This window comes from Pseudopipra pipra, chromosome 6 (genome assembly GCF_036250125.1).
Source record: "Pseudopipra pipra isolate bDixPip1 chromosome 6, bDixPip1.hap1, whole genome shotgun sequence".
NCBI classification, from domain to species: Eukaryota; Metazoa; Chordata; class Aves; order Passeriformes; family Pipridae; genus Pseudopipra; species Pseudopipra pipra.
In genome coordinates this window covers 58,294,243-58,570,048 of record NC_087554.1, presented here as the reverse complement: position 1 = coordinate 58,570,048, position 275,806 = coordinate 58,294,243, and the positions used below count along the sequence as shown (strand labels likewise).

The 275,806-nt window shown below is 42.0% G+C and overlaps 3 protein-coding genes and 2 long non-coding RNA genes across 18 annotated transcripts; 2 read left to right on the top strand and 3 right to left on the bottom strand.

Annotated features, from left to right (window-relative positions):
- Nucleotides 1-9,120: 9,120 nt before the first annotated feature.
- WDR89 (WD repeat domain 89) lies at nt 9,121-28,653 on the bottom strand. 9 transcript variants are annotated; one of them, XM_064659405.1, is made up of 4 exons: nt 28,186-28,535; nt 28,008-28,090; nt 25,500-26,910; nt 9,121-13,219 (listed from the first exon to the last, which is right to left on the bottom strand). In XM_064659405.1, exon 4 carries the CDS (start codon nt 13,186-13,188, stop codon nt 12,019-12,021), a length of 1,170 nt encoding a protein of 389 aa, XP_064515475.1. In that variant the 5' UTR covers nt 13,189-13,219; nt 25,500-26,910; nt 28,008-28,090; nt 28,186-28,535; the 3' UTR covers nt 9,121-12,018. The 9 variants fall into 9 exon arrangements, with proteins under 9 accessions (XP_064515475.1, XP_064515477.1, XP_064515473.1 ...); XM_064659407.1 differs by lacking the exons at nt 25,500-26,910; nt 28,186-28,535 and adding an exon at nt 28,553-28,653; XM_064659403.1 differs by lacking the exon at nt 25,500-26,910.
- A 7,924-nt stretch (nt 28,654-36,577) lies between these two features.
- Nucleotides 36,578-56,618, bottom strand: SGPP1 (sphingosine-1-phosphate phosphatase 1). The gene is made up of 3 exons (XM_064659400.1): nt 55,828-56,618; nt 45,174-45,263; nt 36,578-42,949 (listed from the first exon to the last, which is right to left on the bottom strand). The coding sequence occupies exons 1-3, from the start codon at nt 56,431-56,433 to the stop codon at nt 42,398-42,400; spliced, it is 1,248 nt and encodes a 415-aa protein (XP_064515470.1). The 5' UTR covers nt 56,434-56,618; the 3' UTR covers nt 36,578-42,397.
- A 22,340-nt stretch (nt 56,619-78,958) lies between these two features.
- LOC135416340 (uncharacterized) lies at nt 78,959-83,437 on the bottom strand. Its single transcript, XR_010431550.1, has 2 exons — nt 83,312-83,437; nt 78,959-79,083 (listed from the first exon to the last, which is right to left on the bottom strand). It is a non-coding gene; the product is annotated as an uncharacterized LOC135416340 (long non-coding RNA).
- Nucleotides 83,420-88,336, top strand: LOC135416338 (uncharacterized). The gene is made up of 3 exons (XR_010431549.1): nt 83,420-83,641; nt 85,302-87,185; nt 87,323-88,336. It is a non-coding gene; the product is annotated as an uncharacterized LOC135416338 (long non-coding RNA).
- A 3,287-nt stretch (nt 88,337-91,623) lies between these two features.
- Nucleotides 91,624-273,010, top strand: SYNE2 (spectrin repeat containing nuclear envelope protein 2). 6 transcript variants are annotated; one of them, XM_064659377.1, is made up of 118 exons: nt 91,628-91,760; nt 109,930-110,045; nt 120,409-120,470; nt 121,426-121,521; nt 121,782-121,859; nt 121,952-122,044; nt 123,030-123,211; nt 124,858-125,054; nt 125,526-125,626; nt 126,381-126,482; nt 127,218-127,355; nt 128,223-128,387; nt 130,241-130,353; nt 131,025-131,181; nt 132,879-132,975; nt 133,135-133,322; nt 133,492-133,656; nt 134,889-135,059; nt 136,803-136,961; nt 137,233-137,406; nt 138,353-138,478; nt 138,635-138,790; nt 139,470-139,681; nt 139,946-140,021; nt 140,628-140,746; nt 141,341-141,464; nt 142,323-142,480; nt 142,938-143,085; nt 144,237-144,835; nt 145,475-145,654; nt 146,631-146,781; nt 148,546-148,704; nt 149,401-149,562; nt 151,934-152,035; nt 153,250-153,450; nt 154,380-154,545; nt 155,281-155,393; nt 156,141-156,343; nt 156,711-156,830; nt 156,933-157,221; nt 157,983-158,152; nt 159,510-159,822; nt 160,556-160,720; nt 161,587-161,943; nt 162,396-162,530; nt 163,499-163,657; nt 164,733-164,879; nt 168,090-168,245; nt 168,629-168,894; nt 170,010-172,116; nt 173,595-173,917; nt 174,805-174,949; nt 175,660-175,875; nt 176,259-176,524; nt 177,322-177,478; nt 179,998-180,153; nt 182,930-183,070; nt 183,407-183,589; nt 184,142-184,279; nt 184,522-184,707; nt 185,674-185,796; nt 187,871-188,053; nt 191,725-191,850; nt 194,208-194,402; nt 194,951-195,025; nt 196,063-196,182; nt 196,944-197,051; nt 199,863-200,078; nt 201,893-202,060; nt 203,084-203,209; nt 204,083-204,195; nt 204,835-204,973; nt 205,929-206,060; nt 206,624-206,776; nt 207,023-207,232; nt 208,345-208,446; nt 209,461-209,580; nt 209,752-209,952; nt 211,370-211,543; nt 212,117-212,248; nt 213,951-214,147; nt 214,347-214,479; nt 215,318-215,500; nt 215,935-216,081; nt 217,653-217,829; nt 219,326-219,481; nt 220,369-220,518; nt 222,827-223,003; nt 223,928-224,061; nt 224,531-224,735; nt 226,654-226,833; nt 228,276-228,404; nt 228,942-229,096; nt 229,439-229,586; nt 230,734-230,828; nt 232,100-232,334; nt 233,774-233,968; nt 234,735-234,860; nt 236,797-236,952; nt 240,541-240,699; nt 241,676-241,842; nt 253,625-253,787; nt 257,218-257,405; nt 257,563-257,713; nt 258,202-258,384; nt 259,704-259,841; nt 260,742-260,936; nt 261,762-262,044; nt 262,401-262,469; nt 263,254-263,390; nt 264,287-264,437; nt 266,006-266,217; nt 268,695-268,895; nt 269,256-269,384; nt 269,876-270,064; nt 270,751-270,840; nt 271,059-271,105; nt 271,912-273,010. In XM_064659377.1, exons 2-118 carry the CDS (start codon nt 109,967-109,969, stop codon nt 272,135-272,137), a joined length of 21,039 nt encoding a protein of 7,012 aa, XP_064515447.1. In that variant the 5' UTR covers nt 91,628-91,760; nt 109,930-109,966; the 3' UTR covers nt 272,138-273,010. The 6 variants fall into 6 exon arrangements, with proteins under 6 accessions (XP_064515451.1, XP_064515447.1, XP_064515450.1 ...); XM_064659378.1 differs by having other exon boundaries at nt 91,629-91,760; nt 204,832-204,973; nt 264,314-264,437; XM_064659376.1 differs by having other exon boundaries at nt 91,629-91,760; nt 204,832-204,973.
- Nucleotides 273,011-275,806: the final 2,796 nt, after the last annotated feature.

Genomic DNA, 275,806 nt, shown 5'->3' with positions numbered 1-275,806 from the left:
CTGTGCAACACTGGCACTGATGCAGGTGACTGAAAGCCTTGGAATTGGGCTGGTACACCCCAAACACCCTGGAGGATAATTTTATTAAAAAACATTATAATATACAAATACAATATAAATACTACAAAGCGTTCAGAGACAGTGTTACACCAGGGGATTTGTACAATTTTCTGAAAGGGCAACAGCTGCCCTTTCTCACCTGGGAGCAGCCCAAGAGGGGAGGTCTGCTGTTGTGGGAGGAGGTTTTCTCCCATTTTATTGAGTAAACAAGGGTGACAGAGGCAATATATGAATTTGCTTCCCAATGAAGATTTTTAAGGAAGTTTTAGGGTTTGTCTTACATGTTTTCCAAGTGTTTTCCATGGCTGGGGGAAAACCTAAGTTTGTGTTTGTGGTGGGTTGATCCCTGGCTGGAAGCCAGGTGCCTACCAAGCCATGCTGTGACTCCTCTGCCCAGCAGGACAAAGGCAGGGGGAGAAAATAAGATGGAAAATCCTCATGGGTCAAGATAAAGGTAGTTAAACAAAGCAAAAGCAAAGGAAAACAGAGTATTTATTCTCTACTTCCCATCAGCAGGGAAAGTCCAGCCACTTCCTGGGAAGTTGTTCTTCAGTATGTAGTGGTTGGTCTGGAAGAGAAACGTTGTAAGGAAGGAATGCTCTCCCTCCTTCTCCTTTCCCTCAGCTTTTATTGCTGAGCGGGTGTCATATGGTTTGAAACTTCCCTTTGGTCAGTTGGGGTCAGCTGTCCTGGCTGTGTCCCCTCCCAAATTCTTGCCCACCCCCCCAGCCTCCTGGTGAGGAGAGGCAGCTCCATGCTGTGGAGCACTGCACAGCAGCAGCCAAAACACTGGTGTGTTATCAACACCTTTCCAGCTACCAACACGCAGCACAGCTCTGGGAGGGCTGCTGTGGGGATAATTAACTCCATCCCAGCCACACCCAACTCAGTGCAAAAAACATCTTCAGCCTTCCCAGGATGGAGGCTGTGAATGCTCACAGCCATTTAAGACCTGTCCTGCCTTCCAAGAATGATGATTTTGAAGAGATTGTCAGTGCCCTTAGGGCATTAAACACAACACTGCTAAACTGTTGGTAACCAAACAGACCCGCAGGAGAGATCCATGGGTTTGTCAAAGTAAAGTGAAATGAAACAGACTTGGTTTATTATTTCTTCTTACGTAATGTACAATGGCAACCAAGCACAGGTGGGCTGTATGCTGCATCCCAGGTGTGTGTGGTATTAAGAGCTCCTGCAATTTATAAAACCCACACCAGAACACAGTCACTACAACAGAGGACAGAAGGCAACAGCCTCTGTGTGGCCCCTGGTCTCTCACCTCACACCATCTCTTCCACATCCACAGCTCAGCCTTTCTGTTAATTCTCTCCCCTCTGGTTCTTTGAGGAACAGAACAAATGAAAACACAAGATTGCTTTAGCATCACCCATGGTAAAAAGCCTCCATTCAGGTTTATCTTGGGGCTACACAGGATCACAGCCCGGACTTTCCTCTCTCCAATCCCACTGAATTGGGCTCAACCTGGCCCCCCTGCTGTTGAGCCACGCTCTGTGATCAGGCATTTTTTTGTCACCTTCTGCAGCTGAGTAGCAGTCACATAGGCATTGCTGTGTCCACCAAGCTGCCCCGAGTTTCAGTCAAGCAAGTCCCACTCTGGGGTTCCCCAAATGAGTCTCTAAATGGTGCAAAACGTGCTCCTCGTGACATTTGTGCCGAGGGCTCAGAGGTGAGCACCGGGCAGTGGGAGGGAAGGCAGGGCCAAGCTCCTGGGACAGTTTGTGCTCGAGTAACACGACACGCACTTACAGGTGCAAAGCATAAAGGGGTGTGAGGGCAGAGCTGGGTAAAACTCCTTGCTAGGAGGAGAGACATCGAGCTAAAGCACCAACTTGAGCCTCCCTCCCCCCATCCCCAGGCCCAGCTCCTGCCGGACTGGCACAAGCAGCTCCTTGCCTGTGCCTGCCTTCCCCTCCTGCTCATTAGCAAGGAAAATGACGTCAGGCGAACGGAGCTGGCAGGAATCCCACCACTGCGTTTGCTAAATGGATCTATTAAAATGTAAACAGAGATCACATTGCAGGGCATCATCATAAAACACGGCGGGCGACACCTCGGCCGGTTCCCGAACAGCCTTCGACACTGGTGGTGCTGTGCTGCTGCCCCTCTGCCTCGCCCTGCTCACAGTTACCTGGACTTTTCCTTCTCCCTCCAAGCGTTTGTCCTTTGAAGGCTCATAATTATCTGTCACCCCACAGAGGCATCGCTGCACCTTCAGCACATTTTGGAGCCATGCAAGCTCTCTGAGGCTTCCTAAACCAGTAGGAAAACAGGACTCTGGGGCCTTAGTGTCCCCTTGCCATCCCTACAGAGGCCCTTGAGTTTGCAATTTAGCAGTGATGGAGCACAGGACAGGCCACACAGGTTACACCTGTCTCACTCCTGCCTGATACACATCTAGGAGGAGTTTCTATCACCTCTTTGTCTGACTTCCAAATGAACATTTTCCTGCTCTCTCCCCTGCTGCCCCCCCTCGCTCTCCCCAGAGGATCTTAGGAAGCCACCAAACCATGACTTTATTCTCTTTCAAGGACTCTTTAAAGCCAGGTGCACATTCCCCTGCCTGCCACCTGGTCCACAAAAGCTTGACAAAAATTGGGAGGGGGCTGGGGAAAGGTGAGGGGTTGATGACCGTGACTTGCCTTGCTGGCGCTCTCCTCTCTTTCCTCTTCCTTGTGTGGTTTATTTCTATTCTGTTCCTATTCTCTCTGTCCTCTGGGGTTCTAGACCTCGACAGAGGCTTCAAAGCTTTAAATTAACAGAATAAATGACTTCTGCTGGTAACATCATGAACTTTATAAACATTATAAAGCAGCAGCAGCCTCGATGAGCAGAGGAACTGGAAGGGAAGCAGGAGTTCCTGACTGATCAGTTCTGGCATAGATTTCTTATGTGCAGCTGGGGAGCTTTTTGCCTCACTTTCTCTCTTTGTAAAATGAAAAATACAACACTCACTCCCTGTTTGACACACTTAAAAGACAAGCTCTCTGGCAGGACAATCCACTGTTTATCCACAGAACACCACGTACAGCATGTACAGAGCTCTCTATCCATGCAGGAAAACCTTGGACTCTCCTGGTCCCTCCAGCCTCAACAAACACCATGAGCAGGTGGGAACACCTCAGAGGTAAGTTAGTGGCGCTCAGAGAGGAGCTTTTCAGGGAAGATAAAGGGAGATGCTGTTTTGTACCATTCTCTAAAAGCTGATATAATATATATTAATGGGCTTCAAGCCCATTCTTCTCATTAAATGTGTAATAATGGAATCCTCCTGATGGAACAAAATGCATATTATTTATATTTAAAAAGTTGTGCATTTAGAAACCTAGATTCCATTTGGGTTCTAAAGTTTAGAGGTTTTCATTTCACTCCTTTAGAATAACTATGTAACATACCTTTAAAAATGAGCTGGTTTATTTTAGTTATACTGGAGATAATGGGGGGGGGAGAGAAGCAGATTAAATCCTCTCTGAAATCTGGGAAAAATAATCTTTGAGTGACAGAGCACCATTTTCTTCCAGAAGATTAGCAATAGTTTATTATTCCAAGTATATATTTAGACTATTCCACTTACATAGTTGCTTTAATATCAACCATATTAAAGCCTTTTTGATAGCTGACTGCATTTGTCAGTGATTCCGAGCTCCTCCATGTGTTCTGCTACACCAAGTGCCTCTCAGGCCACCATTTCAGCAGGGGTTCACACACACCTGACCCCTCTGCACGTTCCGACAGGTAACAGAGCAGGTGGGCACAATGCTCTGGTCTTCCCACTCTTCTTTTAATATGCTGCATGAAGCCCCAAAATATCAGCAAGCAAGACAGCGCTTTTAGAGCACTTAGTAACATTCTTTCCGTTCGGGGATTAAAAATATTTTAAAACAGTATGTTTCCTGTTCCTTTGGTGATGTCCCACTGCTTGTGTGGTGAGCCAGAGAGCTGGAAGTTATCCTGGTAACTGTCAAGTTCACTGCTGCCTAAAGAACACAAGTTGTCTGAGATCAAGAAGAGGCAAGACAGGGAACACATACAGGAGATTCTTAGTGATACTGGAGAACCGTGGAATCCTAGAATTATTAAGGTTGGAAGAGACCTCTAAGTTCACTGAGTTCAACCATTAACCCAGCACTGCCAAGCCACAGCTACACATCTTTTAAATCCCTCCTGTTTCAATGCCTGACAACACTTTCCATGAAAAAATTCCCTAATATTCGATCTAAACCTCCACTGGCGCAACTTGAGGCCATTTCTTCTCACCCTGTCACTTGTTTCCTGGGAGAAGAGACCAACCCCCCCTGGCTACAACCTTCCAGGGAGTTGTAGAGAGCGATGAGGCCTCCTTTTCTCCAGCCTAACCAGTCCCAGCTCCCTCAGCTGCTCCTCATCAGACTTGTGCTCCAGACCCTTCCACAGCTCCGTTGCCCTTCTCTGGACTCGTTCCAGCCCCTCAACGTCTTTCTTGTCGTGAGGGGCCCAAAACTGAACCAGGATTTGAGGTGTGGCCTCACCAGTGCCCAGCACAGGGGGACAGTCACTGCCCTGGCCCTGCTGGCCACACTATTGCTGACACAGGCCAGGATGCCACTGGCCTTCTTGGCCACCTGGGCACACACTGCTGGCTCAAGTGGGACTTGAGTAACACTCTCTTTTTGTACTGAGATGACACCAGATTACACAGGAAGATAAAACATCTTTAAAAAAATATAGAAAAGGGAATGGAAAGACAACACAAACACAGCAGCAGCTGCTCTCTGCACTGTCTGCTCCAGGCCAGCCACACATTGCTTTATTCTCCTATACCTTGGCTTCTGACCCCACCAGAATGCTCTGGTTTGCATCCACACGAGCCGTGTAGGGATCACTGTGGCCTTTCCTCTCCGAGGTTCCTGACTGTGGTACATATGGAAACCCGGGATTGACAAGGGAAAGCTGCGCAGGAGCTTCACTCGCCCGGCGTGTGGAAAAAACGTTAAGAACTTGAGGGGGTTTATATTTTGCAAACAAAAGGAAGTTCATTTCCTCTGTTAGCTCACCATAACATTATGTGCAAAAACACGCCTGGAGCTCTTGCAATACCTTTACTTATTCCTGCATCTACCAAATTTATTTATAGAGCCATCTGGAAAACGCTGGCTCTTCCTTTACAAGATACTATGGAGCTTTTTGGAATTGTTTCATCAACAAAACTCTAAAAACACCCACACCTACAGAAATTGTCAACAATAATCAAGTCTCAGGCCTTGTTTTTGTTGTATTTAAAGACTATTGACAGGACAGTTAAGACTGTCATATTAATGCATAAATAGATAGCTCTCCATTTGCTAACTTTGACATGTTAATAAATCTAGCAAATGTGTCTAATAATAAATCAGCAAATGGGTCTAATACACATCCCTGTAAGAAACCACAAATACTTCAGCTATGTCTCATTTAAATGCAATCCTGGGGCATTCTAAGTTTAAAAATTAAATGGGAGCAAATTCTTCTATGAAATACAATAAACCTGCAGACTGAGAACATCTGGAGGAAAAGTAAGGTGAAAACTGGGAAACAGGAGTGTCCTGGATGGCAGGTGGGCACATAAAGGGAAGAGCAGCTCTCATCCCCTGCACATGACACTGAGTTAGCTCGAAACAACCAAGTTACAGCTCCCTCACTGTCTAGGCATCCTGGCAGTAAACCACAACAGAAATGTTAAAATAATAACACTATTAAAAATAAATAAGGATTTGGGCCTATTTTAGCCAAGATGTTTTAACAAAATGCCACTATTCATTCCTTGGCATGTGGTGGGATGCCTGTGTGCTCCTGTTCTCACATTCCTGAATTGCCTTCATGCTTTCTCCTATTTGCAGCAGTTAGGACTCAATAAATTCAACCCAACTATAAGAATTAATTCCAACAATCATTTGATCTACTTGTGGCTCCAATACCATACACATCTAGAAGGCTACACAAGCTCTTTATTCCTGCCATGTTACCAGTCTGCTGTCTGGAGGAATCCCTTCTGACCCACATAGCACTGTGTCTTCATTTAGCAAAACAAGATTGTTTTATAAATGCTGATTTTTTTTTTTATTAGGCTGTCCAGTATTGGCTTCAGCTAGACTTTGATTTTTGGGGTGTGAAGCTCAAACACCATCCTACTTGATCCAAGGAACATCCATCCCCCTATTTCTCCTGATCCCTCATGCATCAGTCCTAAATTGAGACAGGTCACCAAGATCATTGTTACAGAGAAGCCCTGAGCCTTTCTTCTTCAAATTATCCCCAAATTACTGTTAGAAAACACTGCACTCTGCATTCTCTAGATGGCTGAGTAAAAAATCTGTTAAAGCAATGTTTGAGATCTCCATCAGTTTGAGGGTTCCCATCAGCAAAGTGTATCAGCCTCTATTTTTCCAAGACATAGTGATCAGCTCACGTACCAACTATTACCCTCCACAGTGCTCTGGTGAGTATTGAAGCTTTGCAGCACTGGGAGATACCCAAAAACATCTTAAATTGTTTAAACACAAACACAGAAACATCTTTCAGAGGCAGGAGCAGCTGGGCAGTAGCTGTCAGAGCACCAGCAGACCCAGAACATCCAGACCAGGGGCTGCACTCCTTCCTCCCTCGTGTGTGATGTGATAAGCAGAAACAAAAGCACATAAAGAAATTAATTTTTCTTTCTAAGACAAGAAACATGAAACTCTGAATGCAAACTTTACATCCAGCAGCAGGGAACAGTTTTTGGCAGCAATAATTACAGTTCAAGGCGGTGTTACAAACACTTTTATCAGTTCTGTTTACCTTTTTGTCTTCATTCTTCATATATCTGCAGTGCTGAAATCAAAGACATAAATCAGAACCACTGGGCTGGGTTTATGGACATTCAGCTCCAGAAGTCCCAGTAAAAGTTAAGGGAGTCACTTCCAGCTATTTGACCTGCTGTGTGTGTATTCAGTATTTTTTTATCTGGACCTGAAGTAGTGAGAATTGGCATACGTTGTACTCACAGGTACTCAACTCCCTTAGTAATCACAAATTCCTGTATTAAAAACATCCAGAAAAGTGGACTCTGGGTCTGAGTTTGTGCTTCAGCTTTAATCCAATATACTCACCAAATCAGTAATATCAAATATATTACCTGGGATGCAACAGTCCTTCGGTGATCTACTGTGTATTCTGAGTTCCCTGGACCTTCTTTCTTCATCACTTTTAGCAGATTTCTCAAAATGATCATTTTAAATTAGCACTGAGAACTCTCCTGAGCTCCTCCCAGCATTTCTCACTGCCAGTTCTGAGTTCCTGTGGCAACAGACTGCTCAAGTACCACCTTTATGGGATTGGAGCACTATCAAATCTTTAGTCAGAGCACGAGAGAATAAGACTGAAATTGATATCAAAAATGTAATCTATTCCCATAAAGATACTGGTGCCAAGATTGCAGGAGGAGTATATAGAATAGTATTTTCTGACATTCTATTTCCAGAAAAGTAGAAAACTTTCAAAATACAGATTTCAAAGTATCCAAAGGCATGAGGAGGAAGACTGGAAGAAACACACATGTTGAAATCCCAGCCGGACAGAACAGCCTGACAGCAAGCTGAAGGCAACCCCACTCCCATTAGCCAACATGCCTGTGCCAGGTCACAAAATGGCATAGAAAAAGGAAACAGAAACCAAGAAGTTATCAAAGATCCTCAGAATTGGTTGATAAGTTATCTGCAAATAACTCTGATAAGGAACCAAGGAAGAGAGTGGTGTATGAACACGTAACAGCGGCAATTCACAGGCTGAATTGCTACCTTTAGCTGTCATCTCCACACTCACTCCTGCCTTCCTTTTTTTCATGGCACTTGGAATCCCCAAATCCATCAGTTCCTGCAGGGCAGAGGGAGCAGCACTGGCTCAACCAGTGACTCTCCTCACTGCTCACAGAAGTTAAGAACAGCCGGCCTCTGCAAGCGAACACCTTCTGCCTCTTACACGCTTCACTGCCAAATTGTTCATCTCACAGACAAACAGGAACTGGCTTTTATGCTTGAAGGGTGTTTATGTCTTGCATAATTTATTTGAGGTCCTGTCCTGCTTACAACAAGCTCAAGAATAAGCCCTTACATATATTTCAAAAGGTAGAGGGTCCAGCTCCTCGTTGAGGAGCTTCCCTGGACAGATGCCCTGTCAGAGGGTCAGCAGGAGCCAACCTCCCTTTTTTCTTCTCTCTCTCTGGTTTTCACCCTCCATTCAGTGTGATAAGAACTGCAGAGTCCAGCAGCCCATGGACAGGACCAGAGAGCTCCCAGACAAAAGGGAAAGGACTCATCCCCCTTGATGAGTCCTTGCCAGGACAAGAGGCAACAGGCAGAAACTAATGCACAGGAAGTTCCATCTGAACACGAGGAAAAACTTCTTTACTTTGAGAGTGGCAAAGCACTGGAACACACTGCCCAGAGAGGCTGTGGAATCTCCTTCCCTGGAGATATTCAAACCCTGCTCGAGCAGGGGGTTGGCCCAGATGATCTCTAGAGGTCCCTTCCAACCCCAACCAGTCTGTTAAGTCTGTAAAACACAAGATGCAGCTACAGGAGTGTGCAGGTGCTGAGTCAGCACTTCCCATGACAAAACTCATTGCTTCAAACAACACCCTGACCTACAGATCCACATCAGGTCACTAGCCAAGACAAAGCTGTCATTCCAAACAGAGCATAAAGCTTGTACTTCATGCCTTTAAAATGTTTTACTGTATCAGCATCTTTGCTAAGGGATATTTTAATGTAGATACACAGTTTGAGTACATAGGGCACGTGCCACACACAATCTGTCCACAAAATAGCTTTTAACTGGCTAAACAAATTTCACCTAGAAATGAATTCACACCTTTAGATTTGTCAAATAATTTCCACTGCAACCCCAAGGTGTGGGTAAAATCATCCACTCAAATTAATTCCTAAACTGTGGAATGTTATCCTGATACATCATTTACTTGAACAGCAGCAACTGTGAGTGTGCAAGTACTGGATTTTAATTATAAAGAAAAGAAACAGAAATAAAGAGTAATTTTAATAATGTGCCAAATGCAAGTAAGTTTATTTTCATGTGTTCACAGCAGGATAATCTCCTGCTACTCAAGTATATTGTACAACGGGTTTACTATCAACTCGGAATAAAGATGGACACTGTTTTCTGCATTTAAGTAGTCTGTCTGGATTTTTGCTTCTCATTTACTGGAAAAGAAATCTGATCCTGCTTCCGGAATTAAAGCTTCCCCTGGGGTTAAACAATTCACACAGTGATGATTTCCGAATGCTACTTGCACATAGTTTCAATTACGTAAGTTTTATTAAAGGTCAGGTCTGGAGTCCTGCAAGGCCTTTGACACAGTCCCCCACATCAACTTTCTCTGAATTGGAGAGATATGGATTTGATGGATGGACTGTTCAACAGGTCAGGAATTGGCTGGATTGTCACATCCAGGGGGTAGTGGTCAGCAGCTCCATGTCCAGAGGTCAGCGGGGTCCCTCAGGAGCCTGTAATGGGACCAGTAATGGTTAATAACTTCAGTAATGATATCAAGTGCACCCTCAGCGAGTTTGCAGGTGACACCAAGCTGAGTGATGCAGTTGACACTCCTGGAGCACGGGATGCCACTCAGAGAGACCTGAGCAAGCTCCAGAAGTGGGACCACGGGAATCTTGTGGCATTCAACAAGGCCAAGTGCAAGGTGCTGCACCATTCTCTGATTCCATGATTTTAAGTTTCTTAAAAATGCTGAAGCCAACTTACAGACATCAAAATAATAAGAGATTAAATACAGACAAGTTAACCTGCCTAACTTCAAGCCTATTATTATTATTTATGTGATCACATATGGATTCTACCAGTGCTCTGTGGTTTATGAAACAGAACCAAGCAATGCTGATCACTTGTTCACATGTGGTTTCCATCTATGTTTATTTTACGGGTATTAACCTGAAATTGAGTCAACACAGAAGAAAAACAACAAAATCAAGTATTTTCAGAGGCAACACAAGCCTGAGTCTCGTGAGAGCTGCTGTGCTCTTGCAGAATTTTAAGATACATGCACACGTTTTACCCCTTCTGTTGCTATTTCCGTTGTGCACGCAAAAGGGAGAAATCAGCTTCACAGGGAAAATCACGACTTTAACTGTCACTGATACAGAACAAATCGATACCCACCTAATTCAGAAACAAGGTAACAGATAGGGTCGCACACTGCAAACTTCGGTACCACAACTCCCATCTCTGCTGCTTTAGCTCAGAGACAGCTGGCAGAGCACAACAGAATTTCACTCAACAGACACTTGAAAGCAAGTGGAGACCACCACAAGCTCCCTCTCTGTGCATTTCTCTATGGGAACACAAAACTGCCTTCAAGAAATCAAGCATCAAACAGATCCAATGACTCGACTCCACTGTGTCAAGATAGCAGGGAAAGAGTGGATAAACATCTAAGAAGCAATTTGTATATTGTACCTGCAATGAAACAGGTCTCAGAATCATCCTTTAGTTCCCCACCCCCAACTTGGTACCGAACCAATTCAGGCCCGTGAGGGCATTAGAGTGAAGCAGAGGGGTCTGAAGCTTCTGGTCCACTCAGTTACAGAACTTTGTGTTCCACAGAAACAGCCAGTGACCTGTCAAGAGTAAATCTGGAGAGGGCACATGATCCAAGTGCATTGTAGTCCTGAGACTTGCTGCCCACCTTGTCTCAAAATAGCACAAACTAATCTGAAAGGCATTTGAAAATATGTGGATGTTGGGGGTAACTTGAATTTACAAAAGTAATAGGAAAAAAAAAGGTTTAGAGAAATGTGATTTTTGAATTGAAGCTGCACTTTTAAATAACCAGCAGTAACAAAAACAAGTGACTCATCTTAATTATCACCAACAGGCAAAGCCAAAACAACAATGGATTCACAGTTGTGGCTAAAGGACATTAACAGTTTGTGAAACACTGTGTGGAAACCCAATACTTGTGGTTGAAAAGGCTTCACTTCCACAGATGATTAAGGCACCTTCAGCACAGCTGTAACCATACACCAGAGGTATCTTCTGTACTTCAGAAACCATTTCTGAACTCCAGGACAACATTCCCACTTACCATGTGATACCAGCTTATTTCAAAAGTCAGGATTTGGGATTTAAGCACCACTGGTATAATTACACCTGTCAGTGTCTTTAACCCACCAAAGATCTCCCCAGTCTTCCAGGTGCACTTACCATGACAGAATGAAGCTGCTTACAAGATTCTTGGGTATTTTCATGCAGGAAATATGCCCTAAATAATGCCAGTTTAACAGTTCTCATACACATACAAATTAGCTGTTTGGAATCATGTGCTCCTCTTTGGTTGAATACATTCATATCTGCTACGAAAAATATGGCTCTATCAACTCCTTCTTTATGAGCTCATTCTAAACCAGTGATGTGACAGTGCAAAACTACTTATTTTCTGTTTCATCAATAAGTAATTCCCTCAAGCATTAAGATGTGACATAAAATCTTTTACTAAATTGAGCAATTTCATTAAGTTTTCTATAAAGAAAGCAATATACAGCATGAAATACAAAAGCTTTTCAAGTGTGCCAGGGAATTTCACTGAGAAGGTAACAAACTTTGCAAGCCACAGGCCTATATTACACATTTAAAACATTGCCTGAGATGTTAAATAACCAGAGAAACAGTTTTACATAATATGATTTAACATCTGTTGTTCGAGAACTCAAGAGCAGACGTTTACTCTTTTCTGATTAACGTTAGCAACTTAAAAAAAATAAGAGACATTCTTCTGATGACTGAAATACATTCCCAGGGGGAATTCAAGCACCATAGTTCTTTCCACAGAATACCTCCAAATAAAGCACAGCCAAGCATTGCCTGAGAGATGAAACACCAGAACTCAACAGAGCAGAGATTCCCACTTCCAGCATTTTACTTTTTCCTGCTTTTGAGGGAGCTGTTGCGAACTCTCACTCTCTTCTGCACGGAAGAAGCAATCTTCAGAGATGCCTTCTTTGTGAGGGACCTTTCCACAACTCTGGGTTTCCATAGCAACAGCTGAGCATCCTCTCCACCCGTCAGCAGAGACTCATCCGCCAGGTTCCAGCAGAAGGAGCGAACGGTGGCGGAGTGGCCCCCGCCGAGGGTCCCCACCAGGCTCAGCCCGTCGGTGCCACAGCTGATCAGATGGATGTTTCCTGTGGAGGTTCCCCCAATAAGGAAGAGTTTCTCTGCCTTTTCGTGGTACAAGCCCCCCACCATGTAATGCAGGCTCTGGTTTTCAGCGCAGACCGAGTCTCTGACATCCAGGACACGCAACAGTGTTATTGGTTCCTCGGTGTCCAGCTGAGCCGTGTCCCACCAGCAGAATCCCTCATCGTGTGTCAGGCAGTAGACCTGTTTATAATCTCTCCCAGACCAGCCAATAAAACTCACTGATGAATCTGAATTGCAAGTTGATATCAAAGCATCATCTTCGTTATCCTTGTTGATGTCAAACACATTGACCAACCCATCAGTTGACCCAGAAACTACCAGATTGGGTTCAACAGGATGAAAACAGATTTTAGTGATGTCATCATTGTGACTTTCAGAATAGACTCCCAAGGGCTCCTTAGCTGAGCTGGCACAGTCTGTAATGCCTCTTGCATCCCAAAACACCAGAAATGTGTCCTGTTCAACTTTTTCTGTCCCAGCACAAATGATGAGATCACTGCAATTGATATCAAAACTGATGAAAACGTTGGAAGGGTATCCACTGAATACCTGCACAGGTTTCTGAGTGGCTGAACGAACATCCCAGCACTTCACTGTACCGTCACTGCAGGCTGAGAACACCGCGTTGTCACACGCGCGTGCAAATCTGACCCCACTGAGTATCCCGGGATGGCTGCTGTACTCCCTCAGGAAGTGTAATGTTTCCCTGTTGTAGACCCTAATGGACTTATTGGAACAGGAAACTGCCACAAATCGACTGTTTTCAGACTGAGCAGGTCTGGAAAGGTCGATGTCCAGCAGGTAAGCAGGTTCCTCGCTCGGCGCAGAGCGCTTGGCTATGCGCAGGCTCGCGAGCTGCTCCTCGACCTTCTCCACTGCAGCCATCTCAAAGGCTGTTCCCAAACTTGCCAGAAACCTGGAATAAATAAAATCCAAGGAGAGTTTTAATTATAACGTTCTGAATTAGTATTAGCTTTAAAAGTAGGTATGAAAAAGGGTCTCGCGCAGAAGTGATGGGTGAAGCCAAAATTCAATTGCCCTCATGTCCTTCCCCACCACAACTTCATTCACAGACCAGAGAACAGGAAAGGGCTCCCCGAGTTAAGGAGTTCAGTCTCTCATGTCTGTAAGCACTACACCAGATAATCCCCTTAACAGATTAAACAGCCTACCTGTGAATCCTAGGAGAGTCACTTAGCTAAATTTGCCTTATTATTTTTATAAAGTAACGTGATGTTCTCCACAACTGGGAACAAAATGAAGTCATCACCACTACCTGAAGAGGAATAAGTTTTGTTCTAGGAAGCAGAGCCCACAAATAGCTGCATCAGTACAGCTGCAGGAGAGTTCTTAAGTGAACTTCTGTGCTGAGGGACGTGCACAGGGGAGGCAGAGAACAAGACCAAAATTACACAGAACTACAGCCTGAAACGGTCTGATGAGATAATTTTGCAAGCATTTAGGTGCCCAATGACGCACAGAAACACCTGTCAGCATATCAGGGACCACCTAAACAGGCTACGTGACATCAGTGGAATTCACTGCAATTATCTTTGCCTCTTTCATCAATTCTCCCAAGAACCTCAATGTTTTCTGAGCCTCCTATAAAACCACATAACACTGGCTTTTAGTGCAGCTGATAAAAATCTTCTCTTCAGAGGCAATTCTTCTCTAGCACTACTGAACCCTCCTAGAAACCCAAACTATTTCAGCCATGCACATAAGTGCAAACTTTACCAAGCAAAGCCAACATTAAACAATATGCTCTTGATCCTCTCACACATTGATTCACTTCTAAAATATGCCCTTAAAAAGAAAAAAAAAAAGTGCTCCTTTCTGTAACACAAAGGAAAATTCAATTCTGTAATTTCAGTAAAGGTTTCCATCAAGTCAGAGTCAGAAAAAGCACTGAAGCATTTAAATTTTAAAGAGATATTTGCTACCACGAACAATACGTGGTTTTAGTGACTTCACAAGCTACAACCATTTTTTAAAGGAAGACGTAGGTGGGGTATGTTAAGCACAGCCATCCAAGAGTGACTTCTGTTAAAATCACAGGTTCAATTAGACCACTCTTCTGTGTTTAAAAAAAGATCAAAACTCAAATATTGAGGGAATCACAGCAGGTTCTCAGGGGTCAACACTCCAGTTACTACAGGCACGAAATGACCCTTCTGAAAAAAAATCCAAACAGAAATGGTGTAAAAATCAGGAAGACCCAGAACGCAAGAAAATATTCTCATGCCTTCCCAGCTGCCCTATCATCAATTTTTCTGCAAATTCTTCAGGCTGGAGTTTTAGGGGTGGAATGTGCAAGTTTCCATGCATTACTTGTTTTAGTAGTAATTATTTTAATTGTCCATGAGAGACTAAAAACAAAGGAAAAGTTGCTATGACAAAACTGCATTCTGGTGTTGTTTTTTTTTTTCTCCTTGGTGTTGTTTGTAGTCTCAGGCTTTGCTTTCCCTCCTCCAGTTTGGTACTCACAAATATTCATGACACCATGTGACAGAGGAGCAAATTCTTAAGAAACAGCTTAAGTAGGCACACATAAAAACTTAATTCCCAAGTCACAAATAATCTCACTAAGCGATTTGCCTCGGTAATATCCTGACAATGAGGTCCCCAGGTTAATCTTCTACATCAAAGCAACCTTTCAGAGCACATCTACAAGTCATTTTTGCCACAAAAAGCAGACATCCTGTGGAAACTCCTTTCCCCTCTGAAGACAAGAAGTTCAACATGTTTTCTGGCATTACCCTGTGTACAGCCTGCCCACAGAGCTTGCTCCTTCCTTACTTTCCTGGGTATGTCCTCAAATGAAACAAGATTTTACTAGAACTATTACACAAAGCCAACTGTTCTCAAACGCCGTTTGCTACACTGCTTAAACACAAAACTGTTAAACTCCCATGCAAATGAATAATATAAATTTTAGAAATAAAACATTTTATTGTCATTAAGAAGGAAAACTTCTACTTAATCCAATTTACTGAAGAATTACAATGGAAGCTTCAATTTAAATACAGTTTCAAACACACATGCTTGAGGGTAGAGAAAGGAGTTTTTGTAAAACAGCTTTCCTGTAGAGCTGTGGTGACTAAGAAAATCAGGTTCTCTCTGTAAACTTTTTGTAAGAAAAATGTAGTTTTCCAAGCTGACCTGAATTTTAAGCTCTAAATATTCAGGCTTTTTCTACTCAAAAGGCCAAGTAAACTCAAACAGACATGTTCCTGACAAATGTCATCCATTTGGAAAGCGAGCTGCAGTTGTTTAAATATTACTGACTTTGATAGAGAATATCATTCAATGAGCAGTTTCTGCAACACTCATGTCAGAGCTTTTACTGCTGGGGAGGGTGAGGGAACTCTACAAGTACCCAGAAGTTCATTCAGATTTAATAACATTTTTTGAGATACAAAATTAGCCCAAGACAGCTCTTAAGCTTTTACCCCAATTGACATAAGCACAGCTATTCTGAAATTCCAGAAAAAGCTGTTCATGTTTTCAGACAGAAGTGCAATTTCTATCATCAGGAAGCTGGAGGGTTCAGTTTTCAATTGTATTTCCACTGCAACAACTAAGAAGCCTTAAAATTGCATTTGATGACAGCCAGGTTTTTGCTAAAAACTCGGTAAAATGTCTGCCCTAGTAAGAAAGTCTTCAGACTATTATGAAATTGTGATTGAAGGTTATATAAACAATTCATGCTCAAACTTCAGGGTGTAGCTGCCAGCCCTTCCTTTTCAGAAGGGGAAGTCACTGTTGTATTTTGATGGGAATGTTTAAATGGCAGGAATAGGATCTGTGTTAAATTTATGAGACAAATAGGAAACAATGGTCTTCCAAACACAATAGAAGATAACTAAGCATTGGACTGCAGCCACCTACAAAGCACATGGTCCTCTGCACTGAAGCACTTTTAGTTTAGCACTCCTTAAGTTCAACAACAGAGTTATCTGTTTTGTTCCTGCCACAAAGAATCCTTTGGCAAAGTCAGTGTCTTTGAAACCTGACATACTGTGGATATAGCACAACAGCCAGTTGTGATGATCTGTGAGGAAAACTGCTCTTGCTAACGTGACAAACTCCGACACAAAGACTCTGTAGGGCACACAAGTCTGTGGCTGAAGGTGTCTGGCTATGGCCAGTCACTTGTGTTTGGAAGAGAGGTCATCACCCATCCTTGGTCATCACCATTCCTCATATGGAACAGCTGCACCTTTCAGCTGCATCCACACCTGCACCCCCTGAGCAAGACAAAGCCACATCTTACAAATTAACCCTGAAACTTCTGTGTCACTGTATCTAGTCCTCTGGTACTACCCTCATGTGATCTGCTCTATGAATTAATTTCACAGTTACTTGCAACCCCTGCACATTCTCCTGGATATCACAACTCCCAGAAAAGCTTCTTGAAGGACACTCAAAACTCATTACATCTTGGGAACTCAGAATAAACATAGTTGTCTGAAATAACCTAAAATATTTTGACCTCCAGGGCATCCTACAAGGCTCCTCTAAAACAGAAATAAGCTCAATGTTTAGAACAGCAGGCACAAAGTGGAAGTGATGCCAAAGAGGCAGGACAGGATTTTCAGATGCCTTTGTTATGTGTTTCTCACTGGTGGAGTGTGGAAACAAGCACACAGCCAAACTAGAAGCAAACCATTTTGCTGAAAGCAGCCCTTTCCAATGATGGAGGAATGAAAAGCAAGCACCTATCTGCACAAACTAAACATTTAACATTGTCCCAGCACATACTGCTGTGCTGTTTGTGCAGCCTCAGTTCAAGCCAACAAGCTTGAGTCTTCTTCTAATCCAGAAAGTTTTTTCAAAAGATAAACCAGGAACTCAGAAGTTATTTTCCTTCTCCTTTTAGTGGTGTACAGAAGATGCTGCCAAATTGCACAGTTCTCCTCTCCAAAAGGGAATGTTAGCTCAAAAACATACAGAAATATAAATTTACCTTTGAAAAATACAGTGGAAAATGTGGAGAAATGGCAGTTTCTCAAAGATTAAATCAGCAACGTAAGAGTAACTTACGAGTAGGAGGGCAGAAACACGTAATAAAAATGAAAACAACCTGTAGTTTTGGCAATCCTCTCCGAAGAGGTCAAATACCAAAAATAGCAAAGGATCCAAACAGCAGCAGATGAAATCTTGCACTGTTCTTTCCTACTACAAACGATACAAACAGACCCTCCCTTTATTTTCACAACTATTACATGTTCGAGAACAGAGACTAAGAACTGAGACCCGGAGCTCTGGGCAGTGGGAAGCAGCTCGTGCACGCAAACCTGACATGTGGTCTGCATTTCAGAGCAGAGCTGCCAAGGCGGGGTTGGCCGAGGAGAACACATTAGTGCTCCACTCTCCACTAATGCAGGAGCCTGCGGAGACCTCTCCTCACTGGCACCACTTCCCAGCACAAGACGGATCAGCAAACGACCTGAGCACTGAGGGGAGACACAGAGCACCCCTCGGGAATGCTTAATTTCTCCAGGATACACACTCCCAGAGCTGGCTGTGTTGTTTTACCAAAGCAGAGAGATAAGGTGTTTTTCCAGCATTCCCACAAAGCCGTTTTTAAGGCGGAGAGAAGAGCATTTAGTCATCAGGCAGGAAGGGAATAAGATGCACGAGAGGCTACGCTAAAGTGCAGAGACAAGATGTAACTGCCAAGAGAATTATTTCATCCTCTCAAATCAGCTACATCTCGTTTCCAAATGTAAAGCACAGCAAGAAAGAAACTCCATGTAATCCTTCATTTGCAGCACAGAGAAAATTATATCAGGAGAGCAGAAAGGAGGAAAGAGATAAAACACTGCAGCAACAAAGTCTATGGGAAGATCAAAAAAATTAGGTCTGCCAAGCTACTTGCCTTCCATGAAATCAATTCCTACCCTCCCACCAGTACTGACCTCAGGGGTACAATCCTGTTCAGCAACAGGAGAGAGGAGCTGTAGGTGGGAGACAGAACCAAGGAAATGGCCTAAAACAACAGTATTGGTTGGACAGAAAAAATAAGAGTCAGAGGTAGGAGAGAACAAAGGGAAAAAGGCCCAGGTGCCCAGTGCTTTGGGGTTCAATAATCTAAAAAAAAAAAAAATTAAAAAAGGAAACTACAACTTTTGTGAACTCATCTTTTGGGGGCATAAACAGGCATTCACATCAATACAGAAACAAAACCTCTTTTTGAATATTATACTGGACATCCATAGAGAGATCTCAAAAACAACTTTTGAGTTTGACCAAGCACGGTTTTAAATGCATAAATCATAAAAAACACACATTCAATATGTTTTTGTGTGTAAGATTCTCTATTTCGACTGGAAAGATCTATCCTGATTCTGCATCCAACCATGGAAAATATGGTGAAAAGAGGAGAGATTTAGAAAATTTAGGCATGCCTTCAGAGCCAAATTGCAATGAATTAACAATCAAACTTGAGTTACTGAGAGCTTATCAATATAAATTCTTAACCAAAAAGATGGCAAAAATCTGCAAAGGACCCAGAAGACAAATCATCAGAAGAAAAATCTAAGTGTGGAACAACCCAATGTACAAACAAAAAATTCAAATAAGCTTGAAAGCACTACACAAAACTATAAAAATGGTCAAATTACTAATTTTGGCTTCAAAATTGAGGCAAAATTACTAAAATCTTATGCTCAGATAACTAAACTACCTTCTCTAGAACAATTTAGGAGACCCTGACATAGAGCATGGGAAACATAATTTCTATTTACTCCAAGGAGCTGTGTCAAACAATATTTCAAACATATTGAGAATCTTCCTTTTTCAGTCTTCTCTTTTCATCCAGTTCCTTGCTGGTGACACAGACCCACTAACAGAGGAGTCACAAAGGAAGCTCTGCCACTGAAATCCCACCCTGCCACGAGCAGCTGGACCCAAGTGAGAACTTCCTTGGAGGGGGGAGGTTTCCTCATAGTGACCTCACCAGGCAGAGGATGCGTCCAGGTGTGGATAAGGTGGTCATCCAATAAAGGAGTAATAAGAGGATAAGAGATGCTCTATTTTACTCTCATGGCTATTCTCAGATCAAGCTGACAGAAGCTGCAGCAGAAGCAATCCTATTTTATACAGGCAGATCCGAAAGAGTCCCAGGCAAAGGGTAAATTACAGAAAGAGATACTGGGATATTTATATTCTCAATTATATATATTATCTTTTTTTTTTTTTGGGTAAAGCATACTGTATTTATAAATGGTCTGTGAAAGCTGATCTGTGCCTAAATTGCACACTCACAGCCTCTGAACAGGTAAACAACAACTGCTGCATCCTTGGATGGATTCTACAGGACAGGAAAACTATCCTAGTGCTGGGCCCTGGCTTTTGCACTGAGCAGGCTCTGAGATGGGGGTCAAATATGAGGTTTGTGCCCCTTTCTCCTCCTTCTCCCCTGTCCTCCCAGGCACAAACAGTGCTCAGCTGACCTGTACTCCAGCACACTAATAACGTGTGGGGTGAGGCGTCCAGATCACCCTCTAAAAGAACAGTACACATCTACCAGGGCAACCACGACCAGCTGTGACACTCTCCTTGTCTCCAACAACCACCTCCTCCCACGAGGGGATCCAGGATATCTGTCAGCACCTCCACCACAAGGAACAGAAGGTTGATGGTGTGTGCCCCCAACTGCTCCAGAAGATTTCACTGTCCCAGTTCTACACAAACACCCAGCGCTCCCGACTCCAGAAGATGCCAGACCACTCACAGCCTCAGGACACAGCACCTCTGTGTGCTGGTGTCTGCCTGCAGTGGAACCACAGCCTTCCAGCCAACCCACTGCAAAACTTGAAGAGAATCCAAGTCTCAGCCTTCTGCACTTGTGCTTATCTCATCAGACCACAGAGATCACAGAAAAGTCAGTCATTTCCTTTCTCCCGTGAGCACCTCCCACCGTACGCATCATACTGACACGACTTTTTGTAACCACAAACTTGGGAAAGAAGATACAGAACTAATCAGCCTCTCAAATAACACACAGACAACAACTGCTGGAAATCAGACACGTAGGGCACAATGTTCTCCTGTGTGTAGTATTAAGTTTTTCTCCATTCACACTTCCACAAGACAGCCATGAGCAGCTCAGAGAAGGTTCATGCCTTTCTCTGAACTATTCCTCACACACCTCCTCGTGTTACAACAGCACTTTCTTTTGTTAAAAGGTCCAACAGCTCACTCTCTGACTTGGCACTAGAGCTGAGCACCAAGATGGTCATCTCACAGATAAACAGCTTTATTTCTGTCTTCCTTATCTGAGTGCATTTGAACAAGAGCCTGGCCGACAAGCAATTCCTGGTCCTGACCGTGGCAGAACAGCTCACTGAGCATATTCCCACAGCAAGGTGCAACATTCACTCTTTACTTTCTCAATCAGGGAAACAAGGACAGTATTTGCCCAACCCAAACAAACATTAGTGTACACTAACACTAGTAAGTACAGTCAGCAGCAGACTTTCAAAAGGAAAAGCCTTGTTCTGAACATCTACACTGCAAGATAAAATGCAAAAGTCATAGCAGGAGCAATGCACCTGCAAATTCCACAGTTAAAAAGTGCTCCGATGCCCTTTCAAATTTGGGATTACAGGAAAGGACTCCAAGAGCAATGATTTTCAGGGCCATTTTAAGCAGAACAAAACCATCACGTGAACGGGCAATCCCAACAATCCACCCTACAGAGAAAGGTGAAAGGAAAGAATTACTTATGCAGCTGCATGAATAATTTAGTGACTCTGAAACAACACCATTTATTTCCTTCATTTAGACATTGCCACTTGCTACCAACATCCTCATATAAAAGAAACCTGGAAATGAGTAAGAAGATTCTTCCCAAATATTAATAAATTTTGCTGAAAATCTTCCAAATAATTTGTTTCTACACCACAGGAAGCCTGGGAAATTTCAGCCTAAATTTAGCAGCAACCATAATAAAAGGATATAAAGTAACTTTACTACAGTTGGAAAAATAGCTCCTACTCCCACACACTGGTGCCAAAATACCTACAATGGCATAAAATGTTGTATTTACCAGAATATTTTAGAAATTCTTTCACAACAGTAATTTAGCTTAGGTACACTTCATTACCAGAGCTCATTCTTCAAATCACAAGACTATTATGTTTTCAAGACTCTTTTCTTAAAAACCCTACCCTAAACCTGTTGCTGGGGAACAGGTAAGAAGATATTCCCCTACATGTGCAGTTATATATACAACACACACAGCATTTGTGTGCTTGGCAATTTTGAACACTACTCTAATATCACTGCCCAAGCAACTGTCTGAAGTTCCAGATGTACTGCACAGGCACAAACATCTGTCAAGCCTAAGCAGGGGAAACAACTTCTCCTCATTTCCCTCATTTGCTCCCCCAGAACATGCAGATGACTAAGGTGTCTTTGCCAGTGATATCCCTACAATATCCATTTTTTATATTTATCTAATCCAGAACATCCCCATATCAAGGTAATTTGTCAGACCCTCTCCAGTTTCAAAGCAACAACAGAAACTGGAGATCTCTGTGTGCCCATGACAGTTCAGAGACTATCAGTTTCCAAAACATGCTCTTTGTGCACAGTCTGACAGCTGGAGGCTCTGATGAATCTTATCATGCCCTAAGCTCAATTTTCAATGCTTTGTAGCAGACAGAAGGAATATATGTCATTTAAGTGACAACAGAAGGATGGAAGAGGCTGAAATAAAGGGTTGCAGAGCTATGTTGACTCCATCCTGTTCAAGAGAATTTACTTTTGAGTATCCATAAAAGATGCTAAGGAATCAGGAATGTGCACATTGAACCCATGCACGACATTCTCTTCAGCTCTTTGCTTTCAAGAGCCTTTAGACAGTGCTTACACTTGAACCATACATGGCACTCCAGCAGCAGCCTCACTAATGCCATAACAGACAAAAAAAAAAATCAGCTTTCCCTTTTTGTAACACCCAAGTGCACAGTGGTTTTCCACACTGCACTGAAATTCAACTGCTTTTTCACTCTTAAAGTGCTTTAGGACTCAGTCCTAAGAAATAGAATCGTGAAAAGGAAGGAAAGAAGGAGAAAGTGTGCAGGTATTGATACTCCAGACCTTCTGATCCAGAGATCTTCTGCATGCAGCAACACAATCCCTGCTGACAAATCATCAAATCATAACAAAAACTGTATGTTTTTGTTAGCACCCATGAACCCCTAAGACCTGTGTGGGGAATTTATTTTTCTGAGATCCACAAACACCTTTCCAACATCTTCAGCAGCTTGTTGCCCCAAAATAAGACATGGCTAAAAAGCAAAGTTGAGAGCTTTATACATTTTAATAGCCCTGCTCTCAATCCATGTTTGTTTTCAATGCTTCAGTAAACCCATATTTCACAGGGTCATAGCAGGCTCCCAGCAGTGCTCTTTGCTGAGGTCAATCTCTTGATATCTAAGCCATAATCAAGGGCAGAGAAGGAAGGGTTAGATGATCCAGGTAATGGACTGTTTATTTTACAAGAAGTAGCTGGATGCTTTGCCTTGTGTAGCTTGGCAGAGACAGAGACCGAGAGGGGATACGATTACTATCTACAAATACATCAAAGGAATAAAGGCTGAGGAGGGAGGGGAGCTGCTCAAGAACAATACTGGCATGAGAGTTTAAGAGTATAAACTGGCCATAAATAAAATATGGAGCAGAAATTATACAGTTTATCTTACGAAATACTTTCCAATTAGAACAGTGGGGGCAAAACCTTTAAACTGCCTTCATCTGCTTTTATAACCCCGTCAGCCTGGCACCCACCACTGTCCTTGCACAGCAAGGAACACAAAAATAGGAAGGCAGACTGAGAAACAAGCAACTCCGAGATAAGCTGGCTCATTATTTCTTCATGGAAGATACCAAGTTGCCGGGCAGACAATAGCAAGACAACATTTGCTTATCCACAGCAAAAGCAGAATTAAGACCACAGTAAGAGGGCATCTACCTGCTCAGAGAGAAGGCAACTTCCAGCTTAAGGCAGCCTCCTCTCTCCATCACCCCGGAGTTGTCGGGATAACAGCCTAAGGGCTTGTGCCCTTCCACACGGCCACACCTACTTGCTGAGGCGGAAAATCCCGAGAAGTTTGGGACACGGGAGTCGGGGGGGGACAGAGGAGGTTATTCCGCGGGTGTTATTCCGCACTTGGCTCCATCTGTAACGCTGCTGATGCCTTTGAGAACGCACGCAGGATCACTCTTGAGGAGAAAAGACAACGCAGAAAGAGTCGTGCCTTGCAGAATATACCATCTAAGGAGTCTTTCTGCCGTGCCTTTTGCAACCGGACATGCCTGTCTCATATTGGCCTTTTTAGCCACCAACGCGCTTGCAACAAACGTGGGTAGAGCCCTTCCCAAATCTTCGTTGGCGAAGCCCAGCCATGAATTCCGCCCTTGGCCACTGGATGCCGCCAGTGACCGTCACCCGGAGCGGCTCAGCCGCGATTCACATCACAGCCCTTTCCTCATTACATCTTTATATTGCTCCACTACGATTACTCGGTTACGATCAGCTAATTGTCTCCTTAACAGAGCGGCATCCAAGGAAACAAAAAAAAAAAAAAAAAAAAATCAATCTGGAGTGCGAGGCAGAGGATAAACACACAGCCTGGAGCACTGCAAAGCATGTTATTAAGGTACTGATATTTTTCTCATCGTTTTAAGAGCCTCAGTTCCTCGAATCAGACCATTAATCAAAAAAATCACAGCCTTCGCTTAGAACTGTCTAGCACCAAAAAATTAAGAAGGAAAAAACACAGCCAAATTCAACTACACCACAACTTCTCTTTCCGATCCGTCAGAGGTTAAAAATATACACACGTTCTCTTTGGAAGTCTCACTTTGTGACTTCAAGTCAGAGCTTTTTATCTTTCAGACTTCACGATAATGCAAGATGAGACTCATATTTCCATGCATTGCACCTACTGGGAAGAAATGACTTGTGTTTGTATTTGCTCTTTTAGCATCCAGCAAGTCCAAAAGAAAGAGTCCAAAAAACTCAACACTAAATTTTCCCAAGGAGGAGGGGTGAACAAACCAAACCCAACAACTAAAAACCCCTTCCCCTTCTCAATCTCATATCTGGCTGCTATAAACATTCCTGAAGCAGGAACATTCAATACATATACATGGTGATCATTACCAAAGACAAGAAACCACTAGAACTAAATTTTTCCTTAAATCTGTTTTTTCTCCCTTTCAAAACTGAGTCATGTACTTCCTTAGATATTCTGACAGACACAAAAATCTCCTTCATAAACCATATAAAATCTTGAGTAAGTCAGGATTGCTAACAAAAGACCTGTTTCTAAACAAGAATTTTTGCTTTCACAACTATCTCCTCGTCCCTTCTGATTGCACAAAGAAGTAATGACACTTAATTCCAGCTTTCTCAGTCATTCCCATGACAACAAAGATACACAAATTATTATTATGAAAAGATATATGAAGCTTCCTATTCCAGGTACTGCCAGCATATAACTTCTTCTAACAAGCAGTTTGCCAATTTTAGTTACATGCTTGGTTGTCTTTTCACCAATTTCACTGCTCAGCAGTTGTACAGCACTTTGGCATCTTATTTTTAACAAGACTTGAAATAATAGGTGGGGGAGGAAAAAGAAATACTTCCGTAGTTATGGCTGGATGCAGAGAGAGGTGCAAGTCAGAAGTTGCTTATCAACTAAAAATACAAAAAAAAAAAAGAGTAAAATTCCACTGAAGAAAAAAGAAAGAAATAGCAAGAAAGATTATTAACAAGACAGAAAAACAATCATTGTACTTTAAAGCTAATTTTGGTTTTCAATAAGTTAGTTTAATAACTAAGCATAAGAACTATGAGTATCTTAATGCACTTGTTTTTTCACAGATAAAATTCAGTTGCTTTATTAAACAAAATAGTTTTAGTTCATTCATTAAGCTTTCATTTAGCTGGAAAACTAGAGAATTAAAAAAAAAATAGCAAGTGCCCTTATAAGGCCACAGTGCAGTCATCTAAAACAAGTCCCAAGGAGCAAAACAATAGGGTTTAATAGGGTTTAGATTTTAAAACACTTTCATTCCTCTATCTGCTGCAAATTTAGTCTGAAACTAAACATTAAGGTTACCTCAAAACATTTCTCAATAATACAAAAAGTGTGATAAAAACTAGTTATGAAAACCTGATAATACTGACGATTTGCAAGAAGTGCCTTCAGATAAAGGTGAAAAAGGGAGATAAATTTATGTCTGTAAAGGGTATAAACAGCAATACAGATGGTTTATGTTGCAAAGGAGATCTGCCTTTATGATGTAATAGTCCATTAGGACTTTAACACCTGACATAAGAAACAGAATAAAAACACAGGAGATGGAAAAGAGTTCATAGGAAAATATGAACTTGTTAAAATGAACAGCTGCACAATATTTGCTTCCTGACACTACTTGCAAAATATTTTGATTTTTGAAAAGACTAGAATACCCTGTAAGACAAAGAAACAGGACAGAAAACACATTCTATGCTGGGACCTTCGCAGCAGCCTAATGGAATTACTCAGTATTTGTCCTGCAACTTCAGCCTGATTTTCTCAGAGCTATAGATTGGCTTAATTTCTTCTTCCATTTCTTCTTCTTCTTCTCCATCTCCTGCTTTGTTCCCACTGAAGTATTTTGTTAAAACTTGCATCAAAATATCAGCTAACGCAAAAATATATCATAGAACCAATTAATCCTAACTACTTCAATTTAATTTGAGGGCAATGTTTTGGCATCAAACAACCTTTTCTCACAGTCTAAAGCTTTATCTCCCAAAGAAACCATCTTCTCTACACTATTTCCCAGTCCCTCTGCCTCCCATTTACTTTGGAAGCCAATAAATACTCCCTAGTCAGTCATGTCCACAAGTTACCTCCACATATATTTAACTAACCAGCCCTAAATTAAATGCAGGAGGAAATAAGAGAAGAAAATGCACCAATAACAATTCATGTAACTCTTGGATTAAAGGAAAAGAGACAGTACAGGAACATAAGAAGGGGAAGAGCTGAGGGAGAAGTGAGTAGTGGGTCAGGCTGAAGGAGGTCAAAGGTATGTTTGAACCTGAACTTCCTAACCCCACATGGCTACAGGCAACACACTCTTTTCCTGCCTTTCTTATGTCCTCCACTGTCCATCCTGCACCTAAACTGTTTTCAAGTCCCAAAGCACAGTCATTTCCAAAACCTGGCCTTGCCAAGTTTCCAATTCACAAGTCTCAGCTTGTGATGTCTGGTGAGAAGCTGAGCCACACAGAAAATGTCTTTCACTCACCCAATAAAACCAAGTCTTAGATGTCTGCACAGGCAACTTGATATCAACACAGCTGGTCAGCATGGTAGAGCTGATCTCCCTCTGCTTTGCTTTCCCCCAATCCCCCATAAAAGGTCAGAATCCCATTATTTGTATGGTTCCAGTAAAAGCACAGCAAAGCTGCAGAACCCAGCCAGGAAGTGCTGCCAGCACGTAACAACCATCTGGTTTTACACGAGGCCCCCCACACAGTCAGGTACAGAACAGATCCTTGGGCTGCTCAGCAAAGGGTTCTTATCCTCAGGCCTGATGCAGTGAAAGAAAAACCATTTTAAGGAAAACAAACAAAAAAAAAAAAAAGGCTGGGAAAATTGGGATTGTTCAGCCTGGAGAAGGCTTTAGAGTGGCCTAATTGAGGCCTTCCAGTGCCTGAGGAGGCCTTCAAAAAACATGGAGAGGAACTGGAGTGACAGCACAAGGGGAAATGGCTTCAAACTGGCAGAGGGCAGTAGTTTCTCTAACTACTTTTTAAATCAAAAGTTTCTTTTCGCTGTTTTCCAAAGGGAATAAAACAACCAAACAAAAATCCCAACCAAACAAAAAATCCAAACCAAAACTTTAATTTCTTCTTCTAAGCGTTTCCAGATCTGTTAGTTTTTTTGTTTTAGGCTGTTACTCTTATTAATAAAGATCCCCACCTTCACCAAACCCAGGTGAGGTCAGCTGGTACTTACCTGCATAACTTCCTCATACATGTATTTTATTGAATCACAGAATCATTAAGGTTGGAAAAGACCTTTATGGTCATCGAGTCCAACTATTAACCCAGCACTGCCAAGCCCACCACATCTACTTGGTTTTTGAACACATCCAGGGATGGTGACTCCACCACCTCTCTGGGCAGCCTGTTCCAATGCCCGAGCACCCTCTTAGTGAACAAATTTTCCCTGATATCTGATCTAAAACTCCCCTCGTGCAACTTGAGGCCATTTCCTCTCATCCTGTCACTTGTTACCCGGGAGAAGAGCCCGACCCCCACCTGGCTCCCCCCTCCTGTCAGGGAGTTGTAGAGATCGATAAGGTTCCCCCTGAGGCTCCTCTTCTCCAGGCTAAACTTCCTCAGCTGCTCCTCATCAGACTCATTAGCCAATATAGCCCTAATTTTAACCCTGACAGCCGCTAATTGCCCTGTCGCTCTCATCTGCTGTGCCCGTGAATTTAGCAATACGCTGACCCAGTTCTCACGCCAGAAATCAATCCCAGCCCACTCCGTCCCAGACACAGCATCAAAGCTGCGGAAGAAAGGGTGACCAAGCCAGTGCCCACCCTCCATCCCCTGCCCGGAGTGCCCCTGTTTTGGGAGCAAAGCTCCCAGGCTTCGCTGAGTAACGGGATAAACTCACGGAGCAAGTCGAGTGTTCCGATTCACATCTCACCAGCGACACGGCACCGCCTGTCAGCAAAGCCAGAGACGCTCCAGCTCAGCCTGATGGGGAAGGAAAAGGCAGCGCTGAGGGCTGGCAACTCACCCATCATGCCCAAACATGATGTCCTTATCCCTGTGTCCCCAGTGCTCCTTACCCAGGGTCCTTGTCACAGCAACCCATCAGGGGATCCTTGTCCCGGGATCCTCGTCCAGCCCCCTCAATGATCCTTACGCGGGGTCCCTGTCCCGGTGTCCCCAGTGTTCCTTACCTGGGGGATCCCTATCCCGGTCTCTCCAGGGGGTCCCTGTCCCGGTGTCCCCAGTGTTCCTTACCTGGGGGATCCCTATCCCGATCTCTCCAGGGGGTCCCTGTCCCGGTGTCCCCAGTGTTCCTTACCTGGGGGATCCCTATCCCGGTCTCTCCAGGGGGTCCCTGTCCCGGTGTCCCCAGTGTTCCTTACCGGGATCCCTATCCCGGTCTCTCCAGGGGGTCCCTGTCCCGGTGTCCCCAGTGTTCCTTACCTGGGGGATCCCTATCCCGGTCTCTCCAGGGGGTCCCTGTCCCTCTTCCCCCAGAGCCGCTCCAGCCGCCGCTGCGTGCGCGCCCTGCAAGCCCCGCCCCCCGGGCCCTCCCCGCCGCCCTATTGGCTGCCCCGGCCGCCATCTTCCCTCCCTAGTGACGCACAGAGAGAGGATTGGTGCAGGCGGAAGAGGGGCGTGTCTGAACGTCATTCGCCGCGTGCTGATTGGATCTCTTGGGGAAGCCCCGCCCCGTGGCCGCCGTGCCTCACGGCGGGGTGAAGGAGCCGCCGCCATTTGCGGCGCCCGGCGGTGACGGCGCTGGGCGTCATAGCTGGGGGTGTCATCGCCCGAGGGTGTCATCGCCCGAGGGTGTCACCGCCCGGGGTGACAAGGCAGGGAGGGACCTTCATGGCCTCATGGCCGGAGTCCTGCCTGCGCTCGGACCTGCCCCTGGTTCGATGGCACCGAGCGAGCCTCGCAAAGAGAACGATGTCACATTGGGCGGAGCGGGGTTAAGTCACTCAAAGGCCAGCGAGGAAACGGGGAGTTTGCTCCAGAGCACATGGGATCGGATGTGGTCAGCAGGATTAGGGGCTGAATTTCCCTTTACAATTTACTAGCAGAAGCTGACGCTGTCGGTGGTACCTGTGGAGAGGCAGGTCCAAGGGCTGTGCAGGGGTGTCACATGGAGCTGCATCCTCCAGGAAAGCAGGAACACAGAGGGATTATTTCCTTTGAGGGGTCCAGACAAGGGAAGGTTAATTAGGGTTCCTTTTTTTTCAGCTTGCTGTTACATTTTCCCCAGACCCTTATTTTTCCAGTTAAAGTTCCAAACAGTATTTTTCTCCCCCCCTTTTTTTTTTTACTTACCATTTAATAGGCTGACACATCCAGGCTATTAGAAGAACAGCATAATTAACGTTTGCTTCTTATAACGTTTTACTTAATACTGCCCCAAGTTTTATAATTCAGAATTCTTTGTTCTGCTCTGAATTTACTGTTCAGCACTGACAAATACTGCATCAGCCCATAATCTCGGATGTTATTTAGTGATAAAAATAATTTGTATCTTTATTTTTGGACTGGTTAAAATCGCATTTGTGGTCTTTTCTGATAAATGCTGTAAGTTGTGAAAAATAATACTATCGATATCGATTAAAATATTTCTTGAAATTATTTAACATTTCCACTGGCTTTTTTTAAAATTAAAATCTAAACATTTGAAGTGAGTATAAGTTTTTCTAGCAGGATAAAAAAGAGCTTTATCTAAACCCAGGGATGTGGTCAAGTCACATGGACAACAACCACAGAGCAGTGTAAAAACCACAACTTGTGCCTCAGTTTAATGGCCACCCTAAAGCAGAAAATCAAAAGATACTTCAAAGTACTGACAATCTCAGTTGCCTGCCAATAGTATTGTGCAAAATTTTAATTAATTCTACATGCTCCAGTATATCTACTGTTATTTTTATTACTTCAATTTATGTAGGTACATAAATAATGCATGTGTTTATGTTCCTGCTGGCACAATCATCTTTCTGCACGTAAAGATTACCCTTCCCTGTGATCACTCTGCAATATTGTGAGAGGGACTACTTGTATCTCACAGTTGCATTGATAATTTATCTTGTTGCAGCTTAAAGTCTCCCCTCTAAATAGTTTATTAGAACCAGATATTTGTATTTGTGCGGAGTCACAGGTGCACAGGTCACTGAACCCTTTAGCCAAGCAGGTATCACCCAGGACAGACCAATTCACCAACTGCCATCAAAAAGTGCCTTTTTTTTTTTGTTTATTTTGGCTTCTTAACAATTATTGAGGGGCCATTTTTTTCCTGCATGGTGCACCGAACATAGAAAAATATCTGAGCACGTAACATCAAAGCACAAATCCCCAAATCACACCCTTGGTGTTTTCACAGTAAATACCTTCCCTCGCTGTGAAGTCTGATCCCACTGGAGCTGTCTCCCAGCACTAATCTCTGCTCACACCGATGACAGTCCTTATGAAGATTTCCAAACAGGAGGCCTGTGATTTCACTGCAGACACAATATGCACTATAACACTGTACTGCAAATGCCAATAGTACAATAATAACTTTAGTTATTAGTTTTTCATCTGAGTTCCCCAGGGCTGTTCGTGTTGCCACAAATTCATCAAATACCTTCTGTTCATTGTTCACGTGGTAAAAACAGCTGCAAGATCCGCTGGAATGACACAGTTGTACAGCCACGGATTTGGTGTCCAGCACTCCCAGACGAACCCAGCTGTATTAACAGGAAGTACCATTTTTATTTTTTTTTTTTGGTAGCACATCCAACACTGCTGAGTCACAGCGTATTGCTGTGACGTTCACCACAGTACGTGCACAGCAGATGCTCCGGAGATCACGACAGTTACTTCACAGACATAAAAAGGCATTTTGACAAAGGAATCTTTAAGAGCCTCACCTTGAAAGAAAGAGAAGTAGCCTAAACAAATCCGAGTGTCAGTGTCACGTACTCTAGGACCGAGGTCAAAAAACAGCAAGTTGCCTGGAATGAGAATTTTTTGCTGCGTGTTTGCATAAGAATACAACATAATTTGTGACACAACCGTCCCCAGCAACTTCTGCATGCTGCCATGATGCACCACAAATATTTTCTGCATCTTATTTTCCTTCAATGTTTTTTTTTTGCTTGGGTTGCACTGTGTGAGGTACAGGTCAGCCAGAAGTGTTTCTTCTCCCCCCTGCACTCACAGCAAAGTTAAAAAAGAGAGGGAGGATGGAAGAGCCATTATTTTAGAGTCATGTACTACACATAGCAAAGAAATAAATTAAGGTACCTAGATGTAGTTGAAATTACTTTTTGTAAGATGCCCCTTCATAAATAATGTTCGTAGGGCTTGATAATTCTCAGTGATGCTCGTTACACTTTTAACTGGAACTGTTCAGTTAAAGGCAATCAAATCAAGCAGTTGTACCCTAATTACTTGGCTACCCTGTCTTGTGTGTCAAGGCTAGTTTTGTGGCAGTATATTTTGGCCACCTATACCAACTTTTACAGTGTAACAATATGTAATTAGCTCGTATATGCATGTAGACAAAGTGTTACAAACCAGGGATCAATAAACATAATTCCATCAGCAGATTCCTGCTGCTGAAGCAGTAGAAGGTAATGTGCTTTGCTGGAGAAAGGGGTTTATTTTTAATATCTTTATAAGGTATATAGGTTTCATTTTCAATTCTCATCTCTTTGTTGGAGATTAGGGGGACAGAGAGTTGGAAAACCTCTATCAATCATTTTTTTGCATTTCTATCTGCAGACCTTGAAACAAAATGTAGAAATGAGGCAAATTTATTATGACTGATGATTATCAAGTTTCTGGATTTATAGAAGGTACTTTAATGCTTAATTGCCTCTTAGTGCTGAATAAGCATTTAATAAACCAAAATCAAAGGCTCATTTAAATTATATACTCTAATTACATAGTACAGTAAAAAGAAGTTTTGATTGCAAAGTCAAGCTGTTGGGTAAGGGCACCATTTTTTAGAGGTCAGCTCAGAGTTAACAGTACCTAAGTTCACAAAACCTAAGCTACCTTCCCACATCCTGCAGTAGGAAGAGCTGTGTCCATCAGCTCTTTGCTGCAGCAGTTCCCAATTTTAACAATGCTGCTGTTGGTAGCAGTGCTCACAGTTTCTCATGACCTGCACGGGGTGCCAGGTTAAGATTTTATGTTTGATCCTGTCGAAAGCAGAAAACTGGGCCAGGTGCTGTGAGCTCTTCCTCAGCCTCCCCAGCTGTTTCCTTTAGCTATTCCTAAAAGGCTGAATGGATGTTCCAGGCATGGTTCAGGTGGGAAAACAGACTGAACACAAGTATTGTTTTCCTGGTTGTCCTGGTGTTCATATAATGAATGAACACCCCTGCTAGGGCTGTACATGTTGAGATTTGGGGTTTAATTGGCAATTTTGTTAGTGGCAAGAATTCCCGATTCCTCCCTGAAGCAGAAAGACCAAACTGGGCACTAAAGCAGGAGACCCTCCCTTCCACCTCAGGGGTAGCAGAGGGCACCCAAAGAGCACAGTTCACTTAACCATTGCCAGTTGGTTTTGTATTTGTACAGAGGTGAAACAGGAGAGCCGAGCCTGAGCCATTCCCCTTCTTCCTGGCTTTTCCCAAGAACTCAGCCAACCACCACACGTGAGATTCACGAACAACAGGCCTGTTACAAAGCAGCTCAGATCTGCTACTTGCTGACTTTTGGGGGGCGAGTTCCTAAGAGAGTGGGTCTGTCAGTCTCCACACGCCGTGCACTTTTTTGTTGGGAAGGTGCCATCTTTAATTTTGCTTCGAGTTCTGTTCTTCTAACCCCAACTGAAACTGGCTGACACCGAGATCAGTTACAGAAAACTGTGCCCCCAGAAGTCCGAGCTCATGGGAGAGAGAGGTACTGGGCCAACAGACCAGATGCATATTTCAGAACTGCTGTTCATACGGTGTTTACATAACTACTGAAGAGGCTTATAAATAGTATATAAACTCTGAAATAGATGTTTATTTGCATTGACAAGAATGAAAACGCAGCAACCAGATGTTTAAAAAAGGTTCCAAGACAGGCCTGTTAAGTGAAAAGAGTCAAACCTGACCAAAAGCATTTTTAATTTTAATTTCAACTACACATTAGTGAGGTTAGTCAGCCTGACTAGTTAGTCCAGACACAACACCAATACTGACACACAGCCAATGCATCAGGAAAGAACTGAACTGCTGCTGCAAGGCAAGCACAGTGCAGTGCTAATTACCATCGGTATGAAATCAGTCTGAATGCCAGACCTGTTGACTCTGTGCTTTCATCACTGTCTTAAAGATATTGGCAACTTTTACGCCTTCAAATCTTATTAAAAATTATCAGAGAAAGCATTATGTCCCATAGACATCAGCTCAGAGGAAAATATTCCAGCTCTTAAAGCAGAAAGTGCCGATTTGAGTGAAAGCCTTATTTAATTTATAGTTCCAGCATCTGCAGCCAATCCAGTGGAGTCCACAGCAATGCCCACTGAGCAATCAGGAGCCATCACAGCATGAATAATGCTGTAAACAGTAAATCCCCAAAACCAAATGATTAAAGTACCTGCTGCACACAGTGGAGCATAGCTGACAGCCTCTCTGAATTTTCAGTTTAAAAAAAATCTTTGCAAGTTAGCAGAAATCTGGGTCATCATGTTCTGGAATGTAATCATTCTGTACGAGGCAAATATGATTACATCCCTTTGCCTAACAGCATGAGGTAAGCTATTGCAAAGGAACTCTTCATTACAGGCATTATTTTGGTAATCTTCCCAAGGCAGTTGTGGATTTGATTAGCCACCAGGACTGAACTCTCTACAGCAGGAATTACCACCCACATATGGATACCAGCATACCAGGAGAGATGATCAAACACACGATGGGTTAAATAATTCAGGGGAATTTTTTTATCTCTAACTGATATGGAAGCAGAATGTGCTTTCTGCTTATGCTTGCTAAACTACCACGTCAAATCAGCCTTACACACGTAAGGGGAAAAGAACTTTCAGGAAACAAACTTGGGGGTTGGTTTTGGGTTTTGAATCCCCCCACGAACTCAAATCTGAGACCACCTGCAATCAAACTTAATTAGAATTAGTACAGGTGATAGACTGTTCTCCAGCTCCCATAACAGATAACCACGAGAAAGTGTTAGTCCCAGAAGGGGAAGGCAGGGTCACAACATCAGAGGCACATCAAAGCAAGCCTACCAGCCATACATCCAAACCACATCATCTGTAAACCAAGTATTTGCCACATCATCCAGAAAAGTTATTGCATGAGGTCAGAATATGCCACTTGTATGGAGCCTGAGCATTCAGTTAAGTCAATAATAAAAGGTGTAATAAATATCTGACAATTAAAGGATAAGAAAATCCTTCAGAAAAGAAAAACAAGTTTCTCCACATCCATCTGTTCTTCACAGACTAAAGCTCTATTAAAAAATATAAAAAGGAGGAAGGGACAATTCCCAGTGCACTGCAGGTTTAAGCTTTTGGGCAGGAACTCGCTTTTACTTTCTGCAAAGTAATTAGCAAGCAAAAAGTCAAATCAAATTAGACAATCTATATGCAAATCAGAGCTAAACTCATTACAGATTATTTTTACCTGTAAGGGTTTATGCAGTTCTCCTCTATCCATTTCTCTCTTGTGATCTAGAAGTCTCATGGAAAGAGCAACAAACAATACACAGCTGAGGAAGATCCAAATCTCCAGTCTATGGAGATTGTTATCCGTAATACTTGGCCAGGAAGGATTGATCGAAAGTGTTTCAATCACACCTTTCTGGTTTCAGTTCAAGGCACAAACTAGAACTGCCATGAGTCTATCAATTAAGCTCCATCAGCTGTTTAAGCAGAGGAGGAATGCTTACCCCAAATCCCTTCAAAATCATTTTATTCAGAATGAAGAATTAGAAAGACCAAGCACATATGAGTCATTTTATGAAGAAAGGGACCAGAGATTTGTTTTAGAAATAAGGATTTAATTATAAAGACTTAGAAAAGACCTCAGCAAAGACCATAAACAATTACAAATATCAGTGGAATGAAAAACAGAATCTCACCAAAGAGGTGTTATTTAATTACACTTGGTGAGGTTTCCATCATGTACTTTTTTTTGAGGTTATCCTTTCTGGGGCTCCTTGAGTGATTTTGGTTGGGTTTTGTCTCAGCATCTGCAAAATTATCTCAAAACTTAGAACTAATAACCAACAGCTTGTTTATTTCTGCGGTCCTTGGAATTAGCATCCTGGTTATCTACATTTCTGACAGCTCTACAAAACGATAAAAAGGCCTTGCCAGGCCAAAAAACAACAACAAAAAAGAATCTCTGCAAGTTCCAGATTTTCTGAGCATGAAGGATGAGTTCTTACCTTATGTAAAAAGTACAATTTTGTGCACTAGTGCCACGTAAATCTTTCCATTTAGCAAAACAAGGAGGAACACTGTGCAGTGCCCAACAAATGGATCTGCAATGGCCTCACAGCTTCCTTTCAAGGGGCAGTTCCCACTTCCTCTTCTATGTTCTGCAACACCTTTCACATACATCACTCAACTGCTCAGACTTCTTCCTCACTGGGTGCTGTACAACTGCAGGAAGAGAGGAAGCAAGAGTTGTGCTCACTAATCTCTTTTGCTACACTTCTCCAAGTAACTTAAGACTACTTAAAGTTAATACAAATATACAACTGAACTAACACGTTCTCATGCTTGCATATCACACAGCAGTTAAAGCATCTTGGAACCAGGTAAAACAAAATCCATAAAGTTTGGAATTAATGTTATTCTTCAGCTGGCCTGGTTTCCTAAGAAACAAACCTCAGGCAAATACGCTGTCTGCATACATTCCATGAAAATGAGTCTGGAAAGAAAAAAAAAAGATACAGCTGGCTGATTTTCAGAGCAGATTTGGGAGGTGAGCAGAAGTTACTGGAACGTGACCCCTCAGGATACAAACTGCATGGCTGTTTTCTGAGAGGAAATAAGAACTGGGCTATCTCATTACACTGACCCCGCAGTGCAAGCCAAGGCAGCCATCAGGTATTTGCTGGACACCCAAAGTTCAGGAGTGTCACAACTTGTGAAACTACTTCTTCTCCACAACAGGCTCTTTCCTAGAGAGCAAGTCTCCTGTCAGGGTAAGAGATGCTTCCACACTCATTTATCAGCACACAACAAGTGATAAAACTTCAATCTTTGTATACAGTTTGATCAATAGCTTGAGTTGGCTTTTAAAATATCAAATTAAACAGTCCAGTGGAAAAAACCTTCTCATTTCAGTATTTCCTTATTATTTTTTCCTTAAACTTTTGCCTCTAGAGCCCACACCTTAAAAGACAATATTGTTGTAACAATTATTGCTATATGCTAATATGAATGTCAGGTTTCTTGTGATCAGTGTTTTACACTTGTGGTATGTGTCCAACCACGTCCCTGAGCACTGGAAGGAATGAAGACAGCAGAACACAACGGAATCCAACAGTACTTTATTACCCACTCATTGCAGATGAAGTTAAACACTTCAGTTACCAGTCAATACGAGTTTAAATATTAGTTGACAACTGCAGAAAGTGTACAACGAGTACAAAATCATTAACCACAGTGTAACAAAAAGTTCCAATGTACTGATGTTTAAAACATCAGTTGTACACTTATTATACAGCAACCATTATATGATCCTCAGCTAACTCGGGGATTGCATCTGAAAGCTGGTGGTGTGTTTTTTTTAAATGAAGTTCTCCAAGAGGTTGAGAGATTGGGTTACAACTGCATTATTTCCCAAAATACTACTTACATACAGCCTTACCTTTTACAGACAAAGCTGGTTTGCATTTTATCAACACTTCCTTTTATCAGGGAATGCAGTAACAAGAAAAAAAAATCTATACATAAAAAAATTAAACTCCAATACACAATATATTATATATATGTATATCTATATTGTACTACAGATTTCATATAAATCAAGTATAGGCCAAATTTTGGCATCAGTTTTAAGTGCATTAAGTTTAATACAAAATCCCCCTCAGACTCTGCTCTTACTGTTCACTTTACTTGCTCCTGAACTGATCTTTATCAGCTTTGATACTTTAGACATCTAGAGTTTTCTTAAGATCTAATTTCCATCTCAGCAATATCACCCTTGTCTTTCATTACACTTTCTAACAAAAATAAACTTGTAAGAAAACTTAGTGACTAATTTAGTCAAAGTTTAGTGACTAATAAAATTCTCCAACTTGATGGGAATTCTTATTTACATTTACTGGTCAATAACTTCAAGGTAGTATTATCCCATGTACCCTCTATTCTCCTTTTATCCTACAGGAACAGTTACTGATAGTACACATCCTGCTTTGCTTTCTTAAGTGGGCTCTTACCAACATGAAAATTATTTCTAGTGCAGAATGGAGTGCAAAGAAATTTTTCTAATGCATGGTTAAATGTGCTTCAAATCTAGCATCACTTTTTAGAGAACACCTAAAGAGCTCTATCTTCTCTGCCACACAATGTCATATCTTGTTTCCAAATTCAGCTTTGTTTGCCTTTGTTTAAGGAAGTATTGTAAGAAGAAAAACAGCATTAGTGACTCAATTCATCGATCATTTTGACAAAGATGGTACTTACAATAAATTTTAAAATGAGCTTTTTTTTTTTTTTTTTCTGAAACAAAAAGGCCACTTGAGCTTTCCACTGGAATAAAGTTCTGGCATGAAGCCATTCAATGAGACTTCCTCCTGCAAAAAGTTTCAGTTTCCTCAAACTTGTTTGTAAAATACAGAAATAAATTGTATAACCTACAAACATTCTACATTAGACCAAAAAACCACCCAAGAATCAATTGCAGTAAGTTGAGTCACAATACCCCAATAAATCAATTGTTCTGTCATCACTTTATCTACTGACATTGTTCTGGGGTCTCCTCATTCACACAGTTCTGGTACAGAGGGGGAAGCGTCAATGAAGTCTTACAAATGTGCAACCACTTCCAGCTACTGAGAAACAGCTTCCAAGTTAAGCCCTTTAAAAGTCTTGTAAAAATGGGGCTAAGTGTGATTCTAGCAAGAACAATCTCTCAGACCTCAAAAGCAAGGCTGTCACACCTCAGAAGAGAAGTCACTTCACACACTGATGTCTGCAGGCAGGTCAGAGCATGGACTTGTCCTTCAGGGTTCACTCTCAGTGTAATGTGGAAGGAACCAGGTGCAAAACTTTACTCAAAGTTAACAGGAGTTTGACAGCAATGCCCCTTCATACCACTCAATTACTTAATATCATCTGTATTCTATGTCAAAAATCTCAATTTTGTATTGAGAAAGCAAATACTGAAACAGAAACAACTTTTAGCACAACAGATGTATTTACTTACAGCATGCAAGGTTTGTTTTGATGCATTTTTGCAGCTAACAGCCACTCACAGCCCTTAAGTATTTACAAGTTCAAAATTACAATCTTCACATAAGTAGCAATTGCTTACAAAAGTTCTGGTCAGCCCCTTGGAAATAAGCAAGAAATGGAGTAAAAAAATACTGAGAGCAGTAATTAAAAAGAGAAAAGCAAAGGAAAACATAATTGCTTCTAATATCCAGACAATGTAACACTGTTCTGGTAAGAAAAAAAATAAACAACACAAAAGCCACGTATCACATTTAGAGATGCCATTTTATAAGAAATGCATCTTTATGGTGGTTGTTTTTTTTTTTTTTTTGGAGAAAAGCTGTACATAACCTTTCAAAAATTCCAAGCAAATAAACAATACACAACTCCCTTTGGTTTGCCAATTTACCTTTAAGTAGCCTTTCCACCTGCCACCTTCCCCCACAGTTTCAAGGTGAGTGGTAAGGCAAACATGAGCAGAGACTGAACAGCTTCACAGGTGATCACACAGGAGAAGGATGCTTCAATCAACCCCAGCTCGTGGTATGGGATGCAAAAGTAATCACTTTTTCATAAACATGAAGCTTTTTTCAAAATAAGAGATTCTAAAACTCACCCAGGATGCAATGCTCAGTGCTGACTGAGGGCCAGGTCAGGAAAAAAATCCTGCTCCTTTATTTATGGCAATCTAAGACTAATTTGAGTCCCTTCAGCCTCTTGGAAAACAGACTGTTGTGCCAAATCACTCTCTACCTGCCTGTTGGTATTAAGTTTTATTTCATACAGTAATTAAATAAGATGAATTTAACTTGCAGCTTTTTGTAATAAATGTGTGTTTTTATCTGCTTCTATAAAGTAGAATTTCTCTCCTTAAGACTATACAGCCTGGAACAGAGGGAATTCCCTAGCAGGGACATGGAATATGTTTTTGCACTGTTTCATGAAGGATTTCAAGCATATTGTCCTTCTGTAAAGACATCTAACTACCCTTTAAAGCTATGTTACATTTATTTATAAACCATTTGGTACCAGCTGATGCTCATACTAGAAACATTTTTCGTGTTCAACTCTAGGAATAGGTTAGGGCAAAAAGTGCTGCTTTGTTTTACCTGCTGCTTTGTTTCCAAAGAATCTCAGCTTATTAGTAAACAAAATTATGCTACAATACAAACATTTACGTTGGATTTTTAAGTGTTTGCATTTCTGTGATTCTTTATTCTCTAACAGTATTTGTATTGCATGACATTTGTGCTAAACTGCCCTCTTGAGCCTAACCCCTTATAAAACATGAAAATAGAACAGTAAAACTTTTTCTCATGTAAACTTCAGTAAAGTAGTTGCAGTCTGAAGAGACAGAGTTGTGAAGGTGCTGCATAAACACTCTGATGTACATTTCCTGGGGACTAGACTGTGGTACACGGAACATGACATTTTGAAGTCACTCAGTGTAATGTATAAAAATATAAAATATATATTCATGAGTAACAGTAGAATAAGCTACAGTGCAATTTTCCTTAGCCTGTTGAAAGCTCTACCTGTGTGTGATCTTTTCCACCCCTTCTACATCCTCCACAGTACACTTCATGTTCCATTAATACTACAAGAGAGCAAGAACAGCTAGAAAAGACAGCTTGAGCTACACTCTATCTGCTGTAAACTTGAAGCATCTAGAAGTCCAATATGTACCTTAAAAATTCGTTTTGCTCACTTTTCTGTGCTAGAATTTAAACATTTTTTGCTATAAACTGTAAAGCTAGGATATTTAAGGAGAATATGCCCTAAACTTCAGAGAAAGCTATCCTATTATTTTCACCAGTCCTCAGACTAATTTAATATAATTGAAACTACAGCACTTTCTCAGGGCTTTAAGCATAAGGCATTTTGTGTACATTCCCCCAGCTATTTATTTAATGGCTATCTTGGTGTGCAAAGCCAAACCAGTGGAAATCCCACCCTCAAAACCTCAGAAACCAATTTACCCTTTACTGCACATTCAGCATTGAACTGTAAAAGGGAAACAGAGAGAAAAAAAAAAATCAAATGCAGAAATATGCACAGAAACAAGGGAACCATTTTCTACTGGGTAAGGGCTTTTCAGCGACACAAGTTGTTCAACACCCCCTCAGCTGTGAATTCCTCCGTTTGAATACATTCATAGCGGTGCATTCGGGATGCACTGGAGAAATGCATCAGAAAAGTTATTTTTCACATCATCTGGTGCCAGTGTACCGTAACCTCCTCTGCTTCAAAGGAAGTGAAGTTAATTTCGTAAATCTACACAGTAACAGTTTGGAGATATGACCTCCAATACAAAAAAAAAGAAAAAAACCAACAACAAAACAAACCCCTTCCAATTGCAAATAATGTTTACCAAAAATGTAAGCTTTGCGTTCTATCTAATCACTGTATTTCCCAACCAAATGATGCTTTTCCTGAAAAAAGAAAGGTACAATACAAAACTAAGTCATTTGTGTCTGTCACTAAGACAGAGCTTCCTGTCATAACAGTTCCTGACGTGGAAAGAACAGATCGGGCAACACATGAACAAGACAAAATGAAACAGAAATAGGCACATGAAATTACAGTTGAAGGGTCATATCCTACTCACCACTGGAAAAAGGACCATGAAAAGCTGTAAAATTTAGATATGCACAAACAGTTCATGCATTGACCATACTGTCTTGACTGCTCACAATCTGTCAATCAGAATGATTAAAAATTTAATTTGATCTTTACATTGTCTTATAGCTATCTAAACTGGGTAAAAGTGACTATCACCTTTAAATATAGTATGTTAATGCATAAAAATACATATATTTTCTAGAATAAGGATTATATTTTCTAACCAAATACCTAAAAGCAGTGGTCCTTCTAGATTAGTTTGGAATAATAAGTGAAGCCCATTTCTTTGCAGAATGGGGTGTTTTTATTGTTTATACGTTTAAATAATTAATTTTGAATATCTGTCCACTGTATAAACAATCTCCAGAAAAATATATCCTCTTCCAGTAACTTACAATACACATTAAAAATACTTACAAAAGGGATTATTGTTCATTTACAACATCTTGAGCTCACAGACACAATTTTTGGGCTATTTCATTACTCAATTTTGATCAGGCAAAACTGAATATTCCGGTTAACTTGAACCATGTCAGCAACATGGACAATCTAACATTTCAAAATATCTGCCTAATTATGTAAGATTTTAAATAAAAATTAGGCATTTTTACATCACAGTATATATGGCATTTCTTAATTTAGCAACAGAAAGGCACAGTTATTAAACCATAAAATACAGTACCTGAATTATGTATACTCTAGTGATGTCTACCAATGCTAATAGAGACATTTTACTCTGTAGAGGGGGCTAAAGAAAAAGGCTTCTGCTTGTTTATTTAGAAAAATTCAACCTCATTACAAGTTTGGTCCATTAGAAATACCTATTAGCTGAAACATCTTGAAGCAGGACTTCAGGAAAGAATAGAAGAAAGCAAATTTAGCAGTCTATGGTCCAACAACTTGAGTAAATTACCGTGAAATGGCAAACAGATGATGAATGGAGCCTTCTGATTAGTTGTCAGACATACCTGTTAAAGTGTCAGTGTACACAGGTACAGACTGACAGACATCCCAGATACATTCACTGCATCACACACACACACAGACTTTGTTACAGCAATAAGTCTAGACACAGCATTTACAGAGTTCAGCACCTCTCCTGGACTGATACTTGACTGCTGGCCCTACAGCATCCCCAGAGATGTGCAAAGCCCTCTAAATGCTTTGCCTGCTTTCTATTGCTGTTAATGTGAAGACCCTGCTAAAGCCAAGCTCGCCGGCCTTCCCGTAGCAAACTAGTGCACCTCCAAAAAGCAACTAGCTCTGTTCTCCCTATTTAACGTGCTCCAACTGCATCAGGAAAGCCCAATGAAATGGAAGAGGCAAGGAACAATAAACATGAGGGAGAACCCAACCATTCCATACGTGATGTAGCGATAGGGAAGCTCGACCTCCATGCGCTGCCGTGCTTTCCGTACGTCGTCGTGCGGGATGCGGAATATTTTACAGGCCAGCGGAATCGTGGCTTTTTTCATCGCGACTTTTGTTACCAGCAGAACTATCACCCCGATCAACAGCCGCAGTATGGCTTTTCCAAACACAGTCACGGTGAGAGAGGACAGGGATAACGGTAAGGTGTGGGGAGGGGGATCCAGCTGCAGGCCCGTTATGTAGTTGACGTGAGAGCCGCAGGCCACGCCGGCCCCACAGCCCAGGATCTGAGCCGTGTCTCCTCGCGACGTGCTCCAGGTGTCCAGGGTAAAGGAGAAGATGCCCAGGGCCAAATGGAGACTGATGATAATTAAGGGTGCATATTTGTAAGTCAAGTTGAAGTTATCAATCAGGTCCACAACTGGATGGAAGACAACCAAGATAAGAATAGCATACAGAAACCCAGCAATAACATCCTGTTGAAGAGAAAGACAGGGTTTCAGTGTAATAACAATTAAAAAAAATAATTTCAATTACATTAACAAGAACACAAGCCTAGACTGCTGTAATGCTAAAAGTGACTTGTGGATTCCCTTTTTTTCTTTTTAAAGATAAGGTAAAGAATTGCATTTGACCACCTATTAACAAGTCACCTGCATCCTGACCAGATCATGAACGAAGTTATAATCAAATGATCCATGGTCAAAGTTGCAGATCTAGACTTTTTAGTAAGGCCTGTTGTGACAGGACAAGGGGTGACAGTTTTAAACTAAAAGAGGATAGACTGAGACTAGATATAAGGGAGGCATTTTTTCAATGTGGGTGATGAGGCACTGGTGCAAGTTGCCCAGAGAGGTGGTGGATGCCCCATCCCTGGAAACATTCAAGGTCAGGTTGGACAAGGCTCTAAGCAACCTGGGCTAGTTAAAGATGGCCTTGTTCACTGCAGGAAGGGTTGGACTAGATGGCCTTGAAAGGCCCCTTCCAACCCAAACCATCCAGTTATTCTTATAGGATTCTGTCTGCTGGCAACAATAGCCCTTGTCCAGGGTCAGGGCATTCCAACCTACAGCCAGCACAAATCCAGCCCAGCTAAATACGTTCTGCCAACTTAAGTTTGCTGAAACAGCTCAACAGTGGATCTCAGTGCTTGGGTGCCAACACACAGGCACGCTGGCAGTTGAGGACCACTGCAGCCAGGCACTGCAGCTTCAACTTTCCACTCCAGCTTCAAAATTAACAGTGGGGCAAGAATAGAGAACTGATTCCAGCTATTAAAAGAGAGGAAGAGGTAACTTCCATGGCTTCATACTTGATTTTCAGTTTTATTACTGATTTTAAAAAGTCTTTTCTTAGTTAAAAGACTACTCTGTTTTTTAATTTAGTGTTAAAATTCAGTTACTGTTGATTAATCACTCAGTTGCGTGGAATTATCTGCAACTTTTGTCACCTTAGTTGTTAATGAAGAACAAGCACTACACTAAGCCAAAAACTAAAAAGTGGATCCCCTTCATTCTCATGCTTATCAACTCTTCCATATGAGCCAGGAGGTGGGACTTGGATCAGCAGGGTTTGTAGTGCTCCCTCTTCAATGGATCATTTTTTTTCACTTCCACTAACTGAATGCTTGCTAAAAGCTCTAATACAATTGACTGATATGAACATCAGACTTGCTCAGCTCTGAAGCAACCACAACTGCCTGCTCTATTTGCCATCCTATTCCCCCCAAACTCAGGCACCATGGTTGATGTTTCTTGCAGGCAACACGTGGTGAACTGTATTCCCTCAAACACTGCAGAGGATTCAGGTGTGAAACTGCCAAATACCCAGTCTGGTCACTATTTGTTGCACTACTTTGTTCTAAGACATTATGTGCCAGTTGAACTATCAGTCTATCACATCATCCTCCACACAAGTGGTTCTAATTTGGGAAGCCTCCTAATTAGTGATGCAAAAATGCCATTCAGTTTTTCTGAGCTGCCTCATTTTCACATGCTCCCTTTACAATGTGTTCATCTAGCAGCTTTTCTACTCCCTACCAGGCTTACTCTTTTCTGTCTGTTAGCTTTTCTCCTTCTAGCACATGATCCTTAAAAACCATCCTCATTAGCAGTCTTGCATTCCAGTTACCCCTTTGTAGTGTTCTTGTTTTCCCATTTTAACATTGCATACATTTGTGTTTCAGTTTGGGGGGGGGTTTAACCCTGTTTAAAAAATGAGTTTGTTTTTCAAAGATGACAACTTTGTTATTTGGTTCTAGAAACTCTGGCAAGTGAAACCCCAGCAGGTAGTGTGGTGCTCTGAAATGAATGTGCTTTGAGAGGCTGAGATGGAACCCAAGTGAACATTAAGAGCCACTTTCTCATTCTGCAAAATTATTTCTACTCTGTAGAGGAAAATTTAGTCTACACTTCAGAGTAGTCATCAATTTCTGCACTAAACCCTGATATTAAATAGCTGTTAAGTTTCAACTGCAGACTGAGTTAGTAAAAGACAAGTATAAATTAACCATGATATTCACTTTTAGCTATTGTATCAATTTCTGTGCTGAAGAAATGTAAGTATTCTGTTCCTGTATGGTAGGACATTCAAAAAAATACGTCTATATACAATTATTGCACTGTAAAACCTTCAATGTGATGGCAGTTTATGAAATCAGAACAGCATTAAAACAGAAGCTTAGTAGGATTATTTTCTTACCAAAATTGAATGCATTCCCATATAAATTCGACTACAGCAAACCAAGGAACACCAGCAAAGTGCAAGGATCAGTCCAAACATAAAAGGATACTGGTAGGGAATAAAAATGGAGAAACTGTATTAGAATTTGGAAAAAAAATAAATTAAAAAAAAAAATCACTCTATGAGAATTCTATAATTAATTCCAATTAATGCCACTTATGCTTACCCTTTTCCTTGTCCTTTCCTTTCCCTCAAGCCTATTAGAGCAGCTTTTCATAAACTCAAAATGTTAAGTCAAGCTTTCAAATTCTCCCTTGTCTTCCTTTGCATTCAGAATACATGAATTTCAGTGCTGGGGTCATACCTTTTCAAAGCACTAAGAAATGTCTCCATCTCTGTAGCAGTTTTCTTGCCATGCTGAGATACCCTAAATTGGCCACATGGGCAGAGACAAGTGTGTGCTATAAACTGTGTAACAGTTTTACACTGAGTGAAGCAGCTCCATCACATACCAGTATTCTTAGCAATTATCCAGACAGAACCTAGTGGCTTCACCTTTTCTTCCTGAAAAGGAGGAACTCATCATAAAATTACAAATAAATTCAATCCTTCCTCAGTCCTTTATTTCAGAGCTTCTGCAATCCCTGACTTCACCTCTGGACATCAGTATGAAACTCCTAAAACAGAAATCTCTTTTGTTCTCTCCAAAATCATAAAAATTTCCTCTCACAGTCCACATTTGTTAAACAAAAAACATCAAATAAGTATTTGCAATTATTTCCATCTTCTCATAGATTTTTTTTATTTTTATTAATAAGGACTGTTTACCAGGAAGAAATGAAACACTTTGCTTTAATAAGCACATGCCAACACAAGTAGAAACTTAGTTCCTTAACTTTCTTAGGTTTTGGATAAAACTATGCTATATTAACATATTACATCTTCTCCACTAACATATTGCAAAATGTTGTACAAGACAGGATACAGCTTCCTTTTTTTCTGTATTAAAAATAATTATTAGTTCTTTAAAAGAAGCAGTCACGAGACAAAATGGCATGTTTCCAAAATTGCTTCACTTCCTATGATAAATCATTTTCAATACAAACAGGCAGCCTAGATGTACTCAAACTTAGGGATAAAATCTAAGAATTACAGGTAGTTTTCTTGCCCTTTCCCTTGTCCCTTTTATGGGTAACCTGAAGGGTAGAATATCCAACAAATTAGAGAAAGTATCTTTAACATTACTGGAGAAAGTCCTGTGCCCTCTGTGAAGGCCACTGAACTGACTGACAAGTTCCTAAATCAGTCTTTCAGTGAAAGGTTTGAGAGAAGATTATCAGTGTTCTGCATTATTCCAGTGTTGTTTGAATTCTCAGCTCCAGAACCAAGTTAGCATGACAAACCTAAAATAATTTTCTCAAACTGAGAGCATATCACTAAGCTTAGATTTCACATAAAGATTTCACATTAAAACAAATTCTAAATGCCCAGGTCACAGTTGTGTTACATCCAGGCTAAACTAATTCCTGTATCAATATTTGCCTTTGTTTCTACTACATTCATCTACAAATTGGACCTAAACAAGATTACAAACTTGTGACTCATTTCTAGCTGAAATGATGAAGGAACAAATCCAGTTTCCTGCCTTTCAGAAGTGTGCTAATAACGGGCAAACCAGCAGGACCTCGGTCACACTCAGACAGGATTGCAGGGTTATCAGGTGCCGACGTTGTTACGGCGCCCACAGAAACCAACCTTGTACCAACAAGTGCAGCCCCATCACTCTTCCTCATGATGCTTCTCCCTTCCTTGCCACTGACCTCAGGAAAGAAGGAATGCTGCCTGCCAGGAGGACAGTCAAGCCACACAACCTCCCACATGGGGCTGCTCCCCACTCCCTGCCAGAGGGCTCCCAAAGCAGGAATGCTGTATATGCAGGGATAGCTATACCCTATGTCCCATGAAGAGGAGCTCTGAGTTGCCCATCCCTTGATACCACGTGGCCATCCTTGTTTCCTGGCACACATCTTTGGTGCTTTCAGGGTCCAATGAGGGGTAAGGATTTTCTTTAATAAATAAAGACTTGTCCTGTTTCTGAAATGCCTGACAGAAACAGAAGCTGGAGCTTTAGCAGGAAGACCAATGCAGTGCCAGGCTCAGCAGGGCTACAGCAGTTAATGATCCTGTGGGTAAGAAGGTGGGATTGTGGGAGGGAAGAGGTCAGAGTAGCTTTAACAGCAAGATCCCGAGAACAAGGAGTATGAAGGAAAAAGTTAGGTGAGGAGTCTTGTTTTAAGAGTCCTGAGCAGGTCATTGTAAACAGCAGGGAAAGGATTCTGAAAATGAAAAAATAAATGCTTGCTCTCAGTTAAGAAATCTCAAGGGAGATTTGGGAAGAAGGAAACTGTCAGAAACTCCAACTTTGAAGAATATTTTGGAAAGAGTATTTGTCTCTGTCATATCTCACTCTAATTCTGAATAAATACCCTTTAAACCATCTGAAAATATAGGCCAGCTTAGTTCCTCTGTAGCAAAACATAGCAGAATAGTTTGGGTTGGAAGGGACCTTTAAAGACCATCTAGTCCAACCCCCCTGCCATGGGCAGGGACATCCTCAACTAGATCAGGTTGCTCAGAGCCCCATCCAACCTGGCCTTGAGTGTTTCCAGGGATGGGGCAGCCACCACCTCTCTGGGCAACCTGTGCCAGCATTTCACCACGCTCTAAAAAAGTTTTTTTATCTAATCTAAACTGACCCTCCTTTAGTTTAAAAACATCACCCCTTCTCCTATCACAACAGACCCTAAAAAGTTGGCTCCCAAATTTCTTACAGGCGCCCTTTAAGTACTGATCACAAATAAAGCACAACACTCTGCCTCCTCCTTGGCCTGTTTTCACTATACCTCGTAAAGGCAGCCACTGGGTTCAAGAATTCCCAGGACACCAGACTCGTAGCACCTGCTTAAACTCTGCCTTGGGGTGGTAAAATAAACAGGTATTTTCTCCTCACATGTAGGGCTAAGTGCACAAGGTGACTAGAGGAGAATATTAACACTCCCACACAGCAGAGTGCTCAGCAGCAATGCCAAGTCATACCACCAACAGAGGACATCACCTTGATCCTTACAAAAAAGCTGATGCCATAAATGGACTTCTAAATTGCTGTCTGAAAATAATTCAATATTGAGGTACCAGCAAGCATTTCCCAAATGTTGTTTCATCTAGAAAATGACAGCCTGTATTTTGCACATATAGTGGTATATACCATGGCTGTGTATCTGTAACCTCCCACTGTCTAGGCCTGCAAAATACCCCCAAATAACAAATATTTGCTGTTAATATAATCCCTTAAGAGTATTAATATTTGGTTTTCTTTATAATACTGTATTTCACAAAACTTATCTCCTAATCACAACTGAATCTTCAAAGAAAAAAAAATGAAACAAGCAGCTTTTACTATGTTTTTTACTTAAAATAGGCACATTTTATGAAAGACCACGGCGACAATTTTAGTATAAGTTTATCTCAAGTGTTCATGGAAGAAAGCCATAAGCACTTTTTTATTTTGCTATCTTGACTTGGGTCTCTTATTTTGGAAAATACTGCATTCATGAATTCAAAAATTAACAGCTATCAATTACCTCTGACCTATAAACATTTAGATCTTCTCTGTATAGTTGTATGTAGACACACTGACAGGCTCTGGACAAATGAGAGATATTAAAGCATGAATTGCTGAATTCCAGCAGTTTTATTCCCATGGGTCCTGGCACGTCAAATCAGACCTACAGAGGGACAAAGGACAGCTGCACTTCTGCCCTCTTCCCCAGTTCACTGCTGGTTTTACTGATTTAGGCATCAGAAGGCAGACTGGCACCAAATGTCAGAGATCACAGCTGGGAGAGGTAAACATAAAAACCAGGTTTCATTCTCTCAGCTTGTTCTTTTTGATAAAAAAATTGTCATATCATCGTTCTTGACCACACTTAGTGTCGCTGTCAGTCAGACATTCAGGACACAGTTTGGACACAAACACCTCAAACCCTGTCTCCTTGTCCTCAACTAAGACCATCTTAAGTATACCCTCAAAAACCCATTATGCCTCCATAGCCATCGTGCCACCTCAACAATTCTGAGTATGAGGGATATTTTTTGAACTGCACACTGCTTTCTTTTGTCTAAATAAAAAAAACTCCAAAAAACAAGCATGTTATTTAAAATTAAAAATAACACGTTGATTTCTTCACTTCACACATTCAGATAAAGCTAGGAATAAAACTGACTGAATAAACTACTCATCATTTCTCAGACTCATATCCAGAATCTTGTTTCAAAGAAACTGAATTAAATTCATCGGATTTAGAAAACAGCAGTAAAACTGTTCCCAGGAAGTCTTTGAGAATTTTATGCCCTATGTTTAAACAAAAAATTCCCATCCAATAGAAAATTCCATTACATCCTCCAAAACGGGCTTGCAAGCCTCTGACTGGATTCCTCACAAAACCTTTCCCCATCCTCCTCCCTCCCCTTAATCTGACTTTTTGCCAAGAGTCTTAATAACATAACTATTGTTTAAAAATGCTCGTAAGGAAACAATCTGTCCCAAAAGCTTTGACCTAGGTCAGAAAATTTCTTCTTTCATAATGAAACATTACTAAAAGACACTCTAGATGCTCATTTCTTTACTTTTTTAAAGCACACTCTACACTGGAGAAGTTTCCAGCACCTACAAAGGATTCCAAAATAATTTTCTAATATTTTCAGGGTCCTACATTATTACTCAATGATCTTTTTTAATTGTATCATAACTCAGAAGTTCAACTTGAGTTTGAGACAATTATTTTGGGCCAGAGTCCATGGAAAGAATCCAAGCAGCACTTGCAGCACCAGGCTTTCAATAAGGTATTTGGGCCATGTACTGGCAACAATCATATGAAAAGCCATGATCAGTGTTTATGGGAATGACTCCGAGACCCTGCTTGGAGAGATGAGTACAAAAAGCACAGCATAAAAATGGTTTTGTGCAAGGAGCAGAAGAAAAGGGAGAAGAGGATTGTTCGAAAGATCACTTATCAGTAATTTTAAGAAAAATAAACAAAGACTTTTTTTCAAAATTGGCCAAGTGGTAAACACTACTGGTTAAGCTGCATTTATCAACAATTTCCTTCTTTCTTCCACTGACCAACCTTAATACCAAAAGGCATGAAGACCTCAGTGTTATATGTCACTACAAGAACTTCTTTAAATCCCAAGGTAAGGTTTTCAATGCCAGTCCTGCAGGGAGTTAAAATATTTAATTTTCTGCCACACATAATCTGAAAAGAAATTAAGGAGTAGCAATAGGAATTAGCGTGTTACTTCTTTTCCTTGCAGTCATTAAAAAATAACCCCTCTCTGAACACAACCAGCAAGAATCTTATGGCTTGCTCTGTTTATGCCCCTACACCTAAAACTATAGTTTTTCTGCAAAGTGTTTTCTCAGGCTTAAACAACACACCCCATTTGAAAGAACAAGTAGTGCTTTACATGTGTACAATCCACCAAGAAAAAAGAAACCGCTTGAGAACTATTTCCTTTGAATCCTTTTTCATCAAAAACTCTGTATCCAACCTTGCAACATTTGTTTTTACATATTTCCCCTTTACAGTAATTAAAGATTTGCTTAGGCAAAGCTGAAAAATATATTTAATGCCAATCGACAGGGTTTAATAGGACAGGCTGCTGTATTCCTCTGGCACAGATTCCCCAGTGAGATTTCTAAGAACTGGCTGTGCTCTTTTCAAACTTTTAAGAATACCTAAAATCAAACAGGCCACACAACTTTTTTCAGCTTCCTTTACCAACTTCAGGCATTAATATGGCCCATAAAAGAAGACCTCACAATTCAAATCCAAGAGACAAGGCCAGTGTTGAGACCCTCCAAGTTCCAATCTCTCTTTCTCAAGTGTTCTCGATTGTGGGGGTAATTCTGTGTTTTCAGATCATCCCTTCAGTTGTGCTTCTCATGTCAGAAGTACTGACTGTTTAAGAAACGTGTAGAGAAAAACAATTAAACAAGCACACATCTTTTTGCCAAAGTTTCTTCCAAACATTTTAGTGTTTCAGCCAAAAATCCATTTGGGTTCGTCCCAGAGGTGAGGTGTCTCCTTCTGCGAGCAGTCTATACTTGCTCTCACACACAGATTTTGTACATAAGAGATGGCTTCCTGTGTGTAGCTTGCAGTTTATGACTACATTAATCTTACTAATAATGAAAGCCTTTCAACAAGGACAGACACTTAAAACTAGGATTTGCCCCTTTCTGTAAAATTCTCACTGTAGCAATGCTGTGATTAGACTATTCATTCACCCCCAATAATCAATTATTCCCTATTCCTGTGGGAATTTAGCCTTTTGAAATGAAAGAGCAGGCAGACAATTCTAGAGGTAACATTCAGTAGTGGTCAATCAGAATCAGAGAGTGATCAGAAATCCCAGAAATCCCAATACAGATCCTGTCAAACCCATCTCATTTGATTAGATTCATCAGCCTTGATAAAAGTCTTGGCGCAGACAAAAGATTTCTGGAAGGGAGTTTGCTGTGGTACCACGTGACAGTTTTACACAATCGGTACCACAGAGTCAACAGAGCACTAATGAACTGAAAACTGAAAAATACATCAGAGAAACCATTGCAGAATAAATGCATCTGCTGTGGGTTTAGCAGTGGTGTTTATCCAGGTCACCATTAGCACCAGCAGGGTGGAAAGACAGTCACTGATGAGAGGCTTTGCACATCAAACACTGGCAGACACGTACACAGGGAGGGCAGTGTTGTCATATTCAGCACCATCAGCTGCTTCAGAGGGGAAGCCATTCTAAGAACGTTGCTTCATTTAGTTACAGAGGAACTGCTACTTATCAGCCCAGGCTCTGGGCTCCTGCTGAACATCGACTGAGCGAAGTTTGCTCAGAGGCCTGCAGTGAGAGTCAGCAGTTCCTGACTCAGCTCATTAATGCAGAGCTCAGGAAGGAGTGCAAACCCATCACTTCCTAATGCAGACAGCTACTGCCAGAGCCAGGCTGCATCCTGGAGGAACAATGGCAGAAAACTGTGTTTTCTGTCTCTCTGGATGCTATTTTTTTTGTCCTCCTCAAAATAAGCCAGCAGGGTTATGGCACATTCAGGTGCCATCCCAACTCAAGCACCATTTCTAATAAAATATGTTTTTATATCTATTAGAAATTAGTGGTTCAATGTAATCTAACAAAATATAAAAAATACTTTTTCCAGTAGTCTCAGCCTGAGTCTTTGGAGATTTTGTAGATAATTAGCAGTTCACACTCTTTCTTCCTCCCCATTCAGGACATGATAAGCCAGCCTGGCTCAAACTGTCAATATTTCAAAGAAAGCAGGTTTTCCTCAAAGTGATAAAGGTTACTTTTTCCTACATCATATTAAGAATTACAATCCCACTGCCTTTTAAGTGTTTGTCCTCCTCTTTCAGGGCATCAGAACATCAAAGACAGGAAAAAAAAGAATCAGCATCTGTAACATTCCTAAACTCTTGTGAGTCTTTGGCATGAGCTTTATATTTCAAGGGTACTGAAATATCTTTGAAACAAGTGGGTTTTCACTGCTGAAATGCAGCATATTAAATAAACAAATAGGGATTATGTAAGTAGAATCAAAAGCTTCAGGTAAGCTCTCATAATAGAAGGGGAAACTGAAAAATTCTATTCCACAATGGACAGAACAGTCAGACATTATGAAAGTTATGTCAATATATAACTTGTTTCTCTCTGAAAGTTTCATTGAATATTCCCGATGCCCCAACCATCTTTAAAATACATCATCTCTGAAAATATTTTACTTGAGCAATTGCATTTATAGCAACTCTTTCACTCTTACTGTATATAGTCAAAAGTACTTTTGAACACCATGTGAAAGGAAAATAATTGTAACAGCATTACTTATAGTCATTGAAAACATGGAAAGCACAAATTCAACAGGTTAAAAAAACCCTACTGCAATCAAAACATGATTTTAAATGGACAATCTGGGCCATATGTAGAAAAATAACAGCAGATTTGCTCTGTTCTCTGTTATTCAAGGAAAAGACTCAAATAGATTGTCTTTGATAGAAAAGAACTATCACACAATAGTAGGAAGTCATAGCTCACTGAAAGCAAACTCCAAATAAGCTATACAGGAAAGAGATTCCCTTCTCACTGGAATAACATCTTTTAGAGCACGAGCAGCTTTCTTTGGTTGAGTATAAACTTCAAAGTGACAAACTCGAAGTCACTTGTATTGCAGAATAAAGTCCCTGCAGAAAGTCACACTTGTATCTGCTTCAATTCACACTCAGCCTCACTCCACTGCGATTTTCTCAACCAGCAGTCCCAAGATGTGGACTGGTCACCATCAGGGTATGTGTAATGCTTCTTCACACTGAATATATACAAAAAGACTGTACCCCAACATTTGCCAAAAAGTTTAAATCTAACCATCTGTATCTACTGCTAAATTTTTATAATTAAATAAAAATCATTTATTATTAATAGCTTTCCAAGAAGTTCTAAGGTCAGTCTTTTTTGACACCATCTATTTCCAGAAAAGCATGACAAAAAGATGTCACATACATTCTACTCCCTTTCAACACCAGTAAAATATGAAGAACAGAAGAAGCATTAGATGAAAGCTTAACTCCAGAGGTGAATCAAGAGGTTCTTGACATGCCATAGGTTAACTTCTGATTAATATTTGGAGATAATTTAAAAATCAGAAGAGATTTTTTTTACATGAATATTTTGAAATGGTAGAAGCTTCAAGGTCTGTTATTCATACCCATTTCACAGAAAAAAGGAATTAAAATTAAGACTCAAACACTTTGTTTCCTCATTTCCTAAGCACAGTTCTGGACAAGTAACAAGGCTGAATGTTTATGATTTCTTAATATGCATTCATTATATATATGTTCAGTCAATTAGCACAGTGTTTCACAGACTGCAGTCACAGGGCTGGCAAACCAAAGATCGAACTTGGTTCACTGGCAAAAACACATTTCACACACTGTCACTGTGCTGGTTCTGTAAAAGCAATCGGGACGGGCTCCCCTCTGCACACATGACATCAGTCTCTGCAAAGCTGATCGACTGCTGCTGCTAAATGAGGTTTCCCACATGCAAAGAAAGAGAAATCCAGTTCGCTCTTCCGACTGACATCAGCCCTACACACCCAACAAGTAATAATCAAATATTCAAATGATCGAGCATTGATCATGACAAAACATGATCAAAACAACTTTGAGATTAACAATCTCAGTGAAAATCATTTATTTCAACACCCGTAAAACATGACTATTATTTATATATCATATATATATATTATATATTACTATCCCTGCACAACTCTAGCAGAGTGATACTTCACATTTTCCTAGCAAAGAATATGAATCCCTAACAGTTTTCTTTTGGGTACATTTTATCACGTTGCAGAAAATAGATACAAAAGCTTTGGTTAAAGAGAGGCCAAATACAATCTCTAACCTTTAACTATCTCTTTCCTTTCAGCCACCCATTCTAGACACTGAGATAAAGCCACAGAGTGTCAGCCTGTGACAGCCGACAACTGGTGATTGTTATCAGTGACTGGGAAGACAAGAGTTCAGCCCCTGCCTAAAGCTTAGCACGAGACGTTAGTTCTCTCTGCCGAGATTACATCCCACTTAAACCAGGCAGGTATTATAATAAGGATTTGTAAACATTAACAACTTCAGAGTCGAATTATTGCATAACTTCTTCAACATTACACACACAGTCCTCAAAACTCTACACTGGACATTTGCTGCCTGGGAAAGCCTTATCCCTCAGTTACTGCTGACACTGGTGCAGTGATTTAAAGCTGGATACGTGATGTGCTTCCCTTGGAGTCGCTGCTGTTGCCGTACTTCTAACAGCAAGTGCCGAAGCACATGCCACTGCTTGCGTAAACCAGATGATCAGCAGTGTTATTTTAACTTCATCTACTGACCCAAAGTGCCACAGGCAGATCTTAGAGATTCTGCTGAATGAAGGTGCTGAAAAGATCAGAGATTATCAATTCCCGCTAATTAAGAGCACACCGATAGGTTGTAAGATCGCCTGAAAGCACAAAACCCAGAAATAATCATTTACAGTTTGTCGTTAATGAAACTAAAATCGTTAAAGGAAAGCTAAAGCTACAGACTGACTGAAGCTACAAAGTGACTCGTGGTAAAGAACGATCAGCAAAAAGTGCTTTACTCGCTGGCTCTCCACCAAATTGTCACTCTGTAAAACCAAATGCCTGTAAAAACATCAGATGCCTATCCAAACTTCGCGCGAAGAAGGGACAAGTTGGAAAAAACCCTCACAAGAACAAAATGCAGATTGTCACCGCAGATTTTTCGTGCCTGCTGAGCTAATCCACAAAGCCAGCAGGACTTCCATTCAACAGGACAGAATTACTAAAACAGTTCTTGTTACCTGAGCGCTCGCTTAAATCGCAGAAAAAAATATAAATAAAGGGGCGAGGGGGAAAGGCACAAATTTCACATTTTTCCCGAACAAACTCAGCCACCTCCCCTCCCAAAATAAATCAGGACTGTCGCATCCTCACACCCCGGGGCCGGGGAGCGCACGGCTGAGGACGCGGAGGTGCGAGCTTTACCTGCCAGCGGCCGTAGCTGAGCAGCAGCAGCGCCAGGGGGATGGCGGTGCCCGACATGGCGTGGGTGGAGGGCATGCTGTACTCCGAGTTGTAGAACACCTCCAGCTTCACCACGGGCGGCGAGGCGGGACGCGGCCAGCGGATCACATCCTTGGTGCACTGCCCCAGGTACATCACCCACACCCAGATGATGATGAGCCTCCGGCCCAGCCAGGCGTCCAGGTTCCAGATGCAGAAGGGGAAGAAGAGGATGTAGAAGAGCTCGTTGCCCAGCTCCGTGCCCAGGCTGAAAAGATAGTAGAGGAAGCGGCTGCGGGTGGCGAACTCCTGGCTGCCGTCCTCCTCCTCCGTCAGCGAGTTGCGGCGCGGCCTCCTACTCCAGGGCCGCGGGGGTCCCGCCGCGCCGGGCACGGCGCCGTTCCCGGCGGTGTTCCCGGCGGGATGCGCCTGCCCGCCCGCGGGGCCGCCGTTCGCCACCGGCCCCCGCTGCCCCGCGCCGGCCCAGCCCGAGGGCCCCTCCACGCCGCAGAGCCGCTGGAACGCGGCCACTTTGCGCGGGTCCTGCAGGTGGGCGGCCAGGCGGGCCAGGCGCCGGCCCACGGACATAGCGAGCGGTGGGACCGGCGGCGCGCTTAGGGCGGCGGGGGGGACTTCTCCTGATGGACGGCGGGAGGGGACGGGGGCTCCGCGGGGGAGGAGAGCCGTTCCCTGACGAGAAACGCGCTGGAGGGCGGGGAGCGACGGACGCGGCGGGGCTGCCCCTCGCCTCAGCGCGGCTCCTCCGCCGCTCCGGCCCCGCTCTCGCTCCCTCCCTCACGCCCGCGCCGGCCCCGCCCCACCGCGCCTGCGCGCAGCTCCCCCCCTCAGCGCGGCCGGGACCCCCCTCCCGGGACGTCCCCACCGCGCGCGGATTGGCCGCGGCCCCCTCGAGGTCCCGCCCTCACGGACGGCGCAGCCAATCGCGACTCGGCGCTACGCGAGGCGGCGGGCGGCGCGAGGCGGCCTCGAGCGTGAGGGGCAGGAGTCGGGGAGGTGGCGGGTCTGTGTGGGTGCACCTCGGAGCCTTCTCCTTCTTCTTTTCTTCCTCCTCCTCCTCCTCGTTACAGAATCAGTTGGGTTGGGAAAGACCTCTTGAGATCATCGAGTCCAACCTGTGACCCAACACTACCGTGTCAACCAGACCATGGCACCAAGTGCCACATCCAGTCTTTCCTTAAACACCTCCAGGGACGGTGACTCCGCCGCCTCCCTGGGCAGCCCAATGTCTTAGTCACCCATTCTGTGAAGAAATTCCTCCTAATGTCCAACTTGAACCTCCCCTGGAGCAGCTTAAGACTTGCTGGAGCATCAGACTTACAGAGCAGTTGGCCCCCAGTAAATTAGTTGCCTTTCCTTCTGTAGACCTACAGGCAGGAGGAACTTGAAATTCAAACACCCTTTTGTTTTGAAATGTGTATGACAAGAGGCTGCCAGCTGTGTCAGGGGAGGTTTAGGCTGGATATTTGGAAAAGGTTCTTCACTCAGAGGGTGGTTGGGCACTGGAACAGCCTTCCCGAGGAAGTGGGCACGGCCCCAACCCTGAAGAGAGCTTAAGGAGCATTTGGACAACGCTCTCAGGCACGTGGTGTGATTCTTGGGGAGGTCCTGTGCAGGGCCAGGAGCTGGACTCGATGTTCCCTGTGGGTCCCTTCCAATTGAGGATATTCTATGACTATGATTCTAACACGGCTGCTGCTGCCCTCAACCACAGCCACCATGTCTGGCTTCAGCACCCCCAAATTCCGTGCCTGCTGCCCCTGCCCTCTGCCTCCTCTTTGCCCCCAGAAGCCTAAATCTGGTGGTGTAAACATGAGGTGGAAAGCTGAGGCTGCGAGTGGTCGTAGCCCCGGCAGTCAGGCCGGTTTAGGCAGTGAGTGACCCGCAGGGCTGTGGAGCTGCTTGGAAGGTTCCTGCCATGCCTGAGGCAGAGTCGTGCCTGACCCATCTCCATAGTTTCCACATCTCCTTCTGAGTGCATGCAAGGCTGGAAGTTCAGCAGGACTGGAATGTTTGTAAACAGGTACGTTGAAAGTCCACAGTTGCTGGGGTTTCCATGCTGGAAGTGCTGTGGGAAACGCAAGCTCTGGTCACTTCTGCTCTCTGATGCTTCTGCCTGTCCAACGGGTGCTGATCTGTGGTTTGCAATGCTCCAGATCTGGCCTTAAAATTAGGAGGTTAAACAAGTGATAAAATGTTACTTTGTGCCATTTTTGAAAAGGGTAAGTAATATGACCCCTGTGACTGGTTAACTTCATAGTTATCCTAATCAAAATGAAAAATCTTTTGTGAAATTCAGGTAATAAAAAGTTGAAATGAAGGAAAATGATGCAAATCTACACAGTGTTTTGGTAAAAATAGATATCAATACTGTTTTGAGGAGGTGCTTGACTCAAGGCTCAGTGCTGCATGATATTCTCATTAACATTAGGTGCCTGCTGTGCCAATAAACCCATGCAAATGGGATTTGCTGCCAGGTGTCAAGAAGAAGAAAGCTATACAAACACTTAGTTGAAAGAGATGGTGTCTAAAAAAGTTCCAGTAGCAGGTCCTGTGTCCTGCTATAGTTTTCGCTGCTGCTGCTGCAAAAATTTGGCTCCAGGATTAATGGAATCGTAAATAATGATGAGCACGGGACACTGATGAGAACAGTTGGTAGAAGCAGCTTGTTCAAACGTAGTGAATTTTAATTCATCAAAATATATAGTTGTCTATCTTAGGAACCAAGTGTGGAGGCCATAATGGAGAATAGAAGACTATAGCCTGGGAAGGTAGTGACTTTGAGGAGGATTTAAGGGTCAGATAAGAAAGCAATCAGATAAGGGCTCTCCTGTATGTTGCCACGGCAGAAAAGGATTAATCAATGTATAAACAAAGGAATTAAAAAATGTTTATTTTACCTCTCATGTTTGGCCTCAGCAATGTTGTCACAGGGTAGTGCACACAGCGCTGGTTTTCAGATTTTAAGGAGCATGTTGGAATAGAAGAGAGAGCAAAAGAATGAGGCAAAGTGTTCTGGTGGTTGGAGAAAATGCATTACACTGGAATGTTTTAAGAGCTCATGCTGTTAAAAGTTATCTGAAAGAGAACTGGGAGGTGACTTGATTGTGGTGTATAGGAACATTCCTGGAGGGAAATACAGGATATTAAAGGGCTCTTTTATCTATTGAAGAAAGGCATAATGGGAAGTAATGGCCAGAGGCAAAAGCCAGACAAATTCAAATAGGAAATAAGACATACCTTTTTCCATGGTTAACCACCAGAATACATTCCCAAGAGAAGCTGAGGATATGCCATCGTTTCATGTCTTCTGCTGAAGATTAGATGTATTTCTGAAAATTATTTTTTAGCTGAGCAGACGTTATGCTTTATGTTATTGGATGAATACAGGTTAAAATCTGATGGTCTGTGAGCATAGCACTGGGGTGATCTAGTGGGACCATCGTGTTTTAAATTCTAAGTGCCAGAAGCAGACATTTCATTAATAACCATGAGCGTTAGAATCAATTTTTTTTGCCTCAGAATACTTATGCACCATAAAAAAGCTGATCTGAATTAAGCTTTTGGCTCCAAAACTTACTTACTAAGACAATATCTAAGGGGTTTGGCCTTTTCCTTCCTAAATTTACTCTCTTGTGATTACTTGGAAAAATTTCTCTGCATTTTCATTTAAATTTCTGAAGGAGAAGATCTTTACAAGAAAATTCACTTGGTGCATTCTGATTCTCTTGGCCTTGAGGCAGTTTTACGTATTTGATATTCACATTGTGAAATATTTCATAGAGGATTATTATCCAGAGTGCTCAGGTAACTGCACCAAATGAATCCTGATAGATTTCCTATATTGTACATTATGTATATTTGTATGTGGCATATGTTTTCATCCTTGAGTCTTAACCTCACTTGAGGCATTATAATATGAACAATTATATTACCAACAGAGGAGCTGCTGTTACTGAAAGAGATATGAATGAAATATAAATAAGATTTCAGATCAGCAGCTTGGCAGGGAAACGTGAAAAAAATCCACCCTTGAAATGGTACATGATCAATTTTTCTATCTTGAGATTGGAAGGTGTGCTGTCATTTCTCTGCCTTCTGAGAAATGCTAATCCTGCAAGATACATGTGCTTCCTAATTTACATGCTTCCCTGGCTCTTGGGCAGAAAATGCAAAGACAGGAGCTGAAAAACAAGCTGCTGCCTCTTTTGTGCATTTTCCCAGAGTCAAGCCACAAACAATCTCCCCTTAAACACAGAACAAACTGAAATCTGTTAATTAACTTGATGATGAATTCTGGAATGAGATCTGAATAACTGTACAGTGAAAAAAAAATCACAGTGATTACAAAGGATAAAGCAAGACTTGTCTTTATGGTATGTGCTTGGTAACTTAAAAAAGCAGAAAGTGTTTGTGTGTGTGGTTGAAACTTGTTTACTTTGACTTTGAACTGTTAGTGTGAAAATTACATGACATTAATACTGAAGTAGCTTTTAAATTACCTTTGTGCATTTTAAGGTGAATGAGGATTGCAGTGGGCACTCCAAGAGGAGTGTGGAGCGCACCCTAAAACTGAACTTCGGCAGAGAACATGTTTCTTTGTACCACCTGCAGAAGATGGCCCCAGAGCTGTGCTGGATCCGTGTCAGCTCAGCACACAAGGGCTGACTGAGCGTGACACCCGTAACACAGGCAATTCCAAGGATGCCTGGCAAACCGGCCGTGTTCTCCAGGCCGTGAGTATTTGACAAGACAGCTGTGGGAATCGATGGCAAAGGAGGTGCAGAACACATCACACTCACAGCTGCTGCTGTCACTGCCCTGCCTGTGTGACAGCAGCAGCACCAGGAGTCCCTTTCTGAAGCAGAACACCCTGCTTGGTGTCCATTTGGATGGCCACTGGCTACTGAGTGTATTTAACATCGTGGTTCTGCCTTGTAAAGCTTTTAACAACTTAGTTTATCCAAGCCAGCAGCAGCCAGTTGTTTTTCTGTCCTAGTAAAACTAAAGTAGGTGGCAGGATGTTCTCCAGGACTTCTGTCATCATCAGAAATAGCTTGAATCTGGTCATCTTTTTGTGCAAAAGATATGTTTGATAGCATTTTGTGAAGAGAATTAAGGTTGTTTCCCAGCATGATGAAGGATGGAAAGGAGCATTCATAGAGGTCTGAAGAGCTGCTTTCCCATTGAAATAATTATTCAAAGGCTGCTAGTGTTTTGTATTATTATTAGTGATGTTAAAGTGCCTACAGTCAGAGGAAAGCTTCATTTTAGGTGATTTTGAATGTAAATGAATAAAATGTACTAGCCATAAAGTGTTTATTATTAATTTTAAAAGAAGTTGGTGACTTGAGTGCCCAGATTTGAGAAGGCAAGAATTTATTTATTATAAGGTTTATTCTAAGTCTTGAAAAATACATGGGAGAATAAGGAAAAATGGATTTTATTTCCAATTAATACTTATTGCTGTAAGGAAAAAGAAAACCAAGAGTGTTTTGATTTGTTCTTGAGCATGAGCTATTGCAATAGCTGGAGCTGGACAAGTTCTGTTACAGGAGTGGGAGAAAGAACATGCTGAAGGGTTTTCAGCTCATTTATGCTGCACCCAGTCATTCCTGAGTTCTGCACAGTACTTTCTTAGTAAGCAATTTCAGGTATTAAAATGTTGCTTATCTCTGTAAAAGTTGCTGCTCATGAATCCCAGTGAAAGCTTTTTCAATGGAACTTAAAAGAATTTAGCTGTCTTTAGTAAAAATGTATTTAATGAACCAATTATTTTAGATAAGGTCTAACAACTATGTTATTCTGCATGGGTAAAAAGAGATTCAGTATTTTGGAAAGAATAAGGCTTGGTTCTTGTATCTTTTTTTGTTGGTATTCTGATTTCTATGCTAAAAACTTTACAGCTGGAATAAAAAATTAGTTCAATGACTTGCTGCAATCCCCTGATTTCATTTTAGCCTGGCTATGCATTTATTTCTGCAGGATAATGCTCAAAGTTCTGTATGTAAGAGAGCCTTTTGTTGTTGTTGTTGGTTTTGTAACACTTTGCCTGTATTATTTACTTTGTAAATCTGTTAAATTGTGCACACACAATGCTGTGGCATTTGGGTATGATAGGGAAAGGTCACTAGTTACCTCAGAAATCTGATCCCTTGGCAGCCTGGATAAATTGAAAGGCTAAGGCCCAAATAACATTAACTTAGCAATAGCATCATGAGCAACAAAAGCAGAAAACACAGGCTTTGTTTAAATGGTGGGTGTTTTGCTTCAGAGTTACAAGCTTGGATTTTCCAGGGAATGGAATCAGGTGGCTTTGGTGTGTTGCTATTTTAGCCCGGGGTGGCGCAGCAGCGTTATGTTCTCATGTCACAAGACGTATTTCTTATTATACTGCTGCCTCATTTAGATGAGAGCCAAGTGTGCCCATTATTCCAGAGTCTGCCCAGCCTGCCTGGCTTGGTTTTTGTATTTTCTTCACATGTCTGTATTGCACATAATCTGGGACAGGCACAGAATTTTAGTGACAAGGCATTATATGCAGATGCAAGGTGTGCAATGTCGAGATTTGTTACAGCAAACAAGAGTAAGAAGTTGAAAATACAAGAGACTGCAGTGGTGGGGTCTCCTCTGTAAAGTTGTTTTAGGAATGCAGTTGTTATAGTCCTTTCATTCTTCTCTGAACCTACATCCATGTGTTAACCATTCTAAACATAATTCAGATAAGACGACATTGTTTAAGGTGAGTTTCTATTGTGTTAGAAATGAGATAATTCCATTTTAAACATTATTTTAAGGTATTTTATATCCTCAATTATAGCATGAGAGTGTCTTGCAGTCATTAATTGGCAGCTTGTCAGAACAATTCTGTGAGGGAGTGGAACATGTGATTACCACCCCCTTAATTTTACTACTGGGAAAGAGATACAGATTGGGTAACAGTTTCATTATAATTCCATTTCTTCCATTTTCCCAGGTTCCTGTAATTTTAATTTTTTAATTTAGTAATCTGATGTTTGCGTAGTGAGAAAATGGAGATTGGGGTTTTTCCCCCTATGGTTTTCAAAGAGACTAACAAATCCTAAAGCAACAAAAAAACCTTGGTCTTTTTGCCTCTTCGTCCCAGGATTTGGAATTGAAAACAAATGAATTTGGGAAACTGGGTGAGAGGCTGGTTGCTTTGTGGGTGGATAGGGGTTTGTTTGCTCTTTTTCAGAAACAAGTAATCAAAAAAAGAGGAGGTTTAGATTCCTGCTGTTTCAAAAGTTTGGGTTTTGAACTACCTAGTTGTGGGCATGAAGCTCTCATTTCTGGAAGTTGTTTCTTCACTCTGGCTACCAGGAATTAAATTATAGAATTGCTTGTTTTGGAATAATGTGCCTTCATTCCCATGCTTTCCTTTATTATCCACACTGTTTGTCTGTGACAAGTTCCTAACCTGTGCCTGCATGTGTTTGGGTGCCATCACTGCCTTATTTTATAGCTGTATTTTATTACTAGCAAGACGGCAGAGGAGGGGTAGAATTAAACAAAAAAACAACCAAAACTTGTACACAGCCTTTCATCAACCTGGAGCCCAGAAGTAGAGGGTTCCTTCTTCCACACATTGTCTGGACTTTGGTGGTCATGCCCAACTTGCAGCCTTTTTATCACTGTGATTTGTGCAGATCTCTTAAACATATTTTTCATTTAAAAAAGGAATGAGCTCTTTCATGCTGGCCTGAGTCAGCTGCAATTATTGCACATTGGATCAAATTTTATGTGCAGGAGTGGGAGCTACATCCGTGTCTGAAAGCCAGCGGTGCTCCAGGGGCAAACAGCTGCTGAGAACTCCTGGGAGCAGGAGGCTTCTTGTTGGAGCATGCTGAGAGTAACAGGGATCCCAGCTCCTGGTTCCCCAGCAGCAGAACCCTGTTCAAAGGGCATACCCCCAGTCCAAGGGTGAAAACAAGCCTCTCCATAGGGCATCATAGAGTTGCAAGGGTGCCTAGGACTCCCATCAGAGTGATCACATCCTAGGAGTTACAACTCCATGGAACAAAAGGAAAAAAAGCACCTTTTCAAGAAGCCAGACCCGTTCTGATTCCTGAGAGTCATCAAAGGGATGCGCCCCACACCACAGGAATGGGAAGGAATGCATGGGAATCAACCTGAATAGCAGGAGCAGAGAGTTTACCTTGTGGCATCCTGACATGAAAGGGAGGAGCATGTTCAAATCTTACCATCAGGCTGAAAAGTTCATGTGTAGGTAACTAAGCAAGGCATGTACATGCCAAATAAATCCCTAGGGTAGACAGACTGGTATGATGAGAGAATCAGGATGCAAAATATAAGATACACAGCTGATGGGAATTTGCCTTAGAATGCACAGATCGTGTTTTAATCAGTTCTGGACTTTTTTCCTTGGAAAATCCCGAATTGCCAAGATTATGAAATGGAGCAGATTCATGTTCAAGGGTGTGTCAAGTTACTCACCACTAGAGTAGGAGGAGTGAAAGCTTCCCTAGGGTTATTTCTGACAACATTTGCTCATTTTCAATTCAGAGATGGAAGAGAAGCCACAATTTAGGGAATGTGTTCGTAATTCATAGGATCATTCAACGGAAAAGGCAGATACCTTGACAGACAGAAGAGATCTACAGAGGATGAGAGAGCTGTGTGGAGTTGGCTGATAACAAACCAAATGGGAGGATGGCTCTGAAGCTCCATCCCACACCTCAGGCAGGGCTAAAAGTGAGATACCTTGAATTCAGTGCAATACAGGATCTACTGATGGTAGTCAGTTACGACTGCTTTTATAAATAATGGGGTAGACCTCACTTTTTAACAATATAGGATGCCCATTTTTGATGTAAATGTCTAGTGGTCTTGCCTGGGAAGGACCTTTCTAAGACCTTTTAACAATGTGATAGCCAATACTAATTCACTGCTCCTGTTTGTTGCAGGTGAGTTGAGAACATCCACGACATCACCAATTTTCCAATCTGATGAAAATGCCAGTGATGCACCTCCCTCAGTGTTCCATCTTCGGGGTGTTACATACTCCCAGTCCTGGGAAGGTTCTCAGGAAAAGAGCAGGTGTGCTCAACACACATGATAACACTCAGAACAACTTGCTTGCCTTACTGCTGCGCCCTTTTCCAGGTAATACAACCTGTGCATCCCAGGGCGATTCAGAACCTGTATGACAAGTATTTTGGATGTAGCTGGTGGTTCTGCCGCCTCTCGCTCCCAGGGTAGAGCGAGCACTGCTGCTCTTCTTGATGACACAGAAAGTGCTCAGAATTATGTGGGTGTCTGTGACATTTCACAGAATCACAGAATATCCTGAGTTGGAAGAAACCCATCAGGATCATCAAGGTCCAACTCTTGGCCCTGCACAGGACACCCCAAGAATCCCACCATGTGCCTGAGGATGTTGTCCAAACACTTGAACTCTGTCAGGCTTGGTGCTGTGACCCCTTCCCAGGGAAGCCTGAGCCATTTCCTCAAATGTAAATTAACCCTTAAAATATCATCATGAGGGAAGTAATTAACATTTTTGTGGTGCTGAGTTAAAATACACAGGGTTATGTGACTTGCCCTCAAACATTCAAGGCCTTAAATAAGTGCATTGTCGTGATGGGTAAATTCTACAATATTTACTTTGGGCTCTGGAAATGGGACTCAGGTGGATTCCTCTGGCCAAGTTCAAGAAAGCTACCTATAAATCTTCTGCTGTGGCAGCTGTCTGATCCTAGAAGTAGGTAAAATTCCTACCACCTACTTGTTTGTTCTGAAAGTTCCACAGGTCACTAAACTGGAGCGCCCATGACTGCGCTGGTGTCAGTGACTGGTATGGCCGGGCTCCCACTGAATCCTGCCATGGTTCGGGAACACAGCAAAGACAGGTCTATATTCCACCTGAATACCTGGAGAAACCTACGCTACTGTGCACACTTGGAGCCTCATAAGGCTGAGGCCAGTGTTGTTCACAGAGAAACCAGAGGCTTCTGTGAAAAAGATGAGGGAAGAGAAGTACCAGAGCTTCCTTCCCATAATATCTTAATATGTGTAGTCAACTGGAGAGTGGAAATCTCAATTCAGTTTCACCTTGTCCTGCTGGGATGCAACCCACTCATGACTAAGAAGGCTGCTGTAGCCACTAGATTATGGCATAATCTGGGGAATTGCATCTTCCATCCCTCCTCCTGAGTTTAGTCCTCCTGTCTGTAAAACACAGAGGAATAGAAAGAGATCCAGCAGGACATGTAGTTTGGTGATTGGGTTGTAGGAAGTCCACATCAGATGGAGCTTAACTGCTTTGGCTGAAAAGGGAGCAGAGGCACTGGATCAGGTAACCTGACTCCACAGGTATTGGGAGTTGCAACACTTGTATTGCAGGCCCCCAGTCTTGCCCCTGGAGTTCAGTGAGATTAGTCATGCAACTAAGTCATGCAGCTGTAGATTTGGAGTCAGGATATGTAAATGGTAGAAACTGGCCAAGAACACAAGATTGCTGATTCACAGAGCTGTGGAGCAACCGTGCTTGAAGCATAACTTCAGGATGCAGGAGCTCTGTGTTAGTTTGCCGGTACATCTTCTGATACCACCCTTGTGATCTGCTGTGGCTGCTGAAAGGCAAACAATAAAAGATTATTTATAGTAAGACACGCATTTTTTAAAGAAGTTATTAATTTTGGAGGCAGTAGGGGACTGCATAACCTTTTGATCACTGTATTTTAGGAAAAAAGATGTTTATAACAAGACTGGAGGAACTTGCAATGTAGGTTCATCAGTGAAGAACCCGAGTGTTCTAAGGATTGTGTAGTTTTGCACCTTCATTGTGCTGGAAGCTACATACAGCTGATGAAGGGGCTTTTCAAACCAGCTTAGCCAGACAACAAAGGAACACAGGATACTATTCATGAGGGGGCTGGAGTTGTCACACTCACTTTGTCTTAAATTTTGCAGGTTTTCTGGCTAATCAGATGGTTTTCTCCTTATTTCTTGTAGGCTAGAGATGCTCACATTCTGGAATGTGATTTTGCCTTATGACTGTCCTACTGTCCCCCTCTGTATGATGCATATGTATGCACATACCCCTTTTTTAATATGCCTTGTACTCATTAGCTCTGTCTGTTTTCTTATCTCCATTTGTTTGGTTGACACTTAACCCATGAGTGCAGTCAGGAGAAATCTGAAAAGTCCCTTTGGGTTTGTGTGCATAGTGTGCCTGGCACAGCTTCTGCAGCCACAAACTGTGCAACCACTTCTGTCCCACTCTTTAATCCTACCAACACCAATGGAGTGCTCACACTTCTGGTCATATGGTGGTACCAGGGTCATGTAACTATATTTCACCATATTTTTCTCACCCTTTAAGTGCCAGCTGAAGAAAAGCACTGGCTGAGTCCTCTTGACAATGCCAGTAACAAGGACAAAATTGGGTTTGTTCTGGAAAAAATAAAACCCAGAGAGAATCACTCCTTTAGTACAGTCATTATGTTGTGGGATATGGCTTGTAAGTCCTACCTAGTACAGGACTCTTCCTCATTTTTCCTAGTGAACATGGATTTCATTACGAAACTGGAGACACAGAGTGACACAGGTGCTTGAGGATGTGTATATCATATGTCCTTGGATGAAAATGACAATTATTAATTATCCAATATTTTTCATAAAACCAAATCATAAACAAAGCCCAAGTAAAATTTTAAATCTTCACAGATAGAATCACAGGTTTCTGAGTATTATCCAGTGTGTGAATAGAACTTCCCGTCCTGTCCTAGAGAAATTTCCACCCACTGAGTCCGCAGGATTTGGCTTTCATGCTAGTAGTGGTGTGACAAAAGAATAATGGAGAGAACAAGACAAACATGGTGTACCTATGACTAACAGATGTATTTCAGGTGCATATGTAACAAGAACACCTTCTCAGTCCAAAATCACCACCCTCCTACAAAGCCCTCACTAAAATGGGACCAGAACTTGTGTATCTAGACAGAAATGGCATCTAAACTCTGCAAGAGATTGTTAATCATCATCATGCTGCTACTGCATGCCATGTTAATGACATCCTGGCAAATAGGACTTCACCCAAATGGCAGACCCTATTGTTTAAAAGACAGCTGCCTGCAAGACTTGTAATGAAGATGTGGTAGTTTTTTTGTTTTAATTTAAGACTGTAGTTTGGTTTTTGAACCAGGTGCTTGGAAAAGCCACGTGTCAGGCTCACTTCAAAAGAGCTCAGTGTCTGTCGAGGCACAGTCTTGGAGTACAGAGGGCAGTGTTCAAGCCAGAAAGGCAAGTCAAAGAGGCCAGGGCAGGATCTGGCACAAGGCCAGACACAGCCCAGCCTGGAGGAGACTTCTCACAGCTCTTTTCCCTGCAGTCTTGCCCCAAGTTACAGAGCTGGCCCTGAATATGGGCAACAAACCCCTCAGAGCAGTGCCAAAGAGTGTGTTGGTGCTCAAAGGACCCTGACGGTGTGAAAAACAAAACACAGTTGTATTTGCTAGGGCATGCAAAATACTTGAAAGAAAGCCTGCATATAATCACAAATCTGAAATCCAAGTCAGATTCTGTGTAAGCCTGGCTAAATTTTATGATCTGAAAAGTTTTATGACCTGAGCCATGTATTCAACAAATCTGGCTTGATTTATAATATTTTGGCTTAAATGGTTTAAAACCTGAAGTTTAAAAAGTTTGTATAGTCATTTATAGCCTGGTTTCAGAAGCTTTTTTGGTCACATACAGTTACTAATACAACTGCTCTTTTCACACAGAGGTGTAGGAGGCCTGTATGCATGAACCTGGGTGGCATTTAAAAAAAGACCTTGGAGAAGTCCACCTTTTACTTTCAGGGTTATTTCTTACAAGGCAGTCTATGTAGGTTTTAAGCATCCAGTGATCTCCAAATTAAAGCAGTCACACAAATTAAAGCAGCTCCCAAATGTGTAATTACAAAAAAATACCTCTTTGTAATACCTCACCATGAAATGTTTAATTTCCAGTGAAAATACTGACCAATGCTGTGATTCTGCAAGGGATTATCTCTATGTGTCGTGCTCACACATCCCTTTGGAGTCACAGGAACGGCACTCAGGGCTGAAAGCTGAGCATGTCTGAGCCTTGACAAGGTTATAAAATGTTTGAAATGAATTTTGAGAAGCCTGTAGGACTAGGGCAAATACAATTAGGATCCAGCTTCCTTTCTTAGTATTGAAATATTCTCTGTAAAGACAATAAATAGATTGAAATGTAAAGAAATTATTTAGGTCAACAATGACAGTTGTTTAATGGGCCTCCAGGGCTCTCAACTCCAAATAAAACCAAGAGGAGCCAGAAGTCTTTAACACCTCTTCAAGCCATCATGTTGTTAGGAGGGATACATTGCATCAAGTTCTTTTTCCTCTCTGTACTTCTGTACCGATAACAGGGAAATAAGGGCACTGATTTCCTTTGTAAATCAACTGATGAAAAGTGCCAGAAAAGCTGTTACCAGTGAATACCTGCTTTTGTGAATAATTTCCATGTAGCATTTCAGACACAGGAACCTTGGCACTCATGTAGAAAAATATTATTACATTGAATCCACCAATGTTTCCTTACCGTGAAGAATTAAAATATGAGGTATAAACTGCCAGCACAGTCCTTGATAAAACAAAATTGATACTTTGCAGAAGCTGTTTTCACACTATTCCTTCTGTGGTTCTTCACCACACTCAAAACAATTGAGAATACTGGATTATAACAACATTTGTTTGTTGTGCTGGAAAATGGATGTCAAAGTCCTATGCATGTCTAAGTATAGCAAAACAGTAAAAGCAGCACAGCACAGCATCCAAGTGTCCCATGATTGGCACAGAGCTATTTCACAAAGGCATAAAAACAAAGAAGATGATCCCAAAGATAACAAGAGAAAAGCTTTCCAGAGGAATACCTAACAGAAATACCAACCCTATGGAAAGCATATCACATCTTCCCATGACCAAGGGTTTTTGCTGTGGGAATCTCCAAGGGCTGGGAGAAGGGCAGGGCCCTTGTGGGCAGGAGGTGGCCCTGGCCCTGGGGGCCAGGCAAGGCTGGGAGAGGTGTCCATCTGCCTCCCACAGCAGCCCCAGGCTGTCACTTTGATCACCATCTGGGTGATTCCTCATCTGCCAGGGCTTGTTTTCACTGAGAACCATCCTACCAAAATCCCTTTGAGCATCCAGACCTGTGGCAGGCCAGGAAACAGCCCTGGCACAGAGACTTCACCTCTGCCCTTGTGCCCCAGCTGTCTGCTTCAGCTTGTGGGCACAGTGAGATAGGAAGAGATGATAGAAATTCGTGGAGGGGAGTGCTTAAAAACCATGCAAGGCTGGGATCAGAGCTTGCTTCCACAAGGACTTTTCAGGCACATGAATAATCTCCATGAGGTGAAGAGGGAGAAAGAGAGCATTTCACCTGAAAGAAGTTCTGCATAAAGAGAAAAACTGACAGAGGAGTACAAAGTTTGATAAAAAAAATATAAAATCACAGGAAAAAATTTACAGACTGTTGGCATGAGGGACGGGGAGGCTGCAAAATGCTTAGCTGAAAGAAGCCGGGGAAAAGACATGGAACTGTTTTTTAACTACTCTGTCTGCAAGAAGATTATATAGATATTAAGGGAAGTGCATGTTTGCAGTGATAATACAGCTTGAGGGACAGCCAAGAGACCAGAGGTTGTTCTGAGCGTTACCAGCCCTCCAGTGCCTTTCAGTTGATGGAGCCACATAAGCAGAACTCACTGAGAGGGAAAAACTGCTGGCACTGCCTGGCAGAGCTTACCCTCATGGTGTCCTGGTGATTTAAACTGTGCCAGGCCAAAGCAGATGGACTTGAGCATGAAAAATGAAAACTTGGTTTTGGTTAGGATTGTTGTAATTTAAAGATCAGCCTAGACATGCACCTACATATTGTACTGCAGGTAGGTCTAGGATATCACTGAGGTACCACAGGCCTGTGCTCTATCCCATCAAAACCCGCGTGCCTGCATCTGTGTACTGCCAAGCACCAGCAGAAAAGCCTCCTAGGAGCAGAGTATATTGACTTTGAATCAGCACCAGGTTAATGTGATAACACAGCTTTTAGTTGGATTATACCATGGACTCTTACGCTACATAAAGGCAGCTTGAAAGGCACTTGTATAATAAAAAAACCCCATCATGTATTCCTAATTGCCTTATTTATTCAGCTGTATCACTACAGAATCACAGAATGATTGAGGTTGTAAAAGACCTTCAAGATCATCGAGTCCAACCTATGGCCAAACATCACCTCGTTAACTGGACCATGGCACCGAGTGCCACATCCAGTCTTTCCTTAAACAGCTCCAGGGATGGCGACTCCACCACCTCCCTGGGCAGCCCATTCCAATGCTTAACAACCCTTTCCATGAACAAATTCTTCCTGATGTCCAACTTGAACCTCCCCTGCTGCAGCTTTTACTGAGTGCCAGTTTGCTCCAATAGATTTAACTGTGATCCTCCTCTTCCCTCTAGAATCTTCTGTTGATCCAGGGCCTCTGGAAAAGCCGTGTATTGAAAACCAGTTGGGTGTAAAAAGCTGCTGCAGTCAGGGCAGAGATTCGGATCGAAGTGGTGCCACCTGGGACATGGCAACCAAGAGCAAGTACTGCTGCATCAACACAGAGCAGCTCCAAGTGTGTTTTTCACAGACTCTTACCAGCCTGTGTCCGTCTTTGCTGAATATTTGGAGACAGAAAGCAGCTTTACACAGGTAATGCAGTCCAAACTCATCTCTCTGATGTTTTCTAAAGCAGGAGCCTTCTCCATCAGCTGTCTTTCCTCATTGAAATCTTACCTGATGTGTGCAAAATTAGTTTCAGCATTAACCCCCCTAAATTTGCCTGTGAATCCTGTGTGTGTGACTGTGCTCTACCTGAAAGAGCTGTTGATGCAACTTTTCAGGCCACTGAAGGGCACTTGTCAGGACACAGCTCCATGTGTTTCTCTCCAGTGAATATATGACCACTTCTGTAGTAGAAAACAAGAGTTAAATATTAAAGAAAAGGGGAAAAAAATCTGAAATGAGTGAAAAATGCAAATCTTGAGTTCATCTGCCAAACTTTTAATATGTCTTAGGTCTGTCTCTGCCCAATTCAGCTGTGTTGTGCTTCCAATAATATACTTGCTACTCAACATGGTGAAACTTATTGAAAAACTAGGAGGGGGTGGTATTTATTTTTTTTAACACAACAGGATTTGTGACCCTTATCTTTCCCCTCACGCTGGTCTGTACTCCAGTCAATGACCCTCTTGGGGGTTTTCTGTTTGGAGGGAGTTTGAGACACTGAGTGCTACTTGAAAAAGATACTATAGTCAGATATTTGCAGTGTTTAGGTGTGGGTAAAGATCTGTAGATAAAAAGTTAAATTAAAAAAAAGAGTAAAATATCTGAGAAGGCAAACGTGGATTTATTCTTCCTGAGAACATGGTGAGACAATGCATTACATTAACTAGTACACATCCTGTTTCTGTGTTATGCTAATGAATTACAAAAATGTCTGTTATAAAATTGGACATACACACTATTTTGCAAAGTTCCATAGCTGTACAGGAATATATCTGAGCAGACACCTTATGCTGTTCAAAATCCAGAAGTTAGCCAGCCAGCCAGCTGTAACTAACTCGAAACAAAGCATTAGAAGGACAGACAAGGGATTGGTAAAGATTTCAGTGTAAATGTATGGGAATTTAAGAATTCATCTGCTGAAGGATGTCTTAGCTTTATTCTCTACTTTCCACTGTTTTGATGGTTGCACTTAGGACCAGATTCATTGTACTTGTAGTATAAGTATTTGTGCTTGTAGTGACTTTGAAGAAAGAGATACAAACTACTGGGTGGAAAAGCCACCTAGTGGTACAGGGAAATGGTGCCAGGCAGGAGCGGTACCTCTAATTCCAAGGAAAGATTTGTTCTCATGCTGGGCCATTGTGCAGTGGCATGCTTTAAAGGCTATTTGTTATTACTCATGGGACTTTGGAATGTGTATTGTAGGTGCATGAAACCCACAAACAAATTAAATAAATTTTCCAAAAGACAGCACCACAAAACTTTGTTGGATCATTGCCTGTTTAATATATGCTGTGTAGATGATAAAATCTCATTTAGAGCTATTTCAGAGAACCAAAAGAATATGATTCAGTTTGCCCCATTTTTCTTTCCACCTGTCCAAATAAATGTAGGAATTGCTCCAAGTCCAGCTGTCCAGAGCCCAGAAAGAGAAGAAAGCCCATAAAGAAAACGCCCATCTGTACTATTTATTTTAATCTTCATTGTGTTATGGCTTTAAGGCATGAGAAGTCAGTGCCTTTGCAGAGCTAAGGAGGAGCACTGGTAAGCCTTATCTCTGTTCTGGATCCCATTGGTTACTTTTTTGAGGATAATTTCTATGTCTGTTGAGAAGAATCGGGAAAGCCATCCAATTTGGGAAAACAAAAATTCGCTCTCCAGCAAAAAGCTGCTGGGTGAGGCTGCCCAGGGCAGTGCATGAGCGACACAGGAAATTCTGCCCCTTCAGAAAGGCTGAGAGGAGCTGGCAAATGGTCACAACAGCTCTATTCCTTCAGGACTCTTCCCCTCAGCACAAGCAGCACAGAGTTATTGCAAGAATAAAGGCGTATCTCCCTTCAGCACATCAATGATTAAACCTGAGCCTGTTTAAAGAGTAGTAGAATAGGCAGCATGTTCTTATCTAAATAGTCAAAATGCAAAGCTACAACCCACAGGCTGAAGGTTTGGTTTTTATAATGTCAAGGTCTTTGCAGCTTTGTGCTCAAAACAGAGTGTTCTCTCATTTGCAAATTCATCTGCGAACACAGGGATGAGGGAGCTCTGCAGACACGGAGGGATTAGCTCAGCATTGCACAGCCAGACCTCACAGGATTCTTCAGCCTGTGCTGGTTGTTGAATGGGGATGTAGAGAGGGAGAAGGGAATCCCATGCCAAGCCACATCTGGGTTAGATGTCTGCTGGAAATCATGGGGCTGTGCAAGCAAACACACCTGAGCATACCTGACTGCAGACCACCTGTAACATGTGCATCCAGCTCTGAGGATCCAGCAGCCCCTGTCACTGCCTACATCTAATGTAAGGAGTCACAGTGTGGGAAAGGGCATATGGCAAAGCCCTCAGCTGTGTAAGAGACAGTATGAATGAAGGGGAAAGGGGATAATGCAAAGCCCTCATCTGTGTAAGGGGCAGATATGAATGAAAGGGACTATGAAGATGAAGCCTCTTTAGGTAAATGAATTTCATCCTCAGAATGGGAGGCTTAGCAAGTCAAGCTAGGCAATTAGAGTAATTACCCCTAAATGTTTAATTACATAAATGCATCTGCAAATACACACCAGGCCTGAGGTTTACTACATGTAATAAATGCACAAATGTGCCAATCTGTGCATCAAATAAATCGCAGCATTTATGAATGTGAGCTGACAGAACTGCATCCGCTGAGCTAAAGGAGGAGCAAAGACATGTAAGAAAATATCTGCCAGTACCGGCATTCCCCAGTGGACATGGTGTTTGGTAGCCAGGGAGGTCAGAATGCTGGAGTGGGGAGCAAGGACAAGTAATCCAACAATTGCCTTGTGAGACCTGCTCCATGGGGTATTGCTCTGAAGACACTAATTTCTTTCTTCTTTTTGCAGCACTTGGCCATCATAAGCCTTTCAGGCATCCTTGAGGCAGGTGGGGTGTAGGCAAAAAGGAACCTAAACCAGGGGGATACAGATCTGTGGCAAAAAGTAAAAGGGACCTGGGAAAGGAATTTCTGAAATGTTCCCCATTTGTAGGGTTGTGAGGAGCAGCATTCCCAGCTTGTGTGCACAAACATTACACACAGCTCAGAGTAAATTAGTCAGCTTTCCAGATGAAGGTGAAGAGAAACCTGTGGGAGTGTGAGGAGGCACATGGAAGCCTCCCAGGACACTCACATTTGGCTCTCCATGCTCATTAAAGCTAACTAGGAGGCTAATTTGGGTGATTGGGTGTGGTGGTTGTGCCAGAGTGCCTGAAAACACTGGCATTTATGGGTGGACTCAAGGCTCCCACATATCCACTGCTTTATTCAGGTTAAGTGCTTTCTGTTTGCTAAAGATTTCCGGATGTTCGCAACCAAAATCTCGGTGGACTGTCTCCATGAGCACTTCCCATGGGTTGAGACATCCTACATGACTGTAGAACCTGCAAGCTGTCCTGTCACACATGTGCTGAGGGTCCTCTGCTCTCCAGAAAGCCTCAGCCACTGGGGGCACGTTCAGTGCAACTGCTTGATGTTCTTCCCAAAACTGTGGGATTTGTAAGCAAGTCTCACCCACAGTCATGCAGGAAGTCTCACACGATGCTGGTACCCTTAAGAAAGACTGTTTACAGGCAGAACAGCCTCACCTGTCCTGCATTTCCAAGGTTTAATAAAGACTGGAATGACTTTGTGAAGTCCCTCTGCTTTGGACTTCATTCACTTTGGTGATGGTAAAGAGAAACACAGAAATCTCAGGAGCAAATGGTCTCTGATAAAATTTCTGTAGTATCTTTTCCCGGTATGCCCAAATTCCCAAATCTCCCCCGGTGTAGATTGCTCCTTTAAATGCATTTCCTGCATCTATCACCAAAAAATGTAATCAGTAGAAATCTAGCAGCCTCCTATGTACTTCAAGGCAACCTGTGTATTTCAACCCAAAACCTCTTACATCAAGCTATTACAACCTCACTGTCTGGGTTTTCGGGGAAGTTTCTTTGCTGCCCTTCCACAATTCAAGTTCTCTGACCATTGTTTAATGAATCAGTTAGTTTTAATTTTTTTAAAAGTTTAAGTTCTGTGTGTCAGCAAATTTCACCTGGTACTTCTGCATCACATCCTTCATATTTGTGGGGAGTTTTAAAAGGTCACAAATGAGCCTGTTCAAATCAATTAAATCACAAGTGGTGGAGCCACCATCCCTGGAAGTGTTCAAAAAACATGTGGATATGGCACTTGAGGATGTGGTGGTGGTGCTGGGTTGACAGCTGAACTCACTGATCTTACAGGTCTTTTCCAACCTTGACCATTCTATGATTCTAATCTTGTAGTAAAGTGCTGCTTGACCAGGATAACAAGAAAACAGGCATAACCTGTATTTCCCTGCTTGAGCAGAGAGACTGGACCTAGTGACCCACTGTAGTCCCTTCCAACCTCACCCATTCTGTGATTCTGTGAACCTGTAAGTTACTGATCTGTAAAAAACTACTGCAAACCTTGAGCAAGGGTAGATTAAAGGGGGCCTTGTATTTTGGGAGCTGAATGTCAGCCCTTCTCTGTACAGCCCTGAACACACATCTGGGAAATGAACTCTTCTGCTTCCATTGCCTTATGCTTCTTGAGCACTGACTTTTGCTTTATGGGCACACGGTGGGGATGAAAATAAGTCACTGTTAGTAAATAAGTAAAAAAGGAGCACTGCTGCTTAGTCACCTTGAGTGGAGATCAGAGATTTCCTGAGTCTTGGCAGTGAGTTCAGATGTCTGTGTGGGTGGTAACGCTAATGGAAAAGAGTTAATGGGACTGGGAGATGTTTGATCAGTAACATTCAAGGTTACCTTCCAGCTAGAGGGAGCTGTGACATGAGCTGGCACACGTAAAGTGACAGCAGCTTTACCACCTCCTTATTCATGTTAGGCAGAGAGCACAGTGTTGTTGTCCATAAGTCCTAAGGTGGGTGCTGGTGTGCCTTGTCTGGGTGTCTGAAAAGAGAAAATAAATGTGTAAGCGTGTACGGCGAGTCTGTAATACTGATACTGTTCTGGCCAAAGAGGCAATGCTGAGAATCGGTTTTCAGCCTCTAGATCTGGCGCTGGGGACTGGAAGGGAACACTACCAGGCAGCCAAATGCAGATGTGATTGCCTGTTCAATGCACATGGCTGTTTCCACATAGTCCACTTAACTGAGCAAACACAGCTCGGTGCTGGCAGGGATGGCTGTTTGTCCTCTTCCAGCAGCTGCAGCTTTGCTTTGTCTGTGAGTAGCTGTGCCAAGTTTCAATTTAGGGTCCCAATAAAGCTTTAACAAAGCTCCAAACTGCAAAGGCAAACAAAAGAGAGAAAAGAAAAGATAATGAAATGTAATGAGGAAAATACTGTTGCATGACTGCAATAACTTGGGATACTGGGAACTGCTCGTGAAGACAGTTTGCTTTAACAGAAGCTACCACAGTGGAAACCACAGTGGAAATCACTTCAGAAAAGCAGTCCTGCTTTCCATGGTTTCCATGGGCATCTACAGTGTGTTCATGAGAGGATTCAGCATCCCTCTTGCCATTCTTGCCAAGTCAGGCAGGTAGCCTTGCAGGGTCTGCAAGCTTTCTGCAGCAGCTGAAAGGGATACTGTGAGACACAAGACCTTTTATTTGGGGAGAAGCTTTGTTGTCTATTTAATACACTCCCAGAGCAGAAAACATGAGTCAAGTATTTACCTTGAGGTTTAGGCTGAGCACTGCAGCAATCCTGAACAATAGAGAGTTCTCTGTTGGAGCTAGGTTTTAATGAACAAGCCTAAACTGAGGAATGCTTTAGCTCTCTCTGTAACCAAACTCATTGTTTAAGGTCTTGATTAAATTTTTTCTTTGTCAAAAGACAGGGTGTGTTTTGTAAATTTTGTTTGCAGCCATAGAAATCCCTTCATTTTAAGTGAAAGTCAGTGAAAAGTAAGCATTCTTTTCTACATATTCCCTGAGAATATGCCTTGTTTTATTACATGTTTTATAATTCAAGCCTGGAAAAGCAGATTTTTTATGTGTTTCTCATCCATGCTCAAAACTAGTTTGTGGGCCCAGGCAGGCCTGCCTTTACTGCCTTGCTGTCCTTCTCCTGGGGAAGCCCCTGCCTCCATGGTTCCTGTAGGAAAGTTAGCTCTTGAAGGAATTTAACATTTACAGTCTAAAGGCTTTGTCCTGACATGCAATAGCATTTTCCAAACAGGATGCTTATGGGTAGACCTCATCCAGTTTGAGTTGAGAAAGCAAAATAAACCTTAAATGCACAGCTCTCTCCTGGTTTTCAGCCTCTCCTTGCTGGCTCTGGTGGTAGCAGGTTTTCCTGGTGGGCTCTCTCACCTTGGTCTCACAGTCATTTCTAAGCCATGGGAGGCTTATCATTCCCTTCCATATCTTTCTTCTTATCAATCAGAACTATAAAACTGGCTATTGCCTTTTCAGGTTTCTAGGGAAACACCTCCTCCTTTAACTTCTCTTCTAATCCAACTTCTTGGCAAATTGTCCTTTAAAAGCACAGAGAGGCATGGGCTACAGGCATAAAAATTCTGATTTCTCAGGCTTTCACAGCTGTTGTCAGACATGCTTGCAGGGGAGCAATATCCAGCATGTGCCTCTGTTCAGTGTTTATGTAAGCATTGAACATTAATCTCTGTAGTACAAAATGGGTAAAACATACAGTTAAGCTCAACAGTGAGATAGATCCCTTCCTTCTGCTGTTTTAACCCTTTGGTTTTAAGGCTGGAATGGGAAGATTTGATTCCGTGATGCTTAAAACAGAGTGAAAAACAGCAGTGAAAAACCCTCAGTGGCGGGTAGCAGCTCTCCCCCAGAAACTCGGGATCACACAAGTCACCGATACAGACTTTCAAAATGTTCATTATTGATGCCTTTCCAACCGTTACCAACAGCGGTGGTAATTCCTCCTTGGAAAAATCCCTCGCTCGTTGCCTGCTGCCCGAGTAACGCGCTTCCCCACTAGATGTCAGCGTTGCTTCTGCGAATCACCGGGCGTTGATGAAAAGCCTTTAATGAAGGTCCCTCATTTTTCCAGGCCTTTATCAGGCTGGTGGGAGACACCCCCACCCCCACCCCCACCTCCCCCCGCCAGCCGGCACTGGACCAAACGCTTTTTGGAGGAGATTTGCACCAAAATTTGCTTTTGGCTTCATTAGGAGGATCTGTCCTGCCAATGGGAACCCACCTTCTAACCCAGCGCCGGGTGCTGCCCTCCAAACACCCAGACGTTTGGAGATGTTTAATTGCGTTTACTCCGTTGGAAATAAGGCTATTTATAATGAAACATGACCCACAGCAGTTTAACGTGGTTTAACGTGGCTGTGAATTCACTGGAGGTTGTGGTCCAATCTCCCCACACGGTGCTCTGTTGGGTCGGAGGGTCCAGCAGCCAGAACTGGCACGAGGCTTCAACAAGAGCATGATCTGCAGGGGCAGAAAGGGTATGTCTTATTTCCAGTTTATTCAGCTACCTGGCTAAGGACAGCTCAAGAAATTAATTGACAACAGAAAAAGCAGGAAAACTTGTTTTCTTCCTTTTACCTAAGAAAGGGAGACAGCTGAGGATGAGAGCTAGCACTTCTGACATCTTGAAATTCAGAAAAAATCCTTCTAATCCAATTACAGAAAATACTTGTTTATTTAATGAATCAGTTAACTCTAATTTTTTTTTTAAAGAAACCTCCATCCAGTTTGACCTAAGTGAAAAATAATAAATTTAAAAAAGCATAATTCACCATTTCTAATAGTTTTATTAAGATACAATTAGGAATCTGAATAAATGCATATAAGATACAGACTCACCTGAATAAGTGAAAGCCACAGGTGCCCTCCTGGTTAGTCACATCTAATTAATTCCAACAGTCACTAAACTTAATCTTTCTTTAAAAATTGAAATAACTGTGGAGAACCATAGTAAAATGGCATTTAAAATACCAGGTGGGGTTTTTTAAATTAAGACTTCCTGATTGTTGAACTTTGTCATTGTTAAAATTTATCATTTCAATCCGTCCCTGGAATGTACAGTGAATCACCTCTTCTAAATACAAAGCACAGGAGGCGATTACCCTTCTGCAGCTGCATCTCTGGATTCAGCTTTTTCATTACATTATAATTAAAATGGATCTTTAAAGTTGTCACGAAAATAAAGGATTAGTGGCACTGAAAATGAAAGTGTAACAGAAGGAACTAAACATAAGCTATGAGCAACTTCAGCTCTGGCCTCTTACCCGATTCCCATTTCATTTTTGGACTTGTCTGAAGGGAATGAAGAGCACGGAGCCAAATTACACAGTGAACTTTGTTATTAAAACAGCATGGAGTAATACTTTGAACTTCAGAGAGATTTACATTTTGTTTTGGTCCATGGTGGCAGTGGAATAACAGCATCTCTGTGTCATGCAGGGCCTTCTTGGGGGCCTATCTGGCACTTGGAGATGAGCCATTTCATTGCTGCAGCAAGCACGTGCTCTCCCACACCCAGCTTACCTTTCCTTGCACTAGCAAGAGTTGAGTTTTGTCCTAAAAGTTGTGTTCTTTTATAGAAATACAGTCTGCTCATGCACATCTGCCAGCAGTTTGTTTTGCATTGCCAGAGTGACCTTGGCCTGGCTCTTTGTTGCAGGTTAGTGAAACATCTGGAGCCCTGTGCTGCATCTTGCTGCAGAAAGGTGTGCTGGGACAGCTCACTGAACATCTGCCTGGGAGCAGCCGTTTCTGCCTTCTGCTGGCACTGCAGCTCTTGCTGTGCTCTGACTCTGTGCAAGGTCACACTGGGGGGGTGGCTCTGGGGTACAGCTCTGCGCATCAAACCGACAGCACATCCACCTCCTCTGATCCCTGGCTTCAGTGCTACCTCACACAGCGTGCCAGGGTGCTCAACCAGCCCAGCCTGAAGCTATTTTTATTCCTTGCAATGAGCTGTTGGTTGCTTCAGGTCCCTGAGGGGTGAGGTGGCTGCGTGGTCAGTGAGTACCAGTGCCAGTGCCGCAGTGCTGCCCAGCCACAAGTGCCGTGGGGAGGGCACAGGGACAGACCATGCCCCTCAGGGTCTGGGGGCAGGTGCACAGGCTCAGCCAATTCACGAAACCACACATTTAAGACTACTCCCCTTGCATTGCATCTAGTGGTGACATGTCTGTGGGACAAATTTGTTCAGTACCCTGACCTGATTGACCAGAAGCATCCCAGAAAGCACCTCTATAAGGGAGTAGAATAGAACAGAATCTTTCAGTTGGAAGGGACCCACAACAAACATCTCATCCAACTGCCTGACCACTTCAGGGCTGACCAAAAGTTACAGCATATTATTAAAGACATTGTCCAAATGCCTCTTAAACACTGACAGGCTTGGGGCATCAACCACCCCTCTAGGAAGTCTATTCCAGTGTTTGACCACACTTGCTGTTAAAGGCTTCCTAGTTTTCTGTTGTATCTGATAGTTGAGCTGACTCATTCTAGTAACCTTTCATCACTAAACCTGGTGCAGGACAGAAGGAGAGGGCACAGCTGGGGCATCTCAGGATGGGATCACCCTACTGTGACTGCTCCACTTAGATCAGCTCAGACAAAATGCTGGTTCATGCTCACCCACATGGGCAGAGCTGCCAGAAGCTGCAGGCTGTGCCCTTCCTGCTCTCCTTTTCTCTGATCCATCAACTATGGCTCCCTGCACTGGCTTCAGCCAGACAACTGAAAACCAACTGCATGCCTTTTTCCAGACCGTTCTGCAGCTGCACCAGCTCATTTAAGCTGGGATTTATGGCTCCCACAAGTGCCAGTCCAATAGGAAGGAGATGTGAAGGCCACCTGGCTAGAGGTGGCAGGGAAGGACAAAAATGCCTTCTGGAGCAGCAGCGAGGTCTTGGGTCATTCTCCACCTAAGCCAGGACTTTGTCGCTCTTCACACCTATGTTTTCCCCCTTTTTGGCCTTGTCCTCTGCTGCATGAATGTCTGCTCTGCTGGGGACTCTTGCTCCAGTCTTCCTCCAGATGCTCACTGAGACAATTTTTCTCTCTGCCTGAAAAAAACTGAGGAGGCTCAAGCACCACTTTGGGCAACTTAGGCTTGAAGAGGCCCAATCTCCACCTGCCTTCATCAGGAACAAGTTCTGCCCAGGTACCCATAATGACTCCATTACCTCTGACACCTCCAGGGCTCTGCACAGGCTCTCCTTATCCTTTTTTCTGCTGGTGGCAGTGATATGTCCCTTTGCCACAGGAGAGTCCTGGATTTTATGCACTGCAAACCTTAATAATAACAACTACTGGAAGAACTGCAACCACCACAAAATTCCTGCTGTGTCTGCAAGGTGTACTCATTTGACCTTGCCTTTTTCAAGACAAGCAGTGTATGATACATGATAATGTATTGCACTAGCCTATGTATCAGTGGATATTCTCCAGAAATTAAAATTTAGGAAAAGCTTTTAGTTTATTTCTGCAGAACAAGGGCCAGGGACTCACTGTAGGGCAACCGGGAGATGTCCAGCAGCTTCCTGTGGTGCTCAAAGCTGGAGGGAACAGCTCAACTCCTCATTGCACCCAAAAACCCTTGTCTATGTGAGTAAGTGGTCTGGGACTTGCACAGGACAGGCCCGTGTCAGGAGCCATTTATAAGTGATAATGAGAGGAGTAGCCCTGATCAGCAGAGGGGACAAGGGGTTATCGTTGCCCTCCAAGGCTGAGGAAGCTCAAATCCAGCTTAGGAGCTGTGACTGGCTGCCTCTGAGCCAGGCTTGTCTCCAGGGCTGGGGTGGTGGGTGAACTCACCCTGATGGGTTGGCCGTGGGGTGTGACATTCCCAGGGTGGGGATGGAAGGTTGCAAAGGTGTGGAGAAATGTGGGGAGACTGGGGGTCTTGGGGTCCCACCTGTGGGGCCCTGCAGGGGCTGGAGGGAGGTGACAGCAGCACTGCCTTGGTCCTCATGATTTAAGCCCATCTTTGTGCTGGTACAGGCTCTTTCTGTTGTCATTTTCCTTCCCTTTCTTTGGACGTGAGGGTGACTGCTGATGTTTGGGCTAAACACAAAATAGCATGTTTGGTTTTCCCACTGCAAATTGCAAACAAGGTATTGCTCTGTGGTCAGCCCCAGGCAGCAGATGAGCCAGCAAACCTGTGACTGGCACTAATGCTTGGCTGGTGGCTCCCTGCACGGAATGGGATTGTTGGTCCACGTGCTCCTGCAGAGAAGGTCCCCCAGCGCCTGACACCAGGGCCTCGACAGCCAAAAATAGCTGGGCCTGTCACAGGAAGGATGATACCTCTGGAAGGCTGAGGCCACACTTCAAGGGACAGTCTGTCACACGGTCAGAAACACAGCAGTGTCTCATTTCGCATGCATTTCCCTTGGTTTCAGGAACACTGTTTACAAATAAATATCAAATTGTTTGCTCAGGAGAAGAGGACTTGGCTAAAAACCTGCACAACCATTTGGGAGCTAAAGATCCTCACGGTGGGTTTAAAGGAGAGGATGTGTCCACTAACACTGCTTTTAAAATAGACCAGTGTGTAAATGACAGAGCAATTCAGGGACTCTGGGCAATGCAGGACAGCAAACGTCTCTCAAAATATGGGAGCTGTCCCCACACAAATTATAACAGATGACAGTTTACTAAATATATCCCCAATGCCAAACCAAACAGCACTACATACCAAAACAAGAGGTCACTGCAGTTTGCCTTCATGCCCCCCTTTTCTTTCTGACCTGCAAGAGACTCTCACCAGGAGGACTGAGAGCTGAAGCAGAGGCTGAGCGTGTGAATGTGAGTGTCTGCCAGGGAGGTGGATTCCCATTTTGGCAAACGCTATCAATTGTGCCTTCAAGGGTCAGTGTAGTATCTCATTACAGTTCTTACCTATCCCCTGTGACCAAAAAAGTCTCAGTCACTCAGAAAATCTTACACTGAAGGCAACAGCAACTTTACATGGCTAAGGACTGAGTGAATGAGACTTTCAAGCTGGAGACTGGGATAAGTAATAAAGGTAATGAAAAATTAATTGTATCTCCTGCCCTGAAGTACATTTTAAATATCATCTGCTTTTCAGGCTTGTGCATAAATATGCATAATTCTGCATCTTTAATTGAAATATGTATTCAGCTTGGCTGTTTTTCTGCTGACAGCTCAATGGAGTTACACTGTTAATAATCATTACAATTATTTAGTGGTATTCAGATCCTGCTAAGAGGTCTGAACCATGCTATAAGATTATAGAAACCTGGAACGAAAATATATTCCCAGCCCAAGAGCTGAAATCCAATAATAAATTTTATAGTAAAAAATCCCTTTCTAAAAAAACCCCTTTTGTATGGAATATCAACCTAAGGGGGTCAGGAATCCACACCAAACTGAAATTTTTAGAAACCATAAATATAATTTCCTCAGTCCTCCTTGAAAATCTCAGCCAACTGAGTCATCAGTGAAGGAATAATCATTTTAGTGGGATTCCTACATAACCCCCTGCTTAGGTCTCACCCCAAGTGAGAGCTCTACATGGAGCTCGGCAGTATCCAGGCAGGCTCATGTTTGCCTCAGCTTTAATCCCCTTGCAGGCAAAATCCTGAACTTGAATGCATGGAAAATTGCTGTTGATAATCTTATTTTGAGGGAAAAAATTATGTACCCCGACCAGCATCTGGCAAGGTAAAGGCTTTTAGCTTCTGCCTTGGAAGAAACCTCGTACACATATGTGCTTCTCTGGCTGGTAAAGTTTCTGGAATTATGGTTTTTTTCCTTTAAAATTCTGAAGACACAATAGCAGCCTGAATTCTCCTTTTCTGTGTTATGTATCACTGCACAGTGGCAGCAGGGCAGGAGACATTTCATAGGCCATAAAACCAGAATGGGCTTAATCCTCTTCTCACAGTAGATTTACATTTGTGTGACTGTTAGTAAAGTTGGCAGTAAAGATGTTGACAGAGCTGAGGGCTGGCTGGGGCCCAAGGGCACTGATTTTTAAAGGTGGCAATCGGGATTACTAAATCCTGCTTCCAAAGAAGCCTTAGCCCCACTTCCTACCCTCGAGAGCTTTTTTGTTCTCCACTGAATCATGGTTGAAAATGGGCTGTAGCCACCCAAGACATGTCAGGATTGCAGGGAAAGCAGAGGCAAAGCAAAGTGCTGCTGCCTGAGAGCTGCTCAAGGGAGCCCTACCCTGACAAAGGAGGGGTGAGAAGAGTGCCTGGTACGTGCTGACATGATTCCTGCTGTCCTCAGCCCAGGTGTGTCCTAGAGCCATCAATATCTACAACACAGAGGTTGCTGGTTTTTCTCTTGGTTTCCTTTTCATTGTTGGAGATGGCAAGGAAGGGAAATGCTATCAAGAGATTAAAACAGTCACTGCTCAAAGTGAAACTGCTGCAGGTCTCATCTGAGGCTCAGTGAAAGGGCTTCAGGGGTGAGAGGAGGCCAGCAAAAGAAAAATGCATAAGCCCTTGGGTACCTTCTGCTGCCCAGTTTTGCTTTACAAGCACCTGGGCTTACAGGTGGCCTGTTGGAGCTATTTTACAAAGAAGCTGCTTCCCCAGCTGCTGCTATTCCCTTGTAAATCCTGCAGGTTCCTGAATCCAGACCCAGCATTTGACCTCTACGCTGTGTTTCTCCAGCTTCTGCTATGGCCAGCTGAATACAGTGTTTCTTGGCAGGTTCCTCTCACACAACTTCTGAGAAATAGAGCCAAAACTGAGATGCCAAACTGCTGGTGTGATACAGTGTGCTTGGGAGGCACCAGCCAGCCTTGGAGCATGAGGGTCAAGCTGACAGGACCAGTGGGGTCTTGATTGCAGGCTCGTGACCATGCCCTTACAGCACAAGAGCTGCAGCAGTGACAGTCCAAGGATAAAAGAGGTAATATTTTTTATTAGACTGACTAATACAATTGAAAAAAGTGGATAAACATTTGGGTTTAAGATAAGGGGATTCTGAGCCCAAAACCTTGCCTGAGTTTACTGGTAAGATCAGGTCAAGGTCTTACGGGCCCCCAAAGATCTGTAAGATCTTGACCAGATCTTATCAGGAGCCTAACAGACTCCTAAAACACAGTCTGCTAAGCCCAGTAAGCCCATCAGTAATGCAAGGTTTCAAGTGGGATCCAAAAAGGCACTTTAGTACCTGAAGCAGGACTTGGACAGGTCAGAGGTACCTCAGTAAAAACCTGTGATCCAAGAGACCCCACTCAGCTGGTATTGAGGGCTGGGGGTGATCACCTTTGAATTTTAATTTTCACTGAGGAACTTGAAGTTATGTTTCCTTGTGTAGCAAACCTTCTGACCCTGTAACAGAGAAGCTGGTGCACTTTGGGAGGTGGGAAGATGTAGAGTGGAAACCTTTAGAGCCTGCATTATAAATGGAGCAAAATGAACCCTGCTTGGTTCAGATGGCAGGTGCCTCTCCTCAGGACACTAACCTGGGATGTGCCTCTGCTCTGAAAAAATTGGGAGTTTGCACCAACCTGTGTGTTCAGCATTGGTTACCATGAGACAGCCACCTCCTTGAAACAATGCAATGGTGTACAGGAAGATATAAGTGTATGGTGCCAGCTCCTGGATGCTGCTATAAGGTTCAGGTGCTACTTTCTAAGTGTGGAAGTCTTCAGTTTGTCCTGTTTTTAGCCAGGAACCACAATCCACAGGCAAAATCAGGGAGAAAAGAGAACTGAAAAAAAAGCTGAGTGTATCCTCTTTCAGAAGCATTTTACTAATTATGGACCTATTCCAGGAGATTTCCTACAGATTTGCTGCGACTTCAGTGTTATTAACCTATTTTTCTCCTCTGGAGCTGTGCTCCTCCATCCTTAAATTAGCTTGTGACCTAACAAAGCGTTTAAGCATGTGCAACTTTATCCATGGAAAGGTTTCCACTGACTTCAGCAGAACCACTCGGGTGTTGGAGGCAGCGTTGGTGCCTCAGTGATCTGCTGGAGCCGCCTTACACACCAGGGACAGTGTCATACATAATACTTAGATTGAATGGGAGGGGAAGAGGGAGCATTTCTAACATGATTACAGTCAGATTTCCTTTTATGTTCTGCAGAGGAAAATAGTATGCAAATACTCCACGTGCCTACACGGATTCAAAATTCCTTTCCTCTTTTTTTTTGATCTCCCTAATTCTGACAAACAAGTTGCCCACGGTTTCTGAAGAGAAACTCTCCCTGAGGCACTGGGCCACAGGCATTTTTTGAGGGGCACAGTGGATCTAGGCAGACCCCTGTTTGCCTGCTTCTGGCTACACTTTCCCACTCCAGCACTCTTCCTCCAGTTGCACCTCAGTGGTGATGAGGTGAATTGTGTCTGGGAACTAAGCCAGGATAAAAATAACTAAGGTGGGGAGGGTGCTATTTTTTTAAGCAGTTTCCCGGTCTGTTTGTCAACACAACGGCACAAAGAGCTGCACCAGCACAGCAGAGGAAGAATAACCTCACTGGTCCATCAAAGTGCTGCCACCAAAAAGGGTGTCTGCAAAATGCAGCCGTATCTCCTTGGCATTGCTGCACCAGCAGGGTGGAAAGTCCTTTGGGAAGTCCATGGGTGAGTTTCTACTCTCATTCCTTCCTCCCCTTTCCCAATTCTTGTCTCTCCTGCAAGGGATGGGGTGAGCAGAGAGCAGCTGGGCACAGAGACTGGTGTTTCTGGCACAGTGCTGATTCTTTGTTTTCTTGCTGTAGTGTCCTGTTCCCAGCTCCAGCTTGTGCTGTGCGTTCCTGTCTCTGTGCTGGATCCTGCTGCCCCCTCTGCCATGCTGACATACCTCTTTGTGTGCCCACATCTCAATCAAAGCCTGGGAGCAATCCAGATGGAGCCAAAGTATTCTTCTTCTGGGCTAACTTTCATCTGGTTCTCAGCTCCAGCTCCAGCAAACACACCGTGCCAGCCTGGCACAGGGGATTGCACACAAAGGAAAGAGGAGGGTCACCAGGCCAAACTTGTTTGATCAGATTACAGAGCAGACATAACTTGGAATATCCAAACAAAATTAGTTTATACAGCCCTCACTACCCATCAGAGTTAACACTTTTTCCAGCTTGGGTGTTACCAAACAAGTTATGTTTCTTTAAAAAGGAGCCTGTGCAGCAGTGGGGTAAAATGTTAGGACTTAATCCACAAGAGAGGAGATTTAATCCATGAAATAGATAGCAGCTAACAAGCAAGCTCTAAGCTTTCTAACACATGTCCATGTGTTAGAAGAAAACAAATTAAAGTTTAGGGCTCTCAGACTTGGGGGAGGAAGTATGGCTTGGGATGTACCATCGATAATGAACACAAAAGAATGCAGAATTTATGGCCAACTAGGACATTTGGCAGGACTCCCAAGACAAGGAAGAAACTAATAAAACTAATTCAGTAATTGTGCTGAAATCAGCTCCAAGTGGGTAATGGTAATTTTGGTAGGGGGATCCATGACCACTGACTCAAGAAACCCCCCTGACCCAAAAGAAGAGAGAAACTGAGCATGTGGACTAATTAGCATGTGGGCTAATTAGCACGAGAAGTAAGAGAATCATTAACCAATAGAAGACTAATTAATAAGAGAGCTATGTAACTTGTAACCAATGAACACTAATTACTTTGTTTACCAAAATGTTTTAATAGTCAAAAGTTTTGATAACTGATGTACATATTTTGTGGACTGATTCTCCTGTACCTCAGTGTTGAATAAAGTAATGCCAACTTTCTAATCTAACAAACTGGTTAGAGAGTTTATTTCCTGCTTTTTGCTGACAGGAGGGTAAGACTTGGGACATTTGATCTCCTTCCAATGCTGGAATCTAGACATGCAAACTCTGAATTATAGAAGGGATGACCTACCATGAAGCTCATGCTGTTCATACATGTGGGACCTATGAGTGCCAGATCACAGAATCATAGAATCACTAAGGTTGGAAAAGAAGACCTCTGCGACCATGGAGTCCAACTGTTCAACCAGCATCACCACATTCACCACTAAACCATGTCCCCAAGTGCCACATCCACATGCCTTTTGATCACTTCCAGAGATGGTGATTCCACCACATCCCTAGGCAGTCTGTTCCAATGCCTGACAACCCTTTCAGTGAAGAAATTTTCCCCAATGTCCAATATAAATCTCCCCTGGTACAACTAAAGGCCATTTCCTCTTGTCCTGTCGCTGGTTGCCTGGGAGTAGAGACCGACCTACCCTGGGCTACAACCTCCTTTCAGGGAGTTGTAGAGAGCAAGAAGGTTCCTCCAAGCCTTCTCTTCCCCAGGCTAAACACCCCCAGCTCCCTCAGCTGCTCCTCATCAGACTTGTATTCCAGCCATTTCCCCAGCTCCATTGCCCTTCTCTGGACACGCTCCAGCATCTCAACGTCTTTCTTGTATTGAGGGGTCAAAACTGAACAGAGCATTCAAAGTGTGGCCTCACCAGTGCTCAGTACAGGGGGATGGTCACTGCTCTGGTCCTGCTGGCCACACTATTCCTGATACAAGCCAGGATGCCATCGACCTCCTTGGTAACCTGGGCACACTGGCTCATGTACAGCAGCTGTCAACCAGCACCCCCAGGTCCTTTTCTGCCGGGCAGCTTCCCAGCCACTCTTCCCCAAGCCAGCATTGCATGAGATACCTGGATGCCTTGTACAAAAGACATCCAGCTCTCTGAGGGCTTCTCGTCCCCACTGCAGTTACCTGCACCACTGCCAGCTGTAGCCTGCAGTGCTGCCCTGCAGGTCTTTTCCCCAGTGCCCCATGGATCCCTCCATCATTTTGGACACCCAAAGGCAGCAGGAGAGAGCTGTGCTCACATAGCTTCCATCTCTTCACCTTCCACAAAGGCTGATCCATGGCAGCCACTTGCCCACCTCGCTGGCAGCACCCTTATACCTGTCAAAGCAGGTACAGTCTGAGCACAGGGCATTAGCAGTTCCTGGCTGGAAGGCTGTGTGGAAAAAGAGATGAAAGCTTACTTTCAGAGTATCAGTCTGTACTAAGTGATCAACAGCCTGAAGACTTGTATACAAAGGAGGCATGTATGAGTTCATTCTACCTTTGTGTCTTGGATTTTTTACGGTATTACTACTTAATTACTTGCAGTAAGCCTGTCCAGCAATACCATTTAGTGTTAGTAACAGTGTCATGTCTTCAAAGTGCTTTACAAGCTAATTATGAAATGTGTAATTTAAGTGAAAAGAAGCACCTTGGGCTGGGACCTGTGCTGTGTTTGACACTGCAGGTGCCTGCAGTGCTGTGCACACTGGGATGAGGAGCCATGTGATTCATGGCAGGGTAAAATCAGTGAGAAGAACATGGAGAGAATAATGTGGGATGGTGTTCTCTGAGGTACGAAAGATCAAGGCTTGATGACTTCTGCTGAATTTGCTGGGATGTGGAAAAGCCTCAAGTGATCAAGAGGGAGTTGAAATAATTCTTCAAGTAGCAGAGTGTGGTTTTGATATTGCATCTTCTTATCTCCTTGCTTTAACACAAGACTGAAAACTGACAGTCAAAAATCATAATTCGGTCAGAAATGCTTGTTCCGTTTTGAGGATATGCATTACAGTAGCCATAACACAGGAATTAGGAAACTACAGCACAGCCCCAAGGCAGCCCTTTGCCTTCAGCTGTGTCCATGGAGTACCAAACAACTGTGTGACTATACAAACACTAATTAATCCTCAATAAAACAAGTAAAAAAAGTACACAAAGAGCATTCACAGGTTGATTTGTTGCCAGGATGGCATGAATTGGAGCAGGTGTTTGCCAAGGCAGGGCAGTCAAGTTGCAACCAGCTTTGACTGATGCTTCTGCAAGTCTCAGGCTGTGTTCTCAGGCTCCAGCTGAAATGACACTCTAAAAGAGGTAGGGTTCACTTTTGCCTGGAAAAGAAAAAATTTCCTTACAGACAATCAGGGCTCCAAATCTGCAGGGTTTCTTGACACACCTGTTGGTATAAAGAAAAGCTTGAGTAAGTAGGTACATTTAGATTTTTTAGCCTTCAAATATAGGACTTCACTTCCTTCCCTGTTTTAAGTTGGTTGATGTTTTATCAGCACAGACTGAAGAGAAACTCAATGTATCAGCACTGGCAGGAAGTGGCTTTTGGAAAGTTACATTTCTCTTTGGATAGCTGACTGACCTCTGGCTGTGTAAAGCAAAGCTCAGTCTCAATATTTGTATCTTCTCACTTTGTGAACTCTACAGCCAAAAGCTATCCAGTATCCAATGGGAAAAATCTAGGGAATTCCTTCCTCTCTCCCCTTCCAAAAACCCTATTCTGAACTTTTAAGAGCCCCCCAACTTGCCCCATGTTCACAAAACTGACCCCCATCTGCGCTTCCAGAGTTCTGGCTGAGCAAGGACAGGTGATGCTGATTCTAAAGCTGAGGACGGTCTGCGTCCGGAAGAGAGGGGGAAGATGGTTCAAACCTGAGATCTGTGCCTGAGGTGAGGGGAGCTTAGCTGGAGGAGGGCTATGGAGGCTGTGCAGAAACTGGAGAGGTCTCCGATGATCTTCTAAATTTGATTTGGGGGTGGTGCAGATCTGCGACAACACTGAAGTATTTTATTTTTTTGTATCACATGTGGCCCCAAATCCTCCCAGACCAGAAGACGCTTCTTACAACACACAGATTCTCTTACTTCCAGCACAATTCCTTACTCAAAGCACATGGACACACAGCGCCTGGTGGCCCTGCCTGGCTGTCCGCGAGGGGCGGGACGAACAGCGCCGTCCCGGTAAGCGCTGGGAGGGAAAACACCGGGAAATCCCACGCGCGGCTGGTGAGGACGGGCGCGCGCGGGGAGCCGGGGACCGTCCCCTTCCTCTCTCCGGGGCATCCCACCAAGAGCGGCTGTGCCGAGGGTGTCCCGGCGGGGCGGGAGCGGCACTGAAGACAGAGAAGGCAGCGAGCAGCTGCCGGCGCGGGGGGCGGAGGCTGCCCCGGGAGCGCTCCCGGCGCGGCGGGGGAGGCGGGGCCGGGCCGGGCCGGGCTGCGGGGGCCGCACCGCCCTCCGGCCCCGGGCGGGGAGCGCGCTCGCTCGCTGGCAGCGGCCGGGGCGGGGAGCACCCGGTCCCTCCTCCTCCTCCTCCTCCCGCCCTCGCCATCGCCACCCGCGCCCGCCGCCGATGCCGGGACTGCGCCCGCGGTGAGTCTGCCCCGCCGGGACCCGCCCGCGGGAAGTTGCGGCGCGGCCCGGCTGCGCCTTTGTGCGGGGAGCGGCGGCGCTGCCGCCCCGGCCCGGCCCCATCCCATCCCCATCCCCATCCCCGGCCCCTGCCCCGGCCCGCCGGTGCCGCCGCCCCGCCCGGCCCCGCTCCGGTACCTGCCGCTCTTTGTTCCCCGCCGCCGCCGCCTTTGTTCCCTCGGTGCCGGCGGCACCTTCAGCACCGCCCGCGCCCCCCGCGGGATGCCGGGGAGTGCGGGTGGGGACACCCCGCTCCCGGAGCGGGTCCTTCCTCTCCCAGCCCGGCACAAGCCGGGAAAGGGGGGAAAACACCGCGGCGGGAGTTCGCCGGGCTGCGCGGGGGGGAACGTGGCGGGCTCGGCCGGCGGCGGGAGCGGGTTTGGAGCTCGCTTGGAGCTTTCTTGGAGCTCGCTCCCGCCCCCGCGGTCCTGCCCTGCCCTCCCGAGGGGCCGCGCTGCCGGCGGAGCTCCGGCCGGGGCCGGCTCGTCCCGGGTCGGGGGAGCGCGCAGGGGGCGCGGGCAGGTGACCGACGCTTCCCGCGGGAGCCGTGGGTACCACTTGGAACGGCGCTATCGCTCTGGTTGTGTGTTTGGGAACTGATGGTGGATACTTAGGCAAAGTTCCCGGGTAAAGGAGCAACTACTTTTCTGGGAGGGACGCGGGAGGCACCGGCATGCTCCCGCCGCTGTGTTTTATTGCCCGGACGCTGCTGCTGCCCTGGATGAAGCGCTGCCCGCTGAGGGCTCCCGCTCTCTGTGCTTCCCGCTGCACATGGGTTGCTTTCTCTTCCCCGCCTTACTACCAGCCTCCCTCCTGCCTTCCCTCCCTCCCTCCCATCTTTCCAGGGCTCCTGGCAGCCGCCTGTTTCCTCTCGGAGCAGTTGTTACGGATTTGTGTTACTGGGGCCCAAGGGATGCCGCACGTGGAGCTCCCGGTCTGTAACTTGACTTTGTGTCAGGTGCTGCGTGTGCGTGGATTTAAGGGAAGGCTCCTTGTCCTCCTTTCTCCTCCACAACTAAAGCTGGGCTCAGTTTTGTCCCTGTCCCCCCAAAACAGAATAGTGCTTATTCTCTGTTTTTCCTCAGATTTGCTGGAGGCATCGGGAAGTAGAGCAGGTGCACCCTTCTCAAGTTACTCGGAATCTACAGAAAGAAAACTATGAGCGAGTTTTTTTGAGTTTCTCACAGCCTTTGTCAGGTCTGTGACTGTGTGTGCCTCATGCCTCTGCTTCCCCCTTTCAGGATGCCTCGTGTCCTGCCTGTCCTCTCCCCCTCTTTGCATCATTCCCGCGTTTTCCTCCCTCTCAGCTTGCAGGGCGATCCTCTGTTTCGGGACAGACAGACAAAGACGTAAGTGCCACGTGCAGGGTCTTGGCTCATTGCTGTCACTGTTGGCCAAGTGAACGCAGCCGTAGCTTGGCGGGCACGTCTGTTTATGTCTCTCTGTGAAATGCAATAGCTGCAGGAGGGACACACACGGCTGCTGGTGCCTGCTGAGCTGTGTCATGGGCTTCGGCCACTTCTGGGGTGGCTTTACAGCTCCGAGAAGGAGCACAGTGGTGGCTGTTGGCGCTGCCCACAATAACAGCATCCGCACACGCGCTGCCACCTCTCGCTGAAATCAGGGCAGCCTAAATAATTGATTTCCAAGGCAGAAGGCAGCGTGTCATAGCCAGAGAAGATGGGGTGGTGCGCAGTGAGCAGGAGGTGGCAGGGGAGAGGAAGCCCTGGCATCTGCAAGCAGTGGCAGTGGGGACGAGTTGAGACAGAGAGGGATGGGTAGGGACAATGGAGTTTGGAGGGGTGGTGAAAAACTAGCAGTGACCACAATAATGTATTGCCCTGTTCTGATGTGTACAGTGGCAATGTTTGGGCCCCCCTTGTGTGAGATGCTGTACAAACACATATTCAGACGTGTATAAGTTATGTTTGTTCTTTCCTTCTTCATAATGAATGGTAATGAATGATAATTGCTCTTTTACCCTAGTTATCTATAGAAACATATATTAAAGTTCCTTTATTTAAAAAATTCTTTACAAATAACCTCAGGAAACTATTTGGAAGTGCTGCTGCTATCATACAGTATTAAGACTTAAGCATGGTGGTTTAAAGAGGGGCAAAGGAGCTGGACCTTTGATGATGCTTGTGGGTTCCTTCCAACTCAGGATGTTCTATTATTCAGGATAGTCTAAGAAAAGAACTGATTTTTCTTCTATTAAATATGACTAAAAGTTCTTTAAAGTAACTGAGAACTTTGTTGGTGTCAGTAGCACTCAGCCAGTCCTGTAGTGTGACAGTTATTTTTTATTTATTTGTCAGGCAAAAATTTTAAGCGTCGACACAATGAAGTAATTCAAGGAGCGGCATGCACTGCTGGCTAATGATCTAATAGCTTGAAAATGCCTTATCTCCCTAGCTGTTAATTTTAAGTTTTATGGTATAAGGGGAAGTAACAAAAGTAAAAAAATGTTACTGTTTGTTCCTTTGAAGGTTTTCTTCGTGGGTCTTATTTCTTCTGATATGATTTTGGGAACAGTTGTTTCATGTTTCAGGAAAAAATTGCTTTGTTTCAGGGGAAAAATGGGCCACAGTTTAGCCCCTTTACTGGGTTCATTATACACACTGTAAAACCCCTTTACTGGTAATTATTCCATAAACAGTGAGCTCAGCTCCACTTGATTTCCTCGACATCTGAATATAGAAAGGAAGTAAAGAAAAAGTCCCAAAGAGGGTATGAAGCAGCCCAGCTTGGGAGATCAGGTATAAAGAGCCTCATTCATTTTGGTTTATCTGTAGTACAGGGATATGCCCTTACTCCATGAATCATCTCCTGACATCTGTTTGCAGCGCTGTTTTCTTAGCAACTGCAGCTCTGTTTTAGATCTGGACTCTCAATGGTCGGGTTTGTGCCGAAAGATGCAAAGAGACAATCCTAACTCTTCCTAGCAAAGCTGTGCCTTTCAGCCCATTTACCCAATTTATTTTCTTCCCTGAGGCACAATAAATACAGGTTTTAAAAGTCTACCAGCTGAGATGCTTTTTCTGTGTGTGTATGCAGAGATGCTTATCTGTTGCTTACCACAACTGAAGTGTTTCCCCAGCACGATCTGGCAGTGTGGGAGAGGATGGCAATGGGCTGTGTCCTTGCTCCTGTTGAAGGGATGAGCTGTGTGTACACTATGTTTTGCTCTGCCTTTCCCGCAGTTTATTTTGGAGTATCGTGGCACTTCTAGATGTGGGAGAGGACGTGGTCTTGGAGGAACGCTGAAAATGTAGCCGGTGATGGCAAGGACCCACTCCTAGCAACGTGCCTGTTTGAACAAGTAGTTGGATTAGACAGTGGGATTATACATGTGGAGCGTGGAGCACTGTATGAGTAACACTTCAGGACCGGATCCATAAGCTGTGATTAAAGGGAAGGTGACATTTCATACACCTCTCACCTAATCTTTCCTTGCCGGAACTTTGTCCCTGGCCAGTGTGGTGGGGGACTCCTGTTGCTGAGACAGAGGTGGCCATGTAGCCACTGGGAGATCAGGTTGATCTGATTTTTGCCATCTGTGCTCCCTGAACTTGGGTCAGGGGAAGGTTTTTACTTCAGCTGATATGGATGAATTGGTTGGGAGTGTAAATATATGTCAGGGAGTGCAAGTGGTATGTCCATACTAAGGGACAGGTGATGTTCACCCCACTCCCTCCTATGCTGACATGCAGTTTCTGCAGAAGGAGCAGGAGATTATACCTGCAGTAGAACCTACAACTACTGGACTATGAATCAAAGAATATAGTGTATGTTAGCCCACAGGACATGGATCTGACTGCTTTACCCTCCCTGGGCTGACTTGCATTCTGTGGAGCATGAAGGGTGGCAGTAACAAATAGTCAATTGTGAAGAATGACTGTTTTTTGGCTTGGGATAATGCTGAGAGGGGAGAGACCCCTGGTGTTTGGAGCGTTTTGATTGCAAAAAGATTAGAGAGTGGAGATGGGAAGAATAAATAGTGTTGCTGAATACCGGCCAGCTTCCTGTGACCTTCATGGATTGCACAAGTCCTGGTGTTAGTGAGGGTACAAAGAGACAACCTCTGTAGATCACTTAAATCACAGTGTTCGCAGCAGGAGGTGAAACAAGCTGCTTCTGTGGAGATGGGTAGGGGCTGTGACAGGGACAGAAGAAGAAGTGGGGGATAACACTTTTGTTTAGCCCAGCTACGTGCACAGGAAGGGCTCAGAAAGCTGTGTGGGGGAAAGTACTGGAGCTGAACAGGCTGTTATCTCCCCACAGGAGGGGAAATGGGGCAGAGCTTTGACTCTGGGCACAACTTTGGTCTCTCATAGGGAGGCATGTTTGCTTTCTAACCTTCCTGCAGCCTGCTGATAACTCCCTACACAATGCAGCTGCACAGATTGGCTCGAGAGGTTTTTAAGGAATTGCTGACCCTGATACAAGCAGTAACATTTGTGTCCAGGGATGAGGAAGAAGAGAAAAGAATAGTGCTTAGTTATCTGAGCTTTAAGACTCAGGCTGCAAGTTCTATCAAAGGAAATGGCAATTAAGATGCAAAACAAAACACATGTAATTACTTTCATGGAAGTGTAGGGAGGAGACAGAAATGTTGGGGTTTGCAGGAAAAAGTTTTGCTTTCTGGATTTTTTGGCCTGTTGGTTGCCAGGAGAAAGACCAGAATTTGGTGAATGGTGGAGTGAAAGGGTGAGGCAGAGAGGATATTGAATACGTTGGATGTGCCTTGATCTGTGGGATATAGACTGTGTGTACAACTGGCCATGAAGTGGTTGCAAAGGCACTTCAGAAATGAGTTCAGTTCAGTCTGCATTAGAGACACCTCTTTTTTATGTTGGGTTGGTTTGTGCTGTTAATAACCACCTAAATGATGCAGGGAGAGAAATGAAAGCTGCCCCTAAAGCAACATGCCCAGCTTTTTGGAGGCTCTTCTATCGTGAGCAATGTGCAGCTTTGCTTGCAGGGAGTATTTGGTGAAATATTCAAGTTCAATGACTGAATGAAACTCTTCTAGTGAAGCCAAGCCCAAGAGTGAAGGTGGTTGTGTATCACCTGGTTGAAAGGTGTTTCTGGGGGATGGAAGCACAGAGCCCTTGCACAGTGTGTCTCTGCTGGAGACGCTCTTTCTCACTTCAGTGTAACCCGAGGGGATGCTGCTTTGTTTACTTCCTTTCCCCCATCTTAAAAGCACGAGATTCATCTTGCCAGACCATCTAACATAAATATCTGCATGAGAGACAGTTCTCCAGACTCCTTTCATAGTCACTAGAGAGGAGCACACACTTCTGAGCCATGATTCATCCACACTGAGCTGGACGTCTAAAAATACATCGGACAAACTGCCCTAAAAGTGCCTGTTTCTCTCCATTGTTTCTGCAGAGTTCAAACAATGAGCACACATGGAGGCATCGCTCCTGTAGCTGCTTAGTGTCAGGAGAGCTGAATCTTGGCCAAAGCGCCTCGTATCCCGGCAGAGCACCTAGGAGGACTCCCAGTGTCCTCATTTCCACCAGACTCAGTGTGGGTTGAGCAGTGTAAGGCGTTGTGGCTGTACCTGAGACTGGGAGGCAGAGAGCAATGTCCAGTTTAAATCCATCTTCCTCCCCTGGTCGGTCACTGGACTCAGACAAGCCTCAGGCTGGACCCACAGCCCCAGACAATCTGCTGTAAATAAGAGGCCGAAGGGGATTTGCAGAGTGGCTTTTTCAAGGTCGCACATCAGGTCAGTGGCAGAGGTGGAAGCAATGAGGGCACTGCGGGCTCCCAGGGGTGTGCTCCTTCCCCTGCCCAAGCTCCTTGCAGCTGCCTTGCAATCTGCTGCACTCCTGGGGGTGAGACTGGCTGCCTGGCTCTTGATGGCGGACAGCACCCGGTAGGTACTCACTTCCTTTGGGTGAAAACCTTCTGCAAAATTATGTAGGCTCATCCTCTTTTCCCTGTCCTCTCTCTTGCAAAAATCCATACAGCTGAATTATTGTGCATCCACGAGGCTGGCATGGGTGACTGTGTGTGTGCTCCCAGTCACATGCAGCTAAACTTTGGAGTGAATGGGTGACAGTTCAGGCTTGTGGTGACCCAGAACAGCACATGTGGTTATTCCATGGTGGTCAAGTGGTGTGTGGAAACTCTTTAAACAGACATGTCCAAACCATGCCATGCCATGCTATCTATCTATCTATCATTCTATCAATCTATCACTAAATGCAAAGCTTAGGGAGTTAGAGTCACATAGGAAACTGTGCCCAGGTCTCCTCTGAAGTGTGGCTGCCACTGCTGTGTTATTTAGCAGCCTGGAAAAGAAATTATCAGTTCTTCTGGAAAAAGCCTAACTTTTATCTGTACATGTAACCCAGGAGGCTAAGGATAAAATTCCTCCTCCTCTGCAGAGAACTAGTTTACAGCAGAAAGACTTCCTTTGCTAAATGTGCTGAGTGTCTAGGGAGAGACTTTGCTGAAGGAATTTGCTTGTGTAGCAGAGATATGAAGCACAGGCAGGTACCAAGTGTTAAATGGATCCTGTGCAAGTCTGATTTCAGACAAATACCAGAACGTTCTCCTATCTTTCTTGATACATGAGGAAGAATATGATAGCCATGAAATAGAAAGAACGTGTTGTCTGAGCCAGGATATGATTCCTAAAGTACTTCTTAGGGGGTCTGTGGGTGAACTCCAGGAGGTGAAACAGATTGCAATTTGATCCCAGAGAGAGCAACTGGGGAGAGGAGGGAAAGAGCTAACTGTTAAACAAGAGCTGGGAGAAAAGCCAGTCTCCAAAAATAAACGTTAAAGATCAATTCCAGGTATTTCCTGGCATTGTCATTCTGCTTCATCCACCACTTGGACTGTAACAAACAGTTTCACAGTTAGCAGGCTGACAGGTTTAGAGTTGTTTGGTGGGTTTTTTAAAAGGAAAAAAGTGTCTGATAGACTGTTTGCAGCATTGTTTCTTACGCAGAACTGGGTGGGAAGTTGGTGATGAAATACTCCTGGGATGGAGAAAGCAGAGCTTGTTATTGTAAAAGGCAATCAAGAGCAGAGCTGGCTTCATTTTGGAAAAGTGAAAAATCTGGATTTTCTTCCCAGTTACATGGCCAGGCACCTCGGGAGTTCCTAAGTGGGAGGAAGTGGTTATCTGTGCAACGTAGCGTGAGCAAACACAGTTCCTGCAGAGTAGTTGTGCCTTAATAGTGCTGTAGGTAGCCTTGGAATGACTTTACAGATAACGTTGGTGAGTGAAGGCATCACCTTTGCAAAGCTTAGAAGTGACTCTGAACATGTTTCTTCTTGCAAAAATTCTGCAAAAAGCCAGTCCAGGAGTTTACTGTAACGGGGTTGTGAGGAAGTTGAAGCATATCCTGTTCCAAGGGCTTGTGCTGGTGATCACACACCATCTCCCTGCTGGGGTTTTGTTCGGGACAGTGGCTCCAGGAGGTGCGTCCCTGCAAACTGTACAGGAACACCCCTCAGTGGGCTGGAGTTGGCTTGGGCAGGAGCTGTGGCTCGTGTCTTACCTCGCCTGCTCGGCCCTGGCCCGGGAGAGGGTGGTAGGGCAGCTCTGCTTACGCAACTTGTGCTCAGTTGCTTGACTGAACTTGCCTATAAGTAGCTTTTGTGTTAGTAATGCTGGTGCCTTTCAGCGAGGGAGATGCACGGGGCTCACAGGCATTCGTCCTGGTTTGTCTCCGTTGTAAGAAATCCCGATTCTCAAAGAAAGCAGCCCGGACACTCCATGATTCAGACTCGGATGAGGAGACTCTATAATCCTGCCTGTGCAGAAGGGGAATGAATGCGTGATACGAGTAAGGCATCCTTTAGTTTGGGCTCTTTCTGATTTGGAGTACTTGGCTTTGCAATTGCAACAGATTTTACTTTTTTAGATTTTGTATAGCAAGAACAGTTTATTGTAGCAGGTTACTGTGTAGCACCAAGTTCTTTCTCTTGGGCTATGTGTTGTTTGGCTCTTTGGTCCTTTCTGGCATCAGCATTGGTAAGAATAACAGTTTGGCCTGGTTTTCACCACACACAAAAAGTTACTCTACAGGCTTGAAACTATGCTATAAATCAGAGATTTAGGTTTGTGGCTTGTTGTTTTTTTTTTTTTCTTTCCCCTAAAGCAACTAATTCTTTAAAAGCAAAGAGAAAGACATTTTATTTGTCTGAAGCAGTAAAGAAAGTGTTTTCCTTAGTGGAGAGGGTCCTGCTCTGTCAGCGTGGGAGATGCCACTATTGAGGGGCCCCTTTTATGTGTGCGAAACCAGCACAGGCACACGAATGTGCAGGCTGTGCTTGTAGAAAGGCTGCTCTGCCCACAGACCTTGAACTAAGTGGGACAGAAGGCGTAAAACAAACAAACAAGACCCTGACTAGAACTTTGAGGGGAATTTTCAGCTGGAAGAATTATGGGGACTCACTCTTGGGAGAGGCGGCCCCTTCAAGTCAGAGCAGAGGTGTGCTGGGGGAAGAGCAGTAGTTTGCATTGCTCTAGCCTCGATTGGACATGCTTGAGAGAGAAGCTGATGAATTCACAGCTGCCAGGATAGGACCTATCATTTAAATTTTAATTTGCCCTTCAAATTTGGCAAGCTTCATTTGCCGTTTGCTTGACAAATCTCTCTTTTGTGTTCTCCTCTGCCTGTGCGGAACAGCGAGCGCTGCCGGAGAGAGCTACTTGCAGTGGATTCCTTTTCTCTGCTATATTTAGTGATCAAAACATGTTCGTGATCTTTGCAGGAATACTACCAAAGCAGATAGGTTTAGCATGAGACATGCCCTTTCTCTTTTGGCTCCCAGATCCACATTGCATTTCACTTTCCTCCCCTTTCCCGACACCGTCAATGGCTCTGTCTGCTGGTCTGTTGTGCAAACATTGCGCTGCTGCTTCCAGGGATTTTGCTCAATTAGAACAAGTCCCTGCTTTAGTGAAAACTCCCGTGTTGAGATTGCCACTATCCCTAGCTTTTCCTTTTCTAAATTTCCTGAAAGAGCAGATTATTGCTCTTCAGGAAGATCTTTCTGAGCAGCCTTATAATTTAATTGAGAAACTCCAGGCTTTTTATTACTTAGGCGAGCTTCACTCAACAGGATAATGTTTGTTAACCACCTGACTATTTCATTTATTTGGGGAAAAAGGGAAATGGGAAGGCAGTGGAAAGGAAACATTTGTATCCCTTCAAAGGTATAATATTACTAGGAACCTGATTCTTACTAATATAATATCATTAATGCAAAGCAGGTGTAATTATTATATATTGCTGTTTTAAATACCTTTTAAATACCTTTACCATGTAAAGTGACTCAGTGTTAATGGGAATCCGGCTGTGAGTCTCTTTTAAAACACTAACCAAAGAATTTCAGTTGCAATCCAGGAGAAGGAAAGAAACACTTGCAAATAAAAAGCATTTCTTGCATTGCCTTTTGCTTGGTTAAAGCAGGCAGTGTTGTGCAGTTCATTCTGATCAGGCAGGAGAGCTAAACTTGCTCTGATTGCAGGCATTTCCCACCCCCTTCCCTTCCCTTCCCAACTGTAAAATCTGACTCAGGGCCAAGAAGGCTGAGGAAGGGCCGTGACGAGCTGTGTGTGGCTTTTGCAATGGGAACTGCCCGGCTGAAGGTCAGAGGTCTGTCTGCGGCGCCGGCACTGCCATGGCCACGCTGCTCCCTTTCCCCCTGCTGAAAGGAGACCAGGCAGAGCGTGGCTACTCAGAGCTGTGTGTGGCTACAGGCCTTGCCCTGAGCCCAGTAGCCAGGGCAGGGGGTCAGGTAGGGGCATCTGTCATGTGAACATGGAGAAAGGCTTCTAGGAGTGAAATGGCAGCAATGACCATATTGTTGCCTGCGCTCCTCATTAACTGAGTGTGTAGGAAGAGGTCATGTTTATGCACTGGATGTGCTTCCCAGGTAGGGCATGGTTCTGGAGCCAGGCTGTGTTTCTCATGTTGTTTTTACAATAACCCTTCCCCACAGCCCTGTTATCTGTGGGAAGCGGCCTTGGGGCTGCGGCGGCCGGCGCGGGGCGGCAGGGAAGTGTGGGACCGACCCCTGCTCTGGAAAAGCTTTTCCATTCTGGCCTCACGGCAACACATGTGGCTTTTTGCACATAATTGGAGGCTTCTGGGCATTGCACAGGTGGATTTGGGCTGGGATGTGCTCATGGGCTTTGTGTTTTGGAGGTTGAATCGCTGCCCAAACCCTCGGTTTTGATGGAGTCATGAAGTCACCGTGGTATTTTATCCTGCACACAGTGGACCCAGGGGTGATAGAGGGGCATGGCATCGGTTTCCCAAGCTCCAGGCATTCATCACTCACCCCTTTTACATTAACTGTGATTTTGAGTCCTGAGCAGTTCTTGTTTTTACTAACAGTGTGGAAAGTCTTGGAAGCCAGTTGAAAACTGAATGTTTTCTGCAACTTTAGTAAGTATGCTTTGGCACTGCCTTTCCACTTGGGAGCAGATAAATGTGAGATAGGCTCTTATTCTGAGGGCAAATAATTGCATCGTGCACCTCCACGGGCCAACCTTTGTGGCTGTGTGAGCAAGGCTTAGCTCTGTTAATAAAAGCATTTCTCTGTGTGTGTGTTAACAGCAGCATGGAGTTAGTGCAGTTTTCAAACTGTGTAATTGTACTAGGATGACTGATATATTATCACCCCCCCCAAAAAAAAAAAAAAGAAAATGTCAAGAAAGACACTTTCCTAACTGTGTTTTTAAATTGATTAATGCAATGAGAAGATCCATTGTGCTTCTGTAACAGGAAGCATTACTGATGTGTAAATCAAAGACAAACCAGAAAGTTCTGCTGGCCTTAAAAAGTGGCGTGGCTTTTGTATACTCATATGCTTGTCCTGGCAAGTTTTCAAAAACTATAAATAGATCACTGGGAAGTCCCTGCATAACAAAAATGTACTGCTTCTGATTGTAATAAATAAACTAATAAGAGATGTCTTGGTCTTGCAGCTCTTATTCTTTGGAGGAGTCCTTACTTGTGCATATGGTTCAGGAGCATCAGTTCCCATGAGACAAGACTATTTCTGTGGCAGTGGGATGCAGCTTTGTGTCCAGCCCTGAATCTCCTGAAGATCTCATGCTCTCTGGGCTTGGTTTCTTGCAGGTCTGTCTGATGCTCTCTTGGCTTGGTTCTATCTCAGCAGAGTTGGTTCAGTCTTTTCCAAGCTTTTCTGTTTTCGATTCCTTCATCTCTACTTCATCAGCTACTGAGAGCATAGGAATACCCAAGGCCAGACCTGTTTCAGCATCATCCCAGGCAGCGCAGAGTCTCTCTGATGCCACGTGCACTAATATGACTTACTAGAAGACTGGCTGATATCCATCTGACTGCTGTGGGGTATTATGTAGGATCAGAAGGCTATAGCCTCTTTTCTGTATCACCTTCAAAGGGATGAAAACCTAATGGAAGCACTTTTCTTCCTTCAGGGAAGCAAAGAGAGTATGTCATTATTGCTTACTGGATGATGGCAAATAATTTTTTTTTTCTGCCAGGCAGAGAGAAGTTGTCAGTTCCTCCAGTGGGGAAGTCAAGGTGGATCTGTCAGTGGTGCTGTCCTGATTTTTGCTTCCTGAGAATCTGGCTCTGAAGGGAAGGGGGTCAGTGTGTTTGCTGTGTGATCCTGTTCCAGCTGTGGACATGATACAGTCTGAGTTGGCCCATAAGAACAGTGTTGGCAAGCATTTTAAATGTGGAAGGGATGAGCTTCAGTCTGGAGTAGGGCCTTAAGAAAAAAGAGTATTTAAATGCAAAGATCTTGGAAAATGTGTACTTTAAGCAGACCTTTCTCCCCACCCCTGACACTGGGTGAAAAAATGGTGAAACCCTTGTAAATTAAGTGTTGAGGAGAAAGCAGGACCATCAAACTGAAGTGCTTTGTGAACTTGTCAGGCTTAACAGAGGTGTGAGTACATGGGAAGTGAGGGGAAAAGAAAATGTTATAAAAAACCGAAACCCAAGCCAACTTGATGTAAGGGGTTTTCTGTGATATTTTTTTAGGTCATACTGTCATGATTTGGATGCCAGCAATTTGCCTTTAGGGAGGCTGTGACAGACTTACAGAAAGATAGTTTACCAAAAGAAGGTGGCTCAGCAGCACTTTGCAAGGCTCAAGACTTGCACTTCTGAATGTTACTGCTTCCTTCTGAATGTAAAATAAATGGAGATCTTTGTTAATAGCCAAAAAGGAAAGGGTCTTCAGTCCATCAGCATTGTGGAGCTCCACTTCCTTTGGACTGGTTCACCAGAGATAAAAATCTGCCGTTTCTGTTCATGACGTTGGCTTGGCTGAGCACATGAGTAATAATAATCTGTTGCTAGGAACAGACTTCAGTTTACATGGAGAGGCCTCTCTGGAGGGAAAGTCTTTGAGTCCCCTAGTGGGTCATAAATAATCAGTGGCACTTCAAAGGAGGAAAAGTAAAAACAAGCGGTTGGAGATGCCATGCAAAGATGTCTGCAATCCCTATTGCAACACCAGTGGAAAGCATGTAGCCAACATAATTGGGAAAATATGGGGCATGTGTCTGCAAAGACAAAACCAATGAAGCCAGAATTTACTAACAGTGAGTTATAATATTCACCTACCTCTAGCTGGGCTTGTTTGCAAGGTATCTGCTGCTTTCAACTTTAAGGAGTGCATAACTGAGCTAATTTCAGGATTATGATTTTTCAGGATTGGCTCATGGGGAGGGCCATGAGGGTACATCTGTGCAGGGACATGCAAGAGTTACCTGTAAACTATAGGGCTGAAAATGCTCTTACAGTGTGGGACAGTATGGAAATCACATCAGCTAGTTTACCTTGCTTCCTAAATACTGTGCACACCTGTTTTGTACAAGTAACTTTAAATAATTAATAAAATATATTTTTTCTATTTTAACTGTAGTTACGTACATTTTAACTGTAGTTACATTGTTTTGGAAGTGGCAGTGGTCTCACTGTAAGGAGTGTACTGTGTAACTGCTGGTTTTTTCATAGTGAAATCTTACCATCTGCGGTACTTGGAACAGCTGAAAGCCAAGGCTTGCAAACCACCCTGATCTGAACTAATGTTAAGGCTATGAAATCCTTTCTAATGAATCCTCTAAATCCATCTGAAACTTTTTGCCCCCTTTCTTCTGAGACAAGAATATCCGTATAGAGACCATGCTTAAGAAGAGCATCTCTTAGGTCTCATTAGGGCTTAAGCCTCACTGGAGACAAGGTATTTAAATCAGTGTTGTTTCTTCTTATGATAATGGAATGTAAAATCTGGTTATGATTATTCTCAGGTTAGTTCCTTGAGATTTCCAGTCCACTACCTGCTCTTATGTTTCTCTCTTATCAATGTACCTGTTTGTATGTTAATACTTGGGATTTTTGGCACTCTGCCGGCTAATTTCAGCTAAATTTGGGAAAAGAAGATAAATTCCACTTCAACTGATGTGATGCAACTGTGCTGATATAATTTCCACCGATGGTTTTAGGTGCTCATTGTGGAAATAGCTGGGGAGGTAAGGGAAGAAGGGGTTGAGTCTTATGAGTGCCCATGTCATAGGGAAAAGCTTTTGTTGATGGTTGAACCATTGGAGCTGTAGGTCAAGCCCAGGCGGTCGAGAATTTGCTCCTTTGAATAACACAATGGAAAGCTTTCCTCTTGAGGAGGACATTACTAATGCACCTTTCTTGTGTGATTTCTCCTGTGTTGAGGAAAAGATGAGCTTGAACAAGAGCTCTGGTGCAATTCATATAAGTTAATCCACAGGAAACGAATCCATTGGAAATAAGGTCCCAGTATTCCTGCAACTGTCTTTGACCCTGTGATACTTCACAGGTTATCCCAAGGTGTAAGTAGTTAATGCTTTCCTGTGTTAATGCTAGACTCTCCAGAGAGAGAAAGACAAGGTCATTCTCTTCACCTTCCCTTTTATCCCCACTGAAAAGATGTCATTTGAAAGCCCTTGGTTTATTTTCAACACCATGTGTATATGTTTCCTCGTTGTCCAGTATTTCATGGAAGTGAAGGATTTGGTTTAGCTCTGCAGTCCATCGAGTTGTTATGAAACAAAGCAATTGACTTAAATATGAAGTAAAGAAGATGATCATTCCTACTGCCTGTGAAAAGCATTGCTGAGCTGTCTTACCCACAGCTTGATGCTTTTAGACTCTTCAGAGGCTGCAGAGATATAGTTATACTTCATATGCTTTATTTGAATGAAATTTGGGGCAGGGAGGAGGACAAAGTGACTACCATATTGTCCCTGTATAATCCCTTCTCAGACAATCTGTACTTTTAAAGACGACTAATCCTTGCAGGTGTGTCCTCCAAGAGTGTGTGTGTGTCTCCCTTTCAAAGCAGCTGTGGAGTCTTCTGTGTATGTGCTGTGTTGGATGGTGAATTGAGGGTTTCAGGGACGTGAAAGCTTTAGCATAAAATTTACCTGGTATTTACCTGTGTGTTTTCATAACCTGCACTGTGGATTTGTTGAGGGGATGTCTGTGTTTAAAGAAAAAAGTTTTAAAATTCCCATCCTTTTGGGAAGGAGGCCATGAATTGACTTTAAAAGAAAATGGGAGCGTATGCATTTCTTCATTTATATGTGTTCCATGATCGTGTGCTGTAATTTAAGTTAATTAATTAATAAATTAAGCAACTTAATTAAAGTTAATTCATGCTTTAGAGCTCAACATACTTTCTGCTTTGAAACGCTGGAAGTTTTATTAGTTTCATCTACTTTAATGCTTAAAGATCTGAACTGAGATTGGGGTCCCATCACATGAAGTGCAGTACAAGCACATAAAAGGACACACTGTGCTCTGTGGTTGCTGTAGCTGGCACGGGATGGAGACAAAGGAGGAACAGTCGCAGAAAGGTTAAAAATACATTTTGTGTTGTTCATGAAACATCCATCAATGTTGTTCATGGCTCTTGCATATTTTTTGAAAGTGGAATTTTGATGCCAAATCCTGCTCCTTTTCTCTGATCTGTGGTCCCAGTGACTTTAGCATCATGCGAGTTAGGTGAACGTGACTTGGCTCTGCCTGTGCCATCATCCCAAATTTGGATGCTTTGAAGTTGAACAGATATGTATGTTTCTACTGTTTGGGAGTTCTGTGCTGCATTTGTGCCTTCAAAAGAAAATCCTTAAATAGTGCTTAGTTTAAAATAAAATGAAAAAAATTAGAATAAACACATTAAAGAGGAAAAGAGCAAGCATTGCCACTGGTATTGAGTGTATACACATGTACATAGTTTTGGAGATGTCTTGCTTGTGGATTTTGCCAGTGTGGCAACGGTGGGTGCTTCTAGTCCTGTCAGTCTTCCTTTACATGGATACCCAATTTGAGTTATAACCTTAGGTCCAAATTCAGGCAGGCCCATTTATTTCACCAGCAGATTCACTGTTGCCCAGGATTTACTATTTCTTCATTATCTCTGAGGGTCTACAGTTGACCACTGGAAAATTCAAGGTGGAGGGAATGCAGCTACTATCCCTGTGGCCTGGGAGAAAAAAGCAACAGACCTAATGAGGTGGTTTGGAATTTGCTTACATACTTCCCATTTGGGTTATTTGTCATTGCCTTCAAGGTGGTGATCAAAAAATAAAATTCAAGACTTAGTGGTACTCGAAAGATATTAAAGCCACCTGACATGTATTTTCAGACTTTGGGTTTGTATTGCTTTATCTTGAGAGAAAAAAAAAAAAAGGAGTTTCCCAGGAAAGATTGCATCACCTTGGGCATAGGCAGCACTGCTGGGTTCTTGCTCAGCCCTTGCCCTTGCTCAATTCCTGTAAGAGCCCAGTGTTTATCATAGGATCACAGAAGGCCAGGTTGGAAGGGACCTCAAGGATCATCTGGTCCAATGTTTTGTGATAAAAGCACGGTCCAGACAAGATGGCACAGCACCTTGTCCACCCAAATCGTAACGGTGCCAATGTTGGGGAACCCACCACTTCACTGGGGAGATTAATCCAGTGGCTGATTGTTCTCACTGTGGAAAATTTTCCTCTTGTGTCTAATCAAAATCTCTGCAACAATAACTTGTACCCATTACCCCTCATCTTTTCATTGTGACTCCTTCTAAAAAAGGAATCTCCATCCTCTGTGGGCACCCTTTAAGTACTGGAACATGGTAATAAGGTCTCCTCTCAGCTTTCTTTCCTCAAGGCTGAACAAACCCAGTTTTCTCAGCCTTTTGTTACACGAGGCCTCCCTGTCCTGGTCATCCTTGTGACTCTTCTCTCTCCAGCCTGTCCACATAATTTTTTGTACATTGGGGTCCCAAACTGAACCCAGTCTTCCAGGTGTGGTTTGACAAGTGCTGAACAGAGAGAGATAAGGACTTCTTTCTCTCTGCTGGTGATGCCCTTGTTGATGCTGCCCAGCATCTTGTTGGCTTTCTTGGCTTTTTAGAAATCTTACTATTTCCATCCTAACCTCAGGGCTTGGCTTGTTTCTCCATCATGTTCTCGTGCCTGCCAAAGATCAAATTAGTCCTTTTCCTCTATTTTTGCTAGGCTAAGCAAGGCAAACGCTCATAAAATATGTTTTTCTTTTTCTCTGATCATCTAGACAGGTCTCACCTTTACCTGTCTCAGCTAGAACTCTCTCGAATCTGGTGCCTTGAGCTGTAGTTGGAAGTTGGTGGTGACTTACAGAAGCACTGCATACCCCAGCAGTTGGAATCAGTGCTTCAGTCATGTGAGCTAATATGTATTTCTCTGGAAAACCAGGAACTTTTCCCCCCCCCTTTATTCTCTCTGTGCCTTTGCTTGAGATCAGTAAAGTGATGCCCCATGGTGGAGGGTTGGACTAGGTGGGGCCTTCCATCCCAAACTGCTCTGTGATTCTAAATGTAGGCAATAACCCCTGGTCTCATGTAGGTGCTGCAAATGTGAATTGATTGATGTTTGTGAAGTGTTCAGATGCCAGGGTGGTGAGCACCATAGAAAAATCTTGTGAGGAACTCGTTAATCCTGTCATCACAGCAGCTCTTGGATAAAGCACAGGGACACACATTGTTCAGGGTGAGGAAAACAAAATATTATATTACTCCTCAAGAAATGCATATTGTCCTTTCTGTGCAGTGAAGGAGACAGGGAGTGAGGAAAAATAGTATAGAGTGGAGTAAACAAAGGCTGCCTCGTGATTCATGTGCACAAGGGAATGAATGTAAGACTTTCTCTGGCATTCTTTAATGTTGTATTTCCTGACTCATCTATTCACACCCTTTATTTTGACATATACTTGGTGGATGAGTTATTAATATATGGTGTGGAAATCCCTGTACTTCTGGTGAAAAGGTTACAGTTGTTTAGGTAACAAAGCTTGTTTAAGGGTGAGCCCTTATTTAATTTTCAGCTTAATTTCTTTTCGAATTTGTTTGACTTTTAGATTCTTGATAAAATTGAGTCTGTATCTTAAACATCCAGTTTTTCCTACAGTGGCAAATTGAACAGTATAGCTACTACACTGCCAGGAACACTGTTAGGTTTTTAAGAAAGGTAAAGCATGTAATTGTCTAAAGTTGCATTAGTGATTGGGGAAGTATCCATGGAGGGGAAGATGGAGGAGTTGGGAAAAGAAATTCCTTCATGGGTGTTGAGAAGTAGCAAAGGCATCAGACAGAGACAGCAGTTGTGTTCATTCTCATATAACTGCTGCATTTTCATTTCACCTCAGTCTTTCCGGATTCTGCCTAAATTGTCTCCACTCTGCAACAATTATGCAGGCAGGAAGGGAGATCTGAGAAGTTCAGAGATTAAAAAGATGAGATTTGGCAGTTAAAAATCTGCAGAAGGTACCGTGAGCCTTTGTCACCTTGGCTTTCTGAAAGAAAGCAACTGTGTTTGAATTTTCCTAATCCTAGTGCTTTTGTTTTCGTGGCAAGACCCACTGGGATCCATGGTTTGTATTGGCCGCTATTAAAAAAGAGTCAAAGGAGCAATAGGAACTTTTCCTGCAGTAGGAAAAGTTGCTTTTCTGTATAAACTGAGGAGACAGCTGACCAAGGGAAGAAAACCCAAAACAAAACATGTATTTTGGTGCCACGTCATCATTGAGCATCATCAATTTTTACGTAACACTGTACTGATTTTTGGGTTTTTTTAATATCATTTCAGTTTAGGAATCGATTAAAGAATCTGCATAGAATTCAATATGGCATCAACACAGTCATCTGCCTCAACAGAGGAGCCGGCTTCCTCTGAAATAGATGATCTCCATCTATCCCTGCAGGGTAAGTGACCGTAGCTTTCTGTGCCTTTTTAATTTAGATTTTTGGCAGAAATCTGTGTACAAGTTGAAGGAAATTCTGAGAAACCCGTATAAACTGGTGTTATGATGGGTATAGTTAGTTCGTGTTGGCGCTTCTTTGCAGATGTTTCTGTGTTTCATGAGAGATGCTTCAGCAGTGAAATGAAAGATAACAGCTCTCACAGTATTCCTCGTGATATTTTTAGATCTGTTGCCTTTTTTTGATACAGATGTGCTCACTGGTTCTTATGTTTTGTTACTTGGAATACACGTTGCTGTAAACTTTTTTTCAAAGGAACCACCAGCATGGAAACAGTTAAGCCATTTCATTAGTTTCCTTGTTTTCAATTTGCTGACAATTGGCTGGTTGCATTAAGCTGTTTTAGTGAAGCCATTAACTACAGTACTATTTTATTTGTTTTTCTGTTTTTACTGCTATATCCCCTGCAAGTGAAGATAATTTTTGTGGCTTCTAAACAAATTTCTTATGGGTCAGAGTCTTTCATCCTTGTCTTGCCATGAGTTATAAATCATTAAGGAAGTTCTCACTGGCTGATTTTCAGTTGTTCCAGTTTAATGGCTTCTACCTGGACAGTTAAGTGATGATGAGTGTATCCAAGCTGGCCTCTCAGATAGGCTTTTTGGGTTTTCCTTAATCACATGTTGAATTTCCTTCTATAAGAGTTTTCTGGGAAGGTTGACTTTTCATCTGAACATATTTATGGAGACTGTCAAGAAGGCTAGTCCAAGCAGCAGAGGACTATCCCTGCCGGAAAGGAGGTTTTTAATGTGCTTAGAGCCTGCTTATTCTACAGTGGATGGGCCAACTCATGTTTCCACAAGAGATATTTCCTCTTAACTCCCTTGCAGTGAAATTTCTATGGTGCTTAGTTGAGAGAAAATATGTTTAAAACAGATGGTGCAAAACAATATTCTGCCAAGTCACTTCTATGATCTGTATTTGCACTGATGTTGTCATTGGAGCCATGTGTTGTGACGAGTGGGTGTTAATAGTGGTCTAAAGCCAAAGCGTCTTTAATGGTGAATTTTCTTCCGTTTTGCTTCAGTGTTACATTGTCAGGAGAACGAGCAAAAACTTGTAGCAGACAGGAGCCAGTCTGACTGTTGCACCAAGCACATCTTGTCAGACACACATTTGTTGTGCCAGTCAAACTCAGCCTTTGGTAGGAAGACTGAGGCGGCTGTTGTCGGGAAACAGATTTGAAAAACACTCCATAGCTCTAAGGCAGAATTAAAGTTACCTGCAATTTTAGGATAGGGTTTTACTTTGAAATTCATGTGTTTTTCTGAAAAGTCAAATTGGTGTTTGTGTTGAATAACAGTTGATTTTTTTTTTTTTTTTTGGTCAATATCTCATTGAAGGAGCCCTGCTTAGTAAAACTGACATGACTGTATTTCTTTGCTGTGATAATTTGAGCTCCTAGATTACGCTGAGATGAACACACTGCAAATCTGGGGCCAAGATGTCTGTGCCTGGCTGTTGTAAAACATCCGGAGACATCCCTTAGAAGTGACATAAGCAGTTTTTGTGATGATTAAAGATACAACAAATGGTACCAACACGTTTTGTCGGTGGAGCTGTGGCTCTGCAGCATCTGCTCAGGGTCAAACAAGCAAATGGCAATACAGCCGTGAGGAAGCACCAAAGACACGCTCCCTGACATGACATGTAGGAACCATTAGTAGCTCTACTCGCAGCTCTATGGTGGCAAAGGTCAACTAAGAATAATAGGGTCACTGAAGGAAACAGGTTTTTCCATTAAAAGCAATCTTGGGATGAGATTTGCAAAGCAGCCAGAGACTTTGGTTGATTTAAATCTTCAGGTTCACCTGGAGAAGTTGTAGAAATATCTCAGATTCAAGGAACACCTGCTTATAATTGTCAGAAAAGCAGCTTATATTTTGTGTGACTGAAAATGGATGTAAAACTTATGCTTTCCACATTGCTAGGATATAGCTTCAAAGAATATGTCCAGCCTTGTATAGTAGTGTAATGGGAGACATACATAAATAGGGAAAAGCAGGAGTGAGATCTAGTCTGGATGTAGTCTAGATCTTGCTCATATTTTGATCTGCTTTTTAATTCTTTGTGATCCAATCTTCCATTATTCCTGAAAGGCATCCAGTGGGGATAGAGCACTTGTCTAGTCTGGTTAATTAGGACAAGATCAACTTAATGTGTCAATTTGTTTGGTTATATAACTCTGTGAAGTTTATGCCTAAAAAATGTAATAAAATGCTTAGCTTTCTTTTGTTTTTCTTCTCAACCATGTGTAGGTCTGTTATTTTAAGTATGTTTGACTTTAATTTTAGTTACAGTCTTCTGTGAGGAGGACAGCACTTTTGGGAAGAAAAAGAAGGAAGGGGAAAACAACCTCCTTTACGTAATTAGTGAAGAGGTTACTACTTAGTAGCTCTAATTATTATAGAATTCCTATTAAATTATTGGTAGTGGCTTAATAGTATTAAAACTTCATTTAGTGGAATTTATGTTAGTGTATTTTTAGGTAGAAGAGTGTTCTAGGGTGAACATTCATTTTCCTTAGTAGTGTTTGTCCTAGAAGATGCCATGAAGAAATTCACTAGAAAATAGATAAAAATATAACTTTGTTCTCAGTGCATCTTTTTTGTCAGCTAATTATTTTAAGGAGATTTAATGAAGCTTGAAAAACATGAAGAAAATCGGTAAAATTGGTAAAGAAATGAAAGCAGTGGGTTTTCTAATGCTCCCATCACCAGACATTTTCTAACAATGAAGCTAGTCACAAAATCATGAGGCTGAAGTAGAAAGCTGCAAGAATATAAACCCCTATATATGTATCTTTTCAGATTTTTGTATTGCTCTTTAACCTTTACCAGTTTTCGAGCTGATCTTCAGATCAAAGAGTAATAGTTACCCCCTTCCTCCCTGCCAAGAAAATGGAAATCGCTATGAAAATGCGTGACGTCAGGACTTGAGAGGCTTCTTTTATTTTCTTTTTTTTGTTTCCTCTGTCCTAGATGTTATAATAAAATTAAATCAGATTAAGATCAGCATTATCTCTGCCCTTTCCTTCAGCACCTCTCCGCTTTCTCCCATTTTTCTGACGCAGCACAACTTAAGAGCGGCCGCAAAGCTGCTTGTGTCCTTGCACAGCCATGTAAAAGTGCAGGTGAAAAGCCTGGAGCTGGACTGGTTACAGATATATCCAATGAGGGAATACTAAAGAGAAGGGTTTCTCTTGCCAGACAGGCTGCAAACATTTTGGTGAAGAGAGGATGCTTGCCAGGGAGATGTTCCATTGTGCCACAGACCATCTCTGAAACCTAAAGTCACTTCTGCTGCTTGAAGGGGCAGGCAGGAGCTCAGGGCTTGGCTGGCATTGAGCATGGGAGGAATAAAGCAGGATCCCTGTCCTATGTCTCCTCCTCCCGTATTTCCCTCCCAGCACTGCATTATAGGCTGGCCCCAGAGAGGGATCCAGCCTGGTGCTCAGTCTTCTGAAAATTGAAGAGGCACAGTCAACATCCAAAATTGGTTTTGGCTACTTGAGATTGAGGAGGCAGATCATCTCCTTGGTAAGAGAAGGGCTTCATGGCAGTGCTTTAAGAGCTGTTGGAGATAGAAATACTCTTTGCTGATGAGCAGGAGAGGGGAATGCGCAGCTGCTCGTGGATGGATGGCTACAGCAGGAACTGAACAGGGTTTGTGGCACTGTGGAGCAGGATCATTTTTTCCTACAGAATGTAAATCTCTTTACCTGTGGGATGATCCAACCTTTATTTTCCCTTCTGTGCGCAATTCTTTCCTCTGTCTTCCCTAGAACAGCAAACAGACCCTACGTGTGGCGTTTCCCACCAAGCCTGTGCAGAACTTTGTTTTCACTTTTCTTTTCATGCTTTCTGAGCTAATTCAAACAAAAGAGAGTGTGTTTTAGCTCTTGGAGTTTGGGGCATGTACGTACTCTTTCACTGTTTAATTAACTACAGGGGTCCTAATTTTTGGCTCCACTTATTAATCCGTGTTTGTGTTACTGTTTATTATTTTAACCCAAAGGATGATCCTATAGGAATGTGGCTGCTAAAACGGAAGAGAGTTTTTGAAGAAAACTGTTTTTGAAGAGAGTTTAATGATATAAATGAGTGATGCTATTTTCATGCAGATATGTCTAATCCTTTATGAATGATTTCTCCTCAAGTGAAATTGAAAATATGGAGATATGTATGAATAGGTTTAGTTGTGCAGCTTGTAGTAGATTGTACTCATCTCTGAGCAGAGGGAGATTTATTTTTGAGACCCTCTTAATTCATTTGGAGATCAGGTAGACTACTAATTCTTACCCAGCTTTTTTTTTTGTTCTAACTGTGCATCTCGTCTGTTGGGGCCACTCGATTATTACAACTACGCTTTTTTTTTCCTTTAACCAGAATGATCAAAAAAAGTCCGTTAAATGTTTATGATGACTTTTCAAGGGTAACTTTTACAAATTGAAAAGCTCCCACAGCAGCTGCACAGAAATCTGTGCCTGGTTTATGCTGCCCGGGAGAGAGGCTGGTCTGCAGTTCCTGTAACTGCTCGGCTTCATGGCATGTGATGGGGCTGATGGCACTGGGGAGGCAACAGACACGTGCCACTGCCTTAAAAAAAAAAAATCAGTCATTGTTATTTTTGTCTGTTTCACATGCCAAATGTAAAAAATAGATCGTAGAGTTGCATAAATGTGTTCCCTGCTAGATAACTTTCAATTTGTTAAAGGCATAATCGGGTGCATAACTGGCTAAAAACTGGCATTAAAATGCCTAAGGAGTGGACAGCTTCTGAGGCACCTGTAAAGGGCACTGGAGGACCCTACATTCAGATCTCTGATCACTGTGGATTTTATTTAAAATGTTACAAAAGCCACTTAAGCCCTTATCTTTAAAAGTATGTTGATATATAAGTGATGTGACTTAGTACCTTTAAGAATCTGACCTGCAATCTCTGTCTATGCCCCCAGTATTGCAGTGCTTCACTTCATGGGCTGCTGTGGAGTCAAGACAGAGGTGATTCACAGAGCAGAGCTTTTCCAGCATCCTGGCAATAAGAAAAGCAAAAGGGTTTAAGAAAAGCCAGGGGGGTGAAACTTGGTGTGAATATGCAGGGCTTTTGGTAAATTGGACAATTTGCTTTCAAAAGGAAAAGGAGGTTGAAAGGAATAGTGCAGAAAGGGAAGTTCCCATTTGCTGCACAGATGTGGTAATAGTGATTTAGTTAATATTTATACAATATTTGGATTTGAAAAGACCTATTCCTGTAGAAATATTTTCATCACCTTCATTGAGCTTTGGATAAACTTCTCAATCTCTACAAAAAATACTTGGTTTTTTAATTGCTTAACACGATGTTGCTGAACATAAATGCTGGAAATAACTCTTTTCCCTGCTTTCCTGTCTGCAGAAAATGAAACTCAGTGGCTGAGTGGAAAGGAAGGGACTACACAAAGGGCTCGGGGGTGAATTGCTCACTCTTTCCCTGGGTTGGCAAGTAGTTAAGGTTTCTTCTGATAGTTCTGATCATTTAGATAATGTACCTGCTTGGTGTGTTAGCTCATATCAGCAGTTCTGTCTTGAAGGAGCTCTCAGTTATCTCTGCTGACCATGATTCAGTTCATTTTTCTGAGCTGTCAAGGAGTGTAGAAAAGGTTATTTTGGATGAAACTTAAATAAATGCCCCAAGAAGGTGCTGCAGCTGTCTGTGGGCATTGAAGCTAGAGTTAGTCCGACACAGCCTTTCTTCCCTGCACACATGGTGGATATGCTGTGTGGTGAGCACCAGCTCTTTTGATCTGTTGATCTGTTCCTGATGAGCTCCCCTGCTTGCTACTGAAGACATAGCCTCAGCTGACCCCAGTGGTGAAAGGAAGATATAAAAATATCGTACACAAGAGGTAATTCCTTCTGGTGAAACAAAGATGGGAAGATGACAGAAAGGCTTGTGCTCATAATTTCAAATAATTGGTTAAATTTTTTTTCTTTTTTTAAGGAAAAAAGCCATACAGTTGTAAATTGTTCACTGGCAATGATGCACCAGTCCTTGTGATAGAAGAAAACCTCTTTGGTGACAATGTTTGATGAGCATGGACAGACGGCTACATCTGTTCTGTCATGATTTGCTTGCCTCAGCTTATTGCCAAGGGAGGAGGCGGTGCTTTCCTTGGAGCTGCCATTCTCCTACCTCAGGAAGGGAGACACAAAATGCAACAGAGGAGAGGAGACTAATTTTAAGTCTGTTTTTTCTGTATCACCGCTGAAGGAAGGCTGAGAGTAAAACAGTGGCTGGCAGTGCTTCTGCTCTCCTCTTCCTTCTGGGAGAGTTCAGCACTGGTGTGGTCCCTGCCATTCCCTGTGCTCTTAATGATCAGTCTGGTTTGTAGCACTTGTTGATAGCTCATTACTGAATAAAACAGTCATTGTCCAGCAGTGTGTATTGATTTTTGAATAGCCTACGTGACACATTTCTTGTATGTGTTATTCCTCCCTAAAGAGTTGTTAACACACAGTGAAATATGATAGATTTTGGTTGCTTTCAGATTAGCAGGTTCTTATTTTGTTCTTTCAGATCCACTTTTTTGAGTTGGCGAGTTTTGACCTGAAGTGAAGGAATGATCAGGGGTTTTTTTGATAGCTTTCCTATTCTGGATCAGTGATGTTTTGAAAACTAGGGCAAGAGAAAAACCAAGGTCACTTAGAGTCCTACGAAAAGGCCTAACAAAGAATCCATTCACCCTCATAAAAATAAAAATCCGTATTAATTAACCACGTGGTAGAGATAAGAATTGGAGAGCTTGATTAAATCATTAGTGCCTCTGAGCAGTAGCGTCGTCGGAGGGGAGCTGGGAGGGAAAACACACTCAGCCTGAAAATTGCAATACGACTGCCTGCCACGGTGCCAGAAGCACATCTGTATCGAGCTGTGTGTGGTGTGGCCTGCCTGGAAACAGTGACTGCTGCACTACAATCTGGGGAAATATTGGCGGGCCTGGAGTTTTGTTATTAATTCAGGGGGAAAGTCTATTATTGTTATTATTTATTTGGGTAGGAAAATAAGGCAGCTGAGGCGGCAGCTGCTTGGAAGGCAGCCTGGTGGATTGCATTAGGCAGTGGCTATAGTGGCGGGTTTAAAGTGTTCTTAGGTGTGTACAGTGAACTAACCACCTTATACTTTCACCTGGTGAGACATTTGCCTGAGAGCTGCTCATGTGAATCAACACTTCCAGTATCTGGCCCATATTGCATAATGAAGCATGTTAATATGGATGTCAACCAAAACAAGACCAAGTGTCTCCTCCTAACCATCTTTCTGTGACTGATCCCAAATGCAAGTTCTCCAAAGCAATAGCAGTAGTGTATGTTTGGCAAGAGCTGTAGCTGCAAAAGTCACTGGCGTCAGGCACAGTAGTCAGTATTTGCTTTCTGTCCCTTTTTAAGTGCTAGAGCAATGCCAGCCTTGACTGTCTGATAAAATTGAGCGCAGCTACCCAATAATTGCTTGTTGAGTAATTGGAATGGCTCCCACGTGGTGTTCAACCAAAGGGTGTGGTTGGGTGCTGTGCTAACATGAAGCCAGTATCTCCATGCTATTTTTGTACTCCTCGTGAGCATGTTTGCACTTTCTGTTTCCCGAACAAAACATGATTTTGTCATTGCATTTTTGTCTGCATCTTTAAGATTGCCCTTATCTTACTGTTCTGTATGATCTCTGATGATTATGAAGAATTGTAAAACAATGCAGTAAGCAGGGCAAACTGACTGCTTCATGCTCCAACAGGATCATAGTGTTGCACATTAGAGGAGGGCTGTTGAAAGGCGCCTTAGTTACAGGATGCAAAACAGTCCTCGATGCACATAATGCATGAATGTTTTTGTTGCCACTCACCCTCCCAGTGAAGCAGGAGGAGGCCTGTGGTGTTGGGAGCAGGAAGCTGGGTTATCCTCAAGAGAATTGCTGTGCCTCATGAGCTGATGAAGCTCCTTCAGGCCATCTTGGATGATGAAAAGATAGCTACAACTGGGGTTTGTGTTTGCAAATTCCCAGAGTGTAGTAAAGTGTGAGACGTTTTCCTCTGAGTGGCATTTTCATTTTCATGGGCAGAGGAGTCAACATTATTTTTTTTCCCCCCAAGGGCTTGATATTTTTGGTATCCTTCATCCTGCCAAGCCTACCAAAACATACATATCTATTGCTGAGTAGTCTTTTACTTGCCTTATGATGTCAAACTTGCATTTAATTAATCTTTGGTGCAAGAGCTTGCTTTCAGAGGCAGAAGAGATGGTCTCTTCCCACCTAGATTTGTTTCTTTGTGCAAGCCCATGGCCTGGTCAGTGTCCAGATGCCTCTCCCATGCAGTGGGAGGATTTATCCCAGCTGGGAAGTGGGCAGCGAGTACCCCCCAGCTGCCTTGCCCACTGTGTTCCTCCATGGGCCATTCACCCTGCTGAACCACTCACAGCCCCTTAGGGAGCTGCCTTGAGGCCGTGGAGCAGGACATGCACCGGCCTCTCCTGTGCTCCCACCAGGGCCCTGGATGGGCATTCCCTGGTCCATCTGCCTCTCTGTACATGGGAGCTCTGAGCCTCTCTGTCTCCATGACCCTCTGCTCCAACTACCTAACTCAGCCCCTCCGGCCGCCCAGCACAGCGGGGAGAGGAGCTTGTTCTTTCTCTCCACTTTGCACCTCTCCTGCCCCTCAGGCTTTGCTTCCCTGCTGCCTGCCATGAGCGTTGCAGGATACCCCTGGTGCACTGCCCGTCGCCATGTGCCCACCTCAGCCCTCAGAGGGAAGGGTGGGAAGAGCCCTGCAGCTGGCACAGGCCAAAGGTGATGGTTTGGGTGACCAACACATCAGCTCTCCCAGCTGTGTAGTCTTGCCCTCCTCAGCTAATAGTCCATTTGACCTGCTTTGTAATGCCCGGGCTATTCATAACCAGTGCAGCCTTTTGGGTGTTTATTCCAGTGGGGAAGAAGGCAGGGATGACCACCTTACCACAGCTCCAGGCAGGCCCCTTTTGGGCATGCTGTTACTTTTTAATCTGTTTTTGGGAAGCCGGTTGCAGCACTTGCAGTCAAGGCTGCTGTGGAAAGGGAGGGAAGAAGGAGTTTGTGTTCAGGCTTGTTCCCACGAACCTTTGGGATGACTGCTGGTGGAATGGGAGCCTGTAATCTCAGGGGCCAGCACCTCCAGCCATCACCTCAGACCTGGGTACAGACATCCAGCCCCTAGGGATGTATGGTTGGGTTTTGTGGTGATTCTTGGGAATGGGCTGGTTTTTTGGGAGGGAGCATGAGCTGGAGTCATGTAATGCACTGACCATGACCAGGGCCAGAGAGCTGGTCTGGTCTGACTCTGCTGCTCACCATCTGCTTCACCTTTCGGGGGAACTCATCCTTTTTTTGTCTCTACTGCCCACAGGCCATGGAGAAAGGCCTTCCCCTCTCTTGAGCTCTACTCTGGTACGAGAAACAGCTTAAATACTCTAATTTTTGAAACATGGGCTTAACTAACTCCCTGTCTCCCTTCACAACTGGTGGTAGTTGCTCACCCTGTACCACCGTGAGGGACCTGGGGGCAGAGCTGGATCTCTGTGTGTCACTGGGTCACGCTTTGAGTTCTGCGTCACTGTTTTTTTGCAGTGATACAAGTTCAAACACTTCCTTCTTTCTTCCACCTTTTTTAAAACCCTATGAGCTCCATTTTGGCTGGATTAATAATCTGTATACCCTAGGGGGGGCCAGCACTGAAAAGGTTGCTGTTAGAGGTTGTATTCCCCCCACGGCAGCCAAATAACTCTCCAGGCCTTCAGTTGGCAACCAAGACATCTCATCGTGTGGCTTCACCTGCAGATGTGCATTTATCACAGTCCCATCACCCAATGTAATGCATGGCTTTTCCTGAATTTCCAGATGTATCTCGTACTGATGATGGCCCAGAGTCTTTCAAGGAACATTAGGAATGAACAGAGTTATTGTAGACATATTTCTTTATAGAGTTATGTGTTCACACCACTGTTTGTATTTGCTGAGCTTCTGAGGAAACCTTCATTAGTTGCTTCTTGCTGCATCCTGTAGAGTATGCTTGATGGTTGTAGAGGTCTCTGCAGAATCAACCCTGCAAGAAAAAAAATACCATCTCTAAAATATGACTCAAGAAAAACTGATGTTAAATAATAGTTAATAGTAACATAATATCTGGAAGAATGGACCTTAGGTTTGAGATGAACGCCGTGTAAGTTTTTAAGAGAGAGAAATAAAACCAGATAACTTTTTCCATTAACAGTTTTTTTCCTTTTTTTTTTTTTTTATTTCCCAGTGCAGCGAGAGTTCACACAGAAGAAAACCTTCACTAGTTGGATAAATTCAATATTGGCAAAGGTAGGAACGGGATTCTTTAGCAAAGACATGCCTTTTGCCTTTTCAATTTGGATGTGCTGTATGGAGATTGATTTTTAGGAATAAACAAAATTAGTACGAGTTTTTTTTATCACTGGATGGAAAAAGTAGCCCCTGGAAAGCATTTGTTTAATAAGTGCAACAGCACTGTATTGGTGAATGTCCAAGAACATTTGTAAGAGAGGGTTTTTAAGTAGATGACACTCTTCCTCGCTCATGTGGTAAAACCTGTGGTGAATTGTGGCACATGTCTCGGGGTTTTATGGGTTTCTGTGTTTACAATTAGTTTTACTGTGATTAGGTAAGTGTTATTCTATTATGCAATCCAAGAACATGAGTGTAATGAGCTGAACTGAGCAACTGGTAAGTATGAAGACAAACCTCATAGTAGCGTAGGCACTCTTTAAGCTTTCACAAAACAGCTCCTGCAGCTGTGCTGAGGCTCTGACTTGCTCAGGTAAGAAAAAATAATCCTATTTTGGTCCCTCCTTGAGCAGAAGCTGATGAGCTCATGCTAAATTTGTGTTATGTTCACCACAAGTGGGTAAAAAGAGGTTTAGTTATGCAACTTTATACTCAGATTTGTACTTGGGGTATATTGATTAAGGTCTCAAAATGTGAATTAACTGCTTTGTTTAGCTTTCCCTTTCTCAAAATTTTGGGGTCTTTTGCAACATGCATCCTTGAAAAATGTAAATATTTGAAAGTGAGGCCTAAAATAACCCTTATAAAACACAGAGGCAGAGCAAAGGGGAATAAGACACAAGCATAATAAAGGGTTAGAAGAAGAGGGATATGGCTGATTAGATGCAGGATTTTTATTTCAGCTTAATGAAAAAATAAAGGATGCTAAACATTTTTTAACAGAGTAATCAGAGTGTGATGTTTTGTAGTGTGATGAATTCGAAATGACAAAAGATAAAAATTTATTTTGCAGCATACGCCTCCTTCTGTTATCTCAGACCTGTATACAGACATACAGCAAGGACATTTGCTTCTTGATCTGTTGGAAGTGCTTTCAGGTCAACATCTGGTAAGACAGAGTAATAAAAATATTACCTCAATCCTTTTTCAAATCCAGCAAAGATTTCTGGATATGCTTAATTATAACCATATGAATGATCCTTCTGGAGTCGTAGAGCTAGTTGCAAGTTTACACCACTGACTCTGAAACACACTGAAACAAGTTGATCCAAAGCAGTTTATGAATCTTAGCAGGACTTCCCTTATCAAAATGTAGAATAAAATTGATTTTTGCAGTTGAGGATGTAACATGTTCTTTTTGCTTCGCAGCCACGGGAAAAAGGATTTAATACCTTCCAGTGTAGAAGTAATATAGAAAATGCTCTGACATTTTTAAAGAGCAGATCAGTGAGTATTAACTTCAAAATTCCCAACTAAAGCCAGTTTAGCTGGTGGAACATTTTCTTTGTTAACAATGATCCCTTTTTTTTCCTTCTTAGCTGAAGCTCATAAATATTCATGTTGCTGACATTATCGAAGGAAAACCTTCCATTGTGCTTGGCCTAATCTGGACCATTATATTTCATTTTCATGTAAGTATTTCAGCGATGTAAGAGAGTTTTAGTAGGGGGGAAAAAGCACAAAAATGTGTTATATGATTGCCAAATGAGATGAATTAGAACAAAGCAAAAGATTATCTTCTGACATCTGGAAGTGACAGCTCAAGGAGGAGATGCACCAGTGCTGCTTCGCCAGTGCAGTGATGGCAGTGATGAACAGTATGTAGCTGCAAATGGTAGGAAGGATTGAGATTTTTCTTGAAGTAACAAATTAAAAAACAGCCTAACCTTTGCCTGTCTAAGACCTGTATGGATTAAGCTCCAAATGGAGCAAATAGTGTGAAGTGGCTCATCCATCTCCCTCAGAGGCAGCCCTGCTCTTCGCTGTTGACTGTGCTGTTGAACTGTACAGTTCTTGCTGTTATTTTTTTCGGTACCAGGTGCCTGAAATAACACAAAGGCTGTCATAGTAATGTTTCTTATACAACAAGAAGCTCAGAAGCAAAGTTTTTTAACAGTATTTGGCCCATATTTTTCATGGTAGAGGCACTTTGATGCTGAAGATTCTTGTGCTGCCTGTAGCCTATGCAGTACCTTCTTACCTAAACCAAGCTTCTCTAACCAAATGTAGATCTCTGAGGCCTGCACCCTGAGTGAGCAGGCTAACTCTGAGCATGTCTAATACATGTCACTGTTGAGAGCAGAAAACACAGACTGCTGTCACTGGTAGAAGTAGAAATTGAGTGAGAAGGACCCTTGACGTCATTGCTGGTACTCACAGGATAACATGGAAGTCTTTGGATTAATATATCCTGCCAAAAAATTGCCTAAAGATGGGAATTCCACATGAAATAGTTCAGATTGTACAGATTAAGAAGCCTGATCTGATTTTGGGTGGGAGGGAAACTACTGTTACAGCTGTGATTTGAGTCCTGTCTAATTCTCTGTGGTGTTCTGCCACTGATGTCTTGGTAATTTTTCACTGAAGCCTGATTAAGTCTCCCATTATCTCTGATAGATTGAAGAACTTGCCAGGACACTTGCTTGTACTTACAATCAGCCTTCACTTGATTGTTCAAGTGCTGTTGACTCCTCTCCAAAGGCAAGCAGATCAGCTAAAAAAAGTGCTAAAATTAAGGAACGATGGAAGATGTCTGCTACAAAGGCTCTATTGTTGTGGGCTAAAGAACAGTGTTCACTGTAAGTTCCATCCAAGCCTTATAAATAGTATGCTACATTTTGTATTACTGCTTTCCTCTAAATGTGGTGATATTTCTCCCTGTTTTTTAATATTGCTTAGTGACAGCTTAGCAGAAATCTCTTTAAGTTTCAGATGTGCTTACCTGTACTTTTAGCATCAATCAGGCCCTAAATGTTTTGAGATGAGTGAAGCTCATCTTATTAATAAAATACAACAATGTAATTTGAGTTGCTTTGCTGTTCTTTTTTGGGGCTTCTGTGTGAGAGGTCTAGTGGAATGTTTACATGATTTGCTAGTTTTAATCCTCATGTTTGGCACTGGTTCAAAAAATTTCAATAATTAATTTTTTTTTAAATGGAAAATGTAGGATTTCTACGATTCCCACATCTTGTTTCTTTCTGTCAAAACAGTGTATGATCCCCAAGAATAATCCTCATCCTGGAGGTCCCAGTCCCTAATTCTAAATAGTTGTTTCCTTATGCTTGATGTACAGATAGCACTGTTGCTTTCAGTGGGAGTATTCACAGCACACAGTCTACAGCAGATACAGATATTTCTTGCAAGGAGCAGACTTTCTGCCACTTACACTTTTTTTTCAAGGGCTGCTGCTTTGCTCCAGGATCTTTCAAATATGTTTTACAGTGATGTCACTCCTTTCTCTCCAGCTCTTTGGTTGCTTTATGTTCTAATAACATTCTGCTAATATTCCATGTTATTAGTTGGAGATAAAGACCTTCATCAGCACATCAGACACTTTCTTCTGGGAGAATAGCACTGAAGTTTGCCTTTTAGCTGTGTTTTGTCAGAACAAGATTAATTGGCATGTAAAAACCATCTCTTTGTCTATTTAATCTTCCTCTTTCTTTTGCCTGTTTTTCAGCAATACTACTGTCTGGTTTGTAGTATCTGTTCTGAACTGTCATTACACTGAATGATTTTGTTATCAGTGAATCAGTAGTTTTTGATAAAGGAAAAAGTCTTGTAAGTCTTGGCTGGTTGTTTTGTAACTAAGTTTGATCACCCGAAATCCCACAACTTTTCCATGCTGTAACATACTCATAATATACAGGCTGTTTTTGGAAACTTGTCCCAGAATTCACTGTGGCCTGCAGTGCTGGGCATCTCACAGTCCTGTCCAGGCACTGCTTAATAGAAGATGTTTTGAAGACACTAAACTAAGAGAAAAAGAAATATTTTCCTGCAGTAGTACATAACTTTTTTAAGTTCTGGGTTGTGTAAAATGCCAGAGTTGATTCCAGTTCTCAGTGCCCTTACAGACAAATACGTCATGTTCTGCAGTGCTTTGCTTGTTGTTTTTCCATCCCATAGAAAGCAAAAATACTGAGCACAAAGGTGTTGTTCAGAAGGGATATTGGATCAGCAAGGCTTCATTTTCAGAATGCAACATAAGACAAAAAAAATAGTCATTTTTAAGAATAATATAAAAATATGTACTTGTAAAAAAATTGGGTGGTATTGGCTGTACTGTTGTCTGACTCAGCTTCTGCAGAAGTTCAGTGGCAGGGTTCTCTTGGATTTGGTTCATCCTCCATTTTACTAAACTTATATTCTATTTCTAAATTTGTACTTTTAGCCTGTTTACTCAGAAAGCCTTATATTTTGTCTCTAATAATTTTTGGGGTAGGCACGGCTCTATCAACGTGACTGATTTCAAGTCCAGCTGGCGGAGTGGACTGGCTTTTTTAGCCATCATCCAAACCTTACGACCAGGTCTAGTTGATCTGGAGAAGGCAAAAGCCAGAAGCAGTAAAGAAAACCTGAAAGAGGCTTTCAGAATTGCAGAACTGGAGCTGAATATCCCACGACTCCTTGAGCCTGAAGGTAAATGATCAGCTTTTTTTTAATCTTCGTTATCAGGAGTCAGATTAATATAATCCTGTGTGCCTTGAATTGTAACACAGGAAAAAGTAAGACTGTGCTTAAGTCTGAAATGGAACATTGATCTTTACTGTAATTCTCAAACCTCAAGTTCTTTATAGAGTCAGCTGTACTTAGGAATTATATGATTTTTGAATTGGCAACAACTGCAGCAACAATATACATAAGAAATTATATGAAACATTCCTGTTCATGGGAGAAACTTCTTCATTAGTTAATCATGTTATATTAAAATATTCCCAAGGAAAAAAATGTTCATTACATATTAATTTCTGTCAATGGTATGTTAAGTGAGCTGTTGCAAAATAAACATGTTTATGGTAATGTGTTTTAATAACTGCAGTATAGTGTGTAATTATGTGATCAGGCCTGGAAGGCTGCATAATTATGTAAATGCTGTATTGGCTCTTGTAGATGTTGACATTATGAATCCAGATGAAAAATCAATCATGACTTATGTGGCTCAGTTTTTGCAATACTCCAAGAATTTGCCTGAGTCTGAAGAAGACATGCAGGTATGTCATGTGGTTTGTCACTGGGACATTTTTAGATGAACGTGCATCATGAATGCCAAGACTATCAGTGCTTTCTTTGCCCAGTTTATAATCTCAGTCAGTAACAGTTAGATTGTAGAGCCTCTGATTCTGCTACTGACAGGACTCAATTGGTTTGAACCTTATGATGCTCCTGTGTGGTAGAAAAGACTCCATGTTACAGATTTTCAGTGGAATTGCTGTGGAGGTTATCTTTTTTTTTTTCATTTAAGTGTTACGGAGGGCATTTTTGAGCTTGGTTGTCTTCCTCTGTGCTCTGAAGTCTAAGTAAATGTTGGAGTAGAGGCAAACAGATTTGCAAATACACGGAACAATTAGCTTTAAATTTAATAGCTGACATGTAAAGTGGACAGAAGTTGTCACTCACAGATGACACTGACTGGAAAACCACATTTTCTATTCTCTGTATTCTTCTATGAAAGTTTATGTATTAATTGGTTATTCACGTATCTCCATACCAATAATCTCCTTTTAGGAGGACTGCAGTCAGGCACTTCTTTTGGTTCATTCACATATGCAGTGCCAGGTTTAAAACTTTGGCCTTGCTCTGTAACAGTGCCTAACCCAAAAGTCATCAGAGTCACCAGGAATTTGTTTTTCAGTAGCTTTGAACGGACTTTATCATATGCTGGATGAGTGTTGTTTTATGGCACAATGTAAACTGAAAACAAGGCTTGTATAATGGAAAAATGAAATTTTCTGCTCTAATTACCAGGAAAAAGTAAGAGAGGCCATGGGCTGGTTGGCTGCACAGGAGGAGAAGTTAGCAAAGCTGCTGATTGACACAGAGAATGAAACATATTACCAGAAGTGCAAAGTAAGTTGCATTTCATGTTTAACTGCTTCTGTGAAACGAAACTGTTTCTGGGAATATTTTTAATGTTTTTCATCTTCATTGCTTAAACTGAAGTGTTAAATAAACTTTTAAACAAAAGTTGGAAATCTGACGATGAATTTGGTATGATTGAAGGAAAGGTAGGATAAAATCCTTTCTATTATGAAAAAGATATATATTGTTTGGTTTCTTAGCAGAGCACGTTTCTTTTGGAGAGAGTAAAGTAGTATCTTAGTTGATGTAGTTGAAGGCTTGGACAAGATTCAAGCACGTAGGCCCTTTGCAGGGCCTTCACTATTCTGTTTTAATTACAACAGTAGGTTTTGCCCAACTAATGTTGTAGAGGAGTAGCTGAAATGTTGGCTATAGGTTGTGCTGAAGTAAAATTTCCTTTGGTTTATGTTGTTGCCAGAGTTTGTAATAAAATGGCCCGTGGGGAACTGTGAGGAGAGGAATTTTCCCTTTCTCTTGCTGGGAGGGGAGAACTGTGTTCTGACTGCACTGACATCATATTAAATACAGACTTAGGGAATGGCACCTATAATTTCAGACCCAAACACTGCCTGGAGACAAGTATGCCTCTTGCTATCTTGCCTTTGCATGCATCACACCCTTTGAAGTTAATGGAAGTCATACCAGTGTGTTCAAAGGCAGTACTTGGCTTCATGAGCTTCCATCTGAAGATTTCTGTGAATTACTCTTCTATTTTATCCCTAGGAAATGATGTCATTTATGGAAACATTTAACCAAGAAAAGAACGCCTTTCTGCCTGTGTTGTCATCAAAAAGAAGTGAAGCTGAGCTGAGTGAAGACCAGAAGCAGATGAGGGAAGAGTGGGATAAAGTGATCTCTCAGGTCAGAGGCATTTCTTGCTCACCTCGTTACCAGTGTGATGGAGAAGCCTGAGTCTGCCCAAGAATTCACTCTGGGAAAAGTGGGGAGGTGATACTTTATTTGGAATGATAAAAGAGCTATTGACCATGAACCTGAAGTCCAGACAGTCTGAGTGGTGTTCAGTGCCCAAGAGGAGGCAGAAGGTGACTGTGTGTTACCCTTCTGCCTCCTGAGCCTCAGGACTGTGAGATGTCTGCAGAAAATGCCCTGCATTTGGTTATCTTTGAGCACTCTTCTGATGAAAGTTTTTGGCCTATTTATGCTTAAAAGGTTATTTTGGGACATAGTCACGGCTCAGACAGTGATAGAGCTGGGAAAAGTGTGTTAATATATTCTTTCCCATGGCACAGATCCTGATATAGTGAGACCTGGTTGGTCAGTGCTTTGCAGTGAGGTTGGCTGTGTTAGATCCCTCTGCCACAAATAGGGACGTGTTGGGCCATGCTGGTAATTGCTCTTTTTGGAAGAGCTTTTTTGTCAGCCTCATGACAGAAAAATGTTCATTTCTGTTTCCCCTCTATTTTTGCAACTAGTTTACTATAAATTTTCCAGTTGTTGGGCCTTGAGATGGTGACCAGCGAAGGATTAGTTACACCAAATTCTCTGTGGTGTTACAGAGGTTACAGGCTGGGAGGAAACCTGAGCTTCAGATAAACATAACTTATTTGCAGCTGACTTCACTGGAAGCTCCTTTCCTGAAGGGTGACAGGTGTGGGGAGTGGGTTTCTGGGATGTCTGGAGTGTCAGTTTATGCAGCTTTTATGAGTATCTTGGGGATGGAGAAGAAAATAATAGTGAGAAATTTAATCACTTGTTTTCCTTTTAAAGATTAACGAGTGGAAAGCGAAGCTGGACCAGATGTTGCCCTCCCCTCTGGGTAGCATTGAGGCTTGGCTTCAGGAGGTAGAACATCTGCAGGCAGAAGATTTGCCTGATTTGCAGGACCCATTTAAAGCAATGTCTCTCTTCAGAGAAAAAATTGTAATACTTAAGGTATGCTGATCACAAAGGAACATTCTGCTTCAGTTTGACCCAGCAAAGCACTTGTTGTGGAATTGCTGTTTGACGTTTTGGGAAGTGGGGTGTGTGTATGTTTATCTTCTGAAGATGAAAAGCTCTTCTGAACATACCTTTGAAGAATGATGAGTTTAATTAAATAACTGCATGGGTCTATAAGGAAGGTTTCTGACTTCACTGGGGTGAGATTAAATTTGAATACTACCTGAATGAGTAAATTATGGTATTCTTTTTTATGTGGTTCCTGCAACTTATTTGTTAAGTAATAACACAGGGTAATTGCATCCTTATCTTTAAATCTGTGCTCAATGCATACCTATTCAGAAAAGCACTTGAGCTCAAGGTTACATTCCAGTGAGTTCAGCAAATTTGTTTAAAGTTAAATATTTGCTGAATCACTCAGTATTTCTGTTCAAGGCAGTAGGAGATACTTTGATACCTCGATACCGTGCAAGTTATTTATTCCGATCTTGAAATTTTTCACTGATAATAATTTAAACATCTTTTTGAGTTTGAAAACTCTGAAAGAGCAGATATGTTGATGCCTGTTGATCATCATAATGCCATACTTTGGTTTTTTATGAACAAGTCTGCTTTTTCTTTTTTTTTTGGCAAGTCCTTAAAAAGAATTGAAATAATGGGCAGTGGAGGTTCTTGCAAGTGGCTCGGTAACACCACTTTTTTGTGCTGTTGCTAGTCACTTCCTGATGAGAGATGGCTTTTTAACTCCTTTGCCAGCCTTTAGCCATTTGATCCAAGATTTCTGTTGTGCAGCCTAAGTAGTTAAAGTGTTTTTAAGAATGAGACAAAGATGGAGATGTAATTTGTTAAGGAGTTTTGTTTTTGCCATTGAATATGTAGATAAAAACGATTACATTCCTTGAGAAGAAGAAACCTATAATACTTCATTTCTGTCAAATTCACTTTTCTTGATGGGAAGATATTCTGCTGAGAATTTTTTCTCCTTCCTTCTTCTAGTCAGTCCTCTGGTCAGGGATCATATTGCCAAGGTGATGCCTTATAATGGAAATTTTACTTTCTCTTAAGGTCTAGAGAATTACCCACCAATGCTCCTGCGTGACTTGTATAGTGTTAAGGTTACAAAATCAAATGTTTAAAATCTGTGCACTATTTTTGTGGTTGAGGGCCTGGATTTAGCCATTTCCATTAACATACTTCCTAGCAAGTTTTATTACATAAAAATGACCTTCTATCATATTTCTTGATGTGCTTCTTACAAATATGCTTATATTCTGTGCAATGCATTTTATGTTTTATTTCTACATAGGGAATTTGGTGCTGAGACACATGCCTGTAAAATATTCCCCTGTCATGTGATACTGGCCATCAGGTGGTTAATTTGATGTGCTGTCATCATGGTGTTAGACAGAAATTTATTGAGCAGTCAGATGAGCTATTAAGCAAGTGACATGACAGGTTTGTTCAACAGGTTTTGCTGTCAGTCTTTGCTGACACATAGCTAAGAACAACTTAATATCCTGAAACTGTTACAATGACACTTTTATGTCCTAAAGGTGATAGTGAAAGTGCAGAAAAAACTGATAGTAGGAGTAGTGTAGGCTCATGTTCCTTATATTTAACTAGATGCACAGTGATAAGAGAAATGTGGTAGTCCTGCACTGAATATGCCTTTTAGAAGGTGATGAGGTAAATACTTTTATTGCACTTTAATGAGTAAAGGCACTGGAAGATTGTCTTTTGCTGGCTAATTCTTAATAGCTCTCACCCTAATGGCAGGTGACTTGCAGGTTCCCAGATGAAATGCTCTAGATTAAAATGAATGCCTTACTATGTCTTTTTTTCCCCAGGGTTTGATGGATTGTTTTGATTCTCACTTGGACACCCTTCAGTCATTTAAGAATGAAGATGAGAATAATATGCCACTGGTCTTGCCTGAAAAATTAGAGGAAATGAAAAGAAGGTTGTGATGCTTATATTTCCTCTACTTTGACTATGTTGTATTTTAGCTCTGCTATTGACTTGTTCTGCTGTTCTGAAAAAAGCACATAATTTATCCATGCCTTGCAGAAAAAGAGCATTTTCCACTTAAGCACAGACTATCAAGTGGAGCAGGCAGGGATCTCTCATTGTCCAATGAGTGTTAATTATGTGTACAGAGTGGAGCTCATTAACAGGACCTTTTTAGATGCCCTTTGGTAGTGGGGATAGGAAACACCTACTAGGGATAGGAAACCTGAATATTTTGAATGTAAACATTTCCCTGGTGGTGGGGATTTCCACCTTTTAAAATCACTGAGATCTACAGCTTGTACAGTCCCAAATATCTGTTGGGAGGATTTTCAAATATGGCCAGTAAATCTGTATCTGTAACCTGAGATACTTTGACATAGAGATGGCAGATGCCCCTTTTCTGGGCATTTAAGGTTTTCCATACATTGAACAGACAATATTGACTAAAATTGTTGCTGCTTAAAAAAATGAGTTGTTCTTATCTTAAAATGTTATTCTTTCATAACGAAATAATATTTACATATGTGTAATTCTGAGTTTTTAGGGTAAAAACCTTGTATGTTAATGCCTTGTGTATCCGATGGTTATGAAAAAACTTTTGGAATGTTTTTCTGTTTGTAGAATCAGCAATATTCATTTCACAAACTCCAGCACTTTTCTTGAGTACCACTATGGACTGTGCTCAGCTATTGCCAATGAGGTGACATTAAAGCTAAATATCTGGGACATGAAATATGGATCAAAAGAGTCTGTGGAATCACTGCTGAAAAATTGGAATGTAAGTTTAAGATACATGTATCACACCCTGACAGTAATTCTTCTTTCCCAGCTCTCTTTGATTCAGGCTTATCTCTTTCTCATCAGAAGATACTATGGTAGTTGTTAGAAGCATGGTGGACTGGTGAGATCTGGGATTTATGCAAAGAAGGGCAGGTAGACTTCCACAGAAACTTACTTCACCCCTTACATCTTCCCATTTTGCTCTGAGTGGGAGTTCTTTCTTCAGTTTGGAGAAGTAATGCAAGCCACAACTGTATTTTTTCTCTCTGCCTTTTTTTATTTTTATTGTGAAGATTTATTTCTTTCTAGACCATTTTTAACCCAGCAGTAGCAGCTCTTCCCCGTCTGCAATCCACAGAAACCTCTCCTGGGTAGTTCCAGGAGTTGCTGTCTTCAAAACCAACCATTATTCACTTTGCTGCCTAACACTGCCTTTTGCTGTTGCCTCTTCCTTTTCCCTGCTTCTTTACCTCCTTATGCTTAATGATGAATATGAATTGTCCTGTTTTGTTAAATTTTGTGCTTAGTTCAGCTTCAGGAGTCAAATTACTAAAATGATACCACATGTAGTCTTGTAGGAGGGGATGGATTACCCCATCCCAAATACTGACAAACAGTATTGCATCAGGAATAAAGGCAGAGATGAAAACTGAAGGCATCAGTTTTGTCCCATCTCCATTTAATGGGAATGTGAATTCCATCTTAGTGGAGTTTCTAAAGAGTTTCTCAGAAGCTTTTCAGTGGCAAATCCCTAGTTAAATCAGTGGGAATTTCACCAGCCTGAGAACTGTGAAAGAAGGCAACAAGTTGTATAAAATAGTAGTTTTCCTGAGCAGTATCAACCTTACCCTGTGGTGACATGGGAGTACAGAGTTAATCTGAGCAGAGGTTGTTGATTCAGTTGGTTTCATAAATACTTATTATCTTGTTATTTCTACAGTTGTGGTTCATGGTCTTGCTCAAGCTGATAGAATATAGAGCTTTCCCGGGGAGTTTAAGGCTTGTTGCTGGTTTCTCTTGCTGCTCCCATGATATGAAGTCCTGGCTGAGTGGTGATGTGGTGGAGGGAGGCTGCAGGGGAGGCTGTTGTGTAGCCTTCTGGGTAGGACTTTTGTACGAGTGGGGAGCTCTGGGGGTGAGATGCAGCTCAGACAGAGAGAGGCTGAGGATCAACCCTCGTTCCCTGGGTGGATGTGCGAAGCAGAAGTCTCCTCCTCTGTTCCCATTTTTCTTCTCTCCCCCTTTTCTTGCCCAGTTTGGATCTTACTTCATCTGTGGCAGTAACTAGGCACATCGATATTTCTGTGCAGGGAAACCCACTTTTCACTTTTAGCACTTGGACTTACATGACTAAGTTCTGCCTGACTTGATCATCTGACTGATGTTATTTCTCAGTATTGCCCTCGGGCTGTAACTTTTTGAAACAAACATTCCTGACTCATGCAGGGCTGTGGCTCAGGCAATGGCATTCAGGAATTAATATTCCCATTAACCTTACTCTCTGCACAAGCAAAACAGAAGAACAGGTCTGTTTCAGACTGAAGGGTGCAGCTGAGTTGCTGGATGGGCTTTGCTCGGTTTACTTTTAACCTGCAGGTTGTAGGCTCATATTTGAAAAGTGTCCCAAGCTATATTTCTTACCCAGTTTTATGTGCTTCAGTGTTACTTATATCAATTGCTTTTCACTTTGGGCAGAATTTCATTGAAGAAAAGAATCTTGAAGCACAACTAGAAACTGCTACTCGAATCTGTGAAGATCTGAAAAACAAAAACATATGCGGTCTTGATTTAGGTAAGTTTGTGCACATAAGTTGATATGAAGACCTCTGTTTTGAACTGATGTGCTGTCACCAGTTTTAATTCCATCTACTGTTCTGTGTAAATAGTGTTTCTATTTAATTAACCTCTCTGTTTCCAAATGTATAACGATGATCCCTGTTTGATGTTCTAGGCGGAGACCCTCAAGAAATCAGCAAACTTTTTAAGACAGTGGAGTCAAAGATTTCCACGTGCAAAGACTATATTTCCAATGTAAATAGCACCTTACAGAAAGTCCTGTCCTCCTGGAGTAATTATACAGAAAACAATCACTTGTTAAAGACGTGGCTGGAAGAAAACAGAAATGAGCATCCAAAAGAGGTATGTGGTTGGATTTCTCTCTGTGATGGCAGACAGAGGTACTTGGAAGCCTCCTGGAAGGAAAGCATTATATGGGACAGTGGCTGTTTTTGTTGCTTTTCTGTTCCTCATTTTGGAAATAAACTTTTGACAGGATTCTGCTTTAAATTATTTCACTGCCTCTGTCTAGATCCCTGCCGAGGTCCTGGCAAAGAGGAATTCAATTCATGGTTCCTTAAATGAAGCTGGAAATTATCTCATCGAAGTCAGCAAAGAGCAAGTTGGATCAAATATTTCCAAAGAGCTGAAGAAACTGAACAGGAGATGGGCAAAGTTCATCAAGAGGACACACTTTGTGAGTTACTAGTTTCATATGACTCTTTTGCCATGCAGCCTTCAAAGTAATTTTCTAGACTTATCAGCTTGCTAATCAGAGATTCATCAGTCTTTCAGTCAACTGAATATTCCTAGTTTTAAAACAGGAGGAACAGAGAATACACAGAGGCATCCCAAGTCTTTGTGACTCATTTATTAAGTGCTCTTTATAATATGATGGAAAATGTTCATTTTTAAACTGAAATTTTAAAACCACTTACGAAAGGAAATCCTATTGCAGAATTTGATTCTCCTGTGAGCCTTTGCTAAGTTTACAATCTCTGTCTCAGATAGTAGACAGTAATTATTGCTGCACAGATATTTCTGAGGTTGTACAACTTTTCACCAACTCGCTTGATAGGTTTTTAGGCTGCTGTAAATTCCTGTACTACCTGCCTAATGTTACATATATTACATTTCCTAGAATGCTTTCACACGAATGACATTTTCACTCTGCCTAGGAATACTAGAGCTCTTAATTTACTAAGTTGAGCCCTTCATTGACATTTATTTAGATACCGCTGTGACAGTAAACTACATTTTTATATGAGATGAGCTTAGTGAGAATGCAATAAAATAAGAGGAAGCATATTCCCAAGGGTGAGGGAAATCCAGAGTTTGCTAAAGAAACCCTCAATAAGAGATGCTTTTAGGAAATACATTGAGGAATGAGTGAGAGAGAGCCTTCTTGCACCTTAGAAGGTCTTAAGGACTTGAGAAGTTAATTTTCTGGCATTGCTTTGGACATTATGCCTATCATATATATTACATTTTTTTTTTTTTTTGAATATCAAAAGGCAAGGCCAAATGCTTGCGCTCTGGCTTGTGACTGCCAGTACCATAAAACTGTTAGCACAGTTCCTGATCTTTATTTGGCCAACATCAGCTATTGTTCTCTTGGACAATACCCTGGCATGATCTGGTTGATGCTGCAGCCCAGGAGTTTATTCTCCTTAGTAATGTGGCTGTGGCTGCTTCTAGGGGAGGAGACATATGGGGTCAAGTTGTACTGTCCTACCTGCCCTCAAGGTTGAGGAACTGAGCCTCACATTGTTAATTTACCAATAAGTTTGGCATTTATTTCTCCTTTGATCCCTGTCGGGTGCTGAAGCTGGAAAATAACCAAAGTGGTGACTGTGTTGGAGGGGGGTAGTGGAGAGACCCATGAATTGATGATGGGAATGAACATCTTATCCTGCTCTTTGTTTATAGCTTGGAGAAGGGAGTACAAATGCTGAGAAAAACAAGGAACTTCCAGGGAGCCTGGAGAAAATTGAAGAGCTCCTTGGAGAGGTGGATAGATGGGCAGCAGAGACTGGATGTCTGCTTGGCAAGATCAGTCAGGAGGGGCCTGTGGAACCTGAGACAGAGGAACGTTTGCAGGTGCAAATACTGCTTAAAATACTCATTAATCAGATTCTCATATTTCAGCACAGATTTGTGGCTGGGATAGAATGGGCCATCATCAGTGAAGCAGAAATTTATGTGGATTTTGTGCTGTAACGCTGGTAAAAAGTTGAGACAGTGCCAGTGCTTTGATATTATTTCTCAGGACTGCTCCTAGATGAGCTGTAAGTGAATCTTCCAACATCAGTGTGTCCAGATGACAAGCAGGTGCCAATGAAGTGCTGTTGGTGCCACTGATCAGCAGCTTGTTCTTGAGTGATATTAATTACTCCTGTCCAGCACAGCACTTGGAGCAGTTGACAATTTGAGAATTTCTCCTGGTCATACAGTGCTTTTATCATCTACCCTCCAGTGCAGGGAGAAGGTTTGGGACAACTTGGCTTTATTCAAGGCTTACTTGTCAAAAACTGGGATACTTGAAGTATTTTCAGCAGCATGTGGGGTAATTTGGGAATATCAGCTTATAGGCAGTTGCTCTAAATATCCACAGCAAGCACAAATTAATTTCTAACAAGAAATTCCACTAGTCTCTATTTCCCATATCTCTGCCAGGGATTACTGTCCCCAGCAGATGGCAGGTGAAAATACGTGTACAGAACTCAGCAACTTCAATACAAAGTCTGATTTATTTTCTTCACCTGCCAATGAAGATGAGACTGAACAAAGATGCCAAGCTTTGCACTGGAGAAACTGAAGCACTGTCTTATGTTGCTTTTACTATTTCTGCCACAAGGCCTGTATAACCTAATAGTGTGAAGGTGACCACCAGAAGGATACTTCATTGAAGCTCCTTTGTCTAACTGCTGTAATTAAACAGAAATACTCTTCAGTTCATTAAATCTACCTACAATAACTGTGAAGCAGAATCAGTGTTAGTTTTACTGTTGGTTTGTGCCTTCTCGCATTGTGTTTATTTTACAGATTTAGGAGTGTTAAAAGTGTGAAAAGAATCTACTCATCTTTGTGTAATCATGGGCATATGTTTATAAAATAAGCCTCATTTTGCACTGTGACACTAGTTTGTTAAAAACCATGAAGCAACAAAAGACACCATGAAATACAGCCTCCAAAAATGTGACTGGCATTGTATCTCCACGTCTGGGAGCAAGAGAGATCAGGTCGCTTGTTACCTGCAGTGCCAATAGGTCAGGAACCAGAATAAAGCACTGATTATCATTAGAAGAATGCTAATTGACAACTTCAAACAGGAAAATGTGTTGAATATTCATAGATCAGAACAGCTCTAATAAGGACATTTCATGATAAATATTCAAACATGACACACTGCTCCTGCATGCAAAATACCCAGCTGCTTCCTGCCTCTTAGTACTGAATAGCACAAGAAAATCCGAGCCTTGGTATGTGCTTACTTTTGGATGACTTCATGACCAGACAATGCATATCCAAATGTGTGATTTGTACATTCATTTGGAAAGCTGTTTGGATGGGAGAATGTTGGCTCTGAGGCAAAGACATGGGAGGTATCACACTGACAGAAAGAAATTGTTTCAGCAAACAGAATCCCCTGTGGATGGCAGCAAATTTCTTTCTCTCCTCACAGAGATTTTGCAGTGCAATACACTGACCATAATTGGAATATAAGGTTTTCCCTTGACCAAATATTTACCATCCATGATCAAGGCTGGCTTTGTCATTCAGTGCATTTAAACAAAAAGACATAAACACTGTAAAGGCTTCTGATGGTTTCTTTTCAACCAGAGTTTGGCTGCAAGAGGAACCTTATGCCAAGAACAAGTTGTGGCAGCAGAAGAGAGATTGCAATCCCTGATGCAAAATGTTCCAAGTCAGGTGTTTCAACAGCATTCTCACACCACTGGGCTGGAGGCACGAATTAAAGAAGCCAGAGACAAAATTGAGGTACTCCTTTTTTGTTGTTACTGCTCCTTGTACACACAGAGATATCTCTAATTTTAGCATTATGTGATAGGGAAGACTCCTTATCAGTCATGTAAAATAGAAAAGGTTTTATACTGTTGGAATGAGTCTCCCAGACTTTTACCAGGGCAAATTCTAGAACATTTCAAAGATCATATCTCAACTTGAAAAACTTGAGTGATGTGATGAAGCAATAACTTTATGTAATTACTGACACTCAAGCATGCTCTGAAAAGAGTCTCTTTCTTCCAAGGCTGTCATGGGTGACATGAACAACATGCTGTCCAAATCTGAGAAGAGACCATCAGAAAAGGAGGCTTTGCTTAATTTTGAAGAATCCCAGAAAGAGCTTGAGGTCTCTATTTCAAAGGCTGTGCAACTTGTCAGTCAAAAATTAAACCCAGAAGAATGTATTTCAAGATACGAGGTGGGTTTGTATTCTGAACCAGCTGAATTTAAGTATTTCTTAGTGCTGTGTGGGTTCTAGAAGTCTTAAGGTTCCACAGTGAGAAAAAGATCAGATTTTTTTTTTTTGGTAGCTATTAATGCTTTTCTCAGCTTAATTTAGCTGAGAAAATGTAGTGATTTAGCACTGTCAGCATATATTAACTTGGCAGACAACTTGAATGAAGAAACATAAATCTGTGTGGCAGTTTATTCAGTGCCTTGTCTTAAATTACTCCATTGTTCTATCAGAACTCATCGTGTTCTGAACTACAACCAATTTTTTTTCTTGATCAATAATTAAGATTCCCATCAAGAATCACATGCCTGAATTCTTGGACAGGTCTTTAAAGCATGATAATAAATACTGAATCTCCTCTTTTTTCCCAGAGGGTAGCTGGTAAATAAAGTGTTCAGTCTCAAAATGTGTATCTCTAAAAGGGATATAAAAAACAGAAGTGCCCAAAATCTGTGTTGCCTCATCTTGCAGAGCAAGGCCTGGGTGTCCATGTACCAGGAGGAGCTCAGAGCTTCACTCCAGGCCATCTTGCAGGGTCCCATCATGCTGATGGAGACCTTTCACCCTCTTGCTGACATGGGACATGGCCATGTAGATTCCCTAGAAAAGAGTCTGAGTTCAGGGACTTTAATCTTTCTTCTTTTATGTCAAATTTGCCCCTAAAAGAGGAGTTGCAAGATCAACACCTGCTTTTCTCCATAAAGCACACACTGAAAGTGTCTGCAACCTTTTGCAGATGTGCAGGGGTGGAAAATGCTCTTGCAGTCACCCACACAAGGGCCACCACAGCCCATACATGCAATGTATACATTCATTACGCACAGCTTTTGTATGCTACTGATGTAATTTTATTAGGTAAATAAGTTACATTCAGTTCTGTTTATTTTTCATTATGATGCCTTTTTTGCAGGAAGCTTTTAATGCTCTGGACAACAAAGTTCTTGAGAAATTTTTGAAAGCAGCTGAACAGCTGAAAAATATTTCATCTGATCATGAAAAGCTGGTAGTGGAAGAAGATGTTCGTAGGAGATGGGAGGTGAGATAATACAGGAAGAAGAATCCACTGTCTGTTCTCATTAGACCTGGTATCTTAGAAAAACACTTTTTTTGTCACATTATGTTCTGAGGTTTTTATTTGCTGTGTAACACTGTCTCACCATCTCACAGGAACAATGTGTTTTGAATTTTGCAGGCTGTTCGTCAGGAAATTATATCCTATGTCCAGCTCATGGTAGAAAGGGAAAAAAAGAAATTTAATGCAACTTTAAAAAAAATCAATAAGCAATTAGGCAAAGAGAAGAAACTCCTAAGTATGGATAAAACCAAAGGGCTCATCAAGGAACATGAGGTACCCGAGACATTCTTTTTCTGCTCACTTACCTCTCTTTGTGGATGCTTTGCTGTCCTTCTTCCTCCTTTTTAGGTACATTATGGCAGCCTGTTCTTGTGAAACAGGGCTCTTGTGCTCTATGTTATATAAACACAGAACAAAGAGACCACTCAAATTATTTCTTTACCTTTTTTGACTGCAGATATTAGTGTTCTTGCATAGTTTTAGAATTAACTCCTCGTTAAGTAGATGGTATCTTGTTCCCTTTTTTTTTTTTCAGATTTTGATATATCCGGATTTTACCCTACTAAGTATAATAATTGATGAGGAATATTTTTTAAAAATTTTATTTTTTTTTCTGCAGTCAATGGGACATGCCTGTCTGATGTCAGGGTGAAGAAGCTTTGGGACCAAAGTAGTTAAAATTGTGGTAACATAATGAATTTCAAAATCAAGCAAGACTCAGTGTAGTCTTGTGAATACAGCTGGGGAACATGTTGCCAGAAACCCTGATTTCTGTCCTGACTCTGTTTGAGAAAGAATTGAGAGAAAATAAGTGTTTCTTTCTTGGTTTGACAGCTTACACTTTTAAGTGCACTCATCCGAGAAGATAGTGGAAGTAGAAAAAAATGTATGTGAATAATTGCATATCCTCATGAATTAACATGAGTTTATTATATCATTTTTCTTTGTTTAGGCCTCTTTTTCACATGAAGGCAGCCTGAGGGAACTTCAGAAGTCATTAGAAGACCTTAAAATACTGGGAAGACTGTCAGAAGAAACTGTCCCAGGAATACAGACACTCACTGCAGACTGTGAACAAAAGCTAGAAAAGGTTCAGCAAATGGTGGCAGATACTTCCACAGCGCTGCTGGCTCGTGCTGGGATAGGACAGGCACCTCAGAAAGGGTGGGTGGCTGAGGGCATGATGTGTTGTAGCTTCATGGAAATCATTTATACAGCTGGATTTTGTGGTAGTGTAAATGTGCTACTGAGGACATTACTATGGACATTACTGGGGACAAACTGTACATTTAAACACTTAGTATTAAGTTTCATGAACTAGCAAGTACAGTGTTTGATTACCCTTCATCACAGCTGCAATGTTTTTAATCTTTGGCTAGGGTTTCTTTTTTCCCTTTGTATTTCATAATTCGTTCTTTTAAACTGTAGGAGCTCCATTATTGCTTCTGAGAATGGAGAAGAGCCTGGTTCTTCTCAAGAAATCAATAACCTTTCGGTACAGGAGGTAAGAAATCCAGACTTACTGTTAAAGAACAGTGCTCTGTCAAAGGGAGATCATTGCCAAAAGGAAAAAGTGATTATTTCTCTTACTATTTTCATTGTGATAGGACCTCAAGCCTATCACAGAAATCAAAACCCCCCTATACTTGTGAATGTAGATTAAGTAAATATTAAAAGTTAACATGCAAGGAACAGGACTTGGCATCCCAAGGAGATGTGAGTCTCCAACCTTGCATGACATTTTGCTAAAAATGGTTTTCAGGTGAGAGTCATGTGAGAAGGTGGGTTCATATTGAAATCCCCTATAGTGTCCCAGTAATTTGAACAAGTTTCAGAGGACAGAGGGAGGGAAAAATAATGAAGACTTGGAGGTGTTTGTCTGTATCTGTGGAAAGAATGAATGAGCTGGCTGCAAGTATTCAGAAATTTGCTCTTTAGGGTCATGATTGAGTTTAAACACATCTTGTATTCATGAATGGTATCTCTCATCTCCTTTGGGACACATCAAGCAGTTCCTTCCTTCAGAAGTTCACAGATGTCTGTTAGGCTTCACTGTGTTATTACACAGCATGATGTGGAGGTCACTGTTAACCTTTTTATTTTTACTTAGACCTCAAGACCTGCTGCAGATATAGTTTTGGAACCAGATGTGAAACATCACAATGGAGAAAGCTGTGCAGAGAAATTTGAGGAAGACAGTGATTTGGCCATACCAGCTTTGTTAGAGAGGTAATTTTTAGAAAATAAAATACATGTGTATCAGGAGATGATACTGTGCTAGACATTCACAGATTAATTGAATATATCAAACATAGGGTGCACTTTTGCTGTGCAGAATTCTGTTCTCTTTCTACTACAGTTTACGTAATATATCTCTGTAATTGATAAGGAAGCACTGCAGCTGCTAAATGCTTCAAACATTAGGATTTTATAGCAAGAACACTTATAGCTGTAGAAGTTTTACTTCTGCTCTTTTCTTGGACCAGAAAGGTCTGTACCCCCCCTTACTAATAACTTCAAATATTGTAAGGTAAAAAAATTGTGACAAGTTTTTAGAGAACCAACATTTTTACATTCATAAAATTGAATTTAGAGAATGCAGGCAGACATTCATACTTTAAAATTAGCCAGGTGAGCAATATCTCATCTCTTTAATATGTCCTCATTTGTGCCCATTCATTTGAGACTTCATCAAAATATGTATTTGCAATAGACTGTGCTTATTTTGCATGGTAATCTATTGGTCAGCAAGTCCTATAACCTGCCATGTTCCATTAAATTAGAAGTAATATTCTCTCTGAAAGTGATTGCCTCTTTCTTTAGCTATAACATACAAAGAAGTAACCTGGAGGAACTGTTACAAATCAGCAGAGATAAAGTAGCATCTGGCTTTACTGATGAAATAAAGGGCACTTCATGCCTTCAGAATAAGCTGCTTGAACTACAGGTAAGTATTTGTCTTCTAAAAATGTAGTTGGTGCCTAAATTGTTACTTTCTCATGTAGAGCCCTCGCCTTTCTGTGTTTACAAGGGAAAAAGAGCATCCTTGTCACCAGGTTTATTAGAAGTGTAAGGGAGATCAAGAGTTTGGGTTTCAGCAGAACTGCATTCCTGCTTAGCAGTGGAGTTTTTCAAGCGTTGCTGAAAGAAGAAATTGGTGACTCTTGGTTTGTTACCTGCAGGCTAAAATAGGGAAAAAAACCTATGGAGAGCAGCTTTTTCTGTTGGCAGGAGTGGTAAGTGATAGAGATGGTCAGGGCCGGAGGAGTCAGCAGAGTTGAACCACCAAGTGGCAGTGGTGTATGTACGGAATGGAACTATTCCCGGATTTGATTAGATTTGTGAGATCCTTAAGGGGATGACAAAGGGCACAGTATTGATGCTGGAGGGTTTATTACTGCAATTTTTCAAGGCCTTGCTTGAAAGGAGTACAAAGCTTAACTAGCATCTCAGAACTTGGTTCAGTTCTGTAATTGGTTGGGTTTTTTTTCTTTTGAACATAGCTAAGTGGAGATATTTTCATTCTTGAAGTAAGAATAGCTGACTCATATTTATTGAATCCTTTATAAAATGTAGCCAAGGTATACATCTGACATGGAAATTTTCATCATGAAAAGTTGCTAGAGATTTGCATGCAGCTGAAAATGGAATCTTAAAGGGAAAAAAAGACAATAGAAACTCCTACTTTCAGATGATATTTTCACTGTTTTTGTAAGAGCCTCTTGTGACTGTAGTTTTATGAACTGTCCAGTCCACTGAGAAAAACAAGATCATGTTAATGCAATTAGCACTGCTTATCTCTTAGGTGATAGAGAGTGAAATCAGTTCTGGTTGGACACAGTTGGAAAACATCTCATCTACCTTAGAAAATCTTGGGGTTGAAGTGCAGCAGGCTGCGCTCTCTGAGACAAGAAACAAGCTACAAGGAGAGTGGAAAGAGCTTCAGGATATTATAAGTACCAGGTATAAAATAACACTTTATGATATTAGCTAAGGAATAGTTCATTGTAACTAATGTGTGTGTTTTGAAGGGAATAGTGCGTGTTACAGAAAATACTTGCAAACTTTTAACCTTTTTTAATGACGTAAAATTAAGTTTTTCTTAATTTTTCTTGGTTCATATGCACATGGCAGATAGTGTGAATCTCCCCAAGAAGCAGAGAGCCAGATCTTTCTAACATCACTGTGCAATATTCCCATATATTGCTGTTATTTCCTTTCATCTTCTGGTTAAATTCACAGCGATTCACACTGCTTTTCTCATTAATGAAAGAAAAACTCCGTTGACCTCCGGAGGAGGAGGAGGATTAGATCTGTTAGACAGTCAATTACATTATTTTTGTGGCTTTTTATGCTGTAAAATGGAGAGTGACTTTTCTTGCTTGCCTTTCCAGTTCATGCTTTGTTACCTTTCTTGCAGAATGAACTCTTTAAGGACTGCTTTGGAAATTGTTTTGCCAATAGAAAATGAATCCATTCTTCTCTGTGAATTGGATCAGCAGCTGAAGAAAAAGGACATCCAGCAGTTTAATCTGATGAATAGTGATCTTGCTTATAGGGAACTGAAGGTAAGCGAGGATGCAGAGACCACACCCTAGCCAGAACAGGTTTTAATGTCTGGGAAGTAGAGAGTTTCATGGAATTTTCATTCAGGAGGTTGGGACTGCTGACAAGACTTCCTAAACCTTCGAAAATCTGTAACAGCATTTTACTGCCTTTGCTTTAAATGTCATTGCTCCTGTAGAGGCAGCCAGGGACCCTCAGTAGGTTCTGCTGTAAAAAAACATTATTATGAACATTTTGTCTTGTGTTAGGACTTTCCTTTGATGCAGATTTACAGTGTTCCCACCTGCCTTATATAATTTTGTGGAGCCATTTACATAGTATGGTGTTAATTTGTGAGCTGATCTAAACTGCCTGTGTCACATCTGCTGAAGTATCTGAGCACACCTTGGGATTGATTTGGAAGTTCTGCATGGATACAGTAATTGTTCATTTGCTATCCATGTCTAATGCCTAGGCCCTGGTCCATTAGGCAGGGTGAATATTGTTTTGTTCACTGACAGCTACACAGGACTGAAAGTTTGTGTTTGTCTACCCTTGGCTCTCCAGTGAAGTAGGGTTTAGGTCTCTCAAGCTGTAGGGCAGAGAGCATGTGCACTCTCTGCCTGACCATTTTAGGCTGGAAGGACTCAGACTTCTTGCCCAGCTCACTGCACAGCTGGAGTTTCACAACACTGACACACTGCTCTTTGAGGGCTGTAACCAGAGAGCATACAGACTGCACCAAGAGATTTTCAAATACATGTAAGTCTCCTGCAAGAGTATAACATGAAGAACTTAAAAGATGGCAGAGTAATAAATCTTGCCGTGCTTGCCTGTGCTCTGACTGATGTCCTGCTGTGAGAACCTGCTGCTTTCAGTGCCAGGACTCTCATCATCTTTCTCTCCTTCTTGTCTGATTGCTGCAAAAATTGCTGGGCTTTCAGTAGTGCTGATCAAATTCCCTGTGTGTGGAATACCATTTTATTTGATTTTTTTTTTGTTCTTTTTTCTTCCCTCCCCTGAAGTCCAGAATAGGTTTTCTTTCTTAACTACCCTGTTTATCATACTTGTTTTGCTACTAGTATAATTTGGGTTTCAGTCATAGGTTCACTTGAGTGCCGGATATATGTTTTCTTTCACTTGCTAACGCTGTTGGTCATTCTCTCAATTTCAGGAGCTACAGAGATCCATATTAAATCAGATTGAAGTGTGCAAACAGTTGGAACACCTAGATAGTTCAGCAAGGGATGAATTTAATCCAATAGACCTGCAAGCTGCAAGTAAAATTATGATTTACTATCAAAACCAGCTTGAAGAAATGAGCAATAAAATGCAGATCCGCGAGACAGTACTTAAAGATCTGGAAGCTTTTATGGCCTCATTGAGGAAGATTCAGTCTTCCATCAAATGTCTCACAGATCCCCCAGGTCAGCCTGAAATACAGGGGAAAGCTTTGAGAGAGGCTGCACAAGAAGTTTCTCACATGTCAGAAGAGGCCAAACATTTGGATGAACGCCTGAAAACTGTTGATATCTGTTTGGAAGATGCTGAATGTGGGAGAAAGACTTGCTGTGAAAACCTTGTTTTGACTTTATCTGAAAAGCTAAATACGATTTATGATCCCCCAAGTGAACAGGTGCTTACAGAAGAAAGAGACTTGTATGAGATTTTCTCCAGAAAAAACGCTGAACTCCTTAAAAACATTCAGGATCTACGTGACAGAATTAACAAAATAGGCTTGAAGGATCCAACAATTCCAGCTATTCAGAAAAGGTGATTTCTTTTTTAAAGCTCTTTTAATTTCATAATTTCACTCAAGTCAGCCTGTGGCCCCTTCGAGGGCCCCTTCAGAGCACTGAAATTTGAAGTATCTGTGGAGCATTGACAGAAGCTGTGGATGTAGTTTTATTTGTTCCATTGCAGCCTAAGTAAGGAAGCCTTCTCCATTTTTTCTTTTCTTTTGAGTTGCTCTCTATGTGTGTGTTTGAAGCACTGAGGAAGAAAAAATAGGAGGAGGTTGATTGTTGTGATCTTAGTTTTCAGCAAGAAAACTGTCAAAGAGGGAAATGGGTCCCCTTGCTGTGCACTGATGCACCTGATCTGAAACTCTGCAGTGTAAGATAGACAGCATGCACTTACCTTTTAATACAAACTGATTCACTATGTTCATACAGACCCAGTTGCCTTTTAAGATTTTTGGATTACCTTCTCAAAGAGCTAAGGTCAGCATAACTCATCTGAAGGCCTGTGTCAAATTATGTGAACCGAAGATCAAATTAGACTTTTTATGATGTCATTTAATATAGCATGTGGAGCTCACGATGAATTTCTAGGGAACTTAATAATTACATTGTGAACCATATCAAAGAATTACTTTAATATAAGGCTGTATTTCATTTTTTTCTAATAAAGGATAAAATCATTAACAGAATTGGAAAAGGAATTGGACTGTGCTGCTGTTGAAATGAAACCTATGCAAGAAATTGCTAATAAGCTCCCACAGATCAATGAGGAAAAGGCAGAGGAAGCAAATGAGCAGTGCAGAGCTACAGAGAGGTTATGGGAGGATACAAAGCTCTTGCTTGCTGAATGGTAAGGAGAAAAGCTACATTTTAAAGTAGTATTGTACAAGTAAGAAGTTTGCTTTTAAAATCAACCAACAAAAAAGCCTTAGATCTTTCTTTAAAGTAAATGAAATATTGATACAGTAGAAACTGTTACCATTATGATAGTGTAAACTATCACTAAACCAAGAATTGCAAATCAAAGTTTGTAGGCAAAGCTCATGAATTTTGTATATTTTTAAGACATCTCAGTGTCATAATTTAGCAGGTATGCAGTGAAGTGTTGGACTTAATTGGTATCCCAAAGAAAAACCTGGCTGCTGCTGGGAATGATGTGTCTTCTGTATTTGCTATGAGTTTCATGCCAGCACATTCAAAAAGAAAAGTCAAACTGAAACAAATGGAAGAGGACAGCTGGGAAAACAGTCTCTTATGCAGGAAAAGACTAATGGAGTTTGGTTTGATAAGTCTGTGCAAGTGGGGACTGGGAAAAGCTATGATTGATCACCCAGGGCATCTGCCCTTCCATTATGTTGTTTGAAGATGCCTAGAGGCTTTGCATGGACTGACACAGTTCTGGTTAATTCTCATGGCATGCACAGTGTCAGTGGGAATAATCTGTTTTCATATCCCACTGAAGGCTGTTCTGAAGTGGCATCTCCCACTGTCCACCACCCAAGCTTTTGTGATATCTCCTCCAAACTGTATTTCAGTGTACTGGTGTCTGAGCTCACCTTTCAGGTGGAGAGTATCATATTAACAGAACTGCTCAGATCTCATCACAGTTAGATGTTGAATCAGAAGCATGTGATGTTGAATGGCATTTCCGATTCCAAAAACTGCCTGAATACCACACCAGGTATCACACAGTATTGCAGACTTTATGACTGGTACAGTTCATCACCCCTTTTCTCACATGTTGGAATATAGGAGAAGGAAGCAGACAAGAGGTTCAGACTGCAGTTTTATGCTTAGGGCATAAATAATAGGTCTCTTTTTAATAGCCAGGAGCAGTGTGCAAGGGTTCTGGAGCTCCTGAAGCAATACCAGAGCTGCAAAACAAATCTGACCAGCATCATCCAGAAACAGGAGATTGTGCTTTCACAGCAAACTTCTTACATGGGGAAGGAGAATTTGAACAGACTAATAACAAAGGTGAGTAACAAGAACTTAGTGGAAAGAAAAGTGTTTCTTGGGAGCATTCACAGGTAGGGTTGTTCTTGTACCCTCAGTCTTTAGGGCAGATGTTAAGACCTTGCTTTCACTTTGGCTTCCAAAATACATTTAGAGACCCTATACCCTTATTTTGTTTTAAGTTGATTTAAGTCTGTTTTTGCTTAATGAATCAAGGTTTTGTTAAATGAGAGGGATTTAAAAAAACTCTAAACCCCATGGAAGAACTATGATCTAGTATGAAAATGGGATGAAGTCCTATTGTTTTTGCTCCAAGCTGTCTTTGATAGCAGTTAAACATTTACAGTAGCTTTTACATTACTTGATGAGGTATTCATACTGAATGAGCAGGTATTGCTGGACAGCCCCTCATTTAGTTTAAAGTTTTCCACCTTTTCAGACAAAAATTTGGCAGCCAGCTTCTTGGCTAAATGAATACAACCACTGGATATAGTTGGATTAGGGGAAGAGCAGCATGTCCATCATGACTATTTTACTGTACAGGTTTCACATTTCCTGGCTGGGTTATATAACTGCTTGTTCAGATCCTATTTTTAGGCTTTCTGATGAGGCATCACCTATATCATTCAGGAACGTTTGCTCTTAGGCGGTGCCTGGGGTGGTTAAATTTAAGAAGGACTGTAAGTGGTTTCTTCCCTCAGGCAATGGGATGGTGTCTGTGTGTTCCACCTCCCCTTAGCTGAAGCAGGGTTTCTTCTTGGTTCCACCAAGTGAGACTTCTGGCACCTCATACCACATGGGCTCCTGCTGCAGGGGAGATTGCCTGCATATCCCAGCCCCTGCTTGTATGGAGACCCTCTCTGGTAACAGCCCTTCCTCCTCACCCTGAGTTTTGCAATTCCTACTCTCAGAATCTCTGAATGCTCTGAAATTGCTGTGGCACAGTGCAGTCATGTCCTTGAGTGCTGATGATTTGTTATTTAGGATTATATAAAATAATAGCAGAGAAGGTCCTCTGCCTTGTTCTGGTTTGTGAGAGCTGCTCTGCCGTCCCTCCCCTGAGCTCAGCAGCTGGCAGTGTCAGTGTGGGAAGATGTAATTTCCCAGAACGTCTCTGGGAAATAGAGCTGCTAGTTTCAAAGTACCTAGCACTAGAGGTCAGTGTTTCCTTTCCAGGAAGCTTCCATGTTGTTTGTAAACACTGACATTCCAAGTAAACACAAAGGAGCAGTTTAGTGTTTAAGCAGAAAAAAGGAAAAACCGGTGTTTCAGTTTCTGGCAGTGACATATTTGATGATGTCTGTGTTTAAGTAGGATTTAAGCTTTTTTTTAAATAGTTCAAAACCAGAGGATCAGAATGCCAGGTGGTATTTTTTAGACTTGTAATAGTGTCTCTGATGATTATGTTGTGCATTGTTTATCTCTGTAACCGAGGTTCTGTGTATGGATGTATAGTCCCCTTGGATCTTGCACTTATGACTTTTAAAGCAAACCGTGATTTTGACTGTCTTAGAAATAAATTATCCATAGTTCCCACTCAGCTGTTTTGCAGCCAGTAACAGAATGATATGGATTTCTAGCAGGGAAATACTCCTGTCGGCATGACAGGGTTATAACAACACAGGAAGCATTCCTAGTCTCACCATAGTGTACAAAATAGATTATTTTGTGTAATGCTGTTGTTTCTCTAAGCTGAAAAGAACTGCACATCAGTTAAAGTTGTTTTGCTGAATAAACAGTCATAAGCAAACATGCTCGTAAATATCCATGTGGTCTGTTTCACAGATTGAAGAGGCAAAAGAAGAATTTAATGATCACTCTGAAGATGTAGACAAAATAAATCAGATCTGCAAAAACCTGCAATTCCAGCTGAATAAAATGAGAAGCTTTGAGGAGCCTCCGTTCGAGAATGAGGCTAACGTTATTGTGGACAGATGGCTGGATGTATGTAAAAAGTAAATTATCAGGGTGGTCTTATCTGTTATGCATTATAGTAATTGATTCTGACACGGGTGTAATATTTGGAATAAATTAAGTCCAATATGGCAGAGATTCTTAAGAGATAAACCCAAGTATTTACCAGAGCAAAGCTTGCAGAGTGTCTACTGGTGTAATGTTTCTGATCTCTCAGGTGCTTTATGTCGTGGGTACTCCTTGGCAGTAAATAATTCTAGGAAATGCAGAAAGGCAATATTTGTGCTTTCTGCATGAATCTGTAAGCTTCCATTACAACTTCTGTCGATTTAGACTTCGGAGACAATCTGGAAAATTACAATGCTGGTGCTTTTGGTGAGAAATGTTTGCCACTGTCGATCTAAGCAGTGCATCAATACTGAGATTAGATGGTATTTACTGGGGGTAGATAAACATTAATGAGCAAGGCTCCTTCCTAAACCTGCCTTAAAACTGGCAAGCTGCTGTTGTGATTGGTATGTTTGATGACATGTGTGGCAGGGATTTAAATATCTTCTCCATGACCAGTTTACTGTGAAGACACGAGATATTTTTTTCCCCCTTTGCTGCACTTGTTTTTGTGGGTGTTTTCATCTCGTTCCGATTTTTATTGTTCTGGTTTTTGCTTTTAGAACATAACTCAGCGTTTTTGAAATCTGTGTGTGTTTTCTATCAATCTCCTGGCAGATCAATGAAAAGACTGAAAACTACTGTGATAATTTGGGAAGAGCTCAGGCTTTGTGGGACAAACTTCTAAGTTTATCTGGCACAATTGAGGCTTGGGCAAATGCAGAGCTCAAGAATGCAGAAGACCGTTGCCTGACCGAAGAGGACCTCACGCAGTTGAAGGTAATTCGAATAGATATTTTTTACCCTTCATTTATACAGTAATGATATGGACTTTGGACTATAAACATGAACATTGCCTAGGAATATCAGCACTGGAAAAGCAGAGGAAGTTGTAACATTTGCAGTTGTATCTGCATGGGTAGTTTCACTGAAGATATTGCCTGTCATTGGGGATACAGGTCTTGGAAACTGATGCATAGATAGTGTATATGTGTACTAAATTGTTTTCAGTCAGTGCAGCACTGCAAATACTCCTTTAGGTTAGAAAACCCCCCTCATTCATTTGTGCTGTATAAATATAAGCAAAGAGAAGGCCTGGAAAGCTTGAGCCTGGAGTGCAGTGGTGCACATATTTCCATATGCATAGAGAAGAAAGGGAAGAGTGTGTCTAGGGTAATGATTAGTTTTCTAGGTAGAACTTGCCAATCAGTGAAGATACTGGAGCATCAGAAACAGCTGAGCAACACACAATTCAGGAAGAGATTGCAGAAGTGGTTTATTTTCTCCTTGTCCCACTGTGCTCCCCAGTGTAACTTAATGCAGCCTTAGCAGTGTCTGGCTGCTGGGGGTCTCCAAGGGCTGCACACAGGCAGACATCAGCAGAGTCTGGGCTGCCCATGCCCTTTTTGCACAGATTATAGCATTAATTCTTGATATCAGAATGCAGTTGGGTGTAAAACACATGCGCTGGGCCTGTGGCATTGAAGAGCTTCACAAACAGGGGAAAATATTTTAATTTCTGACTTTAGGGCCATAATGGACCAGTTGTGCTGCTTCATTGTGGTTATAACCGGTGTCTACTAAATAATTTCCTGCTTGAGTGGGGTTGAGACATATATCTAGCCTGTATCCACTTGTTTGAAAATATGCAGGCAGTTTTTTCTCAGTGTTTACAAGTTACAGATGCCCTGGTTTTTATTGTGCTTATTTGCAGCTTTCCTCCTACTGTTAGCACTGCTCATTTGTTTTAATTTGCAGAGCAGGAAAATGCCAAGGTGTTCTTTGTGTATGGATGTTCACAGGGAAACAGTGGTATATCCACTCTGCTGCGGTGGACATTTTGTCACATTATTAATGTGTTTACCAGTGTATTGTTAGAATTTACCTGGGGTAGTTTAGGTCCCTGAAGGCTCCAGCAAAAAGGCACCAGCTGGAAACTGCATTTAAGAGCCATTTTGTAACGTGGAAGCTGCTCAAGTCTGACATGATGTGACCGTGCCCCCGGTGTGACTCTGCTCGCGCTTAGGAAGGGCTGTGCTGGAGGTGGCTACGCTGAGGTTACTCCACTGCCTCTGTGTGAGAGGGTAATTCTCAGAGTAGGCAGGAGAAGAGGGCAAGAGAGAGAGACAAACCACATTCCCACGAGCTACTATAAAAGCAAAATACGAGAGAAAATAAACCCAGTGTGCTGGTATTTTTGTAAAATGATTTCAAGTGCAGAGGGCATCAGGTTCCTTTATCACTTAATTATTTTATTTTTTTTAATTGATCCTGAAACATCTGTTAATTACAAAAAAAGCCCCCCAACTGTTACAATGTGTATCATGTTACATAGGGTTGAAACCCAGGGTCCTTTGTGACTGCCCAGCAGAGCACTGGTGCATGGTTTTCAAGAAGCCTGTCACAGAAGAAGAGTAATTAATTATGTGTATTTAAAGATAATTTCAGTATAAACAGTGTGAGAAAAGTACTGCTTTCTCCTGTGGCCTGCATGCCAATGCAAACTCTTTTAAGGAGTGCATCACGTTTTGATGGTTGCTTGTACAGAGACTGTAAAGGAATGCTTTGACTTGAGGGAGTTTGGAATATTGATCTGGGATTATGAGATAATGTGATTATCCTGTTCATAAGTTGAAGCTGGCATTTTACCTTCATATTACTGACTTGTTCCAAAATCCATTCAAATGTCTTTTAATATACAGAGGACTTATATTTAAAAAGTGCTTACAGCGTGTGTTATATTTTATCCCATCCATTCCAAAGTGTGATCCATACCATCACTGGGATGCCAGTTCTTGACTTTGTCTGTAACATCTGAGAATATCCCTTTAACAGAAGCAGCAAGAAATGAATGCAAAATTAAGATTGTTTTCCTGCAAATTTACTTGAAGCAAAATAATTGAATTGTTAAATTTATGCTAGATTTGCATTAACAACTGTTTTGCCTGAGAAATATAGAATTTTTCTGACTCTAATACAAAAGAATGTTTGTGTTCCTAAAATGAAAATCAGGAAATGGATGAGCTGTGACAGCTCTACGTGCCAAAATGCAGAATCAGAATATTTTAATGTAATTTTTCTGACAGAAACATGGAAATGTAGTTTTTGGGGAGGGAAGACATAGTTACAAATGTGTTTTTTCCACCTTTAGGCATGCTTACGAGTCCAAGAGCAGAAACTCCAGAAATTTGACAACACGGTGGCTGAGATAGAAGAACTTCTGAATAGTAATGAACCTCCACTGGAGCTGCAGGTATGAAGAAGCTTTTACAGCTGGCAAGTCATTACTCATTCCTGCAGCCCTGCTTCAGTATTGTCTTTGCCACACTAATTCCTTGGTTTGACTTAAATCTACCCAAAGAGTTTTGGAGGCATTTTGTTGGCTATGAGCAGTGACATTTCATTTGTTGTCTGTCTCAAGCTGTTAGAACCAAACCTGTCATTTTACACACAAAGACCTCTGTCTTTGTTGGGACTTAGGCCTGACCCCTTTGTTGGGACTTCTGTGCCTTGTTGGGACTTAGGCCTGACCCAGTCGCTTTGCAGACCTGCTGAAACAGGCCAATATCAGTGATATCTGGCTTTGAGCTACTGGCCAGCAACAAGGCCCAATGGACCTCATCATCCTTTTGTGTTAACTTCACACAGCAAAGAATAAATCCTCCTCCACTGTTCAAGACCACGGTAGCCCTGCCTTGATTCTGTAGCAGTTCCCTAAGCATCTGCTTGCAGTATCTCTCAGATGCACCTTGAGCTTGACCCCGTTGGGCTATTTCTGTGTTTATCCTCAGCAGGCAGTGAACTCAGAGGAGTTTCACTGGGTAAAGTGATCTAAGGAGCTTAGGAAAGGACTCAGCAACCTTGTGCTGTGCACACTGTGCTCCTTGGGAACACCAGATGCCCTGAGTCCCTGAGGTGGTGTTTCAGCATGTGGCCGTGATCCCACTGAGTTCCTGCCTCGTGCAAATCAGTGAGAGCCTTAAGGATGAGGTTAAGGACCTGTTGCTCCTCAGTGAATAGTCTCCAGCCACAGCTCCCCACCTCTCTGTTGCCCTTGCCTGTTTTTTGGGTCAGTGTGGGGAATTTGCCCTGATGGAATCACTGCAGGGAGGTGTGCTACAGAGAAAGCTGCCACCTTCTTTTTCATGGCAGCTGAAGAGAATATAAAGCCTTAATCCAGCTCAGAGTAGACACTGGAGTGGACCGACAAATAAATTTTTTAATAAAGCAGCACCAGTACATATGCTAATAAAGACAGACTGAGATTATTTGTCCTCAGAAAAGCAGGGCTTAAATACTATTATTTTTCAGTCTGTGGAATGGGAGCAGAAACAAATTGGAACAAACTGTGATTGAAATGTCTGGACTTTGGATAATTTAATTTCTTTTTATGTCTATCATGGATTTTTGTAATATTCTAGGAATTTAATCCAGTATAATTTATGTATGTTTGTTTCCAATTTTAAGGTCATCAGATCATCTGTTGTGCAAAAAATGGAGCTAATAAAAGAGCTCTTGTCAACGAAGCGAGGGACCAGTGAACTCACCGTGAACACAGCAGAACTGAAAGGAGACCTTGATCTGGCCAAGACACAGATTGGAATGACTGAATCACTTTTAAAAGCTTTATCTCCTTCAGACACCTTAGAGATCTTTACTAAATTAGAGGTAGCATGCCAAAATTATGTATATTTAATTAATTTGTTCATTATTTCTCTCTTGGCCAAGTGTTTGTCCTGTGTGAGTTGTAAACTGCTAGAATAACTCAAGTGAAGAGCCTTGCTTGAATATTCCCTTAAAATGCCAGAAACATGAAAGAAAAGCCTGTTTTCACTGGCAGCTATTGGAAATGGTTAATCCTAGGCACAACAACATATGCCATCCAGGATATGTTCAAGCAGTAGTGGGGATACTGGGCTGTGTATTTTCTGAGACTGGGTAATATACAGAGGATGTCTTTGTGCCACCTGAGCCTGCCTGCAAGGGGACCTCCCAGTAAACAACTTCAACCAGATATTTGCTCAAACTCAAGCTCCCTGCTTGGAGGTTTAGGCTGGCAAAATTTAAACCTCCCATGGAGCAGTGAGTGGATATGTACACCCTGGGTGTCAGACCACTAGTGTTTGGGGGCAGTGAGATCACAGACATTGGAAGAAAGAGCTTTTAATTAATTCTCCTTGCTCACTCTAAGTTATCTTTCAGCTCACAGGGACTTGACATACAGGATAAGGCATTTAGGGATGGAATAATGCCTATGGCAGCTAAGGCATTGTAACTTCTGGGTATTATATGCTCTGGAACACACTGTATCACTGTTCACATATGTATTCTGTGTGATGCCAAACTATGCATGAGTGCATGTGTGATTATGTATGCATGCAGGGTAATGGACACTGCTCAAGAAGAGTTTAGTGCTTATATCTACCAACTGATTGCTTCATTAATGCCAGTGTAATTTAAGAAATTATTTGGACACATTGGCAGGGCTAAACCCTTTTGCAAAACTCTGGCTTGTACTGAAGCATCTCTGTACAGTGAACTTCTGCTCGCACTTCAAAATTTTCTTTTTAAAAATTGTCCTATTTTTTTAACTTTAGGAGATACATCAGAAAATTCTGCAACAAGAACACCATGTGGCTTTACTCCAAGAGGAGACGGATTGTCCTGATGTGGATGAATTAAATAAGCAGCTTAAATGTGTCACTGACTTATTTAATAACAAGAAACATGTGCTTCAAGATCACTTTATCGATGTTTTGAACCGTAAGCAAACACATTTCACGTTTGTGTGCCTTTATAGGTTTGCATTGACCACCGCAATGACTTAAAGGTTATGCAGTTAATTGGTTTGAAACTGCTTCAATAGCTCAAACTGCTTCAGCTTCTGAATAAGATAAAGATTTGCAGAAAAATGTCTTTTTATCCCAACAAACCACTCAGTCTGGATCAAAGTATTTTGTTTCTTATTTTTACGTTTCAAAAAATAGATAAAAGAAGTGTAAACCATACTTCAGGAACAAATGTCAGAGTATTTAATTTAAAAAATACAGAAATCCAATGTTTTCATTTTTTCCAGTCATTTTTTACTTAAACTTAGTTATAAGAATGAATAGTGTTATTGCTTTTTGTCTTAAGCAGACACGGAATTGTGCAGTTGGGGTTTTCTGCCCAAAGGTAGTCTCATATCTTTACGTATTTTTAAAGTGATATTAATTTGTGTGGAAATGAGAAGAGTTGCCAGTAGGCTATTCCGGGTCTTGTTTACCCAAACTGCTGTGTGTAACAGACTGTCCCTTCCAAGTGAACAGGTAGGTTTATTGTCAATTAATGTTGGGTAAGAAAAATATGAGCTGCAGGATTCTCAGTCTCACGCTCTGCAGTGAAAAGCAACCTTTGACAGTAGCACTGATAAATACAGTTGTAAACTGTCTGAAATCTTCATGTTAAATAGGATTTTCTTTTACAGGATAAGAAAATTGGAATGTATCTTTTTTTCAGGTCAGTGTAAGAATTTTAATGACTGGTTCAGCAGCACTCAGCTGTCTTTGAAGGACTGCTTTGACCCCTCAGAAACAAAACCGATACTGGAAGAAAGACTACAGAGGCTAAAGGTAAAGTATTAAATGTTCTAATTGCTAAAGCTGATTGTTCTTGAAGTTTTACTCTTTACACAGGAGACTATTCTTGGGAGTGAACTTGGGAGTGGCTTTGTAACTTGAGGCTGAAAGAACATTTCATGTAACTTAAAGCATTAGGGCAATAAGTGGAATGAAAATAAAGCTTGGTTCAGATGAAATATTGGTGTTCAAGTTCTGACATAGTTGGGCAAATGAGAGACAGAACAGTAGCTAGTCAAAGTCAATGAACCTTGACCAAGTCCTTCAGTGTGCAAAGATGCAGAAAGTCAAATATGTACAGAGTAACATGAAATTCTGACCCTCCCAATGGACTCGAATGTAAAAAATTTGCATTCATTTTATTGTAGCCAGATTTTCTCTCTAAGTCAGGCAGAATCAAGAGAAAACAGATGGAAAAGCCACAACATCTGCAAGAAGCAATCACAGTTAAGCAGCAGAAGGAGACGTAGTGATGTCAGTACTAGATTTGAATACTGCATGCCTGTTTCTTCTGTGTATATTTGTGCTGTAGAGAAGAAAAAACAAGTCATCTACTTCACTTTCTCCTTATTTTACAAACAGCAACTTTTCCATTTGCAAATGGCATTGTCAGCAAACTGTGAATTAACATATATTCCTTTTCATGGAAAAAAATATTGGTGAAGATAACAGGAGCTGAAAAACTCTTGTAACATAAATATCTATTATACTACAGCAAACACATCTTGTGGTTTTTTTCAGCACTTCCTAACATCTGAAGGCAAAGATAGAGATATCCAAGAGGTTAAAACTTTACTGAATAAAGTGAAGCCTTACTTGCCCAAAGCAAGCATTAACCACCTTAACAGCCATGTGAGAGATCAAGAAGCAGAACTACAAAGATTGATCTCCAAATGTCAGAAACGGGAAAAGGAACTTGGTGCTTCTCTCCAGCAGCTCAGTAGGTAGGAAGCTACTGTAGTTTCTGACATTTTAATCACAAGTGGTATAAAATGATTCATTATTAAACAGCCGTAGTGAATGGCAAACAACCCCGCTTTTATAAAAAATGGTATTTATTTAAAGGATAGTGAGTGGTTTGTTATGTGCTTCATGTGGGTTTTTTTTCATTTCATGGCAAACCTGTATGGAAACTATGGATAGTGTCAGTGACATGAACTGAGATACTTAAAATAAAGCTTGTGCTCTAAGTGTTGCTCGATCTGACACGTGATATTTATGCTACTCGTTCAGCAAAACACTGTTGTCAGCAGGTTTTAGCCATGTAATGCCTCTCATTTTGACCTGACTCTATATTGATACACACTTTAGCCTTGAAGAAAGCATCTCAACCTTGGAAGAATGGCTCACTGCTCAGGAGGAAAAACTAAAAGATATCAATAAAGATGAGACTAAACTTGAAAACTTCTATAAAGCACTATTAATGCAGAGGTATTGGTTTTTTTGTCTCTATCTAGGAACTGTCTTCTAAACAAGATTGTTCCGTGTTGTTACAACAAGTAGATGTTTATTAATTTTTATTTTATTTTTCAGAAAACCATTTGACTCCATGGCTCAGCTAGCAAATTCCTTGAGGGAGGCTGGGCTGACAGAATATGAAACCATTTCAGAAGCCAGTAATCTTATTAGTAGGTACCACACATTGGTAACACATGTAAGTGGAATGGCAGGGAATACTGAGAGACTTCCAGTGGAGGAACAAAATTTTGAAGAGCTTGCCCAGGATGTTTCTTGCTGGATCAAAAAGCTTGAAGAGGCTGTTGATAAACTGAGTTCCCAGGGAAATGAGTTGCCATCAGAGGAAAGGATTAATCATATAAAGGTATTGTCTAAAATGTATTCCTTTTTCACCTCACAGCTCAAGCTAATACCAGGGGAATGCTTGATGAGTCAGTACCCCCTGAAAGACACTGTCACTGCTCATGGCCTGTAGTTTCATGGCTTATTTGAGGAGGGGCGGGGGATGTTTGGTATTTTTTGTTTGGGTTTTGCATAGGTTATTTCCCACCTAAGATGAGATTGATTACTGCATCTCTGGGTGAAGCAGCACTGAACTCATGAGGTGCTGGTGGCCATGTGCCTTCCCATCATAACCTATTCCAGGAGTGGAGAGGAAGGTCAGTAATGTAGCTGGGGCATCTGGAGAGCCTCTGCAAAGTGTGTGGCTTCTCAGGTGTCTTGCATGGCTATTGTGCTGGACTGCTCCACTGCCTGGATGGGTCTCTCAGGCCCCAGTGTCCTCTTTAGTGTCTCCTTTCTCTGACTACATAGGATGAGAATGCTGGGATTTACAAGTTTCATTCTGTGGAAATGAATAGTATTGTGACATGGGATTTGGATCAGTTTTTTTATTTGTGAGTACAGTGTCTTGTTATGTAGAGAATAATTAATAAATCAGCTTCATTATTCCAGACTTTCAAGATTAGATCATCTGTTTATGTATCAGTTATGTAATATATTGGAAGAAGAATTCTGTTGTCTTGAACAGCAGTGTGCAAAGTATGAAAGAACAATGGTAATACTTTTTATTTTGTAACCAAAAAATAATTGTACATGTACTGCTTCTGTATCTCTTTAATACAGGAAATCACAGCTCTCAGAGAAGAAGGAGAGGCCAAAATACAGAATATGGTAGCTGTAGGAGAAACTTTATTGAATAATGAGGAAAATAAGCAGACAGAGGTTCAGCAGACCATTTCTGAGCTCCAGAAAAAGTGGGAAAGCATTTGTCAGGTGGCCACTGAATATAGCAGGTAATGTGGACTTTGCCAAGAGGCAGTACAGATCATTTACTCCTATATTGACTTTTTTTCTCTTCCTCCTGCACCAGTTCCATTGAATTTCTGTTCTTCGGGAGCAGAACGAGGTACCTACAAAAATACTTGTATTTCTGCAATATTGTGGAGGGGCAGGTCACAGTTTGGACTGAATAGTCAGGTGGGGAATAGCCAGAGATATTTTCTGGTGTAGCTGTAAATAGCCAGAGAATATTCTGTTGCCTTCTGTTTCTACTGAGCACTCAGTAAAAAAAACAGTACAAGTAGCGCTCAGGAAGACGGAGCGTTGGCTGTGTTGGATCCAACACAGCAGAATGCAGAGCATCCTCTTCACAGTGTGGTGAAGACAGGAGAGGAGGTGCTCAGCAGGTCTGAAAAGATGCTCAGGACCTGCAGGATCAGGCTTGTGCATAACAGATGCACCATGGTAACAACAGCAGGGAGAAGCTGGAACAGGAAATGTGGTGCAAGAGCACTTAATGTATGTGTGGCTGTGCTTCATTTGTCATTTGCTAAAAAATATGAATCTTGAGGGGCAAAATCAAAACACTTAAGCTTTGCTTTTGTCCTCACTTATCCTGCTGTACTTTGCAGAATTATAACCAGAATTCATTTATTTGGATTTGTTTGTGTGGGATCATATTTTCAAATGTTGGCATTTAAGTTCCATCTGGAAAATATCTGGGCTTCATCACTAAATGTGAACATACAAATGTTACTTATGTCTCATTGCATATTTGCTGTGGACAAATGCAACCTGTTGACCTGCAGCAGATCAGCATTCATGCTTATAAAGCACACAAATCAAAATCCTGTGTAAAGGTCAGGAAAGTAATCACTGGATTGTACTAACATAACCCATATTGCATATGCTGGTTTTGTTGTCTGTATCTCTAGAACACTGCCTCATCCCAACCAATGTGATATGTATCTTCTACAGAACATTCCCTTTCAGGAGACTATCATAAGAAGTCAAAGAAAACAGATTCATAACCATATTGTAGTTCTTAAACAGAACTTCTGCTTCAGAAAAGCAGAAAAAGCAGAAAAATACAGAGCATGAGCATCACATCTCAGATGGTTGAAACTATGGGCTTATATGTTAAGAGGCTTAGTCATTTGTCTTGCACTTAAGTCCAGTTCATCTGCAATAACTTCAGTGCTTTTCATCACCTTGAAAATTCCAGTCTAATTAGTTATTTAAAACCTGAACAAAAGTGTTCAGTACACTCAAGTTCATTCTGATGGCCGACTTGTTCACAATTTGACGTTTTCTAGGTAATCAATAAATTTGGTTGTTTTATACTATTAAACACACTATTTTTTTTCTTAGCCCTCGAGAGCAACTTCAGTGCAACAGGGAGCAATATGAGCAAATCAAAGAAGATCTGAAACGGGCTCTAACGGAACTGGAGAAACAGCAACAGGAGACGGGATTTGCCCTTCAGCCTGGTTTGCAGGAGAAGCAAGCTCAGCTGGCAAACTATGCTGACCTCCTGCAGAAAGTAGAAGGCTTAACTTCCCAATTTAGTGAATTGAAAAGCCAGAAGGATCATCTACAGGGCCACACTGGGGATCCCTGCTTCACAGAGGTGGAATGGTCAGAATTAAAGCACCAACATGAAAATCTGCTCAGCCAACTCCAGGTTGGACCCTCAATCTCTTTCCTTACGAGATTCTTGGTATTCCTATTGGTGGCAATTCTCACTGATTACCTGTAGTGTCATTCAGATGGGAAGTTTATGGGTAAAGCTGGGAGTGGAGGAAGTTCCTCTGAAAAAGGACAGGGAATTCCTCTCTCTCTTTCTTACTATGAGGAGAAGAAGAGCACCAGGAGCACATACTCACTGCCTTGTGCTCTGCAGAGGGATAAATGTTCATACAAATGAGACCAAAGTAAGTGTGAAGAACGTTTTGTACCTGTGTAAACAGATTTGGATAGTTAGAATATGAAGCATTTGTTCTTATATTCTCTTATATTCCCATATTCCTGGGAAGAATGAATTTGGAAGATATCTCAAAGATGCTTTTCCAGCATCTTGTTTTTACTAGTTTCACCCAATGTGGTTGCACTTGCAACCTGTGTTGCATTTTGCCTGTATCATCCATTTTGAATAGAAAACATCCTTTTTAGAAGTGCATTCTTATGGAATGCCAACCCTTCTACTTCCTGGTACTAATAAAAATTTTGTTTGTGATGGACTCCCTGATGTGCTGGGAAGAGAGCAAGATGTTTATGTGGTTAGCTGTGGTTATTTTATGGAAAGCAAGCAAGTTTGTTGTGCTAGTGAGGTCCTGAAAAAGCTGTGACAGTCTGTGGATTAGTTATGTTTGTTTAAGATAATGGTGGACTAGTCCTAAAATCTCCTTGGTTTCTAGACCATCGTGCAGACATTAGAAAGTCGTGTTCAAGAGCACCAGCAGTTTCAGGATATGGTAACAGACCTGAGCACTGAGCTAAAAACTGTCTCTGAGAAGCTTTCTGGTGTTGAAGGTCCAGCAATGGAACAACCATCAGCTGAGCAAAACCAGTTGGAGTCACAGGTATGTTGCAGGTTCTGCATCATGGAGAAAGGGTCCACGCCCTAGAGACCATCCCATATATAAAAGAGGACTGCTAATGGGGTGACACTGAGAAAATAAGAAACCTTTTAAAAGAAAAAGTATATATGGTGTTCCTTTTATCAAGATAACTGTAGGCCTAAAACCACTCTGAATGAACTGAGGGGACCTTTACTGTTGGCTGAACTGAAGGTAGAATTGTCCCAGCTCAAGCACACGGGCTTCTTCAGTTTGTTTGGTTGGGATTTTATTTTTCCTCTCTGGGCATAATGAGGAAAGAGATCATTAAATTTGTTGTTAGTAAGTGTCTTTAAATTAACCAGTGTGGAAAGCTTAGGAAAATGTCAGTGAGCCAAGTTCAGTTTTAAGAGGTGTCCTTCATGCATAAGTAGACATCCTTTTGCTCTTTGGCAGAATGGATAACAGTCCTGTAGCTGTGTGCATAGGGAGCTACTGGAAGCTGAAACCATAGCTCAGATATGGATCACTGCAATTCTGCTTCCTCCAGAATTTACTGTGCCTCTAACAAGTAAAATGGAATAGGAGAGATGGGGGGGGATTATGTGTTAAGAACTTGGAAGGATCATCATGTACCACACAGTGTGCTATCGGATTATTTTATCGTTGTATTGCTTATAGCTCCAGGTGATCTCTGTACGTAGAAATGGCTGACAAAATTACTGGTTTAGTATTTGACTTTCTGAAGCAAATAGGTCTGCATGTACTTTTCAACACAGCTTGTTGTTGACAACAAATATTTATGATTTTAGAGATTGACTTTAGATCGTAGCATTAAGTATATTGAGTGAAAACACTTCTCAAATGAAATGTTTTTTTTGTGTCTAAAGGAACAACAAGGACCTCTTAGTCAATATGAAGACACTTTAAAGAAGATTTTGGTTTTAGCAGAAACTGTTAAACAAAACACCTCTTCAGCAGGACAGAAGTTTATTAAGGATGAGATTGAAACACTTCAGAGCGAACACAGGAGTCTGGAAGAAAGACTTGAAAATGTCAAGCAAAAGAAGGAAAATATTTTCAGTGAAGCCCTTGAGTTAAAAGATGAGTTTGGTAATGAAGTGCAAATGGAAGATAAGGCAGATACAATGTTGAAGAGAGAGATACAGATCACTTCTGACAATGGTGTGGTTGCAGAAGAGACCCCCACAGAAGTGGAGTTGAAGGAGCCTTTGGAAATGTGTGATGTGAGTTTATTTTTTGACAGTATAAAGAGGCACCTGTCTCACAAATACATTCTGTATATCACATCCTCAATTTCATGGAAATTAAGCCTTCTGTAAATACATGTGTATAATTCAAAGATGTGGAGAAGAACTCCCTTAACTTGTCATAACAAGCCAGTAACGTGTATTCAAAACGGCAGTTCTCCATTTAAATATATGATATGCATATAACTTCCTCTTGCCAGGAATTAGAGCAGGTATCCTTGGTCAGAACACAGGGGCGAGGGTGTATAGGTGAGAAAACTGCAGATAAGCCTCTGCCAAAGAGCTTTGAGAGCTTCTCTTAAACCAGTAAGACTTGTTTAGAACTGCAACACGGTATTTGTCCTGTTCGTTTTCAACGGTAATAATTTTTACCATTCAGAGATTTAATGTTACAACATTTATGGTCATATTTCTATCATTTCTCTTAGGGTCAAGATGTAAATGGAAATGTGTCAGAGAAAGAGAAGCAGAATGATCCAGTTTTGGAGGAAAGCAGTCTATTGTCAGACAACTCATTAAAGGATATCAATCTCAGCAAGGACATATTGGGGCAGGCTGTTCAGGTACCTGACAAATACATTCTAATACATGTCAGTGTATATAACTGTATGTGTGGCTGTGTGTTCATTAGAAATGTATATGCAATTCCTTAAAATTTCTAGTCTTACAGAGACATATTTTGCTTATCTGATGAAAGGAATGATAAATTATAATCTCCAGATCACCCCCTCAGCCTTGCTCATGTGAAGTGTGCAAGAGATCAATGTGATTGTCTCTACAACCCCCCAGGGCTTGGACCCACTTTTTCCATGATGCAAAACTGGCCACATACTTGTGATTTCATAAAATCATAGCATCACACAATGGTTTGGGTTGGAAGGGACCTTAAAGATCTCATTCCCACCCCCCTGCCATGGGCAGGGACACTTTCCACTAGACCAGGTTGCTCAAAGCCCCATCCAGCCTTGTCTTGAACACTTCCAGGGATGGGGATTCAGCAGGTTTTGTCACTGTAGGTAGTCAGAGGTCACTAACCTGGAGCTACTGATCTTTAGGGGACCTTGGGACATTCATACTGTAAATGACTTCATGTATGCAAAGCTGAGGGAATGATTTGGAGTACTCCTTCATTGACCTGACCATTGAGTAATAACAGTACGTGGGAGAGATGACCATCAAAATATCAGAGTGGAAACTATCCATACTGGGATTTCTGGAGAAGGTGCAAGATCAATAGTTACCAAATGTGTCTAAGCAGAAACTTATATAACAATATTAAAAATCATGTGAGCACTTACTCCTGTTTGTTTTGCCTTGTAACTGTTTGAGTGGTTAAGGTCCTGATATGTTAAACTGATCTGAGCAGGAGTTTCCAAGATACTCTGGATTTGAGTTACCCCAGCCTTTTCCTTTATTCATTAAGCTAAACTGAAGGTAGAGTAGACAGATGGTGAAGTGGGAAGTTTCTTAGCAAACTTAAATTTTGTACTGACTTTTACTGATTGTAAGCATCTTGTATTTTGCAAATCAGGGGGAGGCTGATAAGGAAAGCCCAGGTATGGACAAACGGGACAGGGTCCAAGAGGATGTTCTGGACAGTGCAGTTCTGAGTGGTGAAGCAGAACTGGAAAGACATCAGGATGGTGTTCGTCCTGAAGGTGAAACAAGAAAGGAAACTCATCCAGCAGAGGTAACTGGACATGAGATTACACAAGAGTGATGGAATTTGAGGGTACATGTATACAGTTTAGTTGCAGTGGGGATGATACCACTAATAAATAAGTAATAAAAATCTCAAGTTACACTGAGCTAATTTTATCTGATGTGTTGTATAGTTAGTATGTGTTAATTCACTTAATCCTTTCCTGTACATTTAAAATTAGGATATAGGGATTTTTTTAATGGTTTGCTGAGGATACTGCATTCCAAGGGATATTGCATTCCAAGAGATATTGCATTCCAAGTCACCTGAATGTATTGTGAAGTCTTTTGACCATTTCATTTGAATACTGTTCTATACTTAGGCTTGAGTCTCTTTCAGTTATGTAGATTTGTTATTTACATATTTACTTTGCATGTGTGAGGCTGTACTTGACATGCTGTGTCCTGTTTGGTGCACCCCAGTACAAGGGGAATTTTGATACTAGAGCAGTGTTTGGGAGCTGGAGCCATAATGAATGTGGGAAGAGGCCAAGTTCCCATTGGAGATGAAAAGGCGGACAGGGGTCTCATTGCTGTCATCCCCTCCCTGAAGGGGTGTTGCAGAGCCAGACTCTTCTCAGAACTTCAGTTTTAGCAACTGTATGAGATGCTGAAAGCTGCATCCAGCAAATCCCCAAGTTGCCCACAGGACTATTCTGCCTGGTAATTGCCTGGGTGTCTAACCACAGACTCTCTGTCTACAGCACAAGTGGAAGGAGCCTCAGAAAAAACTAAACCTTTTAAGAAATACATTCAAGACTGAGCCCAGGAGTACACAGGTCCCTGCTTAGAATAACAGGAACAGCGTAGGTCAGAGTACGAACACTTGCAATCTGCAATTTTTCTAAAAGTTTATAGCAGAATTACAGCACTACTTCTTCTAAGTGCTTTCCTTTGCCATAACCTTACCCACAGTAAATTATGAGATGTAATTGTGGTTTTCCTCATCTACCTATAATTATGGGCTTCATAACTTTGTCATCTCAAGCACTGTAATTATTACACAGCGAGTTTGATTAGCGCTTTTTGATTACTTGTTTCTTTTATTTTTCTTACACCAAAAGGAGAAACCTAGTGATGACAAGAATGAGTCATATAGAGAAGACGTGGGAGAGGTTCAACATAAGGTGTGCCAGAAGAGTCAAGTCCTGGAATCTGCAGCAGCTGAGAAAGGTGGTCTGGGATCTAATCCCCCAGTTTCTGCACACGAGGTATTTATTTATGGTTTATTATTTCAAGCGGGGCCTCTGGTGGTCTAGTGGTTAGAGTGCCTGACTCTCACCACTGCGACCCGGGTTCGATTCCCGGCCCCCTGGGCAGGTGGAGCTCGTCAGCCTTGGTAGGCAATCCACCTAAGAGAAGGTCACTCTAAACAAACCTACATCCTGGGGACCTCACTGCCACTGTCCAAGCTTTGCTCGGCCCCGGCAGATGAACCTCAGGACTAAAGGGTGGGCTCAGTTCAGCGCACGCTGTGTCTCACCTAAAAAAAAAAAAAAATCCACTGCGCAGGCTGGAAGGGTTAATGACCTTTCCCAAAATCTTCGCTCGCGAAGACTGGCCATTATTATATTATATTATTATTTCAAGCAAAGTTTGCCAGTCATTGAAGTTTTGTTTCCATATGGGCTTCAGCTGAAGCTGTTTTAAAAGAAGAGACAATTACTGTCACATCAAAATCAAGACTATTGTGTACGGTTCTTATTTATGTCTGTGATAGTTCTGAACTTTATCCAAAGTGCTAGCCACGTCATATTTTTCAGTGGATCTGTTCAAAAGAGAGTTCAAACTGGTTTTCAGAGCCATCATAATCAGTCTTTATTTTATGATATTTACAGTTTCTCTTTTAATTGTTAATCAATACAACTTCTTTCCATGTTATTATAGTTAGTTGTGCCATCATAAGGAAGGCAGATCAGAAAACTGAAATCCAAGGATGATCCATTATGAGAAAATAAATGAAATAAAAAAGGGAAAGGAGAATGGATTCAGGCTGAATTAGTGATAAGGTTATTACTAAATGACTTTACCAAGTTTATTCTTCTTTAAGAGTAAGGGAGTTACATCACAAGTGCCCTGTGACTGCTGATCTTGGGCACCACATTTTTAAACTGAAGGTAGGGCCAGATCTAATCTTCAAGTTAAACCTACAGGGAGGTTGACAGCTGGCCCATCCATTGGCAGGTCTTACATGGGACTTGCACATCTACTCTAACTGGAAACCCTAACAAAATTTTCCAGAGATTTTAGGAGTCTGGAGAGGTTCATACTGCCTGGAAGCTAGCCAGTGATAGTCCAATTTAGAAGTGTGTGAAGGAAGACCCAGAAAACTACAGACCTGTTAGACTAACCTCAGTTCCTGGAAAAATTATGGAAATAATCCTGGGTACTATTGGAAAACATTTAAAAAACAAAGCAATCATCATAGAATCGTTTAGGTAGGAAAAGACTTCTTAGACCATCAAGTCCAACCGTTTACCCAGCACTGCCAAGTCCACCACTAAACAATGTCCCCAAGTGCCACATCTGCAAGTCTGTTAGATACATCCAGGGATGGTGACCCACCACTTGGCTGGGCAGCCTGTTCCAATGCTTGACCACCCTTTCCATGAAGAAATCTTACCTAATATCCAATCTAAACCTCCCATGACACGCCTTGAGGCCATTCCCTCTTGTCCTGTCGCTTGTTACCTGGGGGAAGAGACTGACCCCCACCTCGCTTTCAGGGAGTTGTAGAGAGTGATAAGATCACCCCTGAGCCTCTTTTTCTCCAGACTGAGCCTCCCCTCTCCCAGCTCCCTCAGCTGCTCCTTATAGGACTTGTGCTCCAGACCCTTCCCCAGCTCCGTTGTCCTTCTGTGGACACGCTCCAGCATCTCAATGTCTTTTTTGTAGTGAGGGGTCCAAAAAACAGACACAGGATTTGAGGTGTGGCCCCACCAGTCTGTATCCAGGGAGGCAGTGCCACGGTGTGCGATGAGAACATCATACAAACAAGCAAAACATGTACGCTGCAATCCTGAGTTTTTTCTTAAAGTCAGGACACTTACTTTTCTGTGTGTTTTGATGCGTTGATATTTCAGTCTTGAAAAGTGGATTTCTTCCTCACTCTTTGATAGCTTAGCTGAGTTTGTCTGGTTACTTCAGCTCTATGGCACTCCAGAGTCTCTTGAGATAAAATGTTATGTCTGAATTGATACAACTGGTACGGATGTGTACACAGAGAAATTGAAAAGCTCTCTGATTGACTATTTCAGCATTGGTCCCCTTCAGTTTTGACTGAAAACAACCAAAAGAGTTCAGACAAATGGAACTTTTCTTTTCTGATAATGTGTACTATGTTCTGTTTGTTTCCCATACTTGGAAGCAGGTATGTTGTGTATAGCTCCTGATCCACAAAGGGACAGATGACAGTGACAGCTTACAAATGATATATGGCTGCTGAGATAGCTGGTTGCTTCCTAGTAAAATAGTATCTAAAGTAGCAATACAGTAAGTTTATCAAACAAGAATTTTTTTACTGTTATTCATTTTAGATGTTAGTACCATGGAGAAGCTCGACACTCGTGGTGTAGTTATATCTGTGTATTTGTATGCATTCACTCACATAAAGTATATGTGGAACAGATCTGCAGACACAGACAGGTAGTGGGGGAAGGGAAATGCAGAAAGATTTTTAAGGTATTGCCACGTGACCCAATTAGCCTGTGACGTTTCACTTATATTCTTGTCTGCAATAGCTGAAGGTGATTTTAAACATGGCCCCACCCCAAGTGACTTGTACCTCTTTTTTGGGAATCAGAGACAGTGCCAGGGACTGGCTCTGGAGTCGCCTAATCCCTTCCTCCCCACCCTGATTGAGACATGGCTCCCTAATGCTCTCATTTTACCCCAGATTTTGGATAGCACTTATTCCAGTGGCAGTCATGGCTTCGTGTCACAGCCAAGCTGCTTCATGCATGAGTTGCCCTGTGAAGAACAGTTGAAATAATGCCCTGGTGAAGGATATAGCGGGAAGTCAAGGCAGGTGCTGAGCAGAAGGAATGTGGATGAGAAGAGAGGAAGAAGTTCCATGGATATGTAAGGAAGAGGGAGAAGACACGACAAACATGTGAATTCATCTGTAGCAGATGTTGGTGCAGGGAGGATGTTATTTGAAGTGGGGATATCAGAGTTTCAGACTTAAAATGATGGGCAGAAGTTTCACAGCTCTCTGAGAAGTGCTGGCAAGCCAGGGTGACTGCAGAGGCGGCAGGTAGTGATGGAGATTCCGGTTTCTGGGTCCAGGTTGACCCACAGAGGTTGTGGGAGAAACAAGAGGAGGATTTAGGCATGGCTTAAACATGTGAAGCCGAGTGCTGCAGGCAGAAAACTTGTTGGTTTAGGACCTTCAGAAATAAGAATCCTGTTTTGCATTGTAGGACACAGGTGCAGAAGTGGTTGTCCAGAAGGAACTATTTCCTGGATTGCAAGTAAACACTGAATATTTTGAAGAGGAACAGAAGGTCAATGAGCTGAAAAAGGAAGTGGCTGAACTGGATATGGTGCTTATAAATGAACAACTGAAAGAGCTGGAGGTATGGAAACTGCAATGCCATTCTCATTGTAATGCAGTGATACACTTACAGAATTCTGATTCTCTTGGGCAAACCGAAATTGTTGCATATAGTCTTATCTGAGGTTTGACTGCATGATTAGTCAGTTTGTCTACAAACACTGTGCCTTGCTGCAAGTATGTCCATGTAAATCCCACAGTTTGTACTGCTCTTCTGAGTGCAGCAGCAGATAGACCTGGGATTGCACGTGTGCTTCCATGATGTGCGGAGGCATCCATGCTCCTCTGCGTGTGGATGAGCACACGTTTGTAGGTGAATCAGTATTTAGCTGTATTTTGTGTTGAAAGCTGAAAGTGTTTTAAGATCATCCTTTAATCCCCTCTCTGTGTTGGGCTTGATTGTAGGATTTACAAAATGAGCTGGAAACGTGGAAAGCAAAATCTTTGTGCCATAGTGAAGAAGTGATTCCCAATGCAACAGGATCAAACAGAGCAGAGCTGCAAACCACGGAGCCTGTGGTGCCCTGCTGGGACAGGCTGCTCCAAGAAATAGATGCTGTTAAGGCAGTGAAGGAACAACAGTACTGTTTAATTAATGAATACCAGAAAAATCTTTCTGCTGCGCAGTCCTCCATGAAAAATTTGTCAACAGAAAAGGATAACATAAAAATGTAAGTATAGTTGAAGGTTTTGGTTAAGAGGTTGCAGAACAAATATGGCCCTAGGCTGAATTTTGTGCCATGCTCAGAGAAGAATATGGTGTTTTATCCACTTCATTAATATTGGGTAGCAAGAGAAAGCTTACAGGTCTGTATATTTGTAAACAGCCTTAAACAGAAGCATTTCTGGTAGTTCTCTGCTATCCTTAAGCAACATCTGCTCTCTTTATTCCTTAGGCAAAACAAGGAAACGGTTGCTGGGCTAAAAACTCATAAAAAAATCCATCCTAAAATATTCTTGCAAAAGTATGGCAGGTGTGAAATATTCATTTGTCTTTAAGGACTCACTAGTTCTAATTTCTTTTCTGAGGGATATATGTCTTCACTCTGAAAACTAACCTTATTTGATAGGAAGAATTCTGTGGTGGTGAATAAAGTCTACAGTGCCAATTCAGACACGATGCACATGAAATATACTGTTTTGTGAATTAGTCTTCAAAACACAAAACTAGTTTGTACCAATAATGTATCAAAATAATTTGAAAATATTTAAAATTTATGAAATTGTTAATTTGCAGCAAAGAGATTGGAAAAAATGGAATAAAAATCTAATCTGCTAAATGTATTTTAGATGGGCATTTCAAAATACTCCTGGAAATAAAAGATGAGTATATAAACTACTCCAAATTAATCTTGGACAAGTGGAAATTTCTAAATATTTTTATAACTAAGTTTTATCTTCATTGTCAACCAGAAATTACCATAAAAGATTGTTAATTCACAAAGAGATGGCTAAACACTATTGTTGATTTTAAAAACTTTATTTGTTGTAACTTTAAATGGGGACTACATTCTATATTAGTATATACTGATATTTTAGAGAATATACAGTAGGATATGTCTTTTCTGCAGAGATATGTGGGAATAACAAATGCTGTAAAGATAAGCAAGAAATAACGATATTGCAAGGGTGATTAGGAAATTTGTGAGAGAACATAGGGATATGTGTGATTAAGTGAATAAAGTGAGTGAATTATATTTTAAACAGTGAAAATAGTTTTTAAAAGCGTCTAGTCTATGTTTTAGGAGAATTTATTTTTTTTAAACACTGCTCATGTTTTTGGCAGGGGTCCTATGAACAACACAGTTCTTCTGGAGAAAATTAAGGCATGCATAGAGTCCTTAAGGAAAGAAAGAGATGTCTTAAACCAGCTGCAAAGTCAGCAGGAAATTTTATCTCAGCATTTGACATGCATGGATAAAGTGCTGACAGAAAGCCAAATGAGGCAACTGGAGCACTGGTGGCAACACGTGGAACAAACAGTGCAAAAAAAACACGATCAGGTTGTGGCAGAAATTGATGAATTTAACCTGCTTATGAATAAAGCACAGGATATTCAGAGGCTGATACAAGAACAGTATTTACAAGCAGAGTTACATTCCTCAGCTGCAGGAAAAGCCAAAGACCCTCTAATTTGGACCACAGGGCTACAGGACATTAAACATGGACTTTCTCAATTAAAAAGAAGGATTGAACTGCAGATGAAAAGAATTTGGAGCGATCAAGAGAAGGTGGCTTTGGAGAACTCTATACATGATTTGCAGAGCAAATTGGAAGCTTTATCAGCACAACAAGCTCAAGGGGATACTCAGATCACTGGTCCTGCTCTCATGAAACATGAAATGATGAAGAGGCTGAAAGAAAATATTTCATGGGTCAAAGATTCACTGTCCCACCTTGATCAGAAAGCAGCACTTTTCCCCAGTGATGTCAAATCACAGATCAGAACTTGTCAGCTCATGAGCACAGAAGTTGTGAACAGAGAGCCTGTGATTCTGTCACTGGATTATGGGCTCCAACACATCCTTCCCAGCTTGGAGCCAGAGGAGGTCTCTGATATGACCTTCCTTTTACAAACATTGCAGAATTCATACAAGGCTCTTGTTTTAAAATCTGCTCAAAGATTGCAGCACCTAGAGCTCCAGCTGGAGGAGAGGCAAAGACTTATTGCAGAGATAGACAAAGTTCACTGTCAGCTTCGAAATGCTGAGCTGCTTGCCAGGCCTGACACGAACCAAACCAGCACGTGCTTAGAGTTAGTCAGCCAACAAAGCATCTTAAAGGAGATGTTAAAGGACATACAGGAAATAGAAGGGCTTATCTCATCTCACTGCAAAGAGAGTCAGGTCACAGCTGGGGAGCTGAGCCTGTCTGAACAACTATTTTTGATTGATCAGTTAAGAAGTCTGAAGAACAGAGCAAGAAAGACACAGAGGCAAATTCAGAGTAAAATTCATGAAGTGGAAAAAAAGATAGCTGTCTACAGAGAGTTTGCTGAAGGAATAGCTTCACTACATCAGGGTCTTAATGATCTACAGAATGGTGAAATGAACCTGAAAGAAGATGAATTAGTAGATGCCAAGCAGGGAGTGAAGGAGAAATGCAAAGCACTTAAAGAAAAAGTATTAGCTCTTCAGGCAGATTTGTCACAAATAATGAAGTACAAAGAAATCTTTGAATGTGTAGGTCTGAAATGGGACTCACTGCAGCTGGATGAATTGCAAGCTGAATTTTCTAAAATAAAAAGTAAAATTAAAGGAAAGATAATGCACTTTGAGAATGTTGTTAGGGAATGGGATAAGATTCAAGTATTGCTAAATGAAATCCAGACTGTAACATCCACTGTAAGAAAACAAGCTAACATCCTAAATGATAGCTCTAGCTCTTCTCCTGCTGAGAATGTCATATCTGCAAAGATTCTGCTGCAGACAGTTCAACAAATCTTGTGCTTAACTCAGGAGGCAGCAAATCAAATAAACAAAAATGAGGTCTTTGATACACTATTCAAAAAATCTAAGACAGAAGAAATTAAGAGCCTGGAGAAAGATGTTGAAGAATTGAATAAGTTTCTTCAAAACTTGGTCTCTGGGCTCCAGAGTGTAAACAAGGAAGATACCCAGAATGAAGTAGAAAATATATCCCACATCATAAAGCATATTCAGTCAGAGCTCCAGCAGCCAGTTGTGATAGATGTGAAAACAATGCAGGATGAAAAGCTGCGATGGGAAGCAATTCAGAATATGGTGCAAGCAAATTTTTCTGCTATTAAACACCTAATGGAAAAGGAGAGGGAAAATCAAGAAGAAAAATCTCTTGCTGCTGGTATAGAAACAAAGTTAGAGATGCTGCAAAGTCATGAAGCACAACTGAAGACAGACATTGCTGCCCGTGTTGTAAGTATATTTAATGAAAGTGAGGTATTGACATATATCTTTCCCCAATAATTAGAACAGGTGTCTGTGACTGTAGCATTTATATTTTCATGACTTATATCCTTATTTATTGTAATAGGTGAATTGGCCTGTGATCATCTCTGCATTGGTGGGTATGATGGAAATCATGATAGAAACTAAGGATACAAAGAAATCAATTGTATTCAGTTTGATTATAACCAATCAGTGGAGATTAGCACAGGAAAACAATGATAAAGATGAGGAAGGAAAAGGTTGTGTTGAAATATTCAGCTGAAGAGAGACTGAGTGCAGTTGTCCTGCAGTTATTCTTGGGATTGATTTTAGTTAATGTTTTCAATAGTAACAATGATGAAAAAAACCCCAAGTTCCTTGTTTCTACTATAAAGAAAATTTTACCAGTTGGGAATGATCAAGAAGAGTAAAGCACAGGTCAAACCAATGTGATCAGGCCTCAGGAAGATTGAACAAAGGAAAGGCAACTGGGATCCAAGGCTTTAACACAAGTATATAAGGCATTGATAAGGTATTGCTGGAGGATTGACTCGATTCTCTGTGCTTTTGTCAGGAAAGGTTCACTCAAATTGGAACAGACTCTGTCTGGATGAGGAATGTCAAGGACAGTTAATAAAACTGAATTTGCTCAACCTGTTAGGTGAGGGAAAGTGGGAAATCTATCTGAGAGGTGTAATCAGGATGGAGGCAAACTTCATGAGTGGAAAAGGGCTGCTTAAGGTAAAGTGCAGTGTTAATATAAGGATCAAGAGTCAGTGAATAAGTTTATGTTGGAAACCAGAAGACTGATAGCAAAGAGGTTCTGAAACTGTGTTCTGATCAAGAAGACCTGTGCCCTGCCTGCCCAAGAGATCAACGGATACAAATGAGGAAATATGAGATGGTAGTTAATAACAGGAAGAGGCACTCAACATCCCTTGGTTGATTTATGGTCCTGCTGCCAGATTTCCCAGTTTGCTGTGCTTCACAGCTTGAGTATTGTGTAGAGAGCACAGTGCCAAAGTTTCTCTGCCCTGCAGGAATCCAAGAGCTGACAAAGTCACACGTTCTGTGTAGAAATACATACACGAAGAGGGTTTGGCAAGTCATAGTGGAGATATCCCCTGGAGCAGAATACAGTGTCAACATGTGGGCTTTCCTTGTCTGAACATACTGCCATGTCCATGATGGAATCTTGGGCCTCTTCTGCCCCGTCATCCTTCTCTCTGGACTTTTCCAATATTAGCAGTTCCCTCATAACCCCTGTCCTATGGTTGAGGGCACTGCTCTGTGACTACCTTAGGTAGCAGAGTGCATTTGCCACGTGTCTTCCCTTACTTCCTCAGGCCAGTTCTGGGAGCATTGGTCTCAAAGACAGCCAGGTGTGAAATTCTAAGATCAACTGGTGATCCAGAGGAGTACAGCAGCCTTTCTTGATTGTTCCTTCGTCTTTATAATTCTTTCAGAGTGCTCTGGAGGAGGCGTGTGAGATTGGTGATCTTTATACCAAGGCCCTTCAGAGGGCTACCAGATTGCTGGAGGACTTTGAAGCTCAAATCCAGGCTGGCGCAGCAGAGCTCTGTAGCTCAGAGGAGATCTGTCAGACCCCACAATGGAAACAGGAAGAGTTCAACTCTGCAAAGGCTGATGTAGAAAACTTTCACTCCAAGCTGAAAAGCCTAGTGAAACCAGAAGATAAAGTATATCTGGAAAATACTTTAACAGAAATGGTCAATAAGAGTTTGGCATTAAGGAAGAAGGCTCAGAGAAAGGAAGCTCATGAACATAGGTAAGTTTAAGAGATCTTCCTAGATTATGTACCTTATTATGAGAAACATGGCTGAAAATAAATGTGGTGGTGTTTCTGTTCTGATAGAACCAGGTAATAGAGTAGAAAGAAGTGTAAGCATTCCTGGTGTTTCCAAATGTGATTGTAATGTAAGGGAAATTACCACACAGTAAGCATATTGCTAGGAATTTACAATGCAGTAATTTGTTGCGTAGTCCAAAAAGTACATATCGGGCCTTCACTGAGGGTCATGGGGTGCCAGAATCAGAAGAAAACACATTTCCACAGTCTCTAGTTCAGTGCTGGTGGAGGTTAGAATAGTTTTCAGTGGAGTCCTAATTCATGTCTTTGGATGGCTTGAGAAAGTAAAGAAGATCAAACAAGACACAGGCTTTATTTTCCTTCCTTGAGGTACAAAAGAAATCTGAAGGGTCTTCAGATACATGTACAGAAAAGGTTTGGGAGATAAAGGAATGAATGAATAAATGCTTTGGTAATAGAAATGAGATTGTAAGATGCAGAAAAAAAGTTGGAATTGTACAGACCACGTATCGTAGGAACAATAGAATGTGTGTTACAAACTGGGAAGTAGTTTTTGGGTATCCCCGAGGAGGATGGAATCTTAGATCAAGACATACAATTCATTCGAGCAGCTCCATGGCTGATAATATGGATATACATACCTATATTTGCCTCTGGGACATTTGTACCTTCACCTCTAAAATATCTTACGTATAACAAATGCTAATTGATGATAACTTGCAGAACAGTAAGGACTACTAGTTCAGAAGACGTTTTTATGTTATTTTTTATTCTAGTGGGCATTATGTTTGTAGAGAGGAGCAACAGCAACAAATTTTAATTGGTCGATTAATTGTATCTTACAGGTATTTTGAAAAATACAAAAGCTACACAAAAACCAAAGATAAAGTGTGTGATACTCTTAAGAAACTGGAAAAGATGCTTAGACAGTCTTTGTCTAAAATTCCAATGTCTTATAAAGAAGCGTTGGAGCACTTAGAAGAAAGCAAGGTAAGAGAGGCTCTGAAGAACTTGAAAAGCTCGTGCAAAACTAATGCAGCTATGCACACCAAATGATACCATAGGGGAAAGAAGGAAATTCTTTATCCTGTATTTATATATGTATATATATAAAACCACAGAATATATTTATGTATGGATTATAATAGGCCATGTGAAATGAGTGCATCTTACTGCTGTAGAAATCAAACATTATCTGTGCTTAAGCTCATGTTGCATTTCTGTTCAGATCCCTTACTGCTTCTTTGCAGGACCAGGACTGATCAGATTTCTAACATTGCTGTTGTTTTCCCTCAGAATTGAAAATCAGAATTTCCAGTTTCCCCACTCACGACTGTCTTGCTGCCTCCCCACCAGACCTGTGTTATAGTCAACTTCTTTGCTGTCTTCTCCTTTAGTACTCATACTTGTAATTTTATACATCTCTAAATCCTTCACATTTCTCTTCCCTTCCAAATAACCAGAAAGAAGTAAGAAGAACCTAATTACCCAGGCACACTATTCTTCTGTTTGTTTTGTTTTATTTACCCCGTCTTTCTCTGTAGTCTTAGCCAACAGAATTCTCTCATCATGACTGTCTTTAACCAGCTTAGTGGAGTGATTGCCCTTTTATTAGAGGATCCTAATCATGTTACTGAATACTTCATTAATACTTCTGACTGTAGCCTTTTATTTATTTACGTGTTTGTTTCTCCTATAAGATTTTAGTCTCCAACATTGACTCGGCTGAAGAGGATCTTGTGAAGCTGAGGCAGATCTCTGGAGAGCTGATGAGATTATGCAGAGGAAGTGACAGGGCCCTGGGCAGGATTGTAACAGTGCTGTGGGAAAACTGGTTGGGTTTGCTTGAGGCAGCAAAAGGGCTGGAAATCAACTGTGAAGAACTAAAGCAGGAATGGAAATTCATCAATGAAGAGGTGAGTTACTCAACGTCTGAAAGTTTGGGGAAATGTGGTAGGGATGTGGCTGTCAGTAAAATGGGCTGTAAAGGGCTGAGATAAGTGCAGAACATCATTTTACTACCCAGTGGTCAGCCAGTTACCTCCGCTCTTTCTTGAACCCAGAGTCAAAATTGGTGAGGAAATTTATAGTGCATATTCCCTGAACCCAGAACAACTCTGCGCGGGGTTATTTGCTTTGTTAAAGCAAACCCAAATGTTTTGGCACCCTTCAGAGGTTCAAGCTCTGGCTATGTAATTCCCACTACTTAGTCACCCATATGAGTAAATGAATAATGTAACTTAAGATGATGGAAAAGAAAAACACTTTATCTAATGCTTTGACATGGTTGTTTACTTAGCTGGAACGAGAAACAATAATTCTCGATAAGCTCCAGGAAGAACAGCCAGAAAGCCTTAAAGAGAAAGAAAAGGCCACCAGAGAGGAACTGGTAGAGTTACTAGATTTTGTGAACTCCTTTGAAGAAAACATCAACCAGCAACAACTTCTCTTGCTCTTACTTCTTCACCGAATAAGAAACATCCTGAATACATCTGAAAACACCGAGGCAGAAGCTGCCCTTCCTGCCTTATGTGAGATAAAGGCAATGCAGGATCGCTGCAAAAAGTAAGTGGTGTGAAATTTCTGTCGAAGATATGACATAGGACTATTTATAAGCATAGCATTTTATTGGATATTAAAGAATATATAAAAACTGTAATGCGGTTAAAAAGACGAGTGCTCTACAGGGTCAGACCAATGCTCCATCTAACACATCTGCTGTCTGCAGCATGGGCGTTGGGGGATATTATTTAGGGAGAAGACCTGAGCCTGGCCATATCACCTGTGGCTGCAATTTGTGTTCAAGTGCAGTAGGAATCAGAAGGAATGATAGTCAGTTTTGGAGGTTCCAAGCTCTTGTGAACTTGAATGAGACATGTGGGTCTGCCACTCCTAGGAAAATCAAACCTTGGGCTTTTTGCAGCAATGCAACTTTCGTCTTACTGAGTGCCACTGTCTAAAATTCGCCCTAAGTGTTTTTTGCAAATTTGTGATTGTACTCGCCCTTCTCTATGCCTGCTTTTGGACACGGGAATCTTTGTGAACAACATCTGCTCTGCCAGCATCTTCAGACTCTGAGAAGCTGACCTCTGTTTGCTGTTTAAATATGCCTGATTGGTCTACCAATATATCTGATTTGGTCTACCAAAAATACTTTGTTTACCAATATCTGAAGACTCATTTTGAAGAAACTGAGACAACAAATGACATAAACTCAAAGATTTTACAGAAAATATTACTAAAGTCCAGACAAATGTGGTTCTGGATATAAATCTATAAAATATCTGTATTAAACATACTCTTTGCTCCTACTTAGTGTAGAATCTAAAACTTACTGTGTTCTTTCTGGCAATCTTTCATAGGTTGTATGAAAAGGCTCAAGACCATAAGGATTCTGTGAAAGCTGAGATTCAAGAGAGGAACAAGGTCACTGAAGAAATAAGTGCTGTGACAAATGCATTACAGAATGCTGCATCTGTGTTATTGCAGGATGCTGATGGAAAGGCAGAACAACTGGAGGTTGGTATCGGCTCTGTTACTGTGTGGGGACATTTGGAATATCTTCTGGCTTGTGCTGGTGCTTGAACTTGCTCCAGATAAAATGAGTGCCAAGGTGTATGCACATTGAGTTAAAGAGAATGAACCTGGCAGAACATGCCTGGCCCTGCCATGTCCTTGGTTGGTGTTCCTTTCCCTCTGTGTGGGTCAGTAAGCAGGCACAGAAGTATTTCTGAATTGCATGAAATTCAAGCCAGTTGCAATCCTTTTAGGAAAGATTACTTAGGGTACATCCTTCACCCTTTCCCCCTCTCCGTATCTAGCCAGGGCAGCTTCACGTGCTCTGGCTTTGATGTCCCATATTGGAGGTTAACCTGGTAAATGATTTTTAGAAATCAAAATGTGATCAAGACCATGCCCTTCAGCTGCCACTAGCACTCTGTGACAGTCCATGCATTTCTGTCATTTCTTGACTTCACGAAATGCTATTATTCCTAACACCCCCAAATGTGTGTTTATTTATTTTTTTAATTATATTTGTTTCAGTTTGGCCGTATTGTGTTTATATTGCTATCATAATTTTTTTAATCTTGATCAAAAATTTATTTTTAATTGTATTTAATCGAGTTATCTTTTAACTACAGAACCTTATAATTTATTTATTCTAGCCAACAAGGTCTATTACAAATTTGGGCTATCTTTGCTGAGTCTTATGCAAAAACTAATGGGGTGCCCCACAGTTTCTTCTCTTTAGAAGGTGGATACTTAAAGCTGGCAAAGGGCTAGGAAAAGTGCAGAAGCCAAAGACCATGGTGACAGATGGGAGTATTTTCCTCAGAGTCAGCATAAGAGAGAAATGCTAGCTACATCTTTAAGAGAAAGTTCAGAAAACCCATGAGACAGCATTACTGCGGTGAAAACTGTGGAATTGTCTGAAAGGGCTGGGTTTCTATTTAAAATTATTTAGAATTAGAATATAGAGTTGTGTCTGCTTTTCCACTGAGTTCTTTCTATCCAGAGTAGATGTTACTACTGCAGGTGTTTGCCTGCTCTTGTTCCTCACATTCAACCTGTGACACTCTGAGCACCTAAAACTCATCCAAAAGTGAGTCTAGGCCTTGTCTTTGTTCCTGACAGCAATGGCAGAAGGAAATGTTAGCAGCAATCCCATCACATGATTTCTTTGCAACAGTGTGTCACAGGAGGCCTGTTCCTTTTGAGAAGATTCAGCTGAAAGGGTTGAAAAATTCATTAGTTTTACGTAATGCAAATACCATTAAGCGAAAATCTGCAGAGCAATTTCATCCCTTACTTCCAAAGAAAACCTTGTTTCTCTAAAATCTGTAGCATCTGCTTTCCAGCTAAATAATCTGTGAAATGTGAACATGCATTAATATACAGACACCAGTTTGCAGAGACATGCTTTGTTTTGTGTCAGTGTTGTAACTGATTCTTTCAGATTCAGGTCAGGGAATCTATAAGCTCCTGTAAACGTTGGCACAATCTTACTTGGGCCATTTGACAACAGCAGCCTTCTCTGTGAGAAAATGAGACACACAGCTGTTTCATGGCTTTGAGGGGTTTTTTTAATATCACACTCAGTTGTTGTGGGATGACAGGAAATAAATCAATCTCAGTCTCTTACATGTTTCTTCTGTGTGTTGTATTCATGTGAGGGAAAAGCTTGCCGAGTGAAGACTAGGAGCTAATGGATTACCATTACTCCTGATTGAAGAGGAAAAGGCAGTTAATTTTAATGTCTTTCATTGCCTGGTAGGAACTTTAGATAATTTTTCCCAGTAACTTGGGTTAACATTTGAGTTTCTCAAACAGGTGAGCATTGGGGGAAAGGAACCATAAAGCAAGCAAACAGAACCTTCCAACTTGAAATTCTAGAAAACCTCCAAAACAAATGAGTTTCTTCATTCTTTCTGCAAGAGGACTTAGATCGGATTTTCTTTCTAGGCCCCAGGCTGTAGACAGTTGTTCAGGTTTCTTTTATCTCATAAAACCTACATTCTTCATGCAGAACTGGAAACTGCTGTTTTGAAAGGAGCCCACTGTGCTGCTCTACGTAATTGCCTGAAAGCAGACACTTCAGCCTGAAACCTGTTGCTTTTTGTGGCCTTTGTGTTGTTTATAATAATGAAGGAGTGGACGTTGGCTATTAAACGTCTTTCAAAGAGAAAATGCACTTTTGGCAAAAAGGGGGAGCACAAAGGTTAACATTTAATCACAGGGGCACTTCAAATGGTTCCTTTGCTGTACCTGTCAATGAGCATCAGTGCGTCAGTTGCCCAATGTGGAGTAGTATCAAGTTTATTTAATTCTTACAGATTGAAAAGCATCATTTGATCAAATGAGTGAGTATTTCTTAAAGTTCATCTGCTTGCAGAGGTAGTCAAATTAGGTTTGCTATCCCAAAACCAACTTTTCCAAACCATACTCATTGTAGGAATTATAAAACGCACCATGTATATGTGTTTACCTGAGTAAAAACTGGGTAAAACTGCTGAAGTTATTTATTCTTAATTTTGTAGGAGCTTCAGAGTGTGATCAGTAAAGAAAGTCAAGCTCTACAGGATATCATGGAGAAACTCCGGATCAAGTATTCTGAAATGTATACAATAGTTCCTGCAGAGATTGAAACACAGCTGGAGGACTGCAAAAAAGTACTGCATGACCTAGAAGAGAAGGTAACTGTTGATGTAATTTTCAGACTTACCTTTTAGCAATGTATAAATAAGTACAGCAGTATTTGATGAATGTTGTAACTATAAGTTTCAACTTGAAACATTGATTGGTTTTGTTTGCATTTTCCCCTCAGTGAAAATTTATGCATGAGGAAAGATTCCTCATGCTAACTGTCTCCTTTTAGAATATCCTTACAGTAGGCTGTCTGAATATAATATTTTTCTTCTCTATTAAAATTGGACATGGCAGAACCTCTAGCAATAAGGTTTTAATACGATACGGATTCTGTCTTCTATCCAGTCTGATTTTTCAACTGTGAACTAGTAGTCAAAGTTGATTGGGAAGTTTGCATAGCTTAACTGAGAATGTATTTTCAAAACTGGGTTAAAAGAGGACTTTGAAACAGGATTTTTTAATGTAATTTGCACACACGGTAGGGTATCATGGCACAGTTCTTGTTACCATCCCTTGGGATGTGGTTGCCTTCCTTTAAAAACAGGCAGGGAATTTAAATAACTAAATAACATTGCACTGGTGTTTTTTGGTGGTTTTTTTGCTATCTTTTTTTGCTATTTTTTTCTATCTGTAGAGGATATAAACAGTTAAATGTGAGCAAAATTAAGGAAAATGGAGTAATACTTTAAGTTTGGGATCAAATTTTAAACTGGTATTATTATTATTACCATTTTTAAAGATTCATTTGTATTACCTTTTAAAAGAAAATAAAATATTTCGGTTCTTATATTTCAGAAATAATTATGTTTAATGCTAATTTTAAAGGCTAAATTTCAGTTAATTTGATAAAAATTGAAGGTTTAATAAAACAGTTTTGAAATCCAGTTACTTGATAGTGTCTGTCAGATTATTCATTCATTTTATGTAGCATTATATTAGCAGCATATTGACTACAGCTTATTAGTTTTAATTTGGTTAACTTTATGTTTTCCGTTTCAAAATGGAACCATCTTTTCAGAAGTAACAACTGGATAGGAGAGAGGAGAAGTAAATCAGTATTTATGTTTGGGGGGTGGGGTTGTTGTTTACGGTTTCATTTACTGAGCTAAAAGATTATCCCAATGTACACACGTTACACACATTACATGTTGGAGTGAAAGAACTGGTCCTGGAAGCTAGATGACATTTGCTTTTCACATTTAGGTATTGGAAAACAATATAAACTGTCTTGGAATTTTTCAAAATGCATTTAGGAAACAAAAGAAATCGTAGTGCAACTGGAGGTCAGTTTAGTTATGTATTAGAAGATACCATCATGTGTTAAATTGAGTTAACTCATCATATTTTAGTGGCATTCTGCTTTCTTCTATCTCTGCTAACCAAACAGTGTAAATAAATTGTACTTTTGATGCCATAAATAATTAATTTATCCCAGTAAGAAGTTTTGAAATTAAAATCCTGCCCTGCTGATGACCAGAGCACTGACAGATGCAGCATTTTTTCCTGAGGAAATATATAAGTCAGTGCTTGATCTACTTTCTCATTTCCAGCTGTGTCACATCACTCATACATGATTCTCTTCTATTTTGGAAACTGGCACTACAACGATTAATAATTTTTCATGTTTGGTGAGGATAATGGTCAAGTGTTTAGTGATTACAATCTGAATTCCTTTTTCCAAGGAATCTTAGGCACTAAGTACAGACTGGACTTCATAGCTCCTTTTGTATAAGCATGAGCATTTGAGAGGAGCACCGTAGTTCTTTTTGCTGTATATTTAATTTGATTAATGCAGTTTTATCAATACAGCATCTTACTGTGGCTACTTGTATAGTGGTCTTATGTTGGCATCTATAAATAATGTTAATAACATTGATAAATAAAAATGGATGATAAATTTATTAACTAAAAGTTATATCAAGTCCTCTTCCCACAACATGGATAAAGTATTTCGGTATTAGGAGCTTTAAACTAGAATAACTACTAAACTAAAAATCTTTTGCATCAAGGCAGCATTAAACTGTCCAGTGTACATATGCCCCCTAAATCCTAGGGCTGCAGCGCACAAAGAATTTACCCCAATTTAACAGTTCCTGGTGCTTGGCTGACCCTAGCAGCTAGCAGGGTTTAGTAAGGAAAAATGTTGCTCTGGGCTAAAAGCAAGGACTTTCTCACTCCCTGCACCTCATCTAGTCTATAGTAACCTGGTATCTTACTGAAGAGAGTTTTTCTCTTTACATAGAAAATCAGGCCCTCCAGTGTACCAATTTTTCATTTCTATGGAGTTCTGCAGAGTGAAATTAAGTTCCATATACTTCATGGTGCTCAGAGCTTTTTATTTCAGTGATAAATCTCTAAGTTTATATTTAGAAATTCACTGTACGTTGATGCACTTTCAGATTCTCTTACTTGTTACAAAAAATTCATAGCAGTAGGCTGAGACATGAAGGTGTCATTCTGGGTTTCTTACAGCATAAATCTAAATGTGACCCTTTCCACAATGCAGCATCATCAGCCTGTGTTAGGGATGAGAACAGGGGCAGCTGAAGCAAAGCACCCAGGGAGCTGCAGTGTCTCATTGCTTGTTTCCTCAGGGATTGCCTTTCTGAGGCATTTTTTAACGAGAAGGAATCATTGAACACCATGTAGACATTGAACCTGCTCATGTCGATGCTTCTCCCTGCAAATGTAATTCCACTCCTGTGTTTTTAAGTGACTTGTCATGAGAAACATAAAAAGAATTTGAATATTTTTGGTGAGGTGGTGCACAGAAACAAGCAGATCTTTGTAATCTCCCCTATCGTTTTCTCTTTGCTCTGACAGGTTAGCTCTGAAATCTTGCAGAACTCTCCTCAGTACGTGCTGAAAAGCAAAGCAGAAACTATTAACAATGGCCTGCAAGCTATTGAAAAGATGTTGCAACAGAAGAGTGAAAACATTGCCAAAGCCAAAGAAGTTCAGAAGGTAATCTTGTGAAAAGAAAAAAAATCTGCGTTGAAAGATTATTGGTTGTTTCTACAGAGCCTGGTTTAGCAAAAAGTGGTCTTCCATTCATTTTATGTCTGTAGAAAGAGAAGTACAAACAAACATTTAGCTGGTGAATATTTACCAATTCTTTCTCACAGGAAAAGACGTCGTTTTCTCAACTGTGAATCAGTCCAGTAGATGCAGAGTGTTCTGTTCTCAGCATATCAGTTCTGAAATCTTTGCAATTCCACATGCCCCATGTGAAGAATAAATAACACTGCTGTTATCTTTGAGTCTGATCTTATATTTCACTTCCTTTTTCTCCACGTGCAGCAAATCTGGGATATGCTGGACCTTTGGCATTACAAACTCAATGAACTGGATGCAGAAGTGCAAGATATAGTGGAGCAGAATTCCTGCCATGCACAGGAGTTGATGGATATCTTGGTGACCCCCCTTCAGCATTACCAGCAGGTCTCACAGCTTGCAGAGCGCAGAACTGCCATTTTAAACAAGGTAGATGCAAGTGTAAAAGTTCCTTTAAAATCACATCTCATAAAAAAAAGAGTGAAGGCTTTGCATAAAACATCAGAGGCTGACAAATGAGTAAAGAGTCACAAGCCTGCTGTAAGTGACATTGGCATATTATAGCTGGAGTTTTTGGAGTGGCAGACTTGCCTCCAGCTGCTACCCCAAAGGACTGGTGGGTCTGCACCATGGTTGGTGGGGGTTAGTGTGGGGAATTCACACCCCTCGGTGGGTGCAAAGATGGTTCTTTGTTTCTCTGCTAATGGGCTGTCTGTTAAAGCAACGTTGCCATATAAATTGCAGCAATGCCTCCACGAAATGTAAGCATGTAAGCACCAAAATTACCTTTGATTAGAGGAGATAGCCTGAAATCATGAAACTGTTTCAGAAAAATAGTGATTTTTATTTCACCATACTAATTTAATTGGCCACAATGAAAACACATCCTGTTTTCTTTTAATCTTGTCCACGGATGCATTTATCCTAAACAGTGAACAGCAATTCATTTGTGCCTTTCTGTTAAATCCTGTCATTTCCTAGGCTGCCAACAAGATGGAAGAATATGATGAACTCTTGAAGAATGTGAAAGATTGGATAGAAAGCACCAACTGTTTGCTAAGAACAGATGTTCAAAGTGACTCTGCAAAAAGCTTACGCAAGCATACTGATGACCTGCAGGTAAGTGTTGATGCAGATATGTGGCCCTGTCAGAACTGGTTGCTCTGCAGAGATGCAATTTTCCATTCTTAAGTCTTGCTGACATAAATAATTTACCACTTTCAGTAAATCCTTTGAGTGAAAAATAGTTACAGTTGACACTCATGAAATATGAATACTTTCAGATGTTGAACATATCTGTATTGTCAAAGTGCTAATGCTCACCAGTGATGGATCAAACTAAGCTCTTATTTTGTCCCCAGATGGCTTTGGAAGACTCAGAACAAAAGCAAAATGTTCTGCACGGTGTTTACGTGGAGCTGGAGGAGCTGACACCAGTCTTTGAAACCAGCAGTGTAATGCAACAGCTGCATGAAATAGATGACCAAGTAGCAACTTTACAGCATGAGATAGCAGAGATTCTTCCACAGATCCTGCATGTGGCTGATGTAAGTCTGGGTGACCCATCAGTGTCTTTTATCAGAGCTTCATCATATGTTATGAAATACGAATTATGTTACCTGCATAGGGAAAAGGGTTTAGTGGTTGTGCCAAGCAAGGAAATTAATTGTCTGGAAACAAACCATCAGAAGGCTTTTGGTAACTAATTAAGCTGTAAAGTTCAGGATTAGCACAAGGTGTAGGAGGAAAGGCTGGGAACCTGGGTTGGTTCAGCCCAGAGAAGAGGCAGCTTGGGGGTGGGAGTGTGGATATTACTGGTGTCTGCTGCTATGTAAAGGAAGACTATAGACAGGACAGGGCCAGACTCTTCTTGGGGTGTGCAGAGAAAAGATGAGCAGACCTAAAGTATAACAAAGGAAATTACATCTAGGAAGGATTTTTTCTGCAGTGAGATTGGTCAGACATTTAATCGGGGCCCATAGGTGGGGTAACATGTCCATCCCAGGAGATACTCAAATCTCAGCAGGATCAGGCCCCAAGTGACCTGCTTTGACAGGCACCAGAGACCTCCTGAGGTCCCTTCCAACCTGATCTATTCTGTGACTCTGTAAGAATTCACAAGTAGCTCTACTGTATGTGATTCATTTGCTGTAAGACTCTGCACAGGAAACTGCAATAGTGTAATTAGAGTAGTTTCCTATGCTACTGTCTGTCACCACTGGAAAACTGTCTTCTCACTACTGGTAATTTATAATGTGACTTTTCCAGGATCTATCAGTTCTGTATTCAGGATTTAAAACAGACCAGGTGATCTCGAATACTTAATTCCTTCAGAAGTTATGATGATGAGTAATTTATAGTAACTAACCTTTTGATTGCGAGCATCCATTAATATATCCTGCAAATGCTGAACTTGTTTTTCAGAGTTTCTTTTTGTAAGTTAAAGGCAGAAATGCAAGCTGGCTATGGTATATGTACAGTCTACAAATACTCTCTCTGTTCCCAAAATCTAGGAATTGGATGCCATTGAATCTCATGTGAAAGTGTTTGAGAAGGATGTTGCAGAAATGAAGACAATCCTGTCATCAGACGATCTGTTAGAATTTTCGCCTAAAGACCAACTTAAACATGGACAGGTCTGTAAAAACTTCTATATGGGCTTTTTTCCCCTGTATATGTATGCAGAAGTTAGTGTAAGTATGGTTTCAGAAGCATAAGGATGTTAGTGACTGCAGACCACCATGAACAAGTTTTTAGTATGTGATCTTGAAATGCTAGCATGACACAAATTTTAACTCTGGGATCAAAGATTGAAAGTATTATTTCAGACATGGTTTCTGCTGCATGTTTCTACAGTAGCAAGTACTCTAAAATCCAAAAGGAGCACGTTGGTAGGGCAAAACAGTTGGTGCAGAGGACTTGGTATCTGTGTTGTATGTGTCTTGGGGCTTACTTCGGACTGATCCTGTAGAATGGGCATCCATTAGTAGCTGGGTGTCTTCAAAAGCTCTTCTGGAGAGTATCACCTGCTTTAGTTTCATTAGAAAGGAATTCAGTTTGCATCCAAGACATGTGATCAATGTAAACCCTAAGGGGAGACTGTTGAGAGACCCTTTCATGGAGCACAGTCATGTTTTGAACAAAGCATTTAAAATTAAAGCACCCTTGAAAACACACCCACGGAGAACTCGAGTGTGTAACTTAAGCACATGTTGTCAGACATAGCTGCCATATTTGAGGATCTCCACTTTTTGGGAAGTTTACGGCCTAATTTTCAGATACCCTTGCTGCACACCACTCTACTTGGCATGAAACAGTAATCTGAAATTTGGAAAATGAGGCCCTATTTTTTCAAAAATGGACAAACTTTAGCAGATGTTTCTGGAAACGTAGGCTGAAGTGATTTACCATAAAACTGTGCAGGGACTTCACTGCAAAGATACATTGGCCAGATGTTTTTTCATGTCTCTGCATAAAGCAAAGCATTATAGTATCTTTTATTTCATAACACATGCAGTCACAGTGTTACCTGACTGATATGCAAAAGGCATTTGCAGATGAGGAATAAAAACGTCCTCATACCTCTCGTAGCTTTGTAACTCTCATAACAAAGCTTTGTGGCTTCATTATCCAGAGAACAATTTTGTAATGACTGCATTGTGTGGAAAAACTAAGGTAATATTTCTTCTGAAAAATAATGTTCACTTCCTTATTGAAAATCAAAGCCAGGATAATACGCTAATAACAAAAAATTCCTGATGCAGACTGCTTGTGAAAGAGAGAATAAGCATCTTTATTCCAGCTGAGGCATTTCAAAATGAAATCTTCTTGAGAGGGAATTTAACAGAAATGTTAGTAATTAAAAAGCCCATAGGTGGTTTGTTTGTTTTTTTTTTTCCTCTGAAGTTCCCAGCTGAATGAGGTCTCTGTAAGATTTCATACTTCTTTAGGAGAACCAAGACATTATGTGTTGGTTATTACCATTCTGTCTTTCTGAAGCAGATCACTGAGTCTTCCATAAAATAAGTTTTGTGGTATGAAACTGCATATTTCTGTTCATCCAAAACTGATAAAGGTGGTTGTAAACTGTGCATTCACTTGAGGTATTGTGGTATGAAATGCTGTCTTCAGAAAAGCCACCTTCACAGGTTTTCCCTGACTTCCATCCTGATTCATCATCTCAGCTATGTTGATACACTGTTTATAGGACCATCATAAAACCACTGGTGTGCAGGACAAACAACAAAACCCAGAATTTGCTAGAGTGACATCAAAGGGTTTGCACCAGGTTTTTAACTGTTTTCACTGCCAATAATACTCTACTTTGAAATGACCCGCTTAGTAAATAGCACCTAATCTGAATGTGACTTTTTTTTGTTACTGTGCAAACTTTATGAATGTATACACTGAAAAAAGAAGAATTGTAAATGAAAGATGTATCTTTGTCTTGCTTTAGACAACCTCACTGTGGATTTTCACTTCTTTGTTCCAAGATTAATAGAATCACAAAATATTGAGAATTGGAAGGAACCCACAGGGATCACTGAGTCCAATTCTTAAGTGAATGGCCCATAGGGGGATAAAAACATTCCTATTGAATGGGAAACTGACCAAAGAGAACTTTTGCACATCGTGAGAGTAGTATAAGTTTTCGATGCTCATTTTTTCTAACTCACTATCACATCCATTATCTGTCTTGTGTCCTGATAGGTTATACTTGAGCACGTTGGTCCCATGCAGAAGACTATTGTTCATATACAGTCCTATGAAGAAGCACTTCAGCTACCAGCAATGAAAATGCAACCTTTCTCAGTCTTCAAAAGAGCAAGAAAACTCTTGAGAGAATTGAAGAAATTAGAAAAAATTACTAAGGAACAAAATGACCTACTTGAGGTAATTGATTTTTTTTTTTTCTTGTCACCTAAACCACCTTTACTTTATAGTAATTTTGATCTTTAAACAATATTGCTATTACAGACACATAATTATGCCTACTATGTCTTCTATGTAATGTTTTGGGGATTTTTTTTGTTCTTTTTTTTTTTCCTGTTTCATTTGATACTGCAACAAAGGACACTCAGTAGACTCGAAATACATTTCAGTTTTCCGATTCAGTCACAGCTGACACCATGTGGTTTTAACATACTGTAGAAGAAATGAAGGCTCAGGTGTCTTATGACAGAGGTTTGCACTGATGAGTGAAGTCCAGTATTAGGTGTAGGTGTCCACACCAAGTCTTTAAAGTTATCTTTACCATGGAAATTCTTGTTGGCAGCCATTATACAGAAACAGCTGACAGCAGAAGGCCTTTTACTAATCCAGATCAGTGAGCCAGGAAAGTGACCATTTCCTACAGCTGTGTTGTGGTTAATTCATTGTTTTGAGGTAGGCCAACATGTGACAGGGAGCCTGGAGATGCTGTTGGCCAAACCAGGTTTGGGAACAGAAATGATATAACAGCATCGATGTGATGCACGGCCCTAGAAGAAGGCAGTGCTGGCAGGTTAGTGAGTGTTAACTCGGGGCAGTGAGGGTTATGAACAGCTCCAGACCTGAAGGAATCTCTCTGCAGCACTTCACTGAGCGATGTGGTTGTACCAGCTCAGGAAGGTTTTAATTCAGGGCCTGTCACACTCCATTGCCCAGGTTGGAGGCAACCTGGAGTTGGGTTACGCACGTTCCCACGTCAGCAGAGGTATGAAAATTCTCAGGTGGCCCATCCATTTCTTGGCAGGATGATGGCAGCACCTAGAAAAAGGTTACATTATCTTTGCTGATACAGTTTTCCTAACCTATTACAGTAAAGCAGAATGCTTTAGAACATCTAACTGGGCATTTCAAAGGCCAGGCAGACACAAGTGTCTGTCTAAAATGTGAATGTCCATCTTTGATTTGCAGTTTGTGAAATTAAGAGCACCACACAAAGAAAAAAACTGAAAACATGCCACACGATTATGGAGTTCAGAAAAAAAGCAATGACTATATGAGATCTATGATCCCTATGATCCCTTTTTTTTTTTTAATCCGTACAGTTTATTAGGTCTGAAAAAATGGATGTGGTAAAATGTACCTTTTTCAGAGTTACCAGATCAAATACTTGAAAATTTTCAAAACACTTTAAAACCGTCAGAAACACAGTACTTTGCAATTAAATTGTTATCATGACACTTGTAACTGGTTTGTGTGGAGCATTAGGTCAAGGTTTGGATTTTTGTCCTCTTTGTAAAGCTGTAACCTTTCTTTGCTCAGCATTTGCCTTTACCTTGTAGGCATCCATCAATCTGTAGCTGAGTGAAATTTCTTTGTGAGAATACAGATTGGAAAAATTGCAATTCTTGGCAGCTAGTTTATCAAACTGTGCAAAAGAGATTTTCCAGTGCAGTTAAATGGTTTGAAAGCAGCAGTATTACAATACAAGTCTAGTACCAGCTAGGATGTAACAAAGGATAAAGCTATTAAAATATGGCATTTTGAGTGCTGCATCAAAGAGGTAGTAAGCTTCCTGTAGAAATATATACATGGGGTTTCTTTCCCTGGGGATCAGTGTGTGGATGAGTTTGCCCATCTTTTGCTGTGGATGACGCAATGGGATGTTGCGTTGGTAACTTCTGTATAATTAAATTGCATTGTAACACTTGAAAAAATATAACAGAAACAAAACCTGTAATAGGTATAGCAAGTGCTTTGGGGCAGGATTTTCGGTGACTTAGATCTGTGTTGAACATTGCCCTCTGTTTTTTATTATGGCTCGTTAAGTACCACACCTAAATAACGTCATCAGGAAGAGGAGCTGGAAGCCACATCTGCCTCTACTGGTTTTCTGTGTGAGAGAGTGGCAGTATTTGCATATCTGTTGGCTTACTGAGCTCATTTTCACTAAGCTTTTCCAAGACAAATACACTAAAGGCAGGTGGGCCTTTTCCATGGGTCGGTCTTATAGTGTTACCACGATATGAAAAGTCAAGGGCAAATGTTAAGCAGGAAATAACTCAAAAGACAGGCAACGCTTGTAGGAAGAGATTAAGTCCAACAGATATGGTATCATTTGGTGTATTGGATAAAGGATAAAATCAGATTTTCTTGTCCCTGACTGGAAGGCAGGGAACAGATGAGTTATCTTCAGGCAAATGACTTTATCACATATTGACCTGTGACGGAAGACATTGGAGTCTGTATACAAAATATTCATAATCTTTAGTTAGCCAAGGAAAGTTGAGGTAGTACTCAACCTAGTACTAAACACTCCTATTCATATGGAAGTGAAGGTGTGAGTAAGAGAATCTCCCTTTTAGAAGGTCTTTAAAACTGAGCAGGAGAAGACCTATTCTGTGGGTTTTTTTCCTCCTCTGATTCTTTAGCTATGGCACTAAGATTATAGGCCACAATTAAATATCTTTCTCTTCAATTTGGCTTTCTTTTATTAACTGAAGAAAATAGGTTTTTCTTTCTTTTAAAACATGTAAGTAAGATAATGATTACTTAGAATCTTATCTGTCTGCATGTTCTTTTGAAGAAGTGACTGTAGAAATGGCTCTTTTATGTTCGTAGCAGGAGAGACTCTTTGCTCTGAAAGTCAGAGTCTGTGCATACTTTGCAGTGAGATTTTTGACCTGTCAGGTCGTTCAGGTGCTGCTGTCAGCAGAGTAAGTTCAAGCCTGTTGACTTCATTGTTTCTTCATTACCTTTTGCAGACACCTGAGGAACAGTCCTTAGATAGTCTTTGGTTCTCAGCCTGTGGGTCAGAAAACACAGAGCCACCAAGTGCTGTGCATATTCAATGTTTTCACAAAATATTCTGATTTGTAAATGTGACAATTTCTTAATTACCAGACACATCATGACAGGCTGTGACTGACAAATATGAGTGTGTGGGGAGACTACCCTAAACAGTCAAGCTGGGAGTTGATGAGATTTTGCTGTTACTGTCAAATGAGTAAAAGTGAATTTAGCTATTTATAACATATGATATGTTTTCCTATAAGCCATGTAAGAAGAGGAAGTTCACATGGTGGGACTACTTATCATTTTTATGGGAAGTATTCAAATTGTCAGATACTGTAGTTGGCTTATTCTCTGAGCTGCAGTGTCTGCCTGGTGTACAGCACACTTCATTTTTGGTCAGTGCAGAACTAGCTGCAGTAAGGACTTCAGCACCAGTAAAAAACAGGTAGGCTTTCTAACTTGATATGAAATACTGTAATTTCTCTCTTTTTTTTTTCCCTCCAACCTTTTATAAATTGTAATGAATGTAATGAAATATACTCTATTTCCATTTTATAGCCAAATTCGTAGTTCTACTCTGGAGTAAGCAAAGATGTGCTTCTAGGCAGAATAATCCACCATGCTTCAACTTGGGGATAGAGCGGTTTGTTTGTCCTTAGCAAGTGAATAATAAACTTGGTGAGTTTGTGCAAAGTTAGCAGAGCAAACACAGTTTCTGTTACACGTAACTAGAGCTGCAAAGGAGGCTTCACTACTTTTCAGTTCATCTTTTTTGTGTTACTGACTAGTTTGTTTCTGTACTCCTTAATTCAAAATTATTTATGAAGATTACTATTTCGCAGGAAACTGTAAAGAAAACAGAAGAATGTGAGCAAGAAATTGAAAAGTTGAAACAGCTCTTAAAGAACCACTTGGTTGAAGTATCACATGAAGATCAACCACAGGCTCAGAAGACTCACTGTCCAGAGGTGGGTTTCACTGTTTTCTCTCTCATGTGTGTTACTTGTCCTGACTAACACTAATCATGATGATGCAGAGCACTGAGAAATAGCACTGTACTTGCCTTCCCCACCAGAGTCAAGCAGACAATTGAATGCCATGGTGTGACCATGCAATTAATTACAGTTAATATTAGTTTGCAAATTGGGTGTATCTTTCATAATATGCTCCTTATTGATTTTGATATGTCATTTGTACTTATATCAATTTCTAAGAAAAGCTGAGTGCTGTTTTCATGACAGCTGACAGCTGTTTTGGTGAAACAATATGCGGCACTGATAACTCACCTGTGCTCGGCATCCCGCCAATTTTCCTGAGGTAGCAGCTTGGGATAGTGCATAAGGAGAGATCTGAGTCCCTTTCTGATTGCTGATTATGCAATGGTACTTCTGGGGATTCTGATTAGGGTTAAATTCATTAGACTCCTTTCCTTCCTCACTGCTGCAGTGTGTTTTCATCAACTGATAAACATGTGTTGCTTTTCTCCCTGCAGTCAGCATCTTTCTATAATGGATGAATTAATTTGTTAATGCAAAAATAAGATGTGTTTTAAGGACAGCACTGCAGAAGCCAGGAAATTACTAATTAAATGTAATAACTATTTATAAAGTGCCTCTGAAATGCTCAGTTTTTTCCAGTCAGTCACAATAAAGCTAATACACTTACATTGTACTTGCCTAATAACTATAATCACTCAGGAGGCTCCTAAGTACATGGTAGCTCTGCTGTCAGCTGGTTGGGTGCTGGAGGCTTGATGTAGTACTAAGCATGACTCATTTCCTGGTTCTTACTTGTTTTTTGTCTTTGAGTGTGGGATTTTCTGTTTAATAGCTCTTGTTTTAGCAGACAACCCATTTCAGAATTGTAGCATGGCATGTATAGAAGTGGGCGATAGAACTGCCCATCTTGTTGAGAGGTTTCAGATAAAGAAGTGATGTTAATAAAGATTTGGTTTCTGAGGAAGTTATGGCTGACTAAGTTTGAAAAATAGTAGTGATAAATGTATGCTGGAGAGTCTCCTGCTGCAATGAAACAAACAGATATACTGTTCTTAGTGGGCATTTATAAAAATATGCCAAATTGTCATGGATGGCCTTTTCTTCATTCCAATGACATTTTCCTGCCTCTACCTTTGCGAGATTTTATCTTGTAGTTTTGAGTGTACAAAAGGAGAAAAACATCCTTGTCTAAGCAGAGTTCCCATGTCCTTTGTAAATTTGCTGGAGTTTCTGCCTCCACCTTCCCTGTCATGCCACCACATTTGAGTTATTAACAGAATAAGCTGTAGTCAAGGCAGAACCAGCAGTCTTACTGCTTTCATCTCTTACAGATTATTACTGGCATAACATCATTAATGATAGGGCATGGTGTGGAGTCATTGCTGTTCTGATTTCAAGCCCAGCATCAAAGCTTGCTCTGATCAACTGAGCCCAGTGTGTAATGGGATATTTAGCCAGGTTTTGGTTTTCCAAGCAAGAAACAATGCTTCAAAGAGCTTTAGCACTTTTAGTAATTAAGAGAGTAGAGCAATTTATTCCTTGCCCTGTCTTACTCTGTTATTTGCTGTGCTTTCTTTGCTCACCTGGAGGCTGGGTGGTAAGGAAAACTCTAAGGACAGAACACTGGCTATAGCAATTGTCATGGCCAGGACTGAGACCGAGACAGATTTATTTCCCCCTTTGTTAGTGCAGAGTTACTTGGATTATTGTTTAGTCCCTGCAGAACATTAAATATTTTCCTTGCACTTTATTGGGGACCATTTCTCCCAGTATGACATTCAAAGACATGGGATAGTTTTGTCCCTAGACATGTCCCTCAAACCCATCAAATGGTTTGTTTCCTTTCTTTAACTTCAGCAAAGACTCAGCCCTGAGCTACCCTTGTTGCTGACTTTGCCTCATCAAGGCTATCCTAAGTGCTTAGTGTCAGGTTTTTCCAGGGAAGGTAGTTGGAAGTTAACATCACCTGCTGTGACACACAGAGTAATGTAACCCATCTGCATTCCCTTTGTCCTGAAGGAAACTAGTGTTCCCTTGGGTATGCAGGACCTAGTTAAAATTAGTTCCAGCCTGCCACAGTTTCCTTCCAGACTACCAGCTTGTGCACTACAAGTGGCAAGTGCTGTCCTGAGCTGAATCTGTTGCTGCTGTTTTGCATGTGTCTGGACATCTGCTGCAGTGACAATGGGGAACTGTCCCAATGCCCTGAAAAAGGAAAAGGGGGAAATAACCCCAGTCCCAGTAAGATGCATCACTGGTGTCATCTGTTACATTACTGTTTGGTTAAGTAAGAGTAATGGATGCTTATGGATGTTGTTACTCCTTAGGGAGAAATGGAAGCTGTAAAAGAAGAGATCATAAAGCTGTGCCAAAGAAAGGAAGATATCCTTACCGGGATGAAGAGTTCCATGTCTGAGCTTCACCAGCGCTTACAGCAAGACATGCCTGAATCAGCAGATGAATCTATAGCCTCTGTGTTAGCACAGAGTAACTCAGTTGGGACTGATGTTTCTGGTCAGCAGGTAAGTGATCATTTACCTGAGAGCTGGAGAGGGAAGGTAAATAACCCTTCTTCCTCCTGGAGGAGTGGCGTGTGAGAGAGGAGCACCCCTGCAGCTGTGAATCAATACTGTTTCTCCTCCCCTTTGTGCTTCTGAGTGGCCCCAAAAGATTGAGTGTGATGCATTTCTAAGAGAAGCTAGGAGAAGGGTGCCTGTGGTTATTTTTCATCAGGAGCAGATTCAACATGAAGTTTGTATCAAACAATCAGTAGCAAAATGCTCGATGTGTAGTTTCGTTGATAATCAGTTGTTCTGGGATTTTCAATAAATTATTTTCATGGAGCAAAAATAAATTTGTCCCTATTATATCTGGTATGTTGAAACTTAACAGCATCAAGTCCCAGTTTTCAGGGGTGCTGAATACCTGCAAGTTTCAGTTACTTTAATGTAGGGTGCCAGGTTTTCAGTGCTTCTCCAAAAGTGGACCCCTATTTACAGGCAGAAAGGAAGAGGCTTTTACTGTTCTTGTCATGATTAATTGGGTTGTCTCTCTGTGTGTATTTTTGTAGTTGAAAAAAAGAGGATTGGTATCTCTTCTGCCTTCTTTAGATGAAGAATCAGAAGACTGTTCTTTCCACAGCAAGGTGAGTTCAGTATATATCTTTATATATACAACTGTGTATGTAAGATAGAAGATTTTGGTAGAGGATGAACTATGAAAAATGTGTAAATATGAAATATTTCAGAACAAATTGAGATACCTTTTATCACTGCAGGATACGAAGATATTGCACTCAAGCCAACCTACTAATATTCCAATGCCATTATTACACAGCACCTTGTTCTGTGATGTGTGATTCTGCTTTTGGTGGGATTGCTTATACAGTAAAAATCCCTTTATGGAAGTGTTAGTGGCAAAATATGGGCCTAAATACCAATGTTCATATGTGGGGGTGGGCTTCAGACAGGATTAGGCAGCCTCTGAATTGCTAAAACATAAAAGAAACAACAAAAATTATTTGTCTGTTTGAGCTTAAGAAAAAAGGGTATGACCAGGCTATTGGGAATGAGGTTAAAATAGGATAGATTTCTGGGAAAATGGGAGAAACTGGGAGACACTGTCCAACACCTTGCTCTGAATCTGGGGAGTCTGAATGCCCAGGTGAACTGCAGAGGAGCAAAGCTAGGAATAAAGATTCATGATGAAGTTAACTGCTTTCAGGAAAAAAAAAAATCCATGGCTAGACAGTGCGAAGAAGTCCAAACAGCTTGGGTAGAAGTGATGCCTCACTACTCTGATCCAAGCACTTCAATTTTACTGTTTCTGATTCTACACCTCCACTGATGCAGGTTTTTTTACATGCAAGACTTTTTAGGGGATAGGATAGGAGAAAGATTATTTCTTGCTTGGGTATTTTTATTTGTTTTTTAAATAGTATAAAAAATGGGAATATTCTGAGGTCTCTAGAGAAAACTATCACCGTCATCCAGCTGCCATTCATCTTGCAGCAGAGCTATAGAGCAAGGGAAGAGGAGAGCTTTGGGAAACAAAATAAAGATAGATAACCAAGGCAGAAATTGAGCAAAGTGTTACTAGAAGTTTGCAGTACTTTACATTGCCTGAAGGAATATCTGAGCTTCCTGTTCAAAAGCTAAAGTTGAGCTGTTACTGCTTTCAAAGGGAAGTCCAGCCACAGAGAAAGATGCAAGCTTTTGGCCTTCAGAAAGAGATGATGAAAGGCACAAGGAAGACAGTGCAACCTCTTGGTCTTCTGGTACCTTGTCGGATGGCATTGTTCAGGTAATGCACTCAGGTTTATCTCCATGGGGATGGGAACTCATCTTTGTGGAAAAGATCTGCACAAATCCTAGGTATTGCTGAAGTCTGCAAAGCAAGAGAACTGTAGAAATGCAGGACAAGATTGTCTTATTCATATCCTCCATATCACACTAAATTTTGCCATTTAAAATCTCTTTCTTTTGCACATATTGGTTGGACCAGTGACCCCTGAAAGGGTCTTTTCCAGTCTAAATGACTCTATGATTCTAATTCCTTTTAGCCATACAAACCCCACAAAGATAAAAATACATATTTAGTAGCAGTAATTTGTTTCTCTAATTCCTGCAAAGTCCCTAAAATGTGGGGGATGATTTGTGGAAGAGGTTCTCTTGGTACGTGAGAAAATCAGTGTCTAAGACAACCAGTCAGCTACAATTTTGATTCCATTCTGCTCTGTTCTTCTTGGTGTCTCAATAATGTTGTGATAGGTGCAACTGTTTTTCTCTACACCAGTGTTATAGGCATAAAAAAACTGTCTGTGAATACTTTTGGGCCAAGACCAGGATAGGTTCAGTGGCTGCTGCACTTTGAGGCTTCTCTAGCACAACAAAGCAATGGATCACAGAATCATAGAATCATGTAGGTTGGAAAAGACCTTCAAGATCAGTGAGTCCCAGCTGCAAACCTAATGCTAACAGGTCCACCACTAAACCACCTTCTGAAGTGCCACATCTCCACTAAGAATGGTACAAATATTTCCACTGTTTCCTCTGTCTCTACAGGATGAGGATGTAATAATTGAATCGCACAGTAAACATGGTGAAGAAACATCTCTGCAAACTTTGGAGAGCACTGAAGACCCTGGCACAGGTGATGGCAGTCTGGCTATGGTGAGTTTGAAGGCCTGAAACAGCTGAACAAGGTCATCTTCTTAGTGTGTTGTATGACCTACCTAGTGGGTAGAGGCTCTGTTCTGTTATGGTTATGCTGCTGGAGTTTGTTGCAATATGATATGGTAGGATACCTGCAGCCTTTTCAGGGCTTTTTCATATTTTGATGCTTTAGGTGATGATAAATTTTGATTTTTCTCCTTGAAAATGCAATTTGCTAGGGAGCAAAAGGAGATATTTTCAGGAGGTAAGCTGCTGGCATGAATGGAGGGGTTTGAGTGATGTAAACATACATCAACTATAGGATTTTTAAATGGCAGTTAAAGGAGAAATTAAGGACATTGACACTCATATATATTTCTGCTTTGTGGAAGTCATGCAAAGGCTAAGGCAGGAGTGTGCAGTAGCTATAGGTTATATACAAAAGAGTGTATGGAAACATGGATGCTCCAGGAAGGCCAGGAAAAACAGACTGGTGGCAGAGCGTCCTCAGCTCTTGGAATCATAGAATCCTAGAATTGTTAAAGTTGGAAGAGACCTCTAAGATTATCGAGTCCAACTGTTAACCCAGCTCCACCATGTTCACCACTAAACCATATCCCTAAGTGCCACATCTACACGTTTTTTGAACACTTGCAGTAATGGTGATTCCACCACTTCCCTGGGCAGCCTGTTCCAATGCCTGGCCACCCTTTCAGTGAAGAAATTTTTTCTAATATCCAGTCTAAACTTTCCCTGGGGCAACTTTGAGGCCGTTTCCTCTGGTTCTATCCCTTGTCTGGGAGAAGAGACCAACTCTCACCTCACTACAACCTCCTTTCATGTAGCTTAGAGAACAGTAAGGTCTCTCTTGAGCCACTCTGGTTATCCAGGACTCCTGGTAAATGACTGAATGTGGCTTGATAGCTCTTCCACCAGCTTCCTCAGAATCCCTGTGTGGATCCCAACTGACCCCATAGACTCGTGTATGTCTGAGCAGCATAGCAGGGCAGTGACCATTCTCCCTTGGATTACGAGGGTTTTGTTCTTCTCCTTGTCTCTCTTCCAGCTCAGAGGGGTGGGTACCCAGAGAACAACACTGGTCTTCCTATTAAAGACTGAGGCAAAGAAGGCATTAAGTACCTCAGCCTTTTCCTTATCTTCTGTTGCTGGGTTTCCCCTGCATCCAGTAAAAGCATGGAGGTTCTCCTCAGCCCTCCTTTTGTTGCTGATGTATTTGTAACGTTTGCTGTTGTTTTTTACAGCAGCAACCAGATCAAGTTCTAGTTGGGCTTTGGCCCTTCTAATTTTGTCCTTGCATAACCTCACAGCATCCTTGTGATCTTCATGAGTTGCCTGTCCCTTCTTCCAAATGTATTATACTCTGTTTCTCTGTGAGTTCCAGGAAGAGCTCTCTGTTCAGCCAGGACAGTCTTCTTCCAGTTTAGCCCCACTAGTGAATCTCCTCCTCAGAGTCCCTAATGCTTCTTAACCTTTCCACTTCCTCTCACAGCTCCCTCACCAGGCTGAGCAGATGGTCTAGCTGGTCACACCTTACACTGCTGTTGTCCCTACTGCCTTCCAGTGCCAGTGCCAGGCTCTGGCACTCCCTGCAGCCCCAGACCTGGATGGCTACAATTTTTTGTGGGAGCCCTGCCTGGGTCACCACATCCTTTCTGGCACATGCAGAGGGTGTGGCTTTTGGCCAAGTGGACAAATTACCAGGGAGTGTAGTGATAGGACAAAGAGTAATAGTTCTAAGTGAACTTAGATTGGTTATTAGGAAGAATTACTTTACTGTGAGAGTGGTGAGGCACTGGAACAGGTTTCTCAGAGAAGTTGTGGATGCCCCATCCCTGGAAACATTCAAGGTCAGATTGGACAGGGCTCTGAGCAACCTGATCCTAATGGAAGGTGTCCCTGCTCATTGCAAGGTGGTTGAATTAGTTGGCTGTTAAAGGCCCCTTCCCACCCAAACTGTTCTATGATGACATTGATAGCTGAAACAATGCATTTTTGCTCCCTTTTTTTGGCCAAATCTCATTTTAACATGGAGCTTGTACACTACCTCTGACCATGTCAGTTGCCTGAATGTGTGCTCTAGAGCCACGGGAGCATACAAGTGGTTTTGTTCTTGTGGTGTTGTGCTTTATTTACTTACCAAGTTCCAGTGTTTGTATGCGTGGGGGCATATACAGACCTGTGCAGCCTCCCAAGCAACTGCTGATTATCTCCAAGCACTTTGGACTTCTCCTTATTACAGAAGTGTACAATGCAATATTGCTTTTTAAAGGAGGGCAAATAGGAAGAATTACCCAACATTTAATACTTAAAATACACTGTTTTTTCCTACGGTGACCCCTAGAGCCTGAATAAAGCATATTTGACTGTTGGAACACACACAGGTAGCTTGTAAGCATTGCCCAACAGCTTGCTCTGCAGCTCCAAACTGCATTGCTTTTACATATAACTCCCACAGAAAAACATCTTTCCTTGGGGGAGAGCTGGTTAATGGTGAGTCATCCTCTTCCTGTGTGCTCAGGAACTACCTGCGTGCTCAGGTATAGCTGTGCAAATGCAAATTGCTGCCTGGAAACCTGTTTCACCAGATCTTGGATCTCCAGGCTGCTGCGTTTCCCTTTCTTTTTCTTTTTTCCCCTCTTTTTTTTTTTTTTTTTCCTTTTCTTTTTTCCCAAGTCTGGGAACACTGTGACAGAGTTGTTTCGGAGCTCTTGTGAGTGTGAAAGTTAATCATTTCTCACCGGTAAGGGGAGGGGAAAGAAATGACAAACCAGAGAGTTAACCATGTTCCTTTCATGTGCTTTGCTTCAGAGCGACCAGCCGCCTCCAGTCCCCAACGTCGCCCTGGGCTCTCGAGGGGAAGCACTGGATGGCGGGAAGCCCGAGCCAGAATCCATCCTCCTGGTGTGCCAGGCCCAGGTTGCCGAGCTGGAACAATGGCTAGACAAAACTAAAATGTCCCTGAGGTCAGACCCTCAGACCCCCCAAGCACAGCAGGTGGTGGAGCCGCAGCTTGCGGATTGCCAGGTAAGACGGAGCAGAGTCAGTTTGCTCCTGCCATCCAAACCAGGCACCCTTCCCTGGGGGGGTGTGTCTGCAGAAAAGCTGTGCTTGCTCTTCTCTCCCTGCTTCATCAGCTTCATCACTCCGTGCAGAGAACAGGTGACTGCTTGGCTTCAGTTTCAGGTGCAGCTTTGTAAGGGCTTAGTTAAGATACCTATTTTTAGAGTTGGGATCTGTATGCATCCAGGGGATTTAGGTAGAATTCTGGAGTGTTTGTAAAGCTTTGTTTTTCTTTGGATTGTTTTCGAAAACATGGCTCATTATAGTTTAAATCCGCTATTAAAAGGCAATTTTTCATTGGTCTCAGTCATGATAAATCAGCTAGAAACAAAAGAGTATTTTTTTCTTTTGACAGTTTCACTCTGTTTCTGTCAGACTAATTTAAAAGACTGGTATAAAAGAGCTTCCAAGCTGGTTAATTCTACTTTTGCACTTTTTGCATAGGTAGAAAGATGGCACTTTTCCCCTGCCCTCAGATATTTGGACCTACTACATTTACTCCTAGGGCAGCCTCTTGCCCCATGGCAGTGGAACAAAAGGAGTGGGTGGTACCTGTTGGTGAAAATGGGAGGAGGAAAACAGGACTGGCATGAGGGGCTGGGTGGGAGACAGTCCTGGCATGCAGCAAGTGCAGATTAAAACAAAGAATCCAGGCAAGCCACTCTGAAGCTCATTGTGGTGCCAGTCTGGTGTGCCAGTTTACTTCAAACACTGAGTCTACCTAGAGCAACAAATTTCACTCACCATAAAGGAGCCAATACCAAAATGTCCCCATTTTAAATTACCAGGAGACATTTCCACCTGTTTTGTTGCTGGTTTGGGTGTTGTTTTTATTTTTTAATAGGAACTGAGTCCCTGCCAAGAAGTGCCTCTGGGTTTAGGCTGTGATTCAGCCAAGTACTCAGGTGCTGAACTCTGTGGGAATTAGGATCCTGAATGCACCTAGGTGTCTGGATGCATCTGGATCCCGTTCAGCATTTGTGTCAGCACAGGCCTCAACAGGGCAGTTCCAGCTGGTGAAAACAAGCAGGCTTTGGGCAGCTGTAAGAACTGCTCAGTTCCTGTTGGCTTGAACTGCCTGGCTCAACGTAAAGATGAGAACTCGGGGGCGGAAGAGAATTTTCTAACCTAATCAAGACCTACACAAAAAGATACACATAGAACAAAGAGAAATATTCTCCAGATCCAGGCGTATGATGTAAAGCAGTTAATTTATTACAGTTAATTACTTTGAAGTTGAGCCATGATACCTGTCTCCACATTCACCTTAAAAACATGAGTTTAAAGTATGCAGAGATGCACTTTGATTCAAAGCAGCTTGAATCAAAAAGCAGATCCCAGCAGCTTGCAGTGGCCTGGCTGACACATGGGAACATTGCTATGCATTGGTAATTCAGCATCCTTTGTCCCTAAGGGTGATGTGAGCAGTTTGTGCACTGCCTTTCTCCCCCCTGAGATGTGTTGTCTTCTTGGTCACACTCAAATGGAGTCTGTAATTTCTGCTCTTCTCTTTTATTGCTTCATATCTGGGTTAATATAACTTCCTACAGATGCTATTGTTTGAAACAGTGTTAAGACTAACTGTAAAAAATTTATTTAATTGTTCAGAATAAAAAGAGTCTATATTGGAGGAAATCTTGGGGGGGCACAGTTATTTCTCTTGCCTGTGTGTTTCTATTCTTTTCAAACACGAGTGATGTGAGCATTGACTTCAGAATGTTGTCAGGAGAGGAGTGTTGTACTTCTAAGAATGAATAATTATCTGCTGTCCCTTCTAGGTGAGGTTATCAGAGATTGAACAAAAGGTCCTCTCTTTACTGGAAGATTGTGGAGATAGTGCAGATTACCAACAGAAAACAGAGGCTCTTTCCATGAAGCTGAAGGAAGTGAAGCGCAATTTGGAGAATGTCCAGATGATGCTTCAAGACAAGTACAATGAAGAGCAGGTAAAGCATATGAATGCTGTGCAGACCAAGAGTGAGAGTCATGGTGCTTTAATGGTCTGTAGTTGCAGAAGAACAGTTAGAGCTCACGGTGTGAAGCAAGGAGGAGAGAGAAGTCAATCACAAATGTCAGAGTTACTATTATTCTAGTTTACAGTCCTGTATAATTACTTGCAGTTTGTAGCAAGTAGTGGATTTTTAATGAGTTTCTGAACAGCATCGTTTCTGCTTTAAGTGCTCAGTGACAGAAGTCAACATTTTGCAAGGAATACAGGAAAAGGACTGGGGTTTTGGTTTGGTTTTAAATGCCTTTAAAATGCCGTGATGTTTGTCTGGGATAGTATCACAGCAGAGAGGCTTTTCAGTAACTTTCTCTTTGAAGAATGCATAAATGGCAAGGACAGTGACTGACACAGCTGCAGAGTCTTTGCTAAGTTTCCCAGTGGGTGAGACACTAACTCCTGGTTTCAGAGCTCATTCCCTTTTGTTGTACAAGGGATCAGAGAAGCCCACCTGATGTGTTTGTGTAAGAGCAGCTACAGTTTCTCCAGGGCTGGAGGAGCACAGTCTAAAAGGGAGCCTGCATGGCCCAGGAGAGAATTAGTACTGGTAAAGGCTCCTGTTGAAATACCTCTGTGAGCGCAGACAGATAGAGAATCCAGGCACATGACCAAATTTATAAGTAAAAATTGCACATCCCTATAATTTGGTCAAACAATAAGAATGGAGGGTTAGTATCGCCTAATCTGCTAACAGGTAAAACAAAGCAACTGTAACTGTTGGGGGAGAACTGTGAGGACCTTGGCAGCAGGTTAGAATGGATTAAACTTTCAGTAAACAGGACTGGCATGAGGGGAACTGGACAAAAATCTTTGCAAAAGTAGCAATTGTGTTTCATGTGCTGCTGATTCTGTGTATGGTAAGTCCAAGACAGCTCCGCTTTTGCCCTTTCCCCAAACTGCACCTGAGGGATTCTGCTCTCTTGTCAAGTCTGGAAGCTTTCCCCCACTGGGTCTCTCTTTACAGGTTAACAACAGGGAGAGGGTCGACCCAGAGCCCCTTGAGATCCTGCACTCAGATGGCTTCAGTGTGCCCCAGCCTGCCCTTGCTGAACAGCCACCCAGTTGGCACAACGGTCTCCAGCACCCACAGGTAATTCTCCTCCCATTCAGGAGGCAGGCTGCTCCACATCCCCTGTGGGTGGGGGAAACAGCTGCATTTACAGCTTCTGCAGAAGTTTGTCAGGATGCAGAAAGGTCTCATCCTAAAATCCCTTGTCCAAAAGGTTTAGTAATATTGCAAAGCGGGGTGGGACCCTGACATTTGCCTTGTTTCATAATGGTTCAGATGGCATCACCTATCCCTCCAGTATCCTATCCTTGAGGCACTGATGTGTTGTGAAATCTGAATCCATGTACTGACATTAGTTTTGAAGATGCATTTGAAACTAAAGCTTTGTGTATGTTTTCCCATGGGCTAACTCACAAGGACTTTAAGGTGGTTGTTAGTACAATAAAAAAACCCTGTGATGTTCTGTGCTCTGCAAACTGCTTCTGTTTTACTATCTGAAAAATTAACTTTTGCCATTTTGATGCTATTAGAAAAGAGTTGGAGAAAATTATCCAGGTTGAGCTGCTAGAATTGCTCACTTTTCACTCGACACTCTCCTTTTGACTAATGGAAATCATATTTGAGCAAATCCCCATTTTCCCTTGCCGATCTCTCTGTCTAAGGATTGCAGTAGGTGGCCCTTAAATTTCCATGTCTACATAATTTGTTTCTGATTGATGGGTTTTGCTTTTAAATCTTCAGCTCAGGCAGAAATTCATTCCATAAAAATACATGTTTGCAGAAAACTGTTTGTTTTGTAAAGTCATGTTTATATGTAAATTGCACTTTATTCTGACAGATGTATTCTTATTTTCATTGCCGAATGATTTCACTTAAAATGTGATTGGAAAAGCGCAATCATCATTTCAGATTATTACAGTTCAAATAACTGTTCATGCTGTCCTCTGTGCACAGGATCTGAAAGTAAAAGCAGCTGAGCAGAAAAGCCTCATTGACTTTATTGAGTCGTGCGTGGAAAAAATGCAGCCACAGCTTGAGGACAGTGTGACTCAGAAATCAGAATCAAGGTACGAAAAAACTCGGTTACCAGATTCAGTGATGTGAAACTGCCTAAACCTGCTGAAGGTTTGCAGTCATACCATTGGTGCCTGTAGAAGAAAAATGGCAGAAAGTGGGGATATCTACCATCAACAGTCTAGAGAAATGGAGGCTCGTTCATGTGACACACTCCTTGATACTGGGCTGACTCCAGTGCTCAGAGTCAGTCTGGCTGTCAGGCAGGACTGACACCTGCTGTGAACTAAAACAGGCCCCTCTGGAGGCAAGTTGGGTGTGTCTGTTCACAGCCATTGCTGTACAAATGCACAGACACACCCAGCCACGTTCAAAGGCAGCAGCCTTGAAAAGGGGACGTGTGGGTCATGTTCCTTCCAGTATGGAACTGAGACTTGCTACAGGACTGTGCTCCCCATGTTGTCATTACAGACATGGAGGCTGCCAGCAGGCCTCTAGGATGTTTCATGGGAAGGGAAAAGTCCAAAGAAATGTATCAAAGCTTGGATTAAAGATCATCCATACACTTGGTTTCAGGCTGGTTTGAGACAGGAGCAAGAGGAATTAATTTTACACAAGAAGCCTTACAAACCTGGTTTTACTTATTCTGTTTCAGTGTTTGCCATTCTGACAATGTTTTCTCAATACAGCAGTGGAGAATCTGATTCAAAGAGCAAGCAGGCTGATCCCACCTTGGCTCCAAAGGATCAGATGGGAAATAAATGGCAATATTTACAACAAGAGCTGTCATCAAAGGTGAAATCTCCTCTCTGCCAGCTTGTGGAACCTCAGGTTTGTTTAAGTTCAGTAAAACACTCTCTGTGGGCAGTCCCTTGTGGTAAAGATAACAATTAGTATATCTTCCTGTGTCACTTTAGCATGGCTCTTCATCAGATAACTGAAACCTGTGCAAGCATTCTCCAGAGGAGATTGTTACTGCATAGTGTTTCCATAATTGTCTTTTAATTTTATGTTGAGGTAAATCGTGTCTCTGAAGTAGTAACTACTAAGCACAGTGTGGGAGCACCTGGTGAGTCTTTGTAGTTAACATTCAGACTAGATGTTATCTGCTTCATTCTTTCAAGAGAACTAAGAGAGTTAGCCTGCAAGCTCCGAGCTGATTTTTTTGGATGTAGGTTAAGTCAGTTAAGTGGGTTAAGTTCCCCCAAGTGAGAACATTTTGGTCAGAGCAAACCTCTGGCTAAAATTTTGTTCTGCCATTCACCATTGTGTTCTCTCATTCTCATATGTCAAAAGCAGAGTTTGGACTGCAACAAGAGCGTGCTGTGTTTATGTTCTGAACTGACTGCAGAATTTTATTCCTTGGACAAAACTGTAATTCCTGTTATTAACAGTTTTGTTCACATTAAATTAGGATAATTAGATTTATTATTCTCTGAAATTGCTGCTATACAAGAAAGAATATCAGACATAAAAGAATGAATGTCAGCTCTTTTGCAGGCAAGACTTAACCCTGCAGTGGGCAGTAGGGTTGCCTTAACACAAACTACAGCTGTAGCCCTTAAAACTGGGAATCAGAGGCTCCTTTTTCAGTCAGTCTCCCATCAGGGCATAGCCTGCCCAACTTTTGCCAGTATAAAGGGATCCCTGCTATCCAGGTGCTTTATATTAGTGCCTTAAAAGTTTCATTTTAATGCTTTTTGAGAAGAGTGATATTTCATTGCCCATAGCCCTGTCTTAATTTGAGCTTTTCACCTAATTTCAGTGTTCTTTTTTCAAATGTTAGATTACAACAAAGATGAACATGCTGCCCCGAGGAACATTCACAGGTACAGGAACCCCAACGGTGGAAGAACTGAAAACTTACACTGTCCAGCTGGGAGACCTGAGCCAGGAAGCAAATGTGGTGCATGCACAGGTAAAAATGGCATGTCCTGGCATTGCAAAAAATACCAGGGATTCTAGAAATAAGACGCTGCTTGGACACTGGGAAACAGTCAATAATCATATTATTGCAAGTGGCATTCACTGTAGTGAGCTTTTGCATTGGGTGTGGACTAGAATGTAGAAATCAGCTTTGGATTTTGAGAGGAAACATTTCAGATTTCAGCTATGATACTTCTGCTAACTGAATCCAGAGATTTGCTAGTGTGGGTAAAAATCCTCAAGCTATATAAAGCAAGGAAAATGATTTCAGTAAATCTGCAGGATTGGAGCTGACAAGACAAATTCGTTATGCTCAATCCTGAGATTAGAGACCTGAAAGACCACAGCCAGTCTCTAATAAATAAAGGGTTATTGTCTCAGCTTTGTCCTTGACAGCTCTGAATGTTACATGCATATCTCATGAGTCTGTCTCTCAGTATTTAATTAATTCCATTTTATTATTAGCTGACCAAACCTCTAACTTTATATGAGTGAATAAATCTTAGCCATGCCTTGGGTGAAAGTACTTAAAACTTCTGGCTTGCATTTACTCAGGATAACGTGGCAGAGGAAGTCTCTTCCAATTTGGACAGAAAGTTGTTTGAGTTGCTTCTGGCGATCAGCCGATGTTTGAATAACATGGAGGAGATGTTGAACACCTCAGTCCTCTCCACAGAAGAGGCAGCCGTGCAACAGGCTCTTTATGAGGTAACTGTCCATTCTGGTAAGGAGAAATCCCAGTGGATTTCTGTTACAACAGAATATATATGGCCTTATATTCCCCCTCTGTTTTGCTGGCATTATTCAGGAATAACAGCACCAAACTATTTGGTATTGCACAAATTTGGGCCTATTGCTTTTAACAATTACCAACTTGAGTCCTGCTGCCTTTTACAGGTGAGAGTCCTCTGAAAGACCATTTTCACTCATATTACTTTTCTTTCAACCCTTTAGACTCTGTCTGTCGAGCTGCAGAAACTTCACGCTGATCTGAGTGATAAAAAGGATGATCTCCTGAAGTCTATTAGCTGTGCTGGTGGGAGCACAGATGTGTTCTGCGAGTGCTTTAACAACTTGCAGGCACGGCTGGAACAAACTCAAGCTGCCACTGCTTCAAGGAGCAACTCAATGAAAGCTGGGCTGGATCATAATAGCAATTATCTGGTACTCCACTGCCAAATGCACATCTTGTTTCACAGCATCTGTTAGACTTGTCAGTGTTAATGCATTTGGGTTACAGATGAGCAACCTCTAATGGACTTCTTTTTTTTTTTTTTTTTTTTTTTGCTACTAAACAAACTTGTCTTGGCCTCTCAAGAAGCAAATTAATTTTGCTGGTTACAGTGCTGTTTGCAGTGCTGACTGCTATAGAGGCCCGGAGCACGGTAGAAAATTTGCATGCAGAAAGTATGGAAGTAACCTGGTATCCCATGCAGGCTGAGCTACAGGCTAAAGCAAGTTTCTGTGTGTAGGGATTAGGCCAAGGAGAGTTTCATGTATTGTTTCTGCTGCTGTGTCCTCAGGAGAGGCAGCCTTCTTCCCTTTTGGTGCCATGTCTGACACTGGGCTACTTTTAGCAATGTATTGGAGGTTGATTTGGCCCCACTGTATTTACTGTTCCTTTAGACTTTGTGCCGGTAGCAGAAGCCATAGTTTTGCAAATTTGCCCTTTTTTTGTTCTTTCTCAGAAAAGCAGATAATGAGAAGCTTTTCTTTAGATTCTCGTGATGTGCTGAATCAACTAACTATTGCTGGAAAACACTCAGATCAGGTATTTAGTCTGAAGTGTAAGGAAAGAGCCTGGTCTTTGAAATACAGTTTGCAGTGTCCAATGTGCTCATCATCTGCAAGATGGCCTGGCTCTTTACTGCTGAATAATAAAGCAGTTCCGTTGAAGAACACTGTGATATTGTCTCCAAACAGCAGCAGAACTAGTCTAGCAATGTTTATTTATGCAGAATCCATGGAGCTCCATCAGTCAGCCAGTAATGGGCTCATTTTCTTATTTTCAGAAGAGAAGAATTTGATAAGTTTCACAGATTTTTACAGTCATAGAGGATCATTGGGACAGACTAATCTACCTTCTTACACTACACAGACTCCAGAATTTCCCTCTCTAAATTACTGCTTTAAGCCCATAATGCACATGCTTTATTTTTTCTGTTTTTTTTTAAAGGAGGAAAACATGCTTTTGCTGTTGTTTGCTGTGTAATTTTGTCTGGTCATTACTCTATTCTTGATACATGATATATTTCTGATGTTTGTTTCTTTTGCAGAATCAAACCAGGCTGCTCTATGATCAGTTAACTGAGAAAAAAGCTGCTCTGCAACAATGCTTGAATGAACTACATGGACATAATGTTTCTGAACAGCTTCAGGTAATTTTATTCAAAGGAAAGGAGAGTTTTTACAGCATAAGCTATTATTTCCAGTTTTCTGCAATCTATTAAGTTTCATAGTTTCCAAAGTTTGGGTCTCACCTAGGTTTTAAAATTGAGAAAGGCGAGAGTTCAGTATTTGCCATATTTGCCACCCCCTTTTTTTTTTCCACTACACCCCAGTCTGTAGACAGACCTTTTGTAGCTCTTTTAGTTGTTGGAGTGGAGAAACCAGTCTCTCCACAACCTCTCAGAGCAAACACACCTCATACTATTAAAGGGAAAAAAAAGAGCTACGCAGAGTACAGCACTTCACATATTTGGCCTTTTTATATGCAAAACTAGCTTTTTTTATGTGGGAATAGGACTCTAGTATTTATATCTACTCATGTAGCATTTATGAGCACTTTGTCATATGGAATTTGACCAGTTAAGCTATTTTCTTTGACCTTTATAGGGATTAGAAGAGAATTAAAAATTAACAGACTGCATATCCTTCCTAGAATGGTCATTGGCCATCTACCTACTTGTTGCCGAAGCAAAGAGGGTATCTGGAAACTTTTTTATTACAGGCTCATAGCCTTGTTTAAAGGCATAATTTTCTGCCAGACTGAGAGCTGTGTTCCCTGCTGAATCCCCTTGCAGGGATTGCTGCCTTGGGTATATTCTGTCAGGTAACCACTCTTGGAAAAGAAATGCCAGACGTATATAGCTTTTCTTTCTTCAGAGAGGACTTGTCTCAATTCATTCCTGAGTATTTCTGGTTCATAAAAAAAATGGTGTTTTCTGAGTCCATGATTCCTTTTAATGGCTGCTCTTGAATTAGTAAACTGAAATGCATGTTGAATGTTGTACTATGTCATGAGCAGTCTTGGCCATTTAGTTTTATAAGATCATTGGATCTTCCAAAGTACTGGCACAGATCCAGCCTCTGGATCCACTGCTCTACCAGTGATAATGGAAAGTTTAATGGAATGGAACTCTTCCTAGTAGCTTATTTTGTCCTTCTTTCAGAAAGTTGATGCCTATGCTTTGGAGCTGCAAAACTTTGAAAACCAAGTGGCAAAATTGAGAGGCCATGGAGAAAGATTGCAGTTACCTATCACCTTAATCCAGGAAGCTTATAAATTAGAGGTAAGGGGACAGTACAGTTTCCACTTACTCAGCAAGGTTTGATTTTTCAAAGCACGTTTTTTTTTCAGCATCAAAAGGCTGATGGTTGTTTTGTTTTCTGGGAATGTATATGTGGGGTTGTGGGATTTACTTCTGTCCTTCATGAATTGCTTAACTGTGTTTACATTATAGGATGTTTTGGATGACATGTGGGGGATTCTGAAAGCAAAGTATGTGGAGCTGAACTCCCCTTCCATCAGCGAAAGCCAGTATGAGGACTTACTTCGTGGGTTTGCAGAGCTGGTAGCTATTGGAAGAGAGAAGATGGCACAAGATCCAAAGCAGCTAGCAAAAAGCAGAGCAACTCTACAGTCTCACCTGGAAAATCATAAGGTATAAGATGCTTATCACAGCAATGCTTAGATCAGCACAGCAGGATCACTGTTTGTTGTGAGTGGTTTCTCTCCAGTGAAATGGAGAAGAATAACTGGCTCATGCATGGGGGAGGGACTGGAATATGTGCAGAAAACAAAGCAAACAAAGGTTTTCAGTAGACCAAAACAGGACCCACTAAAATATGAAAGGGTGGCTGTTATTACAAATGCAGTTTTGGTGATAAATTACTACTTTTGCTTACTCAGAACACATTGATGTGTAAGGAAAACACATGTCCTTCTAAGTACTGACAGTAAATCAGGAGTGAGGTTCTTGAAATTGTATAGCAACTGGGAGTTGAGCCTTTGCTTTCAGCATTCTTGCCATCATGATCTGGTGGAGGAAATTTACCCATAGCAGCCACTTTTCCAATGGGAGGGTAGTTGAGACCCTCCCCTTTGCAGCCCAGTGTCCCTTGTATTCAGCTGCTACATGCTTGGTGGGAGATGCGGTGGGAGATGCTGAGAAGGCACCTGCATCCTCACTGTCCTGCACTTGGCAAGCAGCCCTGGCCAGCACCAGTCACTGGAAGGTGTCTCTGTCATGTCAATACCTTGATGTAACTGTTCCACGTAGCTTAAACTCTTTAAAAATTCCTTCAAGATGCTGAGCACTGCAAACCACTACTCCGAAGTCAGGAGTCAAGCATAGGTGGTTGTCACTCACAGCTTGCCCTTAGCAAAGCCAAATGTTAGGAATTTACTTACAAAGCAAAAGAAAACTGCAAAAGCCATTTTCTCTACCCTGGTAGGAATGCTCAGGATGCTCACACAGCCTATGCCTGGAGTATGGTCTTTAAGTGAAATTCTTGTACTAGTTATTAGTTCTTAATGAAGAATGTCTTGATTGAAGACCCTGAAACCTTTTTTTTTTTTTTGTGGGGGAAAGTGCTGTGTTGAGATTCAGACATTTACCAAGAGCCATAACTAAATCAAACTGTTGCCTTGTAGTTATATGAAACTATTGTTCCCTGCCCTACTACTTATTGCTTGAAGTCACCTGGAATCCAGGTGAAACAAACTGGATAATGACTGTGTGTGGTGATAACTACCTCATGCTTAACTACACATTTATTTACAGCTAAACTCTTCCTTCCATCATCTTCCTGCAGCATCTATGAATTTCATACAAACTGAAGGTATAAATGTAGATCTTTCTCTTTAGAAATGTATAAATGAGAACAGAGTATTCAGCTCATCACTCATTTCTGACTAACTGTGAAATGATCAGTGACCGCCCATCTTGGGGTGATGCAGAATTTGGGTAGTAGTCTCCTGACTCCAGCTATGCCTTGAAACTGGCTTCTCAATGAGTCTTTTCCTGCTGAGAGTGTGTGATCTCTCTTAAAGACCAAGCTTTAACTTGTTTTTTTCAGGACTTTTTCCGCAACCTCATGACCCGCATGGCTTACATGCAAGCATTTTCTAAGAGAGTGAGTCCTTCCGTCCTGCAAAAGAGAGAGGAATTCTGGAAAGAGCTGGTGAATGAAGTCAGGTTGCTGGAGCAGAAGGCCTGCCAATATGGTATCCACTTAGAAAGCCTGTTAAAGGTAATAACTCAAAAGAAACCCAGAATAAAAGCTGGAGGGAAGAAGAAAAATTTCATCTACTTTTCACACCAGTGATTCTTTAGCTAGTAGTTGTCCTTTCCTGACTCCACTGGACAGCAACAGTCTATTAGTTATTCTGTCAGTAAACCAGCTTTATCTTTGCAGGTCTCTGAAAGTGGACATTTCAACTTATTATTCTGACATGGGTGGGACATTATGACTTCTTGCAGTAACTTTTGAGTGCCTGGACTGACAGAAGAGCCTTTTAAGGCACAAAAATACCATCAGCACTCTAAAATAAGACTTAATCTTAAAACACACCTAGGGAATAAAAAATTATGTACACCACTTTAAAATAAGAACCCTTGAAGATATTGGAGAATGAATAATTAATTCATCTATGGTGAAATCATGTCTCACTTTATTTTAATTTCCATATTATTCACCTGTTTTCATGTTATGTTTCATTAAAGCAAGAGCTGCTGATGCTAGAATGAATAGTAAGGCCTGAGTCTGGTGTAGCAAAAACGCAGATTGATGTGTGCTGTGTTAATGATTCAATGTATTTTTTAGGAATGGATGGTGTTTGATGAGGAACGCCTAGTTTTCAATAAGGAGTTAGAGGCACTTGCCTCTACGTTGCCTTCTGTCAATTTAGTTGAAGAAACTGAAGAAAGATTGATGGAAAGGATTGCACTTCTAGAGGTATTTATGTGTTTCTCCAGCTGGCTTTCTTTGTGGATCTGTAGAGTTGGCCAAAAGATTAGTTAGAATGTGAGAAGATGATGGTTTTTAGGACCCTGTTTCCTTTGTCTCCTTGCCTGTGTGTGGATGCAAGCTGACAACTTACTTTTAAAAGTATCAGGGGACCAGGCTGCTAATTTCAGCCACAGGCTACAAGTTCACCTAAGTGGGAATAATGACTATAGCTACTTTAGAAGTTGGTCTACAAATGCAAATATTTGGGATAAGATGGTGTGCAGGCTCCATGGATCCCAAATACAGCAAGGAGCTTTGGAGTGCACACAGAGCCACTTCTCTGTAATTCAAGAAAGATTTTCATGCCATGGTGTAAAACCTGTGGAAGAGGAGAATCAACCTAGTGCCTTCAAATACCTGAAAATATGAAGTATTTGAACCCCTATTGCAACTCTGGTTGCAGCTACATCTCTGATGGCAGAGCTGCATCTTTTATTTGGAACCTCAGCTGCAGTTGGAAATATTTTATCCATGTTTTAAACACATTTAAATATAAGGATATGAAAGCAGCTTTTATGATTGTTTTAAAAAATTAAGAAGAAATAGTATTCAGTAACCTTAGTGATGTATTTTCAGAGAGTGCTCTGCATTCCTCAGAGGTGTGACCTTTCTCAGCCTTCAGAGGACCCACTCCATTAGAAATTTTTGAATTAATAAATGTTTGGGTCTATACTGAGTCCAGTTTGATATTTAGATTCATAAGACTATAAAGGGCAGAAAGGATTATAGTGATTTAATCTGTCTGACTGCATGAAAGAGGTCACTGGATATTCCCAGAAAATTCTGAGCTATATTAAAGCTTTTGTAATGGATCAGCAGTAGATATTTACGATCATAGTGGCCCTCTGGTGCTCTTGATACCTGTTGCACTGAGACAGGAGACATGCAATGCATAATCAGTAAGTGTGAAGTTGCCTAGTTTTCCTTGGCTTTTTAAGTTTTTAACTAGCTCTTCACTCTTTATTTGTCTTTAAAGAAATCAGAAACAAAGTAGTAAAGCTTTAGAAGATGTTTTTGGGTGGAGTCCCAGCACTGGACCTTCACAATTTCAAGGACAGGGCAGAATAAAATTCTCTGGGGCTTAATTCCTGTGAGAGCATTTTGACCTTCCAGTGAAGTGTAGTAATGGTAAAATGCTGACTAAGGAAACCAGACCACTCCTATTTTTTTCCTTAATGAGCTTCACTGTTCACTCTTTGTTCCTCTCTGCCACCATTATTCAATAATTATCCCAACAGTTTCCTTCAAAATTCTGGTAACATTTCTTTTTAAATAGGATAGAACCTGAAGGAAGCACAATAACTTTGAGGGGAACAGGAGGACAATAACAATAACTTTCTGGTGGGAACAGCCATATGTTTGGACAGCGCAGCCAGATCTGACAGTCTTTGTCCATTGCCTGAGGTTTGCATGGGTCAGAAATGCCCATCAAATCATAACACATTCTGATTATGTATGAAAGTATGTTGAGATCTGTCTTGATCTCTCTAGGGGAAACAAAAAAACCCACCCACTCTTATTTGGAAAATAAAATACACGACAGAGTAAGTGTGAGATTAAGAAGTCAGAACAAATTATATGTGTTTTCCTAGCTGTGTTTTCTGTTTTTAAAATATTATTGTTCTGCAAACTTCCCATATTCTGACAGCAAATCAAAATCAGTGTTGATGAAAAGCATGCCAGGCTATACCAGATGGTGAAAGAAGGGAAGAAATTGCTGACTGCTGTGAGCTGTCCAGAAATAAGAAGCCAGATTGGGAAGCTGGAAGAGCAGTGGTTGTCTTTAACCAAAAAAGTTGGCCATGAACTACACCGACTTCAAACATTACTGAAGCTCTTGGTCAGGTGGGTGTAACTCAAAAAGCAATTAGAGATATCAGTTAGACATCAGTTTCTGATCTTCTACAGGTGATAGCTGTAGTCAAGCTTCTGCAAGGTCCTGTAGCAGCAGAGGTGCTACAGAGAGGAGGACAATTTGGAGGGTGAGAAATGTATCCTAGCCTCAGCTAGATGTAATTTTCTGTGTTTTGTTTCCTCCTTGTAGCTACAACAGAGACTCTGAGGAATTAATGAAATGGCTGGACTCTGCTCAGCAGAGAATGAATTTTTGGAAGGAGCAGTCTCTCAATGTGTCACAAGATCTTCCCACCATCAGGGACAACATCAGCAGCTTGTTTGTAAGTCATTTCTGCTGCCAGGTTTAGATAAGGCATTGTGACTTTTGGTGAAAATGACCATTTTGAGAGGTTTTTGTATTTGCCATGAGGTGTAAACTGCCCATGTAATACAGCACTGAATGGGTGTGTGCCCCACAGCCACCAAAAACCTTCCTTCAGATCCTGACACTGGCCAGAGATCGGAAATCAGAATGGAATCCTCTGTAATGAGCTCACAGCCCAGCCAGGATCTTTTTCTTATGCAAGTACAGCATACTGGCACTGTTTCTGTCTTGCTCCTGATGCCAAACACCAGATCCAGAAGTTCTGCCAAGCTGCCACTTAACAGCAGAACTTGGAGCATGGGCTCAGGGTACAGGAGGGATGAAGATGCTCAGCCAAAGTCAGGAAAGGGAAATATGCTGAATTGCATTTCATGTCTTTGCCTGCCCCCCTGTGCTGTGCTCCCCTTGGATGACCAGCCAGGAGGTTCAGCCCCAGTGTAAGGCCAGACAGAAGGAACAGTGCACAGTGGGAAGGCAGAGCATCATGAGGGTTGGACTGGTAGGTGTGAGCTGGCTGGAGACCTGAGGACTGGGGTTCCTCCCTGAACCTCTGTGTGAAGTGAGAATCAGGATATTCCCATCCACATGGATGGGGCAAAAAGTGGCATTCAGCATTGTATCAAGCTGGGCAGAAAAATGCTTTACGTGCTGCCAGAACATGTTGGGCTCACTGTTAAACTTGCTAAAATCTGCTTGAAGCATTTCATCCTGTGACTGAAAACGTGGTTTGTCTTATTCATTTAAATAGATATTTAAATATTTACCATCTCTTAAATTTCTCCTGTGCACCTCAGACGTTCTCTAAGGAAGTTGATGAAAAATCTTCCCTGAAGTCATCAGTGGTGAGCACTGCCAACCAGCTCTTTCACGTGAAGCAAGCTGATACTGCAGCACTTAGGTCATCTTTGGCAAAGTTTGAGCAAAAATGGGGAGAGCTGATTACACAACTCCCAGCCATCCAAGAAAAGCTTCACCAGGTGAGGAGACACTCTGCTGCCATCTCCCAGTTCAAGCTAAATAATGACATTAAAATGTTGCTGCTGGGATTCAGTTGGCTGCTCCCCAAACTACCTTTTTCTGAGTTAACTGTCTGTCTTGCTTTCAGAATAACCCCAATATTGTACTGCAGTTTAAATATTTCAGTGTTCTTCCTGGGCTGTTTTGCGTATATTTATTATCTTTACAGTTTTACATGAAAGTCTGTTAAAAAAAGAAATATTTTTATTTGAGATTTATGAATTCTTGAACCTTTCTTAAGTCACTTGCCCTTCTGGAGCACAGGGCTCACTATCAAGTTCATGCCCCTGTAATGCGATTATAGTGCCTGAGCCTTTCTAAAAATAGAAATGTCATTTTCCTTGATATTTCTAACAAGTAGAGTGTAGAGGATTCATTATATGCTTTATCCCAGCTTCAAATGGAAAAACTTTCATCGCGGGAAGCTATTGCTGAACTAATGACCTGGCTGGACCATGTGGAACAGCAGCAGGAACATGAGGAGCCAGTAAATTCACAACGCAGTGCTGCCCAAGTCAAGAGCCTCCTTCACAAGTACAAGGTAAATGGGAAGCTGGAAGTCCAGGCCTTCTGCAAGGTGTTTGGCTGTAAAAAGGATGGAAGCAGCCTACAGGCATTGTCATATCCTTCCCCTTGCTCTCAAGAGGGTTCCTCAGTCGCAAAGGTGTCTTAAAATCTTCCTTTATAAAACCTTATGCTTCTGTGACACAGAAAACACTGCCTGTCCTGCAATACAGCTACTGCCTGCTGTGCTGTAATCTCCTTTTCCCCATGCTGTCCCATCTGTCTTGCTTGTTCTCTCTCTCGCATTTAGATTATAAAGTGGGATGAGCAGGAAAGCCTTGCTTCCCTAGGAAGATAGACTGTGTTTGTGCTGTGTTCTAGCCTGTCTTTTTAACAGGGAATATATCTCCATAACCAGGATCTATTTAACTAGAGAACAGGGGGTTTGAATATCACGTGTCATCACAAGAAATAACCTGCAGAGAGAGAGGCTGCAGCAGAGTCCTGGCGCTGTTCAGATGCCAAAGCACCAGTGGCAGAGGCTGATTGCTCCAGCCACAGGAAAGATTCAAGCTGTGTACTTCCATAGATGCCAGAGAGCCCAACCTCAGGCCATATTTTAGCTCCCTGCAGAGCCATATTTTTTGCTCTGCCCTCACAGAGCTGCTGAGCTCTGCTCTAGGCTCAGGCAGTCTGACAGTTCTCAATCTACAGCTGCAGTTCACAGGCACTTTGGCACTGCACATAAGGCAAGTGCCAACATAAACATTTCTTTCCAAGTGCCTTGGTATAGCACATATATAACATTTTGGTCTGTATCAGCTGGATTTAGCAGTTGGGATATGTAGGTGAGGTGCTGTTTTAAATCCTTTGAATATTTGGAGGTCAGTTTGTAGGTGTTTCTTCTACACTTGTCAGGAATATGGGGATGTGTATGCTGAAGACAAAGCTGGGATGAAGGACACAAATTCCTGCAGGAAAAAAGCTGTGACTTTAGTACCTCTATTGTGTATTCCCTGGTGACTTTTTTCTGGGTACTGCTAGATATATGAGGAACCCTTTCCTTCTCTTTTCTCCTAAGACTTTCTGAAATAAAAAGACATTCCCTTATTTTTTCACTTTGCGTGTAGTTTCTCACTCATCTCAGTGGGCAAGGACACTCATGCTGGAGGACACTTTCTCCTCCCAGGTACTCTGATATTCTGTTCTGATAGCAGATACTTTGGTAAAGGAGCAGAAGCTCTTGCTGCATTTGCCTGAGAGTTGTAGGAGTGTGGGAAAGCCTTGGTCTTAGCCTAATCTGGGACCATGGTAGTGTGATGGTATTGTCCTGTGGATTAAGTATAGAGTCTGGTACCCCTGGATTTCCTTCCCTGTTCCAGCACTAGCCTGTTCCTACTTTGAACTACCCATGTAATGATATTGAGGATTATTCCTACAGCCAAGTCTCCTTCAGAAAAATATTTTAGGTCATGGTTCAGACTCAGCCGCGAGTGTCCCACAGTTACACCTTGAAGCATCATTGGAACTGATCAGATTAAAACTACCAAACTAATTGGTTTACATTTCTGTTGTTTTTTTTTTTTTTTTTTCTTTTTTTCCCTGCAGGAATGCATGATGGAAATGAACCTTAAACAGTGGATGGTAGATTTTGTTAACCAGTCACTGCTGCAGATGAGCACTTGCGACGTGGAGAGCAAGCGGTACGAAAGGACGGAATTTGCTGAGTGTCTTGGTGAGATGAACCTGCGGTGGCACAGGCTGCAGGCAGCCCTAAACAGAAAGGTGGGATTGAGTTCTCATGGCTTTCTCTCTCATAACTGATCTTGCCTGTTGACTGTATTAGGTGGAAATATAAGATTCCTCCTATGAAGAAAATAGAATCAGTGACATGCCAACAAAGAGGTCCTATATTGAGAAAACTACGGAAAAGAAAGAATTCAGGGCAGTGTCTACAGGGGAACCTGTTAGTGAAATCCGTTGAATCTTTGGGGTGCTGTGAAAGTTGGAGCATTTAAAACTTCGTGGGAGAAAACACTGGGTGGTTTGTGGAAAGGAGAGGTGCTGCACTGCTTGGACAGACAGGCCTCGCTCAGCAAACAGCACCAAAAAAAACCAAGCAACCCCTCCACTTGCCATATGATGGGAATGAGGAATAGGGATATATTAAGCTACCCCCAGTTCTCCTGTTGTAGCAGTTGGATTTGCCAAAAAAAGTAATTATTAGGTTAGTAGTGTTGATAGCCGTGGGGGAACATATGACCCTGCTGGAAAAGGCATAGCAGAGATTAGTTCCCAGGCCTGCTCCAGCCCTCCTGGGTCCCTGGAAATGAGTTATTCTGGATCTGTGTCCTCCTCCTGAAGTAATTAAATGCTTTCCCAGTGGAGTGCTTTGAAGACCAGCAGCTGATAGGAAAATTCTTTATCTAGACTGACTGTACCAGCATATCTTCTGTTTCTCTGGAGAAAATCTGTTTCAGGCAGTGCCTCAGAATTGCTCTGTTCTAGTGAGGCTAGAAATAATCCATGCATCCAGAATTAGATGCTGCTGTTTGTGTGCCCCAGTGCCCAGAAAAGCTAGTGTGACTCATGATATGGAAAAGACATGGGGAAGGTTAGAATCCCAAATTCAACCATGAGGCTGCTGGAATGACTCCCTCTACTAACATATTCCTCTTTCATCTCTATTTCTCAATTTGCACAGCTTTGGGAGAAGCTGCCCTCTCTGAATCCAGATACAAAGATCACTGATCAAACAGAAAATTCACAATTTTTTTATAGCTCAGGTGGTTTTCCAAAATAATTTTCAAGTGGAAAATTCAGTTCCACGATGGAATCCCACTTTTGTAGGAGAAAAAATTATCTTCTCTAACCATTTTCAAGAAGCTGCATTCTAGGATTTAATGGATCCTCAGGGCCAAGATTGAAGATAGGAGATCTTCAAATAAGAAAGGTCCCTTTCATATTAGTAACTCTGGTGGGGTTTAGTGAGAATGAAGCTTTCAGACTCCATATGAATGTGTCCATGTAACCCAAGGTCCCACAACTTGTTAGGTCTGCATGCTCCCAGCTCCAGAACACACACTGCCTTGTTTCTTCCCAAGGAAAAGGTCAGATCTTAAAGAGCCTGCAAAACCTTTTAGCTTTTCCTTTCAAAATATTTTCTCTAAATGTTATTTTCAATGTAGATTTTGTAATCTCAGAGTTTGTCACGGAAAGCGAAGCCCTGTTTTTGCCCACCCGTAGGTTTAAGGAAGTTAAAATAGTTCTGTAACTTTCAGATACAAGACCTGGAACACATTTTGGAGGATATTTCTGAAAATGAGAACAAAGCACAGACTCTTCGCAACTGGCTGGAAGCTCAGAGTGATCGACTGAGATCCTTACAAACCCCAGCAAGTCTGATTTCTGCACAGAACACATTAGATGATTGCAAGGTAAAGCATTACATGAATGATATTTTTGTAAAAACCCTATTTAGCACTTGGATGAATCCAGACTAAAGAAGTGCACAGATTTTAACAGAAAAAACACAAAGGAAGGTGCTATTTCCTAGCAGAATACTACAGTGTAATTTTAATTAAAGCATGTTACATTCAGGTGATAGAGCCAGATGCACTTTTAATGTGAATTGCTATTCTGTGGGGTTTTCCTCCAACTGAAGATGCCATCTGCTGTTGCTCCATGGTATTTGGAGTGTTGCACAGCAATATCGTAGATCGTATTCTGAGATTCAAAACTGTTCTCAGTTCAGCACAGCCATGGTAAAAGCCATCAATTCCATTAGTTTGAAGAGCTCTGTGGTTGAAGTGTCATGGAAACTACACAGTCCTAATTGGAAAAATAGCAACTCTCTCTACTTCTGCCCTAGAATGTAGTCTCTCTGCACCAGCCTCAAGAATCTTGGTGTCTTTTGGTTTTGTTGTGTTTTTCTAGGCATCAGATCCCTCAAAATTAATACAGGTGTTCAGCTGCATTAATAGAAAAACTTTTTGCATCTTGAGAGGTACAAAGAGTCCTGCTTGGTTACTGAGGAATTAGCTCCTGATGATTTCCTTCCCAAGCATGATGTCCAGTGCTCAGACTGGACAGTAAAGGGACTGATTATAGTTCAACCTGCAGGAGACCATCTCAGGCAGCCACTGTCACTTGGAATTCCTGTAAAACAGTTGTGTATCAGAGTTAAAATGATGGTGGCATGGCTGAAGAATTATGCAAAATTGGTTTTAAAGAAGGAATGTTTATCTAAGCTCCTCACACAGCAGGTTTTTTCCTATGATCTCATATAAAAATCTTATTTTTCTTCCTTTTTTTTATCAATTAGGAGCTAGAAAATCAACTCACAGCTAAATCCAAAACTCTTGACGATCTCAAACAGAGTTTGGCTTCGAATGGTAGTGCAGAACAAACCCCAGAAGCTCAGTCTCTCAGGCTTGCTGAGCTGTGTGAAATGAAGGACAGCATTGTAAACCAGGTAAAAGCTTCGCCCGTGTTCAGGTTTCCTCCACTACCTGTTCTGACCACCAGTGTTATTAATCTTCTTCATGGGATGGCAGGAGCTGGTACAAAAAAGATGCAAAGTATTCCTCACTCTTAACCTTCCAAAGAACCATAATGTAAATTAATGTATTTCCAAAGCTGAGAGACAAAAATTAGTCTGATCTTGAAAGAGTTTGAATGCAGAGGGGGAAGGAACAGACCCCCATCTGCAGTTTAAGAAATTAAAGAAATAGTTATTTTTCTGTGAAGTTGAAAACTTGACTCTCTTGCTTAATCTGCTTCTCTTTCATACCCTGTTGTTTGTCCCCTGTTATGTGCTGGTGGAAGCTGTCTGTTCCTACCCCATTCTAACTGCAGTTTTTCCATATCCCAGTGACTCTTCCATCCAGTCACTGGGATGGCTGCTGCCATCTTCAAATCCTATGCAGTTTGCAGTTTGTTCAAGGATAGTCTGGCAGATTGGTTTCCCATGCAAATTTACTCCCCAGCAGTTTGTATTTATAGTTATATTATCTTTATACTTGGAACTGATCTTTTGTTATGTGGATGTAATTGATAGGTTCAGGAAATATAATAATGAGTACATTTATAGATTTAAGTGTGTGATAATAAATAACCATATACTGTAGAGAATTATACATGATGTAGTGTTTATGTTTAAGATTCCTTTACACTTTCTATTATAAATGCCTTGCCTTTATTCCTCAAAACTTTGTGGAACCTGAACCCTTTTGCTTGAACTCTTCCACATAAGGTGTCAATACAGGATGGATTAGTTTAGTTTTCAACAAAAATGACGTGACTGTTTCTTACCAAGAAAGCAGGGAAATTTATGTCTGTGTACATGAAGAAAGATTGTCCTTCTGCTTTATAGCTGGGGATAGAAATTGGCAGGATTGCAGCCTAGTGCTTTTTTTCTTCTTGCAGTCACCATGGGTCATGTTAATTTTAGGAACTTTATGACTTAACTATCAAACTTCTAAACTGCAGAATGTTCTTACAGCCGAGTTGTCTGTGTGTGCAAAGAAACACTTAGTGCAGGTTCCTTCCCAGGGTGACTGCTCTCAGCAGAGCCAGGCTGTGATTTCAAATATAGGGCTAAGGAGATGTGATCCCTTGATTACAATGTCCGTAGGCTGAGCTTGAGACTGTGAGTCTGTGGCCCCAGAGATATTTCCCAAGAACGATGTCTTTCCATCTTCCTTGTGTGGGCAGTAATTAGCTACAGGCTACAAAAAGCAATTACAGATTCCTCCCACCTATACCATGATTCAAAAGAGAATAGGGATGATTAATCCATCAGCCTGTGCGTGCCTGAAACGGGGATACTAGGATAAAATGATCTATGCAGTCTATTTAGGGTGAAGTATAATGTAGAAAATTTTTCATCTCCCACTGTGTGGATGCATAGTCAGAACTGAAATCCAGCATCTGGCTTTGCCAGGTCTCATGGAGACATAGTTGGTTTTTCGCCCTGTTTTCAAGCTTTTCTCAAAACATCTGGTCCTGGCATGACTGGAAGTGGGTATTGAACTAGATGATGCTTTGTGTAACCAGGACCATGCCTTATGTAGTTCCCTGATACCAAAGGATAAAAATGACAGATCACACTGCAAGGAGGACTGTGGGTTTGTGTTTGCAAAGTCTAGGAGTATGTGGCAAATGGAAGCTGTGCTTGCCCCATATAGATTAGACAACTGTAATAGTAAAAGTGACATAGAAAACAGAGGATATCCATCATTTAATTGTATATGAGAACCCTGAAGTTGCTAGACTGGGATTCAGGTGGGCCTGCATTATTAGAGCACGATGGCATAAGAGGGATGACAGCTCTCCAGAGTATTGTAGCAGCATCTTCTTCCATACAAACCAATTTCTGTTCAAATTATCTTTGAAAGGAAACTTGATCTCTGGATCAAACTATTTGCTTCCTAAGAAGATTAAGGCTCTCAGCTTCTTCCCACTTCAGGTTGATTTTGGCAGAAAGGAATAAGCAGTTCATTATTTCAGTACTTGTTACTTTTTGGCTCGTTCTGAAGTTGTGGCTGAAAGAATAGTGCTTCCTTGAACTCCAGTTAAATTTTAATTGCCCGCAAATTCTTATACTTCACTCTAAATACAGTTTACTGCTTTGTTTGAAGCCTGCACAATTCCTTGTCAAGTAGGAAAATACTCCAACTAGTGAAATTCTTGTAAGCAGTAAGCTTAGATTTTTAAGTAAATTTACAGGTGATTTATTGTCAAGATCCCAAGAAATAGCAACAGAAGTGTTTTGTTTGCAGGTTGCACAGTTAAAGGCCTCAATGCAGTCAATACTGGAGCAGTGGAGAGCATATGATGAAACTTATGCAGAAGTCAGCCTGATGACAACAAGATATTTGTACTGCATAGACCAGTGCAAACCTTCTGGGGAAGAAGCTTCATTGGAAGCTTTGAAAAAACAGGTCAAAACTCTCCAGGTAAATCTATTGAAGTTGTCTTATTTCTGTACTTCCTTCTATGCCTTTAGGCAGACAAGCAAACACTGAAAAACAAGACAGAAAAATTTATCTGAGCAACTTTATTATCATGACATTAAAGGCAGTGGAATATTATTACATTTTTTTTACCTCCAGAGACACTGAGGACTATTTTTAGGCTTCTTACTTTGTTTAGTGCCTAAGTTAACTTTGGTGCAATTTAGGTACCAAGGTTCAAGAAAGAAGTACAGGTCAGTCTGCCTAATTGTGGGCTAGCACTGCCTCCATTTTGGGTTGCAGAGATCCCTTGTTCAGTCTCCTGCACGTGCTGGAAGGCATCCCTGTACAAAGCACTAGGTCCTCATACTCCCTTGCACCACAGAGTCCAGATGGACCTGTGCTCTGCACCACCATCCCTCATGCTAATGTCTGCTCAGTCCAAATCTAATTCACACAGACAGCAGGAAGTCTGGCTGAAAATACAGCTGGCAAGGGAAAACTGTGGACATTGTTGTATGTGTTTACATAAATGTTATTCACCATTCCTGTAAAAGGTGTTGGTTCTCGGTTCATTCATTGAAAGCAAATTTTTCCCTTTGCTTGTGCTTCCCAGGGAAATGCTCTGCCATAAGGCTGTGGCATAACCTGGAAGGAGATGCCTGGGCATCGATGCAGGGACTCAGTGCAGAAACAAAGGGAACCCAAGGTCTCCTGAATGATTGTTTTTTTTTTTTTTTTTGCTCAGACAATTTTACCTCTTATAGCTTCCTAATTTTTAGAAACAGGTGTTACATTTTTTGCAAACATTTTAATCTGTGCTGCAAAAGCATGGTATTGTTGCTTCCTTATCCCTACCAATCTATAGGGGAAGTTATACTTAGGTTTGTTTATCTCCACAATTAATTGCAATCATCCATTCTGCAGTCTCTTCAAGATGAATCAGAGAACAGCGAAGAAAGCTGGGCCAAGCTCCAGGCTGCTGCCAGTAACCTGAAGAAGAGCTGCTCCCCATCCTTCGCAGAGATTATTGACCAGAAGTGCACAGAGGCACACACTAGGTAAGCCTGCAAAGTAAGACCCCAGTTATTAGTATTTCTATAAAAAAGAAAAGCTGCTGAGGCAGGACTTGAAGGTCTGTCAGATTTTTAAATCTATATTAATGCAACTCACCTGTCTAAGGGTTCCTGTGTGAGGAATGGAATCACAGAATGGTTTGGGTTGGAAGGGACCTTAAAGATCATCCCATTCTAACCCACCTGCTGTGGCCAGGGACACCTTCCACTAGTCCAGGTTGCTCTGAGCCCCATCCAGGCTGGCCTTGAACACCTCCAGGAATGGGGAACTGATACTTTTTAACTGGATACCTTTTTCTTGATGGGGTCCCATAGCACAAACTACTCCGTATCAGCAAGGCTTCCAGTAACATGGGTGTGAATGCAAAGAAACTCCCATGGGAATTCTATGCCAAATCATATTCTGGAGGAGAACCTACTAGGAAAACACTCTTGTCCTTGGATATGTTGGCAGGTGGAACTCAGTAAACGAAGACATCACAGATCAGCTGCGGGCAGCGCAGGCGACCCTGCAGCTGTGGGAGCCCTTCGATACTTTATGCACTGAGACAGCAGCCAAGTTACAGCAGTACAACGAGCAGTGCACTCAGCTCTTGGATGCCCATGTGCCCGAGGAGAACATGATAGAAACCCTGGAGCAGAGGATACAGGATATGAAGGTACATTAAATGCGTTTCTGCTGCCTGGCACAAACCAAGATTTATTGCTGAGAAGCAGATCAAAAGAACACCACCAGTTCAGTCAGTGGAAGAGATAAAATCTGTGGGTTTCGTCCATTAACAGGCACCTTTGTGTTTCTTTTAAACACTTTGCCCAAATCCTTGGACCAAACCACAGTTAGCACATGATGAGAAGAGAGCAGAAGGGAGTAATCATATTCCAGCTCTGCCCATTTCTGCTCTATACAAAGAATCAGATCTGTGTTGAAAGGAATCATTAAAAGAAAAATAATTTATTTTATGGGGCATTGCTTGGGAGAAGAGATAATAGCTACTAGAACAACAGCTAGGGAAAAAATATTTTCAGAGCACAGGACCATCCTTAGGTTTTCTACAGTCTTCAAGTTGGTTTTAATTGTATTTGGTATTGTGTTTTAGCCTGGTCTCGTGAGTTCACAAATTTCTGAGCTCATTAGATTACTCTAATTGCTTTTTACTTTAGGTAAATGAGATCTCATGCTGAGACCACAGAGTACATTGGACCCTCTCAGACAGCAAAGCTGTCTGAGGTTCTGACATTTTTGGTTTTTTCAAACTGCAATAAAGAAATGTAATAATCCTTATTTCAGGACAGAGCAATGATTCATCATGCTTTATGAATCTCTAGCTGTGTATTGGAAGAAGTCCAGAGTACTCCACTTTGCATATGGTCAAATAAGAGACTTTACATTATAGGAAAAAGAACTCATGTATTCTTTCTGTGTCATAAACAACTGACAGCAGCAAAGCTTAGACCAAAACATTTTCACTTTCTTCTGATCTATTAATGGCTGTGACATAAATTCATCACTATGCTGGCAAAAAAGCATTGTGTTTTCTGAAAATTTTTGGGAAGAGTGTTGCACCTACTAAGCAAGGCATGACCACCTGAATGCCATTAGCACTGGGGTGTGTGGGGAGAACACATGGAATTTATCGTGGTTTTTTGGAAGTGGTGAGTTAGAAGAATGGGGATCAGTGATATAGCATACGAGTTACATGTATTTATTAAAAATTGTATTTTAATCCCTCTAATCTTCTCCTCTAGTGTATACTAGGAAAGGTTCTGTGGAATTTTGTCACCACAATAAATACAGTCCTATATAAAGAGTAAGAAATCAAAATGGGTTATTTATTCAGTGGCTGAAGTGGTACTTAACAGTATGATCCTTTCCAAACATAGGGGTCAGGAGCAGAAACCATTTTGCTTTTTAGGGAAATGTGCCTGCTCTTTGCTATCAATCAGAAATCTTTGTTTGTTACTCTCAGAAAAGACACTAAAAAGACAGTGGCAAATTTCAGGGGGTTTCATGATTAAAAGTAAATTTCAGTTCTCTTGGTCAAAAAAAAATCAAATACATTGAATGAGTCTAAAATTACACCCTTTGTTCTTGTATTGCCTTTAGAGTTTAATTTCATAGGATCATTTCTGTAGTAAAGGGAAACAATGAAAACCAAACCTCCGGTCCTCAGTCACTAAGGGATCCACAATACTGGTATGTTTGTAACAAAATAGTGTCTCTCATCTGCAGCATGGGCCAGTTCTTCCATCTGCTAGTGTACACCCGTTTTGGAGAGAGGGATATTCTGATTTCCCTCCCTAATTTCCTCTGGAAAATAGTAGTATCCCGCTGCCTGAAGTCACTGGTGTTCCACTGAACTTTGAACTGTGCCTTTCCCAGCACTAGACTCAAAGGATGCAATTCCCATTATCCTCTGGGTAAAAGACTGAGGCTTCCACTATAGCTGAATTTGGCTCCCAGATGAGTTCAACAAAAAGAGTTTAGTTACAGGAACAAAAGATACTAAATGAAAGTGGCACATGAATGACGATCTGATTCATTTACTGACTTCTTTTTCTTTCCCCTTCTCCCATCAGAATTTACAGCATGGCCTTCAAAACATAGCAGGATGCCGTACCCAGATTTATTTGCAGGCTGATAGGATAAAACAGCAGGCTGGGACAGCTGCTGAAGCCATTCTGGTGGAGAAGCTGCAGCCTTTCCAGAGAGCCACCTATTTGGAAAAGATGCTGCAGAGGAAGTTGGATGAACTTCAGGTGCTTTGTTTTTAATATTAAATTAGCTGTCAGTGTGGAGTAACTTCTTACCTAGAGCCCTGTGTGAGCTACATTGTTCATTAGAGCCCTGTAGTTCTTGAATTGCGATTTCAATAAAATAAAAAAAACTTGACAGCACAATCAGCTATGTTAAGAAGTAATACATGAAACCAGAGGGACAGGTGAAGGAAGGATTTCAACCTTGCCAGCTTGTGTTGCTCTAACAAGCCTTTGCAAGTGGGCCAAGGAGTGCAGGATCCTCAGATGATTAAAGATTAGGAAACGTATTTCTATTCTATGAACACTGGAGTTAGTTGTGAACTTCCTCAGCTCTGCCTTGGAAAAAAACTAAGGGCTTCAGTTTGCTTTGATAACAGTGCATGTAATGAACATAAAACCAAACAGAAAACCGTGGCCATTTGATGTAATTTGGAAGACCAGATTCACATCCCTGTTCAGGAAGAGTGGGGAGGGAACTGAACCCAAGTTTCCCCACATGATGTCTGTTCTGAGAAGTGCAGGACTGACTTCTCCTCTGTGCAGATATTCCTGAGAAAACTTCCAAGCAAATGTACTGCTGGACATCTGCTGATGTAAAACTACTCTGTTCCTGTGAAAAAGTCTGATTTCAATAATTGTTCTGTTCTAAAGTAAACCCAAATTCATCAAGAAATTTTAAGCCAGCTCTATTTATGATTCCATCTACCAGCACAGTTCAATGGCTGGAAGCCAGATATCTTTGTGAAGATAACAGATTTCTCATATTCCCTGTGAACTTCTCACTGCATGAAAAATTTCATTTTTGGGTAGACATTTTCTTTGATGTAACCCTGTCGTATTACCACAGAAATCTCTCCCTGCACCAGTTTTTGCCATTCATTCCTTATAAAAGTGTTGCTGTCTAAGTGTTCTCAGAGATGTGAAGTTTAATTCTTGCCAAGAAAGAAAAAAATTTACCAGTGGTGTTCTCTCTGATGCATAGAAACCAAACTAGAGAGTAAAATTGAATTCCAACCCTAGTTATTTCACCACAGAGCTCATGGAACCTGCACAGTCTTGGCTGCAGGGACATGGGAGCAGGCCCTGTGTGTGGCTCATTTTCACAAGTTTCTCCTCTTTGATAAAGCTGAGTTTTTACTTTCCAATTTCCCAATAAATCAAACAGCCCAAAGCTACAAAAGATATCTCAGAATCCCTATTCCTTCCAGATAGTTATGAATCTCTCAGGACTGAGGTTCAGTTTCTCGTTCTCTGCTTTGGCTTACATTTTCCCCTTATCCAGTGGAAAAATTGAATAAATTTCAATAAGAGAGCTATAAATACATTAGAATTTGGATTTAACATCTGTTTGTTTTCCTGATGCTACTGCTTATTGCTCCTTTTTGTATTCTGAATAAGTGCATTAAATAGTAATTAACATAAATTTGCAATATTCACCCTAGTTCAATCTTCTACAACTGGAGGATTTCAACAACTGCCTTGATACCCTGGAGGGTCGTGTCAAGAATTGCACAGACGCCTTTGATAGCCTCTGTCTAGAGGAAGGAACAGACAACTCAGAATTGCTCATGGTATGTTGCATTCCCAACTACAAAAAGGTGTTACTCAGCTCTTGCCTACTTCAGGATGCTCTCTGTGACCTGAGTGTCACATTACAGCACTTCCATCAGAGTATCTGTAATTTACCCAAAACACAAAAAGCAGTGATTTAAGTTTAAAAACTCCAGATCTGCAGTGTAGGCCAAATGCCTGCATGGAAGGGAGGAAAATCACGTAGATTTGGGGTGGACAGAAGATCTTTTTCCCCAGCTTTGTTCTGGACCTGACCTGTTGCCCTCGATGGAGGATACAAAGTAAATCTGCAAGCACCAGATCTTGAGTATCTGTTCAGTGCTGTTGGAAAAGCGAGCCCTGTGTAAAAGAATTATGACTTTTTTTGTTTGCTATATTCTTTGAAGTTGACACAGAAATTCTGGGGTTTTTTGGGTTAGCGTTTTGGATGTATAACACTCAGATCTTTCCTACAGAAGAGGTTAGGCTTCTGTATTTCTTTGAAATGAAAGAAAGGCAGTATTTTTTTGCAATTAATTAATTTTTTTTACTTCCAGAATCACACACTGGAGCTTGCTGCACTTTCTCCAAGCATAGAGAGTTTGAATGAAGCAAGCATTAAGCTGCCACTCAGTGACTTCACCCTGAAGAAAATGCAAAGCCTAACTCGGCTGTGGAGTCAGAAAACAGCAGCTGCTCTGGAATGTTGCAGGTCTGAAATGCAAACAAAAAATCACTACTAACAATTTCCTTTTCTGTGAGGAAAATCAAAACTTGAGGTAGAGCATGGGAAATCTGTTCTCATCTTTCTCTGGGGCTTTCCAAGTTGAATTCTGCAGTTGCCATTTACTCAATTAATCAGTGGCTATTTGTATTGTATTCCAAGTCACTTAAAGCAAAAATCTGAATGATCATAGAGAAAGAAGATAGCAAAGTGCCAAGTGAACCCCCCACTATTTTAGTATTATTAGCCAGTACATCAGACCATATGCAAACATATCCAGAAAAACAGCCACCAACACAACAGTTTCTGATTATTCATTTTGTTTTACAGTATGCTTGAGGGAACCCAAAGCGATGAAAAGAAATTCTTTCAGAAATGTGAAAAATGGATGAAATTCCTGGAAAAAATGAAAGAGGCCTTAAAAACAGATATTCCAGGACGGTTTGAAGAACTGCAAGAGCAACAGAGAGTATATGAGGTAAAGCTAACTCTGGAAATGGAAGCAGCATCTTGCGTGGTGAAGGTGGGGGGAAATCACTAGAAAATGCTATGCCTTTTGAAATTAGATCTGGGCAGAGTTGTACAGAGCATTTCATTCTTGAAATGCTTATTCAGAGGAAACCTCTGAGATGTGAAAATCCTTTTCCAAAATGGATGGATCCCTTTTTGCAGAGATCAGATTTCTAGGAGCGCATCTTCAAGTGTTGTGTCATGGAAGTCCTAGATTTCTCCAGCTCTGAGGTGTAATTGTCTGTCTGCCTGTCCAGAGCACTGAAGCCTGTGGCAACTAGCTAGGCAGAATGCTGGAGATCTGGCAGGAGTCTTACCAGTTTCTGGAAGAGCTGAATTTTAAACAAAATGTTTTCACAGAATATTTCCATTTTGACCAGTTGTTAGATCTTGGTGGAAATCTGTTTCACTGGCATTTTCCCAAACACTTGATATTTGTGACAAAGAGACAGTGCTTCACATGTGTATGACAGTATCTGTTCAGAGGAGAAGGCACATTGCATTATTCTAGCAATGGAAAAATAACCAAAATAGAGAAAAGAAAATTATTTGTTAAATGCTAAACATCATGAGCCATTAGGGTGAGCCTTGTTCTGCCACAGTGGGCCACAGCCTCATACTACCCTGAGTGCTGGGGCTATTTCCACAGGATGTTAAGTGTCTGCATGTTCATTGGGGTCCAGAGAAAGTTATTTTCTCTTTTACTTAGACCTCTCCAAACCAATTCATTCATTGCAATGAAATAATTTATAGAAAAAACTTCTGTTCATTGTTTTAAAGAGTAAATTCACCCTTAAGTGTAGCCTTTTTATACCTTTTCTATGGACTTCTGTCTAGATTGCATTTCTCATTAATGAGTCCAACAAACTTTAGGTTTCAGATTGTCTGTATCATACAGCTTGTAGTGGGTTCTGCTATCACATATATGCAAATTCCTCCTGGTATCCAAAGAGTGTGAAATCCTTTAGGGTGCATTTGACACTAGCACTTGAAAATAACAGTTTTCAGCATTTGCAATTAAATAAATCCCGTCACTCTAGAGGAGCCAGAAGCAGCTTTCATTGCAAAGGTTGTTAAGTGAATAGTTAAAACTGCTCTTCTCGTGGTATTTTCAGATGCTGCAAACTGAGATTTCCATAAATCAGCAGACATTTAATTCCATCATAGAAAAAGTTCTACTCTCCTTGGAGTCCGGAGAAGCAGAGAAAAGGTAATCCATTTGTTTTGCTCCCTAAAATCTTGGTAACTCAGGGAATATGCTGTCTTCCTTGGAGCTGGTATTGAATCTTTGCTCTCGTGAGGACATAAACCCAAATTCTTGGCTGGGTTCACTCTTTAAATAACCTCCTGACATATTTTGCAAAAGTGTGAGGAGGTGCAATAAGAAGGAAACACGAGTGCCCTGTCCAGACTGGGATACTGGTATTTGGGATACTAACTGGCTGTTCTGCCTAACAAACACAATTGCTCCTGAACAGGAGGCTTTTGTTGTGTAATTGTGGTTGAGAAGCTGCCTTCTTACAGAAGGTAATGAGGGTGCTGCATATGAAGGATCCTTTCCTTCTTCCTAGACCTCTGTACTTTTCCAAGTGCAGAGGTGTGGACTATCCACTCTGCCCCTGGCACACATGACGAGTCATTGGCCATGAAATCCAAAACATATGGTAGCTAAACCTGTTTTTTATCAATATGATCTTATACTTTCCTCTGAATCAGTGTGGCATGAGAAACAGCAAGTAATACTTGTGAGCAGAGGTTCAGCTGCCTCAGGTGTTTGCTGTGAACACATTCCCCTCTCTGCCAGAGCTTGCTGCTCCTAGAGAATTTGCAGGACAGCGTATGTGCTCCCCTCAGCCCCTCGTGGAGTCCATAGCTTGGCTTAAAGCTGCCAGGGAAGGTAGGGCTCAGCTAAGCCAAGCCAATCTGCTGGATTTTTGTGTTGGAGCTACCCCCACAAACACAGGGGTTTGTATAAGAGGCAGTCAGGGGCTATGGCCTCTTGCAGAGGAGCAGAATTGATAGATGGGGTTGTCTTAATCAACCAGCTAGATCTGCTGGATTATTTAGCCATGTTGTATAAGAGGACCAAAAAACTGTTTAAGTAGGTTCCATAACACCACAATTTGCAATTGTGCAGATCAATTTTGCAGCATAATCAGTGACCTTGTCTCACTTGCATTGACCTTCTTCTTCTTCAGAGAAGTATTTAGTGCATAATGTGTCTGATTCCTGTGTATGTTGCTATACCACAATTGCAAGATTGACTTGCCTTATCCATTCTTGTATCATGTAAAAGATTTTTTTGGATTGCTTAAAATATCTAACACAGAGAGCAGGGCTGAGCTTAGGCCTGCATAGAGCTTTTTGCATTGTTGGGTATTATAATTGGAAAACAACTTTGCAAATGGAAATCATCACAGTTATTGTAATATGCAGCCTTGAGGTCAAAATAAATTAAGACTCAACACTTGTTATTTTCAGGACAGAGTTTATTTCCAAGCTCACCTTGCTGAAAGAGCAGTGGCAGAATGTTATCCGGATGGTTCAGCAGAGGAAGAAAGATATTGATGGACTCGTGAGCCAGTGGCAGCTCTTCAGGAGTTCCCTTCAGAGTCTCAACAGATTCCTTGATGATACCAACAGCTTCCTCACAGCTGTGAAGAGCCAGGACTGTTATAGCCTTTACCAGCTTAGAAATGTAATTCATGATTTCAAGGTACTGTATTTATTTCTCATAAATCTAAAATACATGGGTTTTTTCCTCAGCCTGAAACAACTTCAGTCCAGTAAGGTAAAAAGCTTTAAAATCACATGCCTTTTCTGGGGAAAAATGGTTGCTGACACTTTTTCTCGAAGCTGAGCACAGTTGAGAAAATATTGACATTGTCAAAGGCTCATTATACTAGGAAACTTCTTGGTCAACATTAACATTTAGTAGCCATGTTTGCTAAAAATCTTACTGATATGAAGAGGAAAATGCAGGGTGCCAGAAGATTAGACAAACCCTGGTCAGTGGGTAACCTCTAGGACTGTGTATATCCTACTGACATGACTGCTGAATTCAGGCCCTTTAGTTTGCCTGAAGGAAGAAGGCACATATGTGTCAGGAGAGGCCCTATAGGTCCTGTGTGTGCAGGGATGGGCAGGAGATGCCAGGAGCAGAGGATAAAACACTTGCAAGGGGGTCTGTCCTTGGAACCATCAGTCCAGGATGCACAGACCTGGGCAGCAGTCCTTCAGGGTGGTGAGTTCTCCATTTCACATGTGGTGGAAAAAAATACTTTCCTTTGTTAATTTTGGATATTTTGGTTTTCCATTTAACTGTGCACCTCCTTGTTCTACAGGAAAGTAAAAACAAGCAGCAGTTGTTCAAAATTGCTTAAGGCAATCCAAAACCTTTCAAAAACATATTACTGAACGCCATTTGCACAATCCAAGATTTATATTGTGTACCCACACACCTAATGTTGATGAATTAACACATTACCAGTATTCCATTTGGTGCTTGCCTTGTTTATTTCATCTTTATTTTTACCTGCTGTGTACAGATGATTTCCAGTAGATTTTACAAGTTAATGCTCATGCTTTTCCTTAGTGAGAAAAGCCAGAAAGTCTTCTCCCTCCTACTCCAAATTGCCCTTTCCCTCCTGCTGCTGTTCTACAGAAAGAAACAATGATCATATCTCCTTGTGTTACCAGTTGTTTATAGGCAAATTTGTTATAGGCAAATTATTATTATTGCTGGCTTACTTCACTTGGATATGTCATGATTAACAGAGCTGTTATCTCTGAAAAAGCTTGTCTAAGTTGTTGACGGTAGAGGTGCTAACAGAACTTACACTGGCTTTTTGTTCTGAGTAACTCATACAACTGCATTTCCATCTTTTTGTAACTGCTGTACTTTTACCCTATAGATTCAGTCTGTGAAAAGCTACTGTAGAGTTTTATAAATCAAAATATCAGAGAGAATATGATTTTTCTGAAATTAAGGAAGCAGATAGGAGAAGATCTATTCACTACTCTCTCACGAATATGAACAAAGTAGTGCCTTGAAACTCCTTTTGTGTGAGGCATCTTCCCAAGTGAAATATCAGGAACACATTTCTGTCACTTCCTTAGAACAGCTTAGAAACTAATTTTGTTTTTCTTTCAAAGAGTAAGACAGTGATTCTTCAGAGGTGGCAGGCCGTGTACACCTTAGTCATCGACGTTGGGGAGAAGTTGCGCGCTGTCTCCAGTCCCGAGACCAGCGCTGCTCTCCAGGAGGAGCTCAGCCAGTTGCAGCAGAGTTGGGGGAAAACCCAGGCCCTGCTGGAGAAGAAGAAGATGCAGTTCAGCGGCACCCTACAGGTACATGGTGCCCTCCCCACCTGCTCCTCTGGTGTTGGGTCTCAAGAGCTTCCCTGTCCAACCATCTCCAGGGCTGAGCGCTGCAGCAACAAGGCACACACTCAGCTGCTGCTCACCCAGAGGGGCTCTGAGGGAAGTGCCTGTCTGTGTCATCAGAGCTTGTGGGAAGCCAAAACTGTGGTCCCCTGATTCTCCAAAAAAAATTGAGTATCCATTTGTTGCTACAATGGATGTTCCTGCTCTGATTGTTCTCATGATCCCCATGGCCCGGAGCTTGCTCCTGGTTTGGGCTGTGAAGCCTGAGCTAATATTTAGCTTAGAGAGAGTTAGTGTGACTTGTTGCTCCTCATATTGCACCTCTAAAGAGAAGGGTCAGTCATGTTTATCTCCTTAGAGCAATGAATTTGCTTTCCTGGTTAGGTAGCACATAGATATGTCTGAAAATTGAATACTGTCATTGATACAATCCCCAGTCCAGAAACTATGCTTGGGTTGAACAATCCAAGCCTCTCGGGTTGAACAAAACAAAATGAGCAGAAATGCTCTGTAAGGCAAGCCTTAAATATCAGAGGCTTCAAGTTCTGTAAATCCAAGCACCAAATCTTTGTGGGTGGTACTATGTATCAAGAAAGAAAATTAAAAAAAAAACAGAGCACGATTCATTACTTCAGTGTTGGAGATGCTATTTTGTAACATATCCATGTGGTTCAACATGTCATGATAAAGTATCCTCACTCTTTATACTTCCTTGGGTGTCCTTGAGCAGACTTGTGACCGCTTTGAAAAGCAAACCAAGGAATTGGAAAGCAGACTGCGAGAGTTAAAGGAGAAAGTAAAAGATCCACTCCCTGTTGAACACGAAGAGCTCCACAAAGCCAAGGAACACATTAAGGTATGAACAGCCATATTGTATTTAAACAGATACAGTCTTTGCACACCACCTGCTCCCTGTAAAATCAGTTTTCCCTCTTACCTGATCTTCAGTGACACTGAATTTCTCTCTTTTACACCATCCTGATTGCTGACAATCTGCAAAGTCCAGCTGACCAAGAAGACTGCAAGGGATAGTAGTAGTAGTGTTTGGATTTTTTTTTCCTGCTTCTGCTCCCTTTACAGTCTGAATTTATAAAATTAGTAGTTTCTTTAAAAAAAGGGGAAAAACTTCCTTGTCCTAGCTCAACTGGCTGCTATCCCTATGACTGAATCTCCCTTTTTGTTTTCCAATCCATTTTGGACAGGGAGCTCCTCAGGCAAGAGGCCTTGTAAGTCTGCAAAGCACCACACACACCTGCAGGATCTGGGAATAATTACAGAGAAGGAAAATTAAGAGTAAGGGAGTGGCAAAATCCCTTGCAGCCCATAGTGCACCATGAAAGTTAAATGGAGTGAAAAGCTTTTCCAAGGGATAGGAGACATTTGTCTGGACTGGTCAGTCTTTCATCATCCTTTTATGAAGTGAATTGTTGACCTATGTAGTGGGAACAAATAAGCTTATTAATGAGCCAAGGCTTTGAACTCATTATCAGCTGTCTGAAATCTTCTTTGTGAGTGCTGGCTGCCTTTCCCACGGCAGCAGTCTTGCTGTAGCCCTGAATTATCTGTGAGAGGGCAGCACACAGCTCCTGCCTCTTGTTCCAGTAAGAGAAATTCAGCTGCAGAGGCATCAGGGTCAGACAGTGCCAGTGCAGATGCTGCTCTCAGGTGTCACAGTTGAGTAAAATAAAGTACCAAAATGGCATGGGGGAGAAGGGACCTTCTTTCCTCTCCCTGCTTTTCACTTTTATATGGAATAAAGCTATTTTTCTGTCAGGCCTGGACCTGATATGCGGCTAGTGAAGTCGCATGAAATTCCACAGCTCCATTAATACAGGGATTTGCCCCTTGTTAGGATATATAAATACACGTGTGCACATTTGTAGGGAGTAATTTATTGTGAGCCTAAGTAAATTTTAGTCTCAGGTGTGTTTGTTTGTTTTTTTTCTCTAGTGTTGAAGCTGGGTCCAAGACCTGTGAAAATCCTCACAGGGCTCAGAGCCAGCACACTTCTGATACAAACACTCACAGGTTTTTTTTTTCCCTTTAAAATGAGACAAACTGGATTCTCTGTAAGAGATTTTTTTTGTTAGATGAGCAAGTGACACTTCCAGCAGCCTCTTTGCAAATTGGGACCTAGGACCTTGCGTGTTGAGTCTCATTTCCCAGCTGCACGCAGTGGTGCCTCTGCTTTTTAGGTGACAATTTTAACACTCTTAAGGAAAATGTGTAACTTCATTTTAAAGAGCAAGGGAAGTTAGGGGAGCAAAGCAGAAGAGACAGTCTGTGTGAATGAGCAATTTAAAAGCTCCACATTCCTGACAAATCTGAGGAAGTGCCTGTGAAATCATTCATTAGAGAAGGGAACTGATTTTATTTTTTTAGCATTTAAATAAATAACCTGAAATTGGAGCAAATGCAGGTGGAAAGCGACTTGCCCAAAATAATTGTAATAGAAACAAAAAAAAAAAGAAAACTCCAAAGAAGTGGGCAACTTTCAGCCTGGGTGTGAAATGCCAAAGGCTGCCCTGGAGCCTGGGGAGTTGCAGGGGCCAGGCTGCGCTCCGGCACTTTTGGATGCAGCGGTGGTACCAGTGGAGCACATCCCGGGGCTCCAGTGGAGCTCCAGTGGGCTCAGGGAGACCCAGCCCAGCCCAGCCCTGCTGGAGAGCACAGCACAGGCAGCTGCACATTCCCTGCTCTCCTCCCCCACAGGCCAGGCAAGGGATTAGCGAGCAGGTTTGGAAAGCCGAGGAGCTTAGTGCCAAGGCTTGTGCTGGTGCATTTCCATGCAGGAGCTGGAGCAGTCGCTGGCAGACTGGGCCCACGACATGAAGGAGCTGCAGGCCATGAAGGCGGAGCTGGCACACCTCATCCTCACCGAGGACATGATGGTGCTCAAGGAGCAAGTGGAACACTTGCACAGGCAGTGGGAAGAGCTCTGCTTGCGGGTAAGTCTTCACCTCCTCTGGGGGTTTACAGCGGGATGTGTATCCGTGTGGCCCGGCAGGAAAGGGGGGAGCAGGTCAGCAGATGGGGTTTCCCTTGGGTTTGGCTCACTTTTGCAGTTTTGGGTGGGAATGGGGCTTCTCCTGGTGCAGCTGACCCGGGCTGGAGTTTGCCCTTTGTGTCCTGGACACAGACTGCTGAGATTTTTGTTGCAAACCCTTTGTAACTAGTGAGTGCCGAACTGCACAGAGCCCAGATGCAGCTGTTTACTGGAATAGGTGCCTTTGTTCTGGGCTGCCAAAGGGAGGGAGGGAGGGCTGGGGGGAGGGATGAGCACAGGAATTGCCTGAGGGCATGGAGCAGGGAAAGGAAGGGGGAAGTGAAAACAAAATGCCAGGAGACTTGATAAAGAAAACTTAAATGTGTTGAAATGGGTTTAAACCCATTAAGAATGGACTTGTCTTTTCTGTAGCAGTAAAATACTGTGAAATATTTGCATTTTTTGTGGCTTGTTGCTGTATTACACTTAATTTAGTGTTGCATGTGAAATTGCTGGGGAGCATTTACAGCAAAGTCACATGAACTTGATTCATTAGGTTATTATGCAGTTTGAATGTGTTTACTTTGCCCTCTTAACAGGATTGGAAGAAGTAAAATAATTTGGGGTCTTAAGTTACTCTGAGTGGCTCTACACACCAGCAAGCAAAACTCTTGCCTCTCTTTACTCACAACTAGCTTTTATTTTACAGTTTGTAAAGAAGTATCAAAGCAAGTTAGTATTTTGTTTCTAACTCTTACTCAGGCAAAGGTAAAGCAATCTTGGTGGGGATATTGCCAGAGTAATGAACAGCTATGCTTATTTCACAAACTGTGCTGTGATGAAATAGTTATTTGGGTTAATTTTTTGCGTTGCAATGAGAAAGAAGAATTGAGTATCTTTACCTTAAATGGGATGGTTACTCTACAACCAGTGTTTTCTCTGTTATTGCTTCCGAACTCTGAAAATAATTCCAGAGACATCCTCCCCCTTCCTGAGAAATAAGGGCCATTATTTTTAAATCAAAATGCCTGAACCATTTTCCTAATGGGAATCTGCAGTTAAGCGTATAAATGCAAGAACTTTTATGTTTTTCATTTTTTGGTGAGCTGCTGAAGCCTGCTGTCCCCACTGTGGTGAATAGCCCTGAAAATTAAGCTTTTTTTTTTATGTACCCTACTTCAGTCTATCCAAGTGGTAATTTCCTGCAGTAATTTAAGTTCAGATTTTATTTGAAATTTCCATTTTAATTTCCTGAGGGAACAATGTTTAACTCAGTCCATCTTGGAGAGAGGAGAGAGGTGACATTAGTGTGACTGTGTTAAGCACACAGAATGCATAGTGGGAGGAATCTGTTCGGGGCTGTAGTGGAGGGAGGCACTGAAATGTTTGCACAGCCCTAATGAGCCTCCGGAGAGCTGGCACTGATGCTCAGCGCCTGACACCAGGGCAGGAAAGCAGACTTTGCCGGCTCTGCTGTTAGCACAACTGCTTTGTTTTAGCTTACAAATGAGAGTCAAGATGTATTGTGTGAAGAAAAGTCTGCGGAATAAATGCAAAGAGGTGAAAGAGCGACGCCGCCGCAGCTGTCACCGCCAGGCAGCGGGACAGTCAGATGCCTGTGCTCGGCTGGGCAGGGACACAACACACGGAGGGAGCAGATGCACTCCAGGGATTAGCGTTTGCAGAGCTGCCCTTGCAAGGTGCATGTAGGTCACAGATTTAACTATTCACATCGGCGAGCAGAGCATCCCATCCTGATGAACGCCAGAGTACGGGTTGGGCCTGGGCCTCGATGTTCTTTTAGCCTCCCTTGAGAATGCACATCATGCTGTGGATGCAAAGTGGAGATGGTACCAGGGCAGCTGGTCCAAGGAGAAAGTGCTCAAAGCAGTGGATTGAAGGGCTCATGTTCCTAGAAGCTTGTCTGGGATTTTTTGGGTCATTCCTGTTATACCCACAGTCTGTATTGCTTAGCCAGATAAAAGCTGCTTCTTGTTCTCAAAATCCTGCCTTGCCCCTGTGCTTAGCAGGCAAAAATGGAGTCAGGATCATGTCAGGATTTAACGATGTCTTTACACACATGCATAAGCTGTTCTTACGCTGACCAAGTTAACTCTCCACACATGAGATGCTGCAAGTCATAGAGGAAGGATGAGGGGTTTACCCTTCATACCTCTGAGGCTGACAGTACAAGGGAGCATCCCAGAGCAGAGACCCCCTTAGAGAGTTTCTGAGGTCCCTGGCATCTCCAGACTTCTTCCGATGGAGAACTTTGGAGACCGTTTCCCAGTGTCCCAAGACAGTGCTTTCAGCCTCATCTCTGTGCTTAAATCATCATGAAGGATTCAGAAATCACTTCTACCTCTCCATCCCCTCCTTAAAAAAAGTCAGAATTTAAAGGACAAAAGCAATATGTTGGGAGAGGGCTTGCTGCATTCTCTTTTGATCCTGGTGTTAAGTGGAGCTGGTCTTGCCTCCACACTGAACATTTAAAGTTCCCTCTGGGCTACAAAATAGTGTTAGAGGTTAGTCTATAAGAATCAATAATGGAATTTTGAGGAGTCATGCTGTATAAGGTGCATGTGAGATGTGAAGAGGGAGTGTTTCCTGCCATGGGGTGATATTTAGAGTGGCCATTCACAGCCAAGACAAGCAAAATGTGATGTTCAGTCTTTAGACAAAGTTTATTGGTGAGGGGTTGTTTCTCCTGTTTCGGTAGAACCTGTACTTTTTTTCCCCTTCCTTTGCTCCATATATCTTAGTACAGGAATCCACAGAAGTAGATAAATGAATACAAATACATATTTAAGATCCCTAGGCTAGAAACAGGTACTATTAGCTAGAATAAGAGTGACCCTGCTTCTTTCTGAGATATTGGAGCAGTGGTAATAGCTCTGCTGGTTTAGGCGGTATCAGACCTTAATTTCTCTGTCTAGACAATTTGTTTATCAGTCCTGACAAATGTAATTTTGATGGGGAAAAAATCCATAGTTTTCAATGAAAAGGATAGATTCTTGATGCTAATTCTTTTGGAAGTTCTCCAAGAACTGGTGAGCGAATGGAAAGAAAAGAGGGAGACTTTTATAGAGATAAAATGATTCCAGTCAGGAGTTGCACAGTTTCTCTTACAGTGGCAGAAAAACAAGAACTTACCAAGGTGTTATTTCTCTTGTGTTATGTATAAGGCCATACTAAACAGTATGTAATAATTAAATATTTTATATTCCTTCTTTGTTTGGCATTTTCAGGTTTTCACCAAGTAACATTTTAAATTATTATATAAGCACATTATTTATAAAGCTGTCACTCAGTTTCATTCTTCTGAGAATCTGATATTTACTTGTCAACTTTTTGCCCTGCTATCCAAAATAAGATGGTAATAACAACCTGCTTGCTGGCTTTGAAAAGAAAAGTAGAGATACTTGATAACTGCTCCTGCAAAATGGAATATGATCAAATGCAGTCTAGAAATTAGAAGGCTCATAATTGCTGGTTTCCTTCCTGAGGAAGCTGTTGCTGGAAGTTAATATTATTTTATGCTTTTCCATAGGTGTCTCTGCGGAAGCAGGAGATCGAGGACAGGCTCAATGCCTGGATCTTGTTCAATGAAAAGAACAAGGAGCTGTGCTCCTGGCTGGTGCAAATGGAAAGCAAAGTGTTGCAGACTGCAGATGTTAGCATTGAGGACATGATAGACAAATTGCAGAAGGTAAGTAGCAGCACAGCTTTTCTTCAATTGCAGTCTGGTAACTCGTTATAGAGACACCATTCCTCATGTACTTCTTGCTTCTTAGAAGTGATACGTGATATAAACCAACAGGTAAGGGCTTCTGTGAGTAGGTGAGCTTTTCTAGCATCATCTCATATCTTCTTGATGTTCAGACTTGGAGCATAATGCAAACAGAAATGCCTCCTGAGTGCATTTAGGCATGGAGTGTGAGCTGTGTGAGCTGCAGTAGTGGGGGGTCTGTGTTGTTGGGATTTTGGGGCACCTGTGCACACACAGCACTGCTCAGAGCTTTCCCTGCTGGGGTTCAGTGGTGTCCTGGGAGCAGCTCACTACTCTCACCACCTCTATCATCTACACAACTGGTAGTCAGAGGGCAAAGAAGATAGAAGGACAGGGTAGGTCTTATGCCAGGTGAACAAAAAGTTTCCACAGCCAAAAATAAAACTTAATTTTGCCCCTTCCCCATGGTAGTTAGTGCTTTCTAGTACTTTTGTATGAGCTTGGTTTTAAAAAGGACCATTATTTTTCTGCTGTGTTCCTCCCCATGGCTAAAAGGTCTCAATATCTAATCCTAGATCTCCTCTGCATAAGAATACCAGCAAAATAAAGCCATCCTAGACTTGAATTTGGGTTCCTTTGAGGTAACTTCATTGAAAAACTACTTTAAATCAGGAAAACAGATAAAATTAGAACATTCAGTTTCTATTTTTAGGAGTACTTACTCCTGGCACTTGCTTTAAGCTGCTTATTTTTTCATAGTGGCATCAGTGTGAGAGGGCTTCTTCATTGAGATTTTCTTCTTCTTTTAAGTGAAAGAGTTGTACATGCTAATGTAGAAACTCCAGACAAACCTGACTTCACATCACAGGTGTGGGAAAAGAAACAGATAGTTTTGTTTTGGTTTTACTGTTTTGTTTTGCCCTCTAGTTAAGCAATGTTTGTGTATATTTATCAGGACTGCATGGAAGAAATAAACCTGTTCAGTGAAAATAAGCTTCACTTGAAACAAATGGGTGATCAGCTAATCAAGGCTAGCAACAAGAGCAGAGTTGCAGAAATAGATGACAAGCTCAACAAAATCAATGATCGCTGGCAGCACCTCTTTGATGTCATTGGGTCACGGTAAGAAAATGATTTTCAATGTTTTATGTGAGATAAAAGTCAGAGGCTTATGTCCTTGACCATCAAAAACAGACTGACATGACTTTTCTGTTCTGTTGAAATGTATTTTTGAGAGTCAAGCTGGAGTGAATGCTTTTTTCATAATGACTTGTTGCTGTATTAGGACACCAGATGTCTTCATTTACTTAATGGTAGAGGGCAGGGTGTAAAAATTCATATAAAATATAATTTTTATTATGGGAGCTTTGCAAAAGGAAGAGTTAAAATGATCTCTCTGTTGCATGTGTTGAATTGCAACTTGATTTTAAGGCAGTCTGGTAGGAGTTCATGTGGGCTTTTTGGGAGAGCCTCCTGTTTTAACAAAAGCCTTTGTTTCACCCTATGTCTGAAAGCACAGAATTTAAGAATAGATTCTGTTCTGTCTCTGTAGACAGTCAGATTTATAACATGATAATGTTCCTTCTTTACATTCAAAAGCCTATGAAATTCCATTTAATATCAGTGCTATTTCTTTACTCAGTCTCTCATAAAAAACCTGAAAGACCAAATGAGTTTCTTTTAAATTTAGGATCTTTTGTATGATGGTGAAATGTAAAATACTACCAGTTGAAATTAAAACAAAAACCTGCATAGTCTAGGCAACGACCTCTTCCTAAAGGATTAAACATCTTTATTATACTTGACAGAGTTAAGAACATCATGATCATTTTAGTATTAGCCTTACTGAGACGATCCCATTTCATCATTATCTCTGAGTTTCTACCACAGCTTGGCAGGAGGAGGATGCTGGGCTGGTCTCACCCCCTGCTGAGTTTATTAGTAATCCAGAAATAATAAGGCTAACACGAAATTAGTATTGGTCTAAACTTCTCTCCCAAAGGTTTTGTTTTGCCAGTAATCCCCCTCTGTGGGCCCTCAGAAGCTCTGTTGCTGAGTTTGGGACAGATAAGGCGGGTGGTTTGTGCTGTGACAATGTAGTGCTAAGTGTGCTGGGCCTTAATCAGGAATGAGATCTGAATTAATGGTGACACATGAGCCGTGAATGATTAAGCAGAAGGTGCCTTCTTAAGGTCCTACACTTTGCAGGTAGTCTTGCAATGGTTGTCTCAAGGTGTGTCTGTGTTTGATCCGGTGCAGGAGAGAAAGCTTCACTTTTATAACAGCACTTTTCCTGTTCTCCTCTGATGGTAATGTGTCACTTTTAAAGCACTTTTATGATCATTTGTGTTCTGCTGTGTGTTAGTTTTGAATTGTAGCAATTTTCAAATGCAGGTTAAAACTGAGGTTAAAATGGCACATTCCTACTATTCTTTAGGAAAATATTCTAAAGAACTGATGGGATATTTAGAGAGATTTGGATGTCTTATTCCAGCACTCTGTGACAACAGAGCACTTGTCTACCTGGGATGTCTTAAATCTTTACCTTCAGACAAGTGTACAGTTGTGCTTTGAGGTACATTAGTGTGGATTTGCCTAGAGCATCAACAAGGCTGCCAGTATTTGATGTCTAAGTGGATATTGCAGCTACTGGCGAATTGGTGTGATGCTTTATGATTGTTCCTGTGTTCTTAATCCCAAAATATCTGTCATATGCCAGCTTCTACTTGCGATTTCCACCAATTTCCTGCTTAGCACCAGGGTAATGAACTGAAAGGACCTGGCAAAATGTGATTTTAAGCAGCTCCCTTGGTGGTCCAAGGTTATCAGGCAGCCCCATGGGCTCTGCTGGTCCTCTTGGATTTAGTACTGGCAGAGGTTCAGTGTATGGCAGCGTTTTGCAGCCTGGGTGCACATCTCCTCCCTCACCTAATCCCCCTTGCTTGGGCTTGGCTCCCAGCTCAGCAGTTCTCAGCTGCTCAGTCATAAATTACCACCAGACCTGTGAGCGTGGGTTGGGATGCCCCGTGCTGATAGACTGTCTCCTTCCTTTTCAGTAAAAAAACTGGTATTTATGCTGTGTTGAAAGAGCACATGAAAAGAGTGTGGTGGCAGAATATTTTGGCCCTGCTGGATCGAGCCATCACAATCCAGACATCCTCTCAGGATCCCAAACATCTGCCATCACCAGTTTCATTCAATGGATAGTAGGATGGGTTGGCTCCAGGGAGCCCTTAGGGAATGGTACAGGGGTTGTACACCCACTGTGGCCCTTTGGAAGAGATACCGTGGCACTGCAGGACTGCTGCCATGTCAGCACACCTGTGCAAAGCCCTTTTCTTTGGGCACTGATTCATGTCTTGGGCAAGATAAGAGGAATGGAGGAGATGCCTCAGGGAAGGAGTGCCAGAGGGCCTTGGAGGGTTTGAGGATAGGGGAATTCTGCCTGGAGAGATGTGATAAATTTGACTGTGGTGGGGGAAAAAAATCTTATCTTTCTCCTGAAATAATGAAATTAGAAGGTAGTTTTGCTCCTATCTTTTCAGATCAGGAACTGTGGCAAGTGAATTGAAGTGTAAATTTTCTGAGTTTTTGAGTGAATCTGTGACCATTTGCAGCTTTTTTTTGACAAGTATTACAACTTCAGCAGTTTCTGTTGAACTCAGTGATCTGCTGCCTTTATTTGCACCACAGCCCACTGCACCTTGGCTCTCAGTGGCTCACCCACCATCACAGAGGCAAGGGCCAAATCGTGCTTTGTCTTCATAGCAGGCCAAGATTTGGGCAGAAAGTGAACTACAGAGCGACTGAGTAGGGGGAGAAAATGTATATTGAATAGCTGTGTGTTCCAAGCCAGTTCTTCATTTTGGGCAATGAATCTTTCTTGTAGAAAGGCACTTTTTGATCCTGTGGTTCAAGAGTATGAAATAACCCGTATCCACAAAGGAATCTAATTGAGATTAGATTCAGTTCTGTGGCTGCTAATACTCCATGGGTGACCCTGCAACCTGAGCAGCATTTTACCTTTTCTGTAGTCCAGTGTGATGGCTGTGTGATACCAACATGAAACCAAAGCAGCCTGGAGGCAGTGTATCAATGCAGAGTGTTCCTCCTGATAGCTTGTTTCACCTTTTAAAACCAATAAATGTCCTGGGACAGATGGACAAATTAGGTGAGCTCCCTATTTAGTCCTTGAAGTGATTCTCTTAGTTCATGGTGACAAGCTCAGATTTGCCATATGGCTGCACTTGCAGGACTTAACACTTTCATTATGTGCCTGTGCTTGGCTTGTGCAGTGACAAAAGCTTTGCCGCGTGTGTTGCGCCAAGCCACGCTCTGGCTGCAAACTTGGAAAAGTCTCAAAATGTTAATTTTCATGGGATAAAGTAACCATCAGGGCATTAGCATTCCTGGAAAGGAGAACAAATGAATTCCTGTTCAGCTCAGAAGATACTCTTACTAGGGGAGTTTCTCCTGCTGAAGTCTTAGTTGATGGATGGGGAATGCAAACACACTAACAGGCAGAAAGGGAGCCTTGTGCTGACTGTAGAAATGGACACAGAAAGGCTCTTGCTTTTGTTGCTGAAGCAGTAGGAGAAGGACTGCCCAGGCTGCACACGGGTGGTAGACAAGCAAAAACCTGCAGATCGGTCTCTAATGTAGCTGATGTCGCATTTCTCTACTTCTGGACATCCTGCCACTGCTGCTAAGCTGTGGAAGGGGGATGCCATTTCTCAGCTGCTCTGGCTGTGGGCACACTGTGATGTGTTTTCTTACTTGGTGGGTCTGGTCACTATTTTCAGCCTTGTGGAGAAAGGCAAAGTTTTTGTGTATGTAGCAGGAATGGGTTCAAATGACTGCAACCATTTATGCAAGCATGAAAATGCACGGAAGCTAGGAAGGTCAAATGTGCCTTCTCATTCTTTTAAATAGGAATCCTTGGCAACTGGGTGTTTTCCCTGTGTTTGCAAGCTGCCAGCTGTCATTCCAGGGTCCAGGAATCTTAAACCGCCACAACCAAAGTCAGCCCTTCCTTCCCACATCGAACTTGGGAAAATCAAGGTGTTTTCAGATGGTTTCTTGCGTACCCTGGGGGACTGAAATTCCCAAACATCCTGAAGCTGCTCAGGTTGCAGAAAAACTGGGAAGACATTTAAGCTCTCCGGTGACATCACTTTGTGCTGTGCTAGGTGTCCACAGAGGCTTCATTGGGGAGCTCCAGTGAGCCACTGCTCTGTGATTCCCTCTCCTCCCTGCACCCCCACTGTGGCTGGGTTGTCCCAAAAGCTGCTCGGGCAGCAGTGGGCCTGGTAGGCTTGGGGACTGAGTTCATACCACCACTCAGGTGGTCTCTATTTATTTTCCACTACCTTGCTTACCCTTTGGCAGGACAGACTATCAGGCACCACGTGTTGCTGTGCTGTCACAGCCCACAGTCAGTGTAGGTGCACTCCAGGTTCAAAGGTCTCTTTGAATTGCTGCAGATCAATATTGCAATAATGCAAGGGAAGCAAAATATGCTGCAGAGAGGCTCCCAGGTAAATGATAACAGCAATGTCCAGCAGAATCGTACTGGTTTGTGTCAGTACCACTGTAAAATCTCATTCTTGTATTTATTTTGGTAAAAAAAACCCTGGATAATTGAAATCTCAGTCACAAAGTGCCTGCTTTCTTTCCATGTTCCCTCTGTCCTTTGAGGATTACGCTTTGCTTTGGTGCAGAGGCTGTGACAGAATTCATTATTGTATCAGCCATGATGGTTGGGCTTATTTTGGTTATGCAATGTGTGCCGGGAGCAGGGGGAGCTGGCAGTGCAACGAGAGTCCTTGTTTCCTGCAGCCTGTCGCCATTCCCAGTGTCTGCCTGTAAAGCTGGGGGAATTATTTCCCCATTTTCTCAGACCTACCCTTTCAAATATGGTTTTGAACCACCCTGGACCATGATGTTAAACCGTGGAGGTGACTGAGCATGATTTACCTGTGCAAATGTCCAAAGCCTTCTCCCACTGTGCTGTGTCTTCCCAGGCACTGTGTGTCCTACCGTGTGAGCGATCAGCAAGCCAGTACAGGTCTGGAGATTATCTGAATACTGAAAAACCTTTGATTTCAAAACCATTCTTTGCATTTTTTGTGGGATTATCCTAACTTCTTTATTTTTTTCCTGATATTGGCTGGATGGGGAGTGACTTGTAATCCAAGGTTCTCCAACTTCCGCCTTTTTTTCCCACCCCGTGATCTCTGGCAGTCATAACACAGAGAAAACATGACAGTGTGTTTTTCCACAAACGAATGATATCATAAATGAAGATTAGGGCTTATTTTGTCCTCCAGCATAACAGGCTATTTGCACTGGAGGCCTTCTGCCTGGTCTGGAAGGTTAAAGAGAGGACAGGTTAGTGTGTGGGAGATTTAATTCGTCCTAAAATACCTGGGATATAATGGTAAAGGCGAGAGAGCAGAATGCAGGGGAAGTAAGGATACCTCTTTGTGCGTGGTGCCTGTGCGTGGATGTACGTGCTCTCGGTTTTTTGGGTTTGCTTCAAATTGACTCTGCTGTAAATCATCCGGGGCTGAGACTCCAGTCCCTCTTTTGCACAAGAAATGAGCACTGCATCCACCTTTCTCGGTGCCGAAGGCTTCAGCTTGCAACCTTTTTGTCGGCAGCCGCAGGCAGCCACCCCGGCGTGCGCTTCCTCATGGGCTAATTCTCTTGTGTCAGAATAAAGCTCTCGTGGTTTTGTTCTGAGGAGGGATGCGGCCGTTCGCCAGGTAAAAAAAAATACCAACGCAAAACGTCGGGGTTAAAATGAGGGGGGAGAGCTACGGTGTCTCCCCAGCTCGGGGTCGGGGAGGAGGAGGAGGAGGGCGAGTCTCTCTCCCCCCGCCACGCGGGATGCTAAAGCGGCGGATAAATAGGGCATCTGTGGAGGAGGGGTTTCCTCTTCCATGCCTGCCTGGTCGCACTGACGGTCCCCCTTGCAGCTTGGGATTTGCAAGCTGAGGAATGGTTTTTTCGTGCGAACAGTAAGTGCGGTGTTGGTGAGCGGTGCGGGTGTGGTGGGTTCTGTGGGAGCAGCGGGACCCGCCGGCCCTGGGCGGCGGCGGCGGCGGGGGGAGGCGATGCGGGGCGCCAGCGGCTCCCTGCAGTTCTCCCTGGACAAGTGGATAAGTGGGAGAAGCGGCGTGTTAGCAGCAGGAATAGCGCTCAGGGGCCTCTCGCTTGAAATCAGCCGTGTTTGGGGGTTGGCACCCAAGGCGGTGGAGATCTGTGACAACAACCTTTGGACTCGCCGGCGGGTGACGCGAGAAAAGCCTCCTCCGGCTTCACCCGCTGCTCGCTCCCTGTGCCCACACAGCCCACGGACACGGGGCTTCTGGCACTGTACCAGGACCGAGAAGTGTCCTTGCATTTTATAATAAGGCCTAAAATTTGCCTTCGGCGTCACCTCTCCACATCTGTTCTTTTGTCCCTCACACGGTTAGGCTCCCCCTGCAACTCACTGAACAAAGGTTTCCTGGGTTGTGCATCGCATTTGTTTTACCGGCTGGTAAACAATCCTGTCAGCTGGCAGGGCAGTTTCAGCTCCTCCTCCGAAAGAAACGTACCGAAAGAAATGTCTTTTTCTGATGACATTTGTGCTCGTGAAGGAGGGTTTGGAACAAATGTCAGAATGTTGTTCATTCCTTCAGACACTAGAATTTGAATGTTACTGTTTACCTTATTTGAGGTTGCCCCTACCTTTCCTTGCAGCATTTTGACATCTAAGCCAATGCAGTTGGCAGGCATTTTGTAGTTCTTTTTGCTTGTGTGAATACATTTCAGTCAACCTGGAAGCTCCTTCTACTGATATATACTTCCTGAGTAGTTACTACAAATATTCTGTTTATTTCTGTGGCTGTACAATGATTCAACCTGAGACAGCTTAATGGGTTTCTCTTGTAACCCAGTGTGGGCAACTTCAATGAGGGTTTTAAGACCCAAATCCAATCTCTGGTCAGGTCAGTTAGTCCTTCTGTTCACTTTTGCAGCCAGCTTTTAGTTATAATCTTCCAGTTTTGTTCTTTTTTCTGCCAATTCTATTTTGGTGTGAAGATTAAGACATTTAGAAACTGGCTTTGTTTGGCTTATCCCAGGCATCTTATGCATGTGTCTTAAGTGCTTTTATGAATCAGGGTGTTATTTTAACTAGGCCTGTTGTAAAGGACAAGACAAGTCTGAGTTTGTTGGGGTTTTTTTTAGACTAGTGGTGATATTTATTGGATTTTTTAAATTACTACTAATTCTTTTGGTTCTGAAGGCATGTTGAATGGTGGCAGGTGAGCTCTCATTGGGAAGTGAACAATGGATAAGTAGGCCTTTTTTCAGTAAACAGTAAGTTTTTCATGTTTGAACCAAATAACCTGAGAATCAAACTTGGTAGAGGAAAAATTCAATCAACAGTGGTGGCACCTTCCACCCTGTGGCTAACTGGGAGAAACTGGTTTCCTCTGCTGCACTTGAACTTTTATTGCTGTTAATTCACTGTGTGTTGGGTGATTGGTCCCCTGGACGGGGTCGGGGGTGGTGGTGGTGGTGGTGTTGGGGGGGGGGAAGCTTTTGTCCCTAAGCTTGGAGGCTTGCACTGTGCACCTCCACCCAGCTCCCAGCAGGACTGTCTTTCCCTAAAAATGGTCCCTTCAGGATGCATCTCAAAACAGTTCATGAGTTTTCTGTTAGGCAAAGAGCAGGTGATTTGCAAGAATACTTGCAGTGTGCAGATATGCATCTGAGAATGGTGGTTGCAAATGTAAGACTTTTATGGATGTAATTAGTCTGTTTTACTCTGAGCTGTAGCCAGAGAAATGGCAGTTCCCTGTGACTTCGGTGGAATCTGAGGGTGCTCAAGGAGGATGCTCAAGTTTTTCATCATTTTGCTCATTGCTTCAGTGTAGAACCCTTGCCCTTTACCTTGGGATCTGTGTGTACTGACAAGAGCAGATCAGCCATTGTGAACATCTGGACAAGGCTGCCCTCCCATTTACCCACTGCACTAGTGTGAACTTCTGTTAGGTTTTTATTCCTCTTTGTCTGCTTAGCTCGAGTTTGAGATTAATGCCTTAGAGCATTAAGGGTGGTCAAATGACTGAAAAATGCCATATTCTATACAGAATATGTAACAGATTAAATTACTTAATTACAGTGGTGTATCTAATGGCAATTGCTAAAAATTAAGTACAAGCTCCCAATACCACAGTGATGCTGTTTGAGACTGTTGCTTCTAGTAACACTAGAAGGTAAAGACCCACATATTTATGGTGATATTCACAACTTGAAATTTAGAGCGGTTTCTAAACCAAAATAATATTGGAATGGTGGTGCAAAACACCACACTTAGATTCTAAAACTGTTGCTTTTTAAATTTATTGAGTGTGCTCTCAGTCATAGAGACACTTATTTACGATCTCCTATCCCTTGGTTTTGTTTTGGACTTCCTTGGCTGTGTTTACCTGCCTGTTTTCCTAAGACGCAGACTGAAAAAAGATGTTTTGTGGCCTGTGAATTTTTCTGTAATGAAGCTTAGGAATGGGCAGCAGGTGGATACAGGCAGAGAAGGGGGTACAGGGAAGCAGAGATGATCCTGAACAGCACAGCAAGCTGCAGGTCAGCTGTGACATCAGGTGTTCCTAGTGTGTGCATCTCTTGCAAGTTGCCAGAGGGACATTTTCAAAGCACTAGTGGGAAACATCATAGATTATGCGGAGAATAAATTCCCACAGGATACAGTCAGGGACAGTGCAACAATTAAGCCTTGTTTTCCTCCCAAGTGGCCTGAAATCATGCACAGTTAACAATGCAACAGTGTAGATGTTTGGCTCAGACTCTTTCTCTGGCCTGGCTTTTCTTGTGGCTCTTCCCTTTGGTGGTCAACACAGCGCTTATATTGCCCCATCTCTCCAGGGAGAAGCATTCCTGAGTCACTTGTCTTTGGTGGGCCACACTCCCTGAGGAGTCAGAGGCCTTGCTGAGCATCATAACCATCAGATCTAAATTGACTGGTGGGAGTAGGGTGAAGGAAGAATTAGTTCTCCTGTGTAAATTACTGCCAGCCCATGATAGCACAAGAAAATTCTGCAGTGACATGTTTATTGAGTACCACTTAATAGAAGCAGAACCAGGAGCAGGAGCAGGAAGATTTATAAAGCAGCTGTTTGCTTGGGAGCCAGATGCTGTCTGCATACAGGGTTGAACTTGGGAGCAGAGTTCTGAAAAGAGTTTGTGAAGGAAAGTGAGAGCAGCTCAGTGCTTTTGTCATCTGCTGGCTTCCTCTCTATCAGCTGCAGCAGTGGGAAGCACAGGCAGTGCAAAGGGGCAGAGGCAGCTGCTTTGCACTTTATATCAGTATCAGTGACTTTGTGAGTGCAAGGCAGGAACAAGGTGGACCATGGACTTGGGCCAAGTCCTTCAGGCTGGCTTGCAGGGTTACTTCAGTCAGACAATACTACCTTACTTTTTGGAGAGTGCAGAGTTGCTAAATCCGTTCCAGGAGTCCTAGTGGAGGACTGTGTTCTTCTCGCCCTCCTTGTAAAACAACTGAAAGTACTGCCTGGTCCTTGTGGGACAAGAAGTAAGGGAAGGTGCTTTCCACGCTGCTAATCAATATGAGACCCCAGATTTGCTGGCTGTACTCTGTACCTTCACAGTAACCAACAGGACTGAACAAATCCAGCAGGATCATTCCCACATCTCCTCCACAAGTGCTTTACCTTAAATCAAGTGTCTAGCTGACGTATGTATCCTCTTTGATTACCTTAAGGTTGCTAATAAGATCAGTTGTTGCTTACAGAGTGGCATATTCTTTATGGATTAGCTGTCCTGTGTATCTCCTGTCATTGTATCAACAGGCAGCTGCAAAAGCTGCTCGATTACAGGCAGTTTGGACCCCTCTCCTCCAAAACTTGTTAGGATAGTTTGGCAACAGGCAGGACAGTGGACCAGGAAACTTCCCATTTTCCTCACAAGGAAGGGGCAGGTCCTTTGCATGAAGCCACCATGCAGGTACCCTGTCAGGGCACTCCTGTCTTGGGTAATCTCTCTCTTCCTGCACTACATGAGATCACATCCCTGTGCCCTGCCCCAGACTCAGCTTGCACAGCACTGGTGTTGCCAAGTACATCAGGATTCATCTCAGACTTCTCAGCACTCCCCTGCATTTTGGGACATGCAGTGATCCCCTTGTACAAGCTGCGCTTGCAGTCCCACTGCTGGTTTTGTTTAGCTGGTGACAGTTCCCAGCCACAGTGGCCAATGAATGGGAAATGTCTCAGCCTTTTTACAATACATACTTTTAACTTTTTGCACTGCACTTGACTTAAATAAAGAGGCTCATCTGGGTAGTTGCTAGAGCAGACAGTAGCTAAAGGCTTAATTTGTAAGTTTGCATTATAAAATTCACATGCAAGGTCCAAAAATCCCTCCCGAGGCAGAGGGACATAACTGGAGATCAGAGGGCAAGCAGCCAGGAGAACAGCACAGGGAGGCAGTGCTGGCTAGGAACTGGGTTTTCCCTGGGACATGGGTGGAATGATTCCACCTGACTTTAGCATCTGCAGTGTTGATGTACGGAAGAGTAGAGCATTGGAGTTCATGGGGAGAAACATGTGCTTTTTGGTACAGTTCATCTCTTCTGATGATCTGAATGTTTAAGACAGGTCTGATAGAGATCATTATCTTTTTTTTTTTCTCCATTAACTACCAAGGTCTAGATGGCAAGCTCTGAAATAAGTCTGAAGTCAGAAGAGTTAAGTGTCACCCTGGTGTTGCCTTTTTAGTAATTTTTTGGGAGGAATTCCAATAAATGAGAATTTCAAGGAAAGATTTGAGAGCAGTGAGGTAGTTTAGCATATATTCCTCCAACACATGGGGACAAATTTTCCAAAATGTATAAGTATGCTACTTGCATAATTCAAGGGGCTGATAAGGAGGGTTGACATGGTAATATGCTGTCAAGGCTGGAAATAAAGAAAAGTTTGTCTGCAGTTTGAGCGCTGTGCTCCAAACAGTGTAAGAAAAGTAAATAATCTCAATGGTTCATTGCTTGTCCACTTCACAAGTCTCTCTACCCATTGCATATTCTCCTCCTTCAGGATTGTTTTTTATATTCTTCACCCATCAGGAGAGTCTGGCATATCTCTGCATGTCCCAGTGTGGTGTTTAGGAGACCTTTTAATGTTGTGGCACTACAAACTCTATAGTGGTCATTGTTCAGGCCTTCTCCTCTCCTGCCATCATCCAGAGGGTAGTGAGGCACTGGTGCAGGTTGTCTGGAGAAGTTGTGGATGCCTAATCCCTGGAAATGTTCGAGGCCAGGTTGGATGGGGCTCTGAGCAACCTGGTTCCAACCATGGCAGGGGGGTTGGAACAAGGTGATCTTTAAGGTCCCTTCCAACCCAAACCAGTCTATGATTCTATAATTTGCCCACGGTGTTGGACTGGTGGTTGGAACAGATCCTGCCTCTGTTGGCAGAGTGGTACCTTCTGCTGATTAGTGTGAGCCTGTTGATTGCTGAAGAAGACACTGAACATAATTCACAGCAGGAAAATCAGACCATAGATACCCATTTTAGTTTAACTGTGGCGTGTTATGGTACAAATTCCCACTTAGACAAATGTCCACTAGCAGATGAAAATTCACCCTGCTCATGGAGTTTCATTAAAGCATTCACACAAGACCATCTTGCAGCTGTAGAGCAGGGACCTGCTGAGCCAATTTAGGTAGGTTTTGACTAAAACATGGCTCTGATTTCCAGGCAGCAGCTTGGTGCGATAGTAAGTGCTTCATAAAGCCATGCCTGTCATCACCTTTTGCAAACGTCCTTTCCACTGATTGCCGACCTTTGTAACAAAATATTCTTCCTGATTTGCTTAGGGTGAAGAAACTGAAGGAAACATTTGCTTTTATACAACTTTTGGACAAAAACATGAGTAACCTTCGCACGTGGTTGGCCCGGATTGAGTCTGAGCTTTCCAAGCCTGTTGTTTATGACATCTGTGATGACCAAGAAATCCAGAAGAGACTGGCAGAACAGCAGGTGGGAAATACCAGCAGCCAGAGTAAATGAGATAAAATGCTGCTGATTAGTCCTGGTTTAAAATCATCTGTTTCTTTTCTTTAGCTAGCCCTTCTAACTCTTTGCTTTTCATGGCGTGTTCCTGCCAAGATGTGTTACGTGGAAAATTTTTATTTGCTTGCAGTAATTTCAGTATTGTGTTGAACTACCCTCACTTCACCTTCACCCCTTCACCCAAGGAAAACATGCAAAATACAAACAAAAGCATTTTTAATTTGCTCAGTTGAGTACAGCAGACTTCCTGAGGGCTAGGCAGGGCACAGACAGTGGGCAGAATACATGAGGATGACTTAGACTGACAAGGTGTGAATGCTGCTCTCCTGCAAAGTGGCTGTGACTGATTCGAGTGCTGTGATTTGATGCACTGCCTCACTAGCTCAGTTCTCGTCCCCTCCTTGCAGACAGCAGAGCAAGCTTGGCAGAGAAGGATGCTTCAGCTTTAGAGGGTGGACTTGTGCAAACACACCTTTGGCTGAGGCCTGCTCCAGTCAGCAGGCCCTGAAGATCCCTCAGGGTTGGATGAGATGGTGTGTGAATCCTGCTCAGGCAGTAAGTCTGAACCAACCTCTGCACCACTGAGTGTTGGATGAGTGCGGGTGGGCATTTTTCCAAGGCAGTGGCTCACCAGGGGGTCTTAAGAGATAAGCTGGATAGTCCTGGACTAAATTTCTCTCACCAGCAGCCAAGGAACAAAAAGGAACTTCTCCAAAGCAGAGACTTGCTCGTGGAGTCAGCCTTTGCTCAGGGCTGTGCTGTAAGTCTGCCCAGGTTCAAAGTGCTTGACTGTCATCTGGCCTTTGTGTTGAACAAGAATATTTGCCCTAAAACTAAGGATGACAAATAAATCTGTCAAGCTTGGAAGCATTATAGCATCTGCCTTTAAGAACACCTATTGGTATCCTTCTCATCCTCCCCATCTTTTCTCTCTGGCTTCTGCTTTTGTGTCTGAGGAGCAATCCCTGAGTGACCCAGACCTGAGGGCTGTATTCTCTCCTGTTTCATAGCACTCTCCTTGCACTCATGTCCCACACATCACAGGAAGGCTCAACTCCTCTGTGACAGGAGTGGAAGTGGCTCCCACTAACTCCACTGCAGGAGCTGGCCAAACACCAGAAGCCTTGGCCTTGTGCCTCTGATGGTTTCATCTGCATTGTGCATGATCATGTAAACAGCAAGGAAATGTTTTCTACCCATCCGAACCTTTTGCATTCTCAAAAGCAGTGATAAATTGCCAGGCAGAGCAGAGCATTGGGCACAAAGGAGTTGTGTCCAAACTAATTTATTTTTATTATGAGCATTCAAGTTTCAGCTGGCTGTAAGAGCCATCATTTGCTGCTCAGAGCTACTTATTGCTTTGTTGTTTGGATTCTGTTTCAAACACAGACCCCTGGGCACGTCCAGGCTCCTTCTACTGTAACTTTTTAACAGGCTGAGTATGAGAAGATTGTGCTGACTAAAAAATACCACAGGAAAAAAAAAAGCCTCTTTTGCTCTGCATTAGAGAAACATTTATCTGAATGCGACAAGTAAAAAGATCTTTCCTGGTTTTATCTGAACAATTATTTCAGCAGGAGCAGAGTGATGGTGAGAAATATGCCCTACAGGCTTCTTCTATTTGATATCCATGACTGGAAAAGCGTTACCTGTTCAGTCTTGAATAATGACATTTAAAAGTGTTGTGCATCCACAGAGATGTTGTATGGCATGTTTGTTCAATTAAAGGATAAAGATTACAACATGAGTAATAATAATTTTAAGATTGCAAAGGTGTTTCACTAATGCAGAGATCTAGCAGTGTGTAGTCTGTTTAAGATCTCTGGGCAATGCTGTGCAGAGTTGAAGGAAAAGTACCTTTTGGGGCTCACTGTATGTTCCTGGCCCCCTTACTTAGGTTGTGTTTATCTCACTTAATACAATCGGGGCATTTGGAAAACAGCAAGGATTCTGCCTAGGGTTATTCCATGAACCCAGGCATAACCTAAAGTAATGAACAACATTATCATAGTGCAAGTTAGAATTAATTTCTGATCTGTGGTCAAAATTCTCATTTTCATTAATGCATCTGTAAATCCGATGGAATTTAATGAATTCAGAAGAGACTCTCCAGGTACCAGTAGTGGGGTAGAGCCTGCTCCCAGCTGTAGAGCTTGTGTCAAAAAGACCCTGATGCATCTTGCTCAGAAAACATCTGTGAATCCTTAATAACCTGTAAAAAAGTCTGTTTAGCTCCTTCTGGCAGTCTCTCATCCATGTAGAGATTTTTGCTTCTACATTCCTTAAAGCTGTTCATTACTACGAATTCCACAAGCCATATTACCCATGTAACCACTGAAGATTGCCACTGGGTGATACTCAACTCCTTGCAGCTTGTTGACTTCTGGGAATATCTTTCTTCAACTCCTTCTGTATTTACTATAAGCTGGATCTGGTTTTGTTTGTTTTATTCTGGGGTTTTTTGTGGGTTTTTTTTTTTTAGGTCTAGAGCAAAACCAATTCCCCTTCATATGTTCACTGAAATCAGTAATACCATTTAGTGATAGTTCCAGTTCACTGTTGTCAGAAAAATATTCGTCTGTGTTTGTTATTCTAGTGTTATTCAAGCAAGTCTCTGTATCCTTCCTTAGAAAGGCCAGAAATGGATTCAGAAAATGGAAATGTAGTGGACATTGTCATTTTATTAATATTTATAGTTGGTAGCATTGTACAGAGCTGCCTTTTCGATAAGAAATGTTTAGATAAGGATTTTTTTCCTCTCCCTGTCATTCAGTTACATTGACTTTAGTAGTACTGATGGGTGCAGAATGAGAGGACAGACTTCCATGCCTCTGGAGAAGAAACCTGTAGTGTAGATTAGACAAAAGGTCTTTGCCAGACCCTTTAACAGTCTGTCAAAATAGGAGCTCTACAAGAGGGAATAGGAAAAGTAGTGTAACACCAGGTACTTGTGTGCTGTGTTTCTGTGTTTCATGCTAACAGTCTGTGATCATACAGTCACTAAAATACACATACTGTACTAGGAGTTCTCTGACAAGTCTTACAGTGCAGTAAGCTGATATGAGACAGTCACCTTGTGCTGTCAATAAGAATTTATTTATGGCATATGTACGGTTTGGATTTTGAATGCACATCGAAATTGTCCAGACTGTTAATGAGAAGATTGAGTTTAGACTGAGAAACCAAAGCTGGACAATCCCTTTTTGCGTGACAGTTTTGTCCTGTCGGCCTGTCATCTGCCCAACTCATCCTGCGAGTCTGGTTTCTGATGCTAAATAAGCTCTTCCTGACACACAAACTGCTCTTTCCCCATCCTCTACAGCATTTCAAGAGGGTATGTCTGAAACGTAGCCGCCCATGTTTCCCTCCACTCAAGCTGTTCTTTTGCCCATGGCAGGATCTGCAGCGAGACATAGAGCAGCACACGGCAGGTGTGGAGTCCGTGTTCAATATTTGTGAAGTCCTGCTACATGACTCAGATGCTTGTGCTAATGAGACAGAGTGTGACTCCATCCAGCAGACTACCAGGAGTTTGGACAGACGGTGGAGAAACATCTGTGCCATGTCTATGGAAAGGCGAATGAAGTAAGTCTCTTCTCCTTACCCCTCCTGAAGAAGCCTGTTGGCAGCGTTTTGAAGAAATGCTGTGGCTTTTGCCACAAGCCGAATTTTGAAAAGGAAAAAAGTAATTCAGAATTAATAGTTGGCTTGTGATAAAACCTTTCCATTTTTGCTCTCTCAGAATCGAAGAAACCTGGCGTCTGTGGCAGAGGTTTCTGGATGACTATTCTCGCTTTGAAGATTGGCTAAAATCGTCTGAAATGATAGCAGCAAGGCCTAATTCTTCAGAGGTTTTGTACACGCATGCAAAGGAGGAGCTGAAGAAATTTGAGGTGAATTTTCTAACTTCCTTTTTTATGCTCAGCAGCTGGCTGAATGATCAGGCTGTTGAGTACTTATTGTCTGTGCCGAATGCCTGGGTCATGAAGAACACTAGTTTGGCATTGGTGATATAGAGAACATAAACAATGTGCCCAGTGTGCTGCTGCTGGATGGATGTCTGGCTGATGTATTTGTCTCCAGATTTTTTTTTTTAATGTGGAGAATCCAATGCTCTGAACTGACAAGATCCTGCTTATAAGTTAAAGATTTGCTTTTTATAGGCAAGAGACTTTGGTGGGTTGATACTTATGTTTTTTCTTTCTTTTCCTAATGAGCTCAGCCTGAGCAGATGATTTAAAGTACGGGTCCTCCTCTGGACATAAATTTGCAGTTGGAAGGTCTATTTTTAAGGGGAGGGCATCATCTCTCTTGATGGATAGTATCATCTGCATCCTTTCTCTTGTCAACGAGGGAGTGAGTTCACTGCTTTGCCTTGCAGGCATTCCAGCGGCAGATCCATGAGCGCCTCACGCAGCTGGAGCTGATCAATAAGCAGTACCGGCGCCTGGCCCGCGAGAACCGCACCGACTCCGCCAGCAAGCTGAAGCAGATGGTGCACGAAGGAAACCAGCGCTGGGATAATCTCCAGAAACGAGTCGCTTCCATTCTGAGGAGACTCAAGGTAATTGCGCAGTGAGGTGAGAGAGTGAGGAGCACTTGCTGTAGGAATTTCTCAAGAGCAAAACATGCGCTGGAGCACCTGTCTTGTGTTGGTTTGTGTCTTGAGCTACCAGTGTAGGAGAGCAGCTCTGGAAAGGTCACCAAGGACATGGCATAAACCTGTCCTTGGTAGATGGGCTCTTGGTAGCTGAATAAGAGCATAAGGATGCAAATTTGGATGATCAGTTGCCAGTCTCACTGCTCCTATTACACTTATTCTCTTATCCTTGTAATGTGTTCATGCAGTGGCTTCTTTCCATAGATAAGAGGCAAAGAGACAAAAGGGCCCCAGTGCAGATATGGTTTGGAGTTTGCAACTCAGCTCTACTTCATGCCAAGTTGTGATTCACCTACAAGGCTTTAAACATGGAGATGTTTAAAGAGAGATGGAGAGGCACAGCTCCTGCTGTACTGCCTGCCTGATGAGGAGTGTTGTGTTTGTGAAGGGTGTATTTGTGACACTTCAAAGAAGTATCTTGCTTGTCAGTTAAACTGATCTCTGGGCAGATATTCTGTGCTGTGCCCTGGGGGAAACTTGCCTGATTTTTAAATACAGCTTTCCCTGTCAGTTGTTTGCAGCACTGCTATAACGTCCCAAAAGTCAGTGGATGAGATTGTGGGAGCAATGATGGCATTTCATCTGTGCAGTTATGGGTTGTTGTGTTTGGGATGTTATATGATCCCTTTCCTGAACAGTAAATCCACCCAGGAGAACAGACAAGCTCCATGTCTGTTGGCAGCTTCTGTGGGGGATGGCAGCAGAGAAGGTTCCTCCTAGTTACCACACCAAATGGTACATTAATTACACTGGCATGATCATCCATGATCCAGCTTCTCCATTGTAAAATCAGTAAAACCTGATTTTAATCTCGTAGTTTTAATTACTTTAATTAGAGATGGAGTTTGCTTCCTTTATCTATGTCTATTTTAAATTTAGAACAAATTAAATGTAAAACCCGAGTCCAAATAACTGCTACACTGGTCTGAGGATGTGGAAGGAGGCCAGTGTAAAATCAAGACTATAACTTCATAGAAGCATCTTACAGTGCTGAAGTTTTATTCCCTCTTTCATACAAATAGTGTACTAACAGAGGACACCATTCTAGCATCACTACAGAAAGGGAACAAGTTTTATCCATGGTTTGCTGCCATTTGTGCCCTGAAGGCCTTTAAAGTAAACAGAAGTTTTGGAAAAAAACCCCACTGTTTTCAGAAGGGTCCTGTGACCACCTTTTTTAGTAGCTGCAGTCTTATAACACTGACTCTTTTCTTCCCATCCAGCACTTCACCAATCGGAGAGATGAGTTTGAGGGGACAAGGGAAAGCATCCTTGTTTGGCTCACAGAGATGGACCTCCAGCTGACAAACGTAGAGCACTTCTCCAAAAGTAACTTTGATGACAAAATGCGGCAGTTAAATGTATGTATCCTTGTAGAACAGTTGTTTAATGTAGCCTGGCTGATCCTGTTGGGCTGCCCTCTCTTGACAGAATCATCTCCTTTCCTGGAACTTCGCAATAGCCACCAGATCTGTGTAGGGCTGTATTTGTTTTAAGACACCAGTAAATTGTTAAGACCTATTGTCTGAATCAAGATTAATCTGTACAGTATTTAATTCAGCTTCAGTGTTCAAGCTCGGTTCTGTCCTGCCATTTTCTCCTGACACTGCATGTCAGTGGCAGTGATACCTGGGCTGGAAAGTAGCAGATTCCGGTTAACAGTAAAAGCTACATTCCTAAATTCAGTTGTGTTTTTTTTTTTCTGGTGAGAATTTTTTTTTAATTGCCATCCTCTGAGCACATTGTTTGTAGCTGGGACTTTCAACAGAAATAACACAGCAGGAATGTGCAATGATTCTAAAGAATATATTAGGTCTTTGTTACCTGCTCATATGCTCATTTTCTCCATTCTCCCTGCACTGCTAATTGGTTTAGGATGTAGATATGTAGATTTATTGTTGTGTAGGCTGGAGGCCCAAGCAGCCAAACAGACTTCTTTGCTGCTGAGACAAAGACTGTGTGTACCCAACAGAAAAATAAACTCTGATTAACTGAACTCTCGAGCCATGATCCTCTGCAGGCTCAGGACACTGCAGTCAAATTCACGTACACATGGGTGGAAAATGCCACTTCGTTTGGAACTGTAATTCTGCTAATAAAACAAACCTTTGGACCTTTTGAGTAAAAAGATATTTGCCAAATTAAGTTAGACAACAATGTCAATCTTATCTTTCACTGCACTGAGCCAGAAAAGAGGGATAAACCTTGGGCTAGAAAGGGCTGATGCAGAAGTAATTATTTTTCTTGTATATTCCAAACAGGGTTTCCAGCAGGAAATAACACTGAACACCAATAAGATTGATCAGCTAATCGTTTTTGGGGAGCAGTTGATTCAGAAGAGCGAGCCTTTGGATGCTATTCTGATTGAAGATGAGTTGGAAGAACTTCATCGATACTGTCAGGAGGTGTTTGGGCGAGTTGCCCGGTTCCACCAAAGACTGACCTCAAGGGATCCTGTAAGAATCAACACTTGTTTCGATTGTTGGGACAAGATTTTGGTGTTTGAATTGCAATGCTCATTGCTTATCCCTTGCAGCTTCACTAAATGGTTTGAGCTGAAAGGGCTCAGGAGCTCCACAGTAGATGTGCCAGCTTTGTTAAATCTTCATTGCCAGTCTTGTCTCGTCACACCCCTCCTGGTGGGACTCCATCTGCAGAATCTGGATAATAGCATGGAAGGAGTTCATATGGTTCATATTTATATAGTAGTGGCTTGAGGGCTTCAAAAGCTTTTTTGGTGTTTCTTAATTTTCTGTAATTTCAGTAATGTGCTTAGAATATCTCTTTATATATTTGTGAGTCTCCATCTGTCTGCTTTGTTGTGAGAACCCTGAATGGGGAGAGCAACATGCACTTTGCTTTTCCCTGGGAACATTCAGATGATTCTCAGTTTGCTTTCGCTCAAAAAGAAAGAATATCTGTTAGAAAGGCAGGTGAAGGAAGTAACATGAACAACTACATGTTGTTCACCCCTGCCTGAGTTTTGTTTCCTTGCTGACCTTTGAAGTCCATTTGTAGCTGGGTACCCCTCCCTGCAAACCAAAGAGAGATATTATGGTGGTGGTTGAGTGTCTTGAAAGAGTGGAGGTAGCTGCTGATGATGATTGTTTTGGGAAAAGAGGAGGAGGCAGAAATGATGTCTCCTTTTAATTTTAGGCACGTGATCTTTGATTTCTGCAGCTGACCACAGACTGTCCTGTGTGGCTCAACCATTAGCTCATGAAGCAGTGTAGATCTCTTGTAAATTTTACTAATATGCGATAATTGTTACTTATTTGTAGGGATTGGACGATGAAAAAGATAACTCTGAAAATGAGACAGATCAAGAAGACTCCAGAGAAATCCAGAACGATCCCTGGCATAAGAAGGCCATCAGCGAGGGGCCCTCATCAGCACAGTCCCTTTGCCACCTTGTGCCCCCTACTCAAGGTCACGAGAGATCAGGCTGTGAAACCCCTGTCAGTGTTGACTCCATCCCACTCGAGTGGGATCACACAGGTGATGTGGGAGGTTCTTCCTCTCATGAAGATGATGAAGAAGCAACATACTACAGTGCTCTGTCAGGTGAGAACCAATGTCCAGCGTTTTGGTTTGACATGGACAACTGCAGGATGCCCCTGTGTGGGAAGGGAGGGGGATTGAAGTCTTGCTCCCACATGGTTGGTTGGTTTTCAAGTACCATTGATAGATGTGAGCAGTCTCATCTCTTAGGTCTCTTGATGAAGGGAATGGTATTGTCTAAACCAAGCTTTTGTCTTCAGGAACATTAGGTTTTTAGAAATGTTACTTTTTCAGAATGTTTGAAAATAGTACCAACCACTTATTTTGTTCTTTGTCTTTGCTGTCCCTCATTGTTTCGGTTGTTTTTAATAGTTGGAAAATATTGAATAGTGAGGAAAATGACATTATTCTTTTTTCAGATGTAGAAATCACTGAAAACCCTGAGGCATATCTTAAAATGACCACAAAAACTTTGAAAGCATCTTCTGGTAGGCACCTGCTAATGCATGTGTCTGAACATGGCGATCTCCCTGTGCTGCACGCTATATTCCTCAACCTCTCTCATATGTAATGTCTGACTTCCTGCCTTGTGTGGACACCATGTCTCATCCTGTCATGGTGTTCTTACGCTGCAGTATCCACATGTACATTACAAAGCAGTCCAGAACATACCATTTAGATTTTGCCTGGTAAATGCCAAGGTGGTTAGTGTGCATTTCGTTGAAATGATCTTTTGGTACTTTCTCGGTGGTTTGCTCTGGGTAGTATCACTTTTTTGGTTGTTTCTAATTTTGGTTGCATAAGGCAGTAGCTCCAACTCTGCAAGTACTTTTTGTAGTGCATGACAGAACCGTGTGTGTCCTGTCTGTTAAATCCAGAACAAACGTTCTCCAATTCAGGACATGTCTGTACTTGTCCCTACTGACATGCATTGCAGATGTGTGATGGTATTGTTGGGATGCAAACTTTCCAAAACCACGGTGCAGCCTTTTTCTTTTGTTTTTTGACTACTCATACCTGTATTCAAGCATTTTCCAGAAGAAAACAGAATGTCCCATAACTGCATGGCTCTCATCTCATTACCTTTGAAACACTGTTGATGTTTTGCAAATGTGCATGCTTTGCAAGGAAAGCTGCAAAACTGTCATTTTTATGCCATAACTTGATGCCATTTTATTCAAAGCGCTTTCTAACTTTAAACAAAGCAGCAGCTTCTTTGTGGAAATGGGATTTTGCACTCATGGTATATGGTTTTGTTTTTATTTGTTTCAGGAAAGTCTGTTTCAGAAGCTCATCCTTGGCATTCTCCAGGTAGCCCAGTCTGCAGGAAACACAGATATAACCAGGCAGAGATGGTTGGAAATGTATTGTCTGGTCCAGAAACAAGTACTCCCTATAAACCAGACTATGTGAGTTCGAGGCTCTGTCAGCACTGAACCTGTTCTACACAGTCTGTTTGTTCTGTGTAACTCCATCCTCTTCCCTTCTCCAGCATCAAGGAAAAGAATGTTTTGGGGGGAATGTGGGGGGAACGTTCCCTTCATGCAAACTCAGACATTATTTCTGGTGGCTCAGGTAACCAGTGAGAGTCTCTATCCACGTGCTAGAAAAGCTTCTTTGAAGCAATTCAGAACAATCATGTTGGGCTCCTGGTCAGAGTCAGTGTCTAGAGTAACTTCCATCATCAATTGTCATAGGACAAGTCGAGGAGAATTTAACCCCCACAAAGGAGAGAGTGTGAATACCCTCTCTTGCTACTTACTGACGTATCTCTCTTTCCTAAGCAGACAGGCTTGAAGGGTCCTTTTCTAGCATGCAACACACCATTTAATCTGCTTCTAGGCACTAAAAAATGTGCCCAAATGGCTTATTGTTCATAGGTACCTCCACCTTGGTCGCTGTTTGCCAGCCATGGCTTTGCCAGCAGCTGCCAGGCTCAGTGGATCTGGATGGATTGTCAACACTCTTCCACTGATATCTGGCTGCTTTTGTCATCATTAATCCAATCTTGGAGCCTTAGAGTCAATATTGCCAAGATCCAGAATCAAACAGAGAGCGTCAGCAAATGTACATTGTCTGGTACATGCAGTGCAAAAGCAATTAATTTACCATGTCCAGTCTTGCAATAATTAGCACCACTATGGAGTGTTCTTGTTTACTGGAGAGGCACAGAGAACCAGTATGAACCGTTAGTAGAGACACAGAAGCCTGGTGCTAAATCTGACATGCAAGAGCTCAGCAGCAGCCCAGCCACCTCAAAGTAATACAAAATAAGTTTAACCTTTGACAACTTGTTAACCTGCAGGGCTCACCCACCAAAATGTCCTTCCAGGTGAAGCAGCTCAGCTCTGCAAGCAGCAGCAGCAAAGAGAAAACTCCATCTGCTAATATGAGTGATGAAGAACCCCAAGATGATCAAGAGCTCATGAATATAGCAGCAGCAGAGAAGCAGCCAGGTATGGGAATGGCTTTGGGGCTGTGGTGTTTGTCCTCTGACTCTGGGGGCACAAATGCAGCACATTTGCCCTGGGAACAAAATTGAAATAAACTGCTATAATCTCAGTTAATGTATTTTGCCAAGTTTCACTGAGCTGCCTTCTCACCCAGTTCTGTCCAACCCACATGTGCTATTCTAAGCTGTTACATTTTCTGCCAGAATTAAGACTTTTCTCCCTCATAAAATTACTTCTATCTCTTTGCTAGTTGTAGTGAATCGGAACAATTTCACTTTTGTGTGATACTGAATACTTCAGAGAATTTTAATTAGATTTAATAACAAAGAAGTGTGTCTCTGTCTAAAATATAGATTGCTGTGTTGAGCTATTGGTACTCCATATAACAGGATGCTACAGCACCCATTTGCAGAAGTGTTTTGTCAAAGCTGGTAATATATTCTGTTCTTCCCTGTGGTCCTTTTATCCAAATAGACCAACAAGCTGGTTCTTAACCTTTTAGGACCTCATTCCTGGTTTCAGGTGCTTGAGATTGTAATAATACATTGTACTGGAATCACAAAAGAGAATTGTGGTAAGAATGCTGCAGCTAGATGCACCAGCTTGCTTTGTTTATGTCTCTGGTCTCACAGATGGCCCAGGGTTGTGTCCCATACATGGGATGAATAGGAAAAGCTCTGAGAAGGGCTTAGATGTGCTTCCAGAAATACTGTTAGTGATTGCACAGGTGACAACTCCATGTCCTTTACCACTGAATTGATAAAACATAGAATCATGGAATGGTTTGGGTTGGAAGAGACCTTAAAGGTCATCTAGATCCACACCCTCTGCCATGGCAGGGACACCTTCCATTAGACGAGGTTGGTCAGAGCCCCATCCAACCTGGCCTTTGACATTTCCAGGGATGGGGCATCCACAACTTCTCTTTTCAAGTACCTCACCACCTTCAGAGTAAAGAATTCCTTCCTAATTTCTATTCTAAATGTGCCCTCTGTCAGTTTAAATCCACTTTGTCCTATCATTCCATGCCTTTGTCAAAAGTCCCTCTCCAGCTCACTTGTAGCCCCTTCAGGCACTGGAAGGGGCTCTAAGGTCTCCCCAGAGCTTTCTTTTCTCAAGGATGAACAGCTCCAGCTCTCTCAGCCTGTCCTTAGAGGAGAGGTCCTCCAGCCCTTTGATCATCTTCATGACTCACTGCAGCAGCTCCATGTAGACATAAAACACAAGCCCAAGTCCTAACTGCTGGATCACATTTGTCCTGTGATGGATTTTGGTGTCCACCAAATCACAGCTGCACTCATTGAATTCCATCTCCTCAGACTTGCTCTGTTCTTCTAAGTGCATTTATGGGATTAAAATCCTTTGTAGCATTGCTGTGTGGATAACTTGACCAGTAATATGAAATTTACAGGCTGCAGAATCTCAAGAAAAAAATGTGTCTGGATAACAGTAATACATGACAGCAATTATTTGGCCTTGAGTAGATTTGAGAATAATTTCCTTTTTGCATCAGTTTTACACACTCTGCACATTACTGAAGTTTTACATGTATCTTATTCTATGATTTGTAGGCATTATTGATAGGTGGGAGCTCATCCAAGCTCAAGACCTCAGAAATAAACTTAGGATGAAACAGAAATTGCAGCAGTGGCAGCAGCTGGACTCAGATCTCAGTGACATCTCTGCTTGGCTTGATAAAACCGAGGAAGAGCTGGAAGAGCTGCAAAAAGGGAAAATTCCAACGAGCATGCAGGCATTGGAACAAAGGGTCAAGAAGTTGAAAGTAAGTTATGGTGTACTGAGAAGTGGGATTTCAAGATGCTGATGCTCTTTATCACTGTGTTTGTGCCCCTGGGATCTGTTGGGCAGCACAGATGCCAGTAGGAATGTGCAAGTGGCACAGGGGAACTAAACTGCTCTCAGCTGAGAAGCACCTTGTTAGGCAAGGTGCTTCTGTCTTCATCTGCAGAGATTTGCAGACAGTAGGCCTGGATACAGCAGGCAGTCAGTCAGGCTGAAATAAAACCCTTTGTCTTCTTGCAGAGTGCTATCACCATCTTTTCCTTGTGCCATGTCCCTCTATGCAAACCAGAAACAGACTGAAAATTAGCCAGGTCAACAGGCTGCAAAGTCTAGGCTGATTTTTTTTTTTTAAATTGAATGAAAGGTGTAGTTCCAATAGGGAGGCTGAGAGAGATCTGCTCTAAAGCTGTGGGTTTTAGCAATATGGTGTTTGCAAAAAATGTTAGCTCTAAATAGCACCTTTGCCCAATAGCTGAAAGATTGATCCTTTTAAAATGTGCATTTTTTTGTTAGGCAAATACAGATTTCTCCTTGGATAGAATATATCAGTTATAAACAAGAAACAAAATAAATTCAGTCTCTGCTGATCTTCAGCCAAGTAATAGAACAATTAGAGAAACAATAACGTGAACATTTGACAGCACGTGGGGTCGTACTGTGTTGCCTCCTATGACTCAGCTTCCATAAAACAAGACTACATCAGGTCAGCAAGTTGAACCAGCAGGTCACCAGGGTACATGTAAGTGCTGGTCCCTGGGACTCAGTAACAAAATGCCTGAGGTTGGACTCTGAGAGAGCTGAGTGTTCCTGGCAGCTGTGGAAGTGCAAAATCCTTGTGTGCTCACCCTTCAGCCAGTAGCCTCCTATGGAGTCACCCAAATCCTGAGGTTACTGGTCAGTTTGGCATCACTCTTGGAATGATGCTCACATACAAGACACTCTGCAGGAGAGAGGAGGGATTTCTTAGGCATACTGAGAGTATGCTTTAAGCCTATGTGTCCTGGAGTAGTCCTTAGGCCAGGGAGAATAACTGCACTCCAGTAAGATTGATTCCATCAGCTAATCTGGCTTAGGCACCAAGTGCTAGGAAAGGTTTGGTGGTGCCTCTTGGGTGGAGGGACATGCTTGTCTTTAGCCTGGGGTTGGGTGTCTGACCTCTTCAAGGAGCAGAGCTTCACTTCTCTCTCCTGCATCTGCTTAAGAGGAGTCCAGCTGGCTGTAAATCCCCTTTTCAGACAGCTTGGCTTTATAGGGGTGTCTAAAAGAGCAAGCACACTCTCTAAGAGGTGAATTTCATGAGATGTCAGGACATCCCAATTGCCCTGGGTAAGGATAAGGCCAGTCTGCCTGCAGACTGGTTTACTGGTGTTCAGAAGTCTGTGATGGACCATTTGCTTTGTCTGATATTAAAAAAAAATAATTGTTGATTGGAGGAGGGAGGCGAGATTCTTTGTTGGGTAAAATGTGATTTAGACCAGCAGTTTTCAGCAAGTGGAATAAAGATCTTGAGAATATCTAGATTGAGACTCTTGTTAGAAAGGCTGCTAAGGAAAGCAGTCTGAGCTGTGTGCTTTGCAGGATTCATCCTGCAGCTCTTATTTTTCTACTGCAAGAGCAACTTGAAAAAGACTGAGTACCCTTGATTCAAATTGTAAAGCTGAGGGTGCAGGGTATTGTTCAGCATTCATTTTTTTTAAAAACCTTCAGAAATACAGGCTCTACCTTAACATAAAGGTGATTAGCTGATACAGCCAGGACTTCACAAATTCCATATTATTTCCCCCTGCAATTCTAAGGGAGAGGAAGGAAGCAGGAAGGACTGCTTTTGGGGGGACCTGCACAAGTCACAGAAATGGGCTGACAGAAACTCTGACTAGAGAGAAGAAAGAATTTCTAACAACGTGCTGGCCTGGTGTGGGACCAGGGGCCCAGATGGGACTGGCAGTCTCCATCCTGCAAGATACTCAAAATTTGACCAGATGAGACCCTGAGCACCCTGCTCAGAGTTGAAGTTGACCCTACTTGGAGCAGGAGGATGGAGTACAGACCTCCAGATGTCCCTTTCAGCATTATTCTAGGATTCTGAGGTGGCAAAACCTTTATAAATTAAGAGGAAATACCCTGTGATGACATATGGGAATATTTGCCCAAGTGTCAGGGAAAGAGGCAGCTCAGAGTAATGAAGGACAGATGTGGATTAAGACATAATGCCTGTGACTTAGGAAGAAGCCCAAGCCCAGACAGATTAATTTTTTCAAAATGAAGGTTTTGGCTTTAAAAAAAAACCAAAACATAAAGCAGGCCACCTACCTTAATGTGTTTCTTAGTAGTATTGAAAAGCCACCAGGTTCAAACAGCTTTCCCCAATACCTGCGATTCTTTTGAGTGCACAGTTTTATTGTAAATAAACGTGTTTTTCAACATTCATGAAAGTTCCTAATCCTCTTTTTCTACCAGGACATGCTTAAAGCATTTGATAACTACAAAGCAGTGTTGCTTTCTGCTAACCTGAGCAGCAAAGAATTCCAGAAAGCGGATAGCACAGAGTTCAAGGAGCTTCAGAACAGGCTTCGGAAGGTGAACTTGCACTGGGAGAAGGCAACTCGTGCACTGGACAGCTGGAGGAAAGGTTTACAACAAGCCTTACTGAGTTGCCAGGTGCATACCATGTGCCAGCTTATAAGGGAAAACTCTCTTTGGGATGCTACTGTGAGGGGTAGATAAGGGGAGAGGGCAGGTGGGTAATTCCTGCACATCAGTGGAACAGTTACTCACAATCCAAGACACTTTCTCTTATAAAGTTGACTCTGTTGGGTTTAAAGGGTTTGGTAAAAATATCTTTCAACTGGATAATAAATATCCTTTTATTACATAGGTGGAATAGATTAGAAACCTATTCTGTACCCTCCCTAATTGTGAATTTTATGTTGACTTTCTAATCTGGGCTGGGCATTTTGTTTGTAGGCAAAACCTACAAAGATGTTTTTTCTCTTATCTGCAAATCTTCTCTTTCTGTAGGACTTCCATGACCAGAGCCAGAAACTAATCCTGTGGTTAGCAAGTGCTGAAAGCCGAAGGAATGAAGCACAAGTCACAGATCCAAATGCTGACCTCAATACAACACTGGAATGCCAAAAGGAGCTAATGGTAAGTGTAGTCTTAACTGCAGCACCTCAGCTCTTCCAGTGAGTCAGTAGCTCTCACCACAAAATAAGAGCAGGATGTTTATGTCTCAAGATGCCTGCAATCTGTCCTTGAACCTGCTGTAGTCAGGCATGTGGATGGTTTCTGAAATGGACCAAGATATTGCTTATATGAGGCAATTTTTCCATTACACATCATAATTAAATTGCTTTTGAACAGTCTTTATGCTGGAGTAAGACTTCCAAAATTTAATGTCTTCTCTATATGACTTACCCACTGCTAGAACTATTTTTAAATGTTTTCAAGCAGGTACAACCAGTCTCTTCTAGAGAACTTCTTTTCCTATGTAGCTGTAATAGCCATTCCTATGTAGTGTGGATTGTCAGGCCGGTTGAGTTGTTCTTTAAAGCCTTCAGAATTCCTCCTTTTGCGACAACATCCTTCAAGTTGAGAGTAACAGTCTGTTGCACTGGTTTTTGTTTGTTTGTTCTAAGCAACTGGAGAAAGAGCTGCTGGAGCAACAGCTTAATGTAAACTCCCTTCAAGAACTCACTGCTTACCTGCTGCTTAAATCAGATGGTGACTACATTGAAGAGGAAGAGAAGGTCCATGTAATTGGAACAAAACTGAAACAGCTTATTGAACAAGTCTCTCATGACTTAAAAACAATACAAGGAAATTTGGTGAGTCAGAATTTTTAAAACTTGTTCCTGCACCTTCCTTAATGAAAAGTAATAACATACTAAGAGTAAAGGTATTTGTAAAAGGCTGACTTACTTAAGTTCTTCCACCTTTAAAAGCTGAAAAAAGAACAATTAAATCTGGCTGTAGGAAAAACTTCAGCACCGCAGGGCTGGCACAGTATTGTAAGAGATTGCTCAGGCAGGTTGTGCTGCCTCCATCCTTTTGAGGGGTTTGAAGAGCAGAGATAAAGTTTTCAGTAAGGCTTTTGGTCAGGTCTCATAACTGGCCTGACTTTGAACAAGAGATTGGACTAGCTGGGCTTCCTTGGAGTCCCTTCCAACCTGAATTTCTATGATCCATACCAACTATCAGGCTGGAAGTGTGTAATGAACACATAGGAGTTGTAGTTCATAGCAATGGGTTGCTTACCCTGAGAGCTGTCAGATAGAGATATTTTCAAGTTAATACCTGTATACACCTGTTCCTTTGTAATTCCTTCAGGCTGGGCATAGTAAAGCATTTCTTTATGCCAGAGAACTGGAGCATCAGTTCACCACTGGCTGTGCATCTGGGAAGAGGCAGTGGGCTGAGCACCTACAGAGGCAGTGAAAGGTGGCTCTTAGCACTTCATTTGTTGTGAGTTTTGAATGTGCATTTTAAAGAGGAAAGTGTTGTTATCTTTTAGGATACAAAAACATTCCTGCTAGTTCCAGATGACTTGGACTCAGGAGACTATAATCCAGAAGCAGAGAAATCCAGCCCTGCTGTGAAGAAGGCAAGTATATTTTTCTACTATTTTGCTATCAGCATATAGCATATTTTGACAGATTTAATGTAAAAGTTCCTCAAATATAATCATTCTACCTTTTAGATCCGTGTACCTTATTACAGAATTTACAGCCAGGCTTTAAAGTCTACAACTGTCTTTTCTGAGAAAGAGAAATTCCTTGTAGTTTCTGAAAGCTGGATACTAAAAGCTGTTTCTCTCAACAGATTGTGGCAAGGAGAACTGCTGATAGCAGAAACAGCAGCGGCACAAGGTATTATTTTTATACTCATCTGTCTCTTGAAGGATAGTGAATATGGCAGAGATGAGCTGAGTGGCAGCAGAAACCTGGGCAGCTGTTCCTCACAGGATGACATGTGGGTGGAGGTGATTTCTGCCTCCCTGTAGTGTCTCCTCTGCCTCCCATCTCTGGGCTGCACCTTTGTGAATGGATTCCTTTAGCACTCCTGCTCCAGGACCTCTGCAGTGATGTGCAGCCTTGGCTTGTCTTTACTTCTGAGAAAATATTATTTTGTGCCAAATGGGGGATATTTTAGGTTTTAATCCTCCTTTCGTTCCACCAGTATACCTGGAAAAAGAAACTTGCCATTGAGAGCTACTTAGTACAAACAGACCATGAAGGACAAAGGGAGAACGGAGCCCCCAGTGCATTTAGGACCTATTCAAAGATCTCAGTTATGCTAAGGCAGACAAGAGCCTCCTCAGTGTGAATGGTTCTTTCCTTTATAGTTCACCACATATTTGGAGTGGTTTGTTTGCCTCCTGGGAAAAGTTAAGTTTGCATTTGAAAATAGGGTAAAAACACACTGCTTTAAGCTATTGCAAGTAAACGTTTCTTCTTCAGTAGTAAGGACAGTAAACCCAAACCAGCAGCTGGCTTCCCACTGAGCAGTCCGGCACACTTCCAAATTATGGTTAAGGTGTTTCATGTGTTTTGTTCTCCTGTAGATACACAGCCGCCCTGCATCTCAGAAGGGTCGTGTGAACCCTGGAAAGGGCTAAAACAACTTCTTTAATTCAAACCTAAAGTGCCTGTTTTTCCTTATTTCTCCCTTTCAGAAGTGAAAGCCATCCACAACCCGTGCAGACAAACCCTCGGTCCCCCTCCTTCTTTTACCGGGTGTTACGAGCAGCTTTACCTCTCCAGTTGTTCTTTCTACTGCTTTTGCTCCTGGCCTGCATGATTCCATCTTCTGAGGAGGACTACAGCTGCACCCAGGCAAACAACTTCGCCCGCTCCTTCTACCCCATGCTGCGATACACCAACGGGCCTCCACCGACCTAAAGTCGCCCTCGCCTACACCAAAACACTCTGGGAGGTGCTTTTTTTTCGTGCTGCCAGCATCGATCAATCAAGCAGCAAATTTCACATCTCAAAATGTATATCTTGACAGAATTTCAGCATTTTTGTACGGGAAACAGACTTTTTTTTTTTTTCTATAGATTTTTAAACTGTAAGCAACACACTTTATACTTTGATGCAATAGATGCGCTATTTTGTTAGGGGCAGTGCTCTTAAGCTTGCAAGGTGTTTGAACACCGAGTTATTAGATGCAGAAACGACATCACAGTAATCTTAAACATAGCAGTCTGTCTTGGGTTAGCATGACAGACAAGCAGTTGAAGAGGGACTTTCCTTAACATGATTACTGCACACACTTCACGTTACCTGTATCTTTTGGTACTGTAGTCACTTTGTGGAAACAGAAGAAATTACATATTTTTGAATCTTTGTTACTGTATTTTGTTCACCTAACACATTCAATAACATGATGCACATGTGTTTTGTTTGACATAAAGTGTTCTAGTGGTTAGGACTGCTGTGTTGTCTTTTTATACCACTTTTGAAATAAGAAATTGCTGCATTGCATGGAAATGATTTATAATGCACATATTTTCTAGATGAACATGATTATGTAGACTATCCTTGATGTATACAAATAGTGTAATGACTTTTTTAACGAAAGAATTTTTTTCAGTTTTTAACCTGCTGAATAGTGTACAGTATTTGGGAGAGAATTGTGCATTTTTATAAGCTTTGTTTTTCAATTGAGACTGACACTTGGGCAATGGCTGGAAAAACACTGTGTACAGTCAGCATTGCCACTGCTCCTCAGTTGTACAGTTTGAGTACTGTCATTAAAATTTTGCCAATGTCTGCAGGACTATCGGTGTGTCTGGTGGGGGGAAGCAGCTTTATGTTCCAACAGTGCTGACCCTTCCACTCCTGTGTGAGTCAGCTTTGCTTGCTAGTGGAGCAGTGTTGGAAGAAGCACCACCACTGTCTTGCTTATCAGGGCAAGGAATTACAAATCCAGAAGTGGAGCCTGTGTTTGGTGGCACAAATCCTTTCCTTTGCAATTGTTGGTGATTTCCTTGAAGAATATGAAGCTGAACCAACTAACGCTTATTACTAGTTTGAAATGCTGAACTATTTCCCACCCTGGAACTGATTTTTTATACTGGGAGTTATGGGAGTGCTGGAGAAGGGGAAGTGCAGGTTGAGGAGAGCTCAATGCAGTAGAAAGGGCTTTGGATGAAAGCTTTTTGTATTTGGTTGCAGTGAAAATCACCCAGGAATTAGCTAATTTATGGAATGCTTACCCATAGAAAATGAGATCTGTGATTAGCCCGTGGGAATTGTCCCACCCTTTCTAAACTTGTCTCCACTGGTGTTTGCTGATTCCCCATCTTCTGCTTTGTTGTTCTGATGTTCAGAGAAAGACCAAACCAACAGCTTTTTCCCAGCCATGGTGGCAAACCCACCATGGTTTATTTTCAGGATATTAAACTAAAGTAATACAGCTGTGTTGAGGCGCCAGACTTGTGCTCCAAGACACCGATTTCACAGCTACAGCTCTCACACTAGTGCTGTATCCAGAGGTAAATGATGGATCCTCCCCACCCCTCATGCAGGCACACACACTCTCCTCTCTCCCTCTGCCATCATTATTTGATCTTTTCAACACAAGTACTTTCAGATGGAGCTCATTTAAGTTTCTGTCTCTGTAGAAGTCATCCAACTCTAAACCATTATTACATTGCCAGATTGTCACAAATGCCCATGCAAACCTTTCTGCCAAGAGCTAATAGTCAGTTGCTGACATGATCTTCAGTTCCTCTACCATTAAAGGTCCTATGCAGGGGGAAAAAAATTGAACAATGTTAAAAGGTCTAAAGAAAATTTCATAGCCTACAATTTCCTTTCATTATGTACAGTTGTATCAAATTGTTGAGCTGATGTAATATATAAAAAGAGGCGCTTTCAAGAAATTATCTCAAAATGTCACAAAAAAAAAGTCTGGGGAATAACTTCAATCTTTTTTTTCCCTGAACTTATTTTAAATAATTTTATTTCCAGTTGATTGCAATCACTGCACTGAAGGCTGACACTGAAGTCTGCTTTAAAGAAGTGATTCTGTATACCCACCAATTTCTTTTTGTCATCATTTTGCTCAGGAGTGGGTTGCTAGTGGTCAGGGAAGGGAAAAAAGATTAAGAAGAGAGGACAGATGCAATAGTTGGAGCAAGCAGGACCTGTGCATATGCTTTGTAGGAGTGCAACCAGCCCCAAACTCGTTTTGAGTTGAAGTCTTATTTCTTTGGCAGGAAGATGAGGCCTCAATCTGTTTTCAGCTCTAGGTACCCCCCCCTCCCAAAATAGTCAACACCAATGAGAAGGCTCCAGGGAGACTTAAGAGCAACTTGTAGCACCTAAAGGGGACCTATGAGAGAGCTGGAGATGGGCTTTTTACAAGGGCATGAAGTGATAGGACAAAGGGTAATGGCTTTAAACTGACAGAAGGCAGGGTTAGGTGAGATGTTAGGAAGAGATTCACAACTGTGAGGTTGCCCAGAAGCTGTGGATACCCCATCCCTGGCAGTGTTCAAGGGCAGGCTGGATGGGGCTTGGAGCAACCTGGGATAGTGGAAGGTGTCCCTGCCCATGGCAGGGGGGTTGGAATGGGATGATCTTTTAAGGTCCCTTCCAACCCAAACCACACTGTGATTCTGTGCTAAAATCCAAGCAAGACAAAAATTCTTACCTCAGAACAGGTTGCTCACTGGTGATAGCTCGAATAGGATCAACAGGCAACTCTCCAGGGGCTCTCTGCATTTTGAGGGTCTGTTAAACCACTGTATTGAAGCAAATACAGCAAATATCTTTCATATTCCCCAAGCCATCAGGAGTAAAAGTTCCAGCAATTAAAGGGATGGTCTCCTTTCACCACAATGATCCCTGTATCAATCTGTCATTCAGTCAGTGAGGAAGTAACATATGATGATGGAAATATGCATATTTATTGAAAAAAAAAAGATCTTCAAGTGCTACCTTGTCTTAGTTTGCTACCCATTTTGGAAGGACTCACCCTGTTGGGCACTATCTCAAGGGAGATAGTTTCAACACATCTACACATCTTTCTACCACACTCTTCTCTCTGACTGGCAAAGTGACAGCATTAAAAATGGGTAATAGGTAATTTGCAGGAAGACAGAGGTGTGGAAAAGGTCTCACATTCTTGGAGACAAAGCATTTCACCTGTCTGAAATGCTCCACATTTCTTTAGACACAAATCAGTAAAAAAACAAGGTTGTTTACCATTTGGCTCTAGTTCCAGATTTGAGAGGAACCTTGGCATGTTTTTAACAGCATGCACAAGGAAAAGTTTGGACCTTCCTTTCTTTCCTTCTTTCTTTCTCTCTCTCCCTCCCTTTTTTTCTCCCTTCCTTTCTCCCTTTCTCTCTTCCTTTCTTTTTGGACCTTCCTTTCTTTCCTTCTTTCTTTCTCTCTCTCCCTCTCTTTTTTTCTCCCTTCCTTTCTCCCTTTCTCTCTTCCTCTCATTTTTTTTAAACCCATGGCAAACAGCCATCCCGCATGAAGCAGATTTTCTTCTCACCTCTACCACCATCCTAGAGCTGCAGCACAGTTTCTCCAAGCAGAAGCAGCAGCAAT

Excerpts from the sequence above, each read along its gene's own strand:
- WDR89 (XM_064659401.1), bottom strand. The coding sequence starts at position 28,211 with ATGGGTTGCTGTGACAAGGACCCTGG. Across the intron at positions 13,220-28,185 it reads TGCTGTGACAAGGACCCTGG|GTTTCTGGCAAGTTTGGGAA; the intron begins GTAAGGAGCACT and ends TATTTATTCCAG.
- SGPP1 (XM_064659400.1), bottom strand. The coding sequence starts at position 56,433 with ATGTCCGTGGGCCGGCGCCTGGCCCGCCTGGCCGCCCACCTGCAGGAC. Across the intron at positions 45,264-55,827 it reads TCAGCTACGGCCGCTGGCAG|TATCCTTTTATGTTTGGACT; the intron begins GTAAAGCTCGCA and ends ATTCCCTACCAG. Across the intron at positions 42,950-45,173 it reads TGGGAATGCATTCAATTTTG|GATGTTATTGCTGGGTTTCT; the intron begins GTAAGAAAATAA and ends TCTCTTCAACAG.
- SYNE2 (XM_064659376.1), top strand. The coding sequence starts at position 109,967 with ATGGCATCAACACAGTCATCTGCCTCAACAGAGGAGCCGGCTTCCTCT. Across the intron at positions 139,682-139,945 it reads GGACAGGCACCTCAGAAAGG|GAGCTCCATTATTGCTTCTG; the intron begins GTGGGTGGCTGA and ends TTTAAACTGTAG. Across the intron at positions 229,097-229,438 it reads GCTGCTCTGGAATGTTGCAG|TATGCTTGAGGGAACCCAAA; the intron begins GTCTGAAATGCA and ends TTTGTTTTACAG.